Raw genomic sequence first — 288,358 nt, 5'->3', positions numbered from 1 at the left:
TGCGCCTAGAGCGTTAGCGATTAACACAACAGCGCATGTCGTTCGGATGAATTGTTTCAATCAAACAAAATTGTATTTGGGGCACAGTCTCATTCCCCGCTACTCTCTGGGTATTTCTTGAATACACAAAGTACCCTTTGAAGTCAAGGAGAGTGTCATATAGATGAGATACCAGGGAGTAAAGAAATGTGAGGGGAAAAACAGGTCTGTGTTGTGTTTTGCAAGGGATAAGCAGGTGTTTAATACAGACATTATTTCTTATAGGGCTAAGAACTGCTTTTTTAGTGTCATCCAAAAGAGCAAAACCCATGTAACCTCTATGCAACATGACCTTTCGTTATGCAAGCACATTAAAATATGTCAGAATTGCTTTTGTCCATAACTTACACAACGCATCCTCTCTAGGGAAAAACATATATATATCCTACATTCTGTATACTGAGCGGTCCAAAAAAAAATAGCATTTCCCTTTTATTCCAAGAAAATAGGAATAGATAAATCCAGGATAGTAATTAACCAAAATAAAAGCTTTCTTCAACAAGTGTCCACACTCACCCTTCTCCAGAGCACAAGTAGAACAGGCCCAAGAGGAAAGATGAGGAAGCTTAAGCTGCATTTAAAATAGTGGCATGTGGGCCGGCCCGGTGGCTCAGGCGGTTGGAGCTCCATGCTCCTAACTCTGAAGGCTGCCGGTTCGATTCCCACATGGGCCAGTGGGCTCTCAACCACAAGGTTTGCCAGTTCGATTCCTCAACTCCCGCAAGGGATGGTGGGCAGCGCCCCCTGCAACTAAGATTGAACACGGCACCTTGAGCTGAGCTGCCGCTAAGCTCCCAGATGGCTCAGTTGGTTGGAGCGGGTCCTCTCAACCACAGGATTGCCGGTTCGACTCCGGCAAGGGATGGTGGGCTCTGCCCCCTGCTGCAACTAGAAATCGGCGGCTGGACCTGGAGCTGGGCTGCGCCCTCCACGGCTGGGACTGAAGGGACAACAACTTGACTTGGGGGGAAAAAAAAGGCCTGGAAGTACACACTGTTCCCCAATAAAAGTCCTGTTCCCTTCCCCCCACCCCCAAAAAAGAAGAAGGGCTTGTCATTAAAAAAAAAAAAAAAAAAAGATTTAAATAAATAAATAAATAAATAAAATAATAATAAAATAGTGGCATGTAACATTTATGGCTTCTTCTTCTCCCTCCAGCCCAGAGAGCAGTTGGCAGGAAGATCTTTAGTACACAGAACATTCTACTAGGCCCCTTGGGGTCCTATTAAAGAACGATGAGACATGAAGCCCATATTCAGAATAATACCAGTTTTCCCCCATTGGGCTCTATCCCTTCAACTTCTCAGCTCTAGGCATGGAGTGAGCAGCTTACGACAAATCTGTCCCGAAAACCTATCCAAAGTCCAAACTGGGCCGGGCCACAACCATACGGCAATATTTTAGGTTACACCTGATGAACTACACTTCCCTCTGGTATAGGACTCAAGTGTTTCTCAGTTTGGGTCCAGGAGATCGCTGAGTTTGTAACAAAGTGCAGTGGGTGGGAAGAAAATAAAGGCCAAGATCCAAAATGGGCCTTAGAACAGGGCGGCTGGCAGGTATAGAGCAGCAGAATGAAAGGGTGATAATGGGTGAGAAAGAAAAAGTAAGAGGTTCAAGACTATTGTCATAGTGATTATACCTGAGGGAAGGAATCTCCCTTTAAAAAAAGAGCTTGCTTTGCTTTCAAAGCTAAAAAGAAAGAAAATCATCACAATAGCTATTGTTTGTCATTGACTACCATGTGCTAGGTGCTATTTGAAAATGCATTACATATATTAATTTACTTAATTATAATCACCACAACAACTCTATGAGATAGATATTATTATTGTTATGCCCCTTTTACGGAGGAGGGAACTGAGGCATAGAGAGGTGAAAGTCACACAGCTAGTAAGTGGCAGAGCCAGGATGAAGACACAGATAGTCAAGCTCAGAGACCACTCGCTTTACCACGCCACATACTGCCTTTCAATAGAGAAAGCTAGGGGCCTATAATTCTTGTCTTAGCCCATATATTAATAGCACATACTTGTGCCTGGGTCTCTTGGTTACCACTAGGAAGCAAGGACCCCAGAGTAGCATGGTGGTCCTCTCTTACCTCTCAGCTTCTAACCATCACCCCATCACCACACATAGGGGGAAACAAGCTCTTTCAGGCCAGTGTGGGTATGCCGTATGGTTTATGAAAGGGTCCTATTTGGTCCTTTCTGTTTGACCCACTATTAAGCCCCCATAAAGCTTCCTGGTAAAAGAAAAGCTTCCTTAATGAGAAATTCCCCATGAGGGCAAACCTGTCATTCTCTCAGGCCAGATTGTCATGGAAACTTTTATAAAGAGGAGCTCAACACTCAAGTCTTCAGGCAGCAAAAGAATCCACACAGTTGTTCTTTTGTAAAATTATACAGATTTATTCATTGCCACAAGTGAGGCAATGACACAAGTTCCTTTTACTGATGAACAGAATTGGAGCATAATGACAGGAACAGTCAGAATTTAATTTGTCAAACCGCATGCCACGGAGCTAGCGTTCCTCATACTGCAGCCTTCAGATAGTCCAAACAATGTATTTTAAAAACAATCATTGGAAGAGAATTATGAAGAAATTGTGAGTTTAAAAAAATACATTGCTTTTTAAAATAATCCTCAGACATCTTAGTGTAAATAATAACAGGATCTTCTCTTCTAAAGCAGGAGTTAGCAAACTACAGCCCTTGGGCCAAATTGGGCTTCTTGCCTATTTTTGTGCAACCCAGAGCTAAAAATGGTTTTTGTATTTCCAAATGGTTAAAAAAAAAAAAATCAAAGAATATGGGACTAAGATGTTAAAATAGGGAGCATTCAAGATCTTGCTCCCTGGCATATGTCGTCAGTTGTCAGTTTGGTTCAAAAAAACTCTTATAAAAATTATCTTAAAAACAAAAAGACATGTTAAAATGATATGAAATATAATACACAAAGTTGTATTGGAACACAGATACGCTCATTCATTTACTTATTGTCTGTGACTGCTTTCACGCTACAAAGGCAAAAAGCCTAAAATATTTACTATCTGGCTCTTTACAGGAAAAGTTTGCCAACCCCTTTCTAAAATAATGATAAATATATTGCCCTGATAAATTTTCCACTGTCTAATCAGTGGATTGTAGTTTTTAATTGTTAGAAAACAGTGAAGAATTTTGTGACCTATTCCAGTAATTAATTTCTAAAAGCCTATTATTCACTCTAATGATAAGTTGTGATCCCTTAATTGTTTCAAGGGGCGTGTTTTCTCTTACACTGAAATGATGTCTGACTGATACAAACCAGGGCTTTTCTTCAAACGCCTGAGTGAAGCAAAGCAGAAAACATCCTGTGCACGCGTACATTCACTTGGCAGGAACGTTTTGCTGCTGAGCTTCAAACCAAAACATTAGAGCCAGTAAAGACAGAGCACGTGGGCTTCTGTTCCTGCCTCTTGCTTATTCCAAAATCCTCAAATCCACAGAAATATTTTGTGCAGCTTTTCATTACACATTTCAAAAGGAAAACAGGGTACCAGCCTTCTTTGGAAGCCATTGGGCTTGTTGTTGTTATTTAGGACTACCTTTTGACGGTGGCTGACCCATGAGAGTACAGCTGTCATATATGTCTCTTAGAAAGGAGTGATCTGTCAAGGATGCAACTGTCTCATCGTCATCTTACATACGTATAGGTAACGTCCTACCGTCTGCAGAGCTGATGCTCATCCACACTGCTCCCCAAACACATGCCGCTATAATTCTTCCAAATCTGGCATCATCATTGACTTCAAAAGTGGCTCCCTAAGCAAATGCTTTGGAGAAAGACACAAAACAGACTCACCAATTATTATAATTCAGGCATCTCCTAGGACTTCATAAATGTGCTGTAATAAATTATGTTATCTCCCTGAGTTACATGAAAGTTTTATTTGTATTCAAATGCTAAACTAAGCAGTAATTTCTTCATGGGAGGTACTGGCAAGGAAAAAAGGCCCTCCGTTGTGGGCCTAAGAGTCTGTGATCCAGTCCCAGGTCCGCTGTGTACCCACTCTATAAACCAAGACATTGGAGAAAATGTTCTACTCTTATGTCAACTCCACACTGTTCAAATATGTTTTACAGTGTTCCAGAATTCTATGGAGACGTCTGCCTTGTGATCTTAATCAGAAAATTATTCATGACTCATAGATCCCAAAGACTCCTTTAAACAAGTTTTGGGAACTGCTGAAGCTCAATCAACATCTTTAAAAGCTGTCTTAAAACATTCATTACAATCAAATGCAATATTTTTTCTCCCAAACAAAATGAAAACTTTCGTCTCTGACTCTCATTCAACCACCTCAAGAGATACTATTTACTTTAGTCTAGAAATATATTCATTTACAGAAGCAGTTTGAAAAAAGAAATAGGTTAGCAAGGAAATCTATTTAGCCAACCAAAAATTTCATCGGGTCTACTGAATCATGAATGCCACTGTTTGCTTTTGCTCGTCATTACTGACTCTGAGTCAAAGAAGAGAAACATCTTTACCACGAAACCAGATTTTTTGTTAAAAATTGAGCCAAACGGAATTTTTAGAAGTCGGAGGGGAGGCAGCACACATTTAATTAGGCGTAGGCTTGTTGCCTGATTTTCATTAGGCCGCTGCCTGATTCTGATGTGGCCCACTCCAAGTATTTTTAGGGCACTGGGCATGAAGACCAGTGCTTATTTTCATGGCTGTTTCAATTCATCAAGAAAATCCTTTGAAAGATGAAAGAAACTCTACATTTTTTCACCTGTTGTTCTTTCTTGTGTGTCTGTCACTTCCCTAGCCAAACTTGCTTCAAGCCAAACCAAATGCTTTCCAAACCTCTACAGCATTCCTTTGAAGATCTTAAGTATTTTCTTATGCTGACCAGTAGAGCTTCCAAATAAGGAATAAAAAAATAACGTCGTTCTTAAGCTATTTTTTAAAAATACCAGAAATGTAAAAACACATTCCAATATGTGCGAAAAAGCAAAATTCCTCTTCCCCAAGTTCAGAAGTCTTGAGCCAAATACACCTGATGTTCATTACCACACCCACAGCACATTGCTTATGTATGACAAAGTTCCTGCAAAGACCATATGCTATTTTATTATTACCACTTCACAAGTTTTCCCAGGCTCACTAGAAAAAGTGTTTTATAAGACCAGCCCACTGAGTGGGCTCATCTTACTACACTGATGAAATTTGGTTTGTTCTTTACTTGATTAACAATAAATATCTTTCCTTATTTCCAACAGCGCAGCAATTAGGACCCTGACCTGTCACCACCAGCTTCAAGTTTTGGCTTTCATCAAAAGAAAAGGAATTTGCCAAGAAGGAAAAACACAGTTCTACCTTCAAGCTAAAAATAGTTCTGTCTCCTAGACAATATGCACTTTCACACGGCTCCAGCAAACGTTCTTCAAGCAGCTTACAGGAGAGCCGAAGAGAAAATACACCACAGACCCTAGTTTCAGGTACTGGTTTAGCTGAAACAGATGCAAACTAGCAAAAGCTGATACCAAAAAGCAGAAAACACAGCCCAGTTGATACAAGAGGAAATGAGGCTTCACTAATCTGTTGATATTCTTTGAGGGAGTCAGAAATAGATAAGACAAAAGCACTGGACAGAGAGAAGTAATCTAAACTTCCTGAAACTTTTTTATAAGAGTCTACACTAAAGCCTTTATTTAAAAAAAGTTACATTATAAAGGTTACATTAAATAAGTATTCTTAAAAAGCAACAAAATTACAAAGAACAAAGTAGAGGCAATTCCCTAGATGGATCTTACTTAGCATAGTCATAGATTATCTAAATATTATAACAATTATTATTATAATATTTTAGATAATCGTTATTATTAAACGCATGCCATATCCCAGGCACTAAGCTCTTCATGTACGTTATCTTCTTCAATACTCTCAAGAGCATCACTAGACAGATAATATCATCCCAATTTTACAGAATAACCAAGGCTCCGAGAGGTTAAATAATTTGCACAAGAATACTGCTAGCAAATGATGCTAAACTAAGAGTAGTTCGTTAAAGTACTATTCAGCAGGAACTTGAGGTCTCTGAAGTTTTTTCATAGTGACAAAGTCATTTAGATATCTATCATGTTTTCTCATCACATGTATTTATTTCTCTAAGCCATAGCAACTAATAAATAATCAATGGTTTCCTCACTCCCAGAGGGATTAGGAATCTGTCATAGATCAGTTCTCCAATTCTTCTTCATTCTGGATGTTTATCAAATGTGCGTAAAGTTAATTCATTCAATGAAAATTATTGAGCACCTACTATGGACCAGGTAGTATATGACTGTCCTAAAGCTGATTGGGGAAAGAGATGAAAGAATTTATCCATATCAACCAGACTGTTTCACCTGCTGCTAGAGTTTGCTCAGTCCTCATAGGCCTTTGGGAACAAATGAGGTGGCATTTATCAGCTAACCCAGATTTCATGGTTTTTCCCCTTAACTCATCAGGACACACCCATCAATCAAGCAGTGCCCAAGCAACTCTAGTAAATCCCTGGGGCATCTCACCTGTGGTAAGGAACAAGCCTTGTCAGATAGCACATGGCTTCTAACTCCTGCGCCCTTTTCCAACCCTCACCACAGACACTGCTGGAGCTGGAAGAGAAGCCCCCTCCTACCCCCTTGATTGCATTACATTCTATTAGAGGGTTCTCTAAGTAATTTTGCTTGTACCTCCAGTGCCCAACAGGGTTCTAGCAAAACAACTCCTTTCATTTTAATTTATAGCTTTCACTTCAACTCTGTTAAGGATCGAGACATGATTTAAAGGGAGGGCAGCCTAGAGACAAATTTGAGTCATAGACACCATACCATCTCAGGATGGCCCCCTCCTCTGATGACTAAGGATTGTTACTCGGTCAAAGCGTCACTCCTGGTTTCCTCATCCCTTATAATAATGATCTCCCAGGACGATCTTCAGTCCTTTTACAAAGACGTCAGACGTGCCCTGCCCACAAGTCGTTTTAACACGCCCAGAACATGGTTGAACCTCAGTAGAAGCCACCATATATACTTATGGCCATGTTCAAACAACCACCCTCACCCCCACCACACACACACACACACACACACACACACACACACACACACACATGCCTTCCTAGGAAATAAGTGCCTTGGGGTAGGGGTGAGAGTTCTAAAGATGGAACTAAATTATTCCTGTTTTGATAATGCTTACTGGGAGATTTGGGGGGCAGACAGAATATACTTTCAGGTATGCTCCTAGTGGACCACCAGGAGACAATGACAATGGTCATCCAAGAACTACAAAAATCAATTAAGTTCTGGCAGGATGGCTCTAAAATGGGAATTTAGATGACAAGCAGGAATTAACCTCAAAAAGCCCAAAGCACTAATGATCTGTTTTCATGGTATCTAACAGAGTGAATTATAACTTTAGAGAACGGAAGTCCAGCCTCCTGAAATCTGAAAACTACATCTTCTGCAACAGACAATTGGTGTCCCACAGATACCACCCTGACCCATTCCTGTAGCTTTGGTTGCCTGGATCCCTTCACAAAACAATGGGTTCCTACCTCAACCATCTGTGTCTTTTTGCTTTTGGACTTCCTCTGCCTGCAGGTGCATGTGCTGCCCACTCCCAGGGTAAACCAGAAACGGTGGGGACTTCAATCTTCCAGGGCCAACCCTGCACCCATGATCTGCACAGGATGGCGGATAAATGCCGCAGCTTCCTTGCTGGAACTGCACAGTCTCTTAGAGGGTGCCTGGCAGGATTGAGTGCCAGGTGCCCATAGTGTAACTACTCCTGAAAACGCTCTCTACAGACTTTCCTCCCGTCTCTGTTTTCTTCTTCTTCTTTTTTTAATTGGGGAACAGTGTGTTTCTCCAGGGCCCATCAGCTCCAAGTTTTTGTCCTTCAATTTAGTTGTAGAGGGCGCAGCCCAGCTCCAAGTCCAGTGGCTGCTTTCAATCTTTAGTTGCAGGAGGCGCGGCCTGCCCATCCCATGCAGGAATTGAACCAGCAACCTCGTTGCTGAAAGCTCACACTCTAACCAACTGAGCCATCCAGCCGCCCCTGTCTCTGTTTTATATCCCAACTCCCTCAATGTGCTTCCCGGAATCACTTCAAAAATAAACTACCTGCCCCCAAATCCTTGTCTCATGATCTGATTTAGGGGGGAAAAAAAAACTAAGATGACTTCTTTTGGGTAAAATTCTCTAAAATACGAGTTAACCCACTATATCTACATAAGAAAGCAAAGAGTTTTGAAGGGGGAAAAAATACAAATTTCAGAGAGCTCAGGACCTTTCCTCTACCCAGCTTCATCATTGGGTAGTGACTTGAGTCCAAGGCTAATGAAGAGAGAAAAGCTTCCAGGCAAGATCCTTGCACAGATCCAAGCCAGAATTTTTCAGGGAAGATAAAGGGAAAGAAGGAGGAATCACTCTTTGCTTCTCAATTTCATCCTCTGTTTCAGGGAGGCATGATCTAGAATCATCCAATTGAGACAGGAATGGGAATTTTATTAATATAAAATTTCATGATGCCACGTACTGCCTGGGAAATGGATCTTGGAATCATTGCATATCATTCCATCAAAGCATCATTCAATGCTACTGCAAGCCTGACTCACAAAATGATGGCCATCTCTGAGAAGAGCATTAGAAACAAATCTGAGCATTACAAAAACAAAATTTTCCATTTTAAAAGTCAAATTACAGCAATGTTGAATCCACTGGATGTATTAACCACACAATAAAAAAATCATTATTCAACATTGAGTGTCTAGAGAACAGGCATCACCTAGCTGGGAATCTGGGGTAATAGAGAAAAAAGGGAAATGTGTTACAAAAGTCAAAAATAAATAATTTGTAATCCCCAGCCTCAAAGAACTCAAAGTCAGAGGAAAACATAATGATAAATAATTAAAATAATCAAAATGCATTAAGTGTCATCATTCAGTGCTATTGCCATGGAGGACAAAGCATTTCAGTAAATATTTGTTGAATAAATAAATGACCTAACTCTGTAACGGAAGGCATATTCATAGAGAATTTTTAAAGACGAGCAGTTCTTCACCAGAGGAAGGGATGAAGGGTCATTCCAGAAGAAGGAATAACATATAACTAGAAAAGATCTAGAATATACCATCAGTCTAGTCATCACTAATTCTCAAATTGGGCTGCACATTGGAATTACCTAGGAAATTTTTTTTAAAAACTAATGTCTGGGTCACATCTCCAGAAACTCTGACTGAACCGGTATGGGTCAAGGCCTGGTACTTGAGTTTTTTAAACTTGCCCAGTGTTTCTAACATGCAGTAAAGTTTAAGAGCCACCACTGGACCATCCTGCAAATGTCCTTCATTCTGCCTTGTTACCATTCCCACCAACAATACTCACTAAATCTTCCAGTAAGTCACAAAGATTGAACGTGACAAGTTTCAACAAATTCATTGGAGCTCTTTTTGTCCTGTGTGTTGCCTATCTCCTCAGTAAAAATTAGACGACCCAAAATTAGCCCCATAATAATGACAGGCAGTCACACGTAGAAATGAAACAAAAGGGACAAAGGGACGAATGGGTCTTCTTAGTCCCGTCCCATCACCTGCCATGCGCCCAAGCTCTGCCAGAGGACCTTACAGTGTGCTAAAGGCACAGTTTCCACCTTCCTTCTCTCACTTCCAGTCCAGTCCCTCAGCTCCTGATGCTTTTATTATAGCAAGGTATTATAAATCGTGTGAAGGGAAATCCTCCCTATTTGCTTTGGAGTTTACAAAATGATGCCCCTGGGGACCACAGAGACATTCATGTGACATAGTTTCAGAACAGGAAGAACGAGTTTGCTTTGGGACAGTACAGAAATTATAAGCTGCACTGTCGACGTGGAGATCAGAGTGCTGCTGTCAACACCACATCTCCTTTGCGCCTTTAGGGACAGGTTAAAGCGGGATTATGGTTTGTGCCCAGTAGGAGCTAGGATGGCAGGAAACACTCATATAAAAGAATTTTTCCTAATGGCAACTTAAACAAGTTTCTTTCTGCTTAGAAACTGAGCATTCATTTCTTTTTTAGGACATAGTCTTTTTGTGTGTATGTCACAATAACTTTCCAACAAAGGTCACAGGGGAAGGAGTATTATTCCGTGTGACATTGAAAAACCTACCTGCTATCAGCTGCTTCTGAAGGTCATTCGTCCTGGCAAAATGAGCATGCAGCAAAATCAGGGCTGGAACTGCCTTTCCGGCAGGCTCACCACCGTTCCTTCCTCTCATTCATTCGTTCCATTACTGAGTTCTGACTGTAAACTGTACTTTGGAGGACATTGTAGATCAATGTTTCCAGATCTCTTGGATGATAAAATCTCCCTGGACTTTTGTTAAAAATACAGGTTCCAAGATCCCACTACAGTCCCCTTGAATCAGAATCTTCAGGGGGGAGGCCATGAGAATCTGTACTCCTAACAAGCACTTAGGTGAGTCTTATCCCATGAAAGTTTGGGGTGGTTGGTACCTCTGCCCTTGGTGAACTCTTACGCCTCATAGTTCCAGGATTCCAGTTCATGAAGGTCTCTTCTAGTTAGATTTCTCAATGAAATGATGTTACCTCTATCAGCCATTTCCAGAACTCCATGTTCCGTGAAATGCCAAGCCCACCCACAATTCCTTAAAAAGTCAGAAACAATGCATATTTAGCATTTAAGTCACTGTCTTTCTTTCTTAGGCTATTTTTTTTTTTTTTTTTTGTCCGTAACCAAATGTTTCAATGCTGACAGACAATCCAACCATCACATTAAATGTATCATTACAGGTTTTTCCAATGTAACCTTGTTGTGTGTGTGTAGCTGTATCTTATCAGTGTGTGTGTGTGTGTGTGTGTGTGTGTGTGTGTGTGTGTGTTTGTGTGTGTGTGTGTTTAAACAAAATACAACTTTCAACAGCAATTTCATGGGTGAGATCAGCTGGAGTCCCATGGTATGAGATGGAATTCCGAAAGGGTTGTGAAGTACTTAAATGATTGAAAACCTCTGTTCTATACATTAACTGGCCATACGTAGCTTCAGAGAAGCCCTACTATATTCCTGTTCTGCAGACCCACAGACCATCTAGTCATGCTGATGCATCTACTCCCAGCCATGGCAAATTTACAATGCAAACAATTTGCATCAGTTGTCTTGGGTGGCAACAAATTATGACTTTACTCAGCAAGCTGCTGCCTCTTAAAGGCTGCCTGCTGCAAGTAATAATCAAATGCTAGCATCACACAGGCAGGAAAGTGACCAAGAGAATGTGCTAGGAGAGATTAGAATGCATCTCCTGCATCTATTTTCCTCTCATAAACTGTGGCCTCGGCAGCTGCAAGTGTTGTCGTTTGTTGTCTTTTTTTTTTTTTTCCAAAGGCCATTTTGTCTTATCTGATGCTGAAATTCTGCCACACAGCTTTGAACACTGAAGCATTGGAATGAGAAATCAGTTGGAAATTTGTTTGTGTCTCTTCCTATGCTTGACATTTCCACACTGATAAGATACAGCTAAATATTGACTTTTTGGTTAAATTCGGATTAGGTGTCTGGTCCATGAGCATTGATTGTGAACTATTATCTTTCTTCTCCTTTAGGGCACTGACTTCTCTTACAGAAATAGAAAAGAAAAAAAAAGGGGGGAAATGGTTGTCTGAAGTCTTGTCATTAATTACTTATTTGAAGGACTTTTCTGAGCTGTGATAAAAATTATTATTGACTTTTGAGATACAGGGACATTTTTGTTGAAGATGGTGTTGGTGAACATCAGGACATATTAAAAATCAGATTTGTACACTTGTAGGTTATTCACATATGTCTTCAAATTTGTTCATGGAGGAAAATGCCACCCTATTATCAATGTGAGTGCACAAACCAGATAACTGGTCGACTTCAATTATTTATCAGTGAAATACATATCACTGCCATACTACAATCAATAGGTGAAGATCAATTCAGCCAACACAGACCCAATCTAGTGGATTAAGCTTCCTTTTACCATCCTGCTTGGCATAGAACTGTTAAGAGAATCTAAGACACAGATGATTGTGCCTCCCTAAACCCTTCATGAGTTTCTGTATTGTCTCCCAAAGGAAACTATAAATTCCTTGAAAGCAGGATAATCCTTAATTGATTTCCCAAGATGCAACAGTCCTAGTCCTCTGAAAGTATTTTCTTGTTATCCCACCAACTTAAAAAATTAAATCCTATTCAGAATGCTCTCCAAGTCAAATGCTCAGCCAAATGAGCAGATACTGTGGCACCATAGAGAGTCAAGGCATGGTCTCTGTTCCCACGGAGTTCACAATTTATTTATAAAGAAGGTAATACAGAATTATTTACTGAAATGATGTAGCAAAGGAAAAATCACTGAGCTCAGAGGAAAGAACCTTCACAGTGGGCTAGAATGGTGATTGCAGCCTTTATGGGTAGATTAGCACTGGAAGAATTTAGCTACCTTAAGAACAAAGGCATTCCAAGTTTTCTATAAGATAGAACATTCTGAGTGGTTTGCCCACCTTACCCACCAAGATTAAAATATTTTATGTAATGAAAATTTTAGTTTAGGACCCAGGTGCCTGGCTTGCTTGTAGTTTTCTAAGCAAAACAAACAAATGAAAAATTGGACATTATTATCTTTGTTACTGCTTTGGTAAGGCAGCTGAAATCTAAAATATAAATACATGCATGAACCACATGATATAGCTTATATTTGTTTTTGATCTACAGAAGTTTCAGTTTCACATTATTCAAGCATACATACACACATGTGCATAAGCACACACACATATACATATATAATATATACATATAACATATATGCATATATGTTATATGTATATACTACATATAATATGCGCTTACACGGTGGAAAGTTCATGAACTTAATTGTCCGACCTCGTATACATATATACATATATGTACTCAGTGCAAAACTCCTCACCTTTGTTTGAACAAAATTCCCTAACTTCTAATTTTTTCTTGTATTAACATCTAACAGGCAAGTAATAAACTCTCAATAAAGCCATATCTATCAACACTATTAATATGTATGAGGTCTCACAATTAAGGTCTGACAATTATAACAATGTTGCTAATCTTTTTTGATGTTGGAGGGATTATTCATTATGAATTTGTACCAACTGGACAGTTAACCAAGTTTACTATTTGGAAGTGCTATAAAGGCTGCGTGAAAAAGTTAGATGACCTGAACTTTTCGCCCACAATTCATGGCCCTTGCATCACGACAATGCACCGGCTCACAAGGCACTGTCTGTGAGGGAGTTTTTAGACAGGAAACAAATAACTGTATTGGAACACCCTCCCTACTCACCTGATCTGGCCCCCAATAATTTCTTTCTTGACCCAAAGATAAAGGAAATACTGAAAAGAAAGCATTTTGATGACATTCAGGACATCAACGGTAATATGACAACAGCTCTGATGGCCATTCCAGAAAGAGTTCCAAAATTGCTTGGAAGGGTGGACTAGGCTCTGGCATCAGAACATAGTTTCCCAAGGGGAGTACTTCAAAGTGATTAAGTGATTAATTAAGTGACATTCAGCAATGAGGTATGTAGCACTTTTTCTAGGATGAGTTCATGAACTTAATTGTCCAACTTCGTATTATTATAAAGTCTGTTCTCAGTATCTATATAATAAACCTGACTTGCCAAAAAGAATATTTGATGATTCAAGTTGTGAATAATGAAACAAAGAATTTGATTCATATTCGGATGGGTAGTTACGTTAGCCTTTCACCCTTAGAAATCCATACCCAAATCTACCAGTAATCAGGAACGAAAGAAATTGAAGGTCTTGAGCCATCTGTCCACTGAATATGTCACCTACAGGACAAAAGCACAAACAGGTATGAGAGTTTCAGCTAATGAACATAAAATAATAAAATAAAACAAAACAAAATAGACCATTGTTGCATATCTGTACCTCAGAGGGAAGAGAAGCACAAAAACATCTGGCAATAAAGTGAGCATCACAGAACGAATTTTGCCTGGTCTTCTGTATAAAAAGGGGAGTCCATTTTGGGCTTCAGACAGTTTATAATTCCAAACTCAGCAAACCAAGGGGAAAGACTCCAAGGATTTCCAACACATGTGGCTCAGCCATTTGAGTAACTACATATGATAAAATAAGGCAGTGTGGAGGTTCCTCATAACATTAAGAACAGAATTACCATATGACCCAGCAATCCCTCTCGTGCGTATCTACCCAAAAAACCTGAAAACATTTATCCATAAAGACATATGTGCTCCAATGTTCACTGTAGCTTTACCTATGGTGGCCAAGACATGGAAACAACCAAAGTATCCTTCGATAGATGATTGGATAAAGAAGATGTGGTACATATACACAATGGAATACTATTCTGCCATAAGAAAAGATGAAATAGTACTATTTGCGACAACATGGATGGATCTTGAGATTACAATGCTAAGAGAAATAAATCGGATAGAAAAAGTAGAGAACCATATGATTTCACTGATATGTGGTATATAAAACTGAAAACAACAAAAGAACAAGACAAACAAATGAAGAAACAAAAACTCATAGACACAGACAATAGTTTAGTGGTTACCAGAGGGGGGGTAAAGGGGGAGGGGACTTGAAAAGAGGGTAAACGGGATCAAATATATGATGATGGAAGGAGAACTGACTCTGGGTAGTGAACACATAATGTGAGATATAGATGATGTATTATAGAATTGTACACCTGAAATCTATGTAACTTTACTAATAATTGTCACCCCAATAAACTTTAATTAAAAAAATAAAAAATACAATAATAAAATAAAAATTAGTGTATTCCAGAAACCAGGTTAGTGCTTGTGATCCACCTTGGGCTCTAAATCTATGTTAGATCAGAGTTTCTCAAACTGGGGTAGGCTGACCCATTTGGGGAGATTTGCATATTCTCATTGGAATATAGTACTGAGAATTTATGTGCCATATTCATTTCCATGAGAATCTAAAGTAAGCCTATTCTGAATCATCTGGGTGACCACCTGATAACCAAATGCCACCTCACAGACCCTGTTTGTCTCTGTGTTTGCAATCAGATGGGTGCCAAGCTGTCCCACTGTAATTGTCTCCAGCTAATTAGCAATGAACAGAGGTACACTTCAGAGGTAAACGAGGCTTTTACACCAAGTGTGGGCCAGATGACTTCACAGTATGCGGGAGGAACAAAGGTGTTTCAAAGAAAAGAGTGGTGAGAGAATTGCATCATCTCGTGGCTCTCAGTGGGAAAGGCAGACCAAACCCAAGAGAACCTGAGCCATAGTCGCTAACACTGTGCATCACATTACATTACTTATGCTAATTTAAAGTTTGTTGGTTTTGCAGAGGGGAGGGTTGTATGTAATTTGTATATTTCTTTTAATAAGAACTATAAGCCATGAGAGTTCAAACAAAAGAAGTGTATGCCTAGTTTGAGTTTGTACATATTTAAGGAGCATTTGAATTTGAAGGATTTAAATCAACAATGGGTAATGCAGGAATTTTTAAGGTGTGTGTCAAATAGGAACAGTTTTTAGCATATGAAAAGATGCTCCTCATCACTCATAATGAGATATGAAAATTAAAACCATAAAATAAACTTTGCCATCTTATATAAAATTACAAATCTCTTGGCATATGTACTTCCTATCACCTGCTCTGTTTGTATTTCTCCAGAGCCCTTGTTATTATCTAACATACTTTTATTTTGTTTATTTATCATGTTTATTGTCTATCTTTTCCCTACTGCACCCAGAATGTAAGCTTCTGGAATTTTGACCGTGCTATTCACTGTAGCATCTTCGGTTGTCTAGAATGGCAAGTGGCATCTAATAGGCACTGGATTATTTGAAGAATAAATGAAGTAATTAATGAAGACCTATGGTCCAGCAATTCCCCTCCTAAACACATAGCCTAGAGAAACTCCCTTGTATACACAGAAGCATGAGCAAGGCAGTATCGTTTCCCATAGAAGGAAAATTAGAGAAATCCTAAATGTCCTCAGTAAAGGAATGAAATAGTGTGGTGTGAACATACAAGGGAATTTAGCAATTAACATGATTTACAATTTACAATTAAATGGATAAAAATTGAAAATTTTGCAAGAAAAAAGAAATGAATTGCAGACAGATACATGCAGTAATGTATAAACAGCTAGAAAGAAAAGTTCACCTCAGAGTAAAGATAAACTCAAGACAGGAAGGAGACAGAAGGAATAGGAAGGGTAAAAGGAAGGCTTGATTATATCGATAACTTTCATTACTTTAAAATGTTTTACATAAAAAAATATGGCAAATATTAATATTTGTGAAATTTGGGTAGTGGGCACATAGATGCATATTATATTTTTCTCTGTATTTCTCTGATGCTTAAAATGTTTCATAATTTTTAAAAAGCATTTTAATATAAGTAAAAGTAACTATTAGTTTCTTTTCCTGCATTAATAAGTAATGACAGCCCTCCTCTATGATAATGACGATGAACATAAATGATTTCTCTTCTTTTTCCTCCCTTTCTCTTTTCTTCTGTAAGTCCTATTATTATTAACAGCTACTATTTTCTCTTTCTATCATGCTTCTTTCCACAAATCATTTGATAAGGCTTACAACAAAAAATATGAATAACAATCTAACAAGGTTTTAAAAAGCAATATGTAAATAGGCTAGCTATTAAAGTAAACATTAATGCCATAATTGAGCTTCAAATTTTGCTCCAAGCTTTTTGGAAGCTGAAACGACAAGCAAACACACCAAGTAATTACATACTAGGTCTCATTGGTAAAAAGGGTACCTTGGGGAAGACAAAGCTTTTCCTGGGATTAAATTCTCCAAGAAATCTCTTACGTGCAACTTGATACAGTTTTGGGGACAGTAACCTGGACAATGTCCTCAAGAGCATTTTAACTAAAATAAAAAGTTGATTTCATGTTCCTTTTCTTGCAACAACTTAAAAAAAATAATAACTGAGGACATAATGTGTTAGTACAGTTCAGGGAAGGGCATTCATTCTTTAGAAGCTAAAGTAACATATGCCTTTAGTCATCTAACTAAATCCAAAGATAAAATGCCCAAGTGGGCAGGCAGGGAGCATGTCTCTTAGATAATTGTTCCTAAATATAATTTCCCTTAGACAAGCTATTGATAGATGGAAACCAAGCATCCATCAATTAAAGATTATAGTCACAGACCCAGACCTGTAGCTAAGTTATTGAGCAAGAGTGGGAAGCTTTAAGTAACACTTGCCTTTTTTTTTAGAAATCACTTCAAAAAGAAACTTTTAAAATAAAGAACTGATTCATCATAGGCTCCAACTGACAGGAATCTATTTTTTCTTTTATATTTGTCTATTCTTTAAGTCTAAAAGAAATGCTATTCAGAGTCCTAAGTCCAGATTTGTCAGACCAAGGGTTATGCATGCCAGGGGGTGCTGTGGTTCACTGGTAGCATTTTTTATGTCTTTTCTAATGCCTGTAGTGTAGCAATATATTACAGGGGTTTAGGTTTAGGTTAGTCCCAACAAAAGACTGTAATTAAAGACCTGCTTATCCATTGACTATGTCTGCTACCACCGGCAAAAACAAAGGGAAGACAACGAATATCCAACAACACTGAACTTAAGGTAGAAAATCAACTAAAGGTATAAAGAGCTTGCAGTAATAATAATAATAATAATAATAATGATGATGGTCACTTCCATTTGCATCACCCTTTTGCGCATGGTCTCCTCCAATGATCACAACAATCCTGTGAGATGGTTAATAGTAAAAAATTGAACAGTAATGAAACTGAAGCTTTGGACCACTTGGTGACTTGACCCACATCAGAGTCAGTCAACAGCACAGTCAGAACTTCAACTCATGAGTCCTGGCTGCAGACCCAGCTGACTTGCTAAAGTTCCAGTATAGCCATGCACTCTTTGGTGAGAGAACCAAGGTCCAGGACTGCGTCCCCTTCTTTTTCAAGAACAAGACTTTGTGATCTTCATTCCATGTGTCACATGATTGGGAAGATCGTACATGGACATTGCTCATAGGTCTTCCCTACTCCAACTCTCACGGACGGAAAAATTAAGCTTCCCTCAGAATCACATCATCTCTTAAAGACGGAAACCAATTACAAAGAGGGAGTTTCTGCTGGGCAGATTTTTTAAGGTGAGTTGATGAATTGCAATTGAAATGAACAAAATCAGAAACATGAGCCAGATGCACATCTGAAAGCTGGTAGGCAATCACTTCTTAAGTGATATGCAAAAGGGTTGGTCTCCTTTCAGAAATGAAACTCATAGTTTTAATGGATTCACAAGCAGATTCATAAGGATTGTTTTCAAACAAAAATTATGCTTTCCTTTTAAGTTTGTTTCTCCTATATTTGGAGCTCAGTGCTATAGGATAAAAGTACTTTCTTCAAATACAGAATTTAGCTTTATGCCTATTTAATAATTAAAGGTAATCTAAAAAAACATAGAGGTTTCCAGATCTGAACTGCTCATATTTTCAACCTCTCTAGTCTAAAGCTACTTTCAGCAGAAGGAAGGAAGCAAAGAAATGGCTGCCCTTGCTAAAGCAGTGTGTGAAGGCCCTGGGACCCATTTCACAATGTAAGCAAGACATTCTTGTCCACAAGCATCAGGATCACTTACTTTCAAATACAAGATCAATGTAGCTAAGGAGCTGGGGGAGTCTGGAGCCCAGAAATACATTAAATGACTTGCCTAATTTTAAACCATTGATGACCTCCATTTATCCAAATGCGTAAGACACACTATTTTGTGGCCCTCCCCACCCCCAATTCACTTTGTTTTGTTTTGTTTTTTGCTCACTCAAACTGACTAACAGGTATCAGACCTGATACCAACCAGATTTCAACAGTATCTAAATCTCTCCTGGGCAAACAAGTGTGTGTTTTAAATTAGTCATCATAAATATGACTCCAGAAGGTAATATTGTTCTAACAAAGAATGCCCTGGTATTAGCAAAATACCTGTTCCCCTAGAGATTAAAGCAACTACCCAACTGCAATCAAGCATATGGAGTTTCAGGTCATAAAAAAGAAAGGAGCTGGAAACACTAAAATAAGATTCAGGTACCATACTTAGTGGGGGTTACATAGAAGTGTCCGTGCTTGATGAGAAATGCATGGCAGGCACAACAGGAGGAAGACATTTCTGCTAGAGGAGCACACTTCTCTGTCCACATCTCATAGCCTGAGGCTGTTATTAGGACTCAGAAAAGAAATACCATCTTTCTCAGTGATGATTTATATTTTCCAGAGCAGGAAAGCCAGTGCTAAAATCAATGAAATAACTTGCCTGAACAACCATAACAGACAGCTAATTTAGTGCTAACCATGTTGGTTAATGACAACCAGAAGCCTGTTATTTGTCAAATTTAAAATGCATGAGAGAAAGCATCGTTTTAATTGATGTATTGTTTTTATCTTGGGCCTGCTAAAAACCCTTTAGCGTGGTATTAGGCAGAATAAAATCAAGGAGTTGCGGAGAGGGGTCAACTCCTAATAGCAAAGAATCACAGTAAGTGTTCAACGAAGATAATCACATGTCATTATCCCATAGCTCGAGTAAGAAGGGGACCCTGTGGCATCACAAACTCACTCATGTGGAGGAACTTGCCTAATTCTCACTGGGGTTTACCACTTTTCTCCCTGGGACAGGTAACTTAGAATAGCCGCCGCATAGATTCAAGGTCTTAGAGTAGAAACAAGACAGCAGACATCACTTACTACAACCTCCTGCTCAAGGCAGCAACCCTAACAGATTCAGTCATTTATTCAATAAATATTTTGAGTACCTACTATGCACCAGCCATTATACCATACACTATATTGTGTTTTGAACTAAATAGGCAACTATCCCAACCTCATGAAGATAACAGTCCAGTGGGAGAGACAAAGTACATGTAAACACAGGAATAATTACAGATTTTGAGATAGTCTATGAAGGAAATCAACACATGCTGGTGTAGAAAACAAAACAGGGCAGAGGAAATTCGACAACCGTGTTTCTCCGAAAATAAGACCAGGTCTTATATTAATTTTTGCTCCAAAAGATGCATTAGGGCTTATGTTCAAGGGATGTCATCCTGAAAAATCATGCTAGGGCTTATTTTCCGGTTAGGTCTTATTTTTGGGGAAACACGGTATGTATAGGGTGGTCAGGCAGATCCTCTCTGGAAAGGTAATATTTAAACTGACTCCTAAAAAAAATTTTTTTTTCCACACAAGGAGCTGAGAGAACACCAATTCCAGCTTCCAGTCAGAGGAAATGGGCAGTGCCAAGACTCCGTGAGGTTAAGTATCTGGAGCATAGCAAGGAAAGGGATATAGGTAAGGTTAAAGACCTGGGCAGAGGTCAGATAATACGTCCCTGTTGACCACGATATGGAATTTGGATTTTACCTTAAATGCAATTAGTAAGACTTTCAGCAGATGAGTGACAGGATGTGACTTATACTAAAAGGATGCTCCACCGTATACCATCTCCCATGGCATAGGAATGCCCCTATGTAAACTGGCAAACTGTGTGCCAGTTGTTTTAGAACCTCTAGACTCCTCATGGCCCATGTGATTATCATATTTTTTTTAACTAAGGAAGAATATGTGCCTAACAGTTCATCCTGTAATAACAGTAGCCATAGTAGTAGTAGCAGTAGCAGCTAATTATGAAGTGCTTCCTATATGACAAGCACCATTTTAAAGGTTTTACATGTATTAGCTCATCTAATCCTCACAAAAATCCAATGATGTAGGCCCAGTTTTTACAGATCAGGAAACTTAAGCAACTTGTGCAGTAAGTAAATGCTTTCTATTTCAATGATTTCTGATCTTTATTATTTCCTTCCTCCTACTTTTTAGGGGTTTAATGTTCTCTGTCTTTCTCTAGATCCCTGAGGTAAATACTTAAACAAAATGCATTGTCAATCTTTCTACTTTCCTAATTTATGCATTAATATTAAATTTTTCCTCTAATCACAGTTTTAGTTTCATCCCCAAAATGTTGATAATTTTTTATTATAATTTAGCTCAAAATGTTTTCTAGTATCCACTGAAATTTCATCTTTGATCCAAGATTTATTCAAAAGTGTGCCACTTAATGTCCAAACATTGGAGAAGTTTCTAGTTATTTTTCTATTAATTGAATTCTATTTTAATTCCTCTGTGGTAAAAGAATATTCAGTAGGATTTCAACACTTTGAAGTTTGTTGAGACTTGTTTTCATCCCAGAATACAGTCTACTTTTGTAAATACTGCATGGGCATTTGGAAAAAGGAGCATTCTACAGTTGTAGGCAGTGTTCTATGAGTGTCAATTAGGTCAAGTTGTTTAATGGTATTGTTCAAATTTTCTACATTCTTACCAGGTCTTTGTGAATGTACCAATCAGTTACTGGGAGAGGGTACTAAAAGCTATGTGGCTGTTTAATCTTGTCAGTTTTTGCTTTATGCATTTTGAAGTTATATTATGTGCAATTGTTTTTTTCTTGTTTAATTGGCCCTTTCAGCATTAAGAAATATCTCTTTTTATTTCCGGTAATATTTTTTACTTTATAGTCTACTCTGATATTATAGCCACATTAGCTAGCTTTTGGTTATTATTTATATGGTCTATCTTTTCCATTATTTTACTTTCAATCTATCTATTACCCTTTATTTAACAAATGGTTCTTATAAATAGGACACAGTTGGGTCTAGTCTGACAACATTTACCTTTTATTTAGGTATTTAGTCCAATTACTTTCAATAGGATTATTGATATACTATAGGCTATCTTTTGATATTTTTTCCCATATTCATCCCATCTATTTTTTTTGTCCCTTATTCTGCCGAAATGTTCTGCCTTCTTTTGTATTAATCAAGTATTTTTCATTATTCCTTATTGAGCTCCTATATTGGCTTTGTGTATTGTTCTTTTGGTAGTTGCCCTAGAGATTGAAATATCTCTTCCTCTTCCTCTGTCATAGCTCCTGGCTAACACAAGCCAAACACCGCATTGCTTCATATCTCTAGTGCATCAGGACTAGAGTTTGTCTTCCACAATATCATGTGGTGTTTTCATCAACATATGACAATTAATTGTATGAATTTTTTTTGTCTGTGGGTCTCATTTGTCCAGGCAACTCCGTTAACTAAATTTCGATACGTTTTTGAGAAAATCCTTTCTGTCTTCTTCATACAAGATATTGTAGACACTTGTGTTATCCAGGTCCTCTTGCTTATATTGAAGGTATTGTGTGACATTTTCTGACACAAGTACAATGTTTCCATCACAATTCACCACAAATAGGAAACCATCCAATGCCTGAAGTAAAAGTGTCCTAAGGAGTCTTTATCAAAACTCCCTGTCCCATAGAAGATATATCAGCTTTCTGAACATCATCTTTATAATTCATCATTCATAATCTTGAATTATTATGAGTTATCATACTTTTACCATTTCCTTTATAATGTACCTTAATAATAACCCTAGAATACTTGAGCTTCTTTTCTGCCTCTTGTCCTTTGTGCTACTTTCACCATGTGTTATAAAACCCAAGAGACATTTTATTATTGTTATTTGTTACTTTAGTCAGTATTATTTATATTTACTCATTCTGGTGATCCTCATTCCTTCCTTTAATTTTCTGCTTCATCATGGATAATTTTCCTTTTTGTATTTCTTATTACACAGATACAAATTACAAATTCTCTGAGTTTGTTTGTTTGTTTGTTTTGTTTTTTTCCAGAAAGTCTTTGTTTCACTACTAGTCTCCAATATAGGAAAATTATATTGATATTGTAGGTGTAGGTCAGACTGTAAATAATCATGAATGGTAGGCTGGAGAGTAAGTGCTTTATTAAATGGGTAATGAAGTGTCACAAAATGAAGTCATACAATGAGCTTTGTGGCAATGTGCAACACCATTTAGAGGGAAGAGAAACTGCAAGTAGGGAGACCAATTAGAAGGCTATTGAAAGATATAGTGATGACTCAAATTTGGGGGTGGGGGGGTCACAACAGGAATAGCAGGAAGCAAATTAAAGAGATGTTGATACAGAAGAATAGATCTGATTTAAGAACTATTTGGATGTGAGTGATCAAGAGAAAAGGGCCAGTGAAAAATGGCTTCCAGATTTCAACGCCAGTAACTAATTTAACTCTGCTACTACGAGGTCTGATCATTATATTCGTGAACTCATACTAGAAAAGTGCTACATACCTCATTGCTGAATATCACTATGGTCACCTTCGAAGTACTCCCCTTGGGAAGCTATGCTCTGATGCCAGCACCTAGTCCACCCTTCAAAGCAATTTTGGAACTCTTTTTCTGGAATGGCCATCAGAGCTGTCATCGTATTACCCTTGATGTTCTGAATGTCATCAAGATGTCTTCCTTTCAATATTTCCTTTATCCTTGAATAAAGAAAGAAGTCATTAGGGGCCAGATAAAAAGAAGTCATTAGGGGCCAAATAAATGCAGTTATTTATTTACTAGCTAAAAACTCCCTCACAGACAGTGCCGTGTGAGCTGGTGCATTGTTGTGATGAAAGAGCCATGAATTGTTGGTGAAAAGTTCAGGTCATTTTCATCTTTTTCACACAGCCTTTTTAGCACTTCACAATAGTAAACTTGGTTAACTGTTTGTCCGTTTAGTATAAATGCATAATGAATAATCCCTCTGACATCAAAAAGTATTAGCAACATTGTTTTGACTCTTGACTTGGACTGACAGAAATTTTTTGATCGTGGAGAATTGGCTGACTTCCATTGTGCACTTTGACGCTTTGTTTCAGGGTCGTATTGTTACACCTATGTTTCATCACTAGTGACAACATGGCCTAAGACATTGTCTTGCTTCTCCAAAAGGTGTTGACAAACTTCGACTCTCCTTTGCTTTTGTTCATCGGTGAACTCGTTCCGGACCACTTTTGCACACAACTTTCTCATGCCAAGATTCTCAGTTAAGATTTTCCTAACTGTTTCTCTATCAATGTTTACTTAGTGTGCTATGCTTCTCAAAATCAGCTGACAATTTTGACGCACAATTCGATGAATTTTTGCAACGTTTTCATCAGTTCTGCTCGTTACTGATGGCCCGAACCTCTCTTAATCAGTGACACATTCTCGCCCCTCAGAAAAATGTTTAATCCATTTGTACACTGTCATTTTCTTCATGGCATTTTCCCCATAAACTTGAACTAACATGTCCCTGATTTCACTTCCACTCTTGCCAAATTTAACAAGAAATTTAATGTTTATTTGTTGCTCTAATTCAAGCTCCAACATTCTCACAATGGTACACAAAAACACGCAACAACAATAATGAACGCCACTCAGTAAGACACCACCTCACATTGACTCAGACACATCTATGAGACGGTCATATACCAAGGTTATGAAAACTTACCAAGCTGTTTGTACAATGCTGCCAATGTAAGTGCCTGTGGCAAGTTAGTTCGCGAACTTAATTGTCAGGCCTCATAAACCATGAGGATGTAGTTGATGACAAAATTCCCATTCCCATGAAGTAAAGCCAGACAATGAATCCTTTCTATGTAGACACAACAGCCATCACTTGAAAACTTAGGAATAGAATTGACAAAAACTTGCATCCAAAGTGGCACTGCATAATGGATATGTTTGCTCTTTTTGGGAACTCAACGTTGAGCTCTGCTGCTGGCAAAGCATAACAGTGACCCAGCATTAAATAATAAAGCCACATTTCAACATCATTCATAATTTAAGGCTGGAATTTTACCTCTGTTTATAAGTTGCTAATAACTGGCTATATCATAATAGTTGAATAAGAGTAAAACCATTTGACTGTTACCCTTTCATCACTAATTAAGGATTAAGATTATTTATGACACATGATTTTGTGTTTTCCAATAGTTCTGATGAAATCACCATTGCTTTTATGTAAGATATTAAATACATGACTGGTCCTTGGAAAACTTTCTAAGTTTAGTTTGTAACTACCATGTGGTGCTCTGGAGATTTGCCTTCTAAAATCTGATAATGAATCATGTCCATACAAGCATTTGCTTTTTTATGAGCATTAATTAAATGTTTACCAATGCTAACGATTAATTCTTTTTTAATCCTTTCTTCATATTGTTATTGATTGCAGACTGGGAATGTCACAGTTTCCATAATGGCTTACTGACTATACATGAACACATCAAATTCAAGTAGTTATGATTTCAATTAGGTCACCATCTGGGAAATGGCAGAAAGCTCTTTAGTTGTTAGAAATGGTAGTTTAGTTCCCATTTGTATTTAAATCCTTTATATTTTTTACATTAGCGAGTCAAAGGATACAGAGGTCCTTTTCAAAATGTCTCCACGTATTTTTATTTCTCATGGTGTTCAAAGGGCCAGTTCTCAGGATTTCTCTCCAACTGTTGAGAGACTGGCTTATTTTCAATCCAAGAATGCACAATGATAGGAGTTACATGGAACTGCCTTATCTAACGTTCCTAATAATATATCACAAACAATTTAACTAAGATTTGTTGACTTGTCCCCCTGACAAGTCAACGCAGCCCAAAGCCCAACTCACCAAAACAGTACCAGGCATTAATTCAGAGCAGGACTCAACACTCCCAGGTGTAATGTATGACCAGACTACTAGGCCATATTTATGACAGTCTGATTAACCTCCGTTGTGGCTGCCAATCTGGAAGAGGCAGGCAGGAGCCTGTGAAGGATCTTAAGTGAACTCTCAGCCACACTCCCCATAAGTCTGCTCTTATTTAGATAGCCGTGTAGATGAACATATCACAAAATGTGCTCACGATATGGAAATGTGCCAAGGGGAACAAGCAAGCCCTAACTTCAGCTTAGAGTCAAAGGTAGGAATGTGGATATGATCCAGGGCAATGCAGTGGTGAACAGACTGAGGGGAGAGACATTTAATGATTCATCTAACTCGCTGGCTTTCAGGAGGGTTCTAAAGGCACCAGCCCCTGGCACACTTGAATAGTTTTATTTTTTTTCCCCCAGCACTGCAGGCACAGAGATAAAAAGCATGGAGCTGGGGGTGGGCTAGTAAGACAAGAGGACAACTGTGGTGTTATTTGGACACTACCTTATTCTGTTCCCCTGAGATTAAAGACATTGTTTCCTTAGACTGTATAAACTCATGTATTTAAATTATTCGAGGATAAGATATTGCATTCTTTTGGAGTCAAGTGAAGTTCCTTTTCACAAATCTTCATGTTAGAAACTTCTAAAGTTCTATCCCAAGCTTTAATTCTAAAACTGGGCAAAGGTCTTTTGTATGAAAATTTTTTAAAATAAATTACCTCCCAATAAAAATATTAGCATTTTTTTCTAAGCACCTTTCCACCAGTGGAAACACCAAGGAATGACTTGAAAGAACCCTCCCTACAATGTCCAACAGTCCCTTCCAAGCCACCCCAAGTAAACATACAACCCTAAGTAAAATCACTCTGTTCGTTACTCAAATGCTACTGGTAATTCCCGTTCCCCTTTCCTGACTGCTACCCCAAGCATGTCCTATGTGAAAATTCTGGACTTATAATGTCCTCTTTCATTTTCTTCTTCCTCCCCTCTCTCCATCTCTGTGTCTCTGAAAACTTTCTCATTCCATATAAAAAACTGTAACTAGTCTCCTTCAAAGTCTCTACTGTAAAGAGGTAGACATTAGTAAAGAAAGAAATCTGTTTAGTGGCCATATCCCTAAACCTCAGTTAACATCTTCTATCCTTTCTCTTTTTTTCTTAGAAAGTGATAAAATAAAATACAGTACAAAGATGTAATACAATATTTCCATTACTATTATAATATTATGTATTGACTCGGAGGTTGCAATTAGTAGATAGAGAACAAAAATATACTCCTTACCTACCAGGATGGGTCACCATGATTGGACTAACGGTCAGTCTTTCAAAGCCGAGACTATAATTAGCCTAATAAAGTGCCATAATCTGGATATGCTTTATATGTTGTCCCCTATAGGTGGCCTTGCCCAGCCCCATTCTCCCAGCAAAATAAAGCTCCCATATAGCACTTTATTTGTACTACTAACATTTCATTTTATATAGTATATTAGACTTCATTCTTAATATGCCATGTCCCTTCCTAGATCATGAGCTATCTGAGGGCAAAACCCATAACACATTCGTCATTATCTGATTACCTCTTCACACAAAGCGTAGCACATCGAAGCTACCGAAAATGTATACTGAATGAATAAATGTAATAAATGAAGACAGCCTCTGTAAAAGGCACACCAATTTTGACACCATGGCAACTGGTTGTCTTTAGAAAGAAGGGTAGGTGGAATGAAGATTTGATTTAGCTGAAAAGCAAGTTGAGATAATGTAAAATAAAACTTAAAAATGTTTTATAAGACAAAAATTGAGGGAAAAAATCAAATTTTTTTACCTAATGACCTAATGAAACTCATATGTTAGGCACATACTGTATGTTTAAAAGTGAATGTGATGACTCTGAGTGTCCTGGCTTCCCAAGGCTTGAGCCCAGAGAAGGATAGAGCTGCTGACTTGAGCCAACAAGAGTAATGAACTAGAGAAATCAATAATAGTCCATCTGTCATCTTGATGAGCACAGGGAGGAGCTACTGAGAGGAAATGAGAAACTGACAGACTTTTCAAGACAAGGAGAAATACCCACTCCTACACTGGCCTCTTTCTCCAGCCTCCACCACATGGATCCAAATGACCATTCACAAGACCAACAGTGATTTCATGGCGTGGAAGAAACAAGGTACCACCCATCATGGGAGCCCCAAGACATAAGAATGACCTCATTTAGGTGAGTGTAAAAAGAGCACCCAGGCAAAGGGGTATTCTGAGAAGTCATCTTAATCCAAGAAGTAGCACCAACTAGGGGTGGTCGGTTAACTCAGCTGGTTAGAGCGTGGTGCTAATAACACCAAGGTTGCCGGTTCGATCCCCGTATGGGCCACTGTGAGCTGCACCCTCCTTAAAAAAAAGAAGTAGCACCAGCTAAAACAACCAGGTTTGGATTTCAAAACATGTAGTACCCAAACAACCCATAACCTTTTTATCTGTAAATTCTGACTAATTCGTGCTTTTGTTCTTTGAGCGCTGAAGTTCACCTGAAATTTGTGTGTCTTAGTTCAGATTGCTGTAACAAAATACCATAGACTAGGTGGCTTAAACAGTACTTATTTCTCACAGCTCTGGAGACTGGAAAGTTCAAGATGAAAGTGCGAACAGATTCGCTGTCTGGTGAGACCCCTCTTCCTGGTTTGCAGATGGCTGTCTTCCTGCTGAATCCTCACATGGCAGAGGGAGACCATCACTCCCCTGTCTCTGAATAAAGGCACTAATCCCGTTCATGAGGGCTCCAACCTCATGACATAAACACCTACCAAAGCCCTACCTCCAAATACCATCACATTGAGGATTAGGGCTTTACCGTTTGAATTTGGGGGAGACACAAACATTCAGTCCATTTGCAATGTGTGATTGATATAAAGGATATTCCATACTTAGTTGTCAAGAGAGAAGGGCTTCAGAAAGGTCTCTATTGGTCAAAACTGATCCTTCAGGATCTGAAAACCAGTTCCCTGGAAGAGAAAATCTAAGCCCTACTTTTGAAGCCAAAGTTGTAGAATATACCTCTCCCCCAGTTCCTTCCCAAGAGATCCCATCACAGTTATTCTAATGAGCTAATAATGGCTCATTAGAGGCCACTTTGGCCTCTCTCTCCAGCCTCCAACATTTGAATCCCAATGCCCATTCATAAAATCAACAGAATCACAGGCAATTTACCCACTCTGGATACAATGTCTTATCAAACACACATCTCTCCAGAACAAGGCAGGAAATATATAGATCTCAATGTTTGCAATGTTTTGTTCCCACTCGTTCAATGAATTCTCAGGGGGACTAATCCAATCAGAAGAGATTCAAGCCATCAGCCAGATATAAAGCTGGGCAAGACTATTACCTATATCCCTGGCAGAGTGAAAACTTCAAACTACTAAGACAATGGTTAAGAAATAAGAAATTGTTTTCTAAGCAACTCCAGAAGAGAAGATGCAAAGTACATGCGAGCTTTTGCACATTTCCCTTTAACTCTTTCCCAGAAATAAATTTATTGAAAAAATAACTTTCAAGTATTTGCTTACAGTCAGAGATAACTAAACTCCACTCATGAGAATTGCCCTTAGTGGCAAAATTACTGCAGGGATTTGAGGAGCCAGACAAGTTTATTTTGCATCTTTTAATGCCAGCAAACTAAACATGAACACTAAAGTGTGAAAGAAAATTCTTAAGCTGATTTCAAATCACAGGCATATGTTTGGCTGGAAAAACATATTGAGGAACAAACACTTCAAAGCAAAATCCTTCAGAAATGGAATCACTGGCACCCGACCCACTGCCTGTTAAATTGTTTGACCAAAAAGACTGCTTCAAGAATCCTCAGCTCTTTATCCTATAACCAAAGTAAGAGTATTTGGAAGCAGTGCTGAAACCATAACCTCACTGGTGACACAATTCCTTTTCCATAACTCTGGCCAAATAGTCTAACTCTAAGGAACCAAGAATCAAACATTCTCTTGCTCTTGATGTAGCCCCCAAGTCTAAAGGATTTCCCAAAGGTGATTAATTATAATACAGATAGAATGCAAAAACGATTCCACAGATGCAACACTGTTTTTGATAGTCATACTGTTATCGCTTTTAAGTCATTTTCTTGTAGGCTCATTTCCATCTCATCTTTCAGATTAGTGTGTATTTTTACATGTGTGTTAATATGTGTACATATACCTACATACGTATAACAAAAGAACTTCAATTCAGGAGTTAAAATCAATGACAATTTTTAAACCACCTGATAGAAAGTTTGAGAGAACTTTTGTGTTTGATTTATTTTGTTCCATAAATCAGGTATACATTTAATTCTCTGTGTTTATTGAATATACTTAGATGGAAGAAGACAAATAGTACAGGATGAAAATAAATTTTCTTAAAAATATTTTTAAGAATTTTCACACATATCACAAATAAGCCATTTAGACAAACACTCTTAGAATATAAATATACATGTGCACATAAATTATATATAGAAAACCATTATATACACATATGCATATTTCCGGGCATTTATGTTCCTCATAAGAAGGCTGTAAGAGGAGACAATTACCTTATCTCTAGGTGCCAGCATCATTGAAATCATTTAGTAACAGATAAATAATTTTCAAAAGATTTTAAGAACCAATCATTTTCCAAGTATTTCATGGGCAATAAGTTCACTTTTCGTTCAGTTATAAACTTATACCCATATATATACCAAGAAAAGTTTTCTGTGATGCTAACTAGTTTCACTATTATTTTCTGCACAAAAACACATACCATTTTCTCTGTTTTAATCTTCACCCGATTGTGAGAGGCAGTTTTCTCCTTCTGAAATTCACATGAGTATTCATTCATCCAGGCTGCTGTTTTTTGCCCTGCTCTCTAGCAGGCCTCAAGCCTGAAGAATTTCAAGGCATCAAAAATTTTAGCAGAGAAGCTCTAGGAGCCAAGTAGCCTCATGCCTAGTGCTCAGAAGCTACAAATGCCTTAGGTACCAAAAGCAGGAGAGAAAAGGAGATCATCACAGCAGTTGCATTGCATGCTACAAGAGAAAAGCACTTCAAAAAAAGGCGACTATTTACATGACGTACAGTGAGAGCCCCCCACAATTTCCGCCATCACCTTCCAAAAACTGTCTCTTGATATTTGCTTATTGCTCAAAAATGCAATAACTGTCCTGGAATTCATCATCCTCTTTCCCTGCTTAGATACCTCCTAAAGGAACATCATAAGGAGCGCTTTCTGAACCCAGTTAGATAACATGGAGAGTTGGTTCTACTTTTGCCAAGAGAAATGAAAAGCAAAGGCGACAGGGATTATGTCAGACATTCTCAATCCAGGTTTGCTCTGATTCACCATTCTTAAGACTGGACTACACTACAGGGCAAAGTAATATCAACTTACCCATTCTCATTATACTCCTAGGTATGACCTCTAGGTCACCATCAGTTCCATGTCTCAACAATTTGTAAAAAAAACAAAAAACAAAAAAAGCTCTCTGACCTTCGGTTTTCGGCATTTTTGAAACTAAAAAGAAATTTAGTCCCAAAAGAATGAAAATAAAGACCAAGTGGCAAAAGAAACGACTTGTCTGGCAAACGCCTTTAGATTAACATTCATATTTTTGCTCTTGTTTGGTAAACCTCAAAGAAGATCTCACATGCCACCGTTCCCTGCCTCGTACCTCTCCATCACTCTATCCCACCCCCAAGTTGGAATAAAGCTCATCCTTATTTATGTTTCCATAATTTTGTTCAAATACTTATCACATCCCACTCTACCTATATCATACTTGCACATGTCTCATCTCCCCCACTGGATAGCGAGTTGGTTGAGATCAGAAAATAGGTTTTGTTCTGTCTTTTTCTCTCCTATGTGCCTTGAAATAAATGTTTGTTGAATTAAATCAAATTAAAGATAATTAAAAGTACTGAAAATAGTTGAGTCCCTACTGCCTGTATAGGATATTTACCATGAATAGTCTTTGAAGTTGAAAAAAATGTCCATATGTAAAGCAGATACAGCAAAAATTGTGAGAGAGTGGCAAATGAACCTGGGGTATGACAGATTAGGAATTGCTCTTTTTTTTATTCTTAAGGAGGACATAGTACTATATTCAAAAGCCGAGATAAGCCTATTACCCATGTGAATGAGAACCTATTAAAACAGGATTGCATGGGCCCTTTCTGAAGTAAATGGGTGTAGAGAAGGACTTTAAGATAGTGGTAAAGAATGTGGGCTCTAAACCTAAGCATCTCCCAATAGCCAATTTTTGGAATATTTGAGGAACAAAATAAATAATTATAGTAACAGAATTATAACCCATAGAATAAAATAAGAATTTATGCAATCTCTACTGATATAAAAATAATGACAGCTCTTCCTGGCAGTAAAATTCCTATAATAACTGTAGAAGAAATGGTGAAAATAGAAAACTACCATACAGAAAATACTACCACTGTTTAACTGTTTCGGGTAAGTATCATTAACAGATGCTAAAATTCAAGGCAAAAATATGATGAGAAATACTGCCTCAAAATGTCATTTGGCAGCCAATGAATGAGACCTTTTTTTAAAAAAAAAAAACTTTTTTTTTTCTTTTGGGGAAGGGGAACAGGATTTTATTGGGGAACAGTCTGTACTTCCAGGACTTTTTTCCAAGTCAAGTTGTTGTCCTTTCAATCTTAGTTGTGGAGGGTGCCGTTCAGCTTCAAGTTGTTGTCCTTTCAGTCTTAGTTGTGGAGGGCGCAGCTCAGCTCCAGGTCCAGTTGCCATTGCTAGTTGCAGGGGGCACAGCCCATCATCCCTTGCGGGACTCGAGGAGTTGAACTGGCAACCTTGTGATTGAGAGCCCACTGGCCCATGTGGGAATCGAACCAGCAGCCTTCGGAGTTAGGAGCATGGAGCTCTAACTGCCTGAGCCACCAGGCTGGCCCCATGAGACTTCTTAAACAAATAAAACTCTACATCCAATGAGTGGTCCTGCAATATTGTCTTAAATGACTATGTATACCTACTCTTGTTCAGTACATTTTTTGAACTACATTTTCAAATGCCAAAGGCAAAAATAATATATTTGCAGTAAAGAAACCAGCAGAGAGCACCTTAACCAAATAGCCAAAATTAACATCACCAGTAATGAACAAATAAAAAACACATGCCTCTGACATGATGTTCTAAGGAGAATACAACATCACTTCTATGGTATTTTGGGGGAAAAAATGCAAAATTTGAATTTAATCATGAGGAAATATCAGACAAACACAAATTGAAGGACATTCAATGAAATAATTGGTCAATACTTTAAAATAGTGTCATGATCATGAAAGACCACAAATAAAATAAAATAAAGAAAAAAAAGTATGAGGAACTTGCTATTGGAAGAGACTGAGGAGACACTACAATTAAATGCTTCTATTAGTTTGATTATGTTAGATTCCTCATGTAAGTGGTATCATGTAGTATTTATCCTTTTATGTCTAGGTTATTGCACCTAGCATAACGTCCTCCATGTTTATCCATGTTGTTGCAAATGACAGGATTTCCTTCTTCCTCATGGCTGAATAATACTCAAATTATATTTATATTTATATTTATATCTCACATCTCCATATCCATTCATTTGTCGCTGAACATTTAAGTTACTTCCATGTCTTAGCTATCGTGAATAATGCTGCAATGAACATGGGAGTGCCGATATCTCTGTAAGATTCTGATTTCAACTGTTTTAGACATACCCAGGAATGGACTTGCTGGGTTATATGGTAGTTCTATTTTTAATTTTTTGAAGAGCCTCCATGCTGTTTTCCACAGTGGTTACACCAACTTACATTCCCATCATCAATAGTGCACAGGCTTTTTTCCCTTTTCTCCACATCCTCACCAACACTTATTTCTTGTCTTTTTAATAAAGCCATCCTAACAAGAGTGAGGTAATATTTCGTTGTGGTTTTGATTTGCATTTCCCTGATGATTAAAGATGTTAGCACTTTTTCATATATCTGTTGGCCATTTGTATGTCTTCTTTGGAAAAAATGTCCATTCAGTTCCTATGCCCAATTTTCATTTGGGTTATTTAGTGTTTTGCTATTGAGTTGTATGAGTTCCTTATATTTTTTGGGTCTTAACCCCTATCAGATAGATGGTTTGCAAACATTTTCTCCCATTCAAAAGGTTACCTTTTTGTTTTGTTGATTGTTTCCTTGCTGTGCAGAAGCTTTATAGTCTGATTTAGTCCCACTTTATTTTTGTTTTTGTTGCTTGTGCTTTTGGTGTCATATCCAAAAAATACTGCCAAGACCAATGTCAAGAAACTTTTCCCCTGTGCTTTCTTCTGGGAATTTTATGGTTTTAGGTCTTACATTTAAGTCTTTAATATAATTTGAGTTAATTTTTGTGTATTGTGTAAAAATAAAGATTCCTCATGTAAGTGGTATCTTCATTATTTTGCATTTGGATATACAGTTTTCCTAATATCATTTATTGAAGAACTATCCTTTTCCCATTGTGTATTCTTAGCGCCATTGTCTAAATCTGTTGACCATATATGCATGGTTTATTTCTGGGCTCTCTACTCTTAATTTCATACTTTTCTAAAAGTTCAGCCTCCCACAAAAGATATTCAGAGATACACTTGCAGTGTTATCAATTTCAACGGATTCCAAAAATACTTTAATAGATGAATTTTTGAAATAAGTAGATGGCTTCCTAAAAAGCACTTTGAAAAAGCAATCATTTTAGATAAATAGATTCTGAATTAAGTTTTTTAAAAATCAGATTACATTTTAGATACATTTTCTCTTTGTTGTAGCCAGCAAAATTTATGAACCAGATGAATAACAGTCTCTGCCTTAATGTACTTGTAATATACAATTTCTGTTCTTTATTTGATTTGAAGATACATGCATAAAACCTACTCCTAAACATATTCAAAGCATGTATTTATTTTTATGTTTAAATACATTTAAATTGGTGTTTTTGTTTTATTTTGTTTTTGTTTAGGGGTTCATTTTTGTTTTGCCTCTAAAAAGTGAGCAGTACCTCTTGGGTTCACTGGCACGACTCTGGGATTTCACAAAACCTGAGCTGGAAATTACAGTTCTGAACTAAGATTCCAGCAACATAGGATTATAGAAAGCCTGGTATTATTTCAAGTCAGGATTGTCTTCCATATCCAATTTCACCCAAAGTCGAGCATTAGTCAGCCTGCACCTTTCATATAACAGAAAGGAGGTTTGATTAATATGATTTCTTTGTAGAAAAATCTAAGAAGATTAAGGCACAATAATATAGGGAAAGCATGCCCTTTCTCAACATGACAGTCTTCGGCAGTATATAGAGGTCTGAAGATCTTTCTAGTCATTAGATTGTTCCCACTAGCTGCAACTGAAGGGGGGGGGGGGGGATCTATCATCAAGGAAAACTTTCATTTTTTTCACACTTTAGTTTCCATCTCACGAACAGGTCAACAAATCTGGAGGTCAGTATCGATTTTGCTCTATAAGTTGGCAGGAAAGGGCATCTTTGAAACAAACATTTGCAGATTGTTTCCCCCATCCACACCCACACTCCTCTTTTGGGGACTGTATTTTGTAATCGTCTCCAGAGGGAAAACTCTGTGTTTTGTGATGGTCTGCAGGGGGAAAAAAATTCTAGATGACTTCTGTACTCAGTGAAGCACAGTGAAAAATAAATCTAGTTAGGATGATTTCCATTAACTATTTTCCATCTGCATATCCTGAAAATCTAATACCAACCAGGTGGCATGCTTTTCTAATATGAGGAAATAAATTCAAAGTTGGTTGTATATAAAATATCATCTGGCTCTTTCTTCCACTTTTACTTTATATATGTTTGTATATATATGGAGAGAGAGAGAGAGAGAGAGAGAGAGAGAGAGAATAAAATTAAAATACCTTTCCCTAGACCCTCTCAACTTTCAGAATATGGGCATTATATTCCCACTGCTTTGCTCAAATGTAGACCATTTGAGAATGTGATAGATGAGGGAGTAAATTACTTTCAATACACCATTTCCAAGGTTGTTTTCTCCTTAGACTATCACATGTCAATTTGATGGATATGAATCTGAAGATTCAGTTACAATTGAAAGGGCTACAGGGTCAGAATTCTGTGCAGCCTTCTTTGTACATCTCAGCAGCCCAGCTAAGACACCTCACTGCTCACAACTTAAAGAACCCCTACTGTACCAGTCAGGGGCCTCTTGATCCCATGCTTCTCTTCAGAAATCTGACAACCCATACAAGGTTACCTAAAGGACACAAAAACTACCTTAGTTTGGGGAGGGGGTTACTGGGGGAGAAACTGAAAAACCTGGTATTTAACATCCATTTGCTCAAATGCAATTTATACTTTATATGATGACACAGACACTTAACTCCGAACTTTCAAAACAAAACAGGCTTTTTTTTTTTTTTAATTAGTTTCAGGTGAAAAAAAAAAAAAAACAGGCTTTTATTTGTTTTTACAATCTTCACAACAAAGTAGAATATAATACTAGTATGTTACTTCAATAGTCAGTTACATTAAGAACTACTCCTGGTTTTGATACATGAACCCTAACATCGGTAAAACAGAAAAATAAAAATTTACAACATAACTCATCATAGAGAAGTAATAGTTATTCAAATAGAGGGGAATCACTAAAACTCAGAATCTGTACTCAAGTAAAACCGTAAGTTTTTATTCTTAATATCACAAAGAAAAGCTATATAAAACCAAGAGTTAGCACACGTAACAGAAGCAATGAGTCAAGGATGTCCTTGCAACCCATTCCTAGGAGGCTGAACCATCTGAAAATGTCACTTTTGAAGGCCAAAAGTGGCCAAATATCAACAATTTCATATGTTTCCAGGAAATACTTAATACTGTACTATAGCACCAATTAGACCTAGAACCTACCCACTTCTCCCCATTTCCACCACCACCCTGATTGAAGCCATCATCTCACATCTGGAAAATTTCAACAGCCTCCTAACTGTTCCCCTGCTTCTACTTGCTTCTATAATTTATTCTCCCTTCTGCAGCCAGACTGGTCCTTTTTTGACTTTTTATTTAAGTTTAACATACATACATTAAAGTGCACAAATCATGAATGTATTACTTGATGAATCTTCACAAACTGAACATATGCACATAACCAGTGCCCAGATGAAGAAATAGAATATTCACATAAATAGACTCATACAATGTGCCCATTTTTGCATTTGTTTTTTTTTTCACTCAACACTTATGTCTGAGTTGGTATGTTGTTTCATGCTGTTGTATGTAGCAACAAATCACTCATTCTCCTTGCCATGTAACATTCCATTGTATGGATGTGTCACAACTAATTTATCTATTCCACTGTTGATAAACCAGAGCTGTCTTTTTAAAATGTAAATAAGATCAGGTAATTTCTCTAATTAAAATTCTTTACTTGCCTCCCCTTGCAATTAAAAGATCCAAATTCCTCCTCATGGTGCTAGCCTACCTCTCCAATGCACCTAACCACAGTCCCAGCACCCTCTCCCTTCCCCCATGTTCTAGCCATGCAGTCCTTATTTCTATTTCTTCTCTCCATCATATGCTAAGCCCTTTCCTGACACAGTGCCTTCACTTTCTAGAATGTTCTCTATGGCCACTACCATCCCATCCTCTACTCCCCCAAATCACGGCCAAATTTACAGGGCTGTTATGACTCATCTTTCAGCTTAAACCAAGATCATCTTCATACACACCTTCCTTAACCTTCCTTGGAATATCCCCTTACTCTATTTCACACCATCCTGTTTGTTTCACTTTAACTTTATTTTACCTTGACTTTTCACTTTGGCTCCAAGAGGAAAATACTAAGGATAAAATGCTTACATTATTGACAGCAGAGAGAAATACAATTTCGTTCTTTTTAAAGCAGGGTTCCACCCAGGGTGCTAAAAGATCTAATATCTAGGTTACAGCCAAACCTCAATTCATGAAATCAATTCAATCAATTTAATAAAAACATCACTCTAGCTGGTTATACAATATAAAGTTGTTTTTTAATGGTTAACAATTTTTCACTTTTCAGTCTGTTGCTTTGCTATCATACCCAGTCAGTACAAGAATTAAGGGCTCCAAGTGATCCACGAAAAATATTGACCAAAGTCTTATTATTGAAATCTCCAAATTCCTAACTAGACCTCTGCGGTGCCCTGCAACACACCTCGCAGGAGTGTCCCCTGCAGGCCAAGTGGCACCAACTTCCTACAAAATTATAAACATCGTTCCAAGAACAAAATCACTCCATCTGAAGAAAGAGAGGTTTTATATGGAAAGCATTTACAATGTTTTCTACAAAGGTACAAAATGTTTCTACAGAAAAAACAAAGCAAAATTTTTATCCAGCTTTTCAAAACTAAACCAGAATTTTCAATCAAGCAAGTAAAGAAAGTAAACCAGCACATTTAGGTAATTTGCAAGTCCTGGACACCTAATTAAGCAAAAAAAAAAAAAAAAAAAAGTGGTACCGAAAAAAGTATTTTGAAAGGGTAGTAGGGAAATTAAATATGTTCAGTTGGGTTTAACTTCTTCATAAAAATAAGCTTCTTATTCTGGTAAGAAATGTGTCATAGCTATAATAGTGTGCTGTAAATTCAACTTGACAAATGAGAAAATGAATTCCTGAGGGTAAGGCCTATTAAAGGAATATTTTAATTTAATCATGCAATGAATATTTTTGAGAAGCTCCGATGTATGCAAAATGTCTTACATATTTTAATGCGGTAAAACATAGTATCAGTTAATATAGTAATAGTTTGTTCTATTACTAACTTCTCAGCCATAATATTTTTTAAAAAACAAAATATAAGTAACAAAATGTTAAACCTCTATATAAAGATGACAGCTTCTAATATTTGCTTATAAGCTTCAAAATTCAATGCGTTACACCTACACTTAAAGACACATGCAGAGCATTAGTCATTTCAGTGAATTGAAAAACAGTCTGCTTCCTTGGCATAAAATGTGATATGATGCCACCTTATGGTTAAAAATTAAATATGATGATAAACAATCATTTTTCAGATACACCTGCTTAGATTCCTGTAGGTGAGTACTAACAAATCTGTAAAATTGATGAATCTAAATACCCAGAATCTAGTTAATCCTGGAAAGAAAACATAGAAAGGTAACAACGCAGGTGTGTAGTAAGTATCTGGTACAGAGGAACAGGGCATTTTATCAAAGCGTCTGCTGACCTGTCTGCCCATTCTAAATATTTTTGAAGCAAATGTCAGTTGGGTTTTCTTGTTCAAAAAGCTGTTCTTTACTTCCAAATTAAAAAAAAAAAAAAAAAGAAGAAAAAAAAAAAAAGCACAATAAATATATAAAGTGAAACCAAGTGAAAAATTTTAATTAATCACATTTGGTTTACGACATATTAGGTTAAATGATATGCAAACACCATTTTTGTTTATCAAAAATCATCAAATAATGGAAATTTCACATGGTGCCTTCTATAGTAACCTTAAGCATAAGTGCAAATGTAATGAATTCAAATAATAAACAAATATAACTATAGTGTTAGTCCAATATTATGTCAATCACTCCTCACTAAATGACTGAAGAGGCTGACTTGGTCCTTCCCAATTTCTCTTCGTCAGTGGCCGTTCTCTATGGCATGCTGACCTTCGTGGCCCCCATGTACTCACGTCCATATTCCCCACTGATCTACGATTCACTTCTTTGTAAGAACTGCAGAAATATCTCAGTCAGCCAATCGCTCCAAGTTCCAACTTTAAAGTCAAGTATCATTATCGACCAAATGTTTGTAGTCCTAGTTAATTCTGCTTCTGTTTACTAGTGAACAAATCCAAGAATTTTGGGAAATACAGATCTCCTTCAGTGCTTAATCTATAAAATGCTGTTTCCAAAATTCTTTGTCATCTCAGTGTTGCTATAAAGCCTCAATGGTTCCTGAGAGGAAAAAGTACTTTTCAGTTGGGAAACTCCCTGAAAAGGCTCTTCCTTGATCAAAAGTTACTTCTCTTGTCACACTATCAAATATTCTTCCTTCCTCTTTCTCCAGCAATGGTAGCTGTGGTTAAAACTCTCCAGTGACTTTATAATCGAATTTTTCAGTGCTCAACTGTTGACTCTTTATCAGACATGTAGGTTATTCTGTCTTAGCAGTAAATTTTTGGAAAATGTTAAAGGAAAGTGATAGAAACAAACCCACTTGTAGACATGGCTCTATACAAGGGGCACTCATGCATACAAAATTACTACAAAATTCAAGAAATAACATGTAAAACGTCAATATTAAGGGAAACTGGATGAAGATTACATGGGAACTATCAGCACCATCTTTGCAACTTTTCTATACATTTAAAATTAATCCAAAACTAAAACCTATTTGAAAAAAAATAAAAAAGAAACAGTTCTGATTCAGGGAATCAGAACCAAAGTCAAGACAGGTAATTTGTCTTCATTTCAAGAGCTTTACCAGATTGAGATCTCTTCTCCTTCTTTGCACACTTATTTATGTAGTCTACCTACAAACGTTCCCTTACACCTGCTAAGAGATTAGAGCTGTCATCCTTCTCCTGGGGAGAAAGGTCAGCGTGGTGGCTCCTTGTTTGAAGTTCCCTGTTCAAATGCCAACGTAGAGAAATGATTGCTCTGTGAGCTCAGCCAGGTCACTTCCCTCTCTGAGCTATGCTTTTGTCTTATGCCTAAAGGGATAGAAAAGTCTCACCTCCCATCTCTACCAGAAAAAAGAAAGCTAAAACGTTAATCTGGACATATTTTTTTAAAAGGAAGAACATGTTTTAAGTGCCAGTTTCATACATAATACAGAATATTAATATCTACTGTTTTTATCGGCCTTAGATAGTAAACCCCTCGGGGCAGATCCCGCTATTAGAATCACAACAGATACTCTTGAGTCCCTTTGCAAATAATGATGCCAATCTTTAAAGTCTGAATTCTGAAATTTAAGATTCATTCATTGTAGTTTTTGCAGCTACCCGTGAGTACATTAATATTACCAAGGCACCCATTTTTGTTTCCTATTAATATTAATAGTTTTTCACTTCTAATAGAGCACAAGGATCTCAAAAATCTGCCTTTATAACACTGTTTACATCCCAAGAAAGGACTTGTGCTGGAATCGTATAATAACACATAGACATCTATTCAAGGACCCACTTGGACTCTCCCATTTGGTTGCCATTTCACTCCTGCCTCTCTCTCTGTTTAACCTTTTGCCTCCTCCAGAGCAGTGAGCAGAAGCCACAGTATGAGGAATGGAGGTTCTTAGAAGCCACTGAGATCAAAGGGGTCTACCCTGCATGAACAGCATTTCTCTCTTCCAGGGCAGTTTCTACTACTGCTATCTGGGGGAGGCGGGAAGGGAAGGAGAGAGAATTTTTTTCATTAATTCCAAGCTGACAACTTCAAAGTAGGAATTTAGAAGTTTTATAACAAGAAGAACTATACAGCTTAATGGGTACAGGTGATATATACAACCTTCTATGTTAAGGAGAGAGACAGAACTTAAAGATTCTTCCCCCAAGTGCAACATCACCCAGATAGTATATGAGGAAATCTGTTTAACAAATGTGAGCTGCCTGGCCTCCTCTTCCTTCTGAAATCTTTTCTTAGGAAGTGATGGACCTTTTCTTTCCTATAGGCTCAGACTAAATACACTGGGCATCAAGAACTGAGAAATACCCACTGTGTCCCTCCCAACACTTTGCATCTCCAAGAAACAAGTCACTCCTGCTTTACAGAAAAGCACTCAGGGAGAGGCAACAGCTGCTCCCAGGGTTTGAGGAGCTAGAGAGCTTCCTAACTTACCTGCAAGAGAAAGTCTCCATCCACTCCTTTATCAGCTTGCCCAAGGCTGGCTGTGCAACCTCATCAAAAACGTAGTGAGATTACTGGATCAGATGGTAATTCTATTCTTAATTTTTTGAGGAACCTCCACACTGTTTTCCGTAGCGGCTGCACCAATCTGCATTCCCACCAGCAGTGTACGAGGCTTCCTTTTTCTCCACAGCCTCTCCAACACTTGTGACTATTTGTCTTGTTAATGATAGCCATTCTAACTGGTGTAAGGTGATATCTCATTGTGGTTTTGATTTGCATTTCTCTGATGATTAGTGATGTTGAGCATCTTTTCATGTCTATTGGTATGTCCTCTTTGGAGAAATGTCTACTCAGGTCCTCTGCCCATTTTTTAATTGGATTGTTCGTCTTTTTTGTTGTTGAGTTGTATAATAAACTTGAATTTTAAAAAATGATTCATCATCATATGCTTGTATTTCAAAGCTAAAAAAAAAAAACTTAGTGAGAGCCATCAGTGTAGGGAAGGAACTAAATACAATCAGATTTTAGGGATCTGACAAAGTACAAATATATGCAAATTTACAGCTGTGCTGTCTAACATGGTAACCATCAGCCACATGCAGCTATTTACATTTAAATTACTTTAAATTAAATTAAATTGAAAATTCCATTCCCCAGTCACACTAGCAACTAGGGATTATTGTGTTGGACAGCCCAAATATGAAGCATTTCCATCATTGCAAAAAGTTATATTGGACATATAGTAGAGAAAAGTACATTTGGACTCTTCAAACTCAGCTGTATCATCTTTAATTCCTTGTAGTAAACATTCACTGAGCATTTATTTCATGCAAGACATTGGACAAGGTGTAGTGGAGCATCAAAGATGAATATGATGGTAACTGCGCTTATATTTGAGATTTAGAGATATACATGTAAATAACTAACTACATTATAAAACAGAAATATGTACTATAACAAAGGAACAAGTAAATTGCTGTGCTTAGAGGAGTAAAGAAGAATGAAGCCATTTCACATTGCTCTTTGCAGTCCCAGGATTCCAAGATAAAAAGCACTGTCCGGATTGAGAAGTTGCACATGTTCATGCTGTCAGCAACACGCGGACAGCATTTGAATGTGCTCCATCAAGACTGGTTTGCAAATTTGTCCAAAATTAAATTTTCTTTGATGAGAAGACAAAAGAAACACAAGAAGCACCACATGCTAATGGAGAGAATACAGGATTTGGAGTTAGAAGACCTTTTGGAGAACTTGCCCTATTCTTACAAGCTGTGTGACATCTCTGAGTTTCAAGGTCCTCATTTTCAAAGTGAAGACAATAATCTCTACCCCATAAGCTAATACTATAAGAATAAACATAATAATGAAAACACCTGAGAAATAGTAGAATGCTGCATTATTATTATCACTGAGAGTAACATGAAATTTTGGAAGGCATATAAATCCATTGCTGGCAAGTAAATTTTGACCTGTATGCAGAAGGTTCAAATTCTACACAAGGAATAATATCAAATTCTCAACGTATAAATCTTTGTTTAGGTTTAAAAGTAAAAATACACACTCCCTTCAGCACCCGTCTCTTCTACTGGAGCCATAGCCAGCCCAAGTTCCTACATCTTAATCTCAGAGGACAACTTGCCTCACACCAGTTTGAAGGAGGCCATAGCATTGAGAGTGAATTTACCTTGAATGACAAATAACTAAACATTTCCTGGCTAGGGCAAGTCAACCACTGAATGGGAAAGTAGGATAGGTTTGTTTGTTACTGAGAATAGAATGTGTCAGTGAGCTCCTTGATATAATGTATAAATGGAAGGAAAGAAGGCCTTGGAACAATCCATAGATATGTGTTCTGTTGTTTTCATGAGGAATTTTAATAAGAATTTCACACTTTATAATCACAAGCTTTTGAGTCTGTCTGTGAAAATGCTAAGTGCTTCTGTAAAAGTAAAATGACACCACTGTTACTTTCCTGCAACTCCAGGCGATAGCACGGGATGATTTCTTTTTCAGCAGAGAGTGTGACTAGGTTGGGGTTTGTTCCAGATGTGTAGAGAATGGTTTCAATTACCTGATGCCATTCCTTAATTTTTGAGGCCCTCCCCCACTCCAAACGATTGGGTTTGGCAGTTCCAGCAAAAAAGTGAAACCAAGGAGGGGGCCTTCCAGCCATCCAAGCGATGGTTTTACCATGCTCACCATGCAGCTGGCACAGACTCACGTATGATAGAATAGAAATGCTTATACTGGATGCAAGGCACTGAATAGCATACATTTTCAACTAGGAGGTCTAAGGTTAAAATAATAAACTTCAAGTGATGTATGCCACATGTGACATTTTGGTTCCAGACGTAACAACCCAAACCAAGGTCTTTTGCTTGACAATTCCAAAACAATATTACTCTCCTAAGTTTCTGATTTTGATTTTGCCTCAATTGCTCACAGATTACACTTTGGCAAACTTGGAGACAACACAGTACTGTTTAAAATGCACATGCCGGGAAGCCTGCATGATGAGCTGTACTAAATCATCCCTGAATTCTTCGTTCCTGTGGTCACTTAACCATTTCCACAAATGTGGCATGGGCTTTTACTTCTGGAGGAAAATTTGAAATAATCACTACAAGCAAGTAGTACAGTGAGCTCTCCCCCTCCCCGAATAAAACAATAGACATTTGTTCTAATATAATTGGCCATTTATCCCAGATCTCAGCAATTTATAGCTCAACTGTCTGAAACTAAAATCACAACATTTTAATAGCAAATTATAGACTTATCAGTCACAGAAAAGTCCAGAAGTAGGCTCCAAAAAGTCCAAATTTTGGTATGCATTTCATAATCCAGTTGAAAGGTCCAAAAGTCATTCCATTTCTCCACTATTCTGAAGTTCTTTGTTAAAATTATTTTTGAAGACTTTGAAACACATATTTTATCTTGAAGCACTTCAACCTTAACGACCTTAAGTTCAGGATTGTAAAACAATCATGGGAATAACTATTATTTAGTTTTCCGTTCTATCACCATATCTTTGTGAGGAAAGGATGTTAATGATAACCCTCCTTCGTTACATTACAGTAAGGCTAGTATGAGACCCAAGATCACACAAGTGATTAGTAATGAAGTCACACAATGGTGAGTATTTGGGGACTTGAAAGCCCCCTCATTTGAAATTGTAGTGATGGCTTTTTCTATACTTTAGTGGAACTACTTAAGCATAGGTAAATTTGTAATAAAAGTACCATATAACATGATAATAAAATATTAAAAAGAGCAATGAGAAAGTCAACCAGACTGTTTCTAAATCACAGAGTTAATGTATTCTAGATGGTTAAATTCTTTTTTTTTAAATCTCTTCAGAAAAAAAGTACATAAAGGCAAAATAATATGTCTGGGCAGAAGCAGAAGTGGAGAAATGCAATCAAACACAATATAGATATACCCAGAGAAAAGCCAAAGGGAGTCAAGTGACCATAACATTTCTGAGCTGGAAGGCCCTGAGAGTTCACCTATTCTACCCCAGCATTTTATAAATGAGGAAAATGAGGCCCCGATAAGGCATTAGCCGACACTAAGGACAGAGTCAGAACCACAATTAAGTCCCCTTCGTCTATGGAACCAATGCTCATTCTACTAGACCCTAATCTTTAGTCCCAGTTCTGATCATGACATTTAATTGTCCATGGGTGACACTGGGCAAATCAGAAAATTCTCCATACCTCTAGTTTCTCCTCTGTAAAAGCAGGATAATACCAATTACTCCATTGTCTTCATAATATAATTGTACAATAGTATTATATAGACAATTAGCATAATAAAGTTACACACTGAAAAGAATGCAAAGGAAACATCAAAGTAGTTTGTTTTTTGAAGATTATTTGAAGTTACAAAAGGACAGGAAAATTTTCAAAGTTCAAAGCCCTAAAGAAGGCTAGAGTCAGTAAATCCACAGACCAGTCATTTATTTAAAAAAAAAAAAAAAAGACATTTTATCTTCTTTCAAATGCTTTTCCAAAGTTATCCAAGTCAAAATGATCATGGAAAAGAAAAAAGAAAAAATCATGGCATTCGAATTATTATAATAGGCATTAGACACTTGATACATGGAACTGCAATCAATGCGCAAATTTAAATTTGGGGATTTTCCTTTTGTGTTCTCCTCATAGCTATTCATGATACAGGCAATATCATTTGCCAGCAAAGATAAGCATTCTTCACTTATGCCAGCAAACATTATTTGTAGCAAAAAACTTATTAATGAGCATCTTCTCACCAGTGGGTCCCTACCACCTATCAAGAAGAAAAACAAACTAATTACTTTTCGTGAATTTTTTTCAATTTTTACATTATCTTTTATATATTAAGCAAAAAGATGTCTAAAAGCCTTGCACCCTTTAAACCACATTTTATTGTATTTTTCTTCCTAGTCATATTATAGGAAAAAAGAGCCCATTCTTATTGGTATTTTTTTATAAAAGATACCAATATGTGATTACTTCTCAACTCAAATTATATTGAAGAAATTGGGATAGAAATAGATTATTAGCTTACTTCATCTTATGATAACTAAAGAAAATCATGTACTTATTATAACTAAAGAAAATAAGGGTTCGTGCATGGCCATGTGTCTGGAAGGATTCTTTGTATATAGAAAAGCCATGTCTCTTTCTGATACATTCAGGTTTTCTAGCTTAAGAACGTGGAAACGAGCATAGATTCCAATGATTCCAATTATAACCAATATAATCAACATCAACAACCAATAAGTTGTTTAAAATCAATGTTGATTAGAAAGTAGTTCAGAAGAATCCATCACATAGGCCAACATGCTATCATTTGTATGGTCTAGAATCTTAAATATATCAAGCACACAGCTACAAGTACTTTTCGGTTACTGATAAATTAACTTTCTTCTGTTCTCTGATAATGGACTGACTCTCTGATTCAGACCCACCATCTGTCCTACTCAGACCCTAAATCATAAGAGAAACTTGGCAAGCGTGTATGGTACGAGAGTAAATCCCTCACTACTACAGTATTACGTGGGGGATTCTTTAAGGTAGAGGCCCTATGGTAATGAGGACAAAAAGTGGAAAAGGACTTCCACTTCTGGCCACAACAGAGGAACTTTCCTCTTAAACAACTATAAAAATTGACAAGACATATGAAATAACTGTTTCCAGATGTTGGACAACAGGCAAAATCTAATACCTGAGAGAAGGGAAATAAGGTGAGCCTGGCAGTACTTTAAACATCTCCATGTAGGGTGCTGAGGAAACAGATCAGAATTCAGGGCCACTGAGGCAGCTAGAATTCATGGGGCATGGTAGAGAGAGAAAGAAGCCATGTAATTTGTTCATACAAATACATAATTCCAAGTTGAGAAAAGTGCTATAAAAGAATAAATGGGAGTTCCAGAAATCTGCCCAGGGGCCCCTTGAGTCTTTGGCTAGATACTAGGCAATAGATGCTCAGAACAAGACTCCACAAAGCCAGGGAAAGAACAACTACAGGGGACCTATAGGCTGAATAACTACCAGAGTTCCCAAAGAATTTGGAAATGAAGTTTCAACCTGCCAAAGTAGAGAGACCTTGCTCTACATGCTAAGCATTCAACAGATACTAGAAAAACCATGCCTTATGAGAAACACTACTCTTGCCCTGGTAAAAGTACTGTCCTAACAAAGCTGAAAATCAAGCCTGAAAAGATCAAACTAATGACTATTTTGCCAAGCATACTATGTAAACCCTTTAGTAATACAAGGTGTTAACTGCATTGCTTATTATTAAATCATGGCCAGTATGTGTTTATGCTGCATCAGGTCAGACAATCTTACTCCAGATCTACAAGGAAAATCCTAAATGATCAAGAAGTGAACTACATGGAAATTATATGTGGACTCTGTTTTTTTCTTATTTAGTATTTTTCAAAACCAAGGCAAAAGGCATGGTTTGCAAAGTCAGCAGTCTTACAAGGTGATGCTGAATCATCAGTGAACTTCATTGAACAACCTTGAAGCCTATCTCAGTATTTTCACCAATCCCTTAAACACTCACCAATGGCACACCTAAACTTCTTTCTCCTAAATATTATGACTAACATTTACAGGTGTTTATTGATGCCAGGCAATGTACTAAGCTCTTTACATGCATCGTCTAATCTCCACAATCCTATGAGGTGGGTTTAATATTACAGGCATATCTCGTTTTATTGTGTTTCATTTTTTTGCACTTCACAGATGTTGCATTTCTTACAAAGTGAAAGCAAGACCCTCCATCAGCAAAAAGATTACAACTCGGACTTCAGGTCAAGATGGCGGAGTAGGTAAATGCTGTGCTGGCCTCCTCTCATGACCACCTCAAAATTATAACTAAACTACAGAACAAGCATCATTGAGAATTGCCTGAAGTCTAGCTGAACAAAAGTCCTACAACTAAGGCCATACAGAAGTTGAGACAGTAGGAGGAATAGAGACATGAAATGGGGCTGGTCCCAAACTTGCATGTGGCAATTAAAAATTGGAAAAAATATCTTGGCTGCAGAGATTCCCCCCAAAGGAGCAAGAGGTCCCAGCCCCACACCAGGCTCCCCAGCCTAGGGCTTCAGTGCTGGGAAGAGATATTCTCATAGCTTCTGGTTATGAAAACTAGAGGGGATTATGGCTGAGTGAGATGGATGGCAGCTAGAATCCCAGATGTTCCTCTTAAAGGGCCCGCACAAGGACTTACTTGCCGATGGATTCACTCTGAGCTCCAGCATTGGGGCAACAGCTCAAAAAGCACCAGAGACATATGGAGAGGAACTGAATTGCCTGAGATCAGGGCAAGGGCTGGAGGGGCAGTTTTCTCCCAGACAGAAATGCTGGAAAAAGCCATTGGTACTTTGTTGAGTCCTCCCCCACCCAGCATGCTGATTTAGGTGGCCACCATATCTGAATCTCTATTAACCTGGCTAACACCATTCACCCCATCCCAGTGATTTCCTGAGACCCTGCCCCACCCAACTTGCAGGCCCACCCAAGGAGCACCCAGTTGTTTTCCATACAAATGGACTGTCTTGGCTTATGCTACAAATTTTCCTAAAATCTCGCAAAGGTTCACAAGCCCCAAGCAAGCAGCATCTGGACTCATCATGCCCCATACCACTTGTTGAGCAGCCCCCAGCCTGGCACTAATGGCAACCCACTTTGGTTCACAGCTTAGCTTTCCCAGGCACCTCCAAAACCAGCACAAGCGGCAACCATCTGCAGCTTACTTTGTAGCTCATACAAGTGGCCCTGGGCAGGACACAGGCAGCAGCTGAACTTGGCCTGCAATACAGCCCCTCCCAAGAGGCCTCAGAACCAACATACCTGGTGGCCAGCTTCAGACCACACCTGAGCACCATACAACCACCTCCACAAAAGACACACACACAAAGGGCAGGCTGAGCAGGCACCAGAGCCCTGCTAAAGAAAATCCTACTCGGTAGGGTGAGTCCCTGCACAACAGCTCCTCCACTGTAGTCATTGCCAGTCCTCACAACTAACCAGCCCAAGGATCAATCCCCTCCCATTGACATGCAAACAACAACCAAGGCTCCACTACAACAGGAGGACACACACAATCCACACAAGGGACTCACCTATAGCATCTGGCTCATGTGACCAGGAACTGCACCACAGGGCCTTCAAGGACACATAAGGCCAGCTTACTAAGACAAGGAGACATAGCAGCTCTGCCTAATACATAGAAACAAACACAGGGAGGCAGCCAAAATGAGGAGACAAAGAAACATGTCCCAAATGAATGAATAGAGCAAAGCTACAGAAAAAGAATTAAATGGAGATAAGCAATCTACCAGATAAAGAGTTCAAAACACTGGTTATAAAGATGCTCAATGATCTCAGGGAGAATTTCAACAAAGAGATAGGAAACATAAAAAAGGAGATAGAAAATATAAAAAAAAAAAAAAAACAGTCAGAAATGAAGAATACAATAGATGAAATGAGGAATACATTAGAGGGAATAAATTAAATGAAGCAAAGGATCAAATCAGCGATTTGGAAGATAAAGTAGCAGAAAACACCCTATCAGAATAGCCAAAGAAAATAGAATCCAAAAAAAAAGAAATAAAGATAGTTTAAGGAGACTCTGGGACATCAAGTATATCAACATTTGTATCACAGGGGTACCAGAAGGAGAAGAGAGAGCGCAAGGAATTGAAAACCCATTTGAAGAAATAATGACAGAAAACTTCCCTAACCTGGTGAAGGAAATAGACATACAAGTCCAGGAAACACAGAGAGTCCCAAATAAGATGAACCCAAAGAGACCCACACCAAGACACATCATGATTAAAATGTCAAATACAATCAAGATTACTCTACCCAGCAAAGCTATAATTTAGAATGAAAGGACAGATAAAGAGCTTCCCAGGCAAGAAAAACCCAAGGGAGTTCATCACTACCAAACCAGTATCACAATAAATGGTAAAGGGATTTCTTTAAGAGGAAGAAGAAAAACAGATTTTAAAAAATATGAATAATAAAATGGCAATAACTATATATCTATCAACAATTACTTTAAATGTAATTGATTAAATGCTCCAACCAAAAGACATATGATAGCTGAATAGATAAGAAAACAAGACCCTTACATATGCTGCCTACAAGAGACTCACTTCAGATCTAAAGACACACACAGACTCAAAGTAAAGGGATGGAAAAATATATTTCATGAAAATGGAAATGAAAAAAAAAATCTAGGGTATCAATACTTATAACAGACAAAATAGACATTAAAACAAAGGCTATAACAAGAGACAAAGAAGGGCCCAGTCATTCCACTTCTGGGTATCTATCTGAAGAAATCCAAAACACTATCTCTAAGGGACATGTGCATCCATATATTCATTGCAGCATTATTTAAAATAGCCACGATATGGAGGCACCCTGGGTGTCCATCAGTGGATGAATGGATAAACAAGAGGTGGTACATATATACAATGGAATATTACTCAGCCATAAAAAGAATGAAATCTTGCCATCTGCAACGATATGCATGGACCTAGAGGGTACTGCGCTGACTGGAGTAAGTCAGACAGAGAAAGACAAATGTCATATGATTTTACTTATATGTGGAATCTAGACAACAAGATAAAGAAACAAAAAAACAGCAACAAGCCCATAGATACAGAGAGCATTTTGATGGTTGCCGGATTTGGGGGCAGGATTGGAAGGATGGGTAAAGTGGGGAAAGGGATTAAGAGGTATAAATTGGTAGTTATAAAATATTCATGGGGATGTAGAGGTATAAATTGGCAGTTACAAAGTAGCATGGGGAATATACTCAGTAGTATTTTAATTACTAGGTATAGTGTCAGATGGGTCCTGGATTTATTGGGGTGATCGCTTTGTAAATTATGTAAATGTGTAATCACTGTGTTATACACCTGAAACTAACATATTGTATGTCAACTATAATTAATAAATTTTTAAAAATATTTAAAATAAAAGATTACAATTTGCCTTATTGCAATATTTGCTTTGTTACAGTGAATCTGGAACCAAACCCATAATATCTGCAAGGCATGTCTTTACTCCTATTGGCTCATGAGAAAACAGAGACTTGGAGACATTTGGTATAATGTGCTAAATGTCACACAGGTGGTAAGGGATGGAGGAAAGTCTCTAACCCACATCTGTAAAAATCCAAAGCCAGGCACTTAATGATACATACACTCAACTGATTCTCTATGCTGAGAATAAACACATGGATTCTACTCTCACACTCTCAGAATTCCTACACAAAAATTCCACAAAAACATAATAATCAGGTAAGTAAATAAAAGCCAGACTTTCCTTTATGCTTCTTGCCTGATTCCTTCCTATTCCAGGCAGCTGCAGCAAAATAAATTATATGAATTTTTGTTTTGATCTGGGCATGGATGAGGGGTTGTCGTAGCATTTTAAAATTATGGGGTCTGAATAATTTTTTCTCTGTTGTGGTATTTTTATCAAAAATGGCGATTTCCATTGATATAGTCTGCTCTAAACTTTCATCTATAATTTTACTCTAAACATAACTTTCCCTATTGGTTTGGCTAATCATTTAAAGATGCAACAGACTTTCCTAAATGTTTAGATTAAATGTGTAGACATGACTGCTACAAAAACCTAAGACAAGTCAGTTTCCTGACTACACCACAGTTTTCTTGTCTAAAAAATGAGGACCTTGAACTGCATTAGCATTTGCCAAATTACTGTCACAGAACACCAGTTCTAAGAGACACTGTCCTCAGAAAAGAAGTCACAGGTCAAATAAGTAGCAAAAAAGCTACAAATAAGTAGCAAAAACCTACAAACGATAGCCCCATTTAGAAACTCATGATCCATTAGCAATGGCTACTCTGTTACCAAGTTAAAGGCTCAGAAAATTCTTGCAGTAAAGAAATGTTTAACTTTGTTTAATTTCAAATTTTCCAATTTATTTGACCATAAAACCATTTCCCTGAAAAAATGTCTATAAACATCCCATGAAAGTAGTATCCATTCATTCACTCACTCAAAAACCTATTTATTGAACATTTACTATATGCCAAATAGTATATTGGGCATTGCAGATACAAGAATATATATCATCCCTGCTCTTCCAGAGCCTAGAGTTCAGTTGGGAAAATGGACAATAAATAAGCAACAAATAAACAAATATATGATTCCAAGTTGAGAAAAGTGCTATGAAGGAAATAAATAAGTTTTTTTAATATAAAATAATGACAAGGGGGACCTATTTAGACAGGATAATGAGAAAAGGCCTCTGTTATACATCAAGATATAGTATCGAAAATTATACTAATATAATTTACAAGATACCCATATAATTAGTGTCATTTAATAGTTGAAGAATGAGAAGGGGGCTGCTTATGAAAAGCAGAGGAAGGCATTTCAGGCAAAATACCACCCACCATCTGTTAAATCCCAGGGTGTAAAACTGCTTAACAAGTTCAGGGACTTGAAAGGCCAGTGAGGTAGAAAAGGAGTGACTTCAGAAGGTCCTGGAGAGATTGGTTGGGGTGAGATCATGTAGGGTTTCTGAGCCACAGAAAGAGTGTGAGATTTACTGTAAGTATATTGAAAAGGAGTTTAAACTGGGAAGTCACCTGATAGAATATGTTTTTTAAAAGGTCATTCTGGAGGAGAAGGTCTCAAGGTGCAGATTACGTCAATGCTATGCCTACTGTCTTTCAGGACCACACCAAAATTACAAGTAAATTATAGAATAATCAATCTCAAGAATCATCTGAAGACTATCTGAACAGAACCCCTATAACGAAGGATATAAAGAAGAGACCGCATCGAGACTTGTAGGAGGGACAAAGACATGAAAAAGGCTGACCCCAAACCCACAGATAGTGGTTGAACACCAGGAGGGACACGTTGGAGGCGGAAGTACCCCCCTCGGAAGACGGAGGGGTCCCAGCCTCACATCAGGCTCCCCAGCTCAGGGGTCCTGTGCCAGGAAGAGGAGTTCCCACATTGGCAGTAAAAATTAGCGAGGATTCTGTCTGCTTGTCCTGTCTGCTTGTCCCAGATGCTCTCTTAAAAGGCCCGCACACAGACTTACTCTTTTGCAAACACTCACCTTCTCCCCAGTAAAGGCGCAGAAACTCAAGAGGCACCAGAGACATACAGGAAAGACCGAGTTATGTAGCTTCACAGAGAAAGCTGCAGTACAGCAGCCATTATCCCTGTGTGAAGCCTGCCTCATGTGTAGCCTACTGAAGGGTGCCATCTTTTCTATGTTGAACCCTCCCTCAAACGGCCAAATCTGAGACCACATTGGTCTGGTAAAATCCCCGTGTGCACACCACCTTGGTGAGACCCTGTGTCACCGCCCTGCACAGCTAGTACTGCATTGCCAGGGGCACTCGCAGTGCCTGGGAAGCCAGCCCTGACCCACAAGCTGTGGAAGCCTTTTACTGCAGCAGATGGTCTGCGGCTGCTCGGGGAACTTTTGGTGGTGGACAGTGAGCCACAACTTGTGCCCCAGCCACTCTTGGGCTGCTCTCAGGGGTCTGCAGGCCTGAGGCAAGTGGAGGTGGGCTGTGGTGTTCTCAGGGCATTTTGAGAAGTGATCACAGGCCAGGCATGGACACAAGAACTGAATCTACATTAAATTAACCTTGCAAAAACCACTGACCATGCCTCATGGCTGCCTGGGACCCTGCCCCACCCAGCTAGTGCTGCATCACCGAAGACACTCTCCACACCTGATCAACCAGCCTGGCCCATGTACCTAAGGAGGCTCTTTCAATGGCTGAGCCTTATGGGTAGCCAGTAGGTGGCAACAGACCTAGGAGAGTCCTGGGCCTTTTTCTAAGCTGCTCCAGGCCCAATACTGGTGGCAGCTGGCCTTGGTTCACATTGAGGCCACCACCACATGCCTCCAGGTACAACACAGGCAGCAACCAACTACATATATTTTTGTAGCTCCCACCAGGTAGCCCTGGGCCAGTCACAGGCAAGGCTGAAATTGGCCTGCACAGGAGCCCCTCCCAAGAGACAATAGAAATAACATGCCAGACCACACCAGAGCACTACCTGGCTAGCCCCACAAGCAACACACCCAAAGGGGGGTCTCAATAGGCACAGAGTCGATGGGGACAGATCCCCCTCTGAGGAGTCAGTCCCCCCACAGCAGCTCATTCACTGTGAGCATAGCAATCCTCATAGGCACTCAGCCTGGGAGTCAATCCCACCCAATGATGCACCAAAAGCAATCAAGGCTCAACTACAACAGGAGGGAATACACAACACATTCAAGTGACCTCCTGATGCACAGGAGATCAGGGAGACTGAACCGTTGGGCCACATAGGACACGTACTATTAATACATAAGGCAACCCAGCAAAGACTGAGAGACAAAGGAGATCTACCTAATACACAGAAGCAAACACAGAGCAGCAGCCAGAATGAGGAAACAAAGAAACATGTCTCAAATAAACCTCCAAAAATAGAACTAAATGAAATGGAGGCAACCAACCTACCAAAGACAGAGTTTAAAACATTGGTTATAAGAATGTTTAAGGAACTTAGTGAGAATTTCAACAAAGAGATAGTAAGTATAAAGAAGGACATAGAAATCGTAAAAAGGAACCAGTCATAAATAAAGAATACAATAACTGAAATGAAGAATACACTAGAAAGAATCAATGGCAAATTAGATGAAGTAGAGGATAGAATCAGTGATTTAGAAGACAAGGTAGTAGAAAACACCCAATCAGAGCAACAACAACAACAAAAAAGATAGTGGAAGGGACCTCTGGGACAACATCAAGCATAACAACATTCACATCATAAAAGTATGAGAAGAAAGAGAGGGAGCAAGAGATCAAGAACCTATTTAAAGAAACAATGACTGAAAACTTCCCTAACCTGATGAAGGAAATAGACATACAAGCCCAGGAAGGACAGAGAGTCCCAACCAAGAACCCAAACAGTCCACACCAAGACACATCATAATTAAAATGGCAAAGGTTAAAGACAAAGAATCCTAAACGCAGCAAGAGAAAGACAACTAGTTACTTACAAGGAAGCTCCCATAAGATTAGCAGAAACTTTACAGGCCAGAAAGGAGTGGCAGGAAATAGTCAAAGTGATGAAAATGAAACTACTCTTCTACCCAGCAAGGGTATCATTTAAAATTGAAGGAGAGATAAAGAGATTCTCAGACAAAAACAAAGCTAAAGGAATTCATTACCACCAAGTCAGTATTACAGTAATTGTTAAAAGGACTTCTTTAAGCAGAAGAAAGGAGAAAACAAAGATTAAAAAAATGTACATATTAATAATCACTTTAAATATAAATGGATTAAATGTTCCAATCAAAAGACATAGGGTAGCTGAATAGATAAGACCCATGTATATGCTGTCTACAAGAGACTCACCTCAGATCAAAAGACACTGAAAGTATGTGTCTGAAAGTAAAGGTATGGCAAAAGATATTTCACACAAATGAAAGTGAGAAAACGCTGGGGTAGCAATACTTATATGGCACAAAATGACTTTAAAACAAAGGCTATAATAAGATATAAAAAAATACATTACATAATAATAAAGAGATCAATCCAACAAGAGGACATATCCCTAATAAACATTTATGCACACAATATAGGAGGACCTAAATATATAAAACAAATATTGACCAACATAAAGGCAGAGATCAACAGTAACACGATCACAGTAGGGGACTTTAACACCCCACTCATCCTAATGGACAGATCTTTCAGGCAGAAAATCAACTCAGAAACAGTGGCCCTAAATAACACACTGAACCAGATGGATTTCATTGATATTTTTAGAGCATTTCACCCAAAAGTAGCAAAATATACATTATTTTCAAGGGCACATAGAACATTTTCCAAGATAGACCACATGTTAGGCCACAAAACTAGTCTCAATGAATTTAGGAAGACTGAAATTATGTTAAGCGTCTTCTCTGACCACAGTGGTATGAAATTAGAAATCAATTATTTAAAAAAAGAAAAAAAACCTATAAAACACACAAACACATGGAAGGTAAATAACATGCTACTAAATAATGAATGGATCAACACTGAGATCAAGGAAGAAACCAAAAGATACCTTGAGACAAATGAAAATGAAAACACAATGACCCCAAATCTATGGGATACCGTGAAAACAGTCCGAAGAGGGAAATTCATAGCAAGGCAGGCCTACCTAAAGACACAAGAAAAATCACCAATAAGCAGTCTAACTTTACACTTAAGGGAATTGGAAAAAGAACAGCAAACATAGCCCAAAGTGAGTACAAGGAAGGAAATAATAAAGATCAGAGCAGAAATAAATAAAATAGAGGCTAAAAGAACAACACAAAAGATCAATGAAACCAAGAGCTGGTTTTTTGAAAAGATAAACAAAATTGACAAACCTTTAACTAGACTCATAAAGAAAAAAAGAGAGAGGACCCAAATAAAAAAAAATCAGAAATGAAAGAGAAGTGAGAATGGACACCACAAAATACAAAATAAATAAATAAATAAATAAATAAATAAATAAATAAATAAATGAGAAAATACTATAAACAACTATACACCAACGAATTGGACAATATGGAAGAAATGTATTGTTTTTATGATATCATACTTGTAAGGTGGGTGTTTTTAAACCAAAACACAAAAATGTAGATAATATGTAATCTGTGATAACCCAAAGGGTCCAGATTATTAATCTTATAAATAACTCCCCCTCCTTTAGGATGTTTCTCATTTACAAATATCTATTACACACCAGGCAGTGTTCTTTTTCTCCATGTGCCATATCTTGAAAGCAGACTCCTGACACAGAGCTATAGTAAATGTCTTTGAATAACAGATAGCACAACCTGACCCACATCAGATATGGAGTCAGCTGGCAGGCAAACTGGTTCTTGAGGCAAGCAGGCCCTCCTCCCCCGTAGGAACATGTGCTTCTTTTCCAAGTCATGCTGTGGGTTTAAGAGGACAATATTTATTCAATCATTCATTCAGTAAACGTTTACTGAGCAACTACCATGTCACAACTACCGAAAATAAGACCTAGCCAGACAATCAGCTCTAATGCGTCTTTTGGAGCAAAAATTAATATAAGACCCAGTATGATATGATATGATATGATATGATATGATATGATATGATATGATATGATATGATATCAAGTCTTATATTAATTTTTGCTCCAAAAGCATTAGAGCTGATTGTCTGGCTAGGTCTTATTTTCAGAGAAACATGGTAGTAGGTGCCGGGCTCTCTGCAAAATACTGGTGATCACTAGCAAGCCGAATGGACATGTCTCTTGTCTTCATGGAATTTACAGTCTAGAGTGAGATATAAATAATTCCACCAATATATTTAGTAGAAAATTGTGTTCCTGCTATGAAGGAAAATACAGCACACTATAAAAGAATATTATTAGAGGACTTAATTTTTATGGAGAACCATTTTCGCTCGAGGATGTATCAAGCACTATCTTTGTGAGCTATTTGTTAACATGAAAATTTTGCAGACAATGTGAGCCTTAAATGTCCACTCATCTCATTCACAAAGATATACAAGAAAGTCGTACAGTAGGTCTTCTACGTACAGAGTCATACTCTTCCTTAACTTCTCAGCTTTCCTATAACTCCAATAAGTGCTCCAAATTCTCAGCAAAAACATTCTCATTTCACATTTTCTAGATCTGGCCTCCCATTTAATCTTTGGAAGGATCTCACTGCCCACTACAGACCTAAATCCCTTTTCTTAACACACACACACACACACACACACACACACACACACCGTGAAAAAGGGTATAACAGCTTCAGAAATGCTAGGTGTATAGAATATTTATGGCTAGTCTACCTGGCATCTATACCCCCTTTCTCTGGCATGACTGTAGTATTCATTTGGGAATCTAGCCCTTCCCCACTCTCAGCCTGGTGTGCTGGATGGGACACTCTTCCCAGCTCCATGGGCAAAGTACGAAACTCGGCCCTAAGTCCATCTGGTCATTGTTCAGGGTCAAGAATGTGATATAAGCCAGTCTAATAAAAGCACATCGAGGCCTCATACTAAACTAGTGGGATAAAGACTCTTGCACTATTTCACTGGATTTGAAGCTAGAAGGGTTAGCCCCAGGAACTTCTGACAGCCATCTTGTAATTACAAAGAGAAGGCCTATCTGAGAATAGATTGAAGACACAGAAAGCTACACTGAGAGATGGAGTAAGGAGAAATAGACGCTGATAACAGTGGGAGCCTGAGACTTCCGGCCAGTTTTCCCTTGCATAATCCACATCTGGTCCACGGCAAATACTCTCAGCATTTTTTGCCCAACATACACCGGAAAAAGAGGTCAACCAATACAGCCACCTCTCCTTCACTCCTGAGGTCAGAGACCCTAGCAGGCTGGTCTCTGCCTTTTAGATTTACCGTGTAATCATCAGATTACTGGCCCACTGTGTTCCCTTAACCACGGGGGACACATATCAAGTTCTCCATGCCATCTGTTAAATCTGCTGTCTCTTGATCTGAGATGAAGAAGAAAGCACCCTCCCAAACCACCTCCTTGGAGATGGGACTCAGCACAATACTCTCCAAAAAATCCTTAGAAATCCTGAAACCACATCTACTCTCTCAATCTTTTTATGACCTTTATGTGGGAGAAGGATGTAAGAATCATGTAACCAGTTCTCAGTTTACTCTTTTGGAAATTCTGCATAGGAACTGCCCCCTCTCTTAGAACGCAGGATTAATTGTATCTTTGGATCTTGGCAGAAACGTCCATTGTAATATTATGTTACACATGTGAACATCACCCATCATATATTTTTCAAGGAAAAAAAGTTGAACACTGCTTCAATGTTTTCACATTTCCTACAGCGTCCAAAATGAGAAGCCTGGCCCTGAGATAATCACAGAAAAGAACCAAGTTCATATTTTCAGTATTCAGGGAACTTTGAAGGGTTTAGAGAAAAGCAATCATGATGATTAAGGAGTACAAAAATTAAGGATAAAGGAATTATGCTCTCCTAAAAATAAATACCTAACTCTAATCCTCACATACAAGAATGTCTGCATCCCAGGGGAGAGTGTCAGGTTAGTGCATCTAAACTCAGAACAAGTTTGACTTGGCTATAACAGAACAGATGAAACTAAATCCTGGCAGAAAGTTATTAAATAATTTCATGGGTTACCAATGGAGGCCATGTTCCTTCTTTGAAACTAATTTTAAAAATAGAAAAGCCTCTCTTTAAAACAGCTTAGCCAAAGTCTTGCTCTAAAACAGGGTGAGACCTCCTTAACAGACTGAATCTTCTGCATGTATGACCATTGCTGATTCTCCCACTGTAGTTTCTTTGGGTCTATTACTGGTGCCCTTTGCTCTAATCTCCTTTCTTCTTTGTTTTAAATCTTAGGTAGCTCCCGTTTCTCAGCATCCTGTGCAAGGCAGTTTCTGGTTAGCTGCTGACAAACTGTCTCAGTTTATAGAACAAGAGGTAAAGACAAACTCTCCATCCATAACTGAAACATAACACTATGCCTAGATTTATGATTTTAAAAGGCCTGTGGATATTTTCCCATTTGTGCCACCCACAGAATTTCCTTCTAAAGTCTGAACTTGGTTTTAACATCCTATAGAATTCTGGAGAGGAAGCCTTCAAAGGTTTTTTGAGATTCTGCCAGTTTCTGGAAAGTTTTTATTGGCTGCAAGTTATGATTAAAATTATTTACTTGCTATTTAGTTTCATATCTTAGGAGAGATTTCTAAATGGGCTGCCTCAGGCTTTTCAGTGCTATCTAGAATGATGATGTAAAAACTATACAGCAGTGTGGGAGACAAAAGATAAAGTTAGAGGAAAATAGCTCAAGTAACACAAAGAATTTTTTTAAGAAACCTTTCTATGTTTCTGTCACACATATTCTCCCCCTGCCATTTAGCCCTAGTATCTACTATCCCTGGATATGGAGTTTCCAAGTGTGGGTAAGGAGTTCTGGCGTGTGTGTGTGTATGTGTGTGTGTAACATGTATGTAATATGTGCATTACACACATAAGAGTTGGCGGTTCATGAGACATATCATATCTCCTCCAAACCGCAAGAAAAAAGAAAAATATATTTTGGAGAAGAAAACTGGTACATGCATATAAATCGATACTGATACATCAAACTCCCAGCTTATATTCCTTTCATCATTCTGAGTCCCTGCAGCAAAGGTATGCATCACACCACAGAAGATTTTTTCTCCATCTTAGGAATTCTGAGTTTCCACATGTGAAAAGCGAAAGACATCATGAGTTCAAAATGTAAAAACCTCTGTGTGTAGGAAAACGAAGTACCGATCATTGTCTTCAACAGAACCAAAAAGGTCACACAGAAGAGGACATTTAAGAAAACTCTGACAAGGCATTGACTGAGAAGATTAAATGATCCAATCTGATATTTCTGCAAGATCTAATTCAAAGGGCCAAGGCGTCATTCCAGTAAATCAAGTTAAAAAGAAAAGAGGCTTATTTTTATAATCCATCTTTCCTCAGTAAGGTTGGTTTCCATAGCCACAGGCTTGTCAGCCAGCTGGTTTGGTTAATGATGACCCTGGGGAGGCAACAGTTTTTTCCATCCCTATTTGCAAAGCAGAGCCAAATTGGTGCTAGAAGTTATCTGAGAAGGAGACTCTTTCCCCAGAGAGGCTAATGCTAGATTCTCTGATCAGCAACATCCTCAATAAAAGGGAGCAGACAGCAATTTTGGGTTTGTCTACAATCTAATACAATCTAATACCCTCTTAGGGAGTAGCCATGGTGCCATGGAATTCCACTCAGTCTGAGAAGGGAAAACAAATCCATCACCTTATCAAACAACTCGGATGTTTTTTCATTAATACTCAGAAGTCCCAGGGTTTCTTTCTGAACTTCAGCTGTCTCATCTACAGAGACTTTTGCTCAGCCCCTCCTGTTCCAACATGCTAAAATTGCGCTCCCTGACCTAACAATTTCTGTTCTACCATAAACACCCCTTGTGATCCCCTCTCCTCCATTTCTCTTTTCCAGTGCTGAGCACAGACCAAGTTCTGGTACCCAGTAGGACACCCTTCCGGTTTATTAAGCCAAAAGTCGTATGATTTCTCCACCTTTGCACTTCACTCTTCTAGCTCTAGCCTGAGTTGAGAACCAAACACTCAAACTAGAGAACGTTGAATTTGTCAAAAATGCATCTCATTTCAAAAGCACAGCAGTAAGTCTTTGTTGATCCTGCTCACCTTCCAAGCTACTATCCAGTTTCTCTCCTTTTCTTGCCAAATTTAACTATATGGTCTACACAAGCCACGTCTCTTACTATCACCATATTGTCACCAAATCCCTTTTTAAATACCTGAGATTAGATTTAACTGCTGACACTCCACTGCAATATTCCTCTTGAAGGTCACAAATGACTAAAGCTAAAGCTAAACGTGATCTTATCTCAATCCTCATTATTCTTTATCTTTTTTCAGCATTTGGCAGCTAATGACCCCCTGCTTTTGAAATTATTTTCTCCCTTGGAATCCTTGACACTGTCCCATCCAAGTACTCTGTTCTGTGCATGCTCCTTCCCCATCTCCTTCACTGGCTTAACTTTTCCCTGGTACCCAACTCTGTGTTTTCCCAAGGCTCCGACACCTGTTCTCCAATCTTTTACTCTTCACCTAAGGCCTCTAAAAACTCATCTACTTCCAAGTCTTCAGTTATCACCTCTATATGATAGCTTCCAAATAGACAGCTGAGACTTTCAAGTTCACAGCTCTGAGCTCTCATGGCTCTACAGATTTGTCTACTGGGAATTTCCCCCTTAAACTTTCTGTTCTAACCCAAAGCTGAAGGGCTTTATCTTCCCAGCCCTCAAGCTGGTTACTGCCCACAGCTTCTCTGTTTGGTCAGTTAGAAACTAGAGATCTGGAGACATTCACCTCATACTCCCTAATGTCAACTGATTGCCTCTTGTATGCCAGGTAGAATGCTAAGTACTAGGAACACAAAGATAAGACATAGTCCTGGTCCTCAAAGGATTTCCCCCTCTACCACATATTTATTTCATAATCCCTTTTCGTTGGGATTATAATATTTTCCCCCAAACCATCTCCCCTAAGGATTTCACTCTTTCTACCCATATATACCTTTCTTGACTTCGTACTCATACTCAAAGTTCTAAAGTAATACTTTGTTTCGTCTTCTTCCTTTACACCCTATTGGTTTCTAGGTTCTATCAAATTTCCTTCATAACATTACTCATATTCAATAGTAAACATTTTATTGGATGTCTATCAAATGCTAAGTACTGTGCTAAGCAAGGAGAACACGACAATAAACAAGACAAAATCTCTGCCTTCCACAGCTTCAGAGTTAATGTAAGAAAAAGACAGGTAAACCAAGAATTACATTGCAGCAGGTTAAAGGTTATAATGAGCCTAAAAGAGAGGCTTCTAACCTGGCTTGGACTCAGGGAAGGCTTCCCAAAGAAAGCGACACTTGAAGTGAGCTGTGAAGTATCACATGATGTGAGCCTGTCAGACTGGGGCAGTTGACACAGGACAACAGCCAAGCAGTTCAGCAGAGCTGAAGTATGAGCACAGAGAGTGATGAGACTAGGAAAGTAGAAATGAGTCACATCAAACATATGGGTGATGGTGTGTTATGCGTTGATTTGTTCCTCCAAAAAGACACACTGAAGTCCTTACCTCCGGTACCTATCAATGTGACCTTACTTGGAAAATAGGGTCTTTACATAAGTAATCAAGTTTAGATGGGGTCATTAGAATGAGCTGTTACATTTTTCAAAATTGACTAGTTGAGCCTCAGTCACGTGCCTACACCCAAGCTGTGAAGGAGGCTGGGAAAGCGACTCTCTGTCTTTTTCAGTCTTCCTCCTACCAAAACGCATATGATAAGTCTCCAAATCTAGGAGGATAATGAAGATGCTAGGCAGCCCAAGAAATTGACAAATATTTTTTTAAGGCAAATTAAGAGTGTGGTAAGTGCTATATGGGTAATTCCAAGTGCAAAGCAATTAAGTCTACTAGGAGGAAAACAAAAGTTTTTTGAAAGGCAAAGCATTAATACTGTCCCTTCCCTAAGATCATTCATCACATGCTGTATTCTGCTGTCTTGTATATCTATTATTAGTTTTATATCTTTTAAAAAATTATAAGCTCCTTAAGATCACTTGAGATTATAAACTCCTTGAGATCTACTTTTCTCAGGCCTCAACCAAATCTAGAAACTGTTGAATGGTCAGTAATTGATTTAACTAGTTGTGCTGTCATACACCTTCACCACAACTGTCAGTTTTATTATTACAAGTTTAGGGTTATATTTCATACAAATTTTTTATTATATATTAATTGAAATGTTTTGGAACATTTAAATATTAAGGAGGCTCATATGTAAGTTGTTCATTACTGTATCCCTTTCAAAATGTAGCTAAAATTGGCTTTTTATTATCATAATAAACCTCCTTCTTTGTGACTTTTGCTTACAGAAATAGTTTCAATTAATGGGTTGGTTAGCTACTTTGGCTCCTTACAAAGCATGTTGCCTTCTTAACTTAATAAAGCTATAGGCCCAAAGATTCATAAGCAGATTGAAAATGAAAATCATGTAAATTCCTGTAGCGTTTGAGCAAGGGGGGAAAAAACAGAACCCGTGATTTGTAATTTTGAGAAAGTTCAAACAAATATGTTTTTATGCAACCTTATCTTAAAAATAATATAGTTCTAGTATTGATCGTAATACTTGACACTGCATTGTGGCAAAGCAACAGGTTATAAATAGATTCCTGACATGCGTCCTTTTTTAATTTCTCAATTAAGCCACGGGAAATAAAAAAATCTATACTCTGTTAAAATATACAAATTTACAGTTTAATTTAATCCTCTCACATACTTAGTTTAAAATATCTATATGTTTCTATCTACATTTCAGCGTATAACAAAACAAAATAAAAAATTAAAATGTTTGAAATTTGAAAAGTATAAAACAACAAAATTTATATTTGTTATGGGCTTGCTCTTTTTTTAAAAGTGTGTATTTATTTAAGTCATTCTTAATTTCTTTGTTAAAAATAACTGCATAGCTAATTATCCTTAATATTTAACAGACCTTAAAGTATCTTTTTTTTTTAACATTACCTATACCTAGAAAAGCTTATGAGAAAAAAAAAAAGCAGATGCTTTCAAATCCTCTTTTCAATTTAACTTAAGGGATCCTTACACATCCTGATGTGATTTTGACTCAAGCAGCTTAACTACCACTTGTAAGTTATGAAATTCCAAATGTTGGCATTTTAATCTGTTTTTAAGAAAAAACACTAAATAATTTATGCTTACACTTCTTTCAAGCTTTATGTGTTTAGAGTCTAATAGTCTCTCTTCAAAAGCAACAGAGAAACAGCATGATTTTTGTAAATGAGATGTGTGTTCCAAAGGCAAGTATTTATTGGGTAATCTTGTGTTTTGGTTTTACTATAACAATTACTGGGCTATCATTCACAAGTGTTTTCCAACTGGACAACGGAAAATATGAATATGATTGTCATTTGTTCCTTGAATATTTCCAACTGAGGGGATATTTTGATCTCAGCCCGGTTTCATTTTTTCGTTTCTTTGTTTATTTAGTTTGTTTAGCTAGGATAAAGCAAATAATCTTGGAAAGATGGATTCTGCCAGGTGTACATTTTTTCTTAATAAATCTACAAGCTGAGTACCTAAACTTATAAGTAAGCCATTATGGATATCGTCTGCTTGTGTTCTAAAAGCTTAAATATTTGGGGACGAAAAAGTTTAGAGAGAATGGCATGATTCAAAGGGATCCAATTATAATGAACATTTTTCTTTGGCATTTTCATACTGCATTTGAGAAAGATAGCTTTCTTACCATACCCTAAATCAGGGGTGTCCAAACTGCGGCCCACGGGCCAACTGCGGCCCATGATCCATTGTTAATTGGCCAGCAGCAAATTTCAAAAACATATTTAGTTTACTTAAATAAACCAGGTGAGGCAATACGTACTTCACCTCGAGTGAGTGGCCCGGCTGTTTGTGTATTTTACCTCATATGGCCCTTGGTGAAAAACATTGAAAAAAGTTTGGACACCCTGCCCTAAATGAAACCGGTTTTTGTCCCATGATCTTAACCTCAAGCATATCATTCCCTGGCCAGCTCACTGCCCCATACCCCACAATCCTACAGCACAACACCTTCAGTCCATTCATCCTACCACCCTTTCACTGACTATCCTCACCCCTGTGTACTCATTTTTCTCCTTACCCGCCTAAATGCCAGGTTCAATCACTAAACCACTACCCTGTGAGACCTTCAGCTCTCTGCCCCCACCCTTCCTTCCCTTAGTCACTTGGCAAAACCTCAACCCTCATTAAATCTTATTCTGCCTGCTCCACGGGGCTGACTGATCTCACTTTAAATTCATGACCACCAACCCCAAGCGGGCGCTCGCTGCTGCCTGGTAATCACACTTTATTTCCCTATACAAATCATTGTCCCACTCTCCTAGGTGACTGCATCAAAATCTCCTCCAGCATCCTCTCCCTTATCCTCACTCTCAGCTGATGATGACCTTGCTTCCTATTTTAATGAAAAGAGCCATAGTGATTCTTTTCAACATAATTCAAACAGCATTATTTCTCTGCTCGAAATCCTCCAGTGGCTCCCCTTCTCCCTCATAGTAAACACCAAAGTCCTTACAATGACTTACAAAGCCTGATATAACTGGCACCATTTTCTTTCTGTCTTCATTTCCTGTGTTCTCTCCTCCATTGCTGCTCCTGCCTTACCGGTCTCCTTGCTGTTCAGTTAACACAGCAAGCACTGTCCTACCTCAGCCCTAAGGTACTTGCTGTTTCCTCTGCCTACAACACTCCTCCCCCAGTTATATCTACATGACTCACTCCTTAATTTTCTTTGTCTGTTTCCAGTGAAGTCTTCTCTGACCATTTTATTTAAATTTGAATCCCCTCCTTCACCCTAGGTCTCCCTCTTCCGCTTTCCTGCTTTATTTTCCTCCATAGCTCTGATCACTATCTGCACACTGTATGTTTTTATTTGTTGTTTGTTGTGTATATCCACCCACTAGAATGTAAACTTGGGCCTATGGACAAGATGGGGGCCTGTTTTGTCCACTGTTGAAACCCAAGTACTTAGAACACTACCTGATACATAGTGGTTGCTTAATAAATATTTCCTGAAGGAATGAATGAGTGAATGAATGAAGGAACGGAGAATCTTTATTAAAGGAAGTGTGTCTAAACCTTACCTGCTGGCTTGCTAGTTTATGTCAGGTTGTTGCCTCTGTAATCATTAACAAAGAACACTTAAATACAAATTTGTACTTGATTGGCAAAAAGGAGAAGTCAGAGAATCACAAAAATAATCTTACCCTGCCAGGGTACAGCAGCTGTGACCAACACTGCGCCTAGCAGGAGCATCTGTGAGCAGTTTCCTTTGCCCAGAAAAAAGGAGCTGCTGTACATCAGAAATAATGAATATCTCAGAAATAATGGCTTGTAACTCAAAGCTGCTTTTTCTCTTTTCAGAAAATCATAAGACTCACAAAATTGTATCAGGCCCATGAAATCTGCATAAGTCCCACTGACATTAACCAACACTACTCACCTCACTACAAAAGTGCTTTTTTAAGTAACCAGAGGTTGCCTTCATATTAGTCAGTTAGTGACATGCCAGAAATGCAAAAAAAATATTAATAAGATATATTATCAATATATAAATATAACCAAATTTTATTGTACCATAAATCATTCAAATTGTTTTCTTATATCTATTTTTAAATATAGCATTAAATTATGTAGATCTATATCATTAATACATTACAATCGGTAGTGTTGGGTTAGAGATTTTAGTTGAGTAATGGTTTGGTGTGTTTTTTTGAAGGAAAAAAACTCAAGATTAATTTTCCCCTTGTAGACTTTAGTAGGTAATATGAATGTCACATATATTACTTGCTTTATAAATCATTCTTTAAGTTCCCTCTTCCGTCTTAACACTCAGAACAACAACCCAGCAAAGCACTGAAAAAAACTCCTCAAATTTAAACCATTAAAATGAAATCTGTCTCTGAATGTTTGAAAGGATTTACTGTAAAAATATCAGTTTGAGATTAAGTCAATAAAATTAATCACTCATGACCTTGAAGGAGGAAAATGGGGGCAGGAAAAGCTGGAAAACACTACAGAATTTAACGCTGCTATCAGGGAAGGCACTTGGGGATTACTGTTAATTCAACGGAGCTGAATTCAAATACAAGCTTTTCTTTGTTAGTCAACTTGTCGCGTCATTTTTTTCATTATCAAAATTAACCAAAAAACAGCCACTAGAAGTTTTTCATTTGGATTTATTAGCTGCATAAGCCAGTTAAAATCTATATAAAAGTTTTAAGACAAATTAGTTGACTTGAATGCCGACGACAGTGACGAGGCCAGCTTTTTTTTTTTTTTTAAGCTGCTGTGTTGCGGTTGATAACTACGCATGTGAAAAACAGCTAATTTGTTGATCCTTCAATACTAACCGTTGTCTATTGATTCTAAAACGTGCAGAGCTACATGGGAGAAGGCATGGAGTGCTGAGCTGAGAGAGGCAGCTCTCTGCCTCCTTGGAGCACTTGCGGATGGAGCCACACAGGTCAGCTACCATCTGCTGTTATTCCCTTTTGTGAGCGCTTGTCTTGTCTCCCCAAAGAGGGCACCGAGAGCAGCGTTGGGAGTTTCCTGATTCCTCAACTGACCACATGTTCCTTAAGGTTAGGGCCATGGCTGAATCACCTTTCTAAATCTCACAAAACTAGTTTCATGAAAGGCATGGAGGTGTATATTCCATATGAAACAAGAAGCCCTTGAAAGAAAAAAAAGAAAAAAAAAAACAGTCTGATTAATCTTTTATTCCCTAGCACAGTGCCTGAAACCTAGTTGTCACTGAATAAATAAATAAATAAATGTTGGCTCGAGGTTGAATGAATGATTAAATAATGAATGACTGAATGAATATCAAACACTCGACAACCCCTTGATAAGTGACCTCAGGGACATCTTCTATCTGGCAGAGCAACTTTGTGGTCCAAGCCCTCCCATCCTTGCTGCCTGCTTCAGAGATGGAGAAATCAGACGTATCTGTGCAGCAGTGGCATCAACATAGTTGGGACCATTCCCAGCAGAATTTACAATAATGTGTAACCTTCAAGTCCCTCAAGCTGGTAAGATGGAAAATCAAATTCCCTAGCATTTTAACTACTTTTTTTTTAAGCAAAAACCTGTTTAAATTAGCTAAAACTAGTTTGGCCACTACATGGCATTTGTATTAGCCATGTCTCCAATTTGGGAAGGCACTATGTTCCAAAAGTCCTTTGGTAAGCTATGTACCTTGAAACTCTGAAAGCATTAATTAAAAATAAATAAAAATAAAAGATCCCCAGAAAATGTATAAATGCTATACGTTTAGTATGCCTATAGTACTGTAATTTACTAATACTATATAATCTTACACAGTACTAAATACTATAGACTAGACTAGATCATGATATACCATACATACTTCATTACAGTATTTTCCATAGTGTAGTTCTGAGAGCTTGTAAAAAAATAAATATGGAATCCAAGGCCTTCCCCTAGATCTACTATTAATAATTGCAGATCTATGTATGGGGCCTGGGACTCTGCATTTTATTGCTCTCCTAGGGAATCTCTTGCAGAATCTTTTCCATAGAAAATCCCACAACTTAAGACCACATTCCTATGGGAAATTCATTAATACATTACATTAGAGATGCTCCAACCCCATCTATACTCCAAGTTTGTCACCTGACAGCCTCTTACAAAGCTCAGGTGACAATAAGGGAAATTGAGGAAGAAGGATGGGATCTCAAGAGGCGTGGCTAAGGGGATAAAGGCATTAGTGGGCCAGGAATTCCTGCCACTATAAGACTACAGGAACACTCCTCACACAGACTCACTTCCCTGCCTGTCCCTTCTCTCTCTCAGGTCAGTGTCACCCCATCATCCGCAGCTACCCACTTCTCTGCTACTTCCCATGGACTTTGACTACAATTTCTCTTTTCTCCCTACCTCACTACAAATCGGGCCCCAAACTCATAGCCTCTCCCCTCCTGTCCTTAAAGCCAGTATTATTTCCTTATCATCAACAAGAGAAATAAATAGTATCTAAAAAGAATCTCCCATCTGCATTGTCTCATTCACTATAGAAAGGATTGCCAGATAAAATACAGGACACCCAGTTAATTTAAATTTCAACTAATAAGTTTTTCAGTGTAAGTATGTTCCAAATATTGCATGAGACATAGTTATACCAAAAAATTATTCATTGTCTGAAATTCATATTTCACTGGACATCCTACATGTTTATTTGCAAAAATCTTACAATCCTAGCTGTAGGGGAGAAGGAAAGCATACAGAGGTGATCACAAGTGATAATGGCAAGTCTTTTGGTGCCTAAAAGACTGCAGTGAGAATCATCTACATGTCAGAAAATCCAGACTCAAACTCCTCTGGGTAGCTCCCCTCAGGTGCAGAGACTGGTAGAGATGAAACAGAACCTTCCACGACTACAGATGACCTTGTCAGGCAAGTATCAGACCACAACTCCCGGTTGCCTTGCAGCTCAGTGGAATCATGTGACTGGTTCTCACCAGTAGAATGTGGGGAAGGTGATGATGTGTATCACCTCCAGTGAGGTGGTTAAGAGATGCATAACTTCTCCACACTTTCTTCCCACCTTGCCTGAAGGATGGATGAAGGCTAGATTTCAAGGCAGTAGAAGATGGCAGAAAGATTAGTTTTTAAAAAGCCTGGATCCCCACGTGGAACAAAGCTCCAACCTACCCCTGACAATCTGCATTGATTGTGATATGAGTGAGAAACCATCCTTTATTGTATTGAGCCATATTTTGGATTGTTTACTTCAGCCATCTAAACTGACTACCAATCATATTTTTATTTATACAGAAGACACATAACTTATAATTGCAAACAGACTCAAGATAGTATAAATTGCTAACACAAATGGACTCCATAAAAATATACCAGCCTTGAACTAGTTGCTTCAGAAATGTTTTCCAATTTTATTACTATAATAATGGCATTTATAGTTACCAATGGTTTTATAATGGTGAATGTATATTACCAATATTACCAATTTGATCCTTAAGTTTCTTTTTCTTTACATTAATTTTTATATGAATCATAATACGAAAATAATAGTTGTTTATAAAGGTTGTTATTCACAGGTGAAAAATTTGGAATCATTAATGAGTGTGAGAAGTGCCAGGAGTGTGAGAAATAAATTATATACATCTGATACCCTTCAAAATAATCTTATATAAGGATACAATCCTATGTGCATGTAGCCTCACTTACCTTTTTTTGACAGTGGAGTTCACTCTCTAAATAAGTAATTGATGAAAGTAACTCAAATGAATCTAGTTAATGTATGTGGTTGCCTATCTTAAATCTCCGTTACCTCCAGGGTCAGATCTGAATGTCACAGCATATGGTGCCCTTCACGTCCTTGCTGATCTCCCTTGACTCTGTCCCCACGTCCCTGTCCGCTCACATTGAAGCAATGCTGAATCACTTGGCAATTTGTACAAGTCACCTAAAAAACATATTCAAAGTGCAGATTTCTGGACTCCAGTGTTAAGAGTCATGTTCAGTTGATTTGGGGTGAGACCCTGGGCTCTGAATTTTAATATCTCAGGCGACTCTGATGCGGGTGAATTATAAATCACCTGTTAACAAATATTATTTAAAACAAATGATAAAAATACTTAATACTTCAAGACATTTTACAGAATTTTAACAAGAAAAAAATGCTACAAAATGCATTTCTTTCTATTATTTCTAAACATTTAGGCCAGTTACACTCATTTTATTCACACATAAAATTATAAAAACAACGAAGTAGTACACTTCTAAAACATCTACTGAATTTATTTCTAAGATAACTAAATTACTATAGCCATTTTCTACTTATATTAAGAAAAGTATTAACAAGTATTCTAACTTTAACTGCTATGTGTTTTTTATTATGCATCTATATATTAAAAACAAAATATTGAATCTATTTCTACATTGATTAGGCTGATTTGAAAAAAATAGATAGCAGTAATATAAATAGGTAATATTACCATCTGAATCATCAGGAATAAACAATCACAGGTTAAATTCAATGGGGAAAAAAGCAGCCTCCAGCTGCCAATAGAGGCTATAATTTCACAGGTAGAGTCAAAAGAAAAATTCATTTTTCAAAATTAAATTTTAGTCCAGAAGATAGTTCCATATATGTGAACTGACCATGCCCCATTATAACTTCTTGACCATTAGTTCAGTTCCTAGAACTAGATTTTTAGTGAAATTTGGAAATATAGGCCTAAATTTTCATTCTATTTCATTTCAATCCACTGTGAGACATTTTGCAAACCATTCCCTTTTCCTTTTTATACTCCTCATCTACAAAATAGGACTAACATGTTTTCAATAACCTTAATATTGAAACAAAATACAATAGTCATGTCTGTACCAAAATTTGAGATTCTAGGAAAAAAATCACTGGGTATAAATGCAAAATGTAATTACCCTGAATGTTTTCCCTATTGCAGTATTGGTAGAGTACATATTTCAAATATAAATATTAAGAAAGATCATTCTCATAATGAACATTAATAAATATTTATTGAGGTGCCTAGAGGGTATTTGGCAATGTACTTAGTCAGCGATCTTACATCAAATATGAAATAGGTTCACATTGCAAAAATATATATAACCTGAATTAGAGTTTCAAGAATTGAAGACTGACCAGGTTCTCCTCTGAGGAAAAGGAATTCAAACACATGAAGAGCTAAATGGCTACCTGAGAACTGGACACAAATCTCAACAGCTGAGCTAAACTACTTTCTCAGATGCCAATCCTACAAACATCACTTTCAGATTTCTTCTACGTTATAAAGAGACACAACCAGAATCCCCAGGAGATCTGCGGGAGCATCTCCTCTGAAGTCACGGCTTCCTTCTCTGAAGTCTGTGAACCACATCAACTCCTCCACAGCCCTGTAAGCCGAAAGGAAATCTCAGCTTTAACAAAACCTCCAGCATCCCCACAGAGTGTCCTCTATTTAGAATTCTAGAATTGGCTTCTTAGATTAAGAATTCTTTTTAACCAATTTGTAGAGCTTTAGTCAAGACAGGAAATAACATGTTGCAGAGTAATTAAGCCAAGAGCTCTATGTCAGGTTCAAAACCTCATTCTACCTTTGACTCACCCTGGGAACTATGAAGGTGACCTCACTTCTCTGGAACTTTTTTCTCATCTAGAAAATGGAAAGATGAAAACTAACCTGCTTTGATCAGAGGTGTGTTACATGGAGGGGAAAAAACGTATTTGTAAAGGTCTTTGGAAAATACAAAGAGCTATAGAAAGGTTTTGTCTAAACAAGACTGGAATGGCTACTTGTCTTCATTTTTACCCTCTGTTGAATTCACCTTTCTCTTCAGGCTACAAAAGAAGGAACCCATCTTTCCTTCCAAGGGAAGTTTTGTTGTTTTTTTCTAAATAAAATTTTAAATGCCTTTTATGTTCATGTTTCAAGTGCTCCTGGAATTTTTTTATTTATTTATTTTTTTTCCTCCATCATTATATATCCAAGATAATGAGGAGTTCAGAAGAACCAACTGCTGAACTGCTGATGAAAACATCCACAGGCTGGCCTGATGCCCAAAAAAGATGGGTCCAACCCAATGAGCAACTGGGGAAATCTGTCTGTTTCTACACAACAGTTGGGTCCCTCATTTTCACGGAATAGAAGTCCCTCTCCCAAAGGATTTGAATTTTGAATAGGTTAAATTCCCCACCAGCTTGGATGTTTTTCCTTCTCCAGTTTGTTTTCTAAAAATAATTCATTTCCTTCTATTTTGCAGTTCACAAAGCACTTCTGCATATTTTAGCACATGTACAGCCAAAGCACAAGAGGAGGAGTACTATTTTAATGAATTCACACATATATATGAAATTACCTGTCTACCCAAGTGATGCATGGAAGCCATCAGGATCAGCTGATGAAAAAGGCAGATGCTCTACCCTGCCCCCAAATGTAACCGTCACTTTGTTTTTGATGGCAAAGAAAAGAGAAATAATCAAGCCAAGGTATTTTTAATGTCTTATTTCACCCAGCCTGAAACAAACTAAAAATATAAAATATAAAAATAAGATATAATTTTGAGCTCTGAAAAATGGTAAGTCTGTAATCCCTTTTACCAGTCCAGAAGTACTAGATGAATGCTTGACATTGTCATTTTTCACATGGGAGTGCTTTAAAAAAAAAAAAAAAGTAAAAAACTACTACATTTAGGGCCATACATTACATTTAGACAGAAACTCAGTATCCTTAGAGTTTTTACATACATTATTTAATTTAACTTTGCAACACCCGGTGAGGTGGGCACAGAAGCTATCAGTATCCCCATTTTCCAGATGAGTAAACTGAGACTCAGCAGAACCTAAGGACATGCCCTTGTCTGCTTAGTAATAAGTGGTAGAGCTAAAAGTGAAACCTAGGCTTGGACTTTCTATACAACACTGTGCTGCTTGACCTGGTTATTTTAGGAAGAGTAGAAAGTAAGACTGGAAAAGCAGGCAGGGGGCAGATCAGGGAGTATCTTGAATACCAGGCAATGCCAAGTCACTCAGGATTATTGTTGTTTTGTTTGGGAAGCGGGGTGGTTTGGTTTGTGTTTTAAATCAGAGCTGAGCTATAGGAAGACTAATCTAGCAGATATATATATGTATATATACCCTATGAAGGAAACGATGGTGTATCAGTCTGGGTGCAGTCAAGAGACAGAAACCATACAGTACTTTAAACAGGAGAAATTTAGCATTAAAAAATTACTTAACTATGATAGAGGAGTAACTACAAAGATGTAAGAAAACTTTAAAGAGAACATCATGGTGGATGGAGAGTACACAAAGAAGAAGAAATTTGGAAGGAGGGCCTCCTCCCCAAGGCTGGATTAAAAATTTCATTGGGGAAAATAAGGTTAAAGCCCCACTGGACAGTGGATATGTTTGTGGGTTTGGCCAGACCAGAGCTGGTCCATTGTCACTGCACAGCAAGCGATAACCCTCCAAAGAATAGGGGAACTGAGGCTGGTGGGAGGGCACACAGAGGGAATCGGGGCACCACTGCTGGTAACCATGGCAGGACAGTTACAGGAAACAACCTGCTGGAGGGCAAGTAAGGCTGGGGGCAGACACACAAGAAATCGGGTGCTGTTGCAGCATGACACCTGGAACACACCAATGTCCACGTTGGGTGGATAAAAGCAAGGTAGCCACCAGATTCAGGCCAGGCGTGCAAGGTTGCCAAGGGACTACCTATTCTGGGGCACATTTGGGGTAGAGCACCAGTAGATGGCACGCACACATGCCATTGACAACTCCCAAGCAGGAGCATGGGAAAGCAAGATGTAGCACAGGGAAGTAAAAAGAGAAGCTGTTCCTAAAGGGTGCCTCCAGTAACCTCTACTGACAAAGCTTAACATCATGTTCACTGGGACAGAAAAATGCTTACGGAGTCTAAACCATTATCCTAAGCAGGTACTGAAAAGTAAATGTGGAGCTAAGACATAATAAATTGATAACTGCCCCAGATAGCTTAGAGGTCTTCCCCACCTGAACCAAAGTAATGACAACAGTAATTGCCATTGATTGGAACCAAGATTTATTTAGTAAGGTTCCTACAGCCATTTCATAGGCTGCTCTATCTGAGTTCTCGTAACCATGAACTTCAATTTGTTCCTTAAAAATATTCTCCTATTGCTCCTTAATGATAATTCTAATGTAAAATTCGAGCTCTTCTAGAGCTTCCTTTTTAAGGAGAAGGCAATTAGAAAAAAAGGAAAGGGAAAGACGACATCTGGAAAGGTGGAGACTTTTGTTCCACCGTTCTGCCATGGATCACTAAAGCTGGCCATGGTAGTGAGATCAATTTGAAAGCAACTGGAATTTTAGTTAAAAACAACTTCTCTATCCATCAGTAACTGGTCCTCTTGCCCACCTGACAAACACTTCTTGCTCAAGGTAAGGGGATCAAAAACCTTTTCCCATTGATCTCTTCAAGCTAGTCACACCCATTCAGGGATAATGAAAGAGACCAAAGGGATAAAAGGAATTAAGGTGGATAGTACTTATTAAGCAAACATTGCAAAAAGTATGTTCTTGCTCATAGGTTTGTAAGTAAGGGAATATCTGGTGTAAACTTCTCCACCCAGAATGTATATAAGCAGATTTCTGGAAGTTCTTTAATGTTTATTTCTAAAATCCTGAAAGTTTCTAATGGGGGAGGTAAATCCAAAGAGGGAAGAACAAAACAAATTCATAGAAAACTCTTTAGTTCTTCCATTCGTGTAGGAAATGCACTGCCTTTTCACATGCCATCAAGCCATTAAAGTTCTTTTCCTTTTTAATGGTTGTGTAACAGTGATTCATCTTTGACTGTAAGAGCACTTCTCAAAAATTCCATAACAGGGGCCCGGCCCGGTGGCTCAGGCGGTTAGAGCTCCATGCTCCTACTCCGAAGGCTGCCGGTTCGATTCCCACATGGGCCAGTGGGCGGGCTCTCAACCACAGGGTTACTGGTTCAACTCCTCGAGTCCCGCGAGGGATGGTGGGCTATGCCCCCTGCAACTAGAAAATGGCAACTGGACCTGGAACTGAGCTGCGCCCTCCACAACTAAGACTGAAAGGACAACAACTTGACTTGGAAAAAAGGCCTGGAAGTACATGCTGTTCCCCAATAAAGTCCTGTTCCCCTTCCCCAATAAAATATTTTTTGAAAAAATTCCATAACACATATTGATCAAGAACCTTAAAAACCATCATATTCTTCAATAAAGCAATTCCATTTGATATTGTTGACCATTCACTCCTAGTGGCTTGCATAATACAATGCTCTAATTTTCCTTCTCCTTCTCCCTTAAGCATGGGAAATTCTTGGGGGTCTGCTGTAGACCTCTTCTTTCCTCACCCTACCATCCATCTCCTCAGTCATTAATTCCATGGTTTCAATTACCTCCCACACGGAAATGACATAAATATGTTTCTGCAGCCTAGACCTGTCTTCTAAGCAATAGATCTATATGTCCAGCTGCCTCTAAACACAATATGAATGCCTCCAAGGCACCTCAAAACCAACATATAAAAAACTAAAGTCATCACCTTGTCCCCAAAGCTTTTCTTACTCCTTTATTCTTTACCTCAGTGAATGGCAGCACCAAGCTAGAAACCTAGAAGTCATACTTGATTCCTCCTTTCCCTTGAACTCTCACAAGAAATTCTCCCTCCTAAATATTTCCGAAATTCAACCACCTCTCTCCATTCCCCCAGCAACTCCCCTAATTGTGACACTATCATCTGACACCCTCTTAGTGAAGGTCTTTCCATCCAACCCATTCTCCGCCCGAGATATTCTTACAAATAGAAATCACATCACACAACTCCATGATAAGAAGGCCTTAAAACACTTCCATCACTCTCAGGATAAAGTCCAAACTTAACATGACTTGAAAAATCCTTATCTTGCGAAGCCTACCTTTCCACAGTCATTTTTCCTCTTTCCTCCTTTGCCAACACCTCCAAAGTCTCTTGTTTTCTTTTGCTTCTCAGCCCCTGTATATGCTGCTGACTCTGTAGTGCCCTCTTCTTATTGTAGATAGAAACTTAGCCCTGTGTACTTGGCCTGTTCCTACTCATGCGGAGATTAAGTGGCTCATCCCATGAAAAGCCTTCTCAGACTCCCCTGGATTGTGAAGTGACCCCATATTGTGCTCCTAGAACACCCTACACTTCTCCCAATCTAAGCATGTATCACTTCATTTTCCTTTATTTTTTTAAAAATAAGCTTCCTTGAGGTGTAATTTACATACAATTAAAGTAGCCAATTTAAGTGTATAATTTAACATATTTTAACAAATGTATCACTTGTGTTCACAATCACCACAATCAAGATATAGGACATTTCTATCAGCCCCAAAAGTTCCACTGTGTTTTTTGTGTGTGTGTGTTTTTTTCAGTAAATTCTCCCCACTCCTCTGGCTTCACATTAACCACAGATCTACTGTCACTAGCTTTCCCTCTTCCAGAATGTCACATAAATGGAATCATATGTACATATGAGTACATAGGCCATCCAAAAATCTCTCCAACAATTACAGATAGCAACCAAACCACACGTACAGTCTTACAGACTACCTGATGGAGGGAGGTGAGGGAAAGAAAAACTACAAGTTAATGCTGACATGGGAACTCAGTAGCAGTAATCCCTAGAGTGAATTGGTGTGGAAATTTAAGGGAGTAATTCAGGTAACAATTCAGGATCCTGAATTTGGGGAGAAGAAGATTGTGAGTTCAAATCTGGAAGTTTTTGATGGAGATGGTAGAGATTCGACATCCTAGAACTTGGAAAATGGGTGGCAGTCGATGAATTTGCCGAGAGAGTAGAGAAGGAAAAGAAAGCTTAGTCCTTAGCCTTGGGTAGTAGCCAAACTACAGAATATAACACAGATAAGACGGTTAAAAAAAAAAAAAAGACAAACTAAACAGAAAAGGATTCCTGACAATGCAGTATCATGGAAGACCTGAGAGTGGAGAATTTCAAGAAGGGGACATTAAACAATGTCAAAAGCTGCAGCAACATGAAGGAGAATAAAAACTGAAAAATCCTATCTGGAGATCAGTGACTGAGAATGAGCAAATTTTATACTAAGACTGACTCACAATGAAAAGTATAGTAAAATAAGGGCTTCCATCTACAATTCTGAAATATTTAACAAAGTTTTCAAAAGGTCGCACAGGCACAGCATCAACAGAATGAAGATAGGAAAGCAAGTGGCCAGGAAGTTAGCCAGCCAGTACAGGGGCCTCGAGAAAAAAGGCGTTTATCAGGAAAATATAACCACCACTATTTTTCTGAAATTCCCACTATTGCTTATAATAACCACAAGACTCCTTGAAATTTGAAAGCATTTTGAATATGCTTCACTTTGCAGATTTGGAAACGGTACCCTAGAGAGGATTCAGTTTTAAAGGGAAAAGAGCCAAAAAAAAAAAAAAAAAAAAAAAGAAAGAAAAGAAAGGATTGCATAAGAAGCAAAGTGTAATCTTTCTTTGATGGCACTCACTTGGCGTTCTCTGAATTTACAATCAGGGGCTTCTAATTGATAAAGCTTTGATAGCACAAAAGGTCACCATGGATTACTCAGTCCTGCTTTGCAACATACTGTGCTCTTCACAAACATTAGCAATTAACTGTAAAAAATAATGCCAGGAGTCACCCCTTTCAAACACAGGATCACATCCTGAAGCCCTTTGCCTGCAGTAAACAGCAGTAGGAACTGGCATTTGCTGTAAACACTTTCTATACCACAGCTCAATTCACCTCTGAATCTTGTCTGATCTTTTTTCCATTTAACACACACATTTATATGGGATCTAAATCTATTCTGCAACATGATAAGCCATATTTTTAAATAAGATTTCTGTATCATAAGTGATGTATGAACCCACCATTTTTTTAAAAAAAAATCTCTTTAATTAAATTATTCCTTCTTCTTTTCAAGAACCCTTTATTGTCCTAATGATTTATTATTTTAATTCAGTCTAACTTGCAAGAAGGAATTGGGTACCATTCTGTTGTAACCTGTCTCATTCCCATTCCAATTTTGTTCGCAATAACTGTATTACAGTTCTTCCATTGGCAGTCAGGGAAACTTCATACAAAAGCAGCATTTACTTGCAGTTATAACAGAGCCAAGTAATACATATGCTATTTGACAGTTTGGAATATCTGTTTTCCAGCATTCATCTGGAGCTGTTATTGGAACCATTAAAATTATTTTTTTACAGTTTTTAAAGGCCTAAGACATATTAATTTGTCCTGATGGATGGTATAATGTGTTCATGTAAAAGAAAAACAAGTATTACATAAAACATGACTAAACTGCCAACCAACCTCCTCTTTACCTTTCTTTTGACTCAGTATATTTATTTTTTTCTCCGCTGAAAATGGCAACCAGTAAAAAATAAAATCCCCATTTTGATTTACTTTTTACTCGGTGATAGTCATACCCCTTATCACAATGAGAAATGCCATTTGTAATCCAAAATAAGACTGAAACTTTTACTTTCACAAAAAAGTAAACACAGATGGTCTGATAATAGTAGAGAATTTTGTACAAACTGCCTCATTTAAAGCAGACCCATTTAATGCCACATTTCATAAAATATGGCCTGTCTTAAATCAGACAGGCTCTCCTGCAAGGAGCCAATCTTTATCTTTATTTAAACTCCGAGTGTGTGGCTTGTCTGTCACTATAAAGACTTTGCCGTCTTTGTACAGGGGCAGATCTTAAAGCCGAGAAGCAGGGTGAGCCTCTTTAACGCAGCCAGATTAATTCAATTTACAAATAGATCGTATTCAAAAGTTCTTCTGTCAGCCTATTGTGGGATTTTGAAAGCATTTTATCATAGAAATAGTCTTACACCCAGTGGTTAGATTCTTAGGAAAGGCCATAAAAGCCTGTTTAACCCACCATATAGTTTTGCTAATAGTTTAGTAAGACCAAAATGCACCTATGCTAAATAATACTATAAAACTATGTACAATGTTTCTATGAGAAAATTCACTGAGAGTTCCAGGTTTTTACACTTGAGACATAGCTTCCCAGTAACACCCTCTTCACTTTCTCTTACAGACCTCACTCCCTGTTGGGCAAGAGACGTTGAACTTCCTTGCCCTAAATACTGGCCACTAGTGTTGGCCGCTGTCATTTGGAGCCTGGATTCCAGCATAGCAGAAGGATCACATATGGAAGGTGAAGACAAAGACGGGTTGAGGGGTGAAGGTGTGGGAGAGAGCCTAACAGGTTAGGATGTACAAAAGTCTCCTGCCAGCTGCCAGCATACACTTCAGGCCACACCCCTTGGGCTGACCTGTTCACCATCATTCTTTTCTTCTACCCTGAGGATTATCCCCTTCGATTGTTACTACCTATTGTGTTCACCAAGGTTTCTCTCTTCCTCCTAGTCTACTGCCCCACAAAACAGCCATCTCAGATTTTCTCCTTTGTTTCTATATAGCCTTTTGAAGTTTCCTAAAACTTGTTATAGCAGCTAGCAAAGGAAGTCGGGGGATAAAAGCGCTCTCCTAAATTCACTTTCCACATCTTTTTTTTTTTTTTCCAATTTAGACTAAGTTAACAAATTCAAAAGTAACCTAATACAAAAAAAGAAAAAAATTTTAAAAAGAAATACAAAAGTACACCTGCACATTAACAATAGGTTTTGGAGGACAAAACAAGGTATTATTTTGTTCTACAATGTTCAAGTGCAAGATAGGACACATGAAATGAATATGCTCTACTTAGAAAAATATCTGCCTCAGCTCCTACCAGTCAGAGGTATCAAGATATTCCAACTCACATTTGGGAGTCGGCCTTCTCTTCCTCAGTCTCCCAGAATGGGGGGCGAGGAGGTGAAACGTAGTGCCCTGAGAAAAGGGTGAATCTCTCCTTCTGACCGTCAGGCCATCATGATCATACCTGAGATGTTCACTGCCTAAGCCCACCAGTCCATTCAGATGGGTCCACCGTTCTTCTGTGGCAGGAATCATTTAGCTCATCTTCCAAGACAGTAGCAAATGCTCATTGTCCACAGCATCAACATGCCTCACCTCAAATCCCATCAGAACTTGCTTCAAGGGCAAGGGGGATAGGTTCCAACTACCTGTTGGACTGACACACAACCCCAATCTCTGAAAGCTAATTCCACTCCTGCCAGTTCTGTACCCTCTGCCCTCTTCAACAAGCCCCTTCCCACCACCTTCACACTCCCATTGCTACTCTCCTCCTCCAATTGTATTCCCAAAACAAAAACATGGGTGGTGGAACCCTTAATATCTGATTGACCTCAATATCTGGTCAAATTCTTCATCCTGCACCGTCGATGTGTGATCACCCAGGCCTGACTTCAGCAAAAATCCTGTTAGGTGGGTTTAATCAAAATCCCCCCTACCCCTGATGGTTCTTCTTAGTAATTTTCCAACCACTGACCTCTCTACCCTGCTCCTGCTATAAAGTTCCACTGGTCCATGCTGTATTCAGAATTGAGCCCAATTCTACACAGAGGTCTTCTTTCTCCTACTGCAATAGTTCCTGAATAAAATCTGTTTTTACCGCTTTAAAAAAAAAAAAAAAAAAAAAAAAACATGAGTGATGAAGTTTTATTCCAGTGCCAATAAAAGTTTCATCCATGTTCTTTTTTCAGGCCTTCCATATAAAGGCTATTTACAATACCCTGAAGCTAGGAAGCCCAGAATCAGAACATAACAGCTTCTGGGGGTGGTGGAAAAAAAACACTATGTCAGTAAATTATCCTGCCAAATATTTCAGAGGAACTACCAGACTAAGGTTTTTCTGTTTTTTTGTTTTCATGATAGGTTTGTTTTGAAGACCAAGTCAGGGACATAAGTGATACAGTGAGAAGGTCTAACATCCACCTAATTGGAGTACCAAAAGGAGAGGAGTAAGTGAATAGTGCAGAAGAAAAATGTGAAGAGATAGTGTTTGATTATTTTCCAAGATTGAGGAAATACATCAAGATATAGAATCAAGAATCCCTATAAACTATAAGTAGGATAAAGAAAAAGATTACACTTAGGTGTAGTAACCAGAAATCATTAAATTATTTAGATGTGATTATGGTTTTGTGAAAATATAAAAAATCTTGGCTACTATGAATAACACTGCTCTGATTATAGGTGCAAATATCTCTTCAAGGTCCTGATTTCAATTCTTTTGGATATATATCCAGAAGCGGAATTGCTGAGTCATATGGTAATTGATCCAAAATTTAAAATTGCATTTTCAGTTTTCTGAAAAACCACCATACTGTTTTCAATCAATGCTGCACCATTTTACATTCCCACCAACAGTACACAAGTATTCCAATTTCTCCACACCCTCACCAACACTTGTTTTTTTATAGCAGCCATCGTAATGAGGTGATATCTCCCTGTGGTTTTGACTTGCATTTCTCTAATGATTAGTAAAGCCATTTAGCTTTCTAAGGTTTACATGATGGGTTTATGAGCATTGCTCAGCTGGTTGAATTCAGAAATGTGAGGGGTATGGTTGAGGTCAATATTGTAGTTTGCCTCATCTGCTGTGTAGAGTCCTGTTGATATGTATGAGTTTGCATGAGGCAAAGTAAACGATTTGTTTCTAATCTCTGTTGTTCACATTTATCAGAGTGGCCAATAGAGTGGCACATTCAAGGGGAAAATCACTAGGAGCCAAGATAGTGTAGAAATATGGATGGATAATGTTGAGAAACAATTCTCCATCGGTCTCTCAAATTTCTGCATATCTTACAAGCTAAGGCAGTAACTTCCCTTGTTCTGGAATATCTTTCCAAGGATGTTTGTATAGTGAATGAACAGCCTTGGAAGATAGAAATGTTATTTCCCTCCCTAGCTTCAAAAGACAGGCAAGCTTACTGGTCATTATAAATGTTTCAGGTTTCCTAAGCTCAGGGTTTCTTTCCCATAACACAACCCACTGTGTGTGCAGATGTCACTTGGCCCTCTTCACATTGCCCTGGGGAAAGTGCTAATTCTTAGACTGCTGTTATTGCTGTAATAAATAGTTCTTTGTCTCTGATCCAGAGGCTTATGTCTTCTGCCAACATCCATGAAACTGGTAGGTTACCTTATTACCTTGCAAATAGGATGAAGTCTCAGATCTTTCACCATTCTTCACAAAGATACAGAAAATAAAAGTGGTAAATATAATACATACCAGAAACTAACAGATGCAGTTAAAGGAGTGCTCAGAAGACTATACATAGTCTTAGAAATTCACACTAATTATCAAAAGAAAGAAAATGAAAGAATTAAACATTCAGCATAAGATCTTAGAAAAGGACAATAAAATAAACATAAGGAAAGCAAAAGGAAGATAACAGGAGAAAAATTTTAATAGAAAATGAAGAGAAATGGCAGAATATATTTTTAAATGTCAATTCTTTAAGATAAATAAATACATTAGATGAAACATTTGTGATTCTAACCAAAAAATTGGGGAAAGTACAATTATATTTTTAAAAGAAATAAAATTGTAGAAATAACCACAGAATTAGAGAATATTAAAAGAACAATAGACTCCTTTGCTCAAATTCATGAAAATAAATCTGAAAATATAATTCTTTAAAAAAAAAGAAAAAAACATAGCGGGACTCAGTTGGTTAGAGTACAACCTCTGAACAACAGGGTTGCTGGTTCGATTCACACGTGAGCCAGTGAGCTGCGCCCTCCACAACTAGACTGAAGATGACAAGCCACTGAGCTGCGGGAGGGGCGGCCAGATGGCTCAGCTAGAGCACGAGCTCTGAACAATAGGGTTGTCTGGTCAATTCCCGCATGGGATGGTGGGCTACGCCCCCTGCAACTAAAGATTGAAAATGGCGACTGGACTTGGAGCTGAGCTGCGCCCTCCACAACTAGATTGAAGGACCACGACTTGGAGTGGATGGGCCCTGGAGAAACACACTGTTCCTCAATATTCCTCAATAAAATCTATTTTAAAAAAACAATATAGCATTATCAAAATTGAATTCAGAAAAGATAGAAACTCTAAATAAACCAATTATCATTGAAGAAATGTTTTCAAAAATCCACTACCATCAAAAATCACCAAGCCCTTGGGTTGGCCAGTTAGCTCAGTTGGTTAGAGCACGGTGCTCTTAACAACAAGGTTGCCAGTTCAATGCCCCGGTTCGATCCCCACAAGGGCCACTGCGAGCTGCACCCTTCACAACTAGATTGAAACAGCTACTTGATTTGGAGCTGATGGGTCCTGGAAAAACACACTTTTAAAAAACAAAAATCACCAAGCCCAGAGTTTCATAGGTAAAACCATTAAGGTACTAAAATACTACTTAAGGTATTGTATGTGTGTATTTCATATTTTAATTACTTGTAAAGAAATATGTGAAAATTTGTATTCATGAAAATATCATTTCTGGGATTTCTGGGATTTGCTTCAAAATAATATGGAAGGAGAAATAGTAGGAGGGGGTATAGATGAAACAAGCTTGGTCAGGAATTTATAATTGCTGAAATTAGGTGATAGGTACATGGGGTTTCATTATACTGTTCTACCTACTTTCATATATGTTTAAATTTTTCATAATAAAAATGTTTCCAAATGCTATTTAAACTATCTCAGGTAATGGAAAAATAAGGAAATTATCCATACTTGTTTTTCTTTTAATGAAGCCAGCAAATCATTGATATCGAAACCCAACATATATTGCACAAAAGAAAACTAGAAATCAGTATAATTATAAACATCTACTCATGAATCATAATTATTACCAAATGGAATTTAACAACATATTAAAAATATAGCCTTACCAGCTTACTCATACTCATTATTAGCAAATGTATTAACATAATCCATCATATTAATAAAATGAAAAGAAAAATAATCATCTCCATAGATAAAAAGTGGCATTTGATCAAATTCAGATCTATCCTTCATTTTAAGAATTCTTAACAAAACAGGGATAATAGATACTTGCTTCATACAATTTTATAAAATTGTGCATCGTGCTTAACTGAGAAACACCAGATACCTTCCTATTAAAGTTAAGAAACAGAATGCCCAGAGAGCAAGGGAAGAGGGGATGGTAAAAGAAGGTAACATGGGGTCAAATATATGTTGATGGAAGAAGAACTGACTCGGTGGTGTACACACAATGTGATATATAGATGACAAGTTACATAGGTTTGTACACTTGAAACTTAGGTAATTTTACTAACCATTGTCACCCCAATAAATTTTAATTTAAAAAAGCAGAATACCAATTATCAGCATGATTATTTAACATTGCTATGGATGTATCAGCTGAGACAATAATTAGAGAAAGAAAAGGATAAAATATTTTAAGATAAAATGAAAAATAAATAAATAGCCTTCCTGTATACAAACAACAACCAGTCACAAATTATAATGGAATAAAATATCCCAGTTACAAAAGCAATAAGATTAAATGCCTAGTAATAAATTTAGTAAGAAAAATGTCAGAGCTATATAAAGAAAAACCTTGAAATGCCACTGCAGTTCACATACATCTCCCCCAAAAAAGAGTTGACTAATTAAAACAATGTGATACCTGAGATATAGCACAGAAATGAAACAAATATTTCTCAGCAAAGAAAGGGTCATTCAATAAATGTGTTAAGATGCATCAAATTTTAATTTTTTAATTATAAACTACTAGAAGAAAACATGAGTAAATTATTTTATATTAGAAGGGGTCTTTCTAAACCATAAGTAAATAAATAAATAAATAAATAAATAAACAAACAAACAAATACAATTACATGAAAACTAAAATATTCTACATAGCAAAAATAACACCATTAAAAAAGTTAAAATTTAAGGAAAGAATAACAGCATTATTGCAGTCTAAGGGCTAATTTCCTTAAAGAGCTCCTGGAAGAAGACAAAGAGTCCAATTGAGGAAAAAATAGGCAATAGGCATAAAAAGTCAATTTAAAGAAAAAAGTATGTAAGTATTTTTTTTTTTTTTTTAAGATTTTATTGGGGAAGGGGAACAGGACTTTATTGGAGAACAGTGTGTACTTCCAGGACTTTTTTTTTTTTTTCCAAGTCAAGTTGTTGTCTTTTCAATCTTAGTTGTGGAGGGTGCCATTCAGCTTCAAGTCGTTGTCCTTTTAGTCTTAGTTGTGGAGGGCAGAGCTCAGTTCCAGGTCCAGTTGCCATTGCTAGTTGCAGGGGGCGCTGCCTACCATCCCTTGCAGGACTCGAGGAATTGAACTGGCAACCCTGTGGTTGAGAGCCCACTGGCTCATGTGGGAATCGAACTGGCAGGCTTCAGAGTTAGGAGCATGGAGCTCTAACCACCTGAGCCACTGGGCCAGCCCAGTAAGTATTTAAATATGTAAAAAAATGTTCAACTTCACTCATAATAAGATAAATGCAAATTGAAGTTAGGAGATACCAATTTTACCCATCAGATTGACAATGATCAAAAAAATTGAAAGCCTGCTCTTGGTGAAGGAGAAACAGGCATCCTCACACGTTATTGGTAGAAACGTACTGGTAATTTGTACAAAATCAATGGAAGGCAAGTTGGTAATATCTATCAAAATTTTAAATACACATATCTTTTGATCAACAACTTTATTTCTAAGGATATGTCCTACAGATATTTTGTACATGTGAAAAATGATATAGAAAGATATTCTCGTACAAATATTTTTAATAGCAATAGATTAAATGCCCAATCAATTAAGACTAGTTAAACAAATTTTGGTGCATCCATACAAAAAAATCATTGTGCAGCCACTAAAATGGGATGAAGCAACTCATGTACTGTTAAAGAATGATCCCTAAATATAAAAAAGCAAGTTAAAACAATAGGATATATTTTATGCTATAATGTAGGCTTACATACCATAGGAATATATATATACACACATATATCTTGTTTAAAGATAGACTATCTCTGAAAGTCTCCACAATAAATTAAAAGGAAGAATTGCCTCTGGGAAAAGGAATTAGCTGGGGCCAGGAAGCCGGGAGACTCGCTTTGCATTCTAAATCTATGAGTACCTTCAGAATGCTATTCCGCGAGTATGCATTACCTATTCAAACAATATGAAATGCAGCATCAAGTTCCCAAGAAAAGACTGAAATTTGCCCACTTGGAAGGAAAAATTTGGTATTATCAATGTTGGTTTCAGTTTGAGCCAGATGGCTTTGGAGGATCGAAATACCCCTAAGGAAAAGACTGGCCCTTATCTAAGAAGACAACTGCTTGCTTGTGTTATCTGCAGCTGGTTACCAGGCATCAACATGGGAATATCTTGCCCAAATTCCAGCTTTTTTAGCAGAACATATGGTCTAAAGCTGAGCTCTCCCATATGGTAGCCACGAGCCACAATTTAAAATTTTAATTTTAATTAAACTTTTTAAAAAATTACAATTTAGTTCCTCAGTCCCACTAGCCACATTTCAAGTTCTCAACAACCACATGAGGCTAGTGCCATTGGATAAAACAGAGAATTTTCCATCATTACAGAAAGTTCTATTGGGTAACACTGGTCTAAAGGATAGCATTGCCACTAAGTTGCTAGTCAACCTTTTTGTCAACCTTTATTTATTTATTTATTTATTTACTCCTTATGAATTGAGATTAATATTTTATATCCAGAAGTAAATGGAAGCATATATTAAACACTAAGTGTATATAAAATAGACATAATTCTTTTGGGGTTTGTTTGTTTGTTTGTTTGTTTGTTTTTAAGGAGGGTGCAGTCCACAGTGGCCCATGTGGGGATCAAACAAGCAACCTTGGTGCTAATAGCACCACGCTATAACCAACTGAGCTAACCAGCCACCCCTTAGACATAATTCTTAATTCAAAGATCTTATCCTTGGACATCAAAAATATAATCAACATAGGTTTCCAACCAAGTATAACACATGTGTACAACACAGCAAACCCCACAGCGGTTATTCCATCTATATCTGAAACAATCTGAAGGAAAGACTGAAGGTTAAAAAACACATTGGAACTGAAGGTGGGAAAAAAAGCACCAGAAATCTGGTTTAGCAAAACAAAAACAAAAAGTCAAAAACAGTGTCAGGAAAGCGGAGGATGAGAAGCAGCTGGAGGAGGGCTTTGCAAGTCAGAGTCTGGTATTTCATGAGGGCTACAGTGAAATGTCTGAAGAACTCCTGTTCAGCCTCTCACCACAGCACAAGCACAGCTGACCACTGCCTAGTCTCCTATCTAGGTTCCATGACTCTACGTATCGCTAGTCTTTTTCCACCCAATTCCAAATATTCAACAGCCATGAGAAAGAAGTAAATCCTGCTGTCTGTGACAATATGGATGAAACTTGAGGAAATTATGAGAAGTAAATCACACAGGGAAAGACAAATACGTATGATATCACTTATATGTAGAATCAAAACCAAACTCATAGAAAGAGTAAAAGGGTGGGGAAAATGTGGAGATGTCAGTCAAAAGGTACAAACTTCCAGTTATAAGATGAATAAGTTCTGGGGATCGAATGTACTTAATGGTAAATATAGTTAGTGAGACTGTATTATTTGTTTAAAAGTTGTTGAGAGTAGATCTTAAATGTTCCCATCACAAAATTGAAATTTTGGTAATTATGTGAGGTGACAGGGGTATTAATTAACCCTACTATAGCAATCATTTCATGATATACATCAAACAATCACATTGTACACTTTAAACTCATAGACTGTTATATGTTAATTATATCCTAGAAAACTAGAAAAAAAGGAATTCTCTTCCAAGCTCCCAATATATCCCAATGGTTTATCTGACGTGCCTGCTTGGACATCCCACCAGCACCTTGTCCAGTAAAGGGCTTCTGATAAACACCAACAAGCTTCACTTGGGGCACAGTGGAGCTAATTCACATGTGGAAGATCTGAAGTTTGCATGGTTCTCTTGTCCTCTAGCCATCCTCTGAAGAGGCATGCTTGGCCCCGTGTGTACTGGACACACAACGGCTCTGTCTTCCAACAGAGCGACTCTGCGCCCTTCCCACCATTGCTCTTGGTTTTTAGATTCCTTTATGGGTACAGACAAGCTATGTATTTGGGGCACCTAGTTCTCAAGAAAAGTGCCTACCAGAGCTGGGACCACAGCTGATAGCTGGAGATCTTTTGGGGAGGGGTAATGAAGTTCAGCCTCTCCAACCATAGGGAAAAGAAGCCATCAGTGCCCGCTCATTGCCAGCGAATCCACAGGGGTGTCACCAGCAGCCATTTAATCTCCCCACACACCTCAACTTTAACATGTCCAGAGATTAATTCTTTAGTCCCTGTATCATAAACCTTTTCTTCCCCTCAGTTTGTTACATCTCAAAAGGTACTGCCACATACCCATTGCTTAAGGGTTATCCTAGAATCCTCCATTTCCCTAATTCCTCACATCAACTCCATCACCAAAGTCCATACAGCTGTACTGTCAGCTGTCAATATGGCTGTCAGGCACGTGGCCACTGAGCACTAGAAATGGGGCTAGTCCAAATTGACATGTGCTTTATGTGTAAAGTATACATCAGATTTTGAAGACTTAGTACAAAAAGAGAATGTCAAATACCTCACTAATAATTCTTATATTCATGATGTGTCAAAGTGATAATGTTTTGAATATATTGGGTCAAATAAAATATATTATTAAAAAACAATTTCACCTATTTCCTTTTATTTTTTATCACAGTTATGAGAAAATTTAAAATATATATTTGGTTTGTGTTTGTGGTTCACATTATATTTCTATTGAACACTGCTGCTATACAGTGTATCTATCAATGTCTCCCAAATCTACTGTCACCACTTTAACTCAAGTCACCATTTCTTGCTGGGACTGCTCTAACGGCCTCCTTATTGATCTTCATGCTTCCTCATCTGTCCCATTCTGATTCTCACAAATCACAGGAATCATTTTTAAATATAAATCTCATTCTACTTCTTACTTGCTTAATATCTCTCAATGGTTTTTCACTGTCCTCAAAATCCAAGCTTCCTGTCAGACTTCAAGGCCCTGCAATACATGATTCCAGCCCCCCATGTCTCTGGCCATCTCTATCACCTCATCTAAAGCCACTTCCCCCCCCTCCCCAGGCACTCACTCTTCTCCAGCAGTATTTGGCACCCTTCATTTCCTAAGATGTAGAAAGCTTATACCCACCAGGGTCTTCAAACCACTGTTCCCTGTGTCTGCATTGTTCTGCTTAGCTGCTTGGCTGTCTCCTTCTCATCCTTCAACGCTCAGATTATACATCAGTTCCCTAAGAGGTCCTCCTTGATCAGCCATTCTAAGAGGTCCTGCCTTTTACTCTCCATCCCAGAACTCTTTTTCCTTCAAATACATTAATCGATTTATAATTACGTATTTATTTGTATGTTTAACTGTTTGTCTCTCTTCCTCTGCCAGATTATAAATTCCATGATAGGAGGTGCCACATCTGCTCAGCCTAGCAGTATAGATCCAGTGTTGGCCAAGAAAATTATTTTAGGGGTAGTGTACAGACTCTTTAAGACTAGGGATTACAGGTGAACAGGTTAGAGACAAAAGCAAACGGATCCAAGAAGTGCCTGGAGAAGAGTATGAGTATGTGAGAATTACAATTAATTGATACTAGAAGAAAGCTTCAATTCTGGATCATCTTTGGGAAAACTGGACAGATTCAAATACCCTGTCTCTCCAAAAATAAGACCAGGTCTTATATTAATTTTTGTTCCAAAAGATGCATTAGGACTTATGTTCAGGGGATGTCATCCTGAAAAACCAGGCGGGGGTTTATTTTCCAGTTAGGTCTTATTTTCGGGGAAACATGGTATGTGATCCAGAGGCATTCTACTATCTCTTGTTTCTAAATAGGCCAACATTGGCCAAGGGATCCAATCATTCTTTTTTTTCACAATATTAATTCAATGTAAGATTTAGAGATGAGTCTCAAGTTATACCTCCTCAAGAACTCCTCTTGCTTTCCTGTCAGTCCTTGGTAATCTTTCCAGGAACTTCTGTCATGCTGAGTAGAAACAAGATGGGATTCCCTGACCAAACTCTGAGCATATGGTGACCTTTTAATCCCTCCTGGGAGGCCAGTTCTCTTCCCTATAGTTCCTAAATGGCCTATTCCCTTAACCACAGTGGGATAGGATTGTCAAGTCTCCGATTTATCTAAAAACAGGTGTGTGATATGGAAGAATGTTCATAACATATTTATAAAAATACTTAAAGCAGTTATTCTATAATAATCCAGTGTCAAACACAATAGTGCCTAGTCGGTATTCAACAAATACGTGTTGAATAAACTATTTAATTTTAGCTAGAAGAAAGATAATATTTATTTTCCACACTTGCATTTCTTACATGCATAAGAAAAAAAGACTAGAAAGTTATACACCAAAATGTTAACAAGTGCTATTTCTCGGGTACTGGGATTATAAATAGTTTTTGTGCATGTGCTTTTCTATATTTTCCAACATTTACAACTTTTTTGTAATCAGGGGGAAATGTTATTTTTATAAACAAACCAATCAACTATCAAAGCTACTATTGAGCTCTTCTAGGCTCCCAACAGCCTCAATTTTGGCAGTGAGTCAGACTGCGGTGATTATATAAATATCAGTTTGATTGGGAAATAAAGGACAAGGGGGTGAACTTAGGTTCTCTGAAGGACCTAGTTGGCCAAGCCATTACCAACTGACTCCCTTGCTCACTGACTCTAGAAAGTCAAGGAGCACAAAGCAAAACTTATCTAAGTGGGTAAGAGCTACCCCTTGGCGGGAAGCGAAGTGCAGGGGTGTGATGGAAAGGGACCTTCTCTGTCTGATGACAGTTCTGTTCCACAGCTTGTTTTCAAGTCTTCAGATGTCAGGTAAAGTGTGAACCAGAATTCAACTTGATGAAGGCATAACGCAGACAATAAAGTCATGACAAGATATCACTTAACTACAGAGGTTTCAATGTCTTTTGTAGCTACCCTAACATCTAGGGCATGCTTTGTACATAGGTGCTTTATCCTAACAGCATTTTGCTTTTATTTCTAATTCTATCATTCTCCCTTATATATTGATCCTCAAATCTAGAATTGTTCACCCAATGATAGTTAAGTGAGCAGGGTCAGCAAAGCAGCTATATTAGATGCCTTGAAAGACCCAAGAGCGTAAACATTTGTATTCGCCATGTCTTCTAAACAATAGAGAAAACAAGGACAGTTTATAATGTGTCTCTTTGATACATAAGACTTATTCTCACAGCAAAATCTGATTCCCTCACTTCAGATGCCACCATTAAAATCTTTATTTAAAAACAAACAAACAAAAAATTCCTCAAGCCCATGGAGGAATAAAAAAGTTAACAGAGTACTAACTGCAATGATGTGGGGATCACACTACCTTATGCTGGATTCGTATACAGATACGTAACACCACACAAGTTTAAAGATGAAAATTAAACAAGAGCAAAGGATCTGGCAGTAGTAACTGAGTACATGCAAAGACATCACTGCATAATATTTTTAAACATTAGATTAAAAGTACCCTAATTATATCATTGCAGAACTAAGACAATTAAACAGTGGTCTTTGCTTAAGAGGAGTGAATAACCATCAAGAAAAACAGCTTTTGCACTCTTAAGCAGACATTAAACTACCAGGAAAACTATATGTATGTGTGTATATATATATATATATATATATATATATATATATATATATATATATATATATATATATATATATATATAAATAAATATATATATACACACACACACACATATATATATATAATATATATATATATATATATATAGACAAGAGTATCAGTTTATTTTCTTCCAGCTTGAGGCTGACAGAACGTATAGATAACAAGGTCCCCTGCCAACTCTCTTTTGGTATTTAAAAGATACTGTATTTATTAGGTTGGTGCAGAAGTAATTGCGGTTTAAAAGGCTAAAAATAGCTGCAAAAACCGCAATTACTTTTGCACCAAACTAATAGTTTCGATTATCAGGCAGACTTACAGCTAGCTGATTTTAGAAAATTGTACAGCCAAACCTGCCTCCAGTTACCCCTGCAGTGCATGAAGTTCTATGTACAAGTAAACTGTAATTAGAACACAATTTTAATTCTTTTATGTTATTAATTACTTTTAACTATTAATTAAATATGTAATTTGTATAAATTTTGTTTTATCGGTTATTTATCATACACTCTAAATTAAATTTTATTCTGTGAATAATTTATCACATTTAGCTAAATAAATAAGCTACGATTTCTTCCCAAAATTTAACAGCAATACAGTCCTGCTATCCTACCTTGCTTGTGCCAAGCTCTTCCTGGACTATGTGACAACCGCCGATTATTATAAGCTGTGGCTAGGGTTCTGCCACCAATAGATTGTCCCCGCCACCTCCACGAGATAATACTTCAGGGTGTGAAGTATGGGTCATTCCAGTCCACAGGGAAGAAGTGAATAGCCACGTTTCTCACATAAAAGCCATATTATTCGATCTTTAGCTACAAACCATGTACGGTACCTATCCAAGCCTTACAAATTACATGATTTAAGGAGAGAAATGACTAATTTAACAACCCAATAAACCCTTTTATAAATACTACTCATTTTTTATTCCTTCCTGCTAAGTTCACGATGAGGAAAGCCACTTTTTTCTCTTTACCCTTTGATACTATCCTAATTCTTACAATTATTTGAAAGCCCTCAAGTTTATGTCAGTAATTTAGAATGTACAGATGGTTTCCATTAAAAAATGAAGTTTTACAGATACGCCTGACATTTGGAGAACAGCAAAATACAGTATTCCTAACGTTCACATTTTCCAGAGCAAAATTTTAACTTATGAAGTATACCAATGGTGGGAAAAAATGGTAGTATGTATAACACTGTGTAATATTGAACTAATCTAGGTGATATTTTCCAAAAAAAATTGCTAATGTACTAAAATTTATTCTGTCTAATGGTGAGAGGTTGACTAGAGAAATTGTGGTTTATTTAAATGACAGAACTTCATGCAACCATTAAAAACCATTTTACAGGTGAATACTTCATTTATTTTGTAATTAATTACTAAAGAATACTTAATATGTTTAGGATCTATTATGTTTTAAAAAGCAACTTGTGAAATACAGTGTTTGATCTCTATTTGAATATACATGTCACATATCTACTCATATTACATCTATGCATGGATATACGAATATATGAGTAGATTCTGCAAAGAAAAATAAGGTTTTTTTCCTTGTATCTTATTTTCCATTTTTTCCCATTATAAACATGAATTAGCTTTTTACTCTTGAAAAAAACAAAATTTTTGTAATTCTAAAAAAATTTTTAAAGAATCAACTCTCCCTTAATCAGACTCAAACCTTAAATTATGTCATGTTAATATTGCCTGACAGGCACTATCCATTTGTTTCTACACAGTTGTCCCTTCTCAAACCCCCAAACAAATGCTGTATTGTACTTCTATGCATCCCACATTCTCCGCGGCCACTGGCAACTGTTGCTGCTATATCATCTCTTGTCCGCCCAACTATAATCCTCATAACCAGTTGATGCCAATAAATTTTTATCTCCTCTGCCCACCTCCTTCAACTTCTTTATAAACTTGTTAGATTCTGAAGCAATACCTCAGAAAATATTCCCATACAATTCAGAAGACTGAAGGAATTAATACTTTATGTTTTAAGTAATAACTATAAAATACACCCCCAATAATACTACTGTATCCATAGAGTGGAATATTATTTGGCAATAAAAAGGAATAGCATACTGATACATGCTACATGGATAACCTTTGAAAACATTATGCAAAGTAAAAGAAGCCACTCAACAAGACCACATATTGTGTGATTTCATGTATATGAAATGTCCAGAATAGGCAAATTTATAGACAGAAAGTACATCAGTGGTTGCTTCGGACTAGGGAAGTAGTAGGGAGATAATGAGGATTGACTGCTAATGGGCATAAACATATTCTAAAACTAGATTGTGGTGATGATTACACAGGCCTATAAATATAAGAAAATACTGAATTGTATACTTTAAATTGGTAAATTATATGGTATGTGCATCATATATCAATGAAGCTGTTTAAGCTGTTGTAAAAATAGTACTGCAACTATTACAGCTACCATTAAACAGTCACTATATGCAAGTAACCTTAGAGACCTTATATCATCTGATTCTTACCAACTATACAAGTTTAATTTTTAATCTTGGAAATGAGAAAACAAGTTCAGTGAACTTAAAATGTTTACAAAAATTTACAGAGCTAGTCAGGAACGGTGCACAGATGTATCATCCTAAAGAAATGTCTCTCGATTTTCCAGTCAAGATGGCGAAGTAGGTAAATGCTGTGCTTGCCTCCTCTCATGCCCACATCAAAATTATAACTACACTACAAAACAAGCATAGAGAATCACCTGAAATCTAGCTGAACCAAAGTCCTACAACTAAGGACCTATAGAAAGAGCCACTGTGAGACTGGTAGGAGGGGCAGAGATGAAGAACAAGCTTGTCCCACATCCCCATGTGACCACTAGGAGAAATATCTTGGCTGCAGAGATCTCCCCTGAGGAAGGAGGGGTCCCAGCCCTGTACCAGGCTCTGCAGCCCAGGGTTCCAGTGCCAGGGAAAGAAGGCCCCATTAACTTCTGGCTGTGAAAACTAGCAAATTATGGCTAGGTGAGCTAGAGGGCAGCTAGAGTCCCAGGTATTCCTCTTAAAGAGCCCATGCACAAACTTACTGATGGACTCCCTCCCTCTGAGCTCCAGCACTGGGGGTATCAGATTAAAAGGCACCAGGGACATACAGGGAAAAACTGAATTGTCTGGCTTCAGGCCAAGGGCTGGAAGGGCAGCTTTCGCCCAGAGACGTGCTGGCAGAACCCATTGTTTCTTTGTTGAGCCCTCCCCACTCCCACCGTGCAGAAATGATTGACTGCCATATCTGAGTCTCCATCAACCTAATACCATTTTCCACCCTGCCCTGGTGTTTCCCTGAGAACCCACTCCACCCAACTTTCAGGCACACTCAAGCCACTCCCTTGGCTTTTCCATACAAATAGTCTATCTTGGCTCATGTTTTGCATTTTCCTAAAATCTTTCAGATTCACAAAACCCAAAGAGCATCATCTGGCTTCAGTGTGTCCTGTATCACTTGCTAACCAGCCCCAAACCCAGCACTAACAGCAGCTGGCCTTGGTTCGCAGTTTGGCCTCCCAAGGCACTTCTAAGCCCAGCACAGATGGCAGATGTGAATTGCTTTGTGGCTCATGCCAGGTGGCCCCAGGCAGGGAACAGGCTGTGGCTAAACTTGTCCTGCGGTAGGGCCCCTCCCAGGATGCCTTGGGGCTGTCATGCCCAGTGGCCAGCTTCAGACCGAACTACAGCATCACCCAGCTACCTCCGAGGATGACACACCTAAAGGACAGACTGGGCAAGCACCAGAGCCCTGCTAAAGCAAATCCTGCTCTGTAGGGTCAGCCCCTGCACAACAACTCCTCCACTGTAGTCATGGTCAGTCCTCACAACCAATCATCCTGAGGGTCAATCCCTCCTACTAATGTGCAAACAGCAAGCAAGGTTCAACTACAAGAGGACACACACAACCTACACAAGGGACATACCTGCAACATCTGGCCCAGGTGACTAAGGGGACTGCACCACTGGGCCCAACAGGACATCTACAACATAAGGCCACTCTACTAAGACCGGGAGACATAGCAGCCGTACCTAATACATAGAAACAAACACAGGAAGGCAGCCAAAATGGGGAGACAAACACGTCCCAAATGAATGAATAGAACAAAGCTCCACAAAAGGAACTAACCAAAATGAAGTCAAGCAATCTACCAGACACAGAGTTCAAAACACTGGTTGTAAAGATGCTCAGTGATCTCAGGGAGAACTTTAACAAAGACACATGAAACATAAAAATAGAGATAGAAAACATAAAAAAGAACCAGTCAGAAATGAAGAATGCAATAACTGAAATGATGAATACATTAGAGGGAATCAGCAGACGAAGCAGAGGATCGAAACAGCAATTTGAAAGATAAAGTAGCAGAAAACACCCTATCAGAACAGCAAAGGTACAAAGAACCCATAAAAATGAGGATAGCTTAAAGGGTCTCTGGGACAACATCAAGTATACCAACATTCACATGATAGGGGTACCATAAGAAGAGAGAGAGAGCAAAGAACTGAAAACCCATTTGAAGAAATAATGACAACAAACTTCCCTACCTAGTAAAGGAAATAGACATACAAGTCCAGGAACCACAGAGAGTCCCAAACAAGATGAACCCAAAGGCCCACACCAAGACACATCATAATTTAAAATGCCAAAAGTTAAAGACAAAGAGAGAAACTTAAAAGCAGCAAGAGAAAATCAGTGGTTATCTACAAAGCAGTTCCCATAAGACTATCACCTGATTTCTCCAAAGAAACTTTGCAGGCCATAAGGAATTGGCACGAAATATTCAAAGCACTGAAAAACATGGACCTGTAACCAAGATTACTCTACCCAGAAAAGCTATCATTTAGAATTGAAGCACAGATAAAAAGCTTCCCAGACAAGAAAAATCTAAAGGTGTTCATCACCACCAAATCAGTATTACAAGAAATGTTAAAGGGACTTCTTTAAGACAAAAAAATAAATAAAAAATATGAGTAATAAAATGACAATAACTACAATCTATGAATAAGCACTTCAAATGTAAATGAATTACATGCTCCAATCAAAAGACATAGGGTAGCTGAATGGATAAGAAGACCCTTATATATGTTGCCTATAAGAGACTTCAGATTGAAACACACACAGAGACTAAAAGATGGAAAAAGATATTTCATGAAAACGAAAACAAAAAATCTGGAATAGCAATACTTATACCAGACAAAAATAGACTTTAAAACAAAGGTTATGTCAAGAGACAAAGAAGGACCCAGTAATCCCACTTCTGGGTATTTATCCAAAGAAACCCAAAACGATACTTTGAGGAGCCATGTGCATCCATACATTCATTACAGTATTGTTTACAATAACCAAGATGCGGAGGCAGTCTGGGTGTCCACTGATGGATGAATGGATAAAGAGGAAGTTATATATATAGCTGAATGGATAAGACATATATATATATATATATATATATATATATATATATATATATAAATGTATATATATATATAAATATATATATATATATATATATATATATATATATATATATATATATATATATATATATATATATATATATATAATGAAGTATTGCTCGGCCATGAAAGGAAATGGGTTCTTGCCATCTGTGGTGGGATGTATGGACCTGGAGGGTATTGTGCTGAGTGTAGTGTGTCAGAGAAAAACAGACGCAATGTGATTTTATTTATATGTGAAATCTAAAGGCCAAAATAAACAAAACAGAAAAAAATGTCACTCTAAAGCTCGTATTTTCTAAACTACAAGGTCTGACAATTAAGTTTGCGAACTTGTTGCAACGATGTTGCTAATCTTTTTTTTAAACCAGAGGGATAATTTTTTTATGAATTTGTACCAACTGGACAGTTAACCAGGTTTACTATTTGGAAGTGCTGAAACGGCTGCATGAAAAAGTTAGACGACCTGAACTTTTTGCCACCAATTCATGGCTCTTGCATCATGACAATGCACCAGCTCACATGGCACTGTCGGTGAGAGTTTTTTGCCAGTAAACAAATAACTGTATTGGAACACCCTCCCTACTCACCTGATCTGGCCCCCAATGACTTCTTTCTTTACCCAAAGATAAAAGAAATATTGAAAGGAAGACATTTGATGACATTCAGGACATCAAAGGTAATACGATGACAGCTCTGACGGCCATTCCAGAAAATGAGTTCCAAAATTGCTTTCACTGGTGGACTAGGCACTAGCAGCAGTGCATAGCTTCCCAAGGGGAGTACTTCAAAGGTAACCATAGTGATATTCAGCAAAGAGGTATGTAGCAGTTTTTCTAGGATGAGTTCGCGAACTTAACTGTCCAACCTCATATGTCTTGCTTGCCATCAAATAGCATATTGGAAAAATTATAACAAGTATCACTGACATACAAATGGCCTTGAAACAGCCTGTATTTTGTTTCTATCAGTGGGAATAACTTTTGAGGCATCACTGATAGGAAGTAAGGTTTACAAGATTGGACAGACACCATTGTTATTTAATTCCAAATCCACCTGCAGAAAACAAATGACTCTAAACAACAATTAAAAGGTTGTGTAATTTTCCCTTCTTTTTCAGTTTATATCAGAGCTAAATGGTGAATGTTTTTAAGATACAGACATCATCTGATTTGTCTTTTTTTAAGTTAACACCTCTAGAAATGTCTTGTTCTTTATATTAGATGAAATGCCAACAAAATACAAATGTACAGAAGCTATCACCATTTCTTTAAACTACATTCATCAGGCAAAAATATTCTTTTATTCAAATTTTATTACTCACATTTAGTTTTTCATTCATACATTTAGAGGACTTTACAAACACTAACTTAGTAGCCATTCCAGAAAGGAAGTTGGATAAAAAAAAAAATTAATACGAGAAATACAGATATGATACTAAAAGGACCATATTTTGTGACTTCACCTATGATGCAACTAATCATCTATTTAGTTATGTTATTCTATTTGCTGCTGTAACAAATTATCACAAACTCATAAAACAACACGAATTTATTATCTTATGGTTCTGTAGGTCAGAACTTTGACATGGGTCTCAATGGGCTTAATTCAAGGTCCTGGCAGGGCTGCAGTTCCTTCAGGGCCCTACGGGGGAGAATGTTTCCTTGCCTTTTCCATTTTGTAGTGGCCACCTGTGTTCCTTGGCTCATGTCCCCTTTCTCCTTCAAAGCCAGTAAAAATGAGTCAAGTCATTCTAACATAGCATCACTCTGACCTCCTCTTTTACTTCCCTCTTCCACTTTTAAGGGCTCTTATGATTACATTGGGCCCACCCAGATAATCCAGGTAAATCTCCCCATCTCAAGGTCATTAACTTAATCAAATTGGCGAAGTCCTTTTGCAAGGTAACAACATATTCACAGGTTCTGGGAATTATGATATTGACATCTTTGGGTGGCCATTACCTGCCTACCACAGTTGCCCTTAACTTCACAGAAAGCAAGACACTCCCATAGTAAATTGAGTCTAAGGGTGGGGGGAGGCAGAAGAAGCATACTAATGATTTAAACTAAGTATGCAGAACTTGGGATGAAAAACCCTTCCTTTCTGTTTTGTCACATTTGTACTGGCAATCTATTTTAAAGATGAACCATAATTACATATGTGGGAACAGAAGAAATAGGTTGCCATTCAAAACCATGGGAAGAAATAGATCTAAAATGAATCTATCAATTTTTTAACCTGAACAGAAACCAAAGACAGCTTATTTTGTATTTTCTATCTTTCTACACATTGTTCTGCCTTGGCACTCAGGAAGTACCATTTACACAGCCTATATCATATAATAGGATGTTGTATTAATTCAAACTAAAGGTAGCTGGAAAGACTCCAGTTGAGCACACAGGCCATGAGTTTTCATGAACCTTTAAAATAAAATATCCAAAGGATCATTATATGTGTAATGGGGGTGTCAAAAAAACGTATACAAGCAGTTGTTTCTCAAGCAGTAGTTCACTGTAATCAGAAGTGTCTGGCTCTTTCAGTCTCTGGCTGCCACACGAAAGCAGCTATCACCACGTCCGTGCATCTGCAATGGATGGTCGTACACAACTGTTCCAGCTTCCTGATCAAAAGGAACAAGCAGAGGGAGGCTGGATAGCTCAGTTGGTTAGAGCGTGGTGCTCTTAACAGCAGGGTTGCTGGTTCGATCCCCACATGGGCCACTGTGGGCTGCGCCCTCCACAGCTAGACTGAAACAACTACTTGACTTGAAGCTGATAGGTCCTAGAAAAACATACTTAAACAAATAAAAGTTTTTAAAAAAAAGGGAACAAGCAGACATATAACACCAAGCCCAATAATCTGAAGGCCCACAACTCCTTCTGCTACAACAGGCTGATTCACCCCAAGACAGTGGGCCTGGAGCCAGGGGCCAACGGCAAAGGTGTGGTGGTCGTCATGAAGCAGAGATCCGGCCAACGAAAGCTGGCTGCCTCCTACGTGCAGATCACCATCAACAAGAACACCCAGGCCACCCTCAGCAGCATCCAGCACATGATCCGCAAGTACGGCCCAGAACAGCGCATGGCCGCCATCTGCAAGCCAGTGCCATCTTGTGCAGCCAGAAGCCCATGACTCTGAAGAGGAAGCAGATTCATCCCACCAAGAGATCCTGAACACCTCCTCCCGCAAAGCAATAAAGCATAAAGCATCAGCGAACTTTCTCCAAACAAACAAAAAAGAAGTGTCCAAACACTGATGGTAACCACTTTGAGCATCTCTTGTAATTGCAGAAATCAAACATGACTTGTATTCATCTTCTGTTATTGGTATATACTGAGTATTACAATTTTAATAGTTTTTTCCTTTCTTTAAATGTATACACATTTTTGGCACCCTCTGTATATGTGATTCAGAAATCAAACTTCTCCTTTTTTGAAAGGCCCAAATTCAAAATGAAATATCATTACATTATAAGATAGACTGTTTTTAATTCCCCAGAATAATGTTCTAACCAATGTTTAACTTTTCTAATTTAGCTTTATATCTTTTTTGACTCCAAGATAGGAGAGTGATATTTGATGTACTCAAGTTATAACCAGCATTTACCAATTCTTTGATTCGACTTTTTAAGGTACTTATGCTTGAATCCAAAATACGAGGAGTTTCAATTATTTGTAAAATGCTAATTTTTTCTTCTATGAGGCAGTCTATTTTTTCATTAAACTTTTTCTCTCCCAAAAAGATCACATCTGGATAGCTCAAGACAAACTTCCGTACCTCTTCTTCAGTACACCCAAGAGAAAACAGCTTCTCTTTGATATTTGTGTAGTTTCTTTTGGCATAGTCATTGGAAAGGTCTAGGATTTCAGCTCCTGGACCACATATCAGAACAAGCAGCTCCTCATTGTTCAGGTTAAAAGTTGACTGTAAAAACTTAATGTTAGCTTTTATCCGTTTGGTGCTCTGAATTAAAATGAAAGGGTTCTTAAAAATTATCTTCCTGACAAAATCTATAGGATCACTGTGACCTAAGGACAAACAGACTTCTTGCAAAAATTCAACCATCTGTTTATTCAGATGAAGGCTATTGGAGAAGGTACGCGGAGCATTGGTCAACAATCGGCAAAGGCATTTACGGGTCAATCCAACTGAGTAGAGAAACTTTATATTATTCTCCAGATTTAGGTTGTTATTGGACCGAAAAAAGGATTCAGGAGAACGTTCCAAAATATTTACAATTTCAAGATCTGATGCCATAATTCTTCTCCACAGATCCCACCGTTTTGAAAGATTTTCAGGTGTGCGTGTTATGGCTCGTGGATATCTTGATATTATGCTAGCAATTACTTCTTTGCTAGCTCCTTTGGACAGAAGAAACACCTTCAGGTCCTGCTCATTAATACCCGTCCTATTAAAAACTCCAGGCTGCCGTTTCTTCGCCATGTCAACATCTACTCCCATAGTAAGTAAGTTCTTCAATAGCTCATTCTCACTGTGTTCATTACCACACTTCACACCAAAAAGCCTACATGAAACTGATTTGAAGAGGATGTCTGCTGAAAATTGGATCCAACATCTTGAACCACAGAGGAAGTTACTTCTCAAATACAAGAGGTTTTGTGGTACCATAATGGTCAAGTAGTCCCAACCTTTTGGAATACTGTATAAAATGACATATATGATATTATATAAATGCATGTATTAAACAGCTAAAAGAACATATTATGATCCTATAAGCATCGTAGTCATTTCTATAAGATATCTACAGCTCTAGATCTCCTGGTGCTGTGGTAATAATTCAGCCACCATATTCCCACTCCTTAGCTCACTGCTTCTGATTATCTGTGGGCCTGGGGCTCCATACACTCTCTTTTTTTTTTTTGAGGGCGTAATAACTTTTATTATGCACTTTCATTCACTTGTTTTTCAACACAAGTATCAGATGTCTCTTCTGGGACAAGGATGTACTTACAAAGCATGAGGAATATAGAAATTACAACCTAGAAACTGGGTGCTAGCTAGTGAGGATGCAGTATGTTCTTTCACCTCTCTCCTCCCTGCTCTGGACCCTAGCGCCTCTGGTATTGATGGAAGGGAGAAGCAATAAGAGAGCCAGCAGGGGTGCTCCTAGGTCACCTGCATGTGGTAAGAAGGTGACCTCAGTGTCCTTTTGGCTTAGCATGATTCAGTTTGGGGATAGGCAGCCTGATTCTCTCCATTGCTGGATACCTAGGCAGATGTAGTATCTTTGCCTATCTGATACATGTAATTTTCTCAACATAGAGTTTCACTTCATCTTGTCCACCTTCATTTCTGAGAACCCAAACTCCCGATACACATGTTCAACTCTTCCAGAATGTCTGTCATCAGGCATTCTGAGGGGGGTGGGATGAGCCTGCAGGAACCAACCAGCTGGGGAGTGAGATTTCTTTTGTCTCCTCCTTGTAGGCACTCCTAATCTAGATGAGTGATTTTTTAAAACACAGTTGGTTTTTGGGAAGAATATGTCCTCTTCCCTCCCCAGTGGCAATGGGGGTGGGGAGAGGCATGTATAACTTTTGGGCACGAACACTGTATCCCACGAAATGTCTTACTTATGTGTTCCGTACATTCTTAACATAAAGAAAAGCAGTATAGCATCATAACTGCCCCAGAATTACTCCTACTTTTATATTGCTCTTTTTATTGGCCTTACCTGCCTTGGCTACCCAAAACCAGTTGCCACTGTCCATCTCTGCTTCATCCTCCTGATTTCCAAACCTTTGGCTTGTTCCTATTAACTGATGCTTTCAACTTTGCCTTGTCTTCCAATTTCCCAGATCTTTGGCCTTGCTCTTGCCCACAGACACCAGACTTCTTTGCCTCTGTTCTCACATCCTGGTTATCAAACCCTAAATTTAGCCCTCAAAACCAACACTTCAGAATTCAGGCCTAATATCCACCTTAAACACATTTTTTTCCTAGATTCATGGCTCTCTTTAAACTCAGGCTATTATCTCCCCCTCCTTCAGTTTACTTTTCTGCCCCCTTGATTGTAACCCAACAACTCCAAACCAATTTTCACCTTCAAAATGATCTAGCTGGAATATTTAATCCAAATAGTCCACCACATGTGGAACTGTGTTGCAAGATGGTACATAACAGTAAAAAGTTACTTTTACCATTCTCCCCCACCGCACCACATTACAAAAGACTAACCCAGGGCTCTCTTCATTTGTTCCATAACACATATAACTTTGTGCAAGTGGATAAAACCTCAATAACTCATCTTCCTGATCATTTAGAAATGAGTCTTGAAATGTATGAACTTATCTATGATAATCATCATAGGTCCCTACAAAAATGAGCATCTCTATAGGAAATATTTTATGAGAAAAGCAACAGAAAAGTACTATTTTGTTATTCAACTTATCAGATGATTTATGTTTCTAAGCTACTTGCTGTCTGAAAGACACAACACATTTTTTTAAAACTGCACTTTCTCCTGTTCAGACTGTACAGCTGTGACAAACTATGCTCTTGATTTCTAATTACTTACAATGGGCTACTATCACTTAAAGGAGGCACATCCCTTTTCCTCTCACCTAATTAAACATAAAATAGGAAATAGAGCTACATGGTTTCAACTCACTACTAATATCTCTGGGCTTGAGATACTGCTTTTAAGATCAATATCAAAAAAGCCTCTCTGTGTCTATCCTTTTAACTACTCCACCTAAACAAAAACTTGGATTATGCCTACAGGCTGGGAACATTTCTATAGCTCAGATAATCTACAGATCCTCAAAGAATTGGAAAAATATTCCCAAACTACAGAATCAAATAACATTCAAACAAAAATGCAGGCTGCTTACAGGGTAAACATCAAACAACTAAAGCACATTTTATATTGCCCTATACTGAGTACACTATTCTTTACTTCTCCATAATACAACACACTACTCTGTAACTATATACTCTTTCAAAAATGCATGAATTTAGAAACTTAAAAATAAGGTCCTCTTCCTAACTTAAGAATGAAGGCTTTACTTTGCACAGCTCAACAATCTGTTCTCTTCCAGATGTTCAAGGGTGACCTCTACTGGATAACAGGACAGAACACTGACAGCTGTGGATAAGACCAGTGCTTTCCAAAGAGGAATGGCAAGATGATCCAATGGAATGAAGGAAAAAAACAGTAAAACTCCAATTTGTATTTGTCTTGCCTTTTAAAATTTCCACTTTCTATATATGTTTTAAAATGTAACAAAAGTACTATGAGATATGTACATAACTAATCGGTAAATAAGTATACGTATAATTAGAGATACATGTATAAACTTTTCTTATTGGGAGTGTACAGGATCAAAAAAGTCTGAAGGCTTCTACTCTAGATAACACACTCCCTTGAGATTACACTATCACAAGCAGGGCTAAACGAGTCACAGAAAGTTCAAAAGAAATTCTAACAAGAGACTAAAAGTGAAAATATATGACAAATTTCTTAACAAACGAGCAATAAATTAAGGTTTCTCCTGAATCTATCATAGGTGGATTTTATATCTTTGTATTCCCTATGGAAATTTCTTTCACACAAATTAACATGTCTAAAACCAAAATGAGCATCTTTCCCAGCTTGCAAACTAGATCTCCTCTGAGTAATGAAATCACTATCACTATCCTAACAGTCACTCATGATAAAAATCTAAAAGTAAGTTTTGCTTTCTTTTCCGCAACCCGTCATCAAATCGTGTAGATACAGCTTCTTCAGTATCGCTGACCTCCAACCTCTCGACTCTTTACTATTCCCTTACCCTGACTGTAACAGCCGCCTAACTTGCTTCTCTAACATCAGTCACTCAAAACTGCCACTATAGTGTACTTGGAAAACAAAGATGTAATTATGTCCCTCATTTTTTGATTAAAGACCTCTGTAGCTCTCCCCTAGAAAGTAAAAATCTTCAGGCTGACATTCAAAGCCCTCACCATGCAGTTCCACTACCTTTCTAGCTAGCTTCTATTCTACAACCTTACAACTAGGGACCACTGCCTCTCAAACCTCTGGTCCTAAACGTCCTTGACTCTTGTCTCCCTGCCTTTACTTACAATGTCTTTCAGAAAGACCTATCCTCCTGATGTCTATCCACAGTACAAGGTCCCATTCAAATACTATCTTCCCACAAATCTTTAACAAATACATATTGTTGAAGACAATAATTTGTTTTATAATAATTTATTACTAGGGAATCTAAAACTAAGTATTCTATCTCTATAGAAAAAAAGAGCTCAAGTGGACTTAGAACTGGCAACTAAATTCTGTTTTGATTACAATACTACAAATGCAGTTAACTGTCCCCAAAAAATATTATGAGCAGTCTCAGCTAAGCCTAAATACAATGTTAACTAACACCAATACGTTGGTGAGTGCATCAGAAAATGGGGGAAATTCTCAAATACCACTGCTGTAAGAGAACCCAGCAATTCCACTTGGAGATTATCCAAAGGAAATAAAAGGACAAGAATACATAAAAAGGGGGAGGGGACATTACTATGTACAAGCCAGTGAAAAAAATGAAACAGTTAGTTACCTCTGACCAATTAATGGCAGCTATGTACTAGTAGTTCTGAAATGTCAAGATAGTATTTAATTAATATGTATTATTTTGCAATCAGACAAATTTATAAAAAACTAAAATTGCCTAGGAGTGCAAAAATGTAATAAAAAATACATTATCTATTTTTATTATAGATAAAATATATCTATATATTTTACAAAATATAAAATAAAAATATTTATTATATTAAAAATATATATATATAAAAATGTTTATCTATTTTTCAGTTTTCAACATCAAAAAGTTAAATCTGATAAATTATCAATGCTACTTGACTCTTTTAGCACTCGATCTCAATCCAAATTATTCCTATTACGTCTAGCAAGGTGAGTATTTCCAAATTATTCCTATTACATCTAGCAAGGTGAGTATTTAAATAGCCTAATACAAGAAGTATTAACTGTCTCAATCTACAAATTTCAAAAATAACTAATACTCCATATGGATCTCAATCTCAAATTGATGTTTGTAATTAACCAAAACTATTACTGCAAAGGCTGAAGTCCAAAATTAACAAATACAATGAAAATTTGTGTACCTGTAGCTTATGAGATCTAAGGAATAAAAGATTTACATTGCCCTCTGCTCCACAGTAGCCTGATAAAGGGGCTTTTAATGGAAATGGCTAATCACTGGCCCCAGGGTACTATATTCCAATTGGCCTTCTTTTGACAAAACAAGCTGTTTGGAGATCTTTACAACAATGCAGTCTCACCTTATTTGTCTTTAGCAAAGAGGACTTGCATTCCAACAGAAAAAACTGTAAAATAGCCCGTCCCTAGAAAAGGCAAAAAAAAGGGGTGGGGAAGACAAAACACTGTCAATATTTCCTAATACAGAAGAGATCCATCCCAGCTAACACTGTATAACGTTCTCGTGAGATACATAACCTCTTGCATACTAAACATCTCTCAGGCACTGAGAAGAAAATGGCAAGTACATGCCTGAGTATGATGGGAAAAAGTAATGGAATCACGAATATGATTTGTAAAACCAGAGCTAAGTGCTTCACATACTCTTACCTAAACCCCACAATTAAAAAGTAGGCATTATCCCTAAAATTACAAAATCGGGGAAAGCGCCAAGTTTCATTACTAGCTTGTGTTAGTCAGGTGAAGCCTAAGGTTCGAACCCAGGTGAGTCTTAACTCAAAATCATGGTAACGCCACAGGTTCCCTTCCATGGGTTTTTCCCATCCCTCTTCCTCCCACAAGGACAATTCTGCAAGGAGCTGCTCAGGAAGGGGACTCCGCTATACGTCAAGGTCACCCAGACCTGCTTCTAGAAATAAAAGCCTCCGCAGCAGTAAGCCACCAACCGCAACCTGCATTGTACCTACGTCCTGGCAATAGCTTTACTTCCGCCTCTGGGGTCTGGAGCGGAACCGAGGAGTGCAAACGGGCGACTAACTTCCGGCCACGGGCTGCGCTCCGAAGTGACGTCACCCGCCTTGCGCACCCCGGGGGCCTCTCGGCCGCACTAGGTACAATAACCCAAAGAGCCCAGCAGAGGGCGGCAGAAGACCGCGGTGAGCGCAGGAAGCCCACCTCTGGGGCGGGTTTTGGAGGGCGGGGCGGGGCCGGCGCCTTTCCCTACGTCCCAGCCAGCGACGGAGAGATGCAGCGGCGATCCAGTGCTTGCTGGCGCCTCGCGGTGGGAAAGTCGCTATTATGCACATGAATTCGCAGCCTGACAGGGTGATTCCGCTTATTAGTGTGACTAACACGATGCCGATGAACACCTCGGCATTTGGTGCAGGAAAACGCGTGCATCAAAGGCTCATAAACAGTCCCAGATTCTTTCTTTTCCTGAACTGCCTTGGAAATCGTGGAGTGTGGCTGCTGGTCCGAATTCCGTGTCAGCCTTGGGCTGGGACAGTAATTGTGGTAGACTTCGAGTTAACTGCTTGCAGCTCGATTGCTTTTGGTTCTTTTTTTTTTTTTTTTTTTTCCCTAATTGTGAAGGGTTTAGACTACTTAAAACTTAACAGAAACTTAATCTCCACAGCAGGTGCGCTTTTGCCACCCTTGGGAGCGTCGCTACATGTAAACCTTCTGGTCCCAACGGTCTCACCTGCCTGGGGATGGTAGCAATGGAGATTAAGCTTCAATTCAAAGCAATTCTACTCTTACCCTCAAAAGAAAGATTATCCCAGATCAATGAAATAATCATCAGGCTGCCGAGTTATCTAATGGAGGAAGTGTTAGTCCTTAGAAAAATGGAAAGTGAGGGAGAGGGTTGATTCTGAATTCTGCTGAAAGGAATTTCCTGCATTTACCTTCCTCTAATTTTCTTCATCCCATTTTTGCACCAATAGACCAATTAATGTTTTATCCTCACTCTGTCCCTTGGATTACACCTAGCAAGTGTGTTGTTGTCACTTTGTTTTGAATTAACTTGCTGTTTTATTTATTATAAGGATAAAGATTTATATTTGGGACTTATAATCAATCCGTCTATAGGGTAAGTGAAACTGCTGACTGCAGTTCCTCGGGTAAAAAAATAGTCTTGAAAAATTAGAAATGGCCTCTTTGTATAAATTTCTAGTCACTGTTTCTGCCTAGAAGGAGCACCTATATCTAAGTTAATATTTACTATTTTATAGTAATAAAATATTTAAGAAAAATATTGACTAATTTATAAATATATACATTTATATACATAAATATATAAATAGTTTAACTCTAAACTGCTTTACAATCAGACCGTAAAACAATAACATCTTTTTTAGGCATTATTGAACTTCAGACTTTCTAAGACCTTTGAGATTATGGAGTCCCAATCCTCTCATTTTACAAAGGAGAGAGTAAAACCCTTCGAGTGGGAGCCAGCAAGAGAATGCATGCATGTCTTCTGCCTCCTTGACCCGTAAGTCTTCTGTGATTCTTACCACAGGCTTTGCTGTACTGACATAGATTATCAAAGGTTTTTTCAGACTTTCTCAGGTGACATCACCTAAGTTTATTTTGAGTGATACCTTGTAGGTAAAGGAGATTGGTTCTTTTGAAAAGTGTTTCCATATTTCCTATCCAAAATTTTCTGATTACAAAGATATCTTAAATGCATATTACAAAATATTGAAGAGAATAATAACAAAATTGTAATAATGGTTGGATTAAGATGGTGTATTGTCCGTTACTTTTTTCCTTTTCATTTTTCTGCCAAGAGGTTTAATGATTTGTGAAATGTCATTACCTCCAATAACAGCAGTGACTACTGCCTTGTTGTCATGTTGTCATTGGTGGTATGTTACAGTAGAACCTGCATATACCTTGCCTGTGTTTTATTCATTGATTCAATGAACAATTATTGAGCACCTGCACATTTCAGGCCCTTTACTCAGGATGGGGGTATTTAGTAGAAAATAAGACAAACCCCCTGCCCTTCTGGACCTGTTTCCGATGGTAGGTCTCACTCTCAGCCTGCTGAGTGTCTGCGCCTCTACATGCTTCCCCCCCCCCCCCCCCCCGCCACGATACCTCCCCAAGATCATAGCTGACCCACACCCTACTAAACTGATGTAATTAAGAAAAAGAAAGTGTGGTTGGAAACTCAGGAGGGGGGATGCTGTGTGTGGGAGAAGCTGGAGGCAGGGAATAAGTGATGATGAACAAACAAAGAGGAAAAAAGATGAGGTGAAGCAGTTGCAATGTGGTAAAGGGGAGTTTCTCCTAGAGGCTGTTCTAAACTTTTCATCTTTCTGGGTTTTTTATAAAGTAAGTCAATTTTTTAAAATTTTGTATTTTCATTATCTCTTTTACAATTCTCTTTCTTTTCTGAAACCATGGTGATATTAGATGGTCTATGTGTTTTTTAATTTCTGTGTTTGAGAAAAGAATAGGTTGCCAAGTCTATTTGGAACATCCCCTCCCCGCGTTTTGATCCCAAAGTCTGTGCAGTAGAAAGCACAGACTCCGGTGCCCTCCCTTCACAAATTGGACTTAGACACCTTGGGGATAAGCTGAAAGTCGGGTTTGAATACAGAATCTGTGCTATACTCAGCAGCACCTTTGACCTAGTATAACTAAGGGTTTTTTGTTTTTTGTTGTTGTTGTTGTGTTTGTTTGTTTGTTTGTTTGTTTTGGGGGGGGGCGTTCTGTGCCAAAGTGCCTGCCTGACATGCCTGCCTGACCAGTTCAGCCAAAGTGCCTGCCTGACATGCCTGCCTGACCAGTTCAGCCCAGGAAGTATCCTTAGTTTTTCATGCAAATAGACTTCTGGAAAGCCAAAGCCCCCTGGTTGACCACTCACGTTTGAATCTCAGCAGACCCAATTAAGGTCAGAAAGGAAGTGGCCCTGTGTGGGTACAACCACACCCACAGACTCCTGGACTCTACAGACAAGACATCCCCAGACCTGCCAGCATCCTACCAGTCTCATTTTAGGGCCCTCAGAGGAACACCAAGTCCCGTCTCGCACTCGCCTGCAGCCAGCTGTTTTGTAAATTGCTTAAGGCAGATAAAAGCAGTAAAGTTACCCCATGGTCATAGGTTAACACTCTACTGTTTGCAAACAAACGAAAAAATAAAGGTAGCTTCACTTCCCCCCTTTTCAAAATTGCTTTTTAACAACCTTAGATTTCTAAAGTTTTTCCTGCTGGTAACTTTCTGAAATGTGTCTAACCAAGGTCTAGAGAGACTTCATGAGTCAGCTCTCCTACTCCCACATTCATTACCACAGGGTCTGTGGCAAGGAAATACTTTGCCTGGCAAACTGGCTGATTCCAGAACTGATCCTGGATTCCCACGGTAGTTAGATTGCCACCATCAGCCAGGCAGAGTTGGCCAAGAGAAGCACAATAATTTGAGATCCCATTCAGCCATAATCCCATTCATTTTCAATCCCATTCACCCTGGTGAGTTTAAGTACTTTTGGGGTTGTTTCATCCTACAGGACCATGCCTTTAATTCCTACGAAATGATTCTTAGTCACTGGTAGAAAACCTTACCTTCCCATAGCAGGGGAGCAAATAATCACAAAATGGAATACCATCTTACTTGTCCAAAACTACTTCCCTTCCTATGTATAGTATTTCTTGAAATTTCACCTTGAGAGATTATTCCTTGGTGTTTATAGCATGATGATTTTAAATCATAAACATATTTGAAAGGGGAAACAAATTAAGCAGTCAGCAAACTTTTCCTATAAAGGGCCAGATAGTAAATATAGGCCCTGTGGCCCACTTACTATCTCTGTTCCACATTCTTCTTTTTTCACAATCCTTTAAAAAATGTTCTTAGCTCAAGGGCCACCAGACCACAGGCTATATGGTCTGCTGCTAGCTGTGAAACACTATAATGAACTACTCACATATACCTATAATTTATTTTGTTGACTTAAAGGCATCCGAAGAATAGGAATTTTGAGATAAAGGACGTGGAAGAGAAAAATATTAATAACGTTTGAAAAAAATGTCTTATAACACTATCTGCTGGGTAGTATTCTAATCACTTCTCCTACATTAATTCATTTAAGTCTATGATGGAAATAACATTATCTCCGTTTTATAAATGAGGAAACTGAGTTAGAAGCTAAGTAATTTGCCTAAGCTCACACAGCTGGTAATTAATTGGAACCTAAGAAGCCCATCTCCAGAGTCTACGGTCATAATTGCAAGCTTTGCTGACATTCAGAGAGAAACAATATTTTAATTCACTATAGAAACTATCAAAGTAGAAATATTTTTATAGAAAATAGAAAGAGGGCAAAAACATTCACCCACAATTCCGTCACTTAGAATAACCACTATTTACGTTATATGTATATCCTTTTGGCTTATTTTTTCCAGAATATTCCTATACATAATTTTTTCTTTATTCAACCTATGAAGTAAGTATCACAATTTTGCAGATGAAGAAACTGAGGCTTAGATGGATTAAGTGACTTTTTTCATAAAAATCATAAAGCTAATGTATGTGGAACCAGGATTTCAAGCCAGGTTGTTGCTTCCAGAACCTGTACTCCTAACCCCTGGCCTATGCTGCATTTGAGTTTATACTTACTTGTCAAACTTAAAAAGTCCTTTTCTATCTCAAGTTTATAAAGAACAGTCACCCATATTTTCATCCAATACTTTATTATTTTTCTTTTAAGTCTTAGTTTTTATTGTTTTTAAGTCTTTGAATCACTTGGATTTTATTTTGGAATAAACAAGGTAGAGATTCAGTTCTGTTTCTCTTCCAAATTGCTAGTCAATTGTTCCTACATCATTTAATGACCACTTTCTTTGTCCACTTCTTTGAAATGCCACCTTTGTCATATACTAAATTACAAGGTAATTTTTCCCGTTTTTGAATGACCACATTCCACTGTTGGAAGATATGTCTTAAGGTTCGGTTGTGATAATCTAACTTAAGAGTTGATATGAAGAAAGGAAAGTAGGTTTCAGCCTGGTGTTTTGAGAATTTTCCTTTATACATTATTTTTCCCTTAATAAAGGCCAGCATATTTTAGCTCAAATTCCACAACAGTTATAGAAGTGTGAAAAATGGAAACTGATCTTGAAGGAATATTAGTGATTCTCCTGTCCAAACCCCCTTACATGTAAGTAAGGAAACTGAGGCCCAAAATGGTAAAAATTACTTATCTAACAAATAATATTGGTACTTAGTGTCTATATTACACAGAATTCTTTCTGTTGCAAGTGACAGAACTACAACTCAAACTAATTCAAGCAAAAGGGTGGGGAGGCTTTCTTCTCTCAGCTTCTCTCTGTATGTAGGCCTCATTCTCTTAGGCTCTTCCGTGGAACAAGACATATGGCAAGTATCTCTAAGGTTACATCCTTTTAACTGGAAACTCAAGGGAAAAGCAAGAAATTCTAACTCTTAGTCTTGAACATAAAATAAGGACTCGTATTGGTTTTCCTTGAATCATACGACCACTCCCATTGTTTCATGGGAAGGGTGAGGATGGCAGGATATAGTGTGATTGGTGGTCCCAGCAAAACCATTTGGACTTAGGGAGAGGCAGTCCTTCAAAAGAGAAGTGTTACTATTACTAGAATGAAGAAAAAGAAGTTGGACAGTCAAAAACATCTGTGTCCATTGCTGTCGTTGGAGAGCCAGAATTAGAGTTGAGATCTTTGAACTCCCATTCCAATCCTCTTCTCATTCTCTATTTATTCATTTAATGCATATCTCCTGAACACTCTGCTAGGATTGCATTTAACGGCAAGTAACAGAATCCCCAGTCAATGGTGACTTACATAGCAAATGGTCTAGAGACAGGAGTTAGTTGTTGGCATTATTTTCTAAAACCATGTCATCTCTCAGTTTCCCATCGCCCCCTGAAGTCTTTCCAAACCCCCATTCAGAATCAATCTTTCCCACTTCTGTATTGCTGTAGCATTTTGTTCAATCATCGTAACACTAAATTCATTCTATTTTGTGTTGAAATAAATTTGGTGCATACATCTCAATCTCCTCTGCTGTTAGACAGAAATTCCTGAGGGCACAGACTGAGTTGAATTCATCTTTGTGGAATCCAGATGCCCTGCCATTCTCTGGGTCTGCCAGCTGCACATGCTCCTTGCTGGACCCAGAACCCCCGAACCCAGAGCCACTTTGAGTCCTGATGAAGCAAACCATATCACCTGACAACATCAGTGAGCAATGTAGACTTCACTACAGGTTTTGTCACGGGGATCACATTCCACACACACAGAAAACAACTTTCAGATCCCCCATTGGACTCACTGGCTCACATTTTCTTCCTTCTGGATGGTCCTGAACACTTCAAACTCCTCTCCCCGTTATTTTTCCCAAATTCAGCTATGTCCAGTCCCATCTCCACACTGGCACACCCAAACCCAGCTAGAAGCTCAGTAAAATTAAATCCCATCTAGGTAACAGGTCCCACTCTTCTTAGTTGTAGGAGGGTTCAAAATAGCAGATAATATTAAATCATGCTTATAATAGTTAACATTTATTGACTATTTATTATGTGGAAGGTACTGTTATCCCAACAAGGCATGTTTTATTATCTCCATTTTGCAGTTAAGAAAATGCAGCCAGGAAGGAGGAACCAGAAATCAAACCCAGACTTTTTGAATCCAGAGCTTATGCCCTTAATAATTAAACTCAACTAACCTCTATAGCACTTAATACAATGCCTTCCCTAGTAGGTGCATCAAAATGTTGGTTGGATTAAGTGTACTTGCATTTCTAAAATCGTCAGAACTGCTCTAGCTTCTTACATTTCTTTTTTTTCCTCAGCTACAAAAATTTATTTTTCTGAAATACCAAAATATCCATTATAGGAAAAAAAACTACATTATCTTACATGAAAGTAAAAATTATGAGTAGATTACAATTGCTTGTTAGTTTTATTTGTTCTGCTTTACTGAGATTAATTGGCAAATGAAAGTTGTATATATTTAAAGTATACAACATGATGATTTGATACACCTAACATGGTGAAATGGTTACCACAATGAAGTTAATTAGTACGTCCCTCACCTGACACAGTTACCGTTATTTTATGTGTGTGGTGAGAACACTTAAGATCTACTCTCTTAGCAAATCTCAAGTATACAATACAGTGTTATTACCTGTAGTCACCCTGCTGTACATTCATTCTCATAGATATCTAAAGCTCTCTATTTTTACTGGTATTAAGTAAATGAATAAATGGATGGATGAATGAATAGGTGAACTGACTAATTTGCTGACTACACAACTCAGCTTTCTCATCTGAAAATTCATTCATTCAGTTGGTCTTTTAATATTTCTATATCCACCAGGTGGGCACCAGAGAAACAACAATGAAGCCTAAGAAACACTCCCTGCCTTTAGCAAGTCTAGTGGAGATATTCACAGTCCAAAAGAAAAGTGTTGAACTAAATGTTATCAAAGGTCCCTTCCAGCTCCAAAGTTCTGTGATTCTATTGAATGGGAGGTTTGTTCTCCTTGTACAAAGTGATAGATTTATGATCACAAGAAGATGGCTCATTCTTCCTCTCATCCTAAGCACTCAAATCCATGCAGAGAGAGAGAAAGAAAGAGAGAGAGAGAGAGAGAGAGAGAGAGAGAGAGAAGATTCTGATAAATTTTCAATGACTGTGACCCTTGGCTAGACCTTGGGAAAGGGAGCTGGATGCTGCTTGTCAAATAACCACTGAGGAGAGAATTTAGGACGGTCCCTAAGCAATATAACAAAGCCCGAGAAGCCTTGCCGTCCTGCGCTTCAGCCTTCCTTACTGCACTCCTAAGCCTGTTAGATGGCTGGTGTCCTGCTCCCCCAAGTCCCCTAAATCCCACTTTAACACTAGGCAAGTCAGCTGATCATGAAGTGGCCCCTACTCCAGAGCTGCCTGTAGAGCTTCCCTCTGCACCTTTTTAACCCTGAGGAGCTGCACTCTTCACTTTTTCACCTCTGTATCCCTCATATCTTGCTGTTTTCAATAGTAGCCGAACGTTAGCATCACCTAGAGAGCTTTTTGAACACTGAAGCCCAGCTCTCTGCCCCCAGGGATTCTGATTTAATTGGTTTGGCCTGAGGCCCAGACATTGGACTGGTTTTTGTTTTTGTTTTTTTTTGATATTCAGTAGATTATTCTAATGTATAGCTAGAATTGAGAACTGTTGCACCTTTGAAACTGGAGTTTCTTGATTTTCACCTGCCGGTTAAAGCCCCACCCTGGATTCTGGGGCCAGTTCTGTTCCCCGTGGGGAAAATTCAAGGAGCTTTAGGCTAGCAGCTCAGCGGCTCAGGGCTTAATCCCACTGGGGCCTGGACTCCCAGCTCCAGTGCTGCAGGTTGTTGTTCCTTGTGATTAAGCCCCTCTCCGAAAGGAACATGAAGAGCTAGAGAAGGGGAAACAGTTGCTAGGCCGGCAAAACAGCAGGTATTGACTCTAATGCCCTCCCACTTTCTTTAGCCCCACCCCCACCCCCGCCGCCGCCCATCCCCCTGTACAAACCACTGTAATAAAGTCCTGAACAGTGTCACTTGTGACAGGCAAGGAGAGGAAATTATCTGACCTAATGTCTCTCAGCCATGCCTATATCAAGCTGCCAGATATTTCTCTTTATTTCACTATATACATTTCTGTTGGTGATACTTTAATAACTCTTTCCCAGAGACATCTCATCTTTACTCTCCTTTCTTTTTCTCTTCCTCTTTTTACTTGTACCTAGTTAACTGCTGAGTCTTTTACTCTCCCTTGATCCGTTTTTATTACGAACCTCGCCCACCATGACTGGGATCGTACCTAAGCATAAGACTAGTATCAGTCGTGTGTTTAAACCAGGGAAAAGGGAAGCTACATTTTATAAAGTGAAAAGAAACAACCTCTAGCGTTCATAAAAGTGCTAATAAAAATGCTTCACAGTTCCCACGAAAGTCTCTATTCTCTTATTCTTCTGAAATGAAACCTCTTCAGAAACCAGAATTCAACATAAATGTTATTTTTAATGTTTGTTTTCTGCTTTGGTACAGGTTTTACAAGTTAGGTTTTTACTGTTTTTTCTTCTATTTTTTTATAACACTTCATCTTGTGGATTCTCCTCAGAACATTAGCACCATCTACACTGTTGTCTTAATTGAAAACTCCACTCTGAGCACCAAAGACTTGGACCCCAACTCATCTGTCACTTGAGGATGGTGTGCATGTACCTAGCACCATGCTGGGCACGCCCTTTTCCAGTGTCACACGGACAACCTCGAAGGTTTGCCAAAGGAGAGGGTGAAGATGAGGGCAAATGTTAATGACATCTGTTTCTGTCAATAAGATTGGTGACTTCCCAGCCATCAGTGCACTAGAGGGAGTTATTCTGTCCTTTAGCCCAGGAGCATCTACTATATTAGGATTTTCCTAGTGCCAAGGGAAGTATCATGACACAGTATCCCTTATACCTACTTAATCACTATGACGATCTGAAGACGCAATCCCAATAATAAAGTCTAGAACTGTTCCTGGAAAAGTGCTTTTAAAATTCAAATATTTGTCTAATTAAAGATAAGTACTCTAAAACGGTTCATTTTTCCTGACATTAAATGTAAATCTTAGCATTTAAAAGCGGTATAGTAGTGTAGAGGTATTTGAAAATTGAGTAGTAGATCTAGTTGTGTATGTGTTTTTTAATTAAGTTCAAAATGTGCTAGGCAGATAATTATATTTACTCTAAAAGAGCATATAATAAATGCTGTTCAAACTAAATAAATGAGTAAGTAAGCAAGCAAATAAATAAGTAAATACCTTAGCTCGATTCTGTTCTGTTTTGACCAGGAATTGTGATTCTCTGTGAACATTAACAAAAGACAGACAGTGAGTTTTAAAGCACATAAAACAAATTTTTTCTATTAATATTATGTAGTGAAGTATGTGTTCTATATTACTCTAGAGAATATCACAATCATGATTTCTGATCTGTATGTATTTTTAGTACATGTTTAAATTAATCATTGTGAATCAGATATCCTAAGATCATTTAATTAATTACCTGCATTATCTAACCCCTACTTAAATTTCTTCTCTAGACATATTACTCCTACAGACTAAATTATTCATCTCACCAAACTCTCTAAGCTGACAAAGCCGCTTGGCTTTCTAGCCAAAGTGCTATTGTGAAAGCAGGTCTTAGCTCAACAAATACTTTCCCTTTTATTAAAAGATAAGGGTGACGGACCATCATGTCTAAAAATAGATACTTGGAGCTTAAAATCTGTCAGACCATATGTTGTACGACTCCAAGATCCAGGAAACAAAGACATCCTTCTCCTGGGGGTATGTATTATTATGGTTATTCTAGGGGCTCAAGTGCCAGTCCATTTATATGACTGTACAGTCATTTAAACATCTGTAGAAGATAAATGAATATAAATTCCTGGGGATGGTGAAGGGGAACAGTGAATTGGCACTGATCTGATTTGCATGCTTTTGTATCTGTGTTGTGAGAATGCATATGACAATGTGAATTTTCTTCTGGTGTCCTTAAGATTTCTTTTAATGAAATTACTTTTCTTGTTACTCATTGACAGTCAATGGAATAACCACAAAATATAGGAGTTGAGGCACTTTTCTCCTATACGCAAGACAACATTTTACAAAATGTTATAAGATCTTTGTAATTCTTTTTCTGTATTGAAATTTTAACTTTTTTTTCTGGTGGGTACGTTATTTCATTGTTTTAAAGTTTAGAAACTTCTCTTAAAACTGAAATAAGGTTTCCAACCTACTGCCATTAATCTCTAAATATGTTTTATACATGTGGTGCATATTTAAAACAGTTTCCATATTTTATATGGTGCAACCTCAAACATTTTCAGAGATTTAATTACGGTCTTATGCTAGAGTATCATTCGGAGACTGTGTACATAGTACATTGAAGCAATTTGGCAGTTACTCAGTTTAGACCACAAACAATTCCAACCTCCAAAGGGGATTCTTTTCCACCTTTGTAACTATCAAATCTCCGCTTCTGTTTAGATTGCAGAGACCCAACTACACTGGCATATTTACAAAGCCAAACACTTTTAAAATGTTAAGGTTAAGAGATCCAAGTTTTCTCTAATTACTTGGCAATGATTGTAAAGGATATTTGTAAAGGTAGAAATATCCGTTCTTTGTCAACTAACAAAAGAACTTCAGTCTTCTTTAAGTAACGGATGGGAAAGGAGAAAATGAAAAGAAATATCAGATAGTGTATTTCTTCTAGGACATGAGGCTATATTTCTTTTAGTTTTTAAAATTATGTGTGTGTGTACAGAGGATGCCAAAAACGTATACACACTTTAAGAAAGGAAAACTGTACTAAAATTGTAATACTCAATATGTACCAATAACAAAAGATGAATATGAGTCACGTGTGACTTCTGCAATTACAAGAGGTGCTCAAAGTGGTTTCCATCAGTGTCCAGACACTTCTGATTATGGCGAACTACTACTGCTTGAGCAACGTTGACCAAAGTGTCCACTTGTACACAATTTTTGGCACCCTAGGATATGTGAAGAAAGATTTATGTACACATGATACAAAGATACAAAAGAATATACAATAAAAACTTAAGTCTCCCTCCTTTTCCTCAGTGACCCAATTCCCCTCTCTAGAGGCACACACTGTACCCAGTTTCTTGGAGCTTCTTCCAACCATAATCCATGCATTTGCTAACATACATGTGTGAATTCCCTCTCTTTTTTTCCCCTTCTTTCTCTCCTTACACACCAAAATGTAGTATACCATATACTGTTCTCTGTTCCTTGAGTTTTTACTCTTGAAGATTGTTCCAAATCAGTACATATAAAAATCATCATTTAAGCGACTATTTGCATAGTAATCCACTGTATAAATATACTATAATTCATCTATACAGTCTTTTAATAATGAGCGTTTACTAATGTTTCCCATCCTCTACTATTACAAATAGGTTGCAACAAATATTTCATTTTTGTGCACATAGTTTGTGTTCCACATGTGCAAGATTATGTATAGAATGAAAACCTAGAATTGAAATTATTGGACCAAAGAGTATGAGCATCTTTAATTTTGACAAGTAAAACCATATTGCCCTCCATGAAAGTTGTATTAATTTTCTCTCCCAATAGTAATGTATGAGAAAGAAGCAATGTTTTTGACTAGTACCCACTTCATATTTGTATTCCATATTTGTACTCCAAAAGGAATAAAAGAGCAAATATATCATTTTTGCATGTTATAAATTTCAGGAAACTCCAGGATTTGTAAGATAGAAAATATAAAGTAAGAGATAGCAATCTGATATTACATAGTAACTATTTTATTGTTTGTTCACAAACAAGTAAGCCATCATCATGTTACAATAAAGAATTTTGAATTACATTTTTTAAAACCATGAAAACTGTTAAATATTTCTATTTCTATTGGTAATGCTATTATTAAAAGTAGTGAAGAGTTATTGCCAATAATAATGATAATGAGAGGAAATATTATATTGGATATATATATACAAAACTTCTATAATACATAAAACAAGTAAATATATAAGTAGACTATGACTTTTAAAAAAATCTCTTTTACAATAATTATTCTCATAATGTTACAAGACTCTAAATTAGCCCTCAAATTTACTAATCGTTATTCTGGAAGTACATATTAAAATTACTTCAGCTATAAAAGCTTTTGAAGGTATATTTAATAGCGATATAACAATTCTTGAGCAGAAGACCAGATACTTTGCTATTTATCAAATGAAAAAAGCTTGTGAACTGATAAAAATAGTAGAAAAGGTATAGAAAAATCTATGCACATAGTTTTGGAGGTGGGAGCCATGAGGAATATGTAAAACCAGATAACTATTTCCTTGGTAAGGTTTCTACGGGTACCATATGATTATTCCATAAAAAGGAAAATGAAGTATGCATTGGTACCAGCTCAGATCGTCACTCTAGATATCTGTCATGTATTTTTATTTGTCATGTATTTTTATGAAGAATTCACAAATTAGAATCAGAGTGATCTGTTCTATGAAAATTTGTAACAATGATATGAATTATAATTTTAAAAATTAGAAACAAAAAATCAAGTCCCCTTTATTAGGAAAAGAATTCTCAACATCTTTTTGTGATCCAAAATTCATTTTATTATTCAAAATTTGTGCTCAACTCAAAGTCAATACCACTGTATGGATTTTTCTCACTACATTACTGGGATTGGACCAGATAGTTCATTGGAAAACCTCACTACCAAAACTCTGATTAGAAGTGGCTGAATGCATAGTTCTAAAAACAAAGTCCAACACAGCTAGTTATCACATTGAAATTATGTCTAAAAAATACAAAAAACAAAAACAAAAAAACACACCAATTTGGTCAAACAACTACTGGTCAAGTTAGTGAAACAAGCAATCAGTCAAACCAGTCTTTTGGTAATCATGTAAGGGATACACTGTCACTTAACTGGATATTTTATATTTCACCCAAATATTTATCATGCTATGTAATCTTAGCCCTGTTCTCAGATGACAGTGAAAAAGGTGGTAAAAACACCTTTTAGTAGTCCCTCAAAATTAACCTAAGGGCTGGCCCGGTGGTTCAGGCAGTCAGAGCTCTTCTCCTAACTCTGAAGGCTGCTGGTTCGATTCCCACATGGGTCAGTGGGCTCTCAACCACAAGGTTGCCAGTTCAATTCCTCGAGTCCCGCAAGGGATAGTGGGCTCCGCCCCCGGCAACTAAGATTGAACACGGCACCTTGAGCTGAGCTGCCGCTGAGTTCCCGGATGGCTCAGTTGGTTGGAGCGTGTCCTCTCAACCACAAGGTTGCCGGTTCGACTCCCGCAAGGGATGGTGGGCTGTGCCCCCTGCAACTAGCAACGGCAACTGGACCTGGAGCTGAGCTGCGCCCTCCACAACTAAGACTGAAAGGACAACAACTTGAAGCTGAATGGCACCCTCCACAACTAGGATTGAAAGGACAACAACCTGACTTGGAAAAAAAGTCCTGGAAGTACACACTGTTCCCCAATAAAGTCCTGTTCCCTTTCCCCAATAAAATCTTTAAAACAAAAATTAACCTAAATATGTAACTCTCATATTTTATCACAACCTATGAGTCAAAAAGCAGGACTACAGCATGGGATGCACATCACATGAAAATTAAGAAGCACTGCTCTTTAACGAGAATGAGTAAGGTATGTACTAAAATGATTGAGCATTTATGCCTAACACTAATATCTTCTGTCTTGATTAACTCACAACTTCATGTTCATCATCACCATCGTCATCATCATTATCACCATGACCACCACCATTTCTAGCATCAGCATCATATGTGATACCAAAACATTAAGTAGTTTTAAGCTTAAAAGGTCAATTCTTCATCCTATTGTCTTTTTGACACTGACTTTACTTCTGTAGCTATTTAATTTTGACCATCTTTAAAATGTTCTGGAATTTTACACACTAGTATCTTCTCTTTCAAGAAGATAACATTTCATACAATTCAGGAGTGTAGAGAAAATTGATTTGCTATCTGATCAGATGAACAAATCTCCTTGTACTAATGCAGGTGTCAACCTCTGAATTTCTGGAATCATTTATCTTATGTGTTCCTCAAATGCTGCTACCATAATGACAGACTAACTGGTAACATTCTGGAGTGCTTTATTGAAACAACCAGTTCCTTTATTTCTTTTTTTTTATAACTTTTATGTATTTAAGTGTGTTTTTCCAGGACCCATCCGCTCCAAGTCAAGTAGTTGTTTCAGTCTCGTTGTGGAGGGCGCAGCTCACAGTGGCCCATGTGGGATCGAACCGGCAACCTTGTTAAGAGCACAGTGCTTTAACCAACTGAGCAACTGGCCACCCCAGTTCCATTCTTTCTTAAAGCAGAAAAAATTATTTTAAAAAATGAATGATGACTAAAGTGAAATGTTTCTCAAGTCATTGCCCCTTTTTCAGTGTATCTATGATGCTGTATCAGCTAAACATAAGGTCTAGACTAAATTAATATTCTACTGACCTTTCTCATGTGCAGTTTCCATTGTTTTATTTATCTTTATGTTAGTCTTTTTAAAGTCAGTGGATTCATTAATAAACAGAACATTTAGTCACCCTGACAACCAATATCTTCACAACCCAAAATCATTCATACAGGATAATTGGATCCAGTTATTAAAATAGCCAGAAAAAAACAGTATGAAATATTTCTTTTTATATTGTTTAAGTATTTTGAAGCAAACATTAACTATGACAAAATTAGCAAGACATCTAGTTATCTTTCCTTTATATTTTGTAAAAAGATTCTAAGATAAGATCACAACAATTTCTTTTCTATAAAAATAGCTATAAGTAATGAGTGCTTTATTTTTAGCTCATTTAAGTCTTACAATAACCTTGGAAATTAGAAATATTTATCCTTTCTTTACAGATGAGGAAATAGCAGCTTAGAAAAGTTAAATAACTTGTCTACAGTTATACAGTTAGTAAAGTTGTGACAGAGCTGGACTTGCAACCAAACTTATCAGCACCACACTCTAACCTACTGAGCTAACCGGCCACCCCAAGATTTATCAACTCCAAATACTAAGCTCACTTTTTTGTGAGTGAATGCAAAGATAATTCATGGATATTCATCTCTAGAGAATAGAGTCAGAGGAAAATAATTTGAATCACAATAGAAAGTGTTGAATTTAGTTATAGAGAACCCTGTTTTAGCAGTGAGGGTGGGATGCAGAAAGGAGTACCCACGGAGTTACTGCTATAGTATCGGTCATGTCCCTGTTCTTAAATTGAGAGGTTACTTGACTGGTGCTCATTTTATCACCATCCTTTATCCCTTAGCATGTATTACATTTCTAGTATGTATTAAAATATTATGTAATAAAAATATTTTACAAGAAATTTTAAGATAAGTGAATTATAGAGGGATGTTGTGAAATCTTTGTCTAAGTATCTTAAAAAATGAAAGCAGATATCTCCCCCTGGGTAACCTCAATGTAATTAATGAGTGGGTTTCATGCAGCCCACCATGGCAGACACACTAGTCCTGACCCTACATTTAACCTATTATTACTATTTCTTTGCTATTTCTGTGTCAGAACTCAAATGACTCCACTGGGTCTTAGAGAAAATCTGCTCCTAAAATAAGATTAGAACAAAATCCCAAAAGGATTAAGTCTTCCAGGAAGGTTATTTCGATTCAGGTGGACAATTTTGAATTGGATTTCTGTATTTGGCTATTTGGGTAACTCCTATTAAGCCAACAGGCACTTTTCCTTGATATTAAGATGCTAGGTTGAGTTTTTATAATGATAAATCATTGTAACATCATCACATTAAAGCACAAACATCCATTTCCTCAAAATAGTTATTTCTTTCTGTTAATGTATGTGTTCTGTCAAAATGACCTTATTAGAAGCAGACTAATTCACAATTATTTTTAAATTACTATCCATTTGTCACAGATATCTGATGGGCTAACCTGTATTGTGGTTTGGTCTTATCTATTTGTTTTTGTTGTAAAAGCAATCATGCCTATAGTCATGAAAAGTCAGCCCCTAATCCCACTTTTCAGAGGTAACCATTGTCTTCTACCATTTTTGTTTAATTCCTTTTATTAACTCCATAATTCTAAATGACATTTCTACAATACAATTACTTCATTTACATGAGCTTCTTACATTTCATTTTTTATTTTTATCAAAATTGCATTTATATAACATAAAAAGTAAAATACTACTACAAAGCCTATAATGAAGAATAGGAGACTCCGAAGTTTCTGTCTCTCTCTCAGTTTCTCATACCCAGGCTCCAGGGGCAATTTCTTTGAACTCTTTTAGCTCTTCCTTTAGCTACTTATTATATTTATAATTATAAATAATATGCTTATACTGCTATTTTTATTATTCTATTTTAAATGTTCATATATCAACTTCTTACTATGAAAAATTTGGATTTGGCTTCTTATGTATCTTCCCCACATTCTTTTCTACTGAACTTACAATTTTGGTCAAATCATTTTGAGTATTATTTTATGTTATTATTACTATGCAAATATTGCTTATAACTAAGCCACAAAGTGTTCTTTGGTTTCCTGTTTACCTATTGCTCATTGTTTCATGAACTATTTAACAGGCTTATAGAAGTGTTTTTTGTTTTGTTTTTTTTATGAGCAAATATACCAGGTGTGCTACCAGTTCTGTCTTTGTTTATTTGTTTATTTGTTTTACTCAGAGACATCCCTCCTGGAGTCCAGGTCCTCCTGATTCTGTCTGGATTGATCATTCTCCAAACCTTCTGCATGATAACAGCCTAGAATTTTACTAATTATTATCCTAAGTTTCCACTTTGCCTCTTCCCTTGTATTGAATCCTCATTTCCTAGAACCTATATCTTTCTATTTCTTGGGGTTTTTTCCCTCATTTCAGTGGAGTCTATTATATTAGGAGTCTCATAGCTTCCTAAGAAAGAGTTCATGAGAACAATATTTTTGAAATCCTGCAAATCTGAAAGTGTCTTACATTTATCCTCCATAGCAGCTTGCTTCAGAATCCATGGAGGCTGAAAATCATTTTCCCCTGCATTTTTTATGAAATTGATCTCTTGTCTTTCAGCTTCCAATGTTGCTGTTGCCCTTCTAATCCCTGAATGTGTTTCTTTCCTTATGGGAACTTATATATAACATACATTCGTTCATTCACAAATATTTATTGAGCCGCTGTCACTGCACTGGGTTCTGTTTTAGAGGCTAGGAAATCATAACATTGAAAAAAAGAAAGGCATATATTCCTGCCTTTGTGGAACTTACATTCTAGTGGTGGTGTGGGCACAAATAATAAGCAAGATAAAGAAACAAAATATACAGTATATTAGATAGTGGTAAGTACTCCAGCTGAGAAGGAGATTATGTACCGTCAGAGGTGGAAATTTGGATAAGAAGGGCCTTATTTGGAAGGAAACTTTGAGGGAAGGAAACCATGAGGGAGCAAGCCATGCTAATATTTAAGGGACGAGCACTCTGGGCAGAGAGAACATGAAAAGCAGAGGCCCTGAGACAGTATTGCCTGTCTTGCGTAAGGAGCAATTAGGAAGCCAGCATGGCTGGAGCAAAGTGAACAAGGTAAAAGGCAAAGAGCTCAGAGCAATAAGATGGAACCAGCTCTTGTAAGAACTTAAGCTTTTAAAAAAAAAAAAAAAATTTATTGGGGTGACATTGGTTAATACAATTATATAGGTTTCAAGTGTCCAGTTCTGTAATACGTCATATTCCTTTGGGTGTTCACCACCCAAAGTCAAATCCCCTTCTGTCACCATATATTTGATACCCTTTACCCTTTTCTATCTTTCCCCGCCCCAGTTTCCCTCTGGTAACCACTGTACTGTTGTCTGTCTATGAGTTTTTGTTTGCTTGTTTGTCCTGTTTGTTCATTTGTTTTCAGTTTTATATCCCACATGTGAATGAAATCATGTAGTTCACTAGATTTTCTGTCTGACTTATTTTGCTTAGCATGATACTCTCAAGATCTATCCATGTTGTTGCAAATGGCAGTATTTCATCTTTTCTTATGGCTGTATAGTTTTCCATTGTATATATGCACCACTTCTTCGTTATCCAATCATCTATCGAAGGACACTTCAGTTGTTTTCATGTCTTGGCCACCGTGAATAGTGCTGCAAAAAAACATAGGGCTACATATATCTTTATGAATAAATGTTTTCAAATATTTCAGGTAGACACCCACAAGAGGGCTTTCTGGGTCATATGGTCATTCAATTCAAAATTGTTATTTTTATTTATTTCTGGGCTCTGAATTCTCTTCCTTTAGTCTGTGTGTCTTTATTTCTGCCACTACCATGCTGTTTTGATTATTGTCACTTTGTAGTATAATTTTATGTCAGGGAGTGTGATACCTCAGGCTTTGTTCTTTTTTTTCTCAGGACTGCTTTGGCTATTTGAGGTCTGTTGTGCTTCCATATAAATCTTATGATTTTTTTGTCCTATTTCTTTTTTTAAAAAATGCCACTGAGATTTTGATGAGGATTGTATTAAGTTTGTATGAAATCATAAACAAAATATTAACAAATCAAATACAAAAATACATTAAAAAGATTATACATCACAATCATGTGGGTTTTATACGAGAGGCACAAGGATGGTTCAATATATGCAAATCGATCAATGTAGACAGCACATAAACAAAATAAAGGATAAAAATTGTATGATCATATCAGTAGATGCAGAAAAAACATTTGACAAGATATAGCATCCATTTATGACTAAAACACTTAATAAAATGGGTACAGAAGGAAAGTACCTCAACATAATAAAGGCCATATATGACAAATCCTCAGCTAATATCATACTTAATGGTAAAAAACTGAAAACTTTTTCTCTAAGATCAGGATAAAAACAAGGATGCCCATTCTCACTACTGTTATTCAACATAGTATTGGAAGTCCTAGCCAGAGCAATCAGACAAGAGAAAAAAATAAAAGGCAGAATTGGGACTGAAGAAGTCAAACTGTCATTTTTTGCAGACAATGTGATTTTTTATATAGAAAACCCCAAAGATTCCACCAAAAAAATGATTAGAAACAAAAAAAAAATGCAGTAAAGTTTCAGGATACAAAATCAATGTACAAAAATTTGTTGCATTCCTATATACAGTGGTACCTTGGTTTTCGAACGTCTCCATTGACGAACATTTTGGTTTATGAATGCCGTAAACCCAGAAGTAAATGCTTCAGTTTTCTAACACGACTCAGAAGTCGAACATGTCACATGGCTTCCGCTGAGTGCAAGATCCTGAGGCCTAGCTGCCAGCTGTTTCTGAACATTTCAGAACTCGTGGATTACGTTAGAAAAACCAAGGTACCACTGTACTAACAATGAACTTTCAGGAAAAAAATGAAAAAAAAATTCCTTTTGCAATTGCAACAAAAACAATAAAATACTAGGAATAGACTTAACAAAAGATTTGAAGGACCTGTACACTGAAAACTATAAGACATTATTAAAGAAATTGAAGAAGACACAAAGAAATGGAGAAAGATTCCATGTTCATAGATTGGTAGAATCAACATAGTTAAAATGGCAATATTACTCAGAATTTGGCTTTTTATTCTAAAAGAGATGAGATATTATTGAAGAGTTTTGAGCAGAAATGTGACTACTCTGACTTTTGGTAGTTGGGTAAAGAATCACCTGAGGGCAAAGAGGTAGGGCAAGCACTTAGAATACTATTGCAAAACTCCAGGTAAGAAGTAATGGTAGCTTGGATCAGAGTGGTGGTAGTGGAGATGTGAGAAATGGTCAAATTCTGAGCATATTTTACAGGTAGCTCTAACAGTGTTTACTGTAGAGTGTTGGATGTAGAGTGGGAGAGCAAGAGAGGAATCAAACATGACTCTCAGGTTTTTGACCTTCAAAAATAGAAGAAAGGAGTTGTCCTTAACTGAGGCAGGGAAGCCTGTGGGAGGAACAGGCTGGAGGATATACACCAATAGCTCAGTTTGTTCATATTACATTTGAGATACCAAGTGGAGACATCAAATCGAGCCTAGGAAGAAGTCCAAGCTGAGATATAAATTTAAGAGTTATCATTATATCCCATGGTATTTAAGGTCATGTGCCTGGATGACATCACTCAGGGAGTGAGTAGATACAAAAATCCAAGAACTGAGCCCTGAGGCACTCCAGCAGTTAGAGGTTGAAGAGCTGAAAAGGAATCAGTAGAAAAGACAGAAAAGGAGAAGCCAGAAAGTTAAGAGGAAACCTAGGGAAATGTCACGTGTCCCTTCAACTCAAGTGAAGAAGTGTTTCAGGGAGGATCATCTGTGTTAAATCTTACTGAGAGTTCAAGGAAGATTAGGCCTTAGAAATCACCATCAATCGGCAGCATGGAAATATCAGAGACTTTGGGTACAGCAGTTTCAGTGGCATGGTGTAGATGAAAAAATGATTAAAGTGGGTTTAAGAGAAAATGAATGGGTAGAGAGAAGTTGGAGATGGCTGGAGTGCTGCTGAAAAGGGAAGGTAAAAAAATAAATAGATCAGTAGCTGGAGAAGTGAAGTTAGGGTTGGTTTTATACATACAGACACACATGGAGAGAGGGAGGGGGAGGGGGAAAGTAGAGAAGAGGGGAAAGTGAGAGGGATGACATATTTGCATTTTAATGAAAAATGATCCTGTAGAGAGAGAAATATTGATGATTCGAGAGAAAGGGGAGAATTATTGGCGCAATCAATCTCGCTGAGTAGACAAGAGGGGTTGAAGCCTAATACACAAGTAAAGAAGTTGGCACTTGATAGGAATGTGCATCAAAAGTAACAGGAGAAGGTAGAACATGGGCCTCACGATGCAGGTAGGGGAACATTGTGGTAGTACGTGGGAGTTTGTGGAAGATCTCTTTTAATTGATTCCAAACTTTTCTCAGCAAAAGTAAGCAAAATTGTTTGCTGAAAGTGAGGATGCTGGCAGACAGTTGGAGTTTAATGAAAGAGGAGAAGGTATGATGTAGTCAGGAGGAGAGAGAATGAATCATGGAAATATGGCACGAGTAATGCAGCATTAGGAACCCATTTGGGGTTATTGTCATTAAAGTGAAACCAGTCAGCGTGGTTTTTCTGCAGTCTTATTCTGCAGTGTTATTGGTGGGGGTTGGGTACAAAAAGAGTGAGGTTGGAGTTGAATTTAACCAGAGTTGTGGTTTTATTAAGCAAGGACAAGATCTCTTTATCTCCAGATTTCTGTAATTTCTCAGTAATTACCTTATGGTAGTACTTTCATTCTTTATGCTAAGCACCCTGTGGGCTCTTTCAAAGTGGAATGTCATGTTCTTTAGTTCTTGGAAATTCTCTTGTATTATTTCTCTCATATTTATCCCCTCCACTTTCTCTGTTATCGCTTTCTAAAATTTGTACTAGTTGGAGCTTGGACCTCTAATCTTATCTCATCTTTTCTTATTTATTTCCTTGTCTGCCTTGTTTTGTTCTACTTTCTGGGAAATTTTCTGAAGGTCATCTTCCCACTCTCCTACTGAATTTTTCATTTTTTTCCCTATTCTTTTTATTTTTTTAACAGCTCGTTCTTGGTTATTGAACATTACTTTTTAATAGATTCCTATTTTTGACCATGTCTTTATCTCTAGGGATGTACATTGTATGTGCTTAAATTTTTTTTTTTCTTCACTCACACTTTCTAAGTTCTTTGTTTATTTTGCCTCCCATTTTTCATGTTAAAAATGTCCTTCAAGTGTCTGGTAGTTCTTGATTGTCTGTTTGTATGTGTATGCATATTGGCAAGGCCTGGTGATGAGTGGGGTCCTCTAAGGATGATTTGGCAGGCCTACTGAGTTACAGGGGTGCCTATTAAAGACTTTCTTCTCTTGGATTGATCCATTTCCTCAGAGAGGATTCTTGCAATATCCCATCTGGGAGTATATGCTTAGCCTCAAATGTTCTGGAAGCCAAGAAGGGAAATGGGGTCAGAAAGGTTTAGTAAATCCTCCTGTATCAGTTTGGTACCTCACCCCTGACCTCAGCTGTTTCTGGTATCTATATAAGTCCAAATACTCTGATACAAAATATCTAGATATGATTTCCAGTTTCTAGTTCTGCATGTAAGGAGCTTAGAACTCTGTACTAACAAGTAAAAAGCTGAACAGACTGAGAATCACGAACACTTCTTGGATCTATGAGCGTGATAGACACTGGGCAAATGGCCTCCCCCAAGATTGGAGAGATGGGTGAATATGGGAAGTTGTGGCTTACCAGAGCAGAGACTCATGAGCAGAAACCACCGGGGAACCAGTGCCGAGGGGAGAAAACCTGAACTGTAATTGATGAGTTGTTGGAAGCTCAGTGTGGACAATGTGAGAGTTCAAAATTTGGAGATTTATATGAGCCAGAAAATTGAGGCTTGACCACTAAATATAGACCTATATAAAGTTATATAAGAAACTAAATAGGGCAAGGAATGCTGGATGTTCAAGCTGGATTCAGAAAAGGAAGAGGCACTCGAGATCTAATTGTGAACATCTGTTGGATACTGGAGCGCTCCAAAGGATTTCAGGAGAAGGTTTGCCTATGTTTTATAGACTACAGTAAAGCCTTGCAAAGCGCAATCATGCAAAGCTATGGGCTGCTCTGAAAGAAATGGGTGTGCCTTGGCATTTGATCGTCCTGATGTGTAACCTTTATTGAGGAAGCCACTGTCGGGGCAGAATATGGAGAAACAGGATGGTTTCCTTTAGACAAAGGTGTCAGACAAGGGTGCGCTTTGTCTCTCTATTTTTTTAATCTGTATACAAAATATATGAAAAATCGAGCTAGATTCAGGAACAAGGAGTAGAAATTGGTGGAGGAAATATCAATAACTTGAGATATGCAGATGACACCATCTTACTGGCAGAAAGCAGTAATGGTTTGAAATGACTTTTGATGAAAGTGAAAGAAGAAAGTGCCAAAGCAGGACTGCATTTGAACCTTAAAAAGACAAAAATAATGACCACAGAAGAAAGACACAACTTTACCGTAGACGATGAAGATGTTGAAATTGTTAAAGATTTTGCTTCCCTTGCTTCAGTCATCAATTCAAATGGAGACTGCAGCCAAGAAACCAAGAGAAGGCTGAGACTCGGAAGGTCAGCCATGGAAGAATTAGGGAAGATCATCAAGAGCAATGACGTGTCATTAGAGACCAAGGCTAAGGTCATCCACACCCTCATGTTCCCAATTACTATGTACAGATGCAAAGGTTATACAGTAAAGAAGGCTGATAGGGGAAAAAATGATTCATTCAAAACATGGTGTTGGAAGAAAGCTCTACAGGGACCCTGGACGGCCAGAAAGATGAACAAGTGGGTCTTAGAGCAGATTAAGCCTGAAATGTGACTGGAGGCAAAAACGACAAAACTGAAGCTGTTCTACTTCAGGAACATCATGAGATGACAGGTTTCTTTGGAAAAGACAATAATCCTGGGGAAAATAGGGTATCAAAAGCTTTCCTGGAAAACTTCCCTAGTAAATGTGTACTTGTCTCTCATGACGATAGCTGGCCACTCCTTACTGCAAGGGAGGACAGGAAAGTACTTGCCTTTCTAGCTTCTGTCATGGGAGGTTGCAAACGAGAAGCAGGTTGGGAATGGCTTTGGAGTAGCCAAACAACACCCACTAAAATGAATTTCCCAGTTTCAAATGTTATGATAAGACTTAGGTTTCATTCTTTTTATTAAAAAATGCTGCTGATCTTATTTACATATTACTATTTGAAATGCACACAACATATTCCAAGGTAAATATAAGTTTAAATTGGGGGGAAAAATGAAAAATATTTAAATAGGAATATGAAGCTATTTGCTTCAGAATTAAAAAAATAATCTTGTTACTGTAAAGAAATTTTTTAAATAACAGAAAAATAGAAATGTAAAATTCTGAAATGTGTAATTAGAATACGAAAAGATTATACTGTTCAAAACTGCACTGTCCAGTATAATAACCACTAGCTACAGGTGGCTATTTAAATGAAAATTAAATAAGAAATTCAGTGCCCCAGTTGCAGTGGGCACATTTGAAGTGTGCAGTAACTACATGTGGCTAGTGACTGCCGTATTAAAACTGATATAGAGATTTCTTCAGTCATCGTGGAAAGTTCTATAGGACAGCACTACTCAACACAGAGGGGGAAAGGAACAAATAAGGATCATTTTCCTTCACTAGAATAGAATCTTAATTAATTTGTGGAACTATCAGAGTGATAGGTAGTGTTACTACAGAAAGGTTTAGTTAATATTTAAGTGAACATTAAAGCACGGTAGAGAGGGAGAGAGGGAGAGAGAGAGAGAGAGAAAATATTCATTCATTTTTTTCAATAAATATTTATTAAGCACCTACCATGTGTCAGACTTTTGGGATATAGGACTGAACAAATTAAAGTCACTGTTTCGGGGGCATTCCTGGCATGAGATTGGGAAGAGACATAAAATAAACAAATGACGTCAGATAGTGACAAGTGCTGGGAAAAAAAGCCAGGCAAGGAATGGAGGAGGACAGTTTTATAGGGTATTCAGCAATGGCCTTCGCTGATAAAATGATAATTGTGCAGAGGGGATCAGAAAGTGAGCTGTCTGGCTACCTGGACAAGAACATTCCAGGCAGTGGGAATATCAAGTACAAAGGCCCTGAGTCAAATATGTGCTTGGCTTTTTGAGGAAAGACCAAGGAGGCCAGTGTGGCTAGATCAGAGTAAGGCAGAGAAGGTAAATGAGATCAGAGACCAGATCTGGTAGGTGTTATGAGGATCTAGGGTTTTACTCCAAATGATATGAAATACCATTAAAGAGTTTTGAGTTGAAAGATGACATAATGTGACTTTTATAAGGATCAGTCTGGCTACTGTGTAGAGAATATAGTATGAGGAGGCAAGACACAGAGACCAGTTACGACCTTAGCAAAAATCAAGGTGAGAAGTGATGGTGGCTTGGTCCAGGGTGTTCTTGTGGAAGTGGGAACAAGTGGCAGGATTGTGGCTATATTGTAACATGTTTTACTGTTAGACTGAATATGAACTATGAGAGAAAGAAAAGAGACAAGGGTGACTTCAAGATGACTGGCCTGAGGAACTCATAAGTAGAATTACCATTTACTGGGGTAGGGAAAACTATTGGAAGAGCAGGCTTTGGACATTTCTTTCTAAAGTTTGGTTTTAGACATATTTAAATGTGTGTTACACATTCAAGTAGAGTTTTCAAATAAGTAATCAGGCATATGGAGTTCAAGGGAGAGTCCACGCTGGAACTGTATGTAAGTAGGCAGCATGTACGCATAGGTGGTATTTTAAGCAGATGCACTAGGTGAAACCACCAAAGTAGTGATTGAAAACAGAAGATCTGAGGACCAACCTTGGGCACTACAATATTCAGAGGTCAGGAAAATAAGAAGGAACCAGACCTGAGTGTTGAATTTGGCAACATGTTGGCCATGGGTGACTTTGACAAGAGCAGTTGGCTTGTGTAGAGTTGTAGGGATGAAAGCTTACTCCCCATCCCTAGCCCCAGTAGCATAAAGGGTTTGGGGGAGAAAAACTCCCACTTAAGAAGACGGCAGGGAAAGCAGCATGTTAGGGGAGAAAAAGTTTCAGCAGATCAAGAAATGAAGGAAATGATCAGAGAAGAGATTTCAGATATTTGGGATTTTGCTGACTACACTTGCGAGTACTATAGAGCACTAAGAAAGGTTTGATTTGAGAGATGAAAAGAAGTAGGAGGAAGCAAAAGATAGGGGGTGTATTACAGAACATGTGAAAGGTTCTCTCGAGTTTCAATTTTTAAGAAAGGAAAAGGAAAGAGAGGGAGGGAAGGAAAGAGGGACGGAGGGAAGTAGGGAAGGAAGAAAGAAGGAAGGAAGAAAGGGGAATTGAGGCCTATTAGCTGGTGATTCAGCTGTTTGTTCTGCTCGTGTCTTCTAGTTTATCGCATTAGTGCTCCTGTTTTGGTTATACTGTGCAGGTAACTTTTGGAAATTATCAAAAATGAAACAGAGATTAAAGAGAAGGAATACAAGCTGTATACAGACTGTGGATTCATTGTTTCCACTACTTTCTCATCTCTAGTTCCTAGGGACTGCTACATGATTGCTACCATAATTTGGAGGAAAACATATGGAACAGAAATTATCACAAGAAATTTATTGAAACCCAATTCATGTTTTTCATTAACTGAATGGGTAATTGGAAGAAAAGTAATCATGAGAAGTACAATAATACTGATAATAGAGTGTGTGATCGTTTCCAATTTTATGTCTGCACATCTAAGCCATTTTTTTCGTCTTTTTTTTTAATGAATCCCTTGGTCAGTCTATGCAGGATTGAATTTCACTTATATGCAAATCTACATTCCCTATTGTATCAGAATGCCAAACGAATCAGACATACAAACCAGAATTAAGGACAATTTTTGTGAAATTTATTTATACCAACACATAGAGTATAACATGCTTAAAAATACATTTGTATAAATTAGTTGTATATCTTATATTACTAGTGTTTTTAGAGTATTCAGGTCATGAGTATCCTTATAAGTAAAATGCAAATCAAATATTTATTGGCAACATGCTCAAAGACTTTACAAACAATGAATATCATGCTAAAAAAATACTATTTTTTGATGGTTTAATGGTGATCTCTAACAGCCAAAATAAATGTCCTTTGAGTTACAAAATGTATACTACCTTTATTAGTTTTTCACTGATAAAGACACTTAGTATGTTTGAAATGGTATCTGAGTATAGTTTTAATTTGCATTTATCTTGTGAGCTAGGTCCAGCATTTTTTCATACTTAAAATACCATTTACATTTTTTTCTGGGAACTGTTGATATCTTTTGTCTATGTTTTAAACCTAGGCTATTTAAAGATGAGTTTCCCCTATTAGAATTGTATCATATATACTATATACATTTCCACAAATTTAAATTCTACAGCAAAAACTGTAATTAAAATCATAAAAAAGAAATGATAATTTCATACGTGTTGGTACACATTTGGCAATTCATTACTTGTAGACGTAGAGTCTGTTTGGGTTGCTCTAAAAGACTACCATAAGTTGGGTGGATTATAAACAAAAGACATTTATTTCTCACAGTTCTGGAGGCTTCAAGTTTGAGATCAGGGTGCCAGAATGTTTGTGTTCTGGTAAAAACTCTCTTCCATGTTGCAGACTGCGGACTTCTCATTGTATCCTCACGTGTCCGTAGAGAGCAAGGGAGATCCTCAGGGTCTGTTTTATAAGGGCACTAATGCCACGCATGAGGACTCTGCCCTCCACCTAATCACCTACAAAAGGCCTTCCCTTCTAACACCAGCACAAATATGAAATCTCTGGGGGGTCCACATACATTCCGCATATAGCATTAGCCTCGTCCTCTGAAACCCTGTCACTGACACATGGGCTGCTTGTTAAATGTGCAGTGTTCCTGGGTCCCTTAGGCCGACTCAGACTTCTGACTTAGGAAATTTACATTTCTAATAAACACTCCATGTAATCCATAGGCACCTGAGGTTTGAGAACCACTGCAGTAGAAAGTATGAACTCGAGACCTCAACGAATGTAATCTGGACATTAAAAAATATCAAGTTTTTAAAAGTGACTATAGAAATGTTTAAAGACAAAAGTTTAAATCTCTATTGTAAAGGAAAATCAGCAAACTTTATAATTCTAAATCATAATTATATCTGTAGACTTTGAGATTTTTTATATTTTAAATTAGTAATTGAGGATATTTTCTTTCAAAAAGTGATCATATGTCATACTTGTATACCAGTTTATTTGTCAATATAGATGTCAGATTCAATTCTTTCTAACACAATTAGTGCTTTCAAACCTTTAGGTAGCTTTTAGGAAATCATTCCTGTAGAGTTCCAAATGGTACTTCAGTTGTTGCTTTAAAAAAACCATTGGTGATGATTGTTGGCTGTAACCTACTCCAAGAGACTCTCTAGCAAAGGTTAATAGACTGTTACACACCGATGCACACACAGAGGTATATAAATACATTCAGAATTACCATATCTACTTTCACAATGGTGAGTTCTGTTCCTGGTTTCTTTGTTGAAGGATGGGGGAATAGAAATTAATGTGAGGATATTAATTGTGGGGATATAGAAAAAGTTCAAATATTTTACATTAGTTTGCCCCTTTTTCGAATGGCATGCAGTTTACATAAGATCTATTTGTTAGGAAAGATGCAAAGAAAATGTATACCTCTTTGGCAGTGGAGGTTTTGTGCGAGGGCATGCTGGGATGTAAGGTAGCCTAGGATGTTATCTTCTGTGTCATAGAGTTACTCTGGGTACTTCCAAGAATGGGAAATATAGCAAGGCAGGTCTCATGGAAAATTGGAATCATGCCTAAGTTCTCTTAGTTCACAAGTCATCTTAATTTTCCAAGAGGGAGAGAATGTGATTAGGTCCATATATCACCATTCAAAACGGAGTGCTAAAATTGGTTAGAACTTTTTGCCACACGGACGCACAAGAAGTTAGCCTCCTCTGTGTCCAGTCTTTACAGAGGTTTAAATATTTATAGCCCAGGATAAATAGGCTGGTTTCACTCAAATTCAGCACAAGCCATCATAGCAACTCAAGGCAGTTTCCCTAAGCAGGGCATTGTAAGGGTAGTTAGTTTTTAGCATTTCACAAACTCATGGTTGAAATAGAAGAAACACTGGAAGATTATTTGAAATTTCCTTTCATATTTTGATGAAATCTTTCTTGATTTTAAAAACTATGTGGACCCTTGATATAACTGTTTTAAAAACTCATCTAGTTTATATTCTATGATTGCTTGGAAGTATAAAAAATCCTTGAAATTAGTATATACGGTATTCAGTCACCAATTGCAAAGTCTTGCATTCTAGGCTTACTATTCCATCTTGATAATAGCAACACCTCAGATTTCTCTAATACTTCACTGGGTTCTGTAGGGCACTCTAAACAAGCACTAGTTTCATAAGTCATGAATAATCACTTGAAACCAAAAACTTTAACCAAAAAATGTCCTAAATTTTATCTAATACATTCTGTAAGCATGTATTTATTTCTTTTAAACTCAAGTACTCCTTTTGTTTGGAGAAGCATCTTAGCAAAACGGAGTAAGATTTAAATCAGGGGGTCTGGGACCAGGACTAGGTAGGATTTTTACTCCCCAACCATGGAAAACATGGCAAGTGATGGTGGGAAATGTTCTGTGGAAATGGTAGCTGGCAATGTCTTCTAATTAGGGAAGCAAAGCCATGAAGATAGACAAAATGGTGAAACAACTGAGTAGATAATTATTCTATCTGGTTTGGCAAAAAAATCATAGATGAAGTTTTCTCTGAATAATTTTGGTCCAGATTACAATAAGATAACAGTTTTGTTACCATATGATCATGGATCTGGCTCCTCAATGTATTATTCTAGACCTGGAAAAATCAGTCAGAGGAGGCAATCAGTAAAGTCCTTGGTATTTCAATTTCACAATAAATGCTTTGGAAAAATAAGGATCATGTATCTGGATCCCCAAAGTATTATTCTAGACTTGGCAAAATTAAAGGAAGCAATCAGTAAAATCCTTGGTAGTTCAGTTTCACAATAAACACTTTTGAAAAATGAGGAAGATGGATACCTGTTTGTAAAGTCATTGATAAGATATTTGAGGAAATTTGACTCATTTTAAATATTACTCATTTTAAAATGGTTTGTATAACAAAATACAGAATTCACCAGTGAGTGAGTTACATTAACTCACATTAAAGAACTAGATTACAATTTGAAAAGCTTATGTATGTTTTAAAGATTTGTGGGTAAGGATATGATTGAATTGCATATTGATAATTTACTCAGCTAAAAACACCAGAAAACCACAAATTAAAGAGAAAACGAAACTAGAATTGTAGGGAGGAAATGTGTCTGCATTTAAATGATAATGAGGTTAATGTCAAACATGTAATATTGTCATTAAAATATATGTGACACACAAATAGGAAGAAAGCATATAGGAAAACACAAGATAATTGTGCACTGGTGAGACACAGTTCAAATATTTAATGAAAATCACTTAGTTAAATGAGGTATGTAGAATTTGGAAAAGATCCAGAGAATGGCAACTAAAATGATCAAATATATTTCAAATAGACCATATAAAAAAGGGCTAAAGAAAAATTATTTAATTCACAAGAGAAAAGCCTAAAGACAAGCTGTAATGTCCCTCCCCCTGAATTTAGGAGGTATATTTTGTCCCAGACTATAAAACAATATAGGAAAGAAGAACCATATTTTTTTATTTATTTTACAGAATCTAATGAATTGCCTCAACTGTTGCTGCAGCTTTTGTAAAGTCAAGGTCTGGTGATATATATTGGCTAGTAAAATGAAATGACTGATGGGTTGTATTTGAACAATTTGTAAAGATCAAATAACATGGAAATGGCAATCATGATACACTGGGGAAAGGGATGGAGAAAGCTTCTCAAAATACAGCTTAGCTACAGTTAGAATCATCTCTTGTTTGATGTTTACAATAAGTACTCTTCATATACTAGTTTGCTGTCTTGCCAATAAGGAACTAGCACTATTTAAATGGAAAATTTTAAAGGCTTTTGAAGTCTTTAATTCTTCTGGGGGAAACAAATGTGATACAGTATTCTCTCTATTAAGAAGGCAAGTCAACAGTAAAAGCAGGGTAGCTTAATTATGAGTTTTACATGTTTTAAACAGAGAATCACTAGAATGTAACTCCAAAGGGAAATAGGTATCATTTCCCTTTTTAATTGTGGTCCAGGATCTCTCTTTGTCGGGAAGGATACTGAGGCAGCGTTTGCACTCAGTAGGAAAGAGTTAATGATTGATTTACAATGACTTCCATAAAAGCCTGCAGTGGCCTTCACCATGCTAAATTCAGGAGTCATTTCTCAGCCCTTTTACTAAACCCATTAGCAGCAGTTGCCACAGCTCATCACTCCCTACTCCTTCATTTCTTCACCTGGCCACTGGTTCCCATACCTAGCTAGTCACCACTCTTCTCAGTCTTATTTGCTGATTCCTCTCACCTTCCTTCCCTCTTAGAGTTGGAGTGCTCCAAAACTCAGTCGTTGTATTCCTCTCTAGCTACATTCGCCTCCCCAGAGCATCATGGTCCAACAGAAAAATCATGTGAGCCACACAGTCAAACCATATACGTAATATGAAATTTTCTAGTAGCTAGTACATTGACAAAAAGTAAAAAGAAACTGGTGAAATGCATATATATATAATATGTACACATATATTAGGTTGGTGCAAAAGTAACTGCGGTTTAAAAGGTTAAAAATAATTGCAAAAACCGCAATTACTTTTGCACCAACCTAATATATATATATATAATTTATATATATAATATATATGTATATAATTTAACCCAATATACCCTCAATAATATATAATTTAACCCAATATACCCTCAATATTAGCATTTCAACATACAATCAATATATATATATATTTTTAAATTAATATGAGATATTAAATTACTTTTATTTTTCTGTCAGGAAGCATTTTATTGTTGCTTCAAATTTAAGAATTTTCACTGCCAGAAAATCAACACTTTCAGAAAATCTCCCCCGTAGCCCTGCTCAGCTTCTGAATCTTGATTTTTATAGACATATCATCATATTTCTCTCCAATACAAACAAATGTTCCATCCATGTTTGACAGATCAATCTTAACCTTCAATTTTAATACTTGGCTTTGCCCTAGGAAGCTCTTCAGGACCACTGTTAATTCAGGAAGAGTGGCATTGTCTCAAGTAGATGTAGAGGTAACAATGCAAGGTCCTTCTCCATAGAGGACACTCACCATTAATATTAATGAGATATTTTTAGTTCTTTTGTCTTAACAGTAAGGCTTCAAAATCCAATGTGCTAACTGACAGCATACCTTAATTCAGAATAGCCATAGTTCATGTGCTCAATAGCCACATGTGTCTAACGACTGCTCTACTGGACAGCATGGCCCTAGATGATCTCATTCAACACTTAACTTAAAACACCATGTATATGCTGACTACTCTCAAATTGATATTTCTTGCTTGGACCTCTCTCCTGAACTCCAGACTCAGATATATAAGGGTCTCCTTGACATCACTTCTTGGATACCTTTAACGTACCATGTCCAAAACTGAACTCTTGGTGCCCTCCAAATTTGCTTTTCCCTGTCTCAGTAACTGGCAATTCCATCATTTCAGTTGTTAAGGCCAAAAACATTGGAGTCAATCTTGACTCCTTTCTTTGTCTCAAAACTCACATTCAAGCTACAACTCCTATGGCACTACCCTATTTCCCTGAAAATAAGACCTAGCCAGACAATCAACTCTAATACATCTTTTGGAGCAAAAATTAATATAAGACCTGATATTATATTATATTATGTATTATATTAATTATATTATATAAGACCAGGTCTTATATAATATTGTGTTGTATAATATTGTATTATATAAGACCTGGTCTTATTTTACTGTAAGACCAGGTCTTATATTATATTGTATTATATTATATTATATTATATTATATTATATTATATTATATTATATTATATTATATCATATTATATTATATTATACCCAGTTTTATATTATATAAGACCCAGTCTTATAATAAAATAAGACTGAGTCTTGTAATAATTTTTGCTCTAAAAGATGCATTAGAGCTGATTGTCCGGCTAGGTCTTATTTTGGGGGAAACACGGTATTAATTCCATGTTCAAGATACATTCAGAATCTGACCCACTACCACTATCATGGTTTAAACTCTCATTATCTCTTGTCTGGATTATTGCAATAGCATCCACACTGATCCCCCACAGTCTGGTCTCCTCGTGGCAGCCAGATGTCTTTTAATAACATAAGCTATTAATAACATAATCCATCAGCTCAAAATTCTCCAATGGCTCCCGATCTCACTCAGAGTAAGAGCCAAAGTCCTTACAGTGACCTTTAGACCTCTACTTTTCTGACCTCATATCTTATTATTCTCCTTACTCACTCTACTCTAGCAACCCTCGCCTCCTGTTTTCCTTTAACATATCAGTCATGTTCTAGCTTCAGGGTCTTTCGACTTGCTATACACCCTCACTTATTCCTATGGCTCATGCTCTCATCTCTTTCAAGTCTTTGCTCAAATATCATCTTCTTAGGGAATAACTTGCCTGACTCACTGACTGAATGAATGAATGACATGAATAGGTGTCATAAGGTGTCAGAGCATTAGTGCCACATGCTTGTCCTTCTAACATTAGTCAACACACAATTAACTTTTAACATTAAGCACCCGTTTTATATATATATATATATATATATATATATATATATATATATATATATATGCAACACCCATGTGTATGATTCTCTGGTCTTAGTGAAGGGAAACACTGGAATAATCTTGTTACTTTAGAAGGTTCTTGAACATTTTCAACACACACTAGAACAAGTGTTTCTTGAAGATTTTCAGCACATATTAGAACAAATAGCTGACTTCTTTAGTCAGTGAGAAAGCAGTATGTATTAACAAACAGAAATATCTTGTCAGATATCCTAAGGCTACCTCCTCCTAGGCAATCAGGGTCCTCAAACATAATCAATCCCTCAATCTAGGCAGTTTTTAAATCATTGCACTATTAGAACATTTAGTTCTAGTCCTAGTTTTATTCTTAGCTTGGTGGGTGACAGAATAAATCACCTTTCCTTTAATTGTCTCAATTCCTTTATTCCTATTGTAAAATGTCTAGTCTCATCCACTTCCCAATTCAGGTTAAGATCACAGAAAATACATACTTGGGTGTTACAGGCTGGCACAATCATGTATGCATTATGGAGTTTGAGAACAAAAAACCTTTTTATAATGTAAGAATTTCTAAACCTGAGTAATCAACCTGAGACATTAAAGTGTGTAGTTTACTCCAGGAATGAAGTTGAGGGAGGGGAGAAAAAAGGAAGTATTGAGGGAAGGGATGGAAAAAAGGAAAGAGAATAATGCTCGATTTATTAAAACAGCTTAATTCAACCCAACAATTTTATTGCGTGCAAAGCGTTGTTAGTCATTTTAGTAATGACAAGATAAGGAACACAGTCTCTGCCATCGAGTGCGGAGTGTGAGTTGAACTAAGAAGTGCACAAATTATTAAAATATCATGCAGAGTACTTAACGGAAATACAAGGAGAAAGAAAACTGACATTGAGGACGTTTTAATATACTAGGGGCAGTCACATATAACTCATATATATTAACAACCCTTCCAAAACTTTCAGGTAAGCCCAGGTAGCATAGGTAACTTGTTCAAGGCCATTACAGCTAGGTTAGCGTGTATTGGCTTTGTCCCCAACGCAGGTTCCAAAGCCTAGGCTCCTTGCAGGGCACCTCCACGCCACGGAATGGGAGGGGAATAAGTTATGACGATACTCCCAGTTGCAGTGGAGGGAACAAAGGGATCAGAAAAGCTATTCAGAGGGGCGTGAGATGGGCCTTGAAGGATGAACCGGAGATTGGGCGGACGAGTGGGGGAAGAGGGAGGGACTTGCCACTAAAATAAAAGAGAGCTGCTGGCTACTCTCCCAGTTCTTCCAGTCAAGGAGTCAACGCACGTTGAAAACTGACGTCCGGTGGGTCCTCTCCCCGCCCCCTCCCCATCTTTTCCTTTGGGGCTTTTCAGCGTTCACCAATTTATTTCACCGTTAGGCATCTGTTATTTTTGTAACTTGAAACAAATCTTAATGTCTTAAAAGCGACTAGAGTCCCTTGGACCGTGAGTGGGGGTCGACCGGCGCCCCTGTCACACCCCCTTCTCCCATCTCCTCAGCCAGGCCACCACCTGGGGAGCGTTCGTCCCCCGCCGGCTTAACGCCTGCGGGAGCCGGGGTCCGAGGCCGGGTCGTGGTCCTCCACGCTACCGGCCGGCGGGGGCGGGGCGGCGTGGGGGGCGGCATGCGGGGCGGGGCGGGGCCGCAGGCGCACCTGCCTGGCGCGGCGGGGCTGGCGGCGGCTGCGCGGATGGACGTGACCCACCCCCTCCCGCCCCGCCGTGTGTTTACGTGGAGACGAAGATGGCGGCGGCGATGACGGCGTTACCCGTGCGGCGGAGGACGGTCAGCCAGTGAGCGCGGAGACTGGTTCCAGTCCGGGCGGGGGAGGGCCGGATCCGGCCCTGCTCCCTGGCCTTGAGGTTCCCACCTCCGTCTAAACCGACCTTTCCTTCCTACCCCCCGACCCTCTCTCTGTCTTCCTCCAGCTTTCCCCGCAGAGGCCATGGAGGACGAGGAGAGACAGAAGAAGCTCGAGGCGGGCAAAGCAAAGGTAACAACAGAGCCGGAGGCGGCAGGGCCCGCGGTGGGAGGCGGTAGCTGGGAAGGGGTGGGTGGGGGCCTGGGAAGCGGAGATCGCTGCAGCCCGGGTGCGCTGCCTGGGAGGAAGGTGCTGCAGGATCTGCGTTTTCCTTTCGTCCTGCTTTCTCTTTCCAATTAATTGAAAAAGCCTGGTGTTACTACTTAGCAGATGATACTTCCGTGATGATTGGGTGGTGTGGCTCTTTTCTCGTTAACGCCCAAATAAAACCCCTCTTTTACTGTATTGTTATAAACTGGTATTTATTGTTTCTAAATCTCCAAGCTTTCACTTTTTTATAGAGTGCTCTGGGTAGTGCAGTCATTGTGCTTTTCAGGGTGAGGATTTAGGGCTTTTCTTTATTCAGTGGGGGATTTGTACGGTGATCATGAGCTTGGCTTTCTTAGGTGGCACGCTGGCACTCTTGGGTGTGTGATTGGCCTGTGACAGCTGCCTCAGCAGTGGCTTGAGTGTGCCACAAGTGCCAGCTGTGAACTTCATGTTAAGGGCGGTTTTAGAGACATGGCTTTGTATGTTGGTGTTTGGTCTTTGTCATGGCATGTGCTTTTGTATTGTGTGGAATGTTAATGCAGTCTGTGAATGGAACTTTTGGGGAGGAAAGGTTCTCTAGTCTTAAGCAACACCTATAGAATTCCTGCTTTAAATAATTTATATATAGACATAATAACATCTCTGACAAGCCCTTGTGTGTGTGTGTGAAAAAATAAAGCAAACAATATAAAATTATGCACAGGTATTCACATCGATATTCACTGGGCTTCATGAACAATTTGACATAGACAAAATATAAATTAAATAGCATTTTAAAAAAATTACATATTTGAGCATGTCTTTTGGCAGGTTTCAAAGGCCCCCTTCCTTCCTATAATGACACTTCATATAATGAAAGTACCTTTTAAAGATTATATCTAAATGTTTCATTAGAGATGATTTTTAGCAATCATACTTGGACCACAATTAAATTACAATATAGTTAACTATTTTTTCTCTCTCCCTCTCTTTCCCCTCCCTCCAAATAAACAAACAAAAGAGACCTGATGTATGATTTCAGTAATCATTGAAGGGCCATACCACAGGGATTCAGTAGTAGACGCTCAACACCACAAGTTTCTTAAATGAATATGTGTATTAACTAACTTCGTATTTCTAAAATATAGTTGGCTTTCCCATAAGTTCCTTCTAAGGTCAAAGTTGAAATGCTTGTATGTTACCAGATAGATTCTGTTACCTCATGATCTATAAATGGAGGGAAAGGGGAATCAAGGCATCTTCAGAAGCCCAAAGTCGCTTACATTTCTGCAACCTGATGGTCTGAGCAAGCAAGCTCTATGCACCCAAGTAAATGGAGGTAAAGTGTGCACCTCCTTCAAAAAGCACTGCCGTTCTAAGACATTATGTTTGTCTGTTACCTCAGAATTTTTACAGCTTGCCCCATAAGTATCTTTACTGAGCATGTGGGAAGCCGTCCTACAAAACAGTTTACTTGGGACAGCACACCTCATAACAGGATTTATTTAAATTGTTTTGATTTGGCAAAAAAATTCTAGTTTCTTTGTGTGTTCTTTGTCTTTCAAATTACGCCTACGGGGTAAAAATCTCTTTAACATTCATTTTTATTGTAGAAGATTATCTTCCTCTAGAGCTAGCCCAGTTTTTCCAGTCAGAAATAAGTCTGTGAGACTTGTAAGGCAAGGTATGTGTGCTGGAGCATTAGCTATACAATATAAAAACACTGGAAGCAACCTTCAAAGACAGTATTAGGAGAATTGTTTTCTAAACTGTATTACATAAATGTGATGGAATATCATGTAGCCATTAAGATTATGACAACTGATAGGAATGTGGAAAATAGAAATAAAACAGCATCATCAAAAGTAGTGTATGCATTATTTCGTTTATATAAACGTGTGCTTTTAGATTAGGACTAAAAACTGCATGGTAAATATAAAATCATATGACATAATGTTTTATTCCTGTTTTATACTAAGAGCTGGAAATACAGAGGTGGTAATAGTCTCTGTTCTCTGGTTGCTCACAGTTTAGCGGGAGAGACAGACACTGGGCAATAAGTACAATGAGAGAGAGGTACAGTAGGATTTGGGATGAATTTTTTCATTTGTTAAAATGTGTTAAATGCTGCTACCTTATTTTTAAGGCTCTTACAAAGAAGGCTCTTAATACTGATATTAATACAACTTAGCATAATTCCCATCAAATAGTAGATACTCAGTATTTGCTCAATGAATGAATGAGCAGAATGACTATGAGTTGCTATTGGGTGCTGCTTTGTTTACTAGCATGTTGTAATTTAATAACAGTAATCCAGAATGCTCCTAATTGGAAGTCTCTTATTGCTGGCGTCAGAAATCACTTACAGTGATCATTTCCAAAACTTATTCAGATACTTGTTTGTTCGTTGGACTTAAATATTGTATTTGATAACCTGGTTTTGCGAACCATAACATTTACATTTTTTTCTTGGTGTTTGGTAAGCTGTTCACTGAAAAATTTCTTTTAGACCTTATAAATGATTATTTTTAGACCTTATAAATGATTATTTTTTTACGACTTGTCATGTATACAGTATAGTATACTTTATAAAATGGTTTATACCAACCAAAATCAGTAATGATAGCTGAATAAATTTTGGTATACGTAGCCATTAAAATAATTCTGCACAGACTTTTTGAGTTGGGAAAATGCCCACAAGTAATGCCAGGTTAATAAAAATGTTACCAAAAAAAAATATATGTACATATTTATATATGAAGACACCTGGAAAAAAAAATCCACCAAGGTGTAAATGATGGTTATCTCTGGGTGGTGGGTTATAGGCAATTTTAATTTTCTATACACTTTTAGTATTTTCCAAATTCTCTGCAACGCATTTCTTTTATGATCAGTGAGTAAATGTTTAAATACCATTTTTTAAAAACAATGAAAGTTTATCAAATACAGAATGTTGATGAGCATGTTCTACTGTATGATCATTTTACAGAATAAGACAATGCACACAATAGCTAGGTTTCCTCAGGACCCTCCATTTAGTGTCGTCCCGGAAGTATAATTCAATTCCAGTGCTGCTTATATTATATAGTTGGGATTCTATTTTATTAGACATTTATAGATCTTTCTGTTTTTGTAGTTTTTATCTCCTTGTTGTCGGTTCCCATTGCCATGGACATGCTCATCTTGCCTTGCTCCTTATTTGCCTCTTCCCAATGTGCTGTGACTAAAGAACCTAGTAACTGAGTAGATAAAATGATTTTTCCAAAATCAAGGGACAAAGGAGCCTAGTGAATGGGCTTTATGACAGTTTAGTTTTTCTGTTACTTGTTGGTTTTTTGGTTTGCTGTTGGGTCCAGCCACTTCCTCAGTGTTGCTGTTGCAAGAAGCCAGATCCATGGAGATGTGAGACATGACTGCATTATTAAGTAAATATTGTCAGAGCTGGGCTAACCCCCTTTACAAGGTGCTGGCAGGGATGGCACGACACAGGCTGTCCATTGTGTTGAACCAACAAACTATGCTAACTCCACTTTAAATGACTTCAATTTTTTCCAGCTAAAATTATTTGCAATAGTACATAAAGCAAGAATTGTGAGCAAAATTAGAGAACAGTGTGTATTTAGTATAAAATTATTAGTTCTGTAAATTCACATTAGGTATACTTTTTAATATTCTATTTTATACTTTTTAATACTGCAAAATAGCAGAATTCAGTAAAACCAAAGTTATTCATCATTTCTATAATTGACATAATTTGATGAATAATTATTAAAATTTTTGCTTGTGGCATTCACTAAGTAGTAGCTACACTATTTTTACTTGTTTAATGAGCATTTTCAGTTTGAAAGTATTGCCAATTTATGCATAAAAGAATAGTGCTCTTTGCAAGCTATATATTAGGTTATTAATAGCAGGACCTTTCAATTACTGTTTCCACTTTGATAGACAAAGTTAGTTATGGTGTAAAATTGTTCTTTGTGTATTTCAGATACACTGCTCCACCACTATGAAAGTTGCTCTTCACCCCTGTTTCTTTTAAACTTTCCAGTTTTTTATTCTTATATGTGACATAGCTTTCCTAGCGTTCAAAGTGTACTGCAGCAGTTTGATGCTTTCATCAACATTTGTTGCAACAGGGGTGCATTGTCTGCAACTTAAAAATTAATTCATGATCTTCAGGCTTTGTTAAAAAAAAAAAAAAGCATAAAACATAACTTGTAGATTATAAGCTTTAAGAGAGATAATGTGGAGGAAAGAATGGCAGAACAGGCTTCTGAAAGTGTATAGTATTGAAGAAAAGTTTCTACAGCAAATCCAAGAAATGGCAGGAACAGGGATAGGGAAGTGACTGGGTAAAAGAGCCATTAGGTCCAGAGAAGAGAGACTCAGCAAGGTCTGTGGTGTGTCAGTGGAACTCAAAGTTGAATGAGCATGTGGAAAAGAAGTGAAAAAGGTTGGCCATACCCAAGTGACCGGAATATGACAAAATTGGGGCAAAAATTATCTTCAAACAAAACACTTATTTTTATATATATAAATTTTGTAATGAGAGCTAAGCTACGACTGCAAAATATTTATGTATTATAAACTGCTAATTATTGAAATATAAGTGAATTCTAATATGAAAGTTCTAATAGAAAAAGTTGTCATGGTAAATTGTTAAGCATTAAATGATAGCGAACATTTTTTGTATTTATTTCTCAATAAGATTCCACTAAAATTGAAATTAGACGTCTTATTTAATTGGTGAGCATCTATTTAAAAACTTTAATTTGAAAAATCTTCAGCATTTTCAAAAAGCTTATCTGTAAAGGTAGTATGCATCGTGTGTGTGTTTATAATACTGCTGTTGGGCGTACTAGAAAAGGCACTAGGACTTGGAGACATTTAATTGCTCATTTGTTCAACCGACATTTTGAATGCCTACAACTACAGCTATAGACTTTTACTTAGCAAGCATATATTTAAATGATCACAGATTCTCTGTTTTTTGTGTGTGGGAACAATGCTGTCACAGTACGTGAATCTCAACAGGTGTTTTGAAGAATAAATGAAATAATGATTGAGAGCTCTTTGAACTCCTGGCGTTAGATATAAAGAAGCTATGATTTGTTTAAATTGAGGTGAAATTCACATAACAAAACTTACGTCAAAATGAACAATTCAGTAGCATTTAGTACATACGCAACATTGTGCGACCTCCACTTCTATATCGTTCCAAAACATTTTTATCATCCCAGAATAAAACCCTGTATCCGTTAGGCAGATACTCTTCGTTCCCTCCTACCCCTAGCACCTAACAACCACCAGAGTCTGCTTTGTTTCTATGGGTTTACCTATTTAGGTATTTTATATAAATGGAATCATATAATATTTGACCTTTAGTGTCTGGTGTTTTTTTTTGCCCCTTAGTGTGTTTTCCAGGTTCATCCATGTCGTAGTAAATATCAGTACTTCATTCCCTTTTATGGCTGAATAATACTCCATTGTATGTATATACCACATTTTGCTTGTTCCTCCTTTGATGAGCATGTGAATTGTTTCTATCTTTTAGCTATTTTGATTAGTGCTGCTGTGAATATTTGTATATAAGTGTTTGAGTACCTGTTTTCATTTTTCTTGGGTATATACCTAGGAGTAGAATTGCTGGATTATATGGTAATTCTCAGTTTTTTGAGGAACCACCATACTGTTTTCCATAGTGGCTATACCATTTTAGATTCCCACCAGCACTGGATGAGGATTCCAATTTCTCTATATCCTCACCAACGCTTGTTTTCCATGTGTTTTTTTCTTTCTTAAAATAGCCATTCTAGTGGACGGGAAGTGGTATTTAATTGTGGTTTTGATTTGTAATTTTCTAATGACTAAGGATGTTGAGCATGTTTTCATGTACTTGTTGGCCATTTGTCTGTCTTTGGATAAGTGTCTTATGTCTTTTGCCCTTTTTAAAATTGGATTGTTACCAACTTATTTTATATATTATTTATTAATTTTATATATATTTCTATATGCAAAGTGTAAGAACACGTGCTCTCTGGCAGGCGTGAAGAGGAGCAAACCGAGATAGACACACATCTCTAGTAGAATTATCTTCCATCTTGGTTATTTTTTAGGCCTTCTCTGGGCTCTGACAAAATTTAAACTGTTGCTTCCTTTGAATAATAGATTCTTGGTGAGTTGATTAGAGCATGGTGCTAAAGTTTGATTTCTGTGTGAGCCAGTGAGTCATTCCATTCCAAGACCAGCTGTTTTACAAGTGCATGCAGTTGGTTAAAGGGGCACCTGTTGGTTTTTGGCTTGATCATTACCAGTCAATTTTCACTGGGGGGTGGGGGGGAAACCTGGTCTTCTTCAATAGCAAAAAAGCCTATCATTTTCATGTATGACTATAATAGACCTCTACAGATATTTCACTAGTGTAAGGTAGTTTTTTTTGTTGTTGTCATATTGACTGCCCTTTTACTTTTAGTGTTTTTGTGGTAGTGGTTACCAAAATATAACTTAGGATACTTAATACGTGGCTCAGTATGGTGCAGAAAGCTTTGGTTGATTTGCATATGTATTTAACCCTATTCAAAAATTAAGCGTTGTTCCAGAGGTGGTTTTGTCTAGGTTATTCAACTCTATGCGTAGATTCTTTTGTACCATTAAAAAATTCCTTTATTCTCTTTGTTCATGAACAGTGTAGTGTTTGTTTTCAATTGCTATCAGGGTTATGATTTTTATTGTGGTTTGCTATTCACTGAGATTTTTATGTGGTCTAAAAGTTTCTCTGAAAGTGTAATTATTTTTTTCCTTTTAAGAGATCATTTCTTAAAACCCCCAAAGTTTTTTCTTTTATCCTTGTAAGAGATGAATGCTTAAAGCCCCAAAAGTTATTTTAACTAGTAAGAACTACGCAGAACTATACTATTTAAAATCCTAATCTATAAAGATTTGAATCCATAAATTGTATTGACTGAATAGGTTCTCTGTTTACAGATCTTTGAAAAACTAACAGCATATAAAATCTAGAATTTCTTTCCTCCTATTTCTTGATACTACACACACTGCAAAATTCCTTGTTTACTAAGGATCCTTCCTTGTGGGCTCTGTGATTAGGCTGTATTTATTCCTCAGTGGCCTCACTTTTCAGTTGATGTTACCTTATTGTTTTCCCAGAGAAGATAGGGACAGGGACCACATGAAAATATTCTCCATATTTATCAAGAACCCAATTTAATGTATGAAAGTGTGTGAGGGAGATGCAGGCAATTGCGATGGGCATGGGGCACTGATCCCAGTTAATTACCACGACATTTATGGTCTTTGACTGTATATGTATGTGTTGATTTCTTAAGTCAAATCAATAAGTAGATGCTCTAAAGGGCAAGGTTAGTAGGATATGTGTAAAAACTGCATTAGCAAGTATCTGCTGGGAGTTCATGTAGAAAAGAATGGGTTTCTACTGAAAGTTACAGAAACTATTTCCTATTCTTGGACAACTTAAAAATATTGGAAATTTTTTTATGTAAAATCTTTTATAGTAGTCGCCAAACTAATTTAATTTTTTAAAAACGTTTATGGATTTGTCCTGCTTTTGTTTTGTTTTTTAATTTTATTTTATTATTTTTTAATTTAATTAATTAATTTATTTATTTGTTTTTATTGGGGAAGGGGAACAGGACTTTATTGGGGAATAGTGTATACTTCCAGGACTTTTTTTCCAAGTCAAGTTGTTGTCCTTTCAGTCTTAGTTGTGGAGGGCGCAGCTCAGCACCAGGTCCAGTTGCCATTGCTAGTTGCAGGGAGCACAGCCCATCATCCCTTGCGGGAGTCGAACCGGCAACCTTGTGGTTGAGAGGATGTGCTCCAACCAACTGAGCCATCCGGGAGCTCAGCAGCAGCTCAACTCAAGGTGCTATGTTCAATCTTAGTTGCAGGGGGCGCTACCTACCATCCTTTGCGGGACTCGAGGAGCTGAATCGGCAACCTTGTGGTTGAGAGCCCACTGGTCCATGTGGGAATCCAACCGGCAGCCTTTGGAGTTAGGAGCACGGAGCTCTAACCACCTGAGCCACCAGGCCAGCCCTAATGTTTTTTAATGTGCATAAATTCACTTTGTAATGAGAACACATCTGAGCATTTCTATTCAGTGACTTCCCTTCAACAAGAGAACTCTCACTTTTCTACTTCAGTCAATAGCAATTTTTATAATAGAGCTTGAGAAAATGAGAAGATAATAATTTCAGATTTTTTAGTTGAGAAAAATGATTTATATACAGAGGGTGCCAAAAATGTATACATATTTTAAGAAAGGAAAAAAACTGTATTAAAATTATAATACTGAATATATACTGATAACAAAAGATGAATACAAGTCCTGTGTTTACATTTTTTTTGGCACCCCTAGTATTTTTTAAATTCTAAGGGTGAAATACAATATAAGTACTTTTAATAGGTCTCAGGATTTTAATCTTATGACAAAAGACTCTATATATATTCTTTTTTTCTGTAGGATTTGGATTTAAAATTTTTTAATATTCTAGTTTTCTCTTTTCTATCTCATGTATGAGCATATATTCGAGGTTTAGGAGTTTATACCTATTCACAAAGCATCTCAGTTAAAAAATAAAATCCTTCTGAATTATTCTGTAATTATTTTCCTATATCCGGTATACTTACAACCCAATCTCTAATTTTTTTTAATTCAAAATTTGTCTCATACTTAGCGTTTCTTCCACTTCTAATACTACTACCCAATAAAATCAGGCCCACATTTACCTCTCTTCTATTTTGTTTCCCTTACTCATTCTCTTTTACCTTTCAGATCCAACCAATCACCACATTCCACTGATTTTACCTTCTAAATATTTCTTGATTTATCCCCATTTCTGTTCATATGTTATTATCCCTCACTTGGATAATGGGAAGGTTGAGAATGGAAGAGAAAAGAGTATGAATTCAATAATAGTAGCTGCCAATTTTTGAGCACTTTCTAATGCTATGCATTTATTATCATTTCATCCTTATAACTATTCTAAGAGCTGTGTAAACTGTTGCTATCTCTATTTTATAGGTGGGAAAACCAAGAGGTTAAGTAATTTGCACAAAATCGTAGAGGAGGAGCAAGGATTCAAACCCAGTCTGACCCAAGAAATTGCATTCTTGATTTCAGCCCTACACTAGCTCTTATATCTTTGATCTGTGTTTGGTAGGTAGGATTGGGCATCCTTGGTAATGGGTCGTAAAGGGTAAGAGAGATGCTGTGGTCTGAATGTCTGTGTCATGCCCCCCCCCCTTACAACCCACCCCCCCTTCATACTGTTGAAATCCTAACCTGCAAGGTAATGGTATTAGGAGGTAGGGCATTTGGGAGTGATTAGGTTATGAGGGCAGATCGCTCATGAATGGAATTTGTCCCCTTGTAAAAGAGAGATCCTTTGTCCCTTCCATCATGTGAGGCAAAAAGATGGCCATCTAAGAACTAGAAAAGAGGGCTCTCACCAGACACCAAATCTGCTGGGACCCTGTTCTTAGACTTCTAACCTTCAGAGCTGTGAGAAATAAATTTCTGTTGTTTATACCCAGTCTATAGTATTCTGTTATAGCATTCCAGACAGACTTAAAGCAAGAGATGACTCCAGCTTTCTGACTCAAGCACCTGAAGAGGTGTAGGTGCTAGTCTGTGAGATAGGGAACAAATGGACAAGTTTGGAGGGAAAGAAAAGTTTCAATGAAATGGGTCTTTGAGATAGGAAATGTGGGCATGGTTGGAGGGAAACAAATATTTGAGTAAGGTAAAAATGAGTTTTGGGTGTGTTGAGTCAGAGGTGCCTACAGGACATTCTGGAGGAATGGTCCAGTGTAAAACTGAATATATGTCTGGAGCTTAAGAAAGAAGTTCATGCTATAGATAAATATTTGATTTAAAGATACGAGCTGACACTCTGGGAATGGGAGTTCACTCAGGAAGAAGACTGACTGAGTGGGATGCAGATGGAGAGTTGAATCCTGTGGAAACACCCATGTTTAAAATGCAGGTGGAGAAGGAGATTGCAAAGGAGACTGAGACAGACTATTCAGAAAGCTAGGAGACGATGCTGTCAGTGAAACAGTTTCAGGTAAGAACAGGAAGACAGTTTCAAGTAAGTAGGAATGGCCAGTTGTCAAAAATGAGAATTCAGATTACTGAGGGATGGGGAATTAAAAGGAATCAGGAAAAGGTGGGGAATGGTACCTACTTTTTCAAAGATTTTGTTGTGAAAAGCAGTATAATTGTTGTGGTTATGAGCTTGTACCAGATCATCTGAGATCAGATCCTGCCTTTGCCATTTATTAGCATTGTGACTGTAGGCAAGTTGCTTAAACTCTCTGTACTTCTGTTCCCATCTGAAAAATGAGGCCAGTAATAATACTAGCCTTGGAGTTGTTGTGAGGATTCAGCTAATACATAGAAAGCACTTAGAACATTGTCAGACTATAAAGTGTTAAAGAAGTACGAGCCATCCTCCTCTTCTTCATGCTGGATCATAGAGGCTCAAACTATATAGCAGAAAATTAGATGGGAGAAATCGGCTGGGATCAGATTGTGAGGAGCCATATGTGTCATTTAAAGTAATAGGGACTTTACCATAAAAGTGGCAGAAAAGTCAGAGAATGTGTATCGGGCATGTTTAACCTCTGAAGAGGTTAGTCCTTTCTAAAAAACAAATATCCCGTATTCAGATAGGCCTGATGCCACCAGGTGGCAACTAGTTATATGTTGTTGCTACACAGATGAAGCAGTAAAACTATGTGTTTTTTTAAATATAAAATACTGACTTAATTAAAAAAGCTAAATGTAAGCACCCTAATTCTGTTAGGGCTCCTTTGTTCCGGAAAAACTGAGATTAGTTAAGTGAGGAGAGATAACAAAGGGTTATTGTAAAGATAGATTTCAAAGGAAGGTAAGAGAAGTATAGTTGGGCCTCCTGGGAAAAGCCATTTGGAACCCAGATAAGTTTGGGGCAAAGTGCCATTCTTCTCACTGTTCATTGTTAGCAATAACTGAGGTGACAGTGAAATGAAACAGATAGGTGGCATCTGAACTGTGAAATGTAATGCGGTCAGTGTTGGCAGTTACACTTGTGGGGTATGGTAAAGGTGTCTAGAGAGGCTGATGAAAGAGGCCAGGCCCCAGTCAACATAGTCCTGGGGCTTCTGCCTTTTTTTCTTTTTTTGTCTTTTGGGATGAGATTTTTGATAGATGGATAGTTGTACTATATCCTTTTAAAAATAGTGATGTTAACATATGGGCCCTGTGTGATAATTTTACTAGTGAATATTCTTTATAGATCTGAGGGGGAGGGAGGCAGTGAAGATCTTTCAAAAAAGAAAACAATCACCCACACAGTCTTATAACCTACAAGCAATCACTATTAACAGTTTGTTGATTCTTTGTTTCCATGTGTACGTATATTTTTAAACTTGAATCATACTCTTATTTGCAATTTTGGCCTCTTTTTTCTCTGACTTTATGTTGAGAGCATTTTCCCACATTACAATTTTTTTTAAAACATTTTTGACAGCTACATAATACTACATTGTATGGTTGTGCAGTAATGTAACCATGGACCTGATAATATCATCTCAATTTTTTTAAAGAAATTATGCAGATATGTATTCTGAAGTTCTGAGGAATAGTGTCTAAAATTATTGCTTAGAGGCATCTCTTTTCTGTAAAAGATAAATTATCTTTTTTTCTCAACAGCTGTTTATTGAGAACCTATGTACAGCTACTGTTCTACACTTAGAATATTATATAGGCTTTGAATTTAATTAAAAATCCCTGCCCTTCTGGAGCTTACCTTCTAGTTATTTGTTCTGAAGTAGTAATTTGACTTCATATAATCTATAATATAAGCCTAAATCAGTATTTTGATAATTTTATGTTCTTAAAAGTGATTTGTTCTGAACACTATAATGTAATCTTTCCACTTTCTATTCTACATCTTTTTTTCACTTGGGATCACTTAGTAATAGATACTGTTCATTAAACATGAGTACTTTTTCAACCAACAATTTTTTAAAAATACCTTTTATTATGTAGAATTCTAGTTTTTCTCTTTTATAATTAAAGTAGGAAGAGGAGAAAGGAAAGGGAACAATTGAAAAAAAATCTCCAAAAAAAACCCTTAAATTTGGAAGAAATATTAAAAGATCCTTCAAATCTACCTCTTCATTTTGCAGTTGAAGAAACTGAGTTCTGCCAAGGTTAAGTGGCTTGTCCTGTGTCACATAGCTAGCTTATTAGAATCTCTACACAACAGTCCAGTACTCTATTATATGTAATCCATACTATTTTTGAGACATTTTCATTCAACAAATATTTGTGCCTACCATATGCCAGACAATGAAATGTAGTAAAATGTGTAAAATTAAGGTGATTCCTGTGGGTTCAGATTCTGTTTTCTACTTACACGTGAAGGTATTCCAAAAACTTTTATTTAAGAAAAAATCTACATTGAGTGAGATTAGAGATATAAATAGGACCGATGGCTCATCAATGTGAAGTCCTGCGGTCATTTCCATGGCTGATTTCCTGGGACTCATTTGGAACTGTTATTTTCCACCAGTTTGGGATATTGTTGGAAAATATGCTCCAGAGCACAAAAGAATTGCTTTTGTTGTTTTTGCTTTCAGTTTTCCTACTTCGGTCTACATACAAATTGTCTTTGGGTCAACTGTTATCTTTTTGTTTCTATGGTTAGGCCCCTGGAGTGTTGCTGTAATAGTTTGTACAGCATTCTTATGCAACATTTATTAAGGAATATTAAAAGGGTTAAAAGGCAGCATTGACAGTACAAATAGTCACTGTAATTAGAATTAATTAGGATTTCTTAAATTTTCTGTAGCAAAAACATAGGAAATAGCTCTACTTGCAGCCATTTTTGAAAACGAGAGACTAGATAACATTTAAAAAATACTTTATAATCTCTTTTGGGTATGTGTGTATATTTCTTCTCTCAGTCTTGTCAAAAAAGTATTTGTTGGTTTGGTGGTTTCATTTGTTTGTGTCTTTAAACTTAGTGTTGTAGGATTTGAAGTATAATGACAAATGAAGGAAAAAGAGCTCAGAGTGCATGGCATGCAGATTGGTATAACGGAAAGAATACAGGATTTGGAGTCAGAAGTTCCTGTTCATTCTGTTTGCCACCTACTGATTATGGTCTCGGACAAGTAACTCGTATTTGTCTTTAAATCTCAGCTTCCACATTCTTTTCTCAACAGTTCCTGACCTTTCCCTGCATTCCCATCCAAATTAAGTTTTTCTGTTGTGTGCTTTCTTTAGTACCTATATTTTTTCTTCAAAGCACTTTTTATCTCTTGAAATGATGTTTCTGTGTTTATCTATATTGGTTTAATTTGTTCTTCCTACCTGAATTACAATTCATAGGAATAGGGTTTGTATCTGATTCATCTTAGCACTGACACATGATAGGTAAACAGTAAATATTTGGTAAATAAATACTTAATACCTGCCACATGCCAGGTTATTTCCTTCACAGAGATAAAACTACCACAACCACACCTCTGACAGAAAGCCTTCTTTGAGAAAATTAGGTCGAGAGGTACCCATAGCACCTTCTTACAGAGGACTGCTGGGTTTATGAAATTGTACACTAACTTTTATCTTATTTGTGTCTCACACCCCAGTGAAGTAATAGGCTGGCCTAGACTGAAACATCCTACTATTAGGATCATGCATTTGAGCTCCTGTCTAGCACAGTGCATTGAACACTCAAGAAAACCAATTCCAGTTAGTTTTTTGAAGCGGCAGTCAGAAACTTGGCATGTTTTTCTACAGCATTTTTAAAAATCTTTATCTTACTGAGAATGATCATTTATAAATTTATAAATATTGAGTTTAAGGAATAAATTATCATTTTTATTTAGTTGTTTATTCATGCCCCGGTCAGGGTAAGATACTTGCTTGAGATCTGAATCAGTTTTGAAAGACAAGTGTATGTGGACATAATGGCTTACCGGTAAATCTTACAACTTATTTCCATGCCTACGTATGCTAACATTTTTATAATTGGCTTCCAAAGGACAAACACAGATGGCTATAGTCTGAATATTCAGCATGTTTTAGACTAAATGTTTTCCCAGTAATTTCAAGTGTATTATTTCAGTATCAGATGATTAGCTGATTGAGTAGTTTCTGATACTTGCTTATCTGTTAGCTTGCCATTTTTCAGATTTAAAATAAAAAGTTTGGATAGCTGTAAGAAATGAGATTTATGAAAAGAACTTGTTTCCTCTCTCACATTTTTATAAAACAAAACTCTTGCTAAAAAGCTATTGTAGGCATTATTTTTGAGAATTTTTGTGTTGTGGTGGGGAGGCTGGTAGAGGAGAGAGATTATGGTGAGAGGGATTATTTTGTGTTTTAATTCATTTCATTGCTAATTTTAATTCTGAGACCATGGAACTTTTTTATATGGTAGAATTAGATATGCCTTTTATATCATCTTAATTCTCAGGTTCTGTAGGACAGCGCTTAAAATGATTGCTTAGTAGTGACTTTAAAAGATAAATTATCCATTTTTCACTCAATATGCATTTATTAAATTCTGCTCTAGCCTTTGTGTATATAGCAGTGAGCAAAAGTTCTTACCCTCATGGACTTTACCTTCTGGTTAATTGTTCTGAAAAAATAATATTACCTCATATGCTCAGTAACCAGCCTAAAACAATGTCTTAGTTATTTTATGCCCTTAGAAGTGATTTGTTCTATTACGGAACCATTCAACTTTTTGTTCCATTTCTGTTACTAACTTTTTCATTTTTATTTTTTTAATTAAACTATTATAAAAAGGTTATGTAATTGCTCATATAAATAAATATTAAAAATAAATTACATACATGACCTAACAGTTGAAATTTTAAACATAATCTTCATCTTTGTCTTGATATCCTCTGCTGCCTGAATATACTTTCTAACACAAACAACATGGAATTTTAAGAAGTTTTAGAAATTGAGCATAAATATCAGGAATGTCATTATTAATATTTTTCTTGGTTTTGCATTTTCTCTGAGGGATCTTTTTAAAATCATGCGCCTAGACTTTTGATTCTATTTAAAGATAATACATAATGGTATTTCAGTTGGTTTATTTTTAAAAAGGAATCTGCTGTCCCCCAAAGTAGTTTAAATGCATTCCAGCAGCTTAATAATGCACGAATAGAGGCAACTAGTCTTGCATCTGTTCCTTAAGCAGACATGAGATGAGGTAGGATCACTGGCTAATTGCTAAATAACTGGAGGGAAAATTTTAATGTGATATATTTTTATATTCTATAGGTCAGTGATTAGATAGTTCTGACTTATGAGTTAGACATCCTTATTAAGTAAACACTATATACTTTTCTTCCTCTATGGCAGACAAGTATAAAATATGCTGTATGTTGTTCTGTAGGTTCTGTTATTTGTCATGTATTTTGATATCAACATTATTATTAAGATTGCTTTAATACTTTGTACCATAAGAAATTTACTACCTTTGTAATTGGTCTAATTAATAGTTATACAATTAATATGTTGCTAGTATATTTCCTCTTTTTAAGGCACAAGGGGCTTGTACATATTCTTATGCTTTGTTTCTTTCAGAATGATCAAGGCTCTAATTAAATTTAGGAATCGGTGGTTAGTAGTTGCTTCATATAAAATTTCGAAAATTTGTTCCATAAAAAAAGAAATTTCAAATGAGCATAAAGAAAAATACCAGTAATCACAAATCCAGAGATACACCAAAGCTATTATGGTTTTATTCTTCTAGAATTTGTCTATGTCTATGTATATAATGTTATTAAAAATAAAGCTAGTTTAGAATGAATTATTGAAGGCTGTGAGCCTGAGGCTTGCCTTGTCTTTGTTAGATGAGATGCATGTAATTTTCCTTTTAGTAAGAAAAAGACGACATTGCAATATTATTTTATACCTACTGTGTCATAAACATCTTTATGATTAATAATGGTTTGCATTAATACTATTTTAATTGAGTTAATCCAGTGTTGCCCAAGTATGTAATGCATACTTCTGATTTTAAGCGGTGTCAGATATTTTAGGTGACATCCTAATCCATTATTAAGTAACATTGGATAGTATTGTAGGAAAGTTTTTACCTTTTTAGGTTTCTTTTAAGTTCACCTGCTTATGATAAGCTAAAAGCCTATTTGATGCTCATATATCCTTTATGCCTCTCTAACACATACCTGTTTCTTTTGTAACTTTCAGTAATATCTAACTAAAATTTTAATAATGTAGTTTTATTTTGCATTGTATTCATTTCTGTTTACTATTTTTTTTTAAAGAAATCACAAGTGATACTGGCTTTTAATTTATATCAGGGATAGAAAGTCTCCTTTTAAAATAAATTTAAGAAATGTACGCTAGTTAAAACAGGTTAAGTAAATGATAAGTATAGGTGGCACTAGGATATGACAAAAATTCTGATGACTAAGGGATGGGAAGCACTATTGATTGATATTGAAATTATTTCTAATTTTTATTTCTAAGGATGTAGTGATGAATTGTATAGCTAAATCTTTTTGCATGGACTAATTATATTTCATATAAATTAGCAGAAGTCCCACAAATTCTGCTAATCAAATGTATTTAGAGCTCTTGTATTTTCATATAACCTCACATCCAAAGTTTACACTCTTTACCAAACAGTGAGTGAGAGTGCCTATTATTCCTTATTCTACCCAACTCTGGGCTAATTTTTTTTCTTTAGACATGACATTTTTAGTTCTTCTCAATATTTGAATAGCATTCATTTAGAAATCCTTAATTTCTTTGCAAGTCAGTAGTTAGAGACTGTAACAATTGTCCTTTATTTTGTCATCATTTTTGTGATAGTTTGATCTTTTAAAGAAAGTGACTCCAAAGCTGCTTTTTCCTTAGTGGTGATAAAAATAAATAAATTTATCTTCGACAGTAATGACAATCTTTTTTTTTCTGTAGCTTGCCCAGTTTCGACAAAGGAAAGCTCAATCTGATGGGCAGAATCCTTCTAAGAAGCAGAAAAAAAAGAGGAAAACTTCAAGCAGTAAACATGATGTGTCAGCATATCATGCTTTGAATGTTGAGCAATCACAGAGTGATGAGATGTACACGAATAGTTCTCAAAGAGTAGCATCAGCTGTGACTCCTGAATCCACAATAATGAAAACTTTACACGGTGGAGAAGTGATCAAACATGACCAGGTCTTCTCTGTTGAAGTAAGTATTCATCCAGATTTTTAAACATTAAAATTTTAAGTGGAAAGTAGTTGTAATGACAACACTCATTAGCACCATGTGCAGTTTTTGTGAGCTTGATTCAACAAACATTTATTGGGCACCCAAACATTTAGAATTGAGCAGTAAGGATACAAAGGTAAGTATGACAGTCTCTACCCATTAGGAAAATCAATCTAGTGGGGAGGGCAGATGTAAGATAGTCCGTGGACTCTGTCTGCTTAGAGATGTGCTAACAAATGTGCACATGGTACCGTAGAGTATCATGATTTGGGGGAATGCCCAAATCAGCCTTATGTGGTTATTTAAACAAATTTCTTGGAAGAGATAATGGAACTGAGCTTTGAAGTATAATTTAGAGGAAAAGAAGTAGGGGAGGCAATCTCTGTGCAAAGAACCAGCAGTCTCTAAGATATGAAAATGTGATGTGATTTGGAAGCCATAGGTAGTTTAGTTTTAGATGGATCACAAAGTGATGGGAATGGGATGGTGGTGATGGTGAGGGGCAGGAGGTCGCACCTGGCCCGTAGGAAGTTCTCAGTAAGTGCTGATTTTCTTCCTCCCCATAGTGGTGTGATTTTTCAGAATCAGGAGATGAGGGAGATGTTAGGAATGGATTGGGATGGCGGGTAGAGTGGAGGAACCCCCAGCTAAAATTAGTAGAGAATGATGGGATGCTTAGGAGGAAGAGTTTTGGACAAGGCAGAACTATAATTTGGATTGTGTCCTTGCATATTTATTTAGGAAACAGATTTAGATATCTAGGGATTTGAGCTTTATGCAAGAGGGCAGGGTGTCAGTAGAGATTTGCTGTTCATAAGTGTACCTTTTTGAGTTTTTCTTACTTAGAGTTTGTTGAGCATCTTGGATATGTAGATTAATGTTTTTCATTAATTTAGGAAGTTTTTGGCCATTGTATTTTCAAATATTCTTTTTGCCCCTTTCTCTCCTCTCCTGGGTCCCCCCATTATGTATATGTTAGTACTGTGTTTCTCCGAAAATAAGACCTAGCCAGACCATCAGCTCTAATGCGTCTTTTGGAGCAAAAATTAATATTATATATTTATATAAAGATAATTAGATAAAAATATAAATATAATTATATATTATTATAAGGCTGGGTCTAATATAATATAATGTAATATATTACCGGGTCTTATATTAATTTTTGCTCCAAAGGGCGACACATTGGAGTCTGGCTAGGTCTTATTTTCGGGAAACACGATATGTTTAATGTTGCACAGATCTCTGATGCTGTTTATTTTTCTTCATTCTTTTTTTCTTTTCCTCAGACTGGATAATTTCAAATGAACTACATTAAAGTTTGCTGATTATTTCTTCTTCATTCTCAGATCTGCTGTTAAGCCCTTGTAGTGAATTTTTCATTTCATTTGTTTTAACTCCAGAATTTCTTTTTGGTTGTTTTATATACATTCTTTTTTTTTTGTGTTGATATTCTCTATTTGGTAAGGCATTATATTTATAATTTTCTTTAGTTTTTTAGGTATTTTCTTCAATTATTTGACTATATTTGAAATAATCTAGTTTAAAGTCTTTTTTATTAAGTCCAATGTCTGTTTTTCCTCAATTTCTATTGACTGCTATTTTTCTTGTGTATGGGCCATACTTTCCTTTTTCTTCGTGTATCTTTTAATTTTCTGTTGAAATCTAGACCTTTTATGAAATGTAGTATGGTACTTCTTGTGCTTGATTTAGTTTAAAGATATGTCAGTTCCACAGTTTTTAGTACACAATATGCATTTAATCAATAGCTATTTAGAAAGCATAAATGAATGAACCCTGAAGCCTTCTGTCATGAAAACAGTTTAGATTTAAAAGAGCCATATGGGTTAGGAACCACTGCTACAGAATTTTAGAATAGAGGTAAGGCTTATTTCTGTTCCTGGCATCAGTTACTGTATCATAAAAGGAGGTAGACTTGGAACTTGATCTTGAGTGATGAATAAAATTTCCCTAAGTTTAGATGAGAAAGGAGACACTGATGGTTCATATTTGTTGAATGAAAAGGTGAAATAATGTGGGTCTCTTTTCTCATTTGTAAATGAAAATCTTAGATGAGAGGGAAAAGAGTGAAAGCAGTGAAAATTTAGGTTTCTTCCTTGACTCTTCTTCCCAGTACAGTACTTCTAAGCTGAAGGCTGCTTGGGGAAAAGAAACCACTCACTTCACACCCAAATCCCAGAGATGTAAGGATGAAACAAGAATGTCTTAGAAAGTGCTTTGTAAGCTGAAAAGGTGTTAATAACACAGGTTGTTATTTTTCTTCAAGTTGTAATTACTTTTCTAACATCAAGATTTGATGACTTCTTTTTGAAGAAATCGAACTCTTTTTTAGTAATATTTTAGGACTTTTTATTTCCTAAAAGAGATACAAGAATTAGAGGGATGATACCTTAATTGGTGCCTTTGTCTTACAAATGATTTGTAATGTATACAAGATCCAGTGTGAATGTACTTCTTGATACTTTTATATTTAGAAAAATCCATAGTGTTAAATTTTAGGTGCATTATTTAGCCATTTATAATCAGAGTGAAAATTTTAAAGATTTGCATAATTTTTACTATATTTTTAGTGATATTTTTATATGAGTTTTCTATCATAAGTACCAATAGTAATAGGTTAATAAAGTATATTTGTGGGCGGAGAAGACCTTAATATAATTGGTTTTTACTTTTGTTTTAGCCGGAAAGTGAAATTTCAACCACAGCAGATGATTGTAGTTCAGAGGTAAGACTAAATAATAGTATGATTGAGATTTTATGTTATTCCTAAAACTATTATTGATTATTAGTACTTTATTTCTTGCAACTCACATGCCTTTGTATTTTTATAAATATAATAAAATATAGCATAACATAACATAATATAAATGACCTAGAATACCTGAAGATAGTTTTTCTGATGTATCTGTTTTTCAGATTATTAACTAAGGTCTTAAATCTGTATGTATAGCTTGGTTTTTAGATGAAAGCCTTGTTTTAGTTTCTAGGAGTGTTTGATACTGGGTTTCTAGGATACTTGATCACATTATAAGGTATCCATATTTACTGCAGTAAATATTTCATAATAAAGTCTGTTTCATTTTGAGTAATGCTTTTTATAAATCCTTAACTGCTAGTTAATTATATAAATTCATTTGTTGAAATTAATCTTGCAATAGTGGTTGTTTTTTAATTTAGGTGATAAAAGCTAATGTCGGCATTGGCCACTTTAACAAAAATGTTCTTTTGTTATCGTTTCCTTATTGTCATAGATATGATTGTTACTTCTTTGGTCCAAATTTGAGGATGTGGAAAACTATTTGTTACTCTGAATGATTCAGTAACTCAGTGTATTCTATAAGTTTTGATGTACTGTAGGTTTCTAATAGAAAAAGAAAACTTCATGTTCTTAAATTTCTGTTTTGGATAACTAATGGGAGTAAAAACTTGAACAATTCAAAAATTTAATGTGTTTAAAAGCTGGGAATATACTTAGGAGTAATCTGGACAGGAAAATAAATACTGTGTTTCCCCGAAAATAAGACCTAGTCCGACAATCAGCTCTAATGCATCTTTTGGAGCAAAAATTACTAGAAGACCTGGTATTATATTATATTATATTATATTATATTATATTATATTATATTATATTATATTATATTATATTATATTATACCTGGTCTTACAGTAAAATAAAACCAGGTCTTCTGTTAATTTTTGCTCCAAAAGATGCATTAGAGGTGATTGTCTGGCTAGGTCTTATTTTCGGGGAAACAGTGAAAAAACAAATAAATAAATAGGTGCCCAATTTAGGCTACATAAAGTTGCCTCTATGGGAAGTATCTCAATTTAAAAATTATAGCATGTAGTTCATAGAATCTGCCCTTGTGATTTGAAATTTGGGGTTTATATATGAAAACACTGCTTTTTTGTTTCTGTATAATGCCTTAATTCTTATAGCTTGTCTTTCTTTATTGAAAGTTTTGAGTGCTTGAACTAGCTGTGTGTTTGGGGTACCCTATGACTCCACAAAGTGCATTTTTTCCTTTACCCCAATGTGAACTTTTTATAAGCCAGGTGGCTACAGGTCAGACCATCTCATACATGCCTATGAAATCTGGTTAAAATTTCATAGCCATTTTCTCACTTTAAGATAAAAGACTGAAATTTAATTTTCATTATGATTTGAAAGCTAAAGACATTAAAAAACTTAATTTTCATGTTCTCTTTATGAAAATATGAAGTAATAATATTGGAGATTCTGTTATAAAATTTTTTAGTTTAAAAATCTGGTGGGAATTATGAGGTCCAGAAAAATACATTGCAACTATATATCTGTGATACCTACTTAAATACGATGTGTTTCAAAGTAAGGTACACGTAGTATTTAAATATAAGTCCTATAAATAAAAGTTAGTACATGTTGACTGTGGTTCAACTATAAGAAATGTATTTTACATATGTGTGTGTAATTTTGTATATTTGTATGTATATAGTTACATATACGGGACTTCTCAGCTGTGTTCACATTTTCAGGAGGCAGAAGAGTCATCAGTAGACCAAATGTATAAACCAAGGAATAAATCTCAGATTATAATACTTTTCACATTGGCCTTCTTAAGGAATTGTCTTTCAATAATATCCCCCCAAATGAAATTCCTTTCTAGGCAACACATACTTTATTTTATAAGTTCACCACAAAATGCCAGATTTGCAAAGTTTATTAATTTTGCGTTTATGTAAATTTTGTATTTGCATATCTGGTTTGCATTTGAATATTTTAAAATTTCAAAATTACATAGTTTTAATCATAGGCCACATCTGTATCTTGTATTTTGTCTATATATCACTGTTATTTTTCTGGTACTTATTTAGGGAAATAAGGTGATATTTGGATCCAGAAAGACCTGTGTTTAAATCTCAGCTTCATCACCTCTGAGCTGAATTTGGGCACTTAATCACTTAAATTCTGAAACAGTTTCCTTTCCTGTAAAATGGGAGTACTAATCTCTACCTCACAGGATAGGTATGAGGGTTATTTGATAGTGTCTAGTATGGTGTTTGGTATATAAAAAATAATTAGCAAAGCCTCTTTTTTTTTTTTAAACTCTTTTCAGTAGAAATATGCTTTTCTTCACACTAAAGTGTATATGAAACAGGTGAGTGATAAGAATTCTTTTAACACATTCTCGGGAGGATTTCAGATTCTGATTATATATTTAGTTAGAACTCAGTTTGGAAATTTTACATATATAAATATGGTATGTGCTTAATATTCTTGACTTCTGTGGCTAGTATACTTGTTGGATTGAAAAATGTGCTCAGGCCTAGGAAAAAATTAGATTAATTTTATCCTATGACCTACCTTCGATCTGTTCTGTATAAATATACTCGTATATCCAATTACATGTATATATTAGGGAAGTAGATTAAATTAAAACATACTCTTTTATGAATTAATTTACATTATACATGATCTGTTGAGTCCTTGATGAAAGGACATTTCATATCCAGAATGCCATATTTACATGATTTAAAAAAAAATTTTTTTATTGGGGAATTTTGGGGAACAGTGTGTTTTTCCAGGACCCATCAGCTCCATGTTCAAGTCATTGTTTTCAATCTAGTTGTGGGGATGCGCAGCTCAGCTCCAAGTCAAGTCATTGTTTTTTCAATCTAGTTGTGGAGGGTGCAGCTCAGCTCTAGGTCAAGTCCTTGTTTTCAGTCGGGTTGTGGAGGGCGCAGCTCACTGGCCCATGTGAGAACTGAACCAGCGACCTTGGTGTTATGAGCGCTGGGCTCTAACCATTGAGCCAACCAGCCGCCCCTACGTGAAATATTTTTATTGATACCTATTGATCAGAGTTATTTGTAGAAAGTGGGGAGTGCTACAGGCACCATAGAGACAAGACAGGTAAATAAATGAATGGTTTGCTATGTGTAGACAGATGAAATGTTAGGGCATACAATTTCATTATGGATTTCATCTGATTATTTAATATTTCCTAACAAAGGTGCTTGTATGATATATGACATTTATGTAATTACTGGCTGGAGTTAGAGACAGTCTATAGCCATAAAGTAGTATCAACTTAGCTTTTCAACTTTCACTTGTTATTTTGTTTTGTTTTGTTTTACTTCATTTCATTTTCTTTTTCTGCCTCCCTGCCTCAGCTGTGTTGAGGTATAATTGGCAATTAAAAGTGTTGTATATATTTATGATATATAGAGTGGTGATTGATATTCAACTTTGACTTTAAATGTATGATCTTAACTGCATTAGTTACTTGGCTCCAATTCCATGAGTCAGCTAGGAGTTGAACACCTGTAATTTTTATGAACTTTTATGAACCATCATATCCTTCCTATTTTTTATTAAAACATCCATTGTTGTTTCTTAATGTTTGCACTACCAAATTAAGTATAAGGATAATGTATTAATCATAAATAGTTGAGTGAGTTATGTTTTTAAATTAATGTTCACTGAAAGGAAAAGTTTTGTGTGAAGGTCATTTTATAGTTTTAAAATAAAAGTGATCTTTCTTTGATTCCTTCTGAATAGCAGTATAGTATTTTTACGAGATGATACTTACCTCTGCAGAACATTTTAAAATTTAAAATGTACCTCACTTGTACTTTCCCAAATCTTGAAGTTGTCTCTACAGATTAAGTAAATCTGTGAATTCAGAAAATATATGGGAATAGACTAAAGGTTAAATAACTGTGACAAGTGCCACAGTAAAAAAGATCATTAAGAGAAGTTGATCTTTTCTGCAGTTAATGGAGTCTATTAACCTAATTTACATGTTTCAAGTTCTTAATTTTCTTTCACATTATGATTTACCAATTATAGTGTTAGAAAGCTAATAATGCAAAAAGAAGAGATAAATGCTCTACCCTTAGGTATCAGTAAAATAATTGTTGCATTAAAAAATAAAATAATCTATTGCTAAATATTAATGGTCCTAATGTTGTGTTGATTATGCGTATTTCTATTCTAACTTTGAAATACGGTTTTAGTTTAGTTCTGGTGAATAATCATTTATTACCTATTTACATGATACTGAATGATTAAAATTTATTAATATTGACAAGATTTTTATATTTATTATAACATAATTAAGTTTTGAAAACAGTTGCGTAGTATTTTAAGTTTATATATGTGAGTTAGTCTAGTGTAAAATTTGATTAAATTAGTGAGAAATTAAGCTTAATGTTGGCTATATAATGTGTTAGATACAATTAATTACAGTTAACTAATTTATGTTACAGTGATATCATCCATTGCTTAATATTACATTTGAAGACATAAAATCCATTTTGTTACACTGTTACTATAAAGTAAAATTTTAAGACACTTATTAAAATGCGTCATTTCAGAATTAAGAAAAGCTAATTGAAATTTAGGAGAATTTAATTTGAAAGTTATTGCAAGTGACTTGGTAGTAATAACTTTATAGAGGTCGTACTCCTGTTTTCTGATAACTTTCACAAATTTCAATATTGTGTTACCATAAAGGTGAAACGTTTTTTTGGTTTTTGTTTTTTTTACTTTAGCTTTGTTTTTCAGAAATTAGGGGAAAAAACCCCAAAGGAATCGAACTCTGATAAAGAACTCTTGATTAGGATCTTCATTTTTTAAAAGTGTTGTGGTCCATATGGATCTAATTCTAATTCTGGGAGACTCTATCTTACGTATTTCAAGAGTAAAAACATCATTATCTTGTATTCTATTGACATAGAATTGTGAATAATTAACATGTGAGGAGGAGTGAAGTTCCTTTGTATACTCTTGCTGGTAGGAAGAGGAGGTTGTTAAATACATTAATTGATCTAAAATTAGTCTCACTCCAGGTCAACCCTGCAAACATATTCTATCAGTCATTCTTCTTCCACAAAATGCCTGAGCTAGAGACAGGCTATAATATGTTATAGAAAATGTCCACATTGGTCAGGGTTGATACGTACGATAGTACTACCCCCAGGGGAAAGTTTGGGGGAGTGTTCCTCACTTTTTCATCTCCTCCTACAACTTGACCTGCTTGCCAACCTTCAATTAATTTGTACCAGTAAACAGTTTGACTTTAAAATTAATAGGACTTAATTAAAAAAACCAATTATTTAAATGATTTCAAGGCAGTATTTTGTAGAAGAGGATTCAGTAACTTGAAGTTTATAGTTATCCTTCTGAAGACAAAATAGAAACTGCACTTGGAACTTTAAATCACTTAAAAGATAATGTATACTACAGTGTCTTTTGCATTGTAAGCACTAAATGTTTGAGGAATGATTGGCATTTGAAATGGTCATAATGTTTTTTAGATACTTGAAAACTATATCTGTTTCTGCCAATGTGACATTTTCCCTACACGTAAAAGAGGCATGAATACAGTTAGCTGATATATAATTATTAGCTTTAAATAAAATTCTGTTTAAAATCGTAATATATCAGGAAATTGTTTTTATACAGGTAAATGGTTGCAGTTTTGTGGTGAGAGCAGAAAAGCCTACAAATTTATTAAGGGTACAGTATTTAAAACTACTCATGATACTAATGTTTTATGCTATTTAAAACCATCTGGCTTACTAACAAAGCTTTTTCCTGCATGTACTTCTTTCTGTGGGTGATGTTTAAATGCTTTTAATGGTTTAACAAAACAAAATTATCCGCCTTTTGTTGTAAAACTCAATTGTAATAGAATTTGCAGATAACTTGTTCTTGCTCTTGAGGTACATAACACATTAACAACAAAGGAGCTTGCCATACCAGTGAACTCCCAGGTGATGAGTGATGTTTTAAAGTGGACTTGGCTTTGAATATTTGACTAATTCTTCCTGTGAAGTGTTGTTTGTACTGAATTATTCAAAATCTTGGATTGATTTAGGAAGAAGAATTTGGTGTTGATGATTCTTATTCGGAACATGGAACACAATACAATCAGACCCAACTAGAGATGATGGAAAATGAACTGGTTGGCAAACAGCATGAGATTGAAGAACTGAACAGAGAACTGGAAGAAATGAGGGCCACTTATGAAGGACTGCAGCAAGTATGTTTACCTTACGTGTCTTGTTACTCACAAAAACAAAAATAGGAAATTTGAATGATAGTGTACGTACATTCTTTAAAGATGGGGTTTTTAAATGGTAACTTAAGGTCAATTCATGATACTTATCCTTATGTATATATCAAAACCACCTTCCTTAAAACTAGGATTTCATTAACAGGTCTAATAAAACGTGGACTCTTTTATTTTACTTTATGGGATAGGTAGGCTGAAATCACTTTAGTAGAATAGACGTTTTTGTAATCAACCTGCGAGAAAATTATTGTGCAAACCACATCAAAATACGATGATTTAAACTCATTAAAAATGTCAGCGAGTCCTTGTAAGTGACCACTGGTGGTTAAAGTGACGTGTTGTTTGTCGCAGTCAGTTATGAAAACAAGATGAAATAGGACGTTGGTGAGGATAACACAACACATTTCACTTTTATCCTCTCCAGAAAAGAGTGAGATTTAACTTGTCTATGATGGTGTTGCCCAGGAACAGATGGAAGCATCCCTGAATATAAAGGCACTGTCCTTCTAGAAGTAGATATATGGATAAGTCAGACCTAATATGTTTTGTTTCTAAGTTCAGATAATTTTTTAAAGGTTGATTTGGAAGTGAAACCAATTCCTGCAAGCTAATAGCTTTCAAATGCGAAAAAGGTTGCTTACAAATTGTAATGATTCTGCCAATGAGTTGTGAATATCATATTTTTGAAGAACAGTTACCTGTAATAATGATTGATTTGTTAAAAAATAGAAGTTTAGCACTTACTAATTTCACTGATGTTTTTTAGTTACAAGAATTTGAAGCAGCCATTAAACAAAGAGATGGCATCATAACCCAGCTTACTGCTAATTTACAACAAGCAAGAAAAGAAAAGGATGAGACAATGAGAGAATTTTTAGAGTTGACAGAACAAAGTCAAAAATTACAGATTCAATTTCAGCATGTAAGTATTAGTAGTAGAACCAAATTTATTAGATTGTTAGAAAGGAATTAATTTTTTTCACACTTTCCACAACCAATTTAAATTTGTTTAAAACCATTTGCTTATTTCATATTATGTTTGGAAAACTAGTTCATACCTCTTGTTATATTATCCAAGAGTTTAATTCATATTTCTTGCATAGTTTCTTTCTTTTATTTCTTTGTATTTTGAAATCCTACAAAACTTTATAAGTCTGATTGAGTGTAGATTTGCAGAAATTAACATATAGTCACATCCTACCTTTGCCAACCCTGGTGTGATTTTATTTTAGTCTCAAATGGTAACTAGACTGAATATAGTCCATTTACCTTTAATTAGAGCCCTAAGAGTCTTAATTATATTAATCAAGGTTTCTGATGGGGAGTAACAGAAAATAAATTGAGATAGCTTAAGCAAAAGGGAGGAATTTAATGTAAGGATGCAGGCTTATCTTATAGAAGTCAAGGCAGAAATACCACCACGCCTCTGAAATGGACTGGGATCAGAAACTGGAAAGTCCTCAGGAATCCAGGAAGTATTGCCTTTCAGGCCGCATTTCTTTCAGCATGTCTGCCTCTGTTACCTCTCTCACTAGACTACTTTCTCTGCTTGATCATGGGAAAGATAGTCTTATTGGTTCAGTTTGGGTAACATGCCCACACTCATCTGGTCAGCCATGGCAGTAGTTTGATGGGGTCTCAAGCCTGTGAATTCAGCACAGTTCCCAGAGAGCAATTGTGAGCCAAGTAATACCCCAAAAGATGTCTATTCCTTAGTGCCGTCACTGCAGAATTTAATACCTTGTGATTTCTTTCTGTTTTCAAGTTACAGGCTAGTGAAATGCTGAGAAACAGCACTCATAGTAGCACAGCTGCAGATTTACTACAAGCCAAACAACAGATTCTTACTCATCAGCAGCAGCTAGAAGAACAAGACCATCTATTAGAAGATTATCAGAAAAAGAAGGAAGACTTCAAATTGCAAATCAGTTTTTTGCAAGAGAAAATTAGAGCGTATGAAATGGTATGTTTATTTTAAAGAAGTCAGCCAACTTGCAGCAGCTTTACAATTAACTTTAGTTTTGTATGTAAATATTTATCTTGTTATGTACATGAGTCACAAAATTTTGTAATTAAGAAAAGCTCTTTCAGTTTCTAAAATTTATTTCAAAAGCAATTAGGAATCTTATAATAAAAAATGTTAAGTTAATACTCATTACTGAGTTCCTTGAAAGTGACCGGCCTATGTTAAACTGAGTTTTCAGGAGAATCTAAATTTATAACCAGAATTTCTGTCCCTTTTTTTTTTTCCCCATCTAAAGGTATTTCTACTGATTTTAGGGGTGGCTGGTTAGCTCAGTTGGTTAGAGCGTGGAGCTAATAACACGAAGGTTGCCGGTTCAATCCCCACATGGGCCGCTGTGAGCTGCGCCCTCCTTAAAAAATAAATAAATAAATAAAGGTATTTCTACTCATTTTAGACGTGGTTATGAAATTCTGAAAATATTTTCATAACAGAATGAAATTATATGGATTTTAATTAGAAAAAATACAGTCAGTTCTCATTGTTCGTGGTACCGAGTTTCCCCAAAAATAAGACCTAGCGGGACCATCAGCTCTAATGCGTCTTTAAAAATTACTTAAAGATTATTTAGACCCGGTCTTATTTTACTATAAGACCAGGTATAATATATAATATAATATAATACCGGGTTTTGCATTAATTTTTGCTCCAAAAGACCATTAGAGCTGATTGTCTGGCTAGGTCTTATTTTTGGGGAAAAGGTAATTATATTTTATACAATTGCCTGGGACAATTATTTAGCAAATAAGTTCTCTTTGGGGATACACACATATACATAACTCACAGATTATAATCTTAAATCCTAAAAACAGCTCATCCTGGTAGATTATATTTTGTTTACTTTTCAAAAGAGAAAGTGAGGTTCAGAAGTGTTAAGTGACTTGCCTGAGGCCACCCCAGTTACCAGAGTTGGGATTCAAACCCAGTCTAACTGGCCCAGGGTCAGAATTTCTTGCACTGCAGGGTCTCTGTCCTCTCAGCACGAGAGCTGAAACAAGAGGGCCGCCTTGTTTGTCGTCAGCTGGAAATACACGTGTCTATCACCTCAAGGATTTTGACACTCCGTGCACTTCTGAAAATGACTACAAGTACTGATTTGGGGGTTAAAAATCTATTTTAGCAGGTAGGTGAATTTGCAAATACAGACTTTGTGAATAACAAGGACAGACTATACATATAACAGTACTTTTTATAAACTTAGGAGGTTCTTCTGCCAGAGGTTGAGGAGTTACCAAGACGAGTATTATTTGGTTAATATAAAAGTGTTAGTATTTATTTATTTTTATTTTTAAAGATTTTATTGGGGAAAGGGAACAGGACTTTTATTGGGGAACAATGTGTACTTCCAGGACTTTTTTCCAAGTCATGTTGTTGTCCTTTCAGTCTTAGTTGTGGAGGGTGCCGCTCAGCTCCAGGTCTAGTTGCCGTTGCTAGTTGCAGGAGGCGCAGCCCACCATCCCTTGTGGGAGTCAAACCAGCAACCTTGTGGTTGAGAGCCCACGCTCCAACCAACTGAGCCATCCGGGAGGCAGCTCAGCTCAAGGTGCCGTGTTCAATCTTAGTTGCAGGGGTCAGAGCCCACCATCCCTTGTGGGACTCGAGGAGCTGAACCGGCAGCCTTGTGGTTGAGAGCCCACTGGCCCATGTGGGAAATGAACCAGCAGCCTTCGGAGTTAGGAACACGGAGCTCCAACCGCCTGAGCCACTGGGCCTGCCCAGCTAGCATTTATTTTTGTTCACTTGCTACTAGGCAGGATTCAAAGCATTTTACACATATTAACTCATTGACCCATTACAGCAACCTTATGGGGCAGAGGTACCATTATCACCTCCGTTTTACAGATGAGGACACCATGGCAAAGCAAGATGAAGCAATTTGCCAAAGTACATAGGTACTAAGTTGGTAGAACCAGATTTCAAACCTAGGTAGTCTGACTTCAGATACTGCTCTTAGGAAAATAGGAAATACACAAATTTAAGATATTGGAATTAAGAAATGGATATACTTTACAACCAAGGTAATTTCAAAATGCTTATGTAGATGTTTATAAAATACCTGTTTTGTACCAGGCCCTTGCAGGATACAGTAATGCTTAAAATATGCCCTTTTCTTCACTGGAACACATGATTTAGCAGGGCATATACACAAAACAATAAAACGAGGATAAGTGTAGGTAAAAGGGTGTTGAAAGTTCTGAGTAGGTCTGGCTTCATAAAGGAAGCGATTCAGGGTAGGCTTTAGGGAGGAGGTGATGTATGTTGGAACAATCACTTTTTAATTGTATTTTGTTTCCTCAGCAGTTGGTATAATGTGTGGCACATAGCAGCTACTCAATACTTATTTGATAAATGAGTAAATTATGACTCTAAACTGATAGAAATGGGGGGGACAGTTTAGACAGAGTAGAGTGTGCCTAAAGACCCAGACTAATACGTGTTGAAAATATATAGGGAGCAAAAAATAGTTTAACTAGAAAACGGTAGTCTTTGAAAGAGAGTCTTTCCAGGAGGAAAGTAGAAAAACAGTCCAGGCCTAGGTTAGAAGAGGATGGAAATTGGATTTTATTTTATTTATTTTCTTGGCAGAATAACTTGAGATTATTTAAAATTCAAGTATTAATAATTTATGTAGGGGGGAATAATCTTTCTTTATTTGAATGTTAGCAAGAATTTTATCAATCTCTTTTTTCATTACATATATAATCTAATTTCTCCTTTTTTTTTTTTTCCCTCTTTGAATGAGTCCTTCTGAGTGGTAGTTTCATTAAAGTAGCTGAGGGACTAGAGCATTATGTTGATAGTTGACACTGTCTTGTTCCCTAGACAAGTGCATTTGATTCTAGGCTTACTCACATTATCTTAATCCTCTGAACTTCCCATGGTGCAGTAGTCACAGTCAGGAAGTATATTATTCCCCATTCTCAGGTTTGTTTCCAAAAGTAGAAGGATTGTATCTTCAACCATAGGGTTGTCTTTTTTTTTTTTTTGCAACACAAAGTAAGGGGTTTAAAGCCATGTATTTTGAAATAAACATTCCAAAAAAGAAAAAGAAACATGAATTTGTATAGTTTAATAGTTAAATGAAAAATTGTCGTTTGTTTCATTTATATCAGATGATAGTTTTGATTAAGTAATAGTTTTATAAGAGACTTCCCGTAGAAAATCAGGAAATAGAATTGTTACAGATTTATAACAATATTAACATTTTCAAGACTAATTACTTATTTAGCAATTTATCTAAAGTTGAACTAAGTTTACTTTCTTGCAGGTTCCAAATGCTGTATAGATCTTTTCTAGTATATAAAGATTTTACATTTATATACAGCACAGAGAATATTTGTTTTAATATGTTTTAGTTTTGAGCATACTCTGTGAGATAGAGGAAATAATATTATCTTTATTTTACAGATGAAAACACTAAGATTTAAAAAGTAAACTGATTTAAATACATTGTAGTGCAGAAATTAAAGTAAGGCTCAAGGCTCAATACTTGGTAATAACTTCTAGTGACGTTGGGTGGGATATGTGATACCAAGACAAAAGCTGAAAGGATTTTACTCCAGTGGCTGCACAGAATAGTATTCATTGCTTTGGTGAATTTATATAGTGCAGAATCTGGCCTTTGACTAAGCTCAGAAGTCTCATTTGGGTTTTATTTTCTATCAACTGAGACTTGAGCTATCTTTAGGTGAACTCAGATTTTCCAAGTTCAAAATGCTAATATTTAAACCTTGAATATAAAATTATTAATTTACAATGAGAAATAATTATCCCAGAGACCTGTATACTTCAAGTTCATTATTTGAAAAGCCAAGTAATAATAATAATAGAAAGTTGTTTAGTGAGCATGAGATTAAGGGATGTTAGAGGAATCAAATGTTGAAGGCATTAGGCTGTAATAAACTGATGTATCCATCTCACAGTAGAAATGATCATGCCTCTGGACTGGATGAATTAAATTCTGATTAAATGATTAATTAAAATTAATCATTGAAGAATTAAATTCTGTTTGCTACAACCCCCTACATTGCTTTGTACATTAGGTATAGTTTTCCCAGAGGGATCAGAATTCTCCATCTCATGGCACCTTGGTTCTGGACTGCACATGAATGGGGACTGCCAACATTTCCCTCTGAGGCTTTTCTTTTTCCAGGCTTTGCCATTTCATTCTTTCTTTAGATATGTTAATATATTCCTTCAAGGTGCCTTTAAGTCCCCTTGGTCTGGGAGTCCTGTCTTCTTAAAGGTGATTTAGCTTACCTACTTATATTCTGTTCCATTCTGTGGATTTTACTTTTTTCTTTGTTTTTGGGACTACAGCCCTAACTACTTAGGCAACTAAGTAACAGAGGCAAAACTTGGTCTCCAGGACTTCTGCTGGACTCCCTTTTGCTGTAACACTCCTGTGAATGATTGTGATTACTGATAAGCTTTGGCTGTGTTCTGGGTTTAGGCTTATCTGCAATTCCAAAATAGAGTCCCAAATCAGAACCAGGAAAACGTATCTGTCCTGCTTTCTACTTAAACCAATAGTCTAGGGCCAAGTTGATGTGTTATAAATGGTGTAGTTGTCTTGCAAGGGACTTGAGTTCAACTGCTTAAGCATTACATATCCCTAAATTTCTATTTTACTTAGCCCCAGGAATGAAGTTAAGGCAGGCACTCAGGAACCTGTTTTTGTGGTTTTACTCTTTTCATAGCACTTTCCCATCAAACACTTTCAGGTCACTAGACTACATGGGAGGAACCTTGGTTTATTTAAAAGACTTTCTTTTAGAACTCTAGAGTACGTAGTAAGTACTCTATAGAAAATACTAAATATTTAGAATATTGATCAGTTAATATCAAAGATGAAAATATAGTGGTTTAGATACATTTTGTTTCACCTGAATTAAGTTAAAATTTTCAATCATAGTGTAAGAAAACTTTTTTCCTCCCAGTAAAGCTAACACTACTTTAATGTCTGCTCACAAGTAGTGTTGAGTACACAAGTCCTATATTTCATTGACTTGGGAAAAATTGAGGGACAGACCCAGCGGTCACTTTTTATAGAATTACGTAGAAAGCAGACTTTTATTACTCTTTTGATAATGAGGTTAAGCCCCATAAGTTTCCTGGAATTAAAAATACCATTTTTATATTTTCATCTTTTTGTTTTTAAAGGAACAAGATAAAGAAGTAGAAAGCTCAAATAAAGAAATACAGGAAAAGGAGGCAATCATTGAAGAATTGAATGCAAAAATAATCGGAGAAGAAAGAAAATCTCTTGAGCTAAAGGATAAAGTCACAGCTGCTGACAAACTACTGGAAGAATTACAAGAACAGGTTGTACAAAAAAACCAAGAGATAAAAAATATGAAATTAGAGCTGACTAATTCCAAGCAAAAAGAAAGACAGTGTTCTGAGGAAATAAAACAATTAATGGGGACAGTTGAAGAACTTCAGAAGAAAAACCATAAAGATAGCCAATTTGAAACTGATATCCTACAAAGAATGGAACAAGAAACACAAAGAAAATTAGAGCAACTCCGGGCAGAGCTGGATGAGATGTATGGGCAGCAGATTGTGCAGATGAAACAAGAGTTAATAAAACAACACATATCACAGATAGATGAACTGAAAACAAGACATAAGGAAGAAATGGATAATGCTTTAAGATCATATCCAAATATTACAGTTAATGAAGATCAAATAAAGTTAATGAATGTGGCAATAAATGAACTGAATATAAAAATGCAAGATACTAACTCTGAAAAGGAAAAACTCAAGGAAGAACTAGGAGTAATTTCAGGAGAAAAGTTGGCTCTACAGAGACAGCTTGAAGACCTTTTTGAAGAATTGAGCTTTTCAAGGGATCAAATTCAGAGAGCTAGACAGACAATAGCTGAACAAGAAAGTAAACTCAATGAAGCATATAAGTCCCTGAGTACAGTGGAAGATTTGAAAGCTGAGATTGTTGCTGCATCGGAATCCAGGAAAGAACTAGAATTAAAACATGAAGCAGAAGTTACAAATTATAAGATAAAACTTGAAATGTTAGAAAGAGAAAAGAATGCTGTGTTAGACAGAATGGCTGAATCACAAGAAGCTGAATTAGAGAGACTGAGAACACAGCTTCTGTTTAGCCATGAAGAAGAACTTTCCAAACTGAAGGAAGATTTAGAAATTGAACATCGAATAAATACTGAAAAACTTAAGGATAACTTAGCCATTTACTATAAGCAGCAGATAGATGGCTTGCAGAATGAAATGAGTCAAAAGATAGAAACCATCCAGTTTGAAAAAGACAATTTGATAACTAACCAGAATCAACTAATTTTGGAAATTTCAAAGCTAAAAGATTTACAGCAGTCCCTTGTAAATTCAAAATCAGAGGAAATGACTCTTCGAATCAATGAACTTCAAAAAGAAATTGAAATACTCAGACAAGAAGAAATGGAAAAGGGCACACTGGAACAAGAAGTTCAAGAATTACAACTTAAAACTGAATTATTGGAGAAACAAATGAAGGCAAAAGAGGATGACCTTCAAGAAAAATTTGTACAACTTGAAGCAGAGAATAACATTCTTAAAGATGAAAAGAAAGCCCTTGAAGACATGTTAAAAATATATACTCCTGTTAGCCAAGAAGAAAGATTAATTTACATAGACTCCATTAACTCCAAATCCAAAGACTGTAACTGGCAAAAAGAAATAAAAATACTGACAGAGGAAAATGAGGACCTCAAAAAACAATGTGTTCAGCTAACTGAAGAGATTGAAAAGCAAAGGAACACTTTTTCGTTTGCTGAAAAAAATTTTGAAGTTAACTATCAAGAGTTACAGGAGGATTATGCTTGTCTTCTCAAGGTAAAAAATGATTTAGAAGACAGTAAAAATAAACAAGAAGTAGACTATAAAAGTAAGCTGAAAGCACTTAGTGAAGAGCTTCATCATTTGCAAAGAATAAATCCAGCTACTGTAAAAATGAAAAGTTCAATCTTTGATGATAACAAACTTTTTATAGCAGAACCACTGGAAATTGGTGAGGTTGTTGAGAAAGATACAACAGAACTTATGGAAAAACTTGAGGTAACCAAGCGAGAAAAATTAGAACTGTCAGAGAAACTGTCTGATCTTTCTGAACAATTAAAACAGAAACATGGTGAAATTAGTTGTCTAACTGAAGAAGTTAAATCTTTAAAGGAAGAGAAAGAGCAAATTTTATTAAGATGTAGAGAGCTGGAAATCATAATTAACCATACTAAGACAGAAAATGTAAGTGTGTGTGATGTTCAGTTAAGTTCTTTAAAAGATGAAGTTGTGAATGTGACAAGCAGGGATTCTGGAGGTTCCATTTCTAAAATAAATAAAGATTTTGGTGAAGAATTAAAAATAATGGAGGATGAGAGTATACCTTTTGAAAATACGATTATTGGAAAAGAAAGCAAGCAAGAAAGATTGATTTGGGATCACTTGCCATCAGTGAAAAGTGAATCGTCGCTTGGGACAACTGAACAAAGTGAAAATTCTAAACTTCAGCAGGAACTCAATATGCTTAAATCAGAACAGGTATGTTTACTTATTTATATATGCTAAAACAAAGTGCAAATGTACATTTCATGCTAAAGGTTTTACCTTCATAAAACTTAAGTTTTATTTTATTACAGAAGAATGAAAGTGAACCCTAGAATGTAATTCTCACTTGGGTCTATCATTTATTTATCGTTGTTTCTGTTACATATTTTTTCACATTGTTGGCTTTCTTTCAGTTAATCTATGTTGTACGTTCTGCCTGGAAAATAAATCGTAATGGTTTCATATTTTCTTTGGAAAGGTAATAGTTTAAATAACTTTGTGGAGAATCTGAGCTTTAGAAACCTTATTTTTTAATATTTTGTTACAGTCTCAAAGATTAGAATTTCATTTCATACTGGTGCTTGCAAAATTCCACAACTGAAAATTAACGTTTAAACTTTTTGTATTCTGTGTAGTTGTGCATTAGTTATGAAACTATAGTTCCTTTAAAAAAGAAATCTCAATTTAAGTCCTAGAGTTTTCTCAGAGTATTGTTATACCTGAAGGAGAAAAAAAGTATTCTAAATACAGTTAAAGGGTGCATATAATGAGTGATAATAAATCACTCCTGACAATTTATAGTTGCCAGATACTGATATTAGAAATAACAGGAAAATTCTAGTGGGTATCTTGTATAATGATGCTCACTCAAGCTTTATGTTTCTTCATTTATGTAACAAGTATTTATTGAATCTGTTGCCAGGTATAGGAGTATAGTGGCAAAGGAGAAAGAAGATTCCTGTTCTCAGAGAGCATATATTCTAGGAAGGGAGGCAGGCAATAAACGAGGAAACCAGGAAAGTAATTAGAAATAGTGATAAGGCCTATGAAGAAAATAAAGCACATAATGTAACAGAAAATGAGGAATAGTGCGGTGGTAGCATTAAATAGGGTTTCAGGAAGGGTCTCTTGGAGGAATTGACATTGGAACTGAGATCTGAATGACAGGAGTCTACTACAAGGAAATGAGAGCAATTGTGAAGACGTAGATGAGTTTGAGTTGCAGAATGAAAGCGTGTGTAGTTGAGTTTGAGAGATGGAGAGAAGAGTTTGAAGAAGGAAGAGACCAGACCTTGGAGAGCCTTACAGTCTTTGTAAGATGTTGAGATTTTATTCTATATACAGTAGGAAGCCACTGGAAAGTTTTCTCTTTATTATAATAGATGTGTTCATATTTATGATGTTATATCAAATGTGAAGATATTTTCCATCCTAATAACTTAAATAGAGATAAGAAACTCAAATTGTTCAACTATTAATGCTTTGTTAAATATCTGGAATTGTTTGCAAAACCATAAACTGGGTTTAATTTAATTACTCCTAAAAATAATTGAAACGTTTTTTAAAAAGCATTATTGGGACGAGGGAGAAGTGGCAGGAATGTTATTGATACTGATTAATTATCGATGCTGTGGGAGGGCATAGATTGCAAAGTATATGTGTAAAATTGAAGGTAATTATTAGAATTTAGAAAAGGTATTGGAGCTTAGAAACTACAAGAGGAACCACTAGAATATCAACTCCTTGAAAGCAAGGACTCTGCTGTATCTCTAGGGACTAGCACAGTGACACGTGATAGGCAGTTAATAAATTTTTTTTAAATGAGTGAGTAAAAGGGAGAATAAACAAAACCAGTTTATCAAAACCCACAGTGAGACATCATAGACCTTCATGTTAAAGTCAGGAACAAGCTCAGGATAGCTTTTGTCACTTGCTGTTCATCATTGTTCTACAGGTTCTAGCCAGTGCAAAGACAAAAAGTTTGTGGTGTAAAGGGAGGGAAATATAGTTGGCATAATTCACAGATGTAATTAAATAACTAGAACGTTTAAGCAAATGAACTGAAAAGCTTTAATGTATAGTAAACATGAAAAACTTACTTTAAAATGTATAAGACCAGTATAAATAAAATTATAATACTTTAATTAAGGACATGAGACTTAAATAAGTGAGAGGACTTGTTTCCCAATGAGAGGTTTTTAATAGTGTAAAATACCAGATACCTCTAGAAAAATCCACAAGCCTTATGTAATTGTAATAAAAATTAGAATGGCAAGTATTTGAAATTTGATTTAATTGGTTTATAGTTCATCTGGAAGAATAAATGTACAAGAAGAGCCAAGAATATTTTTGAAAAAGGAAAGTAATGCAGAGTGCATGGAACATGTCATGTAGAGGACAATTTTTAGCTTTAAATAAAGTAGTTTTACAAACAAGAAATATTAAAAATTAAGCTATTAATTCAGTAGCATAATACAGTATATACCCTCAAAGAAAGGAGAAGAAAAATAAAGTTAAGAACAGAAATAAGCAAATTTGGAATAACCAAAAGAGGGAGAGAGTTTTCAAGGATATGGAAAGCTTATTTTTTGAAAAGATTAGTAAATTAGAGTTATTACACAAACCTCTGAGAAGATAATGAAGAAAAAACAAAAGATTTATAAACAAAATGAAGAATTAAAATAAGAACCTAACTATAGGTATTGTTAAAAAAAATTTTTTAATCGTAAAAGAATAGTATAAATAACGAATGCCAATAAATTTGAAAATATAGATAAACTAGATAGTTTTTTGGAAGAATATAAATTATCAAATCTAACTCAAATAGAAATGTAAATCCTGAATAAACCAATAACCATTAAAGCATTTGAAATAGAAGTTTACCCTCTCGCCCAACCAAAAATACTACGTTGAGATCGTTTTATAAATGGGTGTACAATTTCTTAAAAGAACAGGTATATAGTCATTTACTAAAATAGGATGAAAGAGAGGGAGGAAAGGAAGGGAGGAAGAAAAGGCACCCAGGTTATTTAATGAGGCTGGTATACTGTTGATGCTAAGACTAATCTGATGGGAATGGTACAAGAAAATAAAATTAGAGACTAATCTCACTTATGAGTATGGTTGCAAAAATCCAAAATAAAATATTAGCATATTATCCCAAGGAATGTAAGGATAGTTGAACATTTGAAACAATCTGTTAATCTCTACATTCAAGTATAGTGTGAGAAAATCCATATCATTTTAATAGAGGCTGAAAAAGAATCAATAAAAAATTCAACAAGTCATTTATAATTTTAAAAAACTAGAAAATTGGGAGTAGAGGGAAATTTCTTCACCATGATAATGATTTTCATCCAAATATGTAGCAGAAATTTAGAAGCATTCCTGTTAAAATCAGGTATAGAACTAGGATGCCCACTATCAACTTTACTGTTTTGACATTGTTTTGTAGTTACTCTCCAATGCAGTATGACAATAAGTAAGAGATAAAGGATATGAATAGAAGAGACGGAACTTTAAACCCTGCACAAGATGTTTGAACTTGTTAAGAAAATTATAAAACGTTGAAGTACCTAAAAACCTGACTGTATGGCAATATGTACCATATTCATAGTGAAAAGATATAGAGATGTCATTTCTCTCAAATTAATCTTTACATTCAGTGTAGTTCCAATGAAAATTCCAACAAGGTTTTTCATGGATCTTAAAAAATACGATTCTAAAATTGATGTACAAGAGTAAATATCCAAGGACATCCAAGACAATCCTAGAAAAATTTATATGATATCAAGACATTAAAAAATCATAATAGGTAATATGATTTTGATGCTGAGATCAATAAATAGAAAACCCAGAAACACAGCCAGGTAACATGTGAAAGTTTAGTATGTGAAAATTTAGTATATAGTATGTACAAGTTAACATTTGTTTGTTATTAATAATGAGCCTCTACTATATTCCAGGTACTATTCTAGACACTCAGAATATAACAGTGAATAAAAATAGGCAATAAAGAATAAAGCTTATATTTTAGAGGAGTTAGACATGAAATAAGACAGACAAATAAAAGTACAGTAACAGTAATCTACTAGAAGTAGGGTAGTGAGCACTTTTTATTCTTTTTCACGTAGGGTAGGTCAGTGAAGACCTGACGTGATATTTGAGCAGATTCAGGTGAAATGAAAGAAGCCAAATCAACAGGAAAAGTTTATTGTTTTTGAAAGCTGCTTTTTTGAAACTTTGCTTTCAATATTGGGGGTGAGGAGTTAGGGAATTAGATCCTTACCCTTAGGAAGAAATAAATCCAAGTTGGTTAAAGATGTTCACATAAAAGGAAATTAGGATCTTGATAGGTAGGGAAGGACTTTCAATGAAGACAAATACACAGGGAAGGATTGATAAATATATCTGTCTTAACAAATGATAGCCATAAACAAGTTGAAGAACAGGGATTAGATATTTGCCACATACATTAAAAACAGGCTTAATATCAAGAAGGTGTAAAGAATACTTAGTGTAAAAAGAGGTCTAAAAATATAAAAATGAACAAAGAATATAAATAGACATGTGTCTCAGAATAGGAAACCAAAAGGGCTAATAAACATGAAAAGATACTTTCAACCTTACAAACTGATATAACAATAAAACAGCATTTTACATCCACCAGATGGCAAAATAAGTCTTTCAGAAAAAAGTGTGATGAGGACACGGGGGAGATGAGTACTCACATACAGAGGGTGCCAAAAAAATGAGTACGCATTTTAAGAAAGAAAAACTATTAAAATTGTAATATATACCAATAACAAAAGATGAATACAAGTCACGTTTGACTTCTGCAATTACAAGAGGTGCTCAAAGTAGTTACCATCAGCCTCCAGACACTTCTGATTATGGAGAACTACTGCTTGAGCATAGATAACATCTCTTAAAATGTGTATACATTTTTTTGGCGCCTCCGCTATATACTATATCAATATAAATTGGTACAATTATATACAAAGTTATTTAGTAAAATCTAATACAGGTGCATTAGCTGTGACCCAGAAATTACATTTTTAAGTGGTGGTTCCCTGACCAGCAACATCAGTGTCATTTGGAAACTGGTTAAAATTCAAATTCTGAGGCCCTGCACCAGATCTGAAACAGACTGGGGGAGGAGCCCAGCTATCTGTTTTAATAAGCACTTCAGATGATTCTGACACTGCTAAAGTTTGAGAACCACTTCACTAGAGAAACACTAGCACAATTTTACAAGGGGATATGTATAAGAATTTATTACAGCATTTTTTGAAATACAAAAAAATTAGAAATAATTCAGTTGATCTCCAGAAAGGAAATGGACAAATTGTGGCATATTCATATATATGACAGTTAAAATAAATTAACCTTTATCTACATGGATAACTCTCAGAAGCATATTGAATTGAATGAGAAGAGTAGTTTGATAAATAAATACCATTTTGCACTATTTATATAAATTCTTAAGAACACTGAATATAGTGCATTGTTTACAGATACATTGAGAAGTGATATTATAAGAAATGGATTGGACTTGCAGCTAATTTGTGGTAATGATTGTCTCGGGAAGAAGGAATGGAAATATAGTGGATTAAATTGTATTTATATTTTCTTTCTAAACCAAAAAAGAAGTGTGTAGGGAGGAGAGAAATAAACACACAAAATATTATTAATAGCACTTGTTAATTGGGGTGTGAATACATAAGTGTTTATTACATTATTCTTTGCATTTCTCTACATTTAAAATATTTTTAAGCAGAAATCGAAGATGAGGCCATACTAGCTATACTAAATATCACAATTTACCATGAAGTTGAGGTAATGAAAACATTGTGCTGCTTTTCTTGAAAAATACAGTAGATCAAGGCAAGAGAATGAAAAGAGAGAAAAAATTAAACTTCACTTTTCTTATGTGAATTTTTAAACTATAATTTCATGTATTTTTCCCTTTGTTGTCAGTATATTCAAGAAGTTAAATTATTAGATTTGTCATTTTAAACTTTTCTAATTTTAATTGTCTATACATTCATTTTAAGAATGACTTAAGGCTACAGATGGAAGCTCAACGTATATGCCTCTCTCTGGTTTATTCTACTCATGTGGATCAGGTTCGTGAATACTTGGAAAATGAAAAAGATAAAGCTCTCTGCAGTCTTAAAGAGGAGCTCATTTCTGCTCAAGAGGAGAAAATAAAGGAACTTCAGAAAATACACCAGTTAGAGCTACAAAATATAAAAACACAAGAAGCAGGTAAATGTTTTCTGACAAAATTATAAGTTAGAGCTACACCAGTTAGAGCTACAGAATATAAAAACACAAGAAGCAAGTAAATGTTTTCTGACAAAATTATAAATGCTGTGAAGCAAATACGTATCACTAGAGACCACCATTCTGTCATTCCATCCTTGTCTTAGAACCCATAAAGGAAGGTAACTGTATATCCTAGTCTTAGATTAATTTGTTCATATTATCACTGGACATTCGTTAAGCGCTTGAGAAATCTAAAATCACTGAATCATTTTCCCACAGGAAGTCACAGTCCAGTGGGAAAGCAATATAAAATAAAGTGTCATAAACAACAGGATAATCTCTGTAATGGAAGAATGAATGGAAGGAGAGGGGAGAAAAGTCTAGTATTTTCTAGAAGTATAATTAAGGTGAGGCAGTGGGCAGGAGTAGAGAGGTTGGAATTTTAGGTCTGGCTCCTGAGTTTTAAACACGGGTGTGAGAGTCTGCATCCATTTTGGAGAATTGAGAGTTCAAGGTGTCTGAAAAGGTAGTGGGGGATAAAGCCTAAAAGATTGGAAGGAGCTTGATCAGAAAAAGCTGTATGTACCCCGACTGAAGCATGTTTAAGCTTTATGCTATTTGTGATAAGACATTCTGCAGGATTTGTAATAGTGGGAGTAACTATTTAAAATTTAACTATTTAACATAGTAGGATTTTTATTTTAAGATGACACCATCGGAGCTAATTAGGGGAGGTGAAATTAGTCATGAGAAGACCAGTTAAGCTACTTTGGCAGTAATTCTGATAAACAGTAAGATGTTGAACTCGGTGTCATTAAGGATGGAAAGGAAAGTTCAACAGTTAAAGACGTAGGCTGTAGTCTGGTGTTGATATTAGCAGTAAAAGGGGGAGGAATTGAGAATGATCCCTAGTTTCTAGCTTGGGTAACTGAATCGAGGGTGACTCCAGTCATGAAGAGGATGAAGAGCAAATTTGTGGGAAAAATAATAAATTCAGTCTGCAACATATTGAGTTAAAAATACCAATTGACTCAGAAAAAGATGTCCAGTAGGCAGTTGAAAGTAGACGTCTGAAACTCAAGAGGGAGGTTTAGGCTCAAGATAAAGATTTGAAAATCAAGTCAGTTGAGGCCAAGGGCAAGAATGAGATGGCCTATGAGACTATAGAGTGAGCCGAGAGACTAAGGTGGTACTAGGGGAAGCAACAACATTTAAGAAAACCTCAATGGACTTTAGTAGACATCCTCTGTTCAAGTCATCTCTAGCCTTCTACGCTTGACAGCTCTGCTTGTGGACATAAGGGGGTTCATAAGTTTGTCCCATGGAATTGCTCTGTTGAACAGAGTAGAATTTAAAGAGTGGCTTGAATAAGAATACCATACTTTTTCACTTCAGAAGTTCTTTGGGTTTGATTTTAATAAGATTTTAAGCTGTATTACTTTTACTGGTATCCTCTTCAGGTAGACTCTCTCCACTGTTTTTCAAACGGCAACTTAACTATTGGGTGATGAAGTCAGTGGAGTGAGTAATGAGGAGCATGTTGAAGAGTGGAGCAGAACAGGAAACATTGGAGTGCATGGCATATAGAAAGAGTAAACACTGATTTGTGAAATTTTTGTTTCAGTTTTACGTGGATGTATATGATAGGTTACGATATATGATTTATTTCTTATATTGGGTTACAGTAAAAAAATTGTAAGTCGTGGCTTTATACCATTTTGTAGCATAGAGATTAAAAATCCTATAACTTATCTGAGACGGGACGTTAAGCAGTGGAAACTAACTCTAAAAGAAATAAAGAATTTAAAACTAATCCTATTGTAGGGAAGCTTCCAGTTGACATAGGTTTAATATAATAGTACTTAAGTGAGTAAATTGAATGTCTTAATGCAATTATCTTTTACTAGGTGATGAAGTGAAGCCTTTACAAATGCTCATTGGAAAACTTTATAAGGCAGTGTGTGAAGAATGTTCTTATTTTACACAGGTAAGATATTAGTTAAAAATAATATTGTGATAAGTTTACATGGTGGCAGATGATTACTAGAGTTAGTGGGGTGATTACATTGTAAGGTATAAAAATGTTGAATCACTATATTGTACACCTGAAACTAATTATAATCAATATAAGATTGTATACCAACGGTACTTAAAATAAAATTTTTAAAAAGTATTTTTAGACAAGTGCTAAATTTTGTTACTACCAATTAGATAAGCAGAATCATCCAACTTGGTTTTCCCTGATATCTTACTACAGTACTGCCCTTAGAAAATATTCCTGAATTTTTAAGTTTAAAATGAGCATTTAAGATTCTTTCTGATAGTAAGTTTGAAACAAAAGAAATTCAGGTAAATTATCTCAGCAGTAGAACAGACAACAGGTATAGATCATAAAACAGTGGACCAGTAGAACCTCAAACAGGTCTGTTTCCTGTCTCTGCCCACTTTGGTGGTTGAGTAAAAAAAACTAAATACTCTAATTATACTAATTATAATTATACTTGGGAGATGGGGTGAAATAGGAGCTCTTACACACAGCTGGTGGGAATGTGCTACCTTGAGAAGCAGATTGGCAAGGTTGAAGATAATGTACACCCCACAACCCAGTTCTTCTAAATAGGCTCACATATGCAAACAGTCAGGTATGTTGCAAGAGAGTCTATATTAGGTTAAAAATTGGAAACAACTCAGATTTCTATCTACAGGGTAATGAATAAATAAATTGTGGTACATTCATTCAATGGAATACCATTTAGCAGTGTTTTGTATGTGTACTAATGTCAATAAATCTCAAAAGAAAAAATATTTAAAAAGCATGCTAGAGTCATCACTTCTGGGAAGAAAGAGAAGCAAATGAAATGGGATACAGGGAGCTTCAAATCTATATGAAATGCTCGATTTTTCAAAAAATACATGGGGATAATATTACAAAATATTTTCAAAGCTAATAAACTACTCTTTTCTGCATATTTGAAGTAGTTCAGAATTTAAAATATATTGCTAGGCTTGATCCTGATCTCTGTCCCAACCTTTTTTTTTTTTTTTTAATTTTATTGGGGAAGAGGAAACAGGACTTTATTGGGGAACAGTGTGTACTTCCAGGCCTTTCTTCCAAGTCAAGTTGTTGTCCTTTCAATCTTAGTTGTGGAGGGTGCCGTTCAGCTTCAAGTTGTTGTCCTTTCAGTCTTAGTTGTGGAGGGCGCAGCTCAGCTCCAGGTCCAGTTGCCATTGCTAATTGCAGGGGGCGCTGCCCACCATCCCTTGCGGGAGTCGAGGAATCGAACTGGCAACTTTGTGGTTGAGAGGACGTGCTCCAACCACCTGAGCCATCCGGGAGGCAGCTCAGCTCAAGGTGCCGTGTTCAATCTTAGTTGCCGGGGGCGGAGCCCACTGTCCCTTGCGGGACTCGAGGAATTGAACTGGCCACCTTGTGGTTGAGAGCCCACTGGCCCATGTGGGAATCGAACCGGCAGCCTTCGGAGTTAGGAGCATGGAGCTCTAACCACCTGAGCCACCGGGCCGGCCCCCAGCCTTTTTATTTGTAAATTGAAGGGAAAGAAGGGTAGTGTAGTTGGGACAGGTAAAGCTGCATTATTGATTCTAATTACCTATAAAATAGTTCAAAAACCAATACTGGCAAAAAAAAAAAAGTCAGAAATAAACACACTGAAGGCCTTTATTCTTATTCAGCTACTCTTCATCCTCCACCTCCATCTCTGCCTAAGGGTTCAGACATTGTCCTTTCATGTCCATTGTTTATCAAAGAGTAAATATGGAAAGAGGGCCCAAGTCACAACGGTTCATCTATAAGTTGACTTATATTTTCTTTTCTTCCACTAATGTCTTTACCTAACCCCTAATTTTAATTTGAAATATGAATCAGCTTTTTGTAATGAAGGGGCCCTCGAGACCTCGTCATGAAACCTGGTTTCATCACTAATCATTGATGTTGCTGTGGACTCATTACTTCATCTTTGTGAATCCTTTTCTTCATCTGTAAACCGGGGATCATTCAGGTTTCTGCCAACTCTAATATAAAATTCCAACTTAAAAACTATGCTGGAAATTTAATAAACTCAGTTGTTAATTGACAGTATACAAGTAGTTTAACTTTTAAGCGAATCTCAAGAAATAGCAATAAACAACTTGGCTTTTAAGTCTAGAAGTTGTTTATTATTTCAAGTTGTGTGAGGGGCATGTGTTTAGAGGGCTTATCAAATGATGATGGGGCATGTGTTGTTTTTAAATGATAGAATTGTCTTTTGCTCAGGATAAAAAAAAAACCACAGAGTAATGTGTCAAATATTTTTAATTTTGTGTGTGTATACACCACAGAGAAACTACTCTTATATGTTATAGAAAAGTGTATGAGGGTGCTCCCATACTTGATATGTTACAATATTTATAGAATTTATAAACTTCTTTCTAGTTATCATTTTTGAACTTTCATCCTTGTCTTCTAGTGTTTTTTCCAAAGGGTAGTTGACATTATAGAGATAACATCAGAATAGGATCCAAGCTAGAAGTGGTAAAGTACAAGATATATCATTATTAGAAAGAAGCAGAGAACTAGGAGAGTAATGTCAGAAGCATGGTGGTGTGAGAGGTTTCCCCTGGTCTCTCCCCTGGAACTTAAAACAAGTTGAACAGCTATAATTCAACAGAGGATTCCCTACTCAACACACAAACACATCTGAGAGAGCTGCACATTGAAACATCTGAAGGTGGGCGAATCTGAGTGAACAGGGGAGGAGGGAAGGGAGAAGAGCACAGACAAATGCTATGGATGCAGCTGCAAGAGCTCACTGTGGGTCTCAGGAGAGGGGAGGAATCAGGTTGCAGCATGCACTCTCTGCAGCCCGGAGGAAAAGAGGTAGAATGAGCATTCCTGCCTGAGTGGTGAGCACATATTGTGGCTGAACCCAGTGACCAGGGCAGATGGAGCACAGAGGTGTGGCAGTTATATTCTAGCAGCCGCCATTGTCAGGCAGAAAACAAAGCCATGGAGCCTGGCCACGTCCTCTTACCCTCCCCAAGCTCACCAACCCTCACTCTTCCGGAGCTAGCAACAGGCCCCAGAAGAAGCTGTAAGCAGTGAGTGTTGTGTTTCAGAGCACACTATGTGCAGCCCTGAGAACCAGAGGGAGGAGCATTCCTCCCTGAGCAGCAGATGCATGCTGTGGCTAATCCCAGTGACAGGTGGAAATACAGAGGTGATACAGCTGAGGTCTGGCAGTCACCGTTAATGGGAGGAGACCAAAGCCACAAATGCACAAGCAGGCCTCTTCCCCGCTCACCCCGCCCCTACTCATGTCGGCTGATCCCAGCAGGGGCACCTGGAACACCTCGGGCAGGGCAGCACTGGGATTTCACAGGCTCAGAACCTGATTACCCATCACATTCCCCCATGGGGGTGGTGCCCTGAAACCAAGGAGACCTGGTCACAGAGGAGATGCCCACTTGCCCAAGGAATACAGGCCATTTTCCACCACCCAGCAGAGATCTAAGAAAGCAGTGCAAGAGAAAATAAAAAACTTGGTGCTTCAGTGCCACCTACTGGGGTAAAAGATCTCTTCTTACAAACCTGCTGAGTAGGGAAGTGTCACTCTTTAAAAACAAGCAGATTTCATTCCTATAAATGCCTAGGCAGAGAAATAATCCACCAAATACCATGAATAACCAAGGTAACAAGGCAGTTCAGGAAGAAAGTGAAAAATCTCCAGAAAATAAACAAGTGCATGAAAATGACAGTGTGATTTAAATGACAGAGATTTCAAGATTACAGTTCTGAAAAAAAAAAACAGCGAGATACAGGAAAACTCAGATAGGCAGTTTAATGAACTCAGAAATAAAATCAATGAACAAAAGAAGTGCTTTACCAAAGAGATCGCAACTTTCTGGAGCTAAGAATTCAGTGAAAGAGATGCTAAACTAATAAGCTTAGGAAACAGAGCTGACCAGATGGAGGAAGGAATTAGTAATATAAGATAGAAATCTAGATGGAAAAAGAGAGTAAAAAACGAAAATGAAAGAACTCTATGGGAACTATCTGACTCCATTAGAAAAGCAATATGAGAATAGTGGGTATACCAGCAGGAGAAGAGAGGGAGAAGGAAACTTCAGAAAAATGAAAAAAGCAATTCCTTTTGCAATTGCAACAAAGAATAAAATATCTAGGTATAAACTTTAAAAATGATGTGAAGGACCTATACACTGCAAACTGTAAGATGTTATTAAAAGAAATTGAAGAGGCACAAAGAAATGGAAAGATATTCCATGTTCATGGATTGGAAAAATAAATGTAGTTAAAATGGCCATATTACCCAAAGCAATATACAGATTTAATGCAATTCCCATCAAAACCCCAATGTCATTTTATAAAAAATAGAACATAAAATCTTCAGATTTGTGTGGAAAAAACCCCAAATAGTCAATGCAATCCTGAGAAAAAAGAACAAGGCCAGAGATATCACATTCCTTGACTTCAATTTATACTACAGAGTGACAATAAAACAGCATTGTATCAGCAGAAAACCGGACACACAGCCTAATGGAATAAAATTGAGAACCCAGAAATAAACCGAAATATATATGGGCAGATAATTTTTGACAAAGCTTGAGCCAAAAACATAACAATGGAGAAAAGACAGCCTCTTCATTAAATGGTGCTAGGAAAATTGGAAAGCCATGTGCAAAAGAATGAAACTAACTGCTATCTGTCACCATGTATCAAAATTAACTCCAAATGATCAAAGACCTAAGCATAAGACCAGAAATGATAAACTGCATAAAAGAAAGTATAGGTACTAAACTTATGGACCCTGGATTCAGAGAGGATTTTATGAATTTGACCTCAAAGGCAAGGGAAGTAAAAGCAGAAGAAACGAATGGGCCTGTATTGACCTAGAAAGCTTCTGCACAGCAAGAGAAACCATCACAAAACAAAGAGACAACCAGCCAAAAGGGAGAAGATATGTGCAAACAACACCTCCGATAAAGGACTAATAATATCCAAAATATGTAGAACTCATATAACTCAACAAAAAACAAACAATCCAAATAAAAAATGGGCAGAGGACTTGAACAAACACTTCTCCCAAGAAAACACACAAATGACCAAAAGGTATATGAAAAGATGCTCAACTTTACTAGCTATTAGGGAAAAGCAAATCAAAACCACAGTGAGATACCACTTCACATCTGTTAGAATGTCTACTGTTAACAAGACAAATAATAACATGTTGGCGATCTTGTGGAGAAAACGGAACCTTCATACACTGCTGGTGGGAACGAAAATTGGTATAGCCACTGTGGAACACAATATGAAGATTTTTCAAAAAATTAAGAATAGAATTACCATATTAACATAGCAATTCCTCTTTTGGATATCTACCTTCAAAAATTGAAAACATTTATTCATAAAGATACATCTATCGCTAGATATGAGTATGTTCAATGCAGTATTATTCATAGTGGCCAACATACGGAAACAACCAAAATGTTCTTTGATAGATGATTGGATAAAGAAGATGTGGTATATATACACAATGGAATATTACTCAGCCATAGAAAAAATGAAATATTTCCATTTGCAACTTTGCGACAACATGGTTAGATCTTGAGAAGATCATGCTAAGTGAAATAAGTCAGATGGAAAATGTCAAGAACCATATGGTTTCACTCATATGAGAGAAAAATTAAAAAGCAACAAATGAACAAACAAGGCAAATAAACAAAAACTCAGATACAGACAACAGTATGGTGGTTAAAGGGAAAGGTGGTAGAAGGGAGATAGAAAAGGTTAAGAGGGGTCAAATATGGTGACAGAAAGAGATTTGACTTTGAACACAATGCAATATACAGGTGATGTATTATAGAATTGTACACTTGAAACCTATATAATTTTAGTAACCAATGTCACCTCAATAAATAAACTTTAAAAATAAAGAATCAGAAAAAATTATAGCTTTGTGTAGTGAAGATTATCAGTATTTTCCTAATGTAGGAAGAATTTCATGTCCCGTATAGAGAGAGAAAGGTTTAGAGTTGATTATTTCTTTTGCAGATTAATTTGGTGTGTGAAAGAGTGTTTTCTTACTGATTTTTCTGTGCCATTTTGACTGTCTTTTGCATATAGGAGAATAATGTTTAATGATCTTTAGAGGAATAAATCAAAATTTTAATTTTATAAAATGCCTCATTTTGTTAACAGACTTTTTGCAGTGTCCCTGGTGAACATTATACTCCAGCTTTAAAATGTGAAATAAATGCAGAAGAGCAAGTGACTTCTGATGTGCATACTTCTGAAAATCAAAAACCAGAATTGCAAGATTACAGATACGAAGTTCAAGGTAATAATAGTTTACCACATTATTAAACAGTATTAATTTTCTTAATTGATGATAAACTTTTACATTTAATCATGATTTAATCATGGGTTTATCTTAATATCTTGTCTTCATTTCTGATTCATGAGATCTTATGTTTAATACACACTCTTATTTTATAATGCAATAATTGTGATTTAAAGAGAACTGGAGCTGTCTGCAAGTTTCCTTGTCTCGTTTCCTACTCTTCCTCTATTCCCATCTTTTCTTGATTGTAATTCTTTCCTTAATTTTATACCATAGATCCAAACCTTTAAAAGATACCGTATTTATTGAACAAATTTATTTTAATGTTTTTTGGTGTGTTTTTTTTAAAGAATAAGAAGACATAAAATTACCTTTCTTAATAGGAATCCTGTATTACTGTATTTTGCTGCGTATAATGCACACTATTTTTGCCCAAATTGTGAGGGAAAAATAAGGATGCACATTATACATGGGTAGTACTAATTCCGTATTTATTAAATGTATTTTATTCTTTGTATTTATGCTTATGAGTTAAAAATGTAACTCTTAGAAATCAATAATGGTATCCATATACAAAATAATACCCTGGAATACGATAATCGATAATCGGTTTTGTGGAACTTACAATGAATTTGCAACAACAAAGACTTCTTGGCCTTCTATGATGCTAAGTATAGTAAATTTGTTACCGGTACATAAAATTTCTTGTACCTTGTATTTGTTCTTGTGTTTTGTAATTATTTGTTACATAAAATTTCTTGGCCATAATGTGTTAAAAACTAAATGCTAAAATTCCTTTATAATACAAAAAATAAGTACCTAAATGTAAACAAATAAAATTTTGCATTGAAAAATTAAAATGAAAGTTTTTTATTTCCTGTAAGTTTGGGCCAAAAATGTGGGTCCGTATTATACACAGCAAAATACGGTAGTTTATTTCTATAGTTTGCAGCCTCAGTTAATTTTTTTGGTGTGGCTTCACAGACAACATTCTATTCCTTTGTTCATTTGAACAAAATGTGTACAGATTAATGTACACATTAATGTATTTTAATATGAAATTATCAAGTTATCTTAATAGGTGTTTCACATTAATGAAATTTTAGTTTTTGTTTATTAAATATTTGAGGTTTACTGCTAGCAGACAATTTTCTAAAGTTATTAATAGATGACTAATACTTATTGAAAGAAGCAGACTTTTACTGTGGAGTGAAATTATAATTGTTTATCATCTAGAATGTCAAGAAAATATGCAAACTCTTCTCAACAAAGTAACAGAAGAATACAACAAACTTTTGGTACTTCGGACACAATTAAGTAAGGTATGTGAAATGCAAAATGTATCATGTTTGCATTTATTGTATTGCATGTTGTTTTATAAGCTTCTTCATCAACCAAAAATTTCTTGAGTAAGGGAACATGAAAAAGAAGATTAGGCAAAAGTGACATACATTTATAGTATCAGTGAATTGAAGGAATTGCTGTAATTTCAATACTATTTACACCTTTAGAGAGGTTTTGAAATCACGATAAAATACCGGTGGTGCCAAAAAATGTATACAAGTGGACGCTTTGGTCAGCATTGCTCAAGCAGTAGTTCGCCATAATCAGAAGTGTCTGGACGCAAATGGTAACCACTCTGAGTACCTCTTGTAATTGCAGAAGTCAAATGTGACTTGTATTCATCTTTGTTATCAGTATATATTGAGTATTACAATTTTAATGCAGTTTTTCTTTCTTAAAATGTGTATTCTTTTTTTGGGGGGGGCACCCTCTCTATATATAAAATGTAAAATTGTAAACTTTGTGCAAGTGTTGCATTGAATTTTATGTAGAACTCTTTAAAGCAGTGGGTTTCTTTCATAGAAAAATAGTGAATCGTTGTTTAGAACATAGCTAATGTTTTTCACAGAGTGTTACATTTGTCAGATTTCTTTCCAAATAGTTTTTCTAGGGTTCTGGTAGGCAGGTCAGCTGTCTCCTGAGCTGTGGCTCCCTTCATGTGTGCTTTAGGCTGTTTTCTCTGTCTTGATTAATCAACTCTTTCGCCTCTTTTCTGTTTTCCAGAAATTGTTTGAAATCTCTCTTAGTTTCTTCTCTTATTTTCTTGTTTATTATGGATTCATACCGTTTAAAGATTCCTCACTGTCATTTTAATTGAAGGGATGTAAGAGATATACATACATGAGCTTAGTACATAAGCTTAGCTCATAAAATAAATGAAGACGACCCAGTGAAACTTGGAAAAATGAAACCTGGAAAAGTGAAACCTGGGAAAAACATACCTCTTTCAAAGCGGGCAGAAGCTGCTCAGCTTCACCCTATTGCCACATGTAGGCATGGGGGCCTAGTGTTGCTAATTTTGTTTGATTTATCAATTTTATGTATAGTCTTTTGCTTTTTAAAATGTTGGGAAGTAAAAGTAAAAGGTTATTATTTCAGAAGAAACAATTTAAAAAGAAACAAGAAAAACTGTTTTGTCCCCAAAAGAACACTTCTGTGGCCTAGATTTAAAGTTGTATCTCCACTTTGCAATCTTAGGTACAAACACATGCTCAATGTTTGTTGAACAATTTTCTTTTTAATTCTATAATTTTTTGACTTTGTTGCATTTGCTGCTCTCATAGAATATTTTCTTCCCTTAGTTTCTGCGACTTCAATTCTGTGGCTATTTAAGCCTTCATTGGGGATCCCCCCCCCCCCCCCCCCCGTTAATAGTCACCAAGGATATGTACTTGATCCTCTTATGCTGTGCGCTGCTCCCATACACTTTCATGGCTTCCATGTCTCCATGTCTCGGTCAGCTCTTAGTCCTGAACTGCAGAATCCTACATCTAATTGAATATCCCTATACTTAAATATCTTAATGAACATATTGAAATTTTAATTTATTAATTTTTTCCCCCAAAACCAGTTTCTTCTCTCTTCTCAGTTTTGAAAAATTATATATTCAACCAGAAACTTGGGGATCATCCTTGACAATTTTCTCCCCTAACCTGTGATCTTCCTTCCATCATACTGCAATGTAATCTGAAGGGTGTATAGAAGAAGTGAAAGATACATATTTTCTCATTCAGTTTTCCTGCCAGTAATTTTTATTTGCTATTTATATGCCAGGTGGTTCTGTGCATTGGGAATAAAGCATAGTATGCAATATAAATAAACTCAATAGACTGAAGGAATTTGTAAATTGATGGGCTTTATAAACTAATTTAAGGAATATGATGGACATATATAAAAGTGTTATCCAAGGCAACATTTAATTAAATATTGAAAAGAGAAGTACTTTCAAAGTTAAGCAAACAGGTAGATACATGTAGGTGCAAATAATTAAGGAAGATTTCTTGGAAAAAGTGGGATTTGAATTGGACCATGAAAGATGTGTAGGTTTAAATAAGGTAGGGGAGGGAGGATAGCATTCCAGGTGGGAGAAGTAATATGATCAATTGAAGTCTTACAAATGTAGGTGTGATATATTTGGGACATACTGCTGAGAGAGCAGTGGACTCAAAAATTAGAGAGTCTAGACTGTACCAAACTTTGAATGATAGGCTGGACTTTTATTGTGTAGACATTGAAAAGCTTGGAAATTTGTGATTATGGGCAGACATCAGGAAGTTGAACTTTTAGGGAGATGAATATGGTGGCAGTGGAAAGTAGGAAATAACGGACCATTCGTAAGATATTTTAAGGAAGAACCTAAAGAATTTGATAGTAGGTGTGGAAGAAAAAGGAGAGAAACAGGGCCAAGATGACTCGTTTTTTTCATTCCCTGTATCAATGTAACTTACCTTAGAGGTCTGTATAATGGGGCACAGAGAGAGTGGGTTGAGAGTCCCTAGGACCATCTCCTGGTTCAGAGATTCGCTGGAAGGACCGGTAGGATTCAATATACAGTTGTACTCAAGGCTAAGATTTATTACAGGAAAAGAATACAAAGCAAATCAGTCTTGAAAAGGCACATGGGGCAAAGTTTGGAAGGAAGCAGGCACAAACTTCTAAAATTCTCTCCTAGTGGAGTCACAGCACACACTTAATTTCTATAACAGTAAGTAAGTTGTGAGAGTATGTGCTGTGTTGTCTATTAAGGAGGACAAGGATTCCATGCGTTTTTTTAATCAGGTATTAGTCAGGTAGGCATCCTCTGCCTAGCACATACCAAAACCCAGACTTCCCAGAAGGAAAGCATGTGTGGAGCGTAAACCATATTGCTGGCATAGTCCAGGCATTAGGCGCTCTTATGATTTAGGGAAAGTTTTAGTGTAGTGGACTGTTTACCAGCCAAGGTCCCGGGTGCCAGCAAAGGGCCAAACTTGCATGCAGCCTTTCTTGACTGGGATCTGTCAGCAGTGAATTACATCACTGACCTGTTAGCCTCATCTTCTAATTCTCCTCATTTTCGCCGTACTGAAATACTTAGTCTTTCACATCTTTGGGCTTTTTTGCCTGCTCTTCTTTCTGCCTAACTGCCCATCCCCCTCCAATCTGCTTGGTGTGTTCCCACTTGTTCTTCCAGTTGGTTCAAATGTTACTTCTTTGTGTCGTCGTCTTTACCTGTCTTCCTAGACTTAGACATTTCTTCCTCCATTGTCTTAGCACTTGTACAAGCCATTGCCTATTTTTTGTTTTCTTTTTTAAGCCTTTGTGTATTGCACTTACCTTTTTCCATTATTTTTTAAATAATTTTTTTTATTTTTCAATTACAGTTGAATGCAATATTATGTTAGTTTCAGGTGTACAATGTAGTGATTTAGACATTTATGAAGTAACATTTGAACCAACTGGAAGTACAAAGTGATCACCCCGATAAATCTGGCACCATACATAGTTATTACAATATTTTTAACTATATTTCCTATGCTGTACTTTACATCCCTGTGACTATTTTGTAACTACCAATTTGTACTTTTTAATCCCTTCCCCTTTTTCATCCATCCCCACAACTCCCCTCCCATCTGGTGACCATCTGTTTGTTCTCTGTATCTGTGAGTTTGCTTCTATTTTGTTTGTTTGTGTTATTGTTTAGGTTCCACATGTAAGTGAAATCATGTAGTATTTTTCTTTCTATGTCTGACTTATTTCACTTAGCATAATACTCTCAAGGTCCATCCATGTTGTTGCAGATGGTGAGATTTCATTCTTTTTTTATGGCTGAGTAATATTCCATTGTATATATGTACCACTTCTTCTTTATCCATTCATCTATTGATGGACATTTACATTGCTTCCATATCTTGGCTATTGTAAATAATGCTCAGTGAACATATGGATGCATATGTCTTTTCCAAAGTGTTTTTGTATTTCTTTGGGTAAATACCCAGAAGTGGGATTTTGTGTCCTTCTTGGTCTCTTGGTATAGACTTTATTTTAAAGTCTATTTTGTCTGGTATAAGTATTGCTTCCCCAGCTTTTTTTTTTCCATTTTCATGAAACACCTTTTTCCACCCCTTTACTTTTGGTCTGTATGTTTCTTTCGATGTGAAGTGAGTCTCTTGTAAAACACCATATTTTTTCTTACTCATTTAGCCATCCTATGTCTTTTGATTGGAAGATTTAATCCATTTACATTTAAAGTAATTGTTGATAGATATGTAGTTATTGCTATTTTATTATTCATATTTTTGAATTTTTTTCCTTCTTAACACGTTGCGTACGGATCACGAGAATCTTCACGAGGGCTTTAAACCCCGCCGTACGCAACATGTTAAAGAAGCTCCTTTAACATTTCTTGTAATAATGGTTTGGTGGTGATGAACTCCTTTTGCTTTTTCTTGTCTGGGACCTTTTTCGATTATTTAAATACTTCATTTACCCTCCTGTCTTTCTTCCTTGTTCCCCTAGTTCCTTGTACAAATGTACATTTGTATCACATTATTTTTCATGTTATTATAATCATTTGTTTGCTTTTCTGCCTCTTCCACTAGATTGTAAGTGCTTCAGAATCAGGGAGACTTCTCTTTGATTTCTCTTCCTAGCACAGTGCTTTGTTTAGCACATGGTAAAGGCTTAATAAATGTTTGCTGAATTAATTAAGTGAAGATACAGAAAGGTTGAGGTGGAAACTAAAAAATTTTCCAGATGGGCTTTGTTTTCTATGGAAAGTATGAAAATGTATTCAGGGGGTAGGAGTGGGGTAGAGGACTTGGTAAGAGTAGTAACCAGCTGAAATAGCCTTCATGGGCTTTTCTCCTGTTGCATACTTGCTTCTATAGTATCCTTTGTTCATCTATCCTAGCAAGTCCAGTCTCTTTCCTCTTTTAAAGTGCTAGGTAGTCTAGATGTATCTTATCTACATAGTGTATTTTCCCCATTCTTTTCCAAATTAAACCCCTCTAATTAAGAACATTGTCTTCACTAATTAGAGCATAGGTCATTCTTTCACCAGTGCTCTTACTCATTCTTCCTTATTGTCTTTCCTAGTCATTGCCCAAAATGATTGAGGCCCAAATCAATCATTTTGGGCAATGACTAAATTGACTTCTTCTGTATTTACTCACATTGGTTTTTCTTCTCTGTCGTTGCCGGTATGGTCATCCTTTATAGTTTAGCACTTCTCTAATTGTTTTATTTCCCCAACTAGTTGATAAAGTCTGTGAGGGCAGATATACCATATTTTTACTGATTTTGTATTCTTATTCTCTCATCACAATACTGGCCATATAGTAGATAATTATTAAATATTTGATGAATGACTAAATTAATACACATATATGCATCTGACACATTGCTGCCTAGTTTTAATAGTTAAGGAAAGAAGCTGACATTTATTTGTTTTCATTATTTTCCTTCCTTTTGTGTAAAGAGCAGCATACCATTTGTCAGTTACCACGCTGCACATAGGTAATATCCAGAGATGAAAAACAGTTATATTATCAACCATTGACAATAGAAAATTTACTGTGTATGAGTTGAAATTTCAAAGATCAAGTCATATAAATATTGTGAGTTTTATACCAAAATTCTGTGCAGATCCTATTTTTGTAGTACAATGAACTTTCTGGGTATGAAAAAACATTATTTTTAATTAACATAATTTCAAAACTATGAAGTTTTGGGAATGGGGTGTGCATCACTGTCAAAAGAGAACATAGAATAACTTAGAAGGGAAAATGTTTGTATCAGAGTATCAGAATTTTAGATGATTTTGGAAAAAATCATTTTAAATGTTAAATTGCTTTAATATGGTTTCCGGATAATGGGTTATATATTTATGTCACTGCTTTTCATCTGTTATTTTCAATAGATTCCGGGACAGCAGACAGATGTGAAACTTGAATGTGCAGAAGAAAACCTACCAAAAGAGGAAACAGAGTTTTTATCAACCCATTCTCAGATAACCAATTTGCAAGACATTGGTAAATTTTAATTATATAACACAATTGGGGTATTTTATATCAACATTCAGTAATTTAACTTTTTACTTTAAAGTTTGGGATAACCTAGTAACCTTGGTTATTTCACTGTAACCTCTCTTGTCTCAGTTTTCTCATCCTCAAAATGAAAGGTTTGGACTCATTTCTTTTTTCCCTTCTCAACTTCTTATATACTATGATTCTAAATTGTTTTTGGTTTAAAGACATAAAGATGGTAGACTTAGCAGTACTATAGTAAAAAAGATAGACATGATCTTGAATTGTACTATTTATGTTTCCTCGTTTTCATCAATCAAAATGAGTTTAAATCGAAACCTGAGTTATTACTACTAAGAAGGATTATTTTTTCAAAGAAGATGAATATTCTCTGCACACGCAAAAAAATGATTGTGATTTTTCACTAGGAAATTTGTATTGAATATGTATTTTCTTCTGTTTGTGTACATTAGATGTCATTCATAAAAGCAAGTTATCTACTCTGCAAGATACTGAAAAAGTTAAACAACTTGAAGGACAAGTCCAAGAATTAGAAAACCTCATATCCTCTTTGCAGCAACAATTGAAAGAAACAGAAGAAAACTATGGGGCAGAAATCCACTGTTTGCAGAAAAGGCTTCAAGCTATGAGTGAGTCTACAGTTCAGCCCAGGTATCCATCTATGTATAATTTCATTCAGTAGTATTTGTAGCTTAGTAACGATTATAATACGGTTGTTTTAAGAAAAAATGTAACTGAAGCAAAGTTGTTTAAAAGAGATAGGATGTAATATTATCAAGAAATAAGAACAGGAGGTAATTCTTTATCTTGAAATGTGTGAACTAAATGTTGGTATAAACCAAAGACATTTTCTGATAGGAATTTTACTTAAACCTGTATTTTATAAAGACGTTGGTTGTTATTAACCTGCTGGATTAAGTGAGGCAGTGTGCATGTGTTCGGTGTTTATTGTATGCCTGGTCTTTACTACTTTGATATGAGGAATACATGAAGACTACAAGCTACGATCATTCCAGTCATGGCTGAATTTCCTCCACCTGATTGTGTAATGCTCAGATTCACTGTGTCCAAAATAGAATTCTGGATCTCCCCTCAAAGTTTTCTCCCTCTGCAGCCATCTCAATCTGTGGTGACTCCTCTTTCTCTAAGACCTCACTTCCAATCTATCAATAAATCCTGTTATCTCTACCTACAAAATATATCTGAAGTGGACCAGCTCTCACCATCATGCCTCATCTGGATTATTGCAGCATCTCCCTGCTTCTACCCTAAATCTTCCCCAGAGTCTATGCTCAACCGCGTTCCAGAGCTTTGCTTTTAAAATTTAAGACAGAGCATATCATTTCAATGCTCTTGTGTCCTCTCACTGTCTTACCAGTCCTATATGGTGGGTCCCTGTTATCTCTCTGACTTTATTTCCTATTGACTTGCCTGTCACTGTTCTCAAGCCAGTCTCTAGGATCCTCACACCATCAGTGTGTTCCTGCTTTAGGGACTTCTCATTGTTGTTCCTCTGATTAGTGGACGTTTGCTCCTGTCAAAACGTTCGTGGAGACATTTGGTCCATGCCAGAAGGTCCTTGATATTTAAATCTCGCTCTTCTGCAAGATGCAAACCCTGACCCATCTGCGTAATTCCACGTGCCACTACCAGCTAGGCTACTGAAGCAAGAAGGGTTATTACAGTACAGCCGCACACAACTATTAGACCAATAAAACGTGATAGTATTTTTTTATACATTAATCCTGTAAACCAAAAGTATAAACAAACATTATGGGCTATTTGAATCCAGGGACCTTTTCCAAACATGGGTGTTTCTGACAGGACCAAATACCAAAGACCATTTGGCATGGACCAAAGATGCTCATGGGTGCTCTTGATAGGAACACATTTCAAGGACCTGTTGACAGATCAAATGTCTCAGTGGTCGTTTTGGGCAGGAGCAAATGTCCTGCAAGGATTCCTTTTACCTAGAATGATCTTTCTCTAGATATTTTCATGCCCATCACACTTAACCTCCTTTGGGTCTTTACTCAGAGGGCTATTCTGATCACCCTCTGTATATTAAAATCACCCCTTAGAACTCTGTGTCCTAATCTTCTGTTTTGGTTTTTCCATGTTACTTAATATTACCTATTTTATATATAAAAGAAAAATTGTGCATGTATATATGTATGTATGTATATATATATTTATGTATTTGTTATATATATGTATTTGGAGGATAGTTTATTTGTTTGTGTTTGTTGTCTCCTGTGAAGGACTTTATAAGGGTGGGGATTTTTGTCTGTTTAAGTCACTGCTATATCCCAAACCCTGTAATAATTGCCCATGACAGTAGGTATTTGGTAAATATTTGTTAAGTGAATGAACAGTTTATAATTTAGTTGGGAAGTATGCTATAGCTGTTAACTAGCTCTATTAAATCCTCAGATTTTATCTAACTCTGGTTGGCTCTGCTATTCTAGGACTGATGTTTCCATAGGCACTAACCTCAAGACAATTTTTTTTTTTTTGGAGACAAAATACTGAATGTCCACAGTGTTTTGCAAGTGGTCTTTCTCCTTATTTTATTCAGGCTCAGTTTGTAGGCTTTGGAATTGTTCACCCAGCACTGGCACAGCCTTATAATGCTTCCATTTTATTTGCAATCAATGGTTCACAAACTTGACCATGCATCAGAAAAACTGGAGGTTTTTGAAATTTCGTATTATTTTTTTACTTCTTAAAATTACAGACTCAATAGCTTTGAGATGAAACCTGGACACTTATATTTGTAACAAGATAATTCTGATGCAGGCAGTTCGTGGTTTGGCACTTGGAAACCACTGCTTTAGGTTTTCTGATGTGAGAGAAAGTAGGTAGATAGCAAGAACTCTTTAATAACCAGCTACTGCATTTCAAGTACCATCCTTTAATTAGTGATGGTTTCTCTCCAAAGCATGAAGAAAAGGAAGTTCTCTGGAAATGTAGACTTAACTTCGCTGTTTCTACATTTGGCCATTTGTCAGCTCACCACCTTCTCTCAGAGCTTCTGTAATACTCACTGGGTATAGACTGAGGATACCTTTCAGATAAACCATTAGTTTTATTTCCCCCAGCTCCTGCCCCCAAAAAGAGGTTTACTGACCCCCATGCTCAGTCCTACTTACAGTAACGAGTCAGAGTTATTTCTTGTAAATGTTATCACATATTTGGACACAGCTGTAACACTTTTTGAATAAAGAATATACTATTCTCCTCAGGTAGACTTGAACTAGTTTAAGAAAAATGATTGAGTCATTCATTTAACAAATATTTGGTTATATCATACTAGAAGCCTCTTAGGGATATAGTATGGGATTGGTTTGACCTTGGGCTTAAGAGACAGACAGACCTGCATTTGATTCCTGATTTAACCTTTTACTGGCTTTATGATTTGGGGCAGATAATTTAAGCATCTCTATAATAATAATAACTACCCTTAAGATTGTGAGGGAAAACTTGGAAGAAGATTTAGATGTATATAAAATGGCCCTTTCCCTCAAGGGCCATCAGTCTAATCATTGAAACAATAATTACGGGCCAGCCCGGTGGCTCAGGTGGTTGGAGCACCATGCTGCTAACACCAAGGTCATTGGATCGATTCCCACATGGGCCAGTGAGCTGCACCCTCTACAGCTAAGAGCTAAGATTGTGAACAATGGCTCTCCCTGTACGCTGGGCTGCTGTGAGCAGCCAGAGGTCGGTGTGAGCTGCCGTGGGCTGCCGCAGGCTGCTGTGCTTCCATGTCCTGCCTTGAGTGGCTGGCAGCCGGCAAGAGCTCCTGTGAGCTGACCGGCAACCGACGGCCTCATCTGGGGGCAGGGTGGGGGTGGGGGAGCGCAAGTCTCATAATACCAGCATGGGCCAGGTGTCCTATACAACTAGACTGAGAAACAACGGCTTGAACTAGAGTGGAGAGGGAGGCGGAAGAAGGGGGGAAAGTGTTCACAAAATAATTTTTAACAGTAGTGATTAGGCAATATAACATAGTGTGGTACAACCAGAGTGCTGGAATTTAAACTGATCTGTGTGGTATTTTTCACTGCCCATCACTGTACATTTCTGTAATGTTAGAGTGGTTACAGGGGAAAAGAAAATGAAGGAAAGAATATGAGACACTGGGATGGAAGGAATGTTGGGAGCAAAGCAGAGGGAAAAATCAAAAGATGACCCTGTGTTGTTTGAGCTTAGAGAATATGGAGAATAATGTTGCATTAATATAAATAGAGAAATCAGGCTGGTAGAGAGTAGGACTTTAATTGTAAAGGGGAGCAGTGAATTTGGTTTTAGACAGACAGTTTTTGAATTTGAGATAAATACTTCAAATTCTATAAAACTACAAAATGAAGTCATTGTGACTTAGTAGCGCTTTTTTGTAGTTTGGGTCTTAATGGCTGGATAAATAATCAGGAGGGTTTTCTAGGCCATGACAATAAGAATCAAGACAGGAAGCTAAGGATCAGAATAGTGTATGTAAGAGGCAATATGGAAACAGAGACTAAATGATGAGAAAGATTAAAAAAACCGGAAAGGGCAGAAGAGAAAGTCAGGAGAAACAAGTTTTTACATTCACTTAACAAGAACATAGAACATGAATATAGAGCATGAATAAACAGTTCACAGCAGAAGAAACTTACGTAGCCAATAGCATTTGAAGGGACGTGTAATCTCAAAAATACCAACGTGCTCCGACAAAGTTTTAAGACTGTTAAAACTAGGTGCTGCTGAAGTTTTGAGAAAATACTTAAGTGATACTATTATTGGAATAAATTCAGTGCAACTTTTAGGAATGTGGCATTATATTAAAATTTTAAATATTAAGCCTGACAATTATAAGATTTTATCACATAGAAACATCCAAATAATGTGTGCAAAGATATATTTATGAGAATCTATATTCCAGCATTTGTAATAGGGAACATTTGGAGACAACCAAATGTCTTATCAGTGGGGGGTTAGTTATATAAGTAATGTAATTGGCTGGTGACAACTTGTATCTGGCCAATTTGAAGCAGAATGAGAGAAGACAGTATGAAGAAGGGTGGGCAAGAGGAGGATGGAATGAAGAAGGCAGCATGGATGCACGTGAAACTGGGAGTGAGAAATTATGTTAGCTATAACAGAAAATTATAATTCCCCTTTAATTTTTTTCCTGTAGTTCCTAAATAATAATCTTGCCTTATTCTTATGACCCAAGTTAAGCATGTTAAGAATTTTTTTACAAAATAATGTATGCTTGTAAAACAATACAGAATAAAGACATGAATACCAAAAGATACATAGATTAAAAACAAACAAAAATCTAGAAGTGATTATGTGTACTGCCACTGCTCCACAGTTCTACTTGGAGATAATCATTGTTACTTTTTGTGTGTATTCTTCCAGACTTTGTGAGTGTGTGTGTGTGTGTGTGTGTGTGTGTGTGTGTGTGTGTGTATGCAAACAATTTTTAATAAAAATGAGATTTTACAAACTTTTTAAAAAAATATAGATAACTTTTAAAAATGTACCTGTAAATAACTCTGTCATGCATTTGTAATAGACTTCATAAAACAGTGTAAAATTCAATGATGATCTCTTAAAATACTCCATCATTTGATTGTGTTACTTTTAACTGGGAAAATTACCAAAAAATATGATTTAAGTTACAATATCTATAACTTTTGACATACCATTTTTGTTTCCCTGCCCCAGTACGCATTTATGTATGCTTTAAATTTGGACTAACAGTAAAGTTCACAATGCTAATTCTTTCACCCTCTTTTATTTGTATTTAGCTCCTCCATTGATTCAGTGGTAATTACTGAATCTGATGCACAGAAAACCATCTGTCCTGGAAGTTGTCTAAGACAGAACATGGATAGTACAATAGAGGTATTATATCTTTAAACTGTAATATATATTGATTTTATTTTTCTTACTATCATTTTTATGTTTGTGGTTTAGTAATTATCCAATAAATAGTTGCTGAGAAGTAAGCATAATAAATATGAGGATAATATCTTATGTGAAAAACCCTGAAGAATAAAGGTGGGGTTTTATTTCCCTCCTAAATATGTTCTAGTTTAAAATTTGTCTTGTTTTGTGTTATATGGGCTGTGTAGCAAATTAGTTTCAGTGCCCTGACCTACAGCTTTTCTTCCTACCTTGGAAAGTTGGATTAGATGGTCTTCCCACCTTGAGAAGTTAGACTAGAACATCTCTAGAATAGACTTGTAATCCCTCAAACCCAAGGTGCTAGGGCTGGGACAGTGAGTTAGGCATCCATCAACACAGGCCATGCAATGTCTAAAAGCCCTCGTCGTTTACAGTATGTGCCATCTAGCTAAACCACTCTCTACCTCTTCTCAACATTGTATATATTCCAATCTGTGGCTACTTTTCTCAGACTTACAACTGTAAAACCTTGGTCTTCACTTAGTAGATTTTTAGTTCTTAAATCCTACAGAAAATAAAGATCATTGTCCACCTTCATTCTGGATACAGAGGAGAGATGTTGGCTACATTCTTGATTCTTCCACACATCTCCCATATGGAGTATGTTTGAATACCATTCAGATAATTGGTAAATAAATACTTTCATGCTGAGAACTTGTGTACATTTTTAAATAACTGTTGATGGTTTTTCCTGTTTATAAAAGTAATTTGTATTTGTAGAAAATTGGATACTATCAATAAGTACCAAGGAGAAAAGAAAATTTCCTTATAATTTCATGAGCGAAAATAGCCACTGTTAACATTACTTAAAATTAGATATACATTTTATTAATTATATTTAAGAACTTCGTATCTTTACCCAACTCCAGGACTATATATTAATAATTACAAATATGTAAACATGTCTCTCACTTTCCATCTTTGTTAAATTCATAGTCCTAAGTACCATTAGTAGAGTTATACACTAGAATTGTCCACTAGATTGTTTTTAATTAAAAGCAGAACTGAAATTTATTAAAATTTCTCAGAAGTTTTCTAAGAAATAGTGATCTTTTGAAGATATTTGAGAGAAGTTTAAAAATATGTGGTATATAATTAGTGTAAGTAAGTATGTCACGTTTTGCTTTTTAATTTAGATTTCTGGTGGTGAATTTGGAGTGGACCAGGAAACAAATGTGATTAAGTTGCTGGAAAAACAGTACCAAGAACGATTAGAAGAAGAGGTAGCTAAGGTAAGTTTATAGTTTGTACAGAAGATTATTGTGGTGTATATTCCCTTTGAACCTTCAAAAACAGATTTTGTTGATGGTAATGCACTTTTTCTTTTGTTATACACTTCATGCATAGCTCGTCTTTAAGTTTTTAACTGGTATTAACCACATTTGCCTTTAAGTGGAATGTTCTGTGAATTTTTCTTTGAGAAAAGCATTATTTTCTTGTTATAGAACAGTAATTAGAAACTTTTTAGAATGCCAAAACAGGTTTTTACAAATGTGTTACCATGTGAGTAGTACCTTCTGAAGAAGTTTGGCCTTCCTTAAAGGTGGTAGATATGGTAGGAAATGACAAAGAAGGTGGTTAGTCTTTTATGTATAATCTTTACTTACCTTCTCCCAGAGAAGTTACTGTAAGGTTAATGACCATAGATAGCATTAGCTGCCATGCCCAAAGCCATTCTTTAAAACTCCTGAATACCAAGCAAATCATCTAATCTACCACTATGATTCCATTTCTTTTTGTCTTTGTATTCTCTTTTAAAATATATATAGCTAATTGGATTCTTTTATTGGAACAGTTGGATTTGAGTTTGCTTATTTTTTTTCAATATTACAACTGTTCCAATATAACAATCCCAGTAGAATAGATGCATTTTAAAGTGGGAAGATTGATAGGATATACAGAAAGTGCAGACGAAATTAGGTTAAACATAAATTAGATAAGGTCAAGACCCAAGGAAATATATGGGCCATAATGATTTATTCACTTCTGTATCTGAATAGAATGTTCAGTTCCTGGAGATCAAACTGAAAAGTGAGGTACCATCACTTTTACATATCTCTCATTATCTAGTTCTTTAGAGAAATGTAGGTTTTCCCTTGCGCTTAGCTCTTACATAAGTTTCTGAAGTGGACTGTTATAGCAGGGCATCATAGTATAGCAATGCAGAGCAAGAGATTTGGTATAGGATATAACATCCTTTAAATTCTGGTTCTCCTGGTTTACTAGATCTGTGAGTTTTAGGAAAGTTACTAAACTTCTGAACCTCAGTTCCCTCTATGTTAAAGAGGAAAATAATAAGCGTAATAGTAATTCTTATTCAGTAGTGGATTCAGTGAACTAATACATATAGAGCACTGAGCAGGTAAAAAGACTATTATTTAATGATATTTTTCAAGTAGTATTATTACTATGATAATGATGATGATGTAAGTATGTTTTGTAAAGCATCATTTATCCAAGGCGATAGCACAGCACCCAAGCACAGGCCAATGAAAACTGTTCCAAAGGCAACCACGGCACTGTGGTCCAGGAAACAACATTGATAGCCCAGCTTGATCCTGGAATAATATGGATTATTGACATTATTCACTAGTACTGATGCGATTATGCTCTACCCTATACCCCTCAGATGTGATGATGGAAAAAGATTGAGAACATTGATTTAAAAGCACAGGATAAATAAAAGAAGCCCAATAGAAGTAGTGATTCCCTATAGAGATCATATTAGGTTCAGCCTGTGATTTGGGTACATACTACTGAACATAGACAGTCACTTACATTTAACTCCAGGTAGTGTTCCGAGTGCTGGGAAAAAAGAGAGGAAATCTTTGCTCCCATAGACCTTACTTCTACTTGGTGCAGATAGACAATATACAGGTGATGATAAGTACTATGAAGAAAGAAAAACAAACCTCAGTAGCAGGACTGGAAACTTCTATGGGGGGGGGGGTGAGATGGTGTTATTTTATATACAGGTCTCCCTTTTAAAGTGATGTCTGAGGAGAATTCTGGAGTAAATCATAAAGCTAATAGGTTGAGCACCTTTTAAAAAAGTGGAATGAAAGAGAAACAGAAAAGTCAAGAATTGTTGCAACGAATGTTGCCAAGAGACTTACCCAACTGCCAGCTCTGCAGTCCTTCCATCCCCATATTCATTGGCCTGTTTGGTGAAATATTATGAAATTCTGGCTCAGATGGATCTCTTCAGCATATGTAACTGGATACCAGGAAAGGGGCAAGGGCTTGCCTTTCAGGGGAAAATAATTACTTCAGGCTATTTGACGTAAGCAACTGGAAGAATGGAGTTGCTATTTACTTAGGTATCTGATGTAGAATGGAAAAGACTGCAAAGAAGTGATTTTTGGAGAGGAGTAGGACACTTAAGAATTCAGCTTTTGACCCATTAAATGCAAATCACTTATTAAATGTCAATATAAATGTGAAGGACTGGTTAGATATATAAATTTAGAGTTCAGGAAGTAGGATAAAACTAGACATTTAAATACGGTGGTTAGCATATAGGGCAATGTTTTTCAAACTGAGTTATAACTCATTTTTAGTCATGAAATCAATTTATTGGCTTGGAAGCAATATTTTCATATTAATGGGAAAATTCAATTATATAAACACACAGGTTCCTATGTGTACTTTGGGTCACAATATAAAACATTTTTTATTGTTGTATGCATGTGTTTACCATGGTTGCAGTGAAAAAATTTGAAAAACTTAATACAGTGAGTGTAGATAATGCAGAGGTCATAGGACAGCATGGAGAATGCCAATGTTTAGAGGTCAGAGAAATGAAAAAGAAAAAGGGAAGCAGTACTAAATTAAATATGGGAGGAACAAAAAAATGCACCACAGAAGCCAAGTAATAAAAGTATATTAAGAAAATGTATTAAACTATGTCATCTATTTCTGATAACTCAAGAAAGATCAGATTTGCAAACTAACCATTGGATTTTACAATGAAATCACTGGGACTTTCACAAGAACACATTTGATGGGGTGGTGGAGACAAACTAGTTTGGATTTGTGAGAGTGAAGAAGAGTAGAGATGAACTATTTTGAGTTTTACTTGGAAGAGGAGCAAAGAAATACAGTGGTGCTGTAGGGAGTCAAGTGGTGGATTTTTGTTGTTGCTGTTTTGTTTTTGTTTGAAATGAGAGATATCACATATTTCTATGCAAATAGAAATGATGGGGCGGGGGCACTGGAGCTGATTCAGGAGAGAGGAGCAGTCCTTGAGTACATGAGAGGAGATGTGATCCCCTGGAGAGTTGCAGTTAGACTGGAGCATGGCAGTTTAATCCATAATAACAGGAGGGAAGACAGAATATTTGATTGATGATTCAGGTATGTTTTCAGATGCAGTATTTGGAGGCTGTAGAAGTTCTTTTCTGATATCTTATATTTTCTCACTGAAATAAGAAGCAAGGTCAGCACCTGAGAATGAGAAAGGAAAAGAAGACGTTAGAGCTTTAACGAGAGAGCAAAGTGCTGTCTAGGAGAAGGAATAAGAAATGGAAAAGACAAGGGAAATGGAGTAGAGTTGCCCAGTATCACTAAGGGCCCGTTTTAAGGGTAGTGGTTATGAATTTAAAATGAGACCAATCAGCTTGGTTGGATTTTCCTTTTTTTCTCCTCAGTTAAGTTCACCTACACAGGCACGGAGTAGGCCGAGTTAATTGTAAGAACAGTTGGAATTTGGTTAGATTGGTATAGTGAGTAGAAAAGTGAGACTAAAAAGATAGCTGAATCTTTTTTTTTTGTTTCCAGTCCACATAGTTCTTTCATTTGTTACTCATTTCTAATATAAATGCATATACAAAAGAAAGTGGTCATTATGATAACAATTTTTCAAAATTTCAAAAAGTTCCTTTGTGACCTAACATACTGGTCATATTTTTGTTTTTTGTTTGTAATTATCTTTATTGAGGTATAATTTAGATACAATGAAATTCACCAGTTTTGATGAGTTTTAACAGTTTACAGTTATGAAACTAACACCCCAGTGAAGATATAAAACATTTCCATTACCCCCCGAGTTTCTTCATGACCCTTTGGAGACATTCTCCTCTTTTTTATAGGCTGGATTCTATTTGCTACTACAGAGGGTGCCAAAATATATATACACATTTTAAGAAAGGAAAAAACTGTACAATTAAAATTGCAATACTCAATATATACCAATAATAAAAGATGAATACAAGTCACATTCGACTTCTCCAATTACAAGAGGTGCTCAAAGTGGTTACCATCAGCATCCAGACACTTCTGACTATGGCAAACTACTGCTTGAGCAGCCCTGACCAGTGTCCACCTGTATCGCTGTGCATGCTATTTCAATTTCTTCCCGAGCTATTGCCAGTGTAGCTGGTTTTCTACACTACACCACATTCTTTAAGGTCCCCTATAGGTAGAAGTCAAGGGGTATTAAATTGGAGGTTCTGTTGCATACTCATGCCTCCATTGTCGTACTTCTGCAATGTTCTTGAATTTCAAATACCACTTAAAATGGCCTTGCACTCTTCAAACAACAACCAGTGCTTCCACCATTTTCTTTGACTGTCCTGTCTGTCACATGGTGATGCTAGCATTCATTTGATCAATGCCATCTTTTGAGTGAATGCCATACTACACATTGCTACCGTAATTCAATTCAACTTCGAATAATCATAGATAACATCTCTTAAAATGTGTATACATTTTTGTGGTACCCCCAGTATTTTATCAAGGATATTGCTGTCTGTATTCATGAAGAACATTATCCATAGTTTTGTTTTTCTTGTAAGGTCTTTGGTTTTGATACAGGATAGTGTCAGCCTCGTAAAATGTTAACCTGTATTCCCTCTTCTTCTATTTTCTGGAAGAATTTATGTAGAATTGGTATTATTTCATCCTTAAATATTTTATAGAATTTACTAGTGAATCCAGGTAGGCCTGTAGTTTTCCTTGTTGGAGGTTTGGTTTTTTTTTAACCTATGAATCCAATTTCTTTCATAGGTTTTGTTTTATCAGGTTATCTATTTCTTTTAGAGTGCGCTTTTATAATTTGTGTTACTCAAGGAGTTGATCCACATCATCTAAGCTGTTGAATTTATGTTGGTTGAGTTGTTCACGGAATTCCTTTGTCATTTAGTGTCTGTGGGATCTACTTATAAGTGTGGCTAGAAGTTTGTGGATTGTATTGATATTTTCAAGGATCCAGCCTTTGGGGTATTTTTTATTGTTTTTGTTTTAATTGATTACTGTTCTTATCTTTATTATTTACTTGTTTCTGCTTGCTTTGGGTTTGATTTGCTTTTTTTTTCCTAATTCCCTATAACACTTTCTTTTCTAATGTATGCATTTGATGCTCTGTAAGTTTCCTTTAAAGTACTCCTTTAAGCTGTATTCCACAAATTCCTTTCAATCCAAATATTGATTTCTCTTGTGACCTCCTCTTTTATTCATGGGTCATTTAGAAATATGTTGTTTGACTTCCACATCTTTGGGATTTTCAGATACCTTCCTGTTGATTAATTTATTTTAGTTAATACAATAATTTTAAATTTCTTTGTGGTCAGACTTACCCTGTATAACTTCAGTTTATTTAAATTTGTTGTCCCAAATATGTTCTATTTAGTTGAATGCTTCTTGTGTATTTGAAAAGAATGTGTATTCTGCTGTTCAAACTTTTAAGTTTCCCTCAGGTATTTCCCCTTCAGCCTGAAAAACTTCTTCAGAATTTTTTTAGAGCAGATCTGCTGGCAACAAACTCGATATGCAACAAATTGTATATCATCTAATTTTAAATTGTCTATTGAACATTTTAAATATTATGTTGTGTAGCCTCTGGGTCTTATAATTCTCTGGAGAATGTGATTTTTTTTTTTTTTTTTTTTAAATAGGCAACCCAGTTAGTTTCAGACTACAGGTTCTTTTTCACCTTCCCCATACAGATCTCTTTTTCAAGTTTTGGCTTCTTCTGCAGTCTGCCTGCTGTTGTTGTTGTTGTTGTTGTTGCTGTTTTTACTTTTCAGAGTTCTCAGGTAGTTATTTTTGTACTTTGTTCAGTTTTTAGTTGTAATCAGTGGGAAAGGGGGGCTCTAGTGGACTTCTTTGTGCTGACTGGAATTACAAGTTTCTGTCTTAGGGGCTTTTATTCCACAATTTAAATACAATTGTTATTGCTTTATACCCACCAATGTTTAGATTTATCCACATATTTACAAAAAAAGTTTGAATGCTATTATTATTTTTGTATCTTAGGCCTTTCTTCTAGCATTTTTCTGCTTTTTTAGGGACATCCTTTAGAAGTTCTTTTACTGGCAATCTATTGTAATCAGGCTGAGTAAACTTTTTAATTTGTGTTTATGTCTGTATCTTACTTGCTTTTATTTATGAAACATGATTTTGTTGACCATTTGATTCTGGGTTAACAGTTATTTTTATGTCAGAACTTTAAAGGGGTAACATTTTATTATTTTCTGACTTACTTTTTTTCTACTGAGAAAGTCCTTGTCAGTTTAATTGTTCCCTCACAGGTAATACATCTTTTTTCTCTGGAAACTGTAAGATCTTCTTTTTGATTTTGGTATTCTCTTTATTTGTCCTTCTATGATTCATTGGTCTTCTCGAATCTTAGCAGTGGTGTCTTCCATATTCTCAGCCATTATCTCATGAAATACTTCCTTTCCGTTGTTCTCTGACACAGCTTCCTGAAATTCCGATTAGATGTTGGTTGAATATTCTCACTCTGTCCCATATCTCTTTGCTTCTTTCATATTTTTAATCTTTTTTACTTTCCATTTTGCATTCTTCTTCATATTGGGAGACAAAGAGAAGAGCAGATCAGGTTCAAGACAGGAAATTAAAATAAAAAGTTAAGGTGTTGAACACTAGTTAGAGAAAATTGAAGGTATGTTTTGCTAAGCTGTATTGCCTAGTTCTTTCATCTTTGTTTTTTTGACATTTTGCTATAATGGGCATTTTTTTCCATAGTGTCTAGAACATTATTACCAAATTCTAGTGTTGTCTGAACTAGCATAGGCATCCAACAGGGCCATTTTGGTAGAGGATATATAGTGGTGGGATTGTCTGGACAGAAACATTGTAACACATAGTGTTTAAGGTAGTTGAGCTCTATTACAGAGTTAGAGACACTTTGATTCAAATCTCTGCTATAACGTTCATTAGATTAGACCTTTGACATGGCTCCTAATCTTGCTACACTTCAGTTTTCTCAGCATTGACTATTGATAGTATAATTATTCCTCGTAAAGGCAGTGTAGCATTATACTTCTAAACAGATTTGTTCAGATGTGGAGGTAATGGTATAGTACTACATTTTAGAAGGTGAGCTTAGGTGAGTACAGGATTTTGAATCCCAACTTTCACCATTTATTTGCTTTGTGTTTTGGGGGTCAAAGTACTTAATCTCTCTTCTTAATTTTCTCATATACTAAATTGGGGTAATAATAATAGTACCTACCTAGTAAGATTAAACAAAATATAGCAAATATAAATGAGATATATAAATGAAATGTCCTATAATGACGATTAAATGAAATAATAGAAGGATTAAAGAAATAATTGCTGCTGCTTTTATTATTGTTCTTATTATCATCAGTATTATTTTACTGAAGCAGGACTCCATTCAGCTGGAGGAGATAGCATCTGGGAAGAAGAAGGCTAGCAGGAAGCAGGTTGGAATCAGGACCCCAGATAGGCAAATCAGGTTCAAGACAGAGCATGAAAACAATAGTCTATGTAGTTATATGGCATGGACCAACAGGGAAATGAGTAGATTAAAGGGCAAGAGGCACAAAGGCACTCCAGGCATGCTTTATATTAGACTGTGGTAACCAGGCTTCCCCCATGGCATATTATCTGTGGAGATGGGCCTTGAAATAAAGTTATTGGTACATTTGGTTCTTAAAGGCCTGGACTTGTCACAGCCAAGGCAGCTGGTCAGTATTTCTCAGTACCTATGTTGGGTGGGACAAAATTAAGTAGGGATTTAGTATCATAGTTGTAGTGGAAAGTGAAATTGAGCTAATTGAATTTTATAATCATACTTACCAATCACACAAACCAAGTATTTTACTTCTGGGATTTTTCTTTTAAGGACATAAGAAAGAAAGGATATGCACAATGATACGGTTACAAAGATTTCATCACAGTGGTGTTTAAAATAGTATAAGAACTGGATTAGTCTAAATGTTCAACATAGACGATTGAATAAATTTGTAATACATTTGTATAATGTGAAACTTAAACCCATGGAAAATTATATAGAAATGTATTTCTTAACTTGAAAAGGTATTTACTGTAGTTAAGCTGTAGAAGCATATTACAATATACAATATGACATTTTTCTAAGAAAAATTCATATCTGTATTATTCATATCTATACGTAAAGAGACAAAGGATTTGGAAAAGTATTGATAGTGATTAATACTGTGTTCATAGTGATTTTTCTTGGAAGAAAAATATAAGGGCTTTTATTTCCTTCTTTCTAATTTCTGTACTGAACATTTATTGCTGTCATAGTAAGAGTTTTTATTTTAATTTAAAAAGGCAAGCAGTAAATACTTTTACATTCAGTTCATTGTAAAATAGAGACTCTTTATCTTCATATCACTTTATTATTTCTTTTAGCTTAAAACCATGAGGCCATGCTTTTTTCCAATTCACATAAGTTTGAGTGGTAAGTGATTTTTAATTCCTGCTGGTATTTATAAATCTAATCCTTTTTTGTTTACCTTATTCTTTAGGTCATTGTGTCAATGAGTGTAGCATTTGCTCAACAAACTGAACTGTCTAGAATATCTGGGGAAAAAGAAGATGTTACATCATCGAAACAAGCACATGCTCTCTGTCAGCAAGAACATTATTTAAATGAAATGAAATTATCAAAGGGTCAAGTTGATTTTCAGACTTGTGAGACAATGGACATGAAATTTAAAGAAGAATTTAAATCACTTAGTAAAGAGTTAGGAGAAGATAGAAAGGAAATTCTGTTATCAAATAATGATAATCTTGGTGATATCCTAGAGTCAAAGGACCATGAACTGACTATTTCAGAAGAACTGTTCTGCAGTGAGAAAACATGTATAGCCAGAGAACCTGTAAGTATGCCTCTTTGAATAGAAAAACAAAAAGTTGTGACTTCCTTCACTATAAAAATATTAGTAGTAATGTCATTTAATGGAGAAGGAAAATATCAAATTCAGTGTGGACTTATGATTCACATTATGAATGTGTTGTATTATTTGTAAGGTATATGAAAAAATGACTTAATATTATTAAGTAAAATAGGTCTGGTTCATAGTATTCTTGTTTGTTTTACACTCATTGAGCATGGTAAAAACCCTGTCATTAATTATACCTATATTAATTTTGTTTTAGTTCAAGATTATACTACAATTTAGCAATATGTATGAATAAAACATTTATTTTAAATTATCTAAATTCAAATTTTTGGTTGATGTTTAGAATAGGTTATGTCTTGTTAGAGGCATATTCAAATAAAATTGTCAACTCTATATATAGTGCAAAACTTGTGAGGTATTCATGAAAACCTCTTTAACAGCAACTATTCAAAGCAGAATGATTCATTTAAGTAGTAGCTCTTCAGGAATTGAAGTACTTGTAGAAACCCATTAAGGAGTTGACTTCTCATGAGTATGAGAAAGTATATTATTTGCAAATTAAATGTATTGAAGATTGTTTCTTATCAAACTAGTCTCTAGTAGTGTGATGCCCACTGCATAATATAAATTAAGTAGGTAAAGTTTCTCATGTTTCATTACTTTAATTTTAAAATATAAGTATTACATTTATATTATTTCCCCATCATAAAATGTCAAGAGGAATAGTGGAGTTTTAGCTTCATTAAGTATAAAAGGAATCTTGAGTACGTTTCCTTACTCTTCTCCCTTAAAAATTAGATTACCTCTAAACTAAGTGATAAATAGCTATTTTGCTTTTGGAGAATAACATATATAATGATAATTAACTTCATGTTGATTTGGAATTATAATAAAGACAAGTATCTTTTTTTAAGTTATTTAGGTGCTTTGTGGGTTAATAGTAGAATTGTTTTCATATTTATTTAAAATATTGATGCTGACAGATTTCTGCAAAATGTGTTATGGTTGAATTTTTTTTAACTACAGATCCGTGATGAGATTTTGGTATCAAGCATGGATGCTTCTAGACAGCTAATGTTAAATGAAGAACAATTGGAAGATATGAGGCAGGAACTTGTACGACAATACGAAGAGCATCAACAGGCAACGGAACTGTTAAGGCAGGCACACATGCGCCAGATGGAGAGACAGCGAGAAGACCAGGAACAGCTACAAGAAGAGATTAAGAGACTGAATAAACAATTAGCCCAGGTATGGGGCTTACAGTCCCTTTTTTCCCCAATTAAAATGGTAGTATTCTTTAGCCTTTTTTAAAAAAGTCAAAATTATTGCCAAGATCTGAGTAAATACAAATATTTAACATCAGGAACAGACTTCAGCAGCACAACAGCTTAGGTCTTGTTAGGGAACTCTGACTCAACATTGGAATGCATTGTCTTCCTACCATTTAATTTATTTTTACAGGCATTGGAAAGGGAGCTACAAGGTTGTTTATTTTCTTTTGTTTTTTAATCATGCCACTGACCATATGGGGCAAAAACACTGATAATTTTGGGAATTTTTTGTTCTGAGGTGTAATTTATATTCCGTTTTCCCATATTCATTTATAGTTTTTGTGAGTTCACCAATTAGCATCTCCCAAGGTTTACCTTTATCTATCTTTAATCTGTCTTTTAAATCATCAGTGGAAATCTGAAGTAGTATGTTTCTGGAGCTTTCTCCAGAGAAACATCTCTTCTTGATTTGAGAAATGTAAATTTACATAACGTTCTTATCCCTTTCTTGACTAAATTTACAAACTCCGTGGTATTTGGGAGCTGGATTCTTACCAATTGCTGTATATACTATACTCGCAAAATCATTGCAGAAAAGCAAGAAATATTTATATAAAAGTTCTTACTAGAACATTCAATTTAATTTTGGAAACAAGCTAAAAGGAGAACTAAGAAATACAGAATTCTTGAAATATGTTCTTTCAAATATACTATAATAGGAATATCGGGAGTTGACAAAGTCATTTGGAAAAATTAATTTTGCTTTTCTTCATTGCATTTTGTGAATTTAAACTTCTGAGTTTTCAATGCAAAATTGATATATAAAATATTAATTGAGTTGCACAAATACCTAATATTTAGGCTTAATTAGCTTTTTTGTTTGTTTCAAATTTTGCATTGAACTTTATATATGCTTTTAACTCCTTATCTTGGGATATGAATCAGCAGTATGACCAGGATCTGTTAGTCCCAAGGGGTTAAAAGAAATCTGCTTAATATTTCTGCCTTTTCTTCTATCACAAACAATATTCTCTCATGACCTTTTTTCTTATTTAGAGATCCTCAATAGATAATGAAAACCTGGTATCAGAGAGAGAGAGGGTGCTTTTAGAGGAGCTGGAAGCACTAAAGCAGCTGTCTCTAGCTGGAAGAGAGAAGCTGTGTTGTGAGCTGCGCCACAGCAGTACGCAAACACAGGTAGTATGGACTTTGACCCACGTAGGAGCAATGGATCGACAATGCAGTAGGATCTGTTTGTCTTTGTTGGTGGTGTGAAACATGTTTTATAGGTATTGAGCTTAAAATATTTGTGATTGCTTACATGTAAGGTAGGTGGAGCCAAGATGCCTTACATTCCATTGAGGTAATTTGAATCCGACATTGCTGTGCCAGCAACTATTTTCTCACCAAGGAGCAACCTAACAAACTTTATTGTCGCACTATAGCATGCATTAGCTTGAACCCATTAAACCATTAAATTGTTTTTCGTCTGTGCACTGGAGTCTTTTATCTGTTTTTGATAATGCTAATCTCGTGATAAAATATAGTTAAATATTATTTCATACAGTATTTGCATGCAGAGGTTTCTGTTTCGCTTCATAACAATATAGAGGATTGACATGCTATTTCCAAGATGACAGGTTTTCTTTCTGTCTTATCCTCTCTACCGTTACACAAACTTAAACAGGATGAAAATGAAAACGAAGGGGAAGTTGAGGAACAGACCTTCAAGGAAAAAGAATTGGACAGAAAACTTGAAGATGTGCCTCCTGATATTCTGTCCTATGAGAGGTATACAGAATGTGTATTTTTTTTTTTAGCACAAAATGAATTAAAATAGTTGTTTCAGTATTACAAACTTTATTTGTCCTTATTTTTATCTTTGATATTTATACATTATACTCTGTATGCAAAGATTAATAATTTTGGTCATTTAAATAGACAAACAAGTATTTTTAAATTTTTTGTAAATAAAGTAGTTTTTTAACAGATACTGATCAAATATTAACTCAGTAAATCTTAAGGCATTATTTGGTTACTGAACCTTTCTTGACTAATTTTATTTTATTCTTAGGCCATTTTTTGACACAATTGTACTTAGGATTTTATTCCTTCACTGTATGGACATAACATTCAGTATAAGTTACCCCCTGCTTAATTTATGATGAGAAAAAATTAAGTGTGATAGTCCACATGTAGCTTCTTTCACGTATTTACTGCATAACAGATGAGAACTTTTAATCCATGTCTCAGTTTTATAGAGGAATAATTAATGATCCAATGTTAACAAAACTACTTGGATTTTGTAGAGGTTAGTATAAAAATGTAAAATATTAAATGAGGATAGTTATCCCACATTAATATTAAGGACTTTATGCACAATATTTTAAAATTTGTTTAAATGAAAATAGTGTCTTTACTTTTAAATTAAAACTAATACCTACTAACTTAATTTCCTCCTTTTCCAATCTCTGTGACTGTCACCCCTCTGTGTCCTCCTAACCTCCTTCCTCAGCTTGCAGGGAGGAATGTGGCCCCTAAGATTTTGGCTTCCCCACTGGATCATCAGTATGGAACACAGTCAATATGGGACTCAAACAAGAAAGACAGTGTATGAAAATTAGAGTTACCATGGCAATATAAAATAAACAATGTGTTTATTTTATATGATTTATCTCAATTAGGTATATTTTTTAAATTATGCAGTGTTTAATTATTAGGAATTTTTATATTGAGTGCTGATAAATTAATAACCATATATTTCTTTTTACCATCATATTAATTTTAATCATTTCTCTTATGTAGAAACATTTTCAACATAATATAGTCCGAAAGTGTTGGGGCTTAAACAAAATCTCAGGAAAAGTTAAAGAAATAAAACCCTTGACTTAACAATTACTAACTAGATTATTTAGAGTTTTATTTTTCATATCCTTGTTTATGTAAGTAGAGAACTTGATCTAGGTGCAAAAATAGAACTGCCTCTTTCACTTGACAAATACTGAAGGAAAACGTCTGCATTTATTACCCTGTCTTAAAATAGTTATGTCATGTGCATATGAAAACAGATACCCTTTAACCTGGTGTTGGTGATCTCTCACACTGTGAAACTGCGAGAGGAAATTATCTTAAGGCAGAGGACCTTTACCATGAAAGTCTCTTTTTAGGTCTGTGTGCAGTAAATATAAAGTGTGCCACTGTAGTGGTTCCTTTGTTGAATTAAGCTGTTAGGACAAGAGAATTGTTTAGTTGTTTATTTGTTCAGAAAGAAGATTAATCAGATAATTTTCTGAATCATCATTTATGGAATTATATTTCTTGACATGGAAAGATGTCTGTGTTAAGCAAAAAAGAAAGCTTACAAAAATACTTTGTCCGTGATAATCCCATTTTTGTTTTTAGAATATATATATTTATGAGAGAAATAGTGGGCAGCGGGGGGAATAGCTAGAAGGATAGGCATTAAAATGTTAATGGTGATTATCTCTTTGAGTGCTGAGATATTTTGGTGGGTGGTTAGCAGTATTTTCTAATTGTTTAAAAATAAGAATGTATTATTTGTCTTTTAAAAAAAGAGACACCATTAATTTCATTTCGTTCAAAATAGTTTCCTTCTACTGGTTGAAATGACTGGTGTATGTAACTTGAGAAGTTTCTGTCTCTGGATCAGATATAACGTCCTATGATATTCCCTCTGGTATTAACAGATAGTGAAATTGCACAGTAGACCTTTTTAAAAACAGGTCTCTGCCAATTTTTGTAATTTAATCATCTGGATCATTGCCATTAAGTTATAGAAATACACATTTTTTTTCTGGTGGATTTTTTTAAATCATATTTTTAAATAGATTGTTTGACATACAAAGAAATTAAATGTAAAACATACATGAATAACCAAGAATGGTATTACCAGCTCAGTAACTTGCATTTGCTTGGGTTGGGGACTGTCACACCTTTTAAAACTTAACCTTTGCATCTCCTTAAATTTTTCTTTTAATCTGGAAACTTTTTTTTTTTTTCAGTTAGTTTATTGGGGTGACAATTGTTAGTAAAGTTACATAGATTTCAGGTGTACAATTCTCTGATATATTATCTATATCTCACATTGTGTGTTCACCACCCAGAGTCAGTTCTCTTTCCATTAATCTGGAAACTTTTAAATGTATAAAATAAAAAAACAAAAAGCACTTGATTGTAGGTGCTATTCTATATTATTTTAACAGAGAGGATCATATGATATTTTATGTTTAAGTAAAATGTTTTGTGCATTTTTTGTAGGATGTAAGCAAAGTGTTTACTTTAAAAAGATTAAACATTTTCATACATATTTCTTTATTTCTATAGGTATGCACTCCAGAAAGCTAATAACAGACTTCTGAAGATCCTCTTAGAAGTTGTAAAGACTACAGCAGCTGTTGAAGAAACAATTGGGCGCCATGTCCTTGGTATTCTGGATAGATCTAGTAAAGGCCAGTCATCTTCCAGTCTGATTTGGAGGTCAGAAGCAGAGGCACCTATAAAGTCACGTGTCCATGAGGAACACACAGGAGGTATGGGTTTTATATGCTATTGAAAGTATCATAATTTTAAATAAATCTTGGTGTTTGAGGTACATTGCTATGTGTTGAAAATACAGAAGAGAATATATTAAAGTATTTTCTAACTGAAGACCTCTAAACACAAATGCCTTAGAGCCACTCTTCTCAAAACACCGTTATTGTACAGCATTTGCAAGGGGGTATTTTAGAGTTGTCATTACATATACTCAGGGTTGCTATTGTGCTACATAAACCAGAGGCTATTTAATTTCTCCACCTATAAAAGAAAAGTTTCATATCACCAGTCAGAACTCTTACCTGAGGTAATATACATGAGGTAAAGGCAACATCCTAGCACCACACTGTAAATTAAGGAAAGATTAGAAATAAAGAGCTTTTAAGAATCAGACATCAGTTTCACATACCTGTTGAGATGGTTAGATTAGTCTTTATAAGAAGTCCAAGGTTTGAACTTGTTTTTGGACTACCCTCTGCTAGGTCCTTTCTTCCTTTTGGAAAAGTGGAAAAGTATGACAGAATGTGTGAATCTGGAGATCAGATCCTAACATGACGTAGCTGTTCCTAACTGTCTTCTTCTAGCTGTGTGGACTGGGCTCTTTGAGTTTCTTACTTTCACATTGCTGAACTCCAGTCTCTCCTGTTTTTTCAGTTCTTTGATCCTTACTAGAGAGGGAATCAGAAAGTCATAGGGGGAGAAAGTTTTTGTCAGATGGAGAAAGATAGGGTCTGTCTGGCACTTGGATCAGAAGATCGAGCCCAGACTTCACTACCTTTCCACACCCAAGCACTTCCCCCAGTTAGAGGCCAGCATTCTAAAAATGCCTGTTTATGCAATTTTTGAGAGCTTTCTGTTTGTTAAGTTTCATGTGGAGAAATGACAAGAAATTATCCCATTTACAGGTTGGCCTAATTCCAAGTTAGCCAGTAGCATGTTTCTAAGTGCAGAAAAAAGCTAGATTTGGAATTTTAAGTAAAATGAATTTTAAAACACCTCAGTCGAGTTCAAAGATAATTTTAAAAATTGCTGTTAGTAAAGTTAAGACCTGAAATAATAATATATTTTAAAACTTCCAAATCATTCTTTTCAAACTTTGTTAGAAGTTTTTTTCAAACTAATTTTACTCTCCCTTAAGCTCTCAATCAAGGGCTGCTTTATATTTGTGTATGAATGTTGATGTATATCAAAGAATTAAGTAGTATTTTTTTTTGTCTCATTGTGAGAGTGTTTATGAAATTATACTTTTTTAAAACAAGTGTTTTTGTGCTTGCTTCGGCAGCACATATACTAAAACAAGTGTTTCAGAGATGGTTTCACTTAACCATCAGCGGTGGGGGTTCCTATTTTACTGGTAAGACCTAAACCATATTCAAAATGCACACTGAGGAATGTTCTGTAGATTACAAAAATATTTTGTGCCATTTTTGTTAGCAGTTCTCTTAGACCTTTCTCAAATGGGTTGCTGAAGTGCTCAGCAAACAACATACCTTAAAAGACAGCAAACTCATTTCCAGTGCAGTGTCCCCATAGTTGTAGAAGGATTAAATTGGTAATTTAATGCAAGCACAGAGGATTATGTTTATGTTCATTTTCTGTGAGAAAACAGACCTAAAGGGACATCTGATCTACTCCTACTTTCTCACATGGTTACATCTAAATCCCCCCTTATAGATTAAATATATCTACATCCTATTTTAAGATATGCAATAATAGAGTAGTTTTTCAGTTATAAGCAGTTTCATCAGTTCAATTCTACAGACATTTATTGAGCAATTTCTCTGTGCTCTGTGCTTTATAGCAATTCACAGTCTAGTAAAGTAGGCACTGAGGTTCTAATTCAAGGCAAGATAAAGTCACAGTACTTAATATTTTATTTAAAACCACTTTATGTATATTTTTATCAATTAAACCTTTAAAATTTAATTATTTAACTATTAACTGATTCTGAAAGAATAATATTAAGATACAAGAGGAAAAATTAAATCCACAATCAAGTAATACAGTATATAGAACATTGAGCAGAGATAAGAATTTTGCTGTTACTAGCATCATTGGTTATAATATGCACTTAGTATTTAATTACTCGGTCTTTGTTTTTGTGTTTAACAATGACATGCTAGTTTTACTAATAAAATTAGGGTGACTATTAATATCACTTGGAGACACTTAGATCCATATTGCATCTTTAAGGAAATATTGAATTATCATTTAAAACTTGGAATTTTCTCATAAACTTTGAAGAAAATACTGCCCTTAAAATAATGACACTTTCATATGTAAGAATTTTTTCTGACGTTCCTTCATATTCTTAATGGATGCATTATTGTACAAACTAAAATGAACTTTTGAAATCTTTCGTCTTAGTTAATATAACAGGAAAAGTTCATTCTTAATCTGATTATGAAGCCAGTTCCACTTTTCCGTTTTCATATATGACTTTGTGTTGTAGATAGCACTTGTGATCTATTTTCAGCCTTCAAGTCTGAACTTGTTTAGATTTTAAACAAGTATGGACTTGTTAACTAACTCTCTAAAAAAACAAATAATTGATTTGTTAATGTTTGCTTCCTCATAAGAGTAACCTGGCTTATGAAATTAAACGGCCGTTTTGAGCCAGTGTGAAATCACTTGAACTTTAGTGAATATTAGACTAGGGTGTGTTGAAAGAAAATTTCCTTGAGGCCTGCCCTGTGATGGTTCACCGGTAGAATGCATACCTCTCCCTTCGGCAGCCAAAGATTGAATCTCATTCCTACAGTTTCCGTTGGGAGCAGTGCGATGTTTTAGAAAGAATGCTGGATTAGTAATTAGAAGGCCTTTGATTCTTGTTCTAGCTAATTGTGACCTTGAGCAAATCTAGTCTCCCACGGCCTCAGCGGAGTTTTTTCATGGGTCAGGTTGAAGAGTCAGACTAGAATCAGTAGTTTCCAGTTGGAGCCCTAGAGAGCTTCAGAGGGCCGTTGGGGCAGAGGAATGCTCTCTCATATCACCCGCCCTGCTTCAGCCTGAGAAGCTTGTTATCTATATGGAATGAACATGGTGTAGTCCATGAAGTAAATAACTAAAGGACTTTGGATAAATGTTATTTGCTATTTTTAAGACACAGGCCTGAGTGGTTCAGCAATCTGAAATCATGATTCTAAACACCAAACTGACCATTCTGAGATTTCTGCTGGCATGTTATGAAATTGCCCTGTTGATTTATATTATTCTCTGATTCCCCCCAAAACTAGTCATTATAAATAAAGTGCAAGTTTGATGTCTTTCTTATTCCTTTATTTCATTGGAATAAACAAAAAAAGTTGTTTCTTCATTGGAACATATTCGGATTATTTTTGTTTATATCTTCAAAATGTTATTAATAAAATACATTAAGCTAGTTGATATCTTCTTTTTTTTTTCTAGGTACTTTAATATCTATTTTGTTCTTTAGCCATTTAAAAAAATTAGTGGCCTGTTATAAGCCATTTTGTTTTAATCTCTGTATTTTGTGCTTGAGATTTGCTCCCATATAGTACACAGTATCTTCAATCTTTTCCTCACCATTAATTCCTTCTCTGTACCCAAGAACATGCTAATATGTTCATAATACTAAAAGAAAAAAATGGCTCATGTTGGTTTTACTCATCTTTTCTTCCCCGGCTCAAGGGAAATATCGATAGACTAGATGAGAGATTAGACTGGCTCCTGCCTCTGCCAGCTTTGGTTTCTGTTCCTATGGTAGCAAAGCTGCTCGCTCAAGGACAACAGTGACCTGCCAGTTTTCAAATCCAATAGCATCTTCTCAGTCCCTGTCCTGTTTGACTTTCTAGACAAATAACATTATTGGAATCTCTGCCTTTTTACAACGTTCTCTTTTTGTCTCCTGGAATATCTCCTGTCTTTCTCTGATAGTTTTTTTACACTGGTTTTGTTAACTTATTGTGTACATATGCTCCAACTTGGTTTGTCTTCCTCTCACTAAGTATTGCTCCTGAACAAATGTATCCATTTCCAAGGTTTTGACTTTCACCTTTCTACAAATGATTCCTAAGTTTCTGTAGACCCAAATTTCCAAAAGTTGACTCTTTTCCTGTACATAGCCCATTAATATTTCAGTCTAATCGATTTTCATACCTAAACTCTGTACCCTTTCTCCTGATTTTTTAGTAACAGCTCTTCTGTCATCTAAGAATCATGTAAGGTGGAAACCTAGACTCATCTTTTACTACTTTTCTTTCTCCCTTGTCTTAAACATTTAGTCTTCTCCAACCTATGCCCCATCCACCTCCATCTTATGTCATGTCTAACATTTCTCATCTGGGCAATTGAAATAGCCTTCTGACCAGTCTCCTCCTCCTCCAACCCTTCCACTGCATTGCTGCAATTTGCTTCCTGATTCAACGATTGGATATTATCTTCCAGCTCAAAAAAATAATTTACCTCCCCATTATTAATAGTGAAAACCCTAAGTTTCCTATGAAATTTAAGACCATTTGCAACTTAGATCCCCTGCTTTCCAGCTGCTTTCTTTCAGCTCTTCCCCTGCCTCATCTTCACTTCTCCACATACTTTCACCCTATAAAGCCTTGGCTTTCTTTAATATGAGACTGTTCTCGTTCCTCAGATTTGTTCTGTTCTCTGTATGCATTAGAAAGAAATTATCACTAGAATGCATTTAATGAATTTTATAGCATCAGATAAAGATGCTATACAGTATAGGTGTTCTTTTTTTGAATACCTATTATAAACTATTAATATATCTTGCTTTAATAACTCCTTCAAAAATATCATTTATTTTATAGACTACTTTGATTTAGTAACTTTGTAATGTACATTGTACTGCCCTTTATCTTAATTCATTTTGAATGCCAAGATCATTTTGAACTGAGGAATATTTATAAACTATTAATCCCTATTAAGACATTCCATTTTGAATAAGTGGGATAATAAAGTAAATACCAGTCTAGTTATCTGTTTTTTAATTTTGAGAATAAGAATACAAAGTGAAAATTGTATTAGCTGTTACACCAAGAATTAGATATACCTATGTAATAGGAAACATTTAAAATTATATCCTAGAATGCAGTTTTGAATTTTTCATCCAGTGACTCGTACAGAGGAGGTGCTTAGTGAATATTGAATTCTGTTGAATTCAGATCTTGTGAGAACTACATCTGTTATTGTTGGTACACGAGATTGAGAAAACTCAATGTGACACAAGCTACTTTAGCAAGACATTTTAATAAATAGCTCTTACTCTCTTGTCTGACTGTGTCAAAGTCAATGTTTATTCCATATGCTTTGAAAATTAAAGTTTCAGGTGCTTTTAATGTGTTACCTTGTATAGTTACTAATAAGAAATATTACTGTGTGTAATGAAAGAATAGATAATTCCTCTTCAGGAAATTTCACTGTTGGGTTATAGCTTGCCGCCATGGATGAGTACTGTATTTCATGGCAGCAATGAATAACCTATGCCTTTATTTCAGTTCAAACACTTCCAAAGCTTATCATCTGCCCATATAAACTCAATTTTTTTTACATTAGAAATACCGTGTTTCCCCAAAAATAAGACCTAGCCAGACCGTCAGCTCTAATGCGTCTTTTGGAGCAAAAATTAATATAAACTAAAATTATAGTAAAATAAGACCAGGTATAATATTATATAATATAATATAGTATAATATAATACTGGATCTTATATTAATTTTTGTTCTAAAAGACGCATTAGAGCTGACGGTCGGGCTAGGTCTTATTTTCGGGGAAACGGAGAATAGTAGGATGCATAATTCCATAGTTAAGTTAGAACTGCTCATTAGTCTACCCTCTTCCCACTATACCTCTTGCAAAAACAGCAAACTGCAAAATGATCTTAGTCACCTTTACTGCCTACCCGGAGCAGGCGATGCTGCCCAGCGTGGTGTCAGAAATCAGAGGGTCTGCTGCACACAAGATCAAGTACTTCTGTGTTTCATACACCAGGAACATCCCGTGCACAATATTTTACTTTTCACGTGGGGGTTTATCTGTTTGTTTTCTCATTGCACTATATGTAAAGTCCTTGAGGATGGGATGCAGATCTTGTCACTTCTCATGTGTCTCCATTACTTGGTAAACCCTACATAGTGGGCACTTAGTAAATATCTGTTGAAAGTTATTTTAAAAGTTTAATCAAAGAAAAAATGCTAAATAACCCAAATATTAATTTCTGCAAAGCACTATTAGCATAGCATTATCCTTATTTTTATCTATTTGGTTATCAAATAATGTTCTGTATTTGTCCATTTTATGGATTTTGTTGCAGTGTTATTAAATAACTTGTAGCTTCAATTATTTCAAGTTTTAATTTGATTTTATTTTGTAACCTTCTTTACTATAATTAATTATAATTGATTTATGCCTTTAAATACTATTATTCTAGTTACAGATGAATCGATACCCTCTTATTCTGGAAGTGATATGCCAAGAAGTGACAGTAGCATGTGGTCAAAAGTAACTGAGGAAGGAACGGAGCTGTCACAACGGCTCATAAGGAGTGGTTTTGCTGGAACTGAAATAGATCCTGAAAATGAAGAACTTATGCTGAATATTAGCTGTCGACTACAGGCAGCAGTTGAAAAACTCCTGGAAGCCATAAGTGAAACTAGTAGTCAGGTAACCTCCTTCTATTGCTAGTATGTACTGAGTTTGAAGTAAGTTTTCTTTAAAGCCGGGAACAACTACATGTTTTCTCTCTACTGTTCCATAGAAATTTAGACTCCTCCGTAATAATTGGTTGTCTTTGCAATCATCTGATGACACTGATAGCTGTAGTATTCTTTTAAGGTAGTAAAGGTTAACATAATGTGCTCATGGACTCTTCTGGCCCTAAAATTCAGTGTTTTAATTTTCAGATTTTTCTAGACTCTTACATGTTACTTTTTTTGATACCAAAAGAGATTTTAACTTCACCATTGTATGAAATATTCCACTATGATATATGTAATTTAGTTAAAAGAATAGTATAAGGTATTCCTAAAACAAACTATATTCTCTAGTATGTCATAACACTATTACAATATGATAAATCAGACCTACAATTCCTTTACATGATTTTTACGTCCTTTTCAGAAATATGAATAGATTAATTATTTCACTGTACAGACTAGCTCTTATTAGGAAATTAGAGTGGGGGACAGTTTCTGCATTAAAGTACTGTTTTTATAGAAATTTTTGAACCATTGTGCCTATAACTTAAATAGCAATTTTCTCTCTTTAAAATGGTGATACCTTATATGATAATTGTCTCTTAAGTTTCCTTTTAAAAATATTAAGAAAATTCACTTATTTATTTAAAAAATATTGAACTTAAAACAACTGTAAAATCAAAGCTGTCATACTAATCAAATGAGTGCTGCATTGTCATTAGCTGCAGGGCCAGTATTAATGAACATTTTCATTGATATCTTTATTTAGGGTATTCTAAATCCAACTGTATTTTAAACAGAAGTTGTGAATTTTAAAAATTGTCTTTGATCTCTTGTTTCTGATATCTGGCTTACATTGATGCTGCTTTTTTCCCTCTATGATAGTATGCTGTGTATGGTTTTTGCAACAGCAATGACTGTTGGTTGTAACACATTTGACAAATAATGTTACATGTTTTGTGTTTTAATGCCAGATTCATTTATTTTCAGGTTAAGTTAGTGATTATAGGCCATTCTTAAGTCATCTCTTGGTTATCGACACTTGAAATAATTTCGTTAATCACCTAATATTTGATTAGCTTAACATTATCAATTATTCTTTTTTTTTCTGTCTTGGTAACTTGCTATTGGCATTTAATGAAGAAGGCATTATCAAAACAACTTATATTTCCAGTGAAGTATTTGTCCTCTGAATAGTCTTCCTATAATGACACTTAACCAGAGTTTTCCCCAGGTTCATTCCTTTTTGTAGGGAGACAGTCTTAATTCTTTTCTTTGAAAGAGTATGGACTGTATCTTTAAGAGCAAAAGAATCCTGAAATTATCCCACACTGGGATGAGAATTCACTCATTGGCCAGGGGAATATACCATAGTCATAATATATCTGCTGTTAAACTTCTGGATTGTATCTTGATTGACTGGCCAAACTAAGGTATTCATATTAAGTTAAGTAGTAAGTTATACTCATATAGCAGAAGAAATTGCTATCTTTGGGCAATTCTTGTTTTTCTGAAACTTTCTTTCACAGTAGGTACAAAATGATCGAAAAGCTTTTGCTTCAGTAACTCAGAAATTTCCTTGAGCATCACAAAAAACTGAAAGAAGTGTAGTGTTTCTGAAAACTCATCTTTGTATTTGCTAACGTACAGTAGATTGGCAGTAGATACAGTTGTTGACGCAAACAACGATTGTGGTCCTATTTTTAACTAAAACTGCAGTGAGTTGTTTTCATTGCCAGCATCCTAAGTGCTAGTAAGGAAATGGCATCAATAAAAACCAGTATCATTTATGTTACTAATTTAATAAGACATTAAATTATACTCTTGGATCGAAGAGTTTTAATCTTCACTGTATTTTTCTTCAGCTTTGGGTCCAGTAGACTTTACTTAAGTTTAAATTAAACATTGAAATTATGAATGCTATGCCATGTGAAATTCCATAGCTACTGTAAGAAAATACGTATTTACTAAGATTTATTATTTGTAAAAGTCTTTACTTTTCTCATTAGCAGAAGCCCTGGATTGGCTTTCCTTTAAGAAACCTTACGCAGAAGCCACTTTAACAGTAATATGCTGCTCTACTAAATAAATCAGCTGAGCCAGTTCAAGCGGTTTCAGCTGTTGCTTTTCAGCACTTTTAAAGCTTGAATGTATATACGTCATAACTATCCCTTTTACTCTCTGAAAGTTGTATAGAATAAATGATTCTATACTGAATTTGTATATGATTCTGCCCTTTTTTTTTTTGGCTTATTTTAGGCAGATTAGTATTTAATTCTGTGATTTGTAGTCTTTCATACCATGAAAAAAGCTGTGATATTTTTCCCTTTTTGGCCGCTATCAAATACTTTTGAACTGGATGTGGAGCACTGTTTATACTGTTGCTACTACTACTTGATACCACTGTAAATTATGGACAGTGCAGTTACGGCAGTAGAACATTTGCTGTTTTGGAAGTGATCAGTGGTTGGACCCGTTCTTAGTACAGCCAACAGGCAGGTATGTCAGATCCCCCTGAAACACTGAGTGTCCCAGGCCAAGATCACAGCCCATCACTTCTACGTATGTGACCAGGTGGTGAAGTACAATAGGAGCCTGACCGTGACAGTTCTCAGATTCTTCTCAACTTGTTAAATATTAAAGCAGCAATATGTCATTTAACCTTTACTGTATTGTTTTAGTTTAAATATCACTGAACAGATCACACAAAAACTTTGCCTAGAGCAGTTCTCAGAGTGCAGTCTCTAAACTAGTAATATCAGCATCACTGAGGACTTGTTCTAAATGTAATCCAGACCTACTGAATGGCGGAGCCCAGCAACCTTTGTTTTAACAAGTCCTTTCAGTAATTCTGATACACACTAAAGTTTGAGAACCACTGATCTAAAGATTATTAGTATAATGTTCCTATCATTCTAGCAGAATTTTGAAGTGTTCTATTAATATCTGTTATATAAAAGGTTGAAGTAATTGTTGACATTTGGTATAAAAGTTAGACATTTCTTAGGTGAATTATGTTTTTAAGGCAATGGGAATAGGAGCTTTGTAAAACTTCCTTTTAAACTAAATTTAGTTCAGTTACTACTCTTTCACGAATAGATGTTTAAACCCATTGACTTCTCCAGAATATTCTCATTAATAACTGAAATAATTTTGAACCTCATGAATATTTTTAAGTCAGTTAGATTGGTACAAAATAATGTGTAATTATCTTTGTGAAATAACTGGTATTCCATTTTCCTTCTAATGTGTCATTATTCGATTCTTCTTCATAATGGAACAGTTCCCTTTTACCTTGATTTTTTTTAAACTTATTGAGAGACAGTGCTGTAATTTTACTTGCAGTGAAAGAGAAATCCATGTAAATAGCTCTGCACAGGATACCCTGAGACTAGAAAAAAGAGCAGCATCTGGCAGTTTGGGGTAAATTGGGACCAAGTAAAGCTTATGGGAGTGTTTGATGCTTGAGATTTCATTCATTCATCAGATTTACTGAGCATCTAGTATATAAACAATTGCTATTCTGGATGCTGGAAGTCCAGCAATGAATAAAATGGACAAAGTCTTTGCTCTCATAGAGCTTACAATTTAATGGTAGAGACCAACAATAAATAAATATATAGTAAGTTGGATGGTGACACCTACTGTGAAGAAAAATAAAACAGTGGGATAGAGTATGACAGGGGAAGGGGACATTTTATATAGAAAAATTAAAGAAGGCCTCTGTGATAAAGTGATATACAAGCATATTCCTTAAGGAAGTATTGGAGGCAGCCATGGAGACAGTAGGTAAGAAGAAGGCTGTTCCAGGCAAAGAAATAACACATATAAAGGCCCTGAGGTGGTTGTTTACTTTTTTTGTGGCTGACAAAGAGACCAGTGCAGCTAGAGCAAGGAGAGTGGCGAAAGTGTGGGAGATGAGGTTAGAGTGATATCTAGAAACCAGATCACATGGAGCTTGGGACTTTTTTCCAAAAAATTATGAACTAGATACATATGGGGGAAAAAAGAACCTTAGCCCCCACCTCATAACATGCAAAAAGCTTATTTCAAGATGGATCATAGACCTAGTTATAAAAAAAAAAAAAGCTATAAACCTTCTAGAAGAAGACCTAGGAGAATATCTTCATGACTTGGGAGTAGACATAAATTTGTTAGAGAAACCACAGAAAGCACAAGCCGTAATTTTTTTGATTGGTGTTACTAATCTGGAGTGTTGTATCTACAGTGTTTCTCCACTGTGATATTACTATTTTTCTATTTGTAATTAATAAATACCTTGGAGAAGATATTTAAGACTATGCAACTAATCTGTTTCTTCTTTAACTTTCACTCACTAATTTTAACATCCATAGGTATATTTTGCCTGCATAGTTATTACTGTGATGTTCTATTGGTGATTTTCTATTTTCTTCATTCTGTTAGTTGTTAAGTGGAATTATTCTATAAGAGCTGTCTCTTCATTCACATTTATTGAACTAATCAGGATCCATGTAGACTCATGGCTATGTTTTTAAAAAATGGGTTATAATCCAGTACTACAGTAATGTGTTTTGTTCTAGCGTTGGCATTGGGAATTTATCCAGGTTGGTTCTTGCTCCTTTTCAGAGTGCTTACTTTTTGAGCATTTGTACTGTCAGAGGCTCCAGTTCCATCTTGTATCTTCCCTACCCAAGCCCTTGAGTCAATTACTTTTCCAAGGAATTCAAGTTCTTTTTATTGGAGAATAATATTTAGAAACCAAAATCTGGATGCTAGATGTACCCATTATTATTAGGGTGTCATGACTTCTAGTTCTACTTAGCAGACAATTAAAACAGTATATATAGTGTATTAAACCTCGCATCTGTATTTATTTCTGTATCTATCTGTATATAGTAAAAACCGTAAGATCATACTGTTACCATACATACCCATAAAGTAATTTCATAATTGCTAACCTATACGCCTGTGTAAAACAAATTTACTAACTAGAGAGCAGTATTTATGTACAGTACTTTTTGTCTTTAGCCTTATACAGTGAAAGTACTGTTTTTTTAAAGTAACATGTTAATTTCCCCACCCCCTACCCCATTCAGTGTGGTTTTGTTATTCATTTTTAATATAGTAAGAATCATTTGTTACAGTTTTTATTCCATTTTGGGTTACCCCACATTCTGGTTAATTTTTTTAGGTTTTAATAGTATAAAATTCACTCTTCATGGACAGTTCTTTTGGTTGTGACAGATGCAGAGAGATACGTGTCTACCACCACAAACATGATGCAGGATAGTGCCATCACCCCAAAATTCCCTGCTGCTGCTCTTTTGTAGTTGGCCTCTCCTCTACCCCCTGCCCTTGACAACCATTGGTTGTTTTCCACCCCTATAGTTTTGCCTTTTCCTGAGTGTCATAAATGAAATCATATACCATCTATTCTTTGGGGCCTGGCTTCATGGCTCATATATGTTGTTATGTGTAGTAAACATAACACAAACTTAAAAAATTAACTTTGTTCCTTTTTATAGCTGAGGGGTATTCCATTGTATGGATGCACCATCATTTGTTTATCCATTTACTACTGTTTAGAGGACACGTAGATTGTGTCCAGAGAGTAATCACCTAATTTACATTTTTCAAAAGGATCACTTTGACTGCCTTGTTAAAAATAGATTGGGGGAGAGGGGAATGGTGGGGTTCAGTGCCGAAGCATAGGAACCAGTTAGAGAAGTCACTTATCCAGGTTTACAAGTTAGGTAATAGACTTAGAATTTGAACCCAGGCCGTCTAGCTTCAGAGTCCATGCTCTTAACTGCCACTTTTTCTGCAGTTTGAAGAAAGGAGTAGATCACTCTGTCAATTACAGCTGATAGGTCATGTAAATTACAGACTGAGGAATGGATTTTAAAATCTGGGGTCATCCCTAACCTTACAAGAGCCATTTCAGTGGAGTAATGGAGATGAAAGCATCATTCAAGAGAAAATTATGGGAAAGGAACTAAAGTCTTAAAAGACAAGGAGAAACGAGGAGATAAAGAAGAAAATTTGTGGCAAAAGGAGGAGCATGTTGGTGTAAACCAGCGTGATGTTTGTGAGGACAGTGGATAGTTTTGTGTTACAAACATTCGGGTGGAATGTGGGAAACTGATAGAAGTTGAGGGTAGAGAAGTAGGCGGTGATTCCATGCCAAAGTCCCTTATGGGCTAAGTTAAGGAGTTTTAACTTTATGCTGAAAAATTGGGGAGTCATTGAAATATTTTTGGTAAGAAAATAATATTAATAGCAAATTTGTGTTTTAGAGAGATTTCTCAGGCAGCAGTGGGATGGATGGTCAGGAAGATGGTGAGAAGAGATGCTGAATTTAGAGAAACAGGAAACTCAGGACATTCCAAGTGAAACGTGATATCAAGTTAAGTCAGGAGGAATGTGATTTTAAAACTTTTAAGGGAGCTGAATTTGATAGAAGTTGGTGTGATTGGTCAGATGTAGAAGATAAAGAGGAGAGGAAACCAGGCATGATTCTTGATTCTTCATTTTACTAAGATAAGGATGTAAAATTAGTGAATAATCAGTTCAGTTTTAGATAATCAGTCTAAAATGCATGGTGGAGGTGGGGGGGTATCATATGAAGATTCACTAGAGTCTGGAGTTTGGGGAAAACTAGATTAGAGGTTGTCGTCAAAGACATTTGAAGCCTTAGTGTGAGAGAGTGTACAGAACTAATTTTTTTGTGCTGATAGATGCTGACATTTAAAAGCGAACATAGGTAGATAAGTACACAAAGAGGATTAGAAAGGAGAGGTAAGTGGAAAAGCAAGAGAATGGTGCCATAAAAGCCGGCTAAGGAGTGATTTTGCAGAAGTGTCGCATACCATGGAGAAGTCACGGCTGCTGAGGATTAGTTTGCATTGGATAGTGTGGATGTCATCGCTGTGACCTTGATGAGAACAGTTTCATGGAGTTGATAGAGGAGAAATTCAAACTTCAGAGAGTTAAAGAAGTAGAATTGAAATAGAAAGCAGTTCCATGACACCTAGCTGTGAAGCAAACAGGAGAGCAGTAGCTTCAGAAGGGGGCACTTTTTAAAAGGTTGAAATCATTTATATGGAGTCGCAATGGAGACGTTGACGATGCAGGACTGGGGATGGGCTATGTGGAGCCAGGTACTTGGGAAGGGGGAGGATGGAAAAGGTTCCACCAGAGCACAGGTGGAAGATGTGGCCTTTGGATCAGAGAGACCTGGCCTCCGTTGCGATTTGACAGAAGGGTTACTGCAGCTGGCTGTGGGTCTGTGTTTGGTGTTGAGGAGGAGTTTCATTGAAAAGGCCCAGTAGTCTAAGTAAATATTGTCAAATTTCAAGGTTCTTTCCTTTTTAATGGTGTGGATTTATATGTCGTATAATTATAGTAGAAGATACATGATTAAGCCCTGTACGTAGTTTTAAGGTTTTAGGCTGCTTTAGGTTCCATGGGTACTTTCTGCTTTAATAAAAGACCTAGTATGCATTTTCTTTACTAAGTATCAGGGCATCTGCCTTATAAGCTTTTATAATATCTATTGTAGGAGTTTTTTACTTTATTTGCTTTGACAAGTCATTTGCCCAATGGTATATCCAAATCTATATAATAATACATTTATTTTTTTGAGATATTCAGCAGCTTATTATAAAATAGGCTTTGTGTTATAAATAATACATTTATTATGATGGATTTTACTTCTCTTTTGCCCAAACAGGCTACCATAAAATTAGGCTAGTCAACCTATTGCAGTTTCTTGTTGTTTGGGATAGCATTCATTATAATATGAGGAAAAGCTTAGAGACCACCCTTAAGCCCTTAGAAAGGTGAATCTCTTTAACATAATTTTTATTCACTAGTCTCTTTGTGGTTCTGCAGAACAGTTATCTTTGAGAGTGTGGTTTCAGATTCTTGATTTTTTGGGTCAGGCAGAAATACAAATAGTCTGTTCTGTAAGAATAGTCTTTCAGCAATTAAAAATTTCCAGAATCCAGAGGGACTGTTCAGAGCCACAGGAGATTATTTATCAAGAGATTCTTTAAGGCCTTGGAAGAAATGAATGAATAAGGAATTTACTCCCACAGAATGATTTTTATTGTAGGCAACTCTCATGAGTTTATTTATCATTTTTAAGAATAATGGATGTTAAGCTACAGGTTTCTATATTTACTCAAAAAAGAGACTTTTCCTGAGGATGAAAGAGTAGTGTAAATTAGGATTTTGTTTTGTCACGTTTGTGTTTTATAGATAACTGCAATCTAAGTGTTGAAACATGTTTTGCCATTAGGTGTTGGCCCCAGTGTGCTTATTATAAGCGTTGGTCAGGGCTCTGTCAGGGTATTGTTTCAGGGATTCATTCTCTGTATTAAAGAACTTAGAGTAATAAGTAAATCAAAATCCGAAAGAGAGCAACGGAAGTGTTTTACAATGTGAGGGAAATGTTTATGGGAAAAAAGATTAAATAGCTTGACATTGTACAATTAAAGCTATTTAGTTTGGGAAACATATCTCTATACTGTAAATTAAGCCTTCAAATATACATTAAAATCTTGATTATCTGAAACAAAACCTGGGAAAAATGAGCTAGTCTGGATATTTAGCAAAATGTCCTACATATTGAACTCATTTTAACTGGTTTTTGATTGCAAAAGTTTTATGTGCTTTCCAAAATTGAATATCTACATATGTATAACTTGAATTATTCTAATTCAGAGTAATCTGTCTGAACATTAGCTAATATGATGTACTATCAGTTAATATACTGTTGTTAGAGAGCTATTTGCCCCTATTCTAAAGCATCTTAACTGCTGTTTTGAGTCTTTTTCCCTCCTGATTTTACTCTTATTGTCTTTGTGGTTATTTTGTATGTTCCTAGTTACGAACAGATTACACACACACACACACACACACACACACACACACACACACCGGGGGTGCCAAAAAAATGTATATATACAAGTGGACATTTTGGTCAGCATTGCTGAAGCCGTGTTTGCCGTAATCAGAAGTGTCTGGATGCTGCTGGTAACCATTTTGAGCACCTCTTGTAATTGCAGAAGTCAGATGTGACTTGTATTCATCTTTTGTTATTGGTATATATTGAGTATTACAATTTTAATACAGTTTTCCTTTCTTAAAATGTGTATACATTGTTTTGGCACCCTCTGTATATGTGTATATACATATACATATGAAATCTGACACTTAAGTTTGTGAACTCATCCTAGAAAAAGTGCTGCAGGCCTCATTGCTGAGTATCACTGCGGTCACCTTCGAAGTACTCCCCTTGGGAAGCTATGCACTGATGCCAGTGCCTAGTCCACCCTTCAAAGCAGTTTTGGAACTTTTTCTGGAATGGCCATCACAGCTGTCATTGTATTATCCTTGATGTCCTGAATGTCATCAAAATGTCTTCCTTTCAATATTTCCTTTATCTTTGGGTAAAGAAAGAAGTCATTGGGGGTCAGATCAGTTGATTAGGGAGGATGTTCCAGTACAGTTATTTGTTTACTGGCTAAAAACTCCCTCACAGACAGTGCCCTGTGAGCTGGTGCATTGTTGGGATGCAAGAAACCATGAATTGTTTGCGAAAAGTTCAGGCTGTCTAACTTTTTTATGCAGCCTTTTCAGCACATCCAAATAGTAAACTTGGTTAACTTTTTCCAGTTGGTACAAATTCATAACGAATAATCCCTCTGATATCAAAAAAGGTTAGCAACATCATTGCAACAAGGATCTCAAACTTAATTGTCCGACCTTGTATACACGCACACATGTATGTTTACACATGTATGTTTACATGAATGGAAACAAGTGTTACATGTTTTCAAAATGGGGGGGAAACAGTAATGTGAATTATTTTAATTCAGGGTCACCATTCTGAACATGACTTAGTATAATGTGCTGCCATCAGTTAATACACTGTTATTATGAGGGTTGTTTGCCCCATTCTGTATCATCTTAATCTACTGCTTCTTGAGTCTTTTTTTCCTCCCTAGTGTTTTCTGTCTTTTCTTTGTAGTTAGTTCTTCCTTGACCTAAATGTTTCTATTCATAAAGGGATACTTCTTACTTTCAGGGTTTTGTTTTTGCTACAAATAAGAGAAATTGGACACCAGATTATCAAAATAAACTAATTTGCAGAGGGAGCTGGGAAGGAGTGTTCTGAGAGATGTTTGACATGCTGAGCATGGGCCCCACCATTTCATAAAGCTGAGCAGCTAGATTACGGATGGTTTTGTATCTCCTGAAGCCCCAGTAATGTCAAATTTAGCTGCATCAGTGGTAGGATTCGGCCTCTGTCTTGTGCAGATGTTAAGACGGCTTCACAGACTAACTGGAGGACTCACGTAAGAAAACACAGTAAGCAGACATTGGTCATTGTCTAGTCCAGAATGGAAGAGGCAGCTGCCCCTTCTTTAGCACACACCATCTCACTGTAGATTCTGTGCTTCTTCTAGAAAATCTTGTTTTCTCTGCCCTAATTCACCTTGAGTCTTGGCTCACCTAACAATTTGTGTAGTGAAAGTGGCTATAAAATGGATTTTTGTTGTTAATACCTCCTTGCTTTAATATGGGTTTTCCCATTATAGATAAAAGGTTTTGTGGGTTTAGGATATTTAGTTACTAGATAGAGAAAAGGCACCACAATGAAAGCTTTTTCAGTTATTTAACACAGCTTTCACTATTGAGGATCTTTTACTATTAAAAAGTAAGTTCATCTTTTAAAATTTTGAGTGACTGGTTTATTTACTATTGCTTAGGTTTCTGAAGCTACAGGAAGACTTTTGTATACATCTTGTGCTTTTAAGTTTTAGTCAAGAGTCCATAGGATATCTTAAGTGGTATATTAATAATTACTAACTATTATATACAATACAGTTTTTTAAAAGAGGGTCCCCCCACCTCCCCCCTTTGACATTCGCTCTAAACAATTCAGTGTGGAAATAGGTTATGACTAACCTATCTACATTTAGTTCTAGTAACTGCTCAAAAGAATGAATAGTATTTCTAAGGAAATATCAAAAAGAAGTACTAACTTAGTTTTCCAAAAATAATGATGGTTATTTCATTAGTTGAAGAACCGATTGGTGTGGACTCAAACCTGCTTGATTCCACATTTTTAAATTAAAACAAAAATTGTAATGGGGTGGCAAAATACTATTAATAGCTTATCTTCGAAGCATTACAAACTTGTCTACCCTTTTCAAAGCTCTGACGTGGAAGTTGGATCCTGTTAGGCAGGCTTTTTTGTGGGCGTATTAATTCACATTCCACCTGTCAGGGTACCTATAGGTAACGACAGTAAACCACACCCTCTGTTCTGACCTTTCCTCAGGGGACACTGACTAGAATCCTTTGGCTCTGCATGAGAGGCTGGCTATTTGAATAGCTCAGTACGAAGAGCTTTTACTTTTGAATTGAGTGAAGCAGCAAGACCGAGGGAAATAATGTTGCAACTACGTTTCTCAGGACTGCTACTGTGGAGAGGTTTAAAACTGGATCTTTCCTGCTAGGTTCGACTTGGAAGGGTTTCTTATTTCCATAGACATCTTTCCACAGGTTTTTTTTTTTGCTCAGCTATTTAGATATTTATATTTTTATTCTATTCTTAAAGGATTTAGTTAATCTAGTTTAAAAGGTGTTTGCTTGCTTTTATTTTTGTGTTTCTGTTGTTTTCTGGTTTTTTGATGAAGACTGAAAAAGACCTAGTTTTTTTGTGTGTTTTTTTTAGATTTGTGAGGTTTTTCTTTCATTGTTCAGTTTTCTCAATTAGTTTTGTAATGTTTATTTGATAGTGCTAAAAATAAAGAGAAACTTCCATATTGCTATGGAATAAACTGAAAATAAGTTTTTAATGGGGAAAACTGATAAAACAAACAAGGAAAATTGGTAGCTGCATCTCCTAGAATGGATTCTTACAGAACCTATTTAGCAACTGTCAAACTCAGTGGCTCATGGTTGGAAGAACAAGATGAAGACATATATGAGGTTGAATCTCGTGTGCCTTTACCTCATCCTTTTCCTCTGTGTGAACATTTGGATGAAAATAACTCAGTAATTATTAATACTTCTATTTTTCATTTTATTCATAAAAGAAATGGGCACATATTAAAGCTTATTTCTAAAATTTCACTGCCTACCCCTCCTTATTCAGTAAGTATTAAAAATTTTGTTTTTTGTACTTTTAGCTGTAGTTTATACTTTGTTTTAATATGTTTAGTTAAAAAAAACTATATTGAAAAATGAAGTTTAAATGTCTTTAGTCAGGGTAAATGGACTAGAATCTTGTTTTGTTGTTTGATGTGTTACTACTTATTCATCCTGGATATATTATTGAAGGGCTAAATTTCTTCTGAGAGCCCCAACATGGCTATGTTTTTAATTCCAGAAAGCAGACTGAGAGATTACAGTTCTCCCATGCCACACAAGCTGTTTAAAGGGATTCTGCTTGTCCTTAAGAATCTTGCTTTTATATGTGTATGATGCCAACCCTGAGTAAAAATGGAACGATTATATTTGAGGGAATCAGCACTGTGGAACCTAAAATAACTAAGTGAATTGACATGGAGCCAATTAGGAAATGTTTACCATCATACGGCATATTGGCCGTAGTTCCAGACAGGAAAACGGGACCTGGATGCTACTTTTAATTTTATTGGTAGCTCAGCTCCCTAAGGAACTTATTTTCAGTGTTTTTAATATGCCTACTAATCAAGTGAGGAAATACTTTGTTTTATTATTTCTGTGAAATGTGTTTTATTAACATTGTTCAGGGTAAGTATTTAGCATAGTTAATATTTCAGGTTCATTTGAGACTTAAATATGTTGTGAATGATTCACTACAAGGTATTCAGCACTTTTTATGACTTTGATGGCTTTAACTATAATACACTAGCTAATGTTTAACAAGCCAGATGGTTTTCAGAACAGTTTTGTGACCGCCCCTGAATCTTTTATATTAAAGTGACAGAATGTTTACTGATGCTTTATACATACTTTTAATGATTGATTTCTTATATTATTTGAAAATATTGAATATGACATTTTTATATATTTCATATTTAGTTAAGTAATAGTTATAGGCAGGACATAGATATTAGGATTAAATCATATCTCAACTGGATAAAAGAGGGTTTTTTAAGTATAAAGTATTTAGATGAACATTCGAAGGGAATCTCTTATTCTAATAAAATACTGGTACCAACTGATATAATAAATGAAATTTCTTTACTAGATTTACTGTATTTGATTCTTCCGATTTTTTTGTTTCATTTGTAAAACAAGTTATTTCTTGTGGTTTTATGGTAAATATTTAAATGCACTTTAAGGCTGGTTTAGATGCTGTCAAGAAGCAGAATACAGAAGCAAAGACTTATTTAATTTTCTTATCTAAAGCAAGAATATATTTTGTTGTAAACACTCTGTTGTAGTTGTACAATAAGTTGAAAAAGGAAAAACGACTCATATCCTTTTTAGTTAGAGCTGTGAACTCTTTTAGCCAGTTCATGTATTTACCAGGCAACCATTTTATAATGTACAGAAAAAAATTACATATGTACATATAGAAACAATTGATATATTTTTAAAATATAGGCTATGACTGTAAATTCAGGAGCGTAGTTGTATAAAATTATTTTATAGTTTATGGTCATGTTTCTTTGTAATAGAAATTAATGTATATTATCTACACTTAAAAGAAAATACTCTTACTAGTCTAAGTAAATATATAAAATTTTTATCTTTGATAAGGTAACAACATATATATATTTTAGGAAATATATGATTTAAAATGTATGCTTAATTTTCAATTATGAGTCTTAAATATACATGTTATTTCCAAGTAATAAGTTGTGAATGATATTTAAAACATCCTATAAAAAAATGATTGCATACGAGAGATTTTAGAAATTAATTGAGTATCTATAAAAAGCTTTGTTTATTTAGTAACTATAAAATCAGTTTGCTATGGCAAATACCACTCAGCTGTGAAGAGCAGACGTTTTTAAGAATAAAATATTCCTAAATGTTATAATTTTATAATACATTATTGATACCTGACTATTAATTGGAAACCACTACAGTTGATTCATATTTTAAGCTTAAAACGTGGTAATATTTTTCTGATATACTAGGTATCTATAAATTTACAAATTCTTATGATGTTATTGTGAGCCTATTAATGTATATGGTCATTACTTTTTTAAAAAATTTTAATAGTGTTTATAATCTAGGACTAAGTAGTCAATCTGTGCTCAGATTTTTTTCAGTATAGTTGTTTCAATAAAAATAGATAAGGAGTCAGCAGCCCAGAAAACTGAGGCCGAGATAGTGCTTTTCTACAGTTTCATGCAGCTGGTAACAATGATCACTGTTTTTTTGAGAGCTTTGGCCTTGAATCTGTACAATACTTGACTGTCATCTAAAAATCGTATAATAATGTAGTCAGTATGTGCCAGTGACAACAGTTTAAGGAAGCTGTGTTTATGGGTAATGCCTCTGTGTTCTGAGGTTTTGAAAATAAAGTGAATATGCATATAGAGTCTTGTAGATGTTTCAGAAATGGGTAAAAACATAGGCTTTTTAGTTAAAACATGGGTTATAAATGTAATTTCATTTTGTTTTGCCACTATGACTTTTATTCATTGATGCCACTGTATTAATTACATATAATTAGTTCCCTACAGTGTGTAGTAGGAGTCACAGTTAATAAGTAAATGTTAAATATAAAAGAAATAGTTTGTCATATAGCACAGTTACATAAAATTCTTTAGCAAATACAAAAAGAACCTATGTGTCATTAATTTTGTATCTCTCTTTATATGATAGAATGTAGATCTAGTGATGTAAAGTGGTTTATTTCCAAAAGAAGCATTATTTTATTGTTCAATAAAACTAGAGTGCATCTTTTATGGAAAGTTGTACACAATCTAGTTGTCTACTGACTTATCCTACCTGCTAATGCTAGCATGTACTAGAAATATTAAATGACTGCAGTTCAACAGCATATTTTTATTTTTATTTAAAATCTTTTTTTAAGCTTTAATGGGGAATGACACTGGTATTCCCAGTACTTCACTTGTCTTCCTTCATGTGTATACTTTCCCTCCTTGTTTAGCTCGAACATGCAAAAGTTACACAGACAGAGTTGATGCGTGAGTCATTTAGACAGAAACAAGAAGCGACCGAGTCCCTTAAGTGCCAAGAGGAACTGCGAGAGCGCCTTCATGAGGAGTCCAGGGCCAGAGAGCAGCTGGCTGTGGAGCTCAGTAAGGCTGAGGGTGAGCAACTGGCCATTGGCAATGGAGGGTGGAGAAATTTCAAGTCTAAATATAGAGATTTTGATGCAAGCCAGGTTTGGAAACCACCAGTCTACTCTAATTTTGAGTGACCATTGAAAAGTAGTTGTAATTTGTTTTCAAATTACTCCAGATGATTTTTACAACTATCTATATTTTTGATTATGAAAACTACTTAATAAGAGTTACAGAAAGTATAAAAAAAATTTAGAAAATACAGAAATGGATGATGGTGAGCTGTTACCATACTCCCACCTTCCTAAGACAACTCTTGTAATTTAAAGATAAAGAAACTGTAGCTAAGAGTAAATTGTTCAAGGTTAACATTAAATGGAGATGCCAGGGTTGAAGCCTCCAAAGCGCCGCACTGTTTATATTCTGCCATGCAGTTGTGGGTGTTAGCCTTCTAGAATCACTTAAAATATCAACTTTTTCTACTCTATTTAAAATGTGATTCAGTTCCCAAGAATCTGATTTATATTAAGCTGTCCTGGACCCTATCTATTTAATCTATTTAATAAAGTGAGTTATACCCTGGGTAACATTATGTGATGCATTAGCATAGCAAAGCAATAGAAAGTTCAGAGGAATTTCATATTTAGGCACAATGGTTAATAAGAAAATGGCTGGATTGAGCATAACCTTGTTGGCTGCTGTTAGCAGGAGCAAATTCATCTAAGACTTTTAATAGGTTGGAATGATTTAAAGTTTTGCTAGCAGTATACTCCTTTTATTGTTTATATAAAACCTAATGGTAAAATTTGAAATAAGCAATAATCCCATTCCCTGTTAATTTTTTAGGTGTCATTGATGGCTATGCAGATGAAAAAACTCTTTTTGAAAGGCAAATTCAGGAAAAAGCTGATATAATAGATCGACTTGAGCAGGAGTTGTTATGTACAAGCAATAGATTACAAGAATTGGAAGCAGAGCAACAGCAGATCCAAGAAGAAAGAGAATTACTGTGCAGACAGAAGGAGGCTATGAAAGCAGAGGCAGGCCCAATTGAACAGCGTATGTATTTTTAGACTTTGTATGACATATTCTTTAAAAGTTCAAGGTGGCTTCCCCCCCCTTTTCAAGTGTCATTATTTGTGTATTTTATATAGGGATTAAAAAATTATAAGAAAATCTCCCTTATTGATAAATGTCTTACTAGCCAACCATGTGGAATCAGAATTTTTTTTTTTCTTTTTTCTCTAGCAACTTTAACAGAAAAAGAGAATTCTTCACTTCTCCTCAAACCTCTGCCTCAAGAGAAAGTTGCACATAGTGAGACAGGATATTTCTTAAATTGTGTAATATTTAGTTCTTTTAACAGCAGAAAGGCAGCAAAAATGTGTACTTGGATTAAATAACTAATAGCACTGATCTGACACTAGTAGTGAGCAGGCGGGGGTGGATTTCGGCCTGCAAGAGAAAGATGAAAAGGTCAGTCAGTGGCTGTTAGAAGCGGGCTGACATCTAGTTTAATCTAATGAGTTTAAAGAATGTACAAATTTACAAGTAACCTTTAATACTTTCTTAAATGAGAAAGTAGATAATATCTTGAAGTAAGTTTAGTAGTAAAAACTTAAATGTTAGTCTTTGTAGCAATGGAACTTGAAATCCTTATTGTATCCTCTCACTTTTATATAACACATGTAGTTAGAATTGTGTGTAGTTTTACTAGTGGAATTTTATCAATTTAGAAATACAACATATATTTTTGTAATATGGTGAAGTTGTTTCTGGTTGTTTAAATTTGTTTAATACAGGTTTATAGAGTTGAAATTTTTAATGTGGAAAGTATGCGTATCACACATGTAAAATATTCAGGAAACACTGGAACGTCTCTAAATGTTACCAAAGATAATAATCAATAATTTCAACATTTACTTCTAATTCTTTTGTGTGTGTATGTGTGTGTTGTCCTATTTCAGAAAATAGAAGACATGTAAATTATATTTTTGTTCTTGTGTATATTTTTGTTTTTTCTATTCATATAGGACTAGTAGATGCTGCAGTCGATGCAGCACCTGGATCAGGTGTGTTTATACAATTGCATGGCCAATCTTTGGGTGGTAAATTTACAACTCCAAAAATTGGATGACCCTTGGATTTTCAACCAACTAACATATCTCTAATTTTGCTGTTGTGTTTCATACTTACAGTTTTTCTCTTTAACGAAACTTTTCTTACAATTAAAATACATATTTATGTTTGAAATTAACCATTAAGATTCATAGTCATCATCATTTTATTATATCTATTTTTCCACAGTTTAAAACCATTTTGATTCTTTTAAAGAAAATATTGTTTTATTAAAATAGTTTTTTTCTTTAATAAATATATTAAACTCTTGCAGCCAGCCTATGACTTTTTCAAGATGCTGTTTTTAAATCAAGATGTATATAAGATGATGGTGTCAATAGAATCAGTGAAATTTAGTATAGAGATTTTGGGTGATTTATATTAACATCGAAATCAGTATTGTTTTAAAACCAAAGCTAATTTCTATAGATTCCTAGTCCTGAGTACGGTGTTGGCAAACCAGTTAGTATGGACTCTAGGATTATGTTTCTTCCATTTTCTTCATTAGAGGATTGTTGTACTTTTCTATATATACTTTATTATTGTACGATTAGTATTAATAATAGCTAACACTTATATAGTGTTTATTATACCCCAGGCACTATACATATAGTAACTCATTTGATCCCACAGTAACTCTTAGAGATCAGTGCTATTACTCTTCCAGTTTACATATAAGGAAATTGAAGGACATCATAAGTGTCACAGGGAGATAAGTAGCAGAGGTAGGAGTCGAACTCACAATTTCTGCTCTGAAGCTTTATACCACATACCTCTTCTGTCAGTTTTCCCTTGGTACACATACATGTGAGCATGCAAGACTAACTCAGGAATATGGATCTAATAAGGAGTAAGACTAACAGGAAATTCTGATTGCAGTTGTATTTCTTTTTCTGTAACTCTTAACTTGCCTTGGTTAAAGATTTGCAGTATTTGATCTTCATGTGTATTTGTATGCATATAAAAGTGACTTTATGGGTATAGAATGAATTGATTTTTGCCTGAGGTGAGTCATTTCTATGCTACAATTTAAATAGACTTTGTCCTTTTCCTCATAGTAAAAGTGGACCTTTTCTTTTTGGTCATTTGATGTGGTGTTTTCACAAAAATACTTTTTTTTGTGACAGGATATGATCTTTTTGTTAATTCTGTATAATTTTATTGATACCACTTGCTTATATAAGGGATATGTTATTTTCATAGGAATATTTTCCTTTTCTACGTGTGTTTGAAATAAAACTCTGATCTTTTATTTCATGAAGGTAAAATTTTGTAATGGGTGATTTCACTGTCATAATAACATCAGTGTGATTTAACTTAGTGTATTTTTGCATTTATAAACAGAATTACTACAGGAGACAGAAAAACTAATGAAGGAAAAACTAGAAGTACAATGTCAAGCTGACAAAGTACGCGATGACCTTCAAAAACAAGTGAAAGCTCTAGAAATAGATGTTGAAGAACAAGTCAGCAGGTTTATAGAGCTGGAACAAGAAAAAACTGCTGAGCTAATGGATTTAAGACAGCAAAACCAAGCACTGGAAAAGCAGTTAGAAAAAATGAGAAAATTTTTAGATGTAAGTATTCTCAACTTAAATACTGATTTTTCTCAGTGGAATGCTACCTGCTGCTATTCTAGGTTGTGAATTTTAAATTTTGAAGAGACTCATGAATTCTAATATTTCCATCTTCATGTATCGTCTACCAATTAATTGAAAAGTACTATTCCAGTTAAAAATTCTAATAATTGTTGTGCAGCAATCAGAATTAAAAGCAGTACTGGTAGGTTATGAGGAAGCCATACTAGTTAGCCTTTCCAAGTTAAGAAGTTAGAAAGTTTGTCCTAGTCTTTTGTTTAAGCAACAGCCAAACCCAGTGAGGATCCCAAGAGGTAATTGACCACCATTGTTTCACCCACAAAAAGTACGCATGCAGGTAACAGTGTGCCCTTGGAAACAAGGGACTGGAACAGTTGTCATGTTGTCATTACTCTCTTGCCAAAAGATGTATCTCTACTTTCACGTGGATTTTTTTCTTTGGGGTTTCATTTAAGCCTGCTATTCTCTTCACAGATCAGAGAATCAGATTCTTTCACATTTTATAATTTTAGATGTAAAACCTAGATTAGGATGAAAGAAATTTATTTACTAAACAATTTGTTGTATTTATTTTGTTTAATAACTAAATTAACAATGGAATTCCTCCATTGTTCCAAAAAAGTAAATTTAGTTTAAGGGCAATATTTTTATTTCATTTTGTATTTTATATTACTGGAATAAAAAATGATATGCTTCAAATAATACTTAAATGCATAAATTTTTACGAAAGAGCCCATGAAGGCTCTGTCCCATATAAAAAAGTTTTTTGAAATGTTATCTTTTTAAACCTTTTGGTTTGGGGTATTTTGTGGTCATCGGTTGTTTGTCTTCAAACAAAACTATACCTATAAATAAAGGGAAATAATAGCTTCAATAAATATTGTTTCTTCAGTTACTATTATTATTATTAAACTTTAGGAGCAAGCCATTGATAGAGAACACGAGAGAGATGTATTCCAACAGGAAATACAGAAACTAGAACAGCAACTTAAGGTCATACCTCGATTTCAGCCTATCAATGAACATCAAACTAGAGAGGTAAGAACTTTACTAATAATGTCTACCTTATAATAATTTGTGTATTGTATGCAAAATAAGATGCATATTATGAAAAACTTACAAAGAATTCCTTCTATTGTATGTAAATCTTCAGAATCAAAATTAAATGTTGTTTCAACATAAGAAGGTTCTTAACCTAAAAATTGTTTGTATCGCAATTTGGAATCATTCTCACCTGCATTTATGTTCTAGTATTGTCCAGTTAAACAAGCTTTCCTACTCATTTTTCTATTCCCAACAAAAGGATCAAGAGTTTCTGTATTCAGTCTTTGCTTCCCCATCTCTTATTTTCTTCTCAATATACTTCAGTGAAATTTCTTGCCTCTCTGTCTCAGTGGAGTTTTCTTATCCTCTGCTCTGTTGAAACTGTTGTGTGAAGATTCCCCTCGTGGATATGTTCAGATTACCTCTCTGTCTTTATTGTGCATGACCAATCCGAGGCATTCATTACAGCCTTCTTCCTGAAACACTTCCTTTTCTTGGCTTCTGTGTCACACCTACTTCATTGGTCTTTCTCTGGTCTTTGTTTTTTGACTTAAAATAAATGATGGAGTACACTTGTCTTAGTCTTGGGTGCCCTTTTCTTCCCTATTTATATTGTCTTCCCAGGCAGTTACATAGGAGTGACTCCACATTTGTATCTCCAGCCCTAACATCTCGGTTGAGCCCCAGACTTGAATATTCAGCTGCTCACTCTATGTCTACTTAATAAATGTCTCAAAATTAACAGGTTCAGAAGAGAGCTCTTGATTCCTGATTAGCCCCCACCAAGAAAGACAAGAAGAAAACATATTCCTTCTTTATTTCGGTAGATTTTACACCATTGCCACCTTCCACATTGCTAAGACCTAGATTTCATCCTTGATCCTACTCTTTTTTTTCAGCCCCTACTTCTAACCTATTGGTGAGTCAGGTTTCACTACATTTTCCTATTCTTTCCACTTTTATCTCCCTAAATCCTACCTCTTGTCATTTTTTGCCTAGATGATTTTGATAGCCTGCTTACCACTCTCCTTGCTTCTACTTTTTCATCCCAACTGTCCGTTTTCTCCTCATATGGAAACATAGCCAAAACTCCATATTCACCAAATGAATGCTACATGAATGAGGGAAGATTCGTTGTACAAATTGCTAAAGATGACTTGTTATAGTTGTAAAGAGAGTGTGCTTGGGGTTAGACCATCCCATTTTGAATCATGGCTTTGCCGTTTACTAGGTGTTTGACAGAATCTAAGTCACTTTCTAAAACTTGTTTACTCATTTCCAAAATGGAGACTGTAATGAACCCACCTCATAGGAGCACTGGCATGGTACATAGTGAACATTTAAATTTAACTATTGCTATTTCTGAAAATAATTTTTATTTTTTAAAAATTTTACCATATATAATTTGATGCAGTTTACTGGATTTTTTTCCTCTTAAAAGCATTCCAAAGAAGTATAAAATGCCTATAAACTTGTTACAGTAAAATGTTATCTACATTCCCATGGACTAGAAGTAATTCAATATAGAACAGCATTATCTGCTAGAGTGGTAGAAAATTATCAATCCCCACAGAGTTTGTAGTTAGGTCGTTATTTCTAACAAATATATTTTCACCTTTTGAAAAATAGCCGTGTGTTTGTTGAAACTCAAAAGAATATTTAAGTTCTAGAACTTATCACCATTTCCTATTATTTGCTTTCTTACATTTGAAAAGTGTGACCAACTTCATTCATGAAACTTCAAGAAACAAACAAGGATGTGTATATTTGATACTCTCCAGTAACATTGTGATCCATTTGTTCTCGCCTTACCATGTCAAATCTGGTGCCCCAGCTTCTGATTTTCTCAAGATTAAAAGAAAAAACTAACTATAGTAGTATATTGTACCACTTCATTGTGCCTGTTTTGTTGTCTTTTCCTTTAACCTTACTCCAAATCTTAGTCTACCTATTGTTAAAGTTTCTCCTCGGTGGCTTCATTACTGTCATCCTCGAGCATAGATAATTATAGATAAGCTTACATTTCTTTTAATGTTTTGAGGAATAAGTATCATTTTTAGATAATTCCTCAAAGTATCTCACTGAAATAGGGTAAAATTCCTTTTTCATTTTTCCTTCCTGTCACATTTAATAAGCTTTCTCTCCTCACTTGATCAGAACTAATTTCATAAGCTATCTTATTCAATTTCCCTGTATCCTTCCATCACAGAGCCATTTACTTGAATGGACCTGCATATCAGAATCACTTTCAAGGTACAAAGATCACTCTCATCACCCCACATTCTCATCTCTATTCTGGGCTGGTGGAATGTGTAGGCTGAAAAAGCTTTGCAAGTGATTGTATTAAAGCACCCCCAGCCCCTACCATCCCTGCAGTATTTAGAACTATTGTGTTATGTATTGATGGTAACCATTTGTGGAAAGAAAAATAGAATCCATGAAAGATTTTTTTTAAGGTAATCTTATCTCACATAAGAGTATGAGTTGGTACTATGTAAACTTGTCTTTATTACGTTATAGTGTGGTTATGCCATTAGAGGTTGTAATTCAACATTATTTAAAAGTTATTTTTTTCCTCCTAGCTAGAGAAACTCTTAGTCTTCAAATGAACTTTTTTAAAAGGCTAGTGAAAGCACTATCATTTTTCTTTCCTTACTTGTCTAGTGCTGCTTAGTTTTATCCACTCACAAAATGTCACCATACCGTTTCCCCAAAAATAAGACCTAGCCAGACAATTACCTCTAATGTGTCTTTTGGAGCAAAAATTAATGTAAGACCTGGTGTTATTATATTATACTATACTTATATTATATTATATTATATTATATTATATTATATTATATTATATTATATATTGTATTATATTAAAGACCTTATAATAAAATAAGACCGCGTCTTATATTAATTTTTGCTCCAAAAGACGCGGTAAAACTGATTGTCCGGCTAGGTCTTATTTTTGGGCAAACACGGTAGTTGGAGACAATAGTTGCTATCCTTATAAAAAATAAAATTAGCATAGCATCTAAAAATACTTTTGCAATGACAATAGATGTGTTATTAGCTTCCTGACATTTTTTTAATTTACAGTTTTTGTTTATTATATTTACAGGTTGAACAGCTAACAAATCATCTGAAAGAAAAAACAGACAAGTGCAGTGAGCTTTTACTGTCCAAAGAGCAGCTCCAGAGGGATATACAAGAACGGAATGAAGAAATTGAGAAACTGGAGTGCAGAGTAAGGGAGCTGGAGCAAGCCTTACTCATTAGTACAGACGCTTTTCAAAAGGTGTGACATTTTCTTTGGGTTGATTTTTACAGTGTTTTAATGCAGATTACTCTTACTTAAACAAGCATCAGTTCTTTTAAATAAAAAATTGAACTATTGACTTTTTGTTGATGTTATTATATAATGTATATGTCTTCATTGACATCATAACCGTTTCTGTTTATTCTTATCTCCAAATATTGCTTGCATACCTTAGTCCTGAAAAAGGCAGATTAGTTAAACCAGAAGAATTAATTACCCTTTTAACCATCAACAAGGTTGTGATTCTAAAATAATAGCCAAATGAAAAAGCTGTGGGCACCAGTTGAGGCTGATGCTTTACCCCAGACTAAGGAATGAAACCTCTTCCTGATATACTGCAAAAACGGAAATGAATAAAAGAAGAGCAGGATAAAGAAGCTTGGGAGAGGGGCAGATGAGGGGATAGCCTTCATTTATCCGGGGAGGGAATAGCCTTCATTTATCCGGGGAATGAATTTTAAGAATGTCAAACATTGCTGTATAAAATACACTTCAAGATTGAGTATCTGTAACTTTTTTATTATTCACTAATGTAGATTATCTACTTCTAATTAGAGAAATAGAGTTGCTACTTCTCTAATTAAAAAGGAAAATCAAGATTTAATGTCTGAAATTTTGAGAAAATTCTTAATGTATTTAAAGGTAGAGGACCGAAAACAGTTTGGAACTCCAGAAGCTAAAGCAGAATTATCCCTAGAAGTACAATTGCAGGCTGAGCGAGATGCTATAGACAGAAAGGAAAAAGAGGTAAGGAGTTTATTTTTAATGATAAAATGTGGTTTGAATTATGAATAAGTCACCTTGAAAATATCATTTGAGCAGAGTGTAGTTTATGGCCTAAAACCAAAGTTTAGACTGTTTCTTAGCTCATTGCCTAAGTTGACCTTGAAGACAAGAAACATTTGAACAGATAGCTGGTATGTGAGGAAAAGTGTTCCAGGTAGAGCGGACAATGAGTGTAAAAACCTTGATACAGCAAGAAGTTTTGATGGCAAAAAGGAGGCCAATTTGGTAGATACGAAGTGAGAGAAGAGGAGAATAGAGAGAGAGAGAGATACTCACTAGTGTTAGGGCCAAAGGCGGTGTCTCTTTTCTTTTGACTTTTCCATGGGCTTTGAATTATTGCCACTTTACTCTGGGGTTTTATTTTTAAGTTGTATTGCCCTGGGAGATTATAGTGCTGTTTTAAAATATACTGAACAATATAGTGTTCTTAATATAAAAGATTAATAATAAAGTAATTATATAAAGTTCTCCTATGTTTTCTCCTCCACCTTCCAAAAAAAATTCCACTTTTAAAACAGTAGTACTGGGGGTGGCCAGTTGGCTCAGTTGGTTAGAGCGTGGTGCTGATAACACCAAGGTTGTCAGTTCAATTCCTGCACTGGTCACTGTGAGCTGTGCCCTCCTTAAAAAAGTGAAGAAATAAGACAGTAGTACTTTCCAATTCCTTTTTTTTTTTTTTTTACTTTTCAATTTCTAATGAAATTATAGGTTATTTAAATCTTTGTCTACTATTAGTTTTTCTAAAACATTCTGTATTCTATTGTTTAGCTATATCATATCATTTAAAATGTTTAAAAATTTCTTAATTTCATTTTTCTCTGTATCCATATAGTTTTCTCAGTACATTTAATATATTTTAACAAATATTCATTGAACTTAAACAGTGTATAAATGTTAATAAATGCTTTGAAAAATACAAGAATGATTGAGACATCAGCTAAAACTACCACTTAGAGAACTTGTAGTTTAGAGGAGGAAACAAACTATAAAAATGACTTATAGCAATGATCCTTTCCATGAAAAGGATTATTTTCTCACTAGTACATAATTCTACTAATGTTTAGCTGAAATATTCCTGTTTATTTCATTTTTTGGTTTTTCTAGGAGAGGCAGTGAACACTTTTGTTTATATGCAACCCCTATACAAGTATGTTTTTAAAAGAATTAACATTTAAAGATGTACCTTACACTGCATAGTCAAAGTAATTTCCTTCTCCCAAAAAAGATGGATTTTCAAAACTGGATCCAAAGCAATGATAATTCATTATAGATAGTTGGTAAAGTTTACTAATTTTTTATTTTTATTATCCTTTGAACTTTATAACATTACTAACACCTTAATATCTTGAAGTAAGTACCCAATTACTGTCTACCTTTTACTCAGTAACATAATTGTTTAGAACTGCAAGAGCCAGATGAGACAGAGCCAGACATGTTGAATGAGTAAAGGGTTAAACTGACAGTTGGCCCTGGTCTACTATTTTTTAATAACAGTGACAAGCACTGTGTCAGAACCCACTTACCTATAAGTGCAGACTGAAAGCCAGGAACATAGAATTAAAACACATTTCTTTTCATGAAAATTACTTAAGCATTCTCTCCTGCACTAGGCAAATGTTTTCAGGTATCTGATGGAGTATAAATATAGGATGTCTATATGTCATTATATTTGAGATACCTTCCACTACTCTCATAGCCTAAATTTGTGTAAAGCTTTTTTTAAGTTTATTACAATGTTTAGAAATGGAGAATGAATAGAAAGAGAAGAAAACTTTAAAAGAGGAGTTTCAAGATGATAAGAGAAGGGAAATAACAGAAATACAAGGAAGAATTTCTTTAAGAAAGCGATGTCTTCAATAGGTTTTATTTCTCTGTAGAGCTAATGAGATCTAGTTTAGTGATGTAATAATAGTAGTTAACTTTGTTTAGATCTGTGCTGGAAAATTTAAATGCCTTGTGTTATTAATCTTTATGCTATCCCTGAGAATTAGGCTCTATTGTCATCTTCATTTTACAGATAGGACTAAACCGAGCTAAGCTTAAGGGAGATTAAAGTAACTTGCTCATGGTCACATAGTAAGTGATTTACCAAGAATTCCTCCAATTTATTTCACTGATTCTGGAGTTCTGTGCTGCTGTACTTCCAAAGCCTGGGGGCATGTTTTGCCTTGCTGGTAGAAGTATTAAAAACCGTCATTCAACATTTATTGAGCTCTTACCGTGTGTAGACCATCACTGTCCAACCAGCACTGGACGGACTTTAAGGAATCTAACTGAGGAGACATATAAACATTTGAAAGAGATAAAAACACTTAAAAAGAAAACACAAATAGGTGCAAATTAATGTGATCCAAACAGTCTGGATATCATTTGGTAACTAAAGTAAACAAGACTAAAACAAATAGCTACCATTCTATTTTTAAACCTTAATATTCTTCTGTTTTGGGGTTGTTACAGACTCAGTAATAAGACAACCTGAGACTGAAACTGGAGTCTGACTGAATAAAAGGAAAGAATGCCCTACATTGTCATTTTTGGGAATTGAAGGCTTGCTGTGATGCCTCAAGTTCAGCTAGTTATAACAAGAATGTTAGTACTTTAAACCAGTGCTTCTCTAACTTCAATGTGCATATGAATCCCCTCAGGATCTTGTTAAAATGAAGATTCTGACTCAGTAGATATGACGTGGGGCTTCAGAATCTGTGCATCTAACACCAGGTGATGCCAATTCTGCCCCAGGGAACACACTAAATAGCAAGGTTTTAGATCACAGAGCTAAGTATTTGACTTTAAACTATTGTATCATAAAGAAAATAAATACCATGTGAGGTAAGGCAGCAATTTTGAACTTACCATATCTCTGTATGTGTTGAAATAGTACCTTGTCATCAAAAGTAGTTGTAGAAGATAGGGATAGATATAAATACAATTATATACAGTAACTTGGAAGAAGATATAATCATCACAATTTTCAGCAGACTAACCTGATAATCATATATGCACAACTAAGTATATTTAAGATGTGTTTACTGAGTTTAATGTCAGTGTTACAGAAAATAATTTACATATGAGTCTTAGACATTAGTTATTAGAAGCAGAATAAACGATAGTTAAGAATATCAGGCTCCAGAGGTAAACTCCCCAGGTTCAAAAGCTGGCTTCCTCATACTCGTCTTCTGACCCCAGGAGTGCTCTCTCAGTGGCTCCCTTCCTTACGTCTGAAATGAGAATAACCCTAGTAAAGATGTCATAAGTTTATTAAGGGTTTGTTACATGTAAAGCACTTAATAATAAATTGTCTATGACTGATGGTTATTACTATAGTATCAATACTATTTCTGTTAAGGAAATATTAGGCTGAATAATTTTGAAGGTGTTAGCCTCATCACTGCCAAGATTTGGTTATGATTACATGCCTGTGTGTAATGCCCCCTTTCAAGTTCTAAGGCAATAAATGTTTTCTAGACTGCTCTCTGAGCTGAGCTAGCTGCCGCTACATGCTGCTCCCGGATCTTAGGTTGTTTTTAATGCAGCAATTTGATCATCAGATAAATACATATTTGCAAATCCATTAATTAAATATTTGTAAGTAGCTACAAAGCAATGAGTTAAATGACTGTTCCTGTCCTCAATCAAACCCAATTTTTAAAATATAACAATAACTAGCTTTTAATATTCATCATTAGTTTTCATCTATATAACCATCAAAGATCAATTGCTGTATCATTTGTGCTAATCCTCAGAAATGAGCTAAATTTCTATTGTCCTACATATGGGAGCTCTCTAATTTCCTAAAATGGTATTAATAACTAAGGTATTCTTTAAGTTTCTGTGTTTCAGACCTCCAACTCTTCTTCCTTCTGCTTAAACAAGGCACATGGCAGCCAAATCTTTTGTTGGGTATTAATATGGACTAAATTGAGCTAGTCTCATTGGTGGCAAAAGTAACTGATTTAATTCTACAGCTTTCTTGAACCTTTTGATAGAAACTAAAATCAAATATGAAAATAAAAAATTTTAAATGTAGACTTTTCCCTTTCCTCCCATGACTCCTCTGCTGTATCAGAGGGTATTGTAGGTAGGAGCTAGCTCCTGTATCCTTCCTCCGAAGGTCTCCTCTTTGCTTGTGGCAAGACGGTTTAAGGGTGTTCAGTTTGACAAGGTCTGGAAATGACACATGTCTTTGAGAAACCCCTTTCCTTTATTGTTACAGTTCACATATTTTAAGCATACACTTTATAGAACTAATATAACACTGTTCATTCTCTTTTGACAAATAAACATTTGTATAAACGTTTGTTTTTTTTCTTTTGATAATTTTGATATTGAAGATCACGAACTTAGAAAAACAGTTAGAGCAATTCAGAGAAGAACTGGAAAATAAGAATGAAGAAGTTCAGCAGCTACATATGCAATTAGAAATACAGAAAAAGGAATCTACTACCCGCCTACAAGAACTTAAACAAGAAAACAAATTATTTAAGGTGATTAGTTAAGCAAAACTTTGTAAATAACTTATCGTTTTGTCTTGTGCAAGCCTGAGTATTAAGCATTTGCTAAATCCAGCTGCTAACTAGTGCTTAACAGAGGAACGTGGGCTGCAGATTGATATACATGGTACTTATTCTTAAATCAACATAAACATTTGAATTTATCATAAATGAAAAAATGTTGAGATCTTTTATCAAAATATTTTAAGAATTATTGATTTACAATAACTGTATAATATCTCTGATTTTTGTCATTTGTGTATTTTGGGCACTATATCTTTTGTAAGAGTTGCTTGAAAGAAGTTTAAAAATCACATGTAATGATCTGTCCAACTGGGATGGTTATTTTTGACCCTAGGATGAAATGGAGAAGTTGGGATTTGCTGTAAAGGAATCTGATGCTACCTCTACTCAGGACCAACATGTACTATTCGGGAAATTTGCCCAAATGATGCAGGAAAAAGAAGTAGAAATTGATCGATTGAATGAGCAAATTACAAAACTTCAGCATCAACTTAATATTACAACGGATAATAAGGTACACGAATTTAAAATCTATTATTACATGAAGTTAAACTAGAATTTTAAAGGGCAAAATGGTGATTTTTCAGTTTCTCTTTGAATGTAAAATGCAAATAAACCTTAATTCTCTTTTACCCATTAATTTTAATTTAACAAGCTATGTATATTTTTATCTCCTCCTAGTATTGTCAAAGATTTTTGATGGTTTACAGGGAGTCTTTGGTGACTTAGATTTCCTCATATTATTCTAACCAAACCTATTAAAAATTCTTCTGTTGTGAGTTAAAGAAGATAATGACCTTTGGGTGCCATCTGCTATAGACTGTTTTTATTTCAGTACTTCATCCTTTTCGATTAGAGTGTATTGATACTATTTTACTTATAGGAATTCAGCTACTAAAAGTGCAAATCACTTTATATTTAACAACTTTCTGAATGAAGTTCTAAATAAAATCTTTGATATGATGGGGGGACTTTTGGCTTATATTAAAATTAATGTAGTGTGTCTGAGAGGTATATTATTTTGTGTGATGAAACTTGAAGCTCCTGTCCAAAATAAGATAAAATTCCCAAAATATAAATACATATTTTTATATTACTCTTTTTTCATTAACTGATAGGTTATTGAAGAAAAAAATGAACTGATAAGGGATCTTGAAATGCAAATAGAATGTATGATGAGTGATCAAGAACGTGTGAAGAAAAATAGAGAAGAAGAAATTGAGCAGCTCAATGAAGTGATTGAAAAACTTCAACAGGAATTGGCAAATATTGAACAGAAGACATCAGTGGATGCTAATTCTCTCCCAGAAGAAGCAGATAGTTTAAAACATCAGTTGGATATGGTAATAGCTGAAAAACTGGCTTTGGAACAGCAAGTAGAAACCACTAACGAAGAAATGGCCTTCACGAAAAATGTGCTTAAAGAAACCAATTTTAAAATGAACCAGCTAACAGAAGAATTATGTAGCTTAAAGAGAGAACAGGAAAATCGGGGAAAAATCCAGAGTGTATCAGAGAAAAGTGTTAACACGGCTATAGATGATCTAAGCAAAAAGAAACCTGAACTAGAAGTTGTCCGTACTGAGGACGCTCTTAAACCCCTAGAAAACCAGACTTACTTCCAGTCTTTTGAAGAAAACAGCAAAGTTTCCATCAACAGTTTGGAGACAAAGGTGCTACATCTCGAGAGCACTGTGAGTGCAAAGAACTTAGAACTTACCCAGTGTTATAAACAAATAAAGGACATTCAAGAGCAAGGCCAGGCTGAAACAGCAATGCTTAAAAAGAAGATTGTTAACCTACAGAATATACTTGAGGAAAAAGTTGCTGCTGCTCTTGTGAGTCAGGTCCAACTTGAAGCAGTTAAGGAATATGCAAAACTCAGTCAAGGAAAACAAGCAAGTTCATCAGAGCCTGAAAGAACAAATAGACAGAATTTAAATCCACCAGCAGAAAATGAGATGGAGTCAAATGTATCAGCTCTAACCTTGAGAATATCAGAATTAGAAAGCCAGGTGGTTGAAATGCAGACTAGTTTGATTTTGGAAAAAGAACAAGTAGAAATTGCAGAGAAAAATGCTATGGAAAAAGAAAAAAAGCTACGAGAACTACAGAAGCTATTGGAGGACAGTGAGAATAAACAGGGAGGCAAAGAAAGGAAAAGAAGCCCTCAAGGAGATTTTGAAGTTCTCAAGGTTAGTTTGTATTTGATTTTTTTTCACTTAAATATTCCTCTAAGAAACTATTCTTTTCTATGTTCCGTAGGCTGATTGCTAATTTACTAAATTACAGATGGTGTTCTTATACATCTAGCAATTCATACGTAAAGGGTTTTATAAAAATATTTCTATTGTGTACAGTCATATTATCTCTAGAATAATGGATACGAGCTGTACTTTGTGGTCTTCAAATCACAATATTTATTTCACAGGCATAGTCATTAAATAGAGCAGTCGGAAGAGACTTCGAAGTGTTAAGTTGAGCAAATGTCCTCTAGAACTTGTATGGGTTCTTTTTCCTTTTCCCTCTAACGTGCATGTTATGTGATCATCCCTTTTAGGTAATGGAAAGTATCAAATGTATTAGTGTCCTACTGAATTAACATGTGAGTGATAAGTCATTGGCTTTTGCAGATTTTATACCTGATAATAAACTTCATACTTTCCTAGGAAAATTTTGAATTTCACCCAGGTCTACTTATGTAGAGATCTGAAATCACAGTTATTTCTTAGCATAGGACTGATATGAAAGGACTTTAATTTTCATATCCTCACTTTATAGTTTATAATTTTGAATAGTTGATGTACAGTCTTATCTGAACACCAGGAGATTAACTGATATAGCAGGATTCTATGAATATATAATTTATTTTGCAAAGGATAATAATTTTTTCCATTTGCTAGTCTATTTCCTCCTAGCTCACTGAAACTATAAATGACTATAAGCAATAGTAAAATAGTAATGTGAGTTTTTGTGTATAAAAAATGTCTGAGAAATATCTTAGTGATACCTGATATCTTTGGAAGAAAGTGATATATGTTAGTTTTTGAATGGTAACAATATTTTCATTAATAATTTATAAATTTTTTAGGCTACATACTAGTGTCATGATTTATCTTTCATTCTCAGAAAATCATTCTCACTGTCTCAAGACTATAAAATGATGGTTCTGAAAAAGTTTCCCTATTTTTTCAAAGACCATGGATTATTTCAACCCCTTTTATCTTATAGGCAGTCATTCCTGAAAAAACTTCCTTAGAATGTATACGTGTTTTGAACTTGGTTATATGTTTTGAAAACGATATGTTTCTTATGTTTTTTCACTGCCATTCAGACAAATACTGAGCTGATTCATACCAATGAAGAAAGTGAATTTTTTGATCAACTTGCGGTTCTTAGAGCTGAGTTAGCAACTACCAAAGAAGAACTTGCCAGTTATAAAGAAAAGGCAGAAAAACTTCAAGAAGAGCTTTTGGTAAAATAAGTAACATAGCTTCTAATTCAATTACATCTACCTATCTTAATTTTATTTCAAAGTATATTCTCTTCTATAGAAACAAACCCAGATCTATGACTTAAAACTTAAAAAAAATTTAAAGCTTTTGTAAATGTGATGAAAAGTTATTATAAATTCTTTACTAGCATCTTCTTGCTTGGTTTTCCTTGGAATCTTTGTTTAGGGAGATGGTTTTTTAATCTCTAGCCTATTAATGAAGGAGGAGAATGACAGATGTTAAAGAGAACTGTATATCCCATGAGACTCCAGAGTAGAGGCTGATAAAATAATTTCACTTCTGTGGGCATCTGTGACCATACTTATATACAAATGTGTATGGAAACTGTGAATGTTTCTGAAATGTTTTTCCTGTTCTGAGGAAAATGAAAATATTAGCAAGAATTATATTCTCTTCTTTACCCTAAATTCTACATTCAGTATTTTTAACTAAATGTTCTACTGTTTTTCCATTATTTTTTAGATAAAAGAAACGGATATGGCATTTCTTCAGAAAGATTTAAGCAAAGTTAAGAATCAGCTCACAGAGGCAGAAGAGAAATTATCCTGCTTCTTAGAAAAAGAAGCTAAGACTGAGGTGCAAGAAAACAGAAAGGTCTGCCTATTTGAGCCACTTCCTGTTAAAGTGGGTAAAAGCTCCACATCCCAGACAGACAGGACTCTCACGGTCAATAGCAGCAATCAGACTCCACATATTCGTGTTAGAAATGCAGGAATACAGATTGATTTACAGAATGAATGTTCATCAGAAGAAGTCACTGAAATAATCAATCAGTTTACTGATAAAATTGAGCAGATGCAAGAGCTGCATGCTGCTGAAATTTTGGATATGGAATCCAGACATATTTCAGAAACGGAAACCTTAAAGAGAGAGCACTGCGTTGCTGTTCAGTTACTGACCGAGGAATGCGGTGCCTTGAAGGCAGTGATACAGTGTCTGAGAGCTAAAGAGGTAATTGGTTTTCCTAGTAGATGTTTTTCATCATTCTGTGATTTTTTTTTTTTTTTAATTCTATGTTTTTAAGAGAAAAAGAAATTTGGGACAGTTGCTTCCTTATGATAAAATTACAATTTTAAATCTTTCCATTGTGTACAGTCAGATAATAACTTCCCACAAAGTTCCTATGCAGGTTTGCACCGTGATGTTTTCATTTCTTAATTCATGAGTGTTTCTTCTTCTTATGGTAATAGCCATGAAAAAAACTAAAGACATGATGTAAGCCATGGATAGTTTTATTTATTGTGAAATGTGTGACAGATCTAATTGTGCTTTTTTTTTAAAAACAGCATTTTACAAAGAATAAGACTTCATTGGACCCTGTTTTTATTAAGCAAAAATAGTTATGTCTTGTTTGTTTGTTTGTTTGTTTGTTTTCTCTAATTAGGGATCCTCAATTCCTGTATTAACACATTCTGATGCTTACCAAACTAGAGAAGTATGTTCCAGTGGTAAGTTATATAAATTTCTGGAATTTTTATAGTACTTGTTTAAAAGTGTTTGTTTCTTTTTAATAGTCAATGGTTTTCTTTATTTCAGATTCTGGATCAGACTGGAGTCGGGGAATTTATCTTACACAAAGTCAGGGATTTGACTCAGCATCAGAAGGCCGAGGAGAAGAAGGTGAAAATTCAACAGATTCATTTCCAAAGAAAATAAAGGTACTAAAGGACAGATATCTTTTAGTATAATTTAGTCAGTGTGGTTTCTATATTGAACATAGTAGTTTAATTAGAAATTTATGCAGTAAAATCCCCTCTGAAGGGAGAATCGCAGAGCTAGAAGAAACGTTGGCATCTGTTTAGTCTTATTTCCATGTTTTGCAGATATTAAAGTACAATATATTTAATAATTATTTGTATAAGTATTTTTTAAATTTTATTATATTTTTGTCATTATTCTTAAATTGTTATCAAGGACTAGAATTTATCTCCTACGTATTTCTTTTGGTCAAATTAGTGACTAATCGTAAAATCCAAGAGTATGTTAGCTAAATTGAGGGAACAAAGTTGTAGGCCGTTCATTCTGGGATTGGCTAACCCCTGCATAGGAAGACGCCATTCCTCATAGGAAGAAGTAATGGTAGGCTGGTATTTTCTGCCTGCAGTGGCTTTTCCAAATCAACCTAACTAGGTAAAGTTATCTTGATTAAAGTGTATTCTTAAAATGTATTTCTCTTTGTATGTCTGACTTTGTAGTCTTTGAAAAAGTCATAATTCTGGCTTTTGGGTTTTGGTGTGTAGGGATTACTGAGAGCTGTCCATAATGAAGGCATGCAGGTGCTCTCTCTCACCGAGTCTCCTTATAGTGATGGAGAGGACCATTCTGTTCAAGTTTCAGAATCTTGGCTAGAAGAAAGAAGAGCTTACTTCAGTACAATCTCATCTCTTAAGGATTTAATTACCAAAATGCAAGTGCAAAGACAAGCCGAGGTACTCAAAGAATATTATGTGTCTAAATAGTTTTATATGATTTTTATCAATAGTAAGGCACCTTGCCAATTAATGCGTTATCTTTTATGATGTATTTTCACATGAATTAGTATATATTGTTTAAATGCCCCAAGTCATGTTCTTGAAAATAATTCACATGCTCCTAGGCTTCTAATACTTATTTTGATTAGTAGCTAAACATCATTTTTAGAGCATTTTTTAAATATGTTTATTTGAAAACTAACTTTTGTTTTTTTATACTCTGCTAGGTTTATGATAGTTCTCAATCTCCTGAGAGCTTCTCAGACTGGCGAGGTGAACTTCTGCTTGCCCTTCAGCAAGTTTTCTTAAAGGAGCGCAGTGTTTTACTAGCTGCATTTCAGACCGAGCTGACAGCTCTAGGTACTAGAGATGCAGTTGGATTATTAAACTGTTTGGAACAAAGAATACAAGAGCAGGTATCAAAATGAAACTTTATATAAAGCTTTAAAAGAGAGAATGCTTTTTAATAGTAAAAAGAAAGTGAGTTATTGATTAGTTTTAGAGTAAGTCTGAAGGTTAAAATTCTAACAGGAGCCACTAAGAATATTTAGAAGAAAAATTATTACCTTAAGTGTTTTTATCTTATGTTAGGAAGTAACCAAGACTGAAAATTAATGAGCTAATCGTCTAACTGAGGCAGTTAGAAAAAGAGCAACAGAATAAGCCCAAAGAAATTAGGAGGGATATGATTCAGTCAAGCTCATTACTTGCAGTGGATTCGGTAAAGTTGCCGTGAATGTTGAGCCATGGCCACTAGGGGAAATACAGGCTTAGGTTCCTGTGAGCCCCTGCTCATGATATTTTGTCTGCCAGTCAGTACATAACCTTGTTTTATGTGTGTTTCTGTTTAAAGATACCTTATTTACTATATATTATTGATTTATTAACATTCAACTCATGGCCAACAACACTATAACCTATGCCTAAATGAAGCTTATCTAACACACGTTTCCTTCATAAAATGTAGCTTTCTTCTGCTTAGAAACAGTAGAAAGTATAATACTTCATCACTGTGCTCGGGGACCATTTTAAACATCATAATCACCAATTTAAAAAAGCACAAAAGTGCAAAGAACACATCACTAAGTGGATGGCAAAAAGGACACGTATTTATAGTATAAGGTATGAAAGAAGAAGGCACACTCACCTTGTTTGACTTGCTAGGAACATGTCCATCTGGCAGTTTAAATGTTTGCCACTGAGTACATGTTTGCAAATGACTAAAAACAATGCATTTATTTATTTGGGAGTCACAAATACATTTTTGTGAATTGGCAAATTTGTTAATACGTAATCAACAAATAATGAGGCTCAACTATAATAAAGAAAAAAGTTAGTGAAATACATACACTAGTACAACAGAGAGGATAAAACAGTAAAAGTTGGCTCTTTTAAAGGCTAACATAATAGAAACTTTTCTGGAGAATTGGTTAAGGAAAAGATAAAGCATACTTTTTACTTTTAAAAGTTAGGAATAAAAAGAGGATCAAAACCAAAGATATAGGTGAGATATTAAAATAATACAACATTGTGAATAATTTTATGTCAATTCAAAACTTGGGTGAAATGGACAATTTTTCTAGAAAAATATTCCTATCAAGAAGAAATAGAAAATCTGAAAAGACCTGTAAGTAGTAAAGCAATCAAATCAGTAGTTAAAAATCTACTCACAACACTTAGCTTCCAGATCTTGATTTTTAAGTACATTCTCCATTAAGGGAATTAGGACTTCTTGTAGTAATGGCTGATTCCAGGGCTGGGCAAATACAGGATGAATCTGGAATATCTCATTTTGCTAACAAGGAATTGCTAAAAGAATAAAGGCAATACGTCAGAGGATCACAGAAGCCAGCTTGAAGGCGTTCATTTCACACTGGCTAAATTTGGGACAATTTCAACATCAAACTAAATAACGAGAATGACAAATTATAAACCAAAGAGTAAAATAAGAATTCATGAGTTCATACTAATATAATAAATGAATAAAAATTCTTACAATAGAATGTTGACTAGCAGGTAGAAGCAATGGTAGAATTAATAAATCACCCTTTGTTAAACACTATCGTGATAGTCAACTGACTGTGATCAGGGAAGTATACTTACAGAGTCTCAAAGAGAAAATACTTTTTAATTACGAAAGGAAAAGCAGTAACTTTGTAGTAGAGAAACCTTGCCGATACCACCTTAACCAAGTGATCAGAGTTAATATCCCCAGTACTGGAACCAGCAGACACCATGTACTTCCTGACATGAAGCTCACAACGTCACTTTTGTGCATAACCAAAGTGTGCTCATAGGGACACATTAGACCAAAGTAAATTGAGGCTTCTACACATCTATCAGAAGGGCCAAAATAAAAATTAGTAACAAAACCAAGTGCTGACAGAGAAATTGTAACTCTCGTACATTGCTCTTAGGAATATAAAATGGGAGCATCACTCTGGAAAACAATCTGGCAGTTTCTCATAAAATTAAATGTACACTTACCATACAACCTACAAGTCACACAGTATTTAATCTGACAGAAGCGAAAACTTATCTCTCCATAAGAACCTATGCATGAATATTTATAGCAGTTTTATTTGTAATAGCCCCAAACTGGAAACAACCCAAATGTCCTTTGACAGGGGAATGGTTGAACAAATTATAGTAGATCCATACAGTGGAATGCTACTCAGCAATTAAAAAGGAACAACTACTGATACTCTGAACCTCTTGAGTTATATGACACTCTTGAAATGACAAAATTATAGTGATAGAGAACAGGTCAGTGGTTGTCGGGTTAGGAGTGGGGAGAGGATGACTACGAAAGAATTTATTTGTGGTGATGAAACAGTTCTGTATCCTGACTGGTGATGGTTATATGAATCTATACATGTGATAAAATTTCATAGTACTCTACACCAAGATAATGAATGAGTGTATGTAGAAACTAATGATATATGTATAAGTGCTGTAGTTTAAATAGTATTGTACCAATGTCAGTTTTCTGGTTTCGATAATGTACTATAGTTATGTCAGATGTTATCAGGGAAAGCTGGCTGAATGGTACGTGGCAACTTTGTCTTAAATTATTTCAAAATAGAAGTTTTTAAAAATTGAGGGGACATACAAAATAACCTGTACTCCTCAAAAATTCAAGGCCACAAAAGAAGACTAATATATCATTTTCTGCCCTTTTGCTATTAAGGACATTTAGCAAAATTTAAATAAGCTCTGTACATTATAGTAGGTTATAGTAAGTTAATTTCCACTTCGATAATTGTACTGTGGTTCATAAAAGAATATTGTTTATAGAAAATATACATTACAGTTTTTAGGGTTAAAGGAGCATCTGACTGCAACATATACTCACACATTTTGGAAAACAAAAATGATACGTGTGTATATGTGTGTAGAAATATACACACAGATACATAGATAGAAGGGTAAAGCAAGTGTGGTTAACATTTGGGGAATTTGGATGAAGGATATATGGGGATTCCTTGCACAATTTTTGGAGCTTTTCTGTGAATCTGAAATTAAAATACGAAATTAACTACAATTTTTTTTTAAATCTATCCACAAAAATTACACCAAGCCCAAATGGTTTTACAGGTGAAGTCTACCAAACATGCATGGACTAATTCCAGTCTTACAGATAAGCTTCTCATTGTTGGATGATTGTGGGAATGCCCTTGCCCTATCTTTGTGTGAGGAAGCTAGTATAAATCCTGGTTCCCAAAATCAGACAAAGATAGCACAAGAAAGAAAAAATATGGACCTCTTTTATTCCTGAACATAGATGCACAAATCCTGAACAAAATATTAATGTACCAAATCCATCAATTTATATATTTTAAAGACACAATCACCTTACACTTATCCAGGGATGCAGGGTGCATACTATTAAAAACAACTGATGTAACTCATTACTTTAACTAATCAAAGGGAAAGAACGTAGTCATCTCAAGAGATAAGGCTAATTAATTAAAATGAAGAATTTCATACTTTAAAATAGCTTAAAGCAAATAAACTAAAAAACAGATTTCTAGAACTAAATAAAGTATGTCTAGCAAAAACCTACAACAACCATCATATCTGATAGCTAAATATTAAAACTATTTCTTATCAAAGGGTCTAGTAGTTCAACTTTGTCCTAAATATCTAGCTAGCAAAGCAAGAAAAATAATTAAGGATTGGGGTTGTGGAAGACCCCTTATTTACTTACATAGAAAACGAAAGAGAATTTATACACACAGATTTTTATAATTGATAAGAAAGTTGGATAATGTTGCTGGATAAACGATCAAGATACAAAAATCTGATTTCTCAACAGGAAACAAAATATAATTTTAAAAATAATTATTTACAGTAGCATTAAATGGACAAACTCCTGAAAGTATACAAACCAAAACTAACTCATGAAAAAAATAGAAAACATGAATAGACCTGTAATAGTTAAATTAGTAATTCTAAAACTTCCCACAAAGAAAAGCCCAGGATCAGATGGCTTCACTGGTGAATACTGCCATGTTTAAAAAAGAATTAATACCAGTCCTTCACAAATTGATCCAAAGAAAGAAGAGAAGGGAACACTTCCGAACCTATTCTATGAGTTTCAAAACCAAAGACATCACAAGAAAACTACTGACCAAGTATCCAATGAGATTAATACAACCAATGGAAAAACGAACAAATAATACAAATATGTGCTCACATGGAAGACAATAAAGAGTATCTAATCATTATATGAAAAGATTCTCAAAATGTCCTATATTATTTGTAGTGTGGAATACTATATAATAATGAAAATTGGTGTAAAGTAGGTCTACATGTGTCAGCCTAGATGGTTCACTAACACTTTAAGTAAAAAAGGCAAATTACACCAAAATGAACACAATATGATGCCATTTATATAAAGTTTTAAAACACGCAAAACGGTATTGTACGTTGTTTAGGATATGCGTATGTATGTAATAGTATACAGAGAGTATGAAAATAATGCCAGACTTAGAATTTGGTTATTTCTTCAGCAGGTGGTGCAGAGGAGGATGTGTTCAGGGAGTTGTACACAGGGGGCTTTAGTTGTATAGGTGCTTTTTCCTAGGCTAAGTACATGGGTGTTTATTATATTATACATCATGTTTTCTTGTGTTTGAAGAATTTCAAAATAAATGTAAAGATTAATAACCAGAAAGTAAATCCTAATGAGCAGGAAGAGAAAATGAATAATATCTTTATACAATTTTAGCATGTATGTTCCATTCATTCTTCCTTAGACTTTGTGGTTATTAATTTTCTTGTCTTTATAACTTCTTCACTTGATTTTTTTACTTTGCATTGTTGCAGGGTATTGAATATCAGGCAGCTATGGAATGCCTCCAGAAAGCAGATAGAAGGAGTTTGTTATCTGAAATTCAAGCACTGCGTGCTCAAATGAATGGTAGAAAAATGACACTGAAAAGAGAACAAGAGAATGATCAGCCAAGCCAAGGTATGCTGTATAACAGGGTCATATGGTGGCACAAATAGGTGACAATGTTTCACTTCATCTCCCTTTTTATTGATCAATTAAAACACATTTCTTCTTAGTCACATTTTGTTTTCATTCTCCTATCAGAGAGGTAATTTACATTAATTATTCTAGGGATTAAAGGGTTGTCCAATTGGTTTTAAACATATATATATGTGTATATATGTATATATAATGTTTTTATATATTGTATATGTGTGTGTATTTAAATATATTACACAAATATATGTATGAGGTCAGACAAGTAAGTTCCCGAACTAATCCCAGAAAAAGTGCTGCATACCTCACTGCTGAATATCACTACAGTCACCTTAGAACTACTCCCCTTGGGAAGCCCTGCACCAGTGCCAGCGCCTAGTCCACCCTTGAAAGCAATTCTGGAACTCTTTCTGGAATGGCCATCAGAGCTGTCGTTGTGTTACTGTCCTGAATGTCATCAAAATGTCTTCCTTTCAATATTTCCTTTATCTTCTGGTAAAAAAAGAAGTCATTGGGGGCCAGATCAAGTAGTAGGGAGAGTGTTCCAATACAGTTAGTTATTTCTGGCTAAAAACTCCCTCACAGACAGTGTCACGTGGGCTGGCGCATTGTCGTGATGCAAGAGCCATGAACTGTTGGCGAAAAGTTCAGGTCGTCATGCAGCTATTTCACACTTCCAAAAATAGTAAACTTGGTTAACTGTTTGTCCAGGTGATACAAATTCATAATGAATAATCCTTCTGATTTCAGAAAAGGTTAGCAACATCATTGCAACAAGTTCGCAAACTTAATTGTCAGACTTTGTGTATATATTTGAATACATACACACAGTTGACCCTTGCACAACATGGGGGTTAGGAGCAGTGACCACTTGAGCAGTCAAAAATCTGAGTATTAAATTAAGACAGCCTTCCACATATCAAAAATTCAGTATTTTTTTTTTTTTAGAGTTGAAAAATATTTAGGGTTTTCTCACCAGGTACAAACTCCTACATAGCTTTGGGAATAGAAATAAAATAGCTAACATTAAGTCATGCTATGCCATCTAAGCTTATTTCTCCATCACCATAAACAAAAGCAATAGTTCTTGAAATTGGGAAGAAGTAGTGGTTGTAAGGTGCATGGGTTATTGCTCAATTACTGCAAAGAAAAAATGCTATGTGTCACACAGACTGGTCGGGACATGCTTTAGAATATCAGTGGACTCCTTTTATTTCCTGTAAAGTTTGGAAACAACTTCTGCTAGCTATGTGTGGAGAGAGAATGACAGTAACTCTTACAAAATACTTGAATCAAAGAGACTGCAATTTTCTTACATAGAAACAGATATATTTAACTTACGATGAACAAACATTGCCTTGACCAGGTTGTTTCCCCATTAAGTTCATTATCTTTCTTTTTTTTGAAGCTCTTTATAAGGATAATTTAAAAGAAAAATCCACAATGAAAGTAACTTTTTCTTTTTAATCCTTTTTTTATTGTGAACTATAACATACATACAAAAAAGTGCAAAATGCAAAACTGTACAGTATAACAAATGATTAAATTAGTATCTGTGGAAGTATCACCCAGTCAGGTGTCCCAGAAGCCCCCTTCCCAAACACATGCTCCTCTTTTAACCTAGATAACTATTATCCTGATTTTTTTGTTGTTGTTTTACTCTCTACTTACATATTTCTAACCGATGTAAGTTTACAGTTTTTCCTGCTTTTGAACTTTATCACACTGTATATATTTGTGTCTTGCTTTCACTTCTCGATGATATTCTTCTGTACATTGTTATTCAGTGTTTCTGATACATACGTGCCAGAGTTTCTGATGTATACGTGCAGGAGTTTTCTGGGTACATACCCAGAAGTGGAATTGCTGGGTAATAGAATACATAACTTCAAATGTATTAGATAATGCCAAACTTTTCCCAAAGTGGTCACATCAATTTGTATGCTTACTAACAGTGTATGAGAGTTCTGTTGCTTCACGTCTTTGCCAACAGTTGGTATTGTCAGACCTTTATTGCCAATCTGGTGAGTGTGCAGTGGATTGTTATTGTGGTTTTAATTTATATTTCTCTCATTATTGAAGTAGTTTGTCATGATTATTGGTTGGCTGGATTTCTGTTTTGTGAAGTGCTTGTTCATGTCTTTTCCCCCACTTTTGATAGGGGTCTGTTAATTTAAATTGAGTTGCAAATAGAAATCTTTAGAGATTAAAGTAAAATAGAAGTTTCATCATATCTAGTGAAGATACATGTCTTTGTCTTCAGATTTGTTTAATAAAATGGTAGAAACTCCTGTCCTTTTGCAGATTTTGAAAGTTACACCATAGTCTTAACATTTGTCATTGGAAAGCTGAAGATTTAAAATATCTTAAAATATTTCAGAGAAAACAAGTATAATGACATCACAAATATATCACTTATGTTTCAACAGAATTAATTGATTGTTTTCAGAAAATTGATTAGTATATTTTAGTTAAGTTCAACTCCACTGAAAACTTAATTAATATCACATAGATACATATTTATACATGTAAATCATTAGCCTCTACTCCCTAAGGAATAGTTTTAAACACCTAAATTAACATGATTATCTTCTAAAGCCAATATTATTTCTGTCTCCTAACATCAGTAATATGAATTGTAATATGAAGTGATGAACTTTGATAAAATTTTTTAAGTTAAAAATACATTTATGGTAGAATGCAGAAACAAAAGAATGGAGTAGAAACCGCACCTCGAGTCTCCTAAATCCTACTAGGTTGGTGCAAAAGTAATTGCGGTTTTTGCAGTTATTTTTAACCTTTTAAACTGCAATTACTTTTGCACCAACCTAATAAAGTAATGACTATTAATGCTCAGGTAAATATGTCTCCAGACCTTTTCAATGTGCATATGTATATAAGTTTATATTTTTCACAACAGGGGTATCCTGATGCATATTTTGTAACTAAAAAAAAAATATTGTATTTAGTGAATTAATATTTCAGTTTGTTTTCATTGTAATAGATAGACATATAGCAGGGTTTGGTGGTTTTGTGTTATTTTGTTTTGTGTTTTTTTTTAAAAAGACCGTGATCCAAATTGAGGTTTGGACTTCTACTTCTCTTATAATAAAGTTCCTAGGTACTCTGCGAAGGAGGGCTGGACAAAACACGCAAGCAGTTCTGGTCATTGTGGTCACAGTCACATGGGTGACTCCTACAAGTGCTTATGTGGCTGTCAGAACTACTGGAATTTTTTAGTGTGAGCTACAGAAGTTTTGAATGAACAAATACAGATTTCTGTTGTGTGAACACATGGAGTATTTTTATTCATTTCAGGTCTTGTATCCATTCATGTATTCTGTTAAACTTTTATCATGCTTATATATTTATAGTTCTGAAATCTTGACCATTAGCCCTGTGAGGAAAATACGCATAAAATGCACATGTATATGAATTGCTGACCTTTGGGAGTGAGATCTTTTCACATTCGCTTTGTAGTAATTTCCTCAATTACAAATCAGTTCTTACCAACAAAGTATTTATAAACCAAATAAGAGTTGCTAGATCATACTTGAAATATGAATAATCTTCCATTTAGAGCTCTTGGAATATAACATACAGCAGAAGCAGTCTCAGGTGCTGGAGATGCAAGTGGAGCTCAGCAGTGTGAAAGATCGGGCAGCAGAACTGCAGGAACAATTGAGTTCTGAGAAAATGGTGGTTGCTGAACTGAAGAGTGAACTTGCCCAAACCAGACTGGAACTAGAAACAACACTTAAGGCACAGCATAAGCACCTCAAAGAATTGGAGGCATTCAGGTATGCCAGGCTCCCTTATTATACACCTGTATTAGTGAAGACATTGGAATAATTTTGTCACAGACACTGGGCAGATGTTGCAAAAACATAACATTATGCATGATGTTTAAATAGCATGAAACTTTGTTATTTATAGGAAGAACTAACAGTGGAAAGGAAACATTCGAAATGATAAATTTGTGATATTGGCATAGTCTCTACTGTGGCTTCAGTTCTATTTGAGACTTGTATAAAACATATAAGTTTGACCTTTATTTTACTACCAAGTAATTTGAAATGACATTTATGATTTCAGTATGATTCATGCTTCAATTAGCTAATATATGCAAAATGCTTTAAAAGATAATGCTTGTAAAAAGAATAAATTTGTGAGTGTAAATACTGAGATATTCTGCTTGCTAAGTATTCATTCCAAGTACAGTCTTTATTTTGAACATTATTTTCACACACAAACACGTTAATGCCTCTGTTTAATAAAAGACAAAAGGAAATTTTTTATTAATATTATTTTGTAACAGTAAATTGTTTTTAATGGTAAATAATTGTACTGCTAGAAACAGTTCATTTGAAATGAACCAGTCAAAAATCTGTATCTTTACATGGTTTGTATTTTCGTATTAGCTAGTTTATAATATGCCTCCAGTTTTTAGTGGGAGCTGTACTCTCTTTCTCTCTCACTATATAGTCGTCAAAGTCGTTTTATGAGAGTTCATTTGTCTCTCTGATTTAGGTTGGAAGTTAAAGATAAAACAGATGAAGTACATTTGCTTAATGACTCATTAGCAAGTGAACAGAAAAAATCCAGAGAGCTCCAGTGGGCTTTGGAGAAAGAGAAAGCCAAACTGGGACGCAGTGAAGAGCGGGATAAAGAAGAACTTGAGGTATTGTTATCTCTGTCATTAAATATCTGTGGAAAATCCAAAAAACGATAGAGGACAGAGAGTCTGGAGACCTTTCTCTTTCTTAAATGTCAACCTTAGACTCTTCATGAGGTACAATAAGTTAACTACTGTTATAATTGTTACCTGAACTGTTTTATCAGGAAATGCTAATAGTGATGCTTTTTTTCCATTATTATATCCAAGGATGCATACAGACTGTTCTGCTACAACATGTGTTTTGGGAATTTGAATTAGTGCATATACAATTTGATAAATACAGCAATCGTGTCCGCTTAATACAGAAGTAGTTTGGATTCCTGTTTTGTCCTAGGGAAGGGGAGCAGTGATACTTTTCTGGCAGCAGGGGTCCCCACTGCTCTGAGTCCCTTCACTCTGGGCTCTGTCCCAGAGAGGCTCATGGCAGGCTGGACTGCACTCAGGCCGCCCTTTCACCATAGCCCACTGGCCCATGCTCTTCTATCCACGTGATCCCAGGACTCACTAGCTCTGTACTGGAAACTATGTAGCCAGCATTTCTGCCCTGCTGCTTTTGAGGTTTGTTGTTGTTTTAATGTCCACCATGGTAGCCTCCAGGTATAGCGAGCTCTCTGCCTGGCAAGGACTTGTTATCTCCTTAGGTACTGATTTCTGTTTTTTAATCATTACAAATTTGCGTAGGTTTTGAGTAGTTTGTCCCTAGCCCTGCTTTCCCCGTAAGCCCTATTATTTTTACTATGTGATGTTGGAAAACCTGGAGTTTTTCAGTAACTTGTATCACATCATATCAGAAATACTTGTATTTTTAATGGCTATTGTTCCTCGAAGAAATGTATCCTGCTTCATATTCCTTAACCAGATATGATGGCTGATGTTTGAAGAGAAAGTATTACTTAGCTTAGCTATCTTTTGTTTATATTCTTTGATTAAAATGACCTGGCTGTCCAAATAATAATGCTCTAACCACTGAAAATTTCATAAACTAAATAATCAGTTCTGTTACCAAATACTATCAACTTAGTATTAATAAAGGCACAATTGTGTATTTATAAAGTATTGTTAATAATATTAACACATTCTTAATTGCAACTTTCTCCTACAAGGACCTGAAATTTTCACTTGAGGGTCAGAAGCAAAGGAATATTCAGCTAAATCAACTTTTGGAACAACAGAAACAACTACTAAACGAATCACAGCAGGAAATAGAATCACAAAGAGTGCTACTTGATGCCCAGTTATCAGAAGAACGAGGTCGAAACTTAGAGCTTCAAGTACTTCTTGAATCAGAGAAAGTTCGAATTAGGGAAATGAGTAGTTCCCTGGATCGGGAGCGGGAACTGCGCGCCCAGCTGCAGCAGCGCAGTGACGACAGTGGGCAGCCTCGGACCCCCTTGCCCTCTGAGGACCTCCTCAGAGAGCTCCAGAAACAGTTAGAGGAGAAACACGGTCGCATAGTAGAATTGTTAAGTGAGACTGAGAAGTATAAACTGGATTCTTTGCAAACAAGACAGCAAATGGAAAAGGATAGGCAAGTGCACAGGAAGACGTTGCAGACAGAACAAGAGGCCAACAGCGAAGGACAGAAGAAAATGCATGAGCTCCAGTCCAAAGTGGAAGAGCTTCAGCGCCAGCTGGAGGAGAAGAGGCGGCAGGTGTATAAGTTAGACCTGGAAGGAAAGCGGCTGCAAGGAATTATGCAGGAATTCCAGAAGCAAGAGCTAGAACGAGAGGAAAAACGAGAAGGCCGAAGAATGCTATACCAGAATCTTAATGAGGTAAATTGCTGCTTTGTTTTAAAATACTTTCACAATTTTTGATGTTGGACTTAATTATTTAAATAGCTATGTACAGATCTATTAAAAATGAAATCTGTAGAAGTTTATTTGAAGTATAAGCAATACAGCAGGTCCTCAAAGAACACGTTTTCATTCGACTTTGTTTTAACATTAATGAGACGCAGTAGGAACTTAACTCCTGTTTATATCAATTAGCATGTGGTAAAACTGGTTTCTTTATACATCATCTTGCTAAAAGTTACAGAAGCTATCAACATTAAGTGAGGACTTATTATGATTGTGTTCCCTTAAGAATGTGATATACTATTCATTTCTTACTATTACTTTTTCATTTTCTCTCCCAAATTGCTAGCCAGTCACATGGAGTTTAACCAATGATCGAACTAGAAATTGGATTCTTCAACAGAAAATAGAAGGAGAAACAAAGGAGGCATGCTATCCTAATGGGATTGAAATGAATGGAGGAAGAACTGGCTATAATCACGAATTAGAAATGATCCAACAAAAGCTTCAACATGTGGCTTCAAAACTACAGCATCTCGCCCAGAAAGCCTCCAATAGGTTAGCCCTTTGTGCCCGACCCCTGGAAAAGGTATTCTTAGACAAGCTGTATGGAATCGGTCCGTCACTAATAGCTCACCGAGGGCGGGGAATTGAAAATTTTAAAGTTAATGCCTATTTACATTAGGAAGTGATATTCTTTAACAAAACTCATAACACCTGACAACAAATATCTTAAAACCTTGACCCAGGGAGAGAAAACACTTAACATAAGAGAGGAGAGATAGGTGAGCTTAGTTGCCTGATCCATATGTTTGTGCCAGTCAACACCACTAATTGAGATTTGTTTGATTTTTTGTCTGTTTTTGAAGACTACAGTTTGAAACAGCAGATGATGAAGATTTCATTCAGATTCAGGAAAATATTGATGGAATTATTTTACAACTACAGAAATTAACTGGCCAGCCAGGCAAAGAGGTAAGACTTTTCTCAACACTGTAAATTATCAAGAGCAAAGATGTAATGGAAACTATATGAATCATTTGAAACTGGCACCATATTTTCTAGAGTTTTACTTTTTTCATTTATGTTAAATATTAATAGTAATGTTTGCCTTCTCCCAATAGAAGATAGTGAAAGCTTGAGGGGAAATTACCTTTCATTACCATTATTAAATAATTACATTGACCCCCTATTGCTTTATGATAACCAAGTTTCTTGGAAGATTAGTCTGGCTACCACCCTCTTCGCTACCTGTCCAATCTGATGAATCTTTTCAGCCTGTCTTTCTGGTCTTCTTTCTAGCATTTGACACTTTTGACCTATTCTGTCTTAAAAATCCTTACTGACTTTATTTTTGTGTCGGTATTCTCATTTCTTTCCTTATCTCATCAGTCACCTTCATGAGTTTTTCTACCTCCTTTCTTCATCCATTTTTTTCTCTAACTATAGCCATGAAAGCTATAGTTAGCATTCATTTCTATAGCCTGAGTTCTCAATAGACTTATTTATTGAAAGATCCTTATATCGGGCACCTACCATATGCCAGGTACTATCCTGGGTTCTGGGGATACAGTGAACAAATCTGATAAAAATCTCACCCTTAGGAAGCTTATGTTGTAGTGGACTGTGGTTCTAGTCCAGACCTTTGTGTTGTGGGCCAGGTTTATATTTTCAGTTAGTTACTAGACATCTTTCTTTGGGAAAATATACCCCAGAGTGACCCCTTAGGAACCTCACAGCCACGTTCCAACCTGGGCGTTATCTTCCTTTCTCCTTCCTGCCCCAAACCCACATATCTGGTCATGCTCTCTCCCACTTTAGAAAGCCGAGTCTCCATAGACCACTTTTCTTCACTGTTACTTGCGCACCCAAGCAGTCACTGAGTCCTGTGCCTTCCACCTCCTAAACAACTGCCCCTGTGCCCTTAGTCATTGCCTTCATTCAGGCCTTCAGCATTTCTCACGTAGACTGTTGCAGTAACTTCCATTGCGTCGGCCTCACACCAGCATTTGTCTTTGCTAATTCACTCTACTTTGCACACTGCTTCCAAAGGACTCTTTCTAACCCATAAACTTCGTGGCATTCTCCTGCCTAAAGTCTTTCATGGCTCTGCACTGCCTACATTTAGGTCCGCTACCCATAAAGCCTTGCCAAGCAACTTGTAGCTCCCTAAAAGCAACCCACTCTGATCCGGCCTTTGTGCCTTTACACGTGCTGTTCCTTGTGCTGAATACACCATCCCTCTCTTCTTTCCTGCCAGTAACGTCCTACTTATTATTTAAGGCTCAACATAAGCACCACTTCTTTATGAAATTGTCCTCAGTGCCTGTTCACCTTTTTTTATGTATTACTCATGTTGTGCTTATGTGATCTTATGCCGTTTTGTCTTTCCAGCCTAGCTTAGTGTCCCCAAGCACTTCTTACGGCTCATTGACTGAAAGACTACTGAGACAAAATGCTGAGCTGACAGGACATATCAGCCAACTGACAGAAGAAAAGAATGGTTTAAGAAACCTGGTTATGAAGCTGGAAGAGCAGATCCGGTGGGATCGACAGACAGGAACTGGCAGAGATTATGTACGTGTATTTTTAGCATGGCCACATTAGAAGTAGTGCAGAGTTATAATTTCTGCTATTTAGTTTCAATTTTTAACCCTGAGAATGTAAAAATATTACATATCTGATTCTTGGTAGGGTCATTGGAAAATGTATAGGGATGACAATAATTGCTATTATTTATTGGAAGCCTTCTCTGTGCCAGATTCTGTGTTATATGCATCCGGAATCTCTAATCCACACCCAGCCTTGCACACGAGAAAACTGAAGTCAGTAGTCGAACCGAAATCAACTGATCTCCAAAGCCAGATATTTTGCTACCTATTGACTAATAGCAGACACATGTTAAAGAAATGTTCAGATTTGAATTTGGACTGTTCTTACCAGTTATCTATTAGTTATTGTGTTCATAACTCAAGTGAAAGATGCCATTAAATTATATATTTCAGTCTAATAAACTGGGAATTTATTTTTAAAATTTTTTTCATTTAAAAACTACAAAATAAATGGCTAGCTTCTGTAATCCCCCAGTATAAAAATAGGGAAGACCTGTAAAACAACTGTGTAGTCAAATACACAATCACACAACCGCACAGCTTCTGTAGGGATCCACTTTCCAGTGGACATGCCAGGTGGTTTTTTCCCCACTTCTCCAGTGCACTATTTCAGGCCCAGGCTAAACATTTGGACCCAAATGATCCATCTGTTATTTCCCTAGACTTTTTCACTTCAGAGCTCTGCTAAATCTAAACACCTTCTTTAGGACCAGGCTTTCACAGGGATTTGTAGTTGTAAAGTTAATCTGCTCAGCAACGGACCATATACCTAAAGTTAGTGTAGATTCTTTAATGAGATCGGCTTTGGACTTTGTCTGAGGCCGGAAAGCTGAGACGGCTGTATCCCCCATAGGCATACCTTTAATGCGTTTAAGTCACATTTTTTCTTGAGGGACTTTTTCTTAAAAATCAATTAAGTAGGCTCTGGTCTCCACAGTCTTCTAGGTTTTCGTTCGGTGGTGGCATCAACATTGAAGCCATCATTGCCTCTGAAAAAGAAGTGTGGAACAGAGAAAAGTTGTCTCTCCAAAAGTCCTTGAAGAGGGCAGAAGCTGAAGTGTACAAACTGAAGGCTGAACTAAGAAATGAAGCTTTACTTCAGAATCTGAGCCCTGATGCTGGGCATGCTGCTATAAAGGTAGGAGGCATCCTTCATGGAAACATGTGCCAAAGGAAGCGGGCCCTCTGCTTTTGCCTGCTTCCGTCTCTCACTAACCTAAAATCCAAAATAAACAAAAAGCGTAACTCTGCAGGTCGGATCCAGATTCCATTGACTAAAAAGAGGCAGCAGTGTAAGGTTAAGGTAAATTATCGTTACTTTGAACTTTGCTGAAAAAGTAAAGTTACGAGTCCCTGATGTTCTACTACTACTACTTTTTTACAGATAAAATCTAGGTTATCTTCCCCTAGAGAACAATTTGAATGACTTCTTAATAATGTCTTTATTTTCTTCTTTAAACACAGAGAATTTATGGTAAATACCTGAGGGCAGAAAGTTTTCGGAAAGCTCTCATTTACCAGAAGAAATACCTGCTGCTGTTACTGGGTGGCTTCCAGGAATGTGAAGATGCCACCCTCGCTCTGCTTGCCCGGATGGGGGGGCACCCGGCCTTCACGGACCTCGAGGTGATCACCAATCGTCCGAGGGGCTTCACCAGGTTTCGGTCGGCTGTCAGAGTGTCTATAGCAATTTCAAGGTAAAGTACTTGAAAGGGATACTTCATGTTGTCCTTTGGAGACCCTATGAAAAGGGCCTTCCCAGCTGCAGGCAGCTGGTGACTCGTGGCTGGAACATCCAATCTGATTGTCTTTTTTTCCCCCTAAACCTGGATAAACCCTTGAACTAGCTCAGACATATAAGTAAAAGAGATAAGAGGGAAAAAATGTTTTTGAAAAATTACTTAAGTTGATATACATTCATTTTCTTCCTTCCTAAAATAACTCATTCTTGGGGCCCCACTACGGAAAGCCTTGGCCTCTGATTTAGGCCAGAGATGAGCTTTTAGGGCATTGGACTCTGCTAGTGCTTTTGTCACTTTTTCTCTGGTAGTTCCAACCTAGGAACACTGGGACTCATTCTGTATCTGGTTGAAATGGAGTCAGGACTCAAACTACCTTGTAGACCTGGCCTCCTGCAGTCCCCGACTTGGGTGGTACATACCCAGATACCTAGGCTTCTCCATACTTCCCTTCCCTTTCATTTCTGTAGGAGCCAAACAGTCTCAGAGAAATTTGGTTTATAAAGTTCTTCTTATCGGGTCACCTTCAATGGGTTTTGCCTTTATTACTTTACCAGTTTTTCTTTGAAAAATATGATGCAGAATTTTTTAACTAGAAGCTGTCTGAGATCACATACTAGTCCAGAATGTCACTTCACAGATGAGGAAACTGAGGCAGAGTGAGATTGCAACGCCAGTAGAGATAGAGCTGGGACAACTAACCGGCGCTCCCCAGACTCATCCACATTGACTCTCTAAAGGAAGCTCACGTTTTTTTCTTACTGGTGGTCTTATACTATCCCTGCTTCTACTATCCCACATTATAGTCACATGGTTCCAGTTCCTCCTTCCATCTTTCATTCCCTTCATCATCATCACCTTGTACAGGATTAAGTGCAGGGTTAAGATGCATTGATTAAAAAAAGACATAATCCCTACCTAAATCCCTAAAGGCAGCTCACTTCCTAGTGGAAAAGACCAACATGCCCATAAATTAGAAGACACTAAATGAGAGGTCACAGGAATTATCCATCAGTTTTGTATTTTTTTAAAGATTTTTATTAAAATACAGCTAACATGCAATATTAGTTTCAGGTGTACATCATAGTTATTCAACATTTATAGACCTAAAGAAGTGACACCATGATTAAGTCCAGCAACCATCTGACACGGTACCACGCTATCACAGTACTATTGACTATATTCCCTGTGCTGTACATTACATCCCCGTGACTTATTTGTTTTATACCTGGAAATTTGAACCTCTTATTCCCCTTCACCTTCCCACTCCCCCTTTTTTAATTTTTCAATTACACTTGACATTCAATATTATTTTATATTAGTTTCAGATGTACAGCATAGTGGTTAGACATTTGTATAATTTACAAAGTGATTTCCCAGACTAGTACCCACCTGGCATGATACATAGTTATTAACATATTACTGACTATATTCCTTATGCTTTACTTTAAATCCCCATGACTCTTCAATAACTATCAATTTTTCTTTTTTTTTAAGATTTTTATTGGGGAATATTGGGGAACAGTGTGTTTCTCCAGGGCCCATCAGTTCCAAGTCGTTGTCCTTCAATCTAGTTGTGGAGGGTGCAGCTCAGCTCCAAGTCCAGTTACCGTGTTCAATCTTTAGTTGCAGGGGGCGCAGCTCACCATCTCATGCAGGAGTTGAACCAGCAACCTTGTTGTTGACAGCTCATGCTCTAACCAACTGAGCCATCCGGCTGCCCCCCAATTTTTATTTCTTAATTCCTTCACCTTTTTCACCCATCTCCCCAACCCCCCTCCCATCTAGCAACCATCAGCTTAGCTTGTTCCCTGCATCAGTAAGTCTGTTGCTGTTTTGTTTATTTATTTCATTCTTTAGATTCCACATATAAGTGAGATCATATGGTATTTGTCTTTCTCAATCTGACTTATTTCACTTAGCATAATACCTTCTAGGTTCATCCATGTTCTTACAAATAGTCAGATTTCGTTTTTTACGGCCTAGTAATATTTCATTATATATATGTACCACATCTTCTTTATCCAGTCATCTATTGAAGGACACTTAGGTTTCTTCCATATTTTGCTATTGTAAATAATGCTGCAATGAACATAGGGTTGCATATATCTATCTGCCTTCTTGACTGGAACCACCATTAATTTTGATTGGAAGAATTTGGGAAGTTTCCATAAAGCCAGTTGCCACTGAAGGATTTCACTCTAAGTCTCTCACTTTCTTTTCCTCTTTCATGTTCATTGTATTTTGACCCAGCCTTGAAGCTGATGGGAGTTATGAAATCAAATTGATGCTCCAAAAGCTCCTTGCGTCAGTACAAGGCTGGCAGCAACTTGCTACAGCTGGTTTGTGACACTAGCACCCTGATCTTTTTGAAGCTAACATTGTTTTCATCACTGATGACACAGCCTCACTCCTTTCCGCTTTCCCAGCTCACTCTTACTGTCAATTTAAGGGTCTTCTTATTCTCTTTCCAGCTCAGCTTCCCTACTCTATTCTTTTCTTCTTCCAGTACTTGTCGCCCTTTCTTCGCTCATCTACTTTTCTCTCCTTTTGCTCTCCATCTCTTTTGCCCTGTGTGCCCCTAAAGCCAGAGCCTGATGTTGGCAACACAAGACACCTCTGATGCCTGTAGGGAAAGCCTCTTCTTCTGTTCCAATTAACTTTGCCACAAGCCAAGGAACATTTGCAGATTTTAGATTAATCATGTGATGTTATATTTGTTCTATGTTCATATGTAAATGTAGGACTTGATTTTTGTGGGAAGTATCTACTCTCTACATTATAGATGTGCCATAAATATTTTCTTGGGATCTTTTTTAGAATGAAATTTTTGGTTCGTCGGTGGCATCGGGTCACAAGTTCTGGTTCTATCAATATTAACAGGGATGGCTTTGGATTGAATCCAGGTAAATTCAGAATGGAATTTGTTCTTATGTTTATGATTGTCTAAAAATTACTGCATGTGTGATAACTTCCAAATAATGTGTTCTGGAACCCATGTTGTCCAAAGACAGAGCCCCCCATAACTAACAAAGCTGGGGACCCTGCTGTTTTAAAGAGTAATAATAGCTGGTTTTTCTGGAGATTTAATCTGCACTACGCCCTACTTTTTTCGTGTATTATATATTCTCCCAATTCTGTGATACAAGTACAGTGATTATTCTCACTTTGTAGGTGAAAAACTGAGTCATGGAAAGCATTTGTCATTGCCCCAGATTACCCAGTGGGAAGTGGCAGGGCCGGTTCAACCCTGGCAGTAGGGCTCCAGAACCTACTCTCCTTACAACTGCATTTAAGGCTCTGATTCATGATGGGATTGCTGTTCAGTCACATGAAAGAGTTACGCTTCGAAGTTTTCTCAATTTAGCAATATTCACACAGGTTTCTGAGTTCACAAATAGGTTGTATAATAATGGTTAAAATGGTTAACAGTTAAAATTCCTTCTCTCTACACCTAGAAGCGGAAACAAAGCTTAGGGCTTTAACATTTCAGGCATAAGGATGTCAAGCTGGGGACAGACACAGAGCATGACTGCCGCGCATTGCTGTTAAACCACCTTTACATGTTCTACCAGTAGCTGAGCGTGAGCAGCTGAGAAAGAGGAAATGTATTTGGTACCCTAAGCAAAGTGTTTTAAAATGGGAATCCTTACACTGAAACAGCTGAAATTTGTAGCATAATGAGTTCTGTGTTGAAAGTTAATATATCTTGATTTCAAGTATTTTCTAATAAAAGTTACTAGAATGGCTAGATTACATTAGTCAGATTTTTTTTTTTTTTTTAACTACCCCATCTTTTCCCCAAAACCATGGACACGCTCAGGCACTGTGCCTTCACTTCACCTCTACTTATATAACTAATTGTTTTTAAAAGAAAATTCTTCAATTAAATAGTTTATTTTCTTTGAGGTGTAGCTCCAGATTAGCAGAAATACTCATATTGAAAGGTAAACAAAATAACAGTTCTACTGTTGTTCTCCCCTTTATTATAGTCAAAATAATTGAAAATCACTATACATAGGAGAGTGTGTAGTGTAATACAGTATAGTAGTCCTTTGAGTCCTTATCTGTTTTGTAGAAATCTTTCAAGGGCTTGTTATTTCTTTTTCACAAGCTATGTTTTGGATTACTGTAGGTGCTGAAAAGACTGACCTGTTCTATCATTCATCTGGTGCCCTGGAGATGTATGGAGAACCAAGGCACACTACGTACCGCTCACGGTCAGATCTGGACTATCCTAGGTCTCCTTTACCATTTCAAAATAGGTAAGAATTTGAGAAAAGCTGCCTTAGAGTAGTTAAATATTCTGATACTCAACAGAGTAAGAAAGCTAGTGTTAGTTAGGGCTTTGACTTCTTTGCATTGAAATAGCTAGACGTATCTTCAGTTATGCCTGATTTACATAATTTAAGGCTCAGAATGAGAAAAAGCTTTTGAATTTGTAACTAGTTTCGAAGGATGTAAGAAACAGAGCTGGTTATTTAGGATATGCTGTGGATTAGACATGGGGGAGTGTTGACCAAGAGTGATAGTCTCTGGACATTATAAAAACAACTGTAAAGTCAACATGACAAGATGTATTTATAAATATGCAACATTTACCGAGGACCTCTGCTAGGCATTGTCCTGGACATTCTTATGATGACTTAGTAGCTGCTGCTTTGAATTTCTTGAGAAGGTTTTTCCTTTATACAATGCGGACTCAGAAGTATGGGGTATGTAGGTCAAGCAGTGTACACGCAAGTGGTCTTCCTTTTGCGGGCAGCGGAGGCTGGCTGCTAAGTTACTTGCCTTGTTTCTGGGTAATTTGGATTTATGTTTATATTTTTGACCTCATAGGTATCCAGGCCCTCCAGCTGATTTAAATCCTGGTTCCTTAGCATGTTCTCAGCTTCAGCATTACGATCCTGACAGAGCCCTAACAGATTACATCACTCGGCTAGAGGCACTACAGCGACGCCTGGGAACTGTACAGTCAGGTACGCTCAGCTTCACCGTGTTAGTGCTACATGGACCCACCGCTGCCCCTTCTCTTTTGGAACTCCGTGTCCTCCTCATTAGCATAATCAAATCTTACAGTTCAGTGCATCGGTTTCCACCTTACACTTAGGAATTTAAGTCAGGACAGGATTTATCTATCACCCCAGATCCCATTCCCCGCAAAAAGATTCCTGCTGTCTTCATTCAGCAGATTAGAGAAAATGCACAGTGAGCACCAAAGCCCACTGAGGCTTGCGAGGTGGCTGGAGAACATGTCCCTAAGTACCACATTTTCCTAAACAATGCATGCAAATTAAGGGGTGGGAGATCAGAGAAAGAAGCAAGTACGTTAGCACTTAATGCAGTCATTGTTCCTATTAGCACAGTGTGCTTTTATGTGTGGTTCATGAAACCCATCCATTCAAGACTTTACAAAAATGACCTTTTATTTTTCTCTGCTCAAAACACAAATTTCATACTTAATAGAAATGGATTCCCTGTTCATTGTGGGAAAACCTCTTTTCCCTGTGTGCCTTCAGTTCACTCCTGATTCAGGTTTTAGATCACTTTAATGTGTTTAAGTCAACTTTTACTTATATTTTGTTTTTACTTTTTTTACAGACCCTTTTTTAGAACTATTCCCACAAACTAGATAGGGCTAATAGCAGGTTATTTTAAGTTAGTGGTTTATCTTTTCATACAGTCACCTAACACAACCAACTTACTGTCATAGGAAGCTTTGTTATGATAGCTGGACTTTGGGTTGGTTTGTATTGTGTTTTGAGCATCCAGATTTCACAAGACCCAGATTATGAAACCACGTGATTTTTCAAGAGGCAGGAGGTACAGAACTTTCAACCTGCAGGGCACTTTAAAGAGCCTTAACATTAGTCTCACTTACCTTGCTATAGAGCCAGCCACTGACACTTGTAAATATATATTCAAAATCTCTTTCACAAATTAGTTCAAGTACGAATAAGAATTTTTTACAAAAGTAAAAAGCATTTTTTGAAAATGGAGCGTAATAGTAATCTTCTGCTCTTCATAAACTAATTAGTCTGGGATAGCTGGCGGTCTAATTTGAAATCATTTAAATAGACTGTTTTTCTCTCACAGGTTCAACTCATTTTCATGCTGGCATGAGAAGATAATCTTTTTGAAACATCAGGAATCAAAATGATTTTAAGCAAATTCCCTTTTGTAAATCAATGGTTCTTTTGTGCTTTTGTATTGTGGATATGGGACCAGTACAAACACAGCTATGATTGTATACAAATCCCTTGCCAGCACATAAAAACAAACTGGAATTTGTACATACAGGCACTGTGTATGTATTCATGCACAATAATCATTTAATTACATGTATATTTGTGGAATGCTAATTTAAATGGTTAAATTATAAACCTTGTGTATTTATCAAATGGGTGAAAAGATTAAACTTTTGCGCATTATGACACTGCTGAATGTGTAGCCGAGGTGTCCTGCACTTTTCTTATAAGGCTACTGAAGTTACATGTTTCTGCCTAATATATTTGCTACTGGTGATGACGACAGATATCACTTGTAGAGACCTATTTTTGTATAACGGTAGAAGTTTTGAATTTTATGGGGTATTTTGTCAAGTACTGAAATAAAAACGAGTTCACCATTTTAACCCTACTGTATTTGAACCCTCTTCATTTTAACTGAGCCATAGTTCTTGGTGCATAGTTCTTAGTCCACTCAGGATGCTATAACAAAATACCATAGACTGGGTACCTTAAAAACAATAGAAATTTATTTCTGACCGTTTTGGAAACTGGGAACCAGATTCATTGACTGGTAGGGGCCTGCTTCCTGGCTCGTAGGCAGCCATCTTCTTGCTGTGTCCTCACATGGCAGAAGGGACGTGCATGGGAACTCTCCCGTTCAGGAGAGCACCACCATGATGGAATCACCTCCAAAGGCCCCATTCCTGAATACCAACAAATTGGGGATTAGGTTTCTGCATACGAATGGGGGTGGGGGACACAAACAGTCTGTGGCTGTGCATATTGTGTCATTACCTACCAGAAATTCGTGGGACTTAGAGATTCAGAAAGTTGTCCTAATTTTGGAGGTCCTATTGGGATCTCTCCTTCTATTGCAGCATTTTCCATGTGCCTTTGTAGCAACCTTACATCTTATTACATAGTTTTTAAAAGCTCTATTGGTGTTTTTATGATCCATCCTTATTTGCCCTGTTATATTTAGTGTTATGTGTGTCCTCACAAAGCTATGTGCACTAAGACAATACAGAAC

At 36.1% G+C, this 288,358-nt stretch overlaps 2 protein-coding genes and 1 long non-coding RNA gene across 15 annotated transcripts; 2 read left to right on the top strand and 1 right to left on the bottom strand.

Moving 5' to 3' along the window:
• Positions 1 to 99,214: 99,214 nt before the first annotated feature.
• Positions 99,215 to 107,951, bottom strand: MTERF1 (mitochondrial transcription termination factor 1). Of its 5 annotated transcripts, none has more exons than XM_019716585.3 (3): positions 107,863 to 107,951; positions 107,243 to 107,305; positions 99,215 to 102,593 (listed from the first exon to the last, which is right to left on the bottom strand). In XM_019716585.3, the coding sequence occupies exon 3, from the start codon at positions 102,560 to 102,562 to the stop codon at positions 101,441 to 101,443; it is 1,122 nt and encodes a 373-aa protein (XP_019572144.1). In that variant the 5' UTR covers positions 102,563 to 102,593; positions 107,243 to 107,305; positions 107,863 to 107,951; the 3' UTR covers positions 99,215 to 101,440. The 5 variants fall into 5 exon arrangements, with proteins under 5 accessions (XP_019572144.1, XP_074196807.1, XP_019572152.1 ...); XM_074340706.2 differs by having other exon boundaries at positions 107,867 to 107,949; XM_019716593.3 differs by having other exon boundaries at positions 107,803 to 107,881.
• Positions 107,952 to 108,119: 168 nt separating this feature from the next.
• On the top strand, positions 108,120 to 120,393 carry LOC141573087 (uncharacterized). Its single transcript, XR_012498652.2, has 3 exons — positions 108,120 to 108,224; positions 109,259 to 109,395; positions 117,041 to 120,393. It is a non-coding gene; the product is annotated as an uncharacterized LOC141573087 (long non-coding RNA).
• Positions 120,394 to 143,531: 23,138 nt separating this feature from the next.
• On the top strand, positions 143,532 to 287,732 carry AKAP9 (A-kinase anchoring protein 9). Of its 9 annotated transcripts, none has more exons than XM_019716620.3 (52): positions 143,532 to 143,803; positions 160,857 to 161,114; positions 163,837 to 163,881; positions 169,606 to 169,659; positions 170,021 to 170,185; positions 170,985 to 171,140; positions 171,984 to 172,181; positions 177,405 to 179,792; positions 185,636 to 185,849; positions 187,757 to 187,836; positions 194,062 to 194,200; positions 195,440 to 195,525; positions 201,447 to 201,558; positions 202,026 to 202,224; positions 207,375 to 207,471; positions 208,671 to 208,766; positions 217,296 to 217,649; positions 218,700 to 218,924; positions 220,004 to 220,144; positions 220,635 to 220,738; positions 221,463 to 221,558; positions 223,292 to 223,497; positions 229,908 to 230,140; positions 245,288 to 245,450; positions 246,270 to 246,482; positions 247,457 to 247,495; positions 248,886 to 249,118; positions 250,058 to 250,177; positions 253,293 to 253,469; positions 254,133 to 254,237; positions 258,608 to 258,760; positions 259,125 to 259,304; positions 259,909 to 260,985; positions 262,125 to 262,265; positions 262,768 to 263,256; positions 263,690 to 263,753; positions 263,854 to 263,963; positions 264,546 to 264,734; positions 265,004 to 265,192; positions 270,108 to 270,252; positions 273,851 to 274,070; positions 274,801 to 274,951; positions 276,052 to 276,723; positions 277,097 to 277,305; positions 277,617 to 277,722; positions 279,142 to 279,324; positions 280,297 to 280,497; positions 280,824 to 281,056; positions 283,919 to 284,004; positions 285,234 to 285,363; positions 285,938 to 286,077; positions 287,195 to 287,732. In XM_019716620.3, the coding sequence occupies exons 1-52, from the start codon at positions 143,756 to 143,758 to the stop codon at positions 287,227 to 287,229; spliced, it is 11,847 nt and encodes a 3,948-aa protein (XP_019572179.3). In that variant the 5' UTR covers positions 143,532 to 143,755; the 3' UTR covers positions 287,230 to 287,732. The 9 variants fall into 9 exon arrangements, with proteins under 9 accessions (XP_019572179.3, XP_019572162.3, XP_019572193.3 ...); XM_019716603.3 differs by having other exon boundaries at positions 263,842 to 263,963; XM_019716634.3 differs by lacking the exon at positions 169,606 to 169,659 and having other exon boundaries at positions 263,842 to 263,963.
• Positions 287,733 to 288,358: the final 626 nt, after the last annotated feature.

This window comes from Rhinolophus sinicus, chromosome 4, assembly GCF_057876585.1.
Source record: "Rhinolophus sinicus isolate RSI-liver-muscle chromosome 4, RSI-T2T, whole genome shotgun sequence".
NCBI lineage: Eukaryota > Metazoa > Chordata > Mammalia > Chiroptera > Rhinolophidae > Rhinolophus > Rhinolophus sinicus.
The sequence above is the reverse complement of the archived record's forward strand: the minus strand, read 5'-3'. Positions and strand labels throughout refer to the sequence as shown.

Bases quoted from the DNA above. Each gene is read 5' to 3' on its own strand.
- MTERF1 (XM_019716585.3), bottom strand. From the start codon at position 102,562: ATGGTACCACAAAACCTCTTGTATTTGAGAAGTAACTTCCTCTGTGGT.
- AKAP9 (XM_019716603.3), top strand. From the start codon at position 143,756: ATGGAGGACGAGGAGAGACAGAAGAAGCTCGAGGCGGGCAAAGCAAAG. The intron at 270,253-273,850 runs GTATGCTGTATA...TCTTCCATTTAG, and splicing joins GAATGATCAGCCAAGCCAAG to AGCTCTTGGAATATAACATA. The intron at 274,071-274,800 runs GTATGCCAGGCT...TCTCTGATTTAG, and splicing joins AAAGAATTGGAGGCATTCAG to GTTGGAAGTTAAAGATAAAA.